This window comes from Amblyraja radiata, chromosome 12 (genome assembly GCF_010909765.2).
Source record: "Amblyraja radiata isolate CabotCenter1 chromosome 12, sAmbRad1.1.pri, whole genome shotgun sequence".
Classification (NCBI taxonomy): Eukaryota; Metazoa; Chordata; class Chondrichthyes; order Rajiformes; family Rajidae; genus Amblyraja; species Amblyraja radiata.
In genome coordinates this window covers 60,845,870-61,134,227 of record NC_045967.1, presented here as the reverse complement: position 1 = coordinate 61,134,227, position 288,358 = coordinate 60,845,870, and the positions used below count along the sequence as shown (strand labels likewise).

At 48.1% G+C, this 288,358-nt stretch overlaps 4 protein-coding genes and 1 non-coding gene across 11 annotated transcripts; 2 read left to right on the top strand and 3 right to left on the bottom strand.

Annotated features, from left to right (window-relative positions):
* Window positions 1-93,069: 93,069 nt before the first annotated feature.
* Window positions 93,070-93,256, bottom strand: LOC116979445. The gene has a single exon (XR_004413728.1). It is a non-coding gene; the product is annotated as a small nucleolar RNA U3 (small nucleolar RNA).
* Window positions 93,257-98,591: 5,335 nt separating this feature from the next.
* LOC116979275 (kidney mitochondrial carrier protein 1-like) lies at window positions 98,592-146,379 on the top strand. Of its 2 annotated transcripts, XR_004413661.1 has the most exons (10): window positions 98,592-98,704; window positions 102,312-102,459; window positions 106,230-106,324; window positions 110,286-110,371; window positions 117,978-118,073; window positions 124,487-124,611; window positions 132,689-132,824; window positions 133,620-133,700; window positions 141,536-141,911; window positions 144,668-146,379. XR_004413661.1 is itself a non-coding variant. In XM_033030889.1 (9 exons), the coding sequence occupies exons 1-9, from the start codon at window positions 98,641-98,643 to the stop codon at window positions 141,575-141,577; spliced, it is 873 nt and encodes a 290-aa protein (XP_032886780.1). In that variant the 5' UTR covers window positions 98,592-98,640; the 3' UTR covers window positions 141,578-141,935. The 2 variants fall into 2 exon arrangements, 1 of the variants encoding a protein (XP_032886780.1); XM_033030889.1 differs by lacking the exon at window positions 144,668-146,379 and having other exon boundaries at window positions 141,536-141,935.
* A 6,065-nt stretch (window positions 146,380-152,444) lies between these two features.
* dnaaf6 (dynein axonemal assembly factor 6) lies at window positions 152,445-175,221 on the bottom strand. 2 transcript variants are annotated; one of them, XM_033030891.1, is made up of 7 exons: window positions 175,088-175,221; window positions 172,083-172,200; window positions 170,015-170,081; window positions 161,155-161,263; window positions 159,588-159,684; window positions 158,403-158,488; window positions 152,445-153,482 (listed from the first exon to the last, which is right to left on the bottom strand). In XM_033030891.1, the coding sequence occupies exons 2-7, from the start codon at window positions 172,170-172,172 to the stop codon at window positions 153,353-153,355; spliced, it is 579 nt and encodes a 192-aa protein (XP_032886782.1). In that variant the 5' UTR covers window positions 172,173-172,200; window positions 175,088-175,221; the 3' UTR covers window positions 152,445-153,352. The 2 variants fall into 2 exon arrangements, with proteins under 2 accessions (XP_032886782.1, XP_032886783.1); XM_033030892.1 differs by having other exon boundaries at window positions 161,155-161,260.
* A 302-nt stretch (window positions 175,222-175,523) lies between these two features.
* Window positions 175,524-222,759, top strand: LOC116979270 (nuclear pore glycoprotein p62-like). Of its 4 annotated transcripts, none has more exons than XM_033030879.1 (14): window positions 175,543-175,659; window positions 177,980-177,988; window positions 181,262-181,670; window positions 183,187-183,638; window positions 186,613-186,702; window positions 190,845-190,952; window positions 193,023-193,124; window positions 202,177-202,375; window positions 206,481-206,625; window positions 213,460-213,509; window positions 216,121-216,255; window positions 219,980-220,091; window positions 220,449-220,515; window positions 222,601-222,759. In XM_033030879.1, exons 3-14 carry the CDS (start codon window positions 181,270-181,272, stop codon window positions 222,690-222,692), a joined length of 1,953 nt encoding a protein of 650 aa, XP_032886770.1. In that variant the 5' UTR covers window positions 175,543-175,659; window positions 177,980-177,988; window positions 181,262-181,269; the 3' UTR covers window positions 222,693-222,759. The 4 variants fall into 4 exon arrangements, with proteins under 4 accessions (XP_032886769.1, XP_032886770.1, XP_032886772.1 ...); XM_033030881.1 differs by lacking the exon at window positions 177,980-177,988 and adding an exon at window positions 177,740-177,748 and having other exon boundaries at window positions 175,600-175,663; XM_033030878.1 differs by lacking the exon at window positions 177,980-177,988 and having other exon boundaries at window positions 175,524-175,640.
* A 5,651-nt stretch (window positions 222,760-228,410) lies between these two features.
* LOC116979271 (gamma-aminobutyric acid receptor subunit beta-4-like) lies at window positions 228,411-279,748 on the bottom strand. 2 transcript variants are annotated; one of them, XM_033030883.1, is made up of 9 exons: window positions 279,612-279,748; window positions 278,010-278,101; window positions 276,803-276,870; window positions 244,789-245,009; window positions 240,295-240,377; window positions 238,690-238,827; window positions 236,621-236,773; window positions 234,107-234,351; window positions 228,411-228,932 (listed from the first exon to the last, which is right to left on the bottom strand). In XM_033030883.1, the coding sequence occupies exons 1-9, from the start codon at window positions 279,689-279,691 to the stop codon at window positions 228,582-228,584; spliced, it is 1,431 nt and encodes a 476-aa protein (XP_032886774.1). In that variant the 5' UTR covers window positions 279,692-279,748; the 3' UTR covers window positions 228,411-228,581. The 2 variants fall into 2 exon arrangements, with proteins under 2 accessions (XP_032886774.1, XP_032886775.1); XM_033030884.1 differs by lacking the exon at window positions 278,010-278,101 and having other exon boundaries at window positions 279,612-279,702.
* Between the last annotated feature and the right edge of the window lie 8,610 nt (window positions 279,749-288,358).

Sequence of the window (288,358 nt, the reverse complement as noted above, 5' to 3'; positions counted from 1 at the left end):
CTATACTTATTTAGCTATGGTTATTTAGTTATTACTCAGTTAATGAAGGGAAGTATGCTCATCTCTCAAGTCCCATATTTCCCTTTTACCTTCCAACCCCACCTCACCCTGGTTTGACATTTCACAGTTCTTGTCCTTATCCAACATGTTTGATCACTTTCACCTTCAGCCTTTGGCACTTACTCCATCCATTTGCCCATCACCCACTCACCTATAATCCACCCATCACTTGTCAGACAGTGCCCAACCCCCACCTCATTTCCAGCTCTCCCCCGTATTTCAGACTGAGAGCTCCCGACCCGTTAGTCATCTGTCCAATCCTTCAGGGGTTGTCAAACCCACCAAGTTCATCTAGCACTGTGTATTTACTCACGATTCAAGCATGGGGTGGCTCGTGTTGCAAAAAAAGTATGCTTTGCAACACGGGGAATTTCATTTACCAGACACTCATACCAATAAAAAGCATCAGAACACAAAGTTCAAACTCTTCCCTTCTTTGGTCTCCCGTGGTCTTGGGCCTCGAGCCTTCCGTTGACGGGACGATCTTGACTCACGTAGCAGGCGGTCGGGCCGTCCGTGTCTGGGGTCCTGCATCGGGGGGTTGAATCCCAGCTCACTCGGGGTCTAGTCGAACCTTTTGCGTTCTTTGGGGCTTCCCGACATCGGTCTCTACCAGAGACTGAGCTCCTCGATGTTGAAGAAACAAATTTGGAAAAGCCATCAATAATTGAACACATTTATCCCATTAAACTTAAGAGGGTGAGAAATACGTACCTTATCTCCTATGACATCCATAAAGACCAAATCCAGGTAGACTTGATGCTGAAAAATCAATTTAACATAACATTTTAATGTTTGAAATGTTCCAACGTCCTGCTCTACAATTAGACAAAGTGCTGGAGTAACTCAGTGGGTCGGACAGTCCCGGGTGAGAAGATTATAGTCCTCAAGGTAAAAACACTTGGACATGTGGACAATGCCTGGAGATGTATCTCCAACCAGGACCATTGTGTCTCTGCAGTCAGGACTCATGCAGTTTGGACCAATATTAATGTAGTCGAATATATTTAGACCACCTTAAGAGTTTAATGACTGAAGAGTCCCAACCCGGAATTACCAATCCATGTTCTCCAGCGATGTTGCTGCACCCATCGAGTTGCTCCAGCACTGACACAATCTACAAGCACAGCAACACCCCAGTTACATCAAATACCCATTATATTTCACAAGTGTTCTCCCAACCTTGTTCCCAGATGTCTTACTCTCCACGTGGACATTTAAACGTTAGATATAAACAAACATTCAGTGGTGTCCAGATGGTTAAAAATACCTGGAAAAACCCAACCCCCCCAGAGCTTCAGTCAAAAATATTAAACTCTACTTTCCCTATAACAGGAGCCAACTACAACCGGGGAACATGGCTCCGTTCAAAGACAAAGTGCTGGAGGCATTCAGCAGTTCAGGCACAATCTGCCTGACTGCAAGTGGAATGGACAGATGACACCTCAGGTCAGCAACCTTCCTCAGACTGATGAAAGAGAGTGAAAAGAGGCAGAGGCACGCAGGACAAAGCCAGCAAGGAAATAGGTGGTACATGCGAGGCGTGATGAGCATATGGATGGAGTGAGTGCCAAAGGCTCAAGGTGAAAGGGACAAAATGCCAAATAAGGAGAGAACGGAAATATGAAACTAGGAGAGACGGGTGGATGGGATAGAGAGAATATGGAACTTTGAGAGATGAGCGTACAAGGACTAGTTAATTGTTATTACTTAGTTATTCCTATTTGGTGGTGTTTAGTTATAGTTATTTAGCTATAGTTATTTAGCTATAGTTATTTAGCTATACTTATTTAGCTATAGTTATTTAGCTATGGTTATTTAGCTATTACTCAGTTAATGAAGGGAAGTATGCTCATCTCTCAAGTCCCATATTTCCCTTTTACCTTCCAACCACACCTCACCCTGGTTTGACATTTCACAGTTCTTGTCCTTATCCAACATGTTTGATCACTTTCACCTTCAGCCTTTGGCACTTACTCCATCCATTTGCCCATCACCCACTCACCTATAATCCACCCATCACTTGTCAGACAGTGCCCAACCCCCACCTCATTTCCAGCTCTCCCCCGTATTTCAGACTGAGAGCTCCCGACCCGTTAGTCATCTGTCCAATCCTTCAGGGGTTGTCAAACCCACCAAGTTCATCTAGCACTGTGTATTTACTCACGATTCAAGCATGGGGTGGCTCGTGTTGCAAAAAAAGTATGCTTTGCAACACGGGGAATTTCATTTACCAGACACTCATACCAATAAAAAGCATCAGAACACAAAGTTCAAACTCTTCCCTTCTTTGGTCTCCCGTGGTCTTGGGCCTCGAGCCTTCCGTTACCTAACCCTAACCCTAACCTCAGCAACATCACAAGGGGGGACCAATCCATACCCATTAGCAGACACTTCCAGCAACATGGGATCCAGTCCCTGGAGATCATGGGCCTGGTAACAAACATAAATTGGACAATAGGGAGACGGAAGAGAGCAGAGAGACTATGGATTGAAGCGCTACAGACGAAAGAGCCTAATGGCCTAAACCTTGCATAAACTAAAACTTAGGGTGGATCCTGACTGACTCCCACAAATCTATGGAAGGGCAAGTGTAAGGCAAGTAGATTTGGACAAGGGTGATGAAACCGTGGGCCAAATACCAAGTGACAGTACATGGTGAAAAGGAATCCCCAGGAGGAGATCGATAAGCACCAGAGGGCATGTTTCCCACTGTCCGATAAATCACAACCTAACCCTAACCCTAACCCCAACCCTAACGCAGAACTGCCGAAATTATACCCCTTTGGGCCACGAACAGGATGGACAAACTCAAACCTAGGGTGTATCCTGACTGACTCCCACAAATCTATAGAAGGGCAAGTGTAAGGCAAAGAGATTTGGACAAGGGTGATGAGACCGTGGGCCAGATACCAAGTGACAGTACATAGTGAAAAGGAATCTCCAGGGCGAGATCACTAAGCACCAGAGGGCATGTTGTCCCACTGTCCGATAAATCACACCCTAACCCTAACCCTAAGCCTAACCCTAACCCTAACCCTAACCCCAACACCCTAACCCTAACCCCAACCCTAACCCCAACACCCTAACCCTAACCCCGACCCCTAATCCCTAACCCTAAACCCCCAACACTAACCCTCTAAACCTCTAACCCTAACCCTATAACCCTAACCCTCTAACCCTAACCCCCTAACCTTAAAACCCCCTAACCTAACCCCCTAGCCCTAACCCTAACCAAGTGACAGTACATGGTGAAAATGAATCCCCAGGAGATCGATAAGCACCAGATGGCATGTTTCCCACTGTCCGATAAATCACAAACTAACCCTAACCCCAACGCCCTAACCAACATAAATTGGACAATAGGGAGACGGAAGAGAGCAGAGAGGCTATGGATTGAAGCGCTACAGACGAAAGAGCCCAATGGCCTAAACCTTGCATAAATTCAAACCTAGGGTGGATCCTGACTGACTCCCACAAATCTATGGAAGGGCAAGTGTAAGGCAAATAGATTTGGACAAGGGTGATGAAACCGTGGGCCAAATACCAAGTGACAGTACATGGTGAAAAGGAATCTCCAGGAGGAGATCGATAAGCACCAGAGGGCATGTTTCCCACTGCCCGATAAATCACAACCGAACCCTAACCCCCTAACCCTAAAACCCTAACCCTAACGCCCTAACCCTAACCCCATAACCCAAACCCTAGCCCTCCCCCTAACCCCCTAACCCCTAAACCCTAGCCCTAGCAACTCTAAACCCTGGCGATACAACAATTTGGCGATACAACAATACGGCGATACAACAATACGGCGATACAACAATACGGCGATACAACAATACGGCGATACAACAATACAACAATACGGCGATACAACAATTCGGCGATACAACAATAACTGATAATTTGAATCCTCCCAACATTCGGTTTCACACCTTTAACCACAAACACATACTTGGATCGCCAAGTTGACAGCTCCTTGTCCATATTTCCCTTTTACCTTCCAACCCCACCTCACCCTGGTTTTACATTTCAGTTCTTGTCCTCATCCAACATGTTTTATCACTTTCACCTTCAGCCTTTGGCACTTACTCCATCCATTTGCCCATCACCCACTCACCTGCAATCCACCCATCACTTGTCAGGCAGTGCCCAACCCCCACCTCATTTCCAGCTCTCCCCCGTATTTCAGACCGACAGCTCCCGACCCGATTAGTCATCTGTCCATTCCTTCAGGGGTTGTCAAACCCACCAAGTTCCGCCAGCACTGTGTATTTACTCACGATTCAAGCGTGGGGTGGCTCGTGTTGCAAAACAAAAGTATGCTTTACAACACGAGGAATTTCGTTTGCCATACACTCATAACAATAAAATGCAACAGAACACAAAGTTCAAACTCTTCCCTTTTTGGCCTCCCTTTGACGGGACGACCTAGAATCCCGTAGCCGGTGGTCGGGCCGTCCGTGTCGGGGCTCCTGCATCCCAGCTCACTCGGGGTCTAGTCGAACCTTTTGCGATCTTTGGAGCTTCCCGACATCGGTCTCTGCCAGAGACTGCGAGCTCCTCGATGTTGAAGAAACAAATTTGGAAAAGCTATCAGTAATTTAACTCATTGATCCCATTAAACTGAAGATGGTTAGAAATATGTACCTTATCTTCCTATGACATCCATAAAGACTAAATCCAGGTAGGCTTGATGCTGAAAAATCAAATTAACATTTTAATGTTTGAAATGTTCCAACGTCCTTCTCTACAATTAGACGAAGTGCTGGAGTCACTCAGTAAGTCGGACAGTCCTGGGTGAGTAGATTCTAGTCCTCAAGTTAAAAACAATTGGACAATGTCTGGAAATGTATCTCCAAAGATGACCATTGTGTCTCTGCAGTCAGGATTCCTGCAGGTTGGACCAATATTAAGGCAGTCGAATATATTTAGACTACCTTTACAGTTTAAGGTGTGAAGAGTCCCAACCCAGAATTACCAATCCATGTTCTCCAGCGATGTTGCTGCACCCATCGAGTTGCTCCAGCACTGACACAATTTACAAGCACAGCAACACCCCAGTTACATCAAATACCCATTATATTTCACAAGTGTTCTCCCAACCTTGTTGCCCGATGCCTTACTCTTCACATGGGCATACGGCGATACAACAATACAACAATTCGGCGATACAACAATACAACAATTCGGCGATACAACAATAACTGATAATTTGAATCCTCCCAACATTCGGTTTCACACCTTTAACCACAAACACATACTTGGATCGCCAAGTTGACAGCCCATCTATCAGGCAATGAAGGAGATTAGGCACATTTTGGATGGGCACCACATGTTCTTGGTGCCTCGACCATAATTAGAAACACGTAGCAGTGTAATGAACAGAGCAACGGGTGACAAAATTATACATTCTCTAAAATGAACACCCAGACACGTGGACAGTGCCTGGGGAAATATTTGCATGAAGGCCCACTGCAGGTGACCACAGCAGTGTATCCTGCAAGTTACCACAATACATTGACTTAATCAACTGGCTCAGCAACACCCCAGCTAAACGAAACACTGTTCTGTGACTGCCACATGCTACTGTATACCTGTACACCACCAGGAGCATATCAGAATATCTAGTGACAACACACCCATGACTCGCACATTGCATTAAATGAAAACATCCTTTTGAATTAAATCGGCGACAAACCAAAGTAACAGTGATGGGGAAGAAGTTTGCCCCAGCATATGCCAACATTGGCAGATTGAGAGACCGACTAACCCTCGCAGATCTTTCTACCAGCATAGAGCCCAGACTTTTAAGACTCTGGGTGGAAACTAACAGGAACTGCCCACTCTTTAGAGAAAAACTAGGAAATTTTACCAATGCAGATGTATCCAAATCAGAGGTTTAAACAAACTGCAAAAACTACAGTACTTGGAAGGGCAGCATTAATAAAAGTTTGACTTCGCCACAATATTAAATTCTGCTGTCCCTGTACCAGGAGCCAACTACAACCAGGGAACATGGCTCTGTCCAAAGACAAAGTGCTGGAGGCATTCAGCAGTTCAGGCACAATTTGCCTGACTGCAAGTGAAATGGACAGATGACACCTCAGGTCAGCAACCTTCCTCAGACTGATGAAAGAGAGTGAAAAGAGGCAGAGGTACGCAGGACAAAGCCAGCCAGGAAATAGATGGTACATGTGAGGCGTGATTAGCATATGGATGGAGCGAGCGCCAAAGGCTCAAGGTGAAAGGGACAAAATGCAAAAATAAGGAGAGAGCGGAAATATGAAACTAGGAAATATATGGGTGGAAGGGATAGAGGGAATATGGGACTGTTTGAGAAATGAGCGTACAAGAAAGGACTAGTTAGTTGATATTACTTAGTTATTACTATTTAGTTAATTATTATTATTTAGTTATTATTTAGTTAATGAAGGGAAGTACGCACATCTCTCAACTCCTTGTCCATATTTCCCTTTAACCTTCCAACCCCACCTCACCCTGGTTTTACATTTCACAGTTCTTGTCCTTATCCAACATGTTTGATCACTTTCACCTTCAGAATTTGGCACTTACTCTATTCATTTGCCCATCACCCACTCACCTGTAATCCACCCATCACCTGTCAGGCAGTGCCCAACCCCCACCTCATTTCCAGCTCTCCCCCGTATTTCAGACTGAGAGCTCCCGACCCGATAAGTCATCTGTCCATTCCTTCAGAGGTTGTCAAACCCACCAAGTTCCTCCAGCACTGTGCATTTACTCACGATTCAAGCATGGGGTGGCATATTGCAAAAAAAAAGTATCTTTGCAACACGAGGAATTTCGTTTACCATACACTCATACCAATAAAAAGCAACAGAACACAAAGTTCAAACTCTTCCTTTCTTTGGTCTCCCGCGGTCTGAGGCCTCGGGCCTTCCGTTGACGGGACCATCTCGAATGCCGTAGCCGGCGGTCGGGCCGTCCGTGTCGGGGGTCCTGCATCGGGGGTTGAATCCCTGCTCACTCGGGGTCTAGTCGAACCTTTTGCATTCTTTGGATGTTCCTGACATCGGTCTCCACCAGAGACTGCGAGCTCCTCGACGTTGAAGAAACAAATTTGGAAAAGCCATCAATGATTTAACACATTTAGCCCATTAAACTGAAGAGGGTTAGAAATACGTACCTTATCTTCCTATGACATCCATAAAGACCAAATCTTAGGTTTGATACTGAAAAATTAAATTAACATTTTAATGGTGGAAATGTTCCAACGTCCTTCTCTACAATTAGACAAAGTGCTGGAGTAACTCAGTGAGTTTGACCGTCCTGGGTGAGAAGATTCTAGTCCTCAAGGTAAAAACACTTGGACATGTGGACAATGTCTGCAGATGTATCTCCAGCCAGGACCATTGTGTCTCTGCAGTCAGGGCTCCTCCAGGTTGGACCAATATTAAGGTAGTCGAATATATTTAGACTACCTTAAGAGATTAAGGTCTGAAGAGTCCCAACCCAGAATTACCAATTCATGTTCTCCGGCGATGTTGCTGCACCCATCGAGTTGCTCCAGCACTGACACAATTTACAAGCACAGCAACACCCCAGTTACATCAAATACCCATTATATTTCACAAGTATTCTCAAAACCCTGTTGCCCGATGCCTTACTCTTCACGTGGGCATTTAAACGTTAGATATAAACAAACATTCAATGGTGTCCAGATGGTTCAACCCCACCAAGTTCTGCCAGCACTGTGTATTTACTCACGATTCAAGCGTGGGGTGGCTCGTGTTGCAAAACAAAAGTATGCTTTACAACACGAGGAATTTCGTTTGCCATACACTCATAACAATAAAATGCAACAGAACACAAAGTTCAAACTCTTCCCCTTTTGGCCTCCCTTTGACGGGACGACCTAGAATCCCGTAGCCGGTGGTCGGGCCGTCCGTGTCGGGGCTCCTGCATCCCAGCTCACTCGGGGTCTAGTCGAACCTTTTGCGATCTTTGGAGCTTCCCGACATCGGTCTCTGCCAGAGACTGCGAGCTCCTCGATGTTGAAGAAACAAATTTGGAAAAGCTATCAGTAATTTAACACATTGATCCCATTAAACTGAAGGTGGTTAGAAATATGTACCTTATCTTCCTATGACATCCATAAAGACTAAATCCAGGTAGGCTTGATGCTGAAAAATCAAATTAACATTTTAATGTTTGAAATGTTCCAACGTCCTTCTCTACAATTAGACGAAGTGCTGGAGTCACTCAGTAAGTCGGACAGTCCTAGGTGAGTAGATTCTAGTCCTCAAGTTAAAAACAATTGGACAATGTCTGGAAATGTATCTCCAAAGATGACCATTGTGTCTCTGCAGTCAGGACTCCTGCAGGTTGGACCAATATTAAAGCAGTCGAATATATTTAGACTACCTTTACAGTTTAAGGTGTGAAGAGTCCCAACCCAGAATTACCAATCCATGTTCTCCAGCGATGTTGCTGCACCCATCGAGTTGCTCCAGCACTGACACAATTTACAAGCACAGCAACACCCCAGTTACATCAAATACCCATTATATTTCACAAGTGTTCTCCCAACCTTGTTGCCCGATGCCTTACTCTTCACATGGGCATTTAAACGTCAGATATAAACAAACATTCAGTGGTGTCCAGATGGTGAAAAATACCTGGAAAACCCCAACCCTCCAGGGCTTCAGCAAAAAAAAATAATTAAACTCTACTTTCCCTGTAACAGGAGACAACTACAATTACTTTAACCTGGGAACATGGCTCTGTCCAAAGACAAAGTGCTGGAGGCATTCAGCAGTTCAGGCACAATTTGCCTGACTGCAAGTGGAATGGATAGATGACATCTCAGGTCAGTAACCTTCCTCAGACTGATGAAAGAGAGTGAAAAGAGGCAGAGGCATGCAGGACAAAGCCAGCAAGTAAATAGGTGGTGCACGCGAGGCGTGATTAGCATATGGATGGAGTGATTGCCAAAGGCTCAAGGTGAAAGGGACAAAATGCCAAATAAGTGAACGGAAATATGAAGCTAGGAGAGATGGGTGGAAGGGAAAGAGGGAATATGGGACTGTTTGAGAAATGAGCGTACAAGAAAGGACTAGTTAGTTGTTACTACTTAATTGTTATTATTATTTATATGTTATTATTATTTAGTTATTATTATTTTGTTGTTATTTAGTTGTTACTCGGTTATTATTATTTAGTTATTACTTAGTTAATGAAGGGAAGTATGCTCATCTCTCAACTCCTTGTCCATATTTCCCTTTTACCTTCCAACTAGGACTGGTTGAGAGATGAGCGTACAAGAAAGGACTAATTAGTTGTTATTACTTTGTTTTGGTTTTTTTTAATATATTTTTTTATTAAAGGTAATCAATTACAATGCTTCAAACAACTTTATATTAAATTAATTCAATTTGCATTAAGTAAAACACTAGTAATACTTATCTACTATTTTTTTTAGAAATAATGATAGAGAAAGAATAGAACAGTTATAAATCATTAAGAGAGTGATTAAATAATAATTTGATTATATATAAGAAAGAAAAGAGAAACGAAAAAAAAAGAAAAAAAAATTTGAGAAACCACAATATGTATTATTAATAACACTACTACAAGTGATAGTATCAATAAAGACATATATGTTAATTCCAATATAAAAATGAATTATTCTCACCAAATCCCGCAGGGTGCACGCCGAGCTGTGTTGCCAAGAACAGCTACTTCTCTAAATACTGTATATATGGAGACCATATCTGTTCAAAAGAATTATACTTGTCCAATAGGACAAATCTAATTCTTTCCAGATGTAACGTCTCCATCATCTCTGTTGCCCACATTTTGGTTGTGGGGGATAATGTTCCCTTCCAAAATTTCAATATGATGTTATTACTTTGTTGTTACTACTTAGTTGTTATTATTCAGTTGTTATTATTATGTAGTTATTATTATTTTGTTGTTATTTAGTTGTTACAGTTATTATTATTTAGTTATTATTTAGTTAATGAAGGGAAGTATGCTCATCTCTCAACTCCTTGTCCATATTTCCCTTTTACCTTCCAACCCCACCTCACCCTAATTTGACATTTCACAGTTCTTGTCCTTATCCAACGTGTTTTATCACTTACACCTTCAGCCTTTGGCACTTACTCCATCCATTTGCCCACCACCCACTCACCTGTAATCCACCCATCACCTGTCAGGCAGTGCCCAACCCCCACCTCATTTCCAGCTCTCCCCCGTTTTTCAGAGTGAGACCTCCCGACCCGATTAGTCATCTGTCCATTTCTTCAGAGGTTTTCAAGCCCACCAAGTTCCTCCAGCACTGTGTATTTACTCACGATTCAAGCATGGGGTGGCTCGTGTTGCAAAAAAAAAAAAAGTATGCTTTGCAACACGAGGAATTTCGTTTACCATACACTCATACCAATAAAAAGCAACAGAACACAAAGTTCAAACTCTTCCCTTCTTTGGCCTCTCGCGGTCTGGGACCTCGAGCCTTCCGTTGACGGCACGATCTTGACTCCCGTAGCCGGCGGTCGGGCCGTCCGTGTCAGCAGTCCTGCATCGGGGGTTGAATCCCAGCTCACTCTGGGTCTAGGCGAAAACTGGATGATTGGATCTGGAAGCGGACTAATACATATGTGAATAAATCTGAACGACTCAGACATATTTTTAGTTGCACAGTTGATTTTATTGTATTAATTTTATATATGAATGTTTAAAATCGATAGGGAAATAATTAAACTTAAAGAAAAGATGCATAACACAGCAAAGAGTAGCCGGAAGCCAGAGGATTGGGAAACTTTCATAGGACAACAGAAGGAAACAAAACGGGCAATTCGGGCTGAAAAGATGAATGAATGAATCTCTTTATTGTCATTGCACATGGTACAACGAAATTTAAAAGTTAATCCCACGGTGCGATTCACAAGAACAATTTTAAATATATAAGAAAAGGTAAAAATATATACATATAAAAAAAATTACAGATAAATATCAATAGCAGCTGAGGTAGAACCATTCAGTTGAATGTGAGTGTTATTTCTTATTTTGCATTGTTAAGTTCACGTATGGCTATGGGGTAGAAGCTGTCTCTGAGTCTGTTTGTGCGAGTTTTGAAAGACCTGGACCGTCTGCCAGAGGGCAGCAGGTGGAACAGGTTGTGTCCAGGGTGGGAAGGGTCCTTCGGGATGTTGGCTTCCCTGCCAAGGCAGCGAGAGGTGAAGATGTCCTTCAGGGAGGGCAGTGGGCAGCCAGTGATTTTTTGTGCGGTGTTGATGACCCTTTGAATGGCTCTCCTCTCCGCTGCAGAGCAGCTGGCATACCATGTGGTTATACAGTACGCCAGCACACTCTCGACGGAGCAGCGGTAGAAGGACACCAGCAGCGTCTCCTCCAGGTTGTTTTTCCTGAGGATCCTCAGAAAGTAGAGTCGCTGCTGGGCCTTCTTGACTGCTGTGGTGGTGTTTGTAGTCCAGGAGAGATCCTCCGTAATTTGTGTGCCCAGGAATCTGAAGTCTGAGACCCTTTCCACACAGTCCCCATTGATGAATAGGGGTTTGGGGGCTGCACTGTTCTTAGGGAAGTCTATGATAATTTCCTTTGTTTTTGTGGTGTTTAGGATGAGGTTGTTGTCTGAACACCACGCTGCCAGTCTTTGGACTTCCTCCCTGTAGGCTGTCTCATCTCCTCCTGAGATACGTCCAACCACAGTCGTGTCGTCCGCAAACTTGACGATGGTGTTGGTAGAGTGGGCGGGGGCACAATCGTGGGTGTAGAGGGCGTAGAGGAGGGGGCTCAACACACAGCCCTGTGGGGAGCCGGTGCTGAGTGTGATGGGAGTGGAGAGGTGATGGCCCAGTCTGATGGTCTGGGGGCGGTTAGACAGAAAGTCCTTGATCCAGAGGCAGATGGGTTGGGAGAGTCCTAAATCCATGAGTTTGGTGAGCAGTCTGCTGGGGATGATGGAATTGAAGGCGGAGCTAAAGTCAATGAAAAGCATCCTCACATAGCTCCCCTGGTGTTCGAGGTGGGTCAGTGCAGTGTGAAGAGCAGTGGCGATGGCATCCTCAGTGGACCTATTTGCTCTGTAGGCAAACTGGTGTGGATCGAAGGTGGGCGGGAGGCTGGCTTTGATGTGCTGCTGGACCAGCCTCTCGAAACACTTCATGATGACTGGTGTGAGAGCGACCGGTCGGTAGTCGTTAAGGCCGCTGATAACAGGCTTTTTTGGTAGTGGGATGATTGTGGCAGACTTCAGGCACGGTGGGATGATGGATTTGGACAGGGACAGGTTGAAGATTTTCGTGAAGACCTCGGAGAGCTGGTCTGCACATTCCTTCAGAACCCTTCCTGTCACGCCATCTGGGCCGGCAGCCTTCCTCGGGTTCACCACCCTGAGCACCCGCCTCACTTCATGCTCCTGCACAGTGAGGGTGTAGTTGTTGTTGTTAGGGGCTGGTGGGAGAATGGTGACGAGCTCTTCTGGTTCTGCCTCGAAGCAAGCAAAGAAGCTCCTCTGCCAGTGAGGCGTCGCCGTCGGCCGTCGTGCTGTTGCTGGGCTTGTAGTTGGTGATGTGCTGGATGCCCTGCCACACCCGCCGTGGATCGTTGTTGTTAAAGTGGTCCTCTGTCTTCCTCTTGTGGGCCGCTTTGGCATCCCTGATGCCTTTCTTCAGGTTGGCTCTAGCAGCGCTGTACGCCAGACCTGAAGGCGGTGTTGCGGTCCTTGAGGAGAGTTTGGACCTCTTATGTCATCCACGGCGTCTGGTTGGGGTACACCCGGATGAGTTTGTCGACGGCGACGTTGTCAACACAGTTCTGGATGTAAAAGAGTACCGTGGATGTGTACTCCTCCAAGTCCTGATTTCCAAAAATGTCCCAGTTTGTCCTTTCAAAGCAGTCCTGTAGCTGTGAGGAAGCTCCTTCAGGCCAAGTTTTAACAGTCCTGGTGGGTTGAGCTTAAGGGGTTGGCATGTTTCCGTGCTGTAATTGTTATATGGTTATAAGTCCACACCGACCAGCAATCTACCATACACCAGTTGTATTCTACATGCCAGGGACAATTTACAGAAGCCAATTAACCTACAAACCTGCACTTCTTTCGGATGTGGGAGAAACCGGAATATCCTGAGAAAACCATGTGGTCATAAGGAAAATGTACAAATGCTGTACAGACAGCACCCGTAGTCAGGATCGAAACTGGGTATGTGATGCTGCAAGGCAGCGACTCTACCGCTGCGCCACCGTGCCACACCATTAAATTCTTTTTTTTCTAATATATGTTTATTATGATGTCACGTCAATAAAGATGAACACACGATTCTGATTTCTGCCCTTAATTGGATAACACACATTTCTAGTCATCGGGGGGTGAGCGTCAGTGACCCAGGGGTCGGGCATCGGAGCGGAGCTATAGCCCGAGATTCATCCCCGCGTCTCCACAGGCGGCACCGACGCCCCCACTCACCCGGTCCGCTGCTGGCTGCGGGCCAGGGTCAACACTCCATGCGGTGTGGGCAGAGCGGCCGCCGGACACATAGAGAGTGGGAGGTGTGAGCGGTGCCTCAGGGGGGTCGGTGCTGGGACCACGGGCGTGTCTCACCTATCACACCATCTGCACGGGAATGTGAATGTGGATGAGGCAGCATCCACAGAGCGGTAGACAAAAATGCTGGAGAAATGCGTGAGTCTGAAGGAGGGTCAAACTCAAACAAAGATGCTGCCTCACCCGCTTAGTTTCTCCAGCATTTTATGCCTACATTGTCATTTTAAATAGTGCGCGATGGGCTTAAGCCAATTAAACTGCTCATTCTTTACGGGGAACCCGCCGACAGAAAATTATTCTCATTGGTGAGTGTGGAGGGGGGAATATATATATATATATATATATATATATATATATATATAAATATCTCCAGACTTGTTATATATCCTCTTGTTATATATATATATTTGTTATGTTATGTTATGTTAATAACAAGAGGGATATAACAAGAGAATATACAACGTCTGGACAATTAATCAAAGACACAAACACTTTCAGAGAAAACAATATTGTTCTCACCCACCTCCTGTCCTGGAGACGAAGACGCCTCAGACACAAGAAAAGACTCCGTGCCTCGACCATGAACACCGTTTGCAAGATGGGACTCCATGTCCCAACGTCAGCCCAGGACAATTGCACTCAGACACTCACGCAACTCCCCCTTTTATACACAGCAGATGACAATTTCCCAATCAGCTCCAATCAAGCCAATTACCACTTTAACCCTTCTCCCATCTGGGGCCAATCAATGTTTGTTGCACACATGATGATATCCACCTCGGGGCAGTAGTTGATTGACTGTTGATTCATTGCTGTTTGCACAAAACAGTCGCTTGCATTTCACTTTGTCAGAAAAGATGATACGAGCAGAATTAGGATGTTCGACCCTCCGAAACTACTGTACCGTTCGATCATGGCTGATCTATCTTTCCCTCTCAACCCCATTTTCCTGCCTCCCCCCCCCCCCCCCCATAACCTTTGACGACCTTACTAATCAAGAACCTGTCAAGCTCCGCTTTCAAAATATCCAATGACTTGGCCTCCACGGCCTTCTGTAGCATTGAATTCCACAGATTCCCCACCCTCTAGCTAAAGAAATTCCTTCTCATCTCCTTTCTAAAGTACATCATTTTATTCTGAGGCTGTTCCCTCTGGTCCTAGACTCTCTCACTAGTGGAAACAAACTTGTAGTTTTAGTTTAGACAAAAAGCACAGAAACAGGCCCTTCGGCCCACCGTGTGCACACTGACCTGCAATCATCCCGTACACTAGCACCACCCTACACACAAGGGACAATTTCACAATTATAAAAATACCAAAGCTAATTAACCTACAAACCTGAACGTCTTTGGAGTGTGGGAGGAAACCAGAGCATGAAATCATGTGCAGGCGAAAGAGATTTGGACGAGATCACATTTGGCACAGACTGTGGGCCAGAATGCCTGTACTGTTGTATGTAGACACAAGGAATTGCAGCTGCTTGTTAACAAAACAGTCACAAAGTGCTGGAGTAACTCAGCGGGTCAGGCAGCATCTCTGGAAAACATGGATAGGTGACAGTTCTGGTCAGGAACCTTCAGACTGCTAATCTGCAGACTGAAGAAGGGTCCAGTCCAATAACATCACCTATCCATGTTCTCCAGAAATGAGATGGAAGAACTGAGTGAAATCCAGGTTAGCCGGGAAGTGGTGTTAGGTAAATTGAATGGATTAAAGGCCGATAAATCCCCAGGGCCAGATAGGCTGCATCCCAGAGTACTTAAGGAAGTAGCCCCAGAAATAGTGGATGCATTAGTGATAATTTTTCAAAACTCTTTAGATTCTGGAGTAGTTCCTGAGGATTGCAGGGTAGCTAATGTAACACCACTTTTTAAAAAGGGAGGGAGAGAGAAAACGGGGAATTACAGACCAGTTAGTCTAACGTCGGTAGTGGGGAAACTGCTAGAATCAGTTATTAAAGATGGGATAGCAGCACATTTGGAAAGTGGTGAAATCATTGGACAAAGTCAGCATGGATTTATGAAGGGTAAATCATGTCTGACGAATCTTATAGAAATTTTGATTTTTGCCCTGGTTTTGTCTGCCTGCCACTTTTACTTTTCACCTTGCTACCTATTGCTTCTACCCTCATTTTACACCCCTCTGTCTCTACGCTCACACATTTAAGAAACCCTTTCCCTTTAACTCCATCCTCCACTATCCCATTCGACATCCCACCCCCCTTATTCAGTTTAAAACCACCCGTGTAGCAGTGGCAAACCTGCCTGCCAGAATGCTGGTCCCACACCTGTTAAGATGCAATCCGTCCCTTTTGTACAGTTCCCCCTTACCCCAAAACAGATCCAAGTGATCTAAGAATCTAAATCCCTGCCCCGTGCACCAGTTCCTCAGCCACATGTTCAGGTCCCGTATCTCCCTGTTCCTGCTCTCGCCAGCACGAAGAACTGGAAGCACACCGGAGATAACAACCCTGGAGGTCCTGCTTTTCAGCATTTTTCCGAGCTCTCTAAAGTCACGCTGCAGAATATTCATCCCCTTCTTTCCGACATCGTTTGTGCCGACATGCACTACCACTTCCGGATGTTCACCTTCGCCCTTGAGGATTTTCTGCACTCTGTCCGTGACATCCTGGATCCTGGCACCAGGAAAGCAGCACACCATCCTCGCATCCCGTCTGTTGCCGCAGAAACCCCTGTCCGTACCTCTCACAATGGAGTCTCCCACTACAATGGCGTTGCGTGCCTTAGGCCTTTTTGGTTTTGGCTCAACAGCCCTATGAGTGTGAATGAGAGAGGGAGAGAGGGGGAGAGGGAGAGAGAGAGAGAGAGAGAGAGAGAGGGGGGGAGGGACACCGAGAGAGAGAGAGAGAGAGAGACAGAGATGCAGAAGTGCAGAGTGGGGAGTTTCTTCCCGGCTGTTATCAGGCAACTGAACCGTCCTCTCACAACTAGAGAGCGGCCTGGCCTCCCATTTACGAAACTGAACGGAACTGAATGAGTCACAGTCACCCAGCACTGAAACAGGTCCTTCCTTCAGCCCAACCTGCCCACACCGGCCAACATGCCCCGCCTGCAATAGTCCCAGAGTCACGGAAACAGGCCCTTCCTTCAGCCCAACCTGCCCACACCGGCCAACATGCCCCATCTGCACTATTCACCCAGCATAGAAACAGGGCCTTTAGCCCAACTTGCATCGAAGGAATGGGCATCGAGACTGAAGAGGGTCTCGACTCGAAACATTACCCATTGCATCCAACATTTTGTGTCTACATAAACAGCGCCTATCTATCCATGTTGCGATGTGCCAGCAGGCTGGAGGAGCGGGCAAACGCATTGCCACAGGGCGGGCAGGTGAAGGGGCGCTGGCCGGTGTGGACTCGCCAGTACTCCAGCAGGTGGTCAAGGCGGGTAAAGCCCTTACCACAGGACAGGCAGGGGAAGGGACGCTCACCGCTGTGGGTACGCTGGTGCTGCCACAGCCTTGCCACACTCAGCACACACTAAGGGTCCCTCTCTGGTGTGTATCCGCTGGTTCTCCCGCATCCTCCGTGCTCTCTTGAAACGCTTGCTGCAGTGGGAGCAGCCGCTCGCCGGCATGGGCCCGCCGGTGCTGTCACAACCCCCGCGAGCTGTCAAACGCCTCACCGCAGTCCGGGCAGTCGTAGGGCTGGCCATTTGTATGCACGCGCTAGTGAGACAGGGCGTGGGAGGCCATGGTAAAGCGCTCTGCACACACCGGGCTGGGGACGGGACGGTCGCCGGCGTGCACCCGCTGGTAGGACAACAGCCTGGTGGAGCGGGTGAAGCCCTTGCCGCAGTCGCTGCAGGTGAAGGGGCGCTCCCCGGTTTGGGTGTGCTGGTGCTGCAGCAGGTGGCTGGACTGGGTGAAGCCTTTGCCGCACTGGGCGCAGGTGAAGGGGCGCTCGTCGGTGTGGGTGCGCTGGTGCAGCACCAGGTGGTTGGAGTGGGTGAAGCCCTTGCCGCAGTCGCTGCAGGTGTAGGGCCGCTCCCCGGTGTGCAGGCGCCTGGGCCTCTTCAGGTCCGTGGACCACTTGTAGCCTTTGCCGCAGTCGGAGCAGGTGAAGGGCCGCTCACTGTTGTGCACCCGCCGGTGATACAGCAGCCCCGATAACCGTGCCGCAGGTGGAGCAGCCATAGGGCTTCTCGCCCGTGTGCACCTGCCGGTGCGACTTCAGGGCCTGCGCCCCCTTAAATTCCTTGCTGCAGTCGGAGCTGTCGAAGGGGCGTTCTCCCGTGTGCACCCGCCGGTGGATCTCCAGCACGTTCGGGCACTGCCAGTCCTTGCCACACATGTCGCACTCATAACGCTTCTCCTTGTTCTGCCCCTTCATGTGGTCCTCCATCGAAGCTTGGTCCCTCGAATCTCAGCCCGCACACCGAGCAGATGGGGTTCACTGGCACCCTCAATGGCCGCTCACGTCCCCGTCTCTCCGTCCACAGCAACGGCTCCTAAACTCTGCAGGAGTGGAACACAGAGGGTCAACAAGCTGGCAAACAGGACATTACTAACACGTGAACATTACTCGTGTTTGGGGATAAGGACAGAAGTCTCCTCGTGGCGATCCCTGGAAGCGACGACACGATGCTCTGTAACGCAGCGGGCGACAATTCTGTCAACATGTTAGGACGACGACAGAAGCCAACAGCGAGCTCCATCGTCTGACACACGATCGAATTGGTGCTGGGGGGGGGGAGTGGGTAAGGGATTCAGGGGGGGGTGAGGGAGGAGTGAAGGGTGGAGTGAGGTCAGTGGGTTGGGGGTGAAATCGCCCGTTCACATGCAGCCGCCAGAGCTAACAGTGTACATACGGTGATGAGAAACGTGACAAATGCAATATCCAGTGCAAGATTGTGTTGCCGAAAGCCCGGGGTAGCACGGACGAGAAGAGCCAAAGGGCCTACTTCCGGGAAGAATGTCCACCGACGCTGACCGTGTGGAGCTTGCACGCTCCCCCCTTCACGTGTTGTAGAGCCGACCGCGCAATGGCAATGTGCTGCTCCGATTGGCGGAACGCGGTGTCTAACCAAGGGGCGGGGCTACATATCAACCAATAGACCTCGCTGCAGCATCTCTGGTCCTCCGAGTGCAATGCCACCCTGGCAGCAGGAGGCCATTATGCAGTGCCCACCCCCCCCCCCCCCCCCCCCCCCCCCTCTGCTCACCCCTCTTTCACGCACTAGTAATGTCCTGTTTGACAGCTTGTTGACCCTCTGTGTTCCCCTCCTGCAAGGTTTAGGAGCCGGTGCTGTGGACGTAGAGACGGGAACGTGAGTGGCCATTGAGGCAAGGCAAGGCAAGGCAAATTTATTTGTATAGCACCATTCGTGCAAACAGCAATTCAAGGTGCTTTACAGGAAAGAAAAAATAAAATAGTCAATAATTAAAAATTGCAAAATAAGCAATACGACAAATGTATGAATAATAAAACAACGTCAATGAAACAATAAAACGATTTTAAAAAGCACATAAAAGGGTTAAAATTAGACGGTTAAGATTACCTGCATGTCGGGTTATGGAAAAGCTATACTAAACAACAGTGTTTTTAGGCCTGATTTAAATGCGCTTACAGTTTGTGCACACCTCAGGTGTTCAGGGAGCTTGTTCCACATGTGTGGAGCATAAAAACCGAATGCTGCTTCAGCCTTTTTAGTTCTGACCCTGGGAACACAGAGTAAACCTGTCCCTGAAGACCTGAGGAGTCTAGGCGCCTCATATACAACAAGTAGGTCAGAGATGTATTTTGGACCAAGACCATTCAGTGCCTTGTAGGTCAGTAACAGAATTTTAAAATCTATCCTCTTACACACAGGGAGCCAGTGCAAAGATTTAAGGACAGGTGTAATGTGGTCCATTTTCTTGGTGTTGGTCAAGACTCTGGCAGCGGCATTTTGGATAAGCTGCAGTTGTTTAATTGATTTTTTATTGAGACCTGTAAAGATGCCATTACAATAATCTAACCTACTAAAAATATATGCATGGACAAGTTTTTCAGTGTCGTCTTTGGACAGAAATCCCTTGATTCTTGCTATATTTTTTAGATGGTAATAGGCAGATCTGGTAATGGTCTTTATATGGCTGTTAAAATTCAAATCCGAGTCCATAACTACACCAAGATTTCTGGCTTTGTCTGTGGTTTTCAGTGCAATTGAGTCGAGTTGAACACTCACCTCTAGCCTTGATTTTTTGGGACCAAAGACAATAATTTCTGTCTTATTTGTATTGAGATGGAGGAAGTTCTGGTTCGTCCACTCATTGATATGTTTGACACACTGGCTCAGTGAGTGTAGGGGACTATGGTCATGTGGTGACACTGCGATATATAGTTGTGTGTCATCGGCATAAGTGTGGTAGGATATGTTAAAATGCTCTATGATCTGAGCTAGGGGGAGCATATAGATGTTGAACAAAATGGGTCCAAGAATGGAGCCCTGAGGAACCCCGCATGTGAGTTTTGTACGTTCTGATTCAAAATTACCAAGGGAAACAAAATAATCCCGATCTTTCAAGTAAGTTTTGAACCAGTCCAGCACAGAACCAGAGAGTCCCACCCACTTCTCCAGTCTGTCAAGCAGTATGTTGTGGTCCACCGTATCAAAAGCAGCACTGAGATCTAGCAGTACCAAAACTGAAGCTTTTGATGCATCACTGTTTAGATGTATGTCGTTTAGGACCTTAGTGAGTGCAGTCTCGGTGCTGTGATGTGGCCGAAATCCCGACTGGAAAACATTAAAAATATTGTTTTGGGTCATAAAGCAGTAAATTTGTTGGTAAACTACCCTTTCAATAATCTTTGCCAAAAATGCTAAATTAGATATGGGCCTGTAGTTGCTCATAGCTGAGGCATCCAAATTAGGCTTCTTCAATAGGGGCTTGATCACTGCTGTTTTTAAGGCTTCGGGAAAATGCCCCGATTGAAGGGAAGTGTTTACTATATTCAGTATTTCTGGTGCAACACTGTTAAAAATATTTTTAAACAAGCTTGTGGGCAGCAGATCAAGACAGCAGGTAGTGGACTTTAGCTGTTGAACAGTTTCAGTCAGAGATGCACAATCTAAAAGTTTAAAATGTTGTAGATTCATTAGTGAATCTGGAGGCATAGGTGACAAAGCCATGTTCCCTGAGGTGGAGCTAGACATTGTTTGTCTTATCTTCAGAATTTTATCGGTGAAGAAATCTGCAAAGTCATTGCACGACTTGCTGGACAGGAGCTCAGGAGGGACTGATGATGAGGGGTTTGTCAGTCTATCGACAATGGCAAACAGGGTGCGGGGATTATTATTTTTGTTGATAACCTCTGAGAAAAAGGACTGCCTTGCCCCTTTCAATTCCTGATTATAGATACGGAGGTTGTCTTTGTAGATGTCGGAGTGGACCTGTAGTTTGGTTTTTCGCCACCTACGTTCGGCCTGTCTACACTTTGTTCTTTGGGATCTTACTGCTGTGGCATTTCTCCATGGTGACTTTTTCCTTCCAGATAAAACCTTGGTCTTTAGTGGTGCAATAGCATCCATAAGAGTCATAACATTGGAGCCAAAACCATCCACAAGGTCATCGACAGAGGCCGAGGGCAGAGTTGCTGGTGGTCTATAGGCCTGAGCAAACAATGCGCCGGTGTTTTCATTGATACAGCGCCTTTCGATCACCTCTGGTTCTTTTCTAATACTGCTAGCAGAGATGGTCGTTTTAAAAATTACACAGTGGTGATCGGAAAGAACAACATCAGTCACCATAACATCAGAAATGTCGAGACCCTTGGAAATAATCAGATCCAATATATGCCCCCTATTGTGAGTTGGCTCTGTTCCGAGCTGATTAAGTCCAAAGTTGTCCAAAATGTTCAGGAGCTCTTTTGTACCTCCATCCTCTGCATTATCTATGTGAATATTAAAATCACCCACTAAGACAACACAATCGAAATCAATGCATACAATGAATGAATGAATGAATGAATGAATACGTTTATTGTCATTGCACAATACTGTGCAACGAAATTCCATTACATCTCCTCCGGTTAAAAAAATACAAACACGACAACCATTGACACATATGTACACTTATTAGTAAAAATAAATAGGTATTTTAAAAGAATTTAAAAGAATTTGGCGGCATTTCTTAGAATTACATTTTGCTTCCCCAGCATTCTCTGTTGGAATTTAGCTCTTTTATCGCACATGGGTAGAAACTATTCTTTAGTCTACCGGTGCGAGCCTTCAGAGTCCTGAATCGCCTCCCAGAGGGTAGCAGAGTAAAAAGGTGGTTGGCAGGGTGGGATGTGTCCTGCTTGATATTTGTGGCCCGGCGCAAGCATCGGGCCCTATATATGTCATCCAAGGAGGGCAGTTGGGCGTTTGTAATGTTCTGCGCAGTTTTTATAATTCCCTGCAACGCCCTCCTCTCAGCCACAGTACAGCTAGCAAACCACACCAGGATTCCATAGGAGAGGATACTCTCCACGGCGCATCGGTAGAAGGACAACAGCAGCGGCTGTGAGACGTTTGCTCTCCGCAGAGACCTCAGGAAATACAGCCGCTGATGTGACTTCGTCACGAGAGTGACGGTGTTCATTTGCCATTTAAGGTCCTGGGAGATGTTTATTCCCAGGAACTTAAAGCCAGTGACTCTCTCCACCATGTCTCCTTTGATGTATAAAGGAGCAGGTTCCTCTCTCCTCTTCCTCCTGAAGTCAACGACCAGCTCTTTCGTCTAATGGACAGTAATTTGGCAATCTCATCAAAAAACTGTGCATCATATTTTGGTGGCCTGTAAATAGTTTAAAGTATTGTTCGCTGGGGAGAACTCAGCTGAGCAGCGACATATTCGAAGGAGTTGAAATTTCCACAGGACATTTTCTTGCATTGTAAAGTCTCTTTATATAAAATGGCGACCCCACCTCCTTTTCTGTGTATTCTGGCTTCATTTATAAAAATAAAACCGGGAGGTGCTGATTCAATCAAAACTGTGTCACTATTATTTACACTTAACCATATTTCTGTTAAAAAGATAAAGTCAAGATTGTGCTTAATAATAAAATCATTGATTAAAAATGACTTGCCTACTAGTGATCTAATGTTCAGTAATGCCATACTTGTATTAAAAGCATGATTTGCAACAGTTGGTAGAGTTGGTAGAGGTGTGTAGTCCACGGACCGCAGATTGTCCACACAGACTCCAGCGCACCTGTTCCTCCTCTCTCGGGTACAGTGCAGCTGGAACGCCGGGCAAACTCGGTCAGGGACGGCCAGCTGACGCGACAGGTCTGGGGAGAGTGGATGTGAGGTGCCCCGGGGAGCCAGCCGGAGGAATAACAGCCCCGCACCGGGAGTAGCCGGCAGCCAGAGTGGAGGCGAAGGGTCTGGGTAAACCAACCGGAGGCACGACGGCCTCGCAGCGGGACCAGGAAGCGCTAACAGCCATGGTGCAGGAGATGTGCATGCCGAGATCGAGCAGGAGTGAGAGCGGGCGAGCCTTCTCGTCCTCACCGAGACACCTGCCCGTTTTCCCCGTTTTCCCCATCTCCTGGTTCGCCTGCGCCTGCGGGGACAGCTGCAGCACGCATTCACGGCTCCCTCAGGAATACTCCGATGCACGGCACGATGGAAAGTCCTCGCCCCGGGGCCTCGAGAGCACGCCACCGAGGCACCAATGTCCAGTAGCGCCTGGCTTCTTCCACCAATGTCCAGCAGTGTCCGACGGTCGTAAGAAATAAATGACTGTGCACTATGTACACACAGCGACACGAACAGAGACAGAGACAGAACAAACACAAGTGGCAGTGAGCAGAGACGGCGAGCAGCCGGGAACAGGTGAGGCGCGGCCATCTTCCCACAACAGTCACCGAGGGCGGCCAGGGTGCCGGTGAGCCCCCCCCCCCCCCCCCCATCTGCTCGGTGTGCAGGCTGAGCTTCGAGGGGCTGAGATTCGATGGAGGACCACATGACGGGGCACATCAAGGAGAAGCGTTATGTGCGACGTGTGTGGCAAGGCCTGGCAGCACCTGAGCGAGCTGGAGTCCCAACGGCGGGTTCACACGGGCGAGAAGCCCTATGGTTGCTCCTCCTGCAGCAAGAGCTTTACCCGGTTGTCGGGGCTGCTGTATCACCGGCAGGTGCACAGCGGTGAGCAGCCCTTCAACTGCTCCCGACTGCGGAAAAGGCTTCAAGTTGTCAGGCACGCCGGGGAGCGGCCCTTCACCTGTAGCAACTGTGGCAAGTGCTTCACCCTCTGCACCAGCCTGCAAGAGAACCAGCGCACCCACACCAGCGAGCGCCCCTACACCTGCGCCCAGTGCGGCAAGGGCTTCTCTCGCTCCACCTATCTGCTGCCCCACCATCGGGTTCGCACCGGCGACCTCCCTTCCCCAGCCCGATGTGTGGAGAGCCCTTTGCCATGGCGGGTACACACCGGAGAGAGACCCTTTGTGTGCACTCAGTGTGTCCAGCATGTGGCAGCACTGGTGTACCCACAGCGGTGAGCGTCCATTCCCCTGCCCGTCCTGTAATAAGGGCTTCAGCCACCTTGACCACCTGCTGGAACACCGGCGAGTCCACATCGGCCACCGCCCCTTCACCTACCCGCTCTGTGGCAAAGTCTTTGCCTACTCCTCCAGCCTGCTGGCACACCGCGGCGTGGATAGGCACTGTTCAGGTGGACACAAAATGCTGGAAGGAATGGGTTACATTTCAGGTCGAGACCCTCTTCAGTTTCGACCTGAAACGTCACCATTCCTTCTCTCCAGAGATTTTGCCTGTCTCGCTGAGTTTGTCCAGGTACACTTCATCCACTGGTTCTCCCTTGTCCATTATCCTAGTTACATCCTCAAAAATCCTACACTTTTCAACATAACTGTATAAGGGGTAAGAGCATTGTAAAAACAAGCCTGAAGGCTTTGTGTCTCAATGCAAGGTTCATTCGTAATAAGGTGGATGAGTTGAATGTGCAGATAGCTATTAATGATTATGATATAGTTGGGATCACGGAGACATGGCTCCAGGGTGACCAAGGCTGGGCGCTGAACATCTAGGGATATTCAATATTCAGGAGGGATAGACAGAAAGGAAAAGGAGGTGGGGTAGCGTTGCTGGTTAGAGAGGAGATTAACGCAATAGAAAGGAAGAACATTAGCTTGGAGGATGTGGAATCGATATGGGTAGAAAACGCTGGTGGGAGTTGTGTACAGGCCACCTAACAGTAGTAGTGGAGTTGGGGATGGCATCAAACAGGACATTAGAAATGCGTGCAACAAAGGTAAAACAGTTCTAATGGGTGACTTCAACCTACCTATAGATTGGGTGAATCAAATTGTCAAGGGTGCTGAGGAAGAGGATTTCTTGGAATGTATGCGGGATGGAAGAGAGAAGGTGGGAGACAGTGAGAAAGGGAGGGAAGCATGGAATGCAAACGTCCCCGGGTGTTGTACCTCTTGTGAACATATTCACCCACTTAGAAGCTGTCGGGACAGAAGACGTTTTTCCACTGAGCGGCGGACTGGCTTGCGATGCGAATAGGGCTGTTGAGCCAAAACCAAAAGGGCCAAAGTCAGGCAACACCATTGTAGTGGGAGACTCCATTGTGAGAGGTATGGACAGGGGTTTCTGCGGCAACCGACGGGATTCGAGGATGATGTGCTGCCTTCCTGGTGCCAGGATCCAGGATGTCACGGACAGAGTGTAGAAAATCCTCAAGGGCGAAAGTGAACAGCCGGAAGTGGTAGTGCATGTCGGCACAAACGATGTCGGAAAGAAGGGGATGAATATTCTGCAGCGTGACTTTAGAGAGCTCGGAAAAATGCTGAAAAGCAGGACCTCCGGGGTTGTTATCTCCGCTTTGCTTCCAGTTCCTCGTGCCGGCGAGAGCAGGAACAGGGAGATACGGGACCTGAATGTGGGGCTGAGGAACTGGTTCACGGGGCAGGGATTTAGATTCTTAGATCACTGGGATCTGTTTTGGAGTAAGGCGGAACTGTACAAAAGGGACGGATTGCATCTTAACAGGTGGGGGACCAGCATTCTGGCAGGCAGGTTTGCCACTGCTACACGGGTGGTTTTAAACTGAATAAGGGGGGCGGGGTGTCGAATGGGATAGTTGAGGATGGAGTTAAAGGGAAAGGGTTTCTTAAATGTGTGAGCGTAGCGACAGAGGGGTGTAAAATGAGGGTAGAAGCAATAGGTAGCAAGGTGAAAAGTAAAAGTGGCAGGCAGACAAATCCAGGGCAAAAATCAAAAAGGGCCACTTTTCAACATGATTGTATAAGGGGTAAGAGTGTTATAAAAACAAGCCTGAAGGCTTTGTGTCTCAATGCAAGGAGCATTCGTAATAAGGTGGATGAGTTGGATGTGCATATAGCTATTAATGACTATGATATAGTTGGGATCACGGAGACATGGCTCCAGGCTGACCAAGGCTGGGAGCTGAACATCCAGGGATATTCAATATTCAGGAGGGATAGACAGAATCGGGAAAGGAGGTGGGGTAGCGTTGCTGGTTAGAGAGGAGATTAACGCAATACAAAGGAAGGACATTAGCTTGGAGGATGTGGAATCGATATGGATAGAGCTGCGAAACACTAAGGGGCAGCAAACGCTAGTGGGAGTTGTGTACAGGCCACCTACCAGTAGTAGTGGAGTTGGGGATGGCATCAAACAGGAAATTAGAAATGCGTGCAACAAAGGTAAAACAGTTATAATGGGTGACTTCAATCTACATATAGATTGGGTGAATCAAATTGGCAAGGGTGCTGAGGAAGAGGATTTCTTGGAATGTATGCGGGATAGTTTTCTAAACCAACATGAAGAGGAACCAACGAGAGAGCAGGCTATTCTAGATTGGGTATTGAGTAATGAGGAAGGGTTAGTTAGCAGTCTTGTTGTGCGTGGCCCCTTGGGCAAGAGTGACCATAATATGGTTGAGTTCTTCAGTAGGATGGAGACTGACATTGGTAATTCAGAAACAAGGGTTCTGAACTTAAAGAAAGGTAACTTTGAGGGTATGAGACGTGAATAGGCCAAGATAGACTGGCATTTGATTCTTTTTTTTTTTTTTTTTGAAAATATTTTTTTATTGGAGATAGGTACATAACCTATTTACATCATTACAGTCTTACATTTTTAAATTGATAATATTGTCAATTATTATTACATTGTCTCCAATACTTTTTGCCTTTTTTTTTTTAAACTAGATAGAACTAAAGAGATAGATGAAGTAAAGAAAGAAAAGAAAGAGAAGAAATACAAAAACAAAAACAAACAAAAAAAAAAAAAAAAAAAAAAAAAAGGAAAAAGATAGTTAAAGAAGAATGGAAACATTTATTAAAATAAGAAAGACTTCATTCGAGATATATTCGTACATTTCAGAGTATAGTATTTCATCCATTCTTTAGCCCGCGTGCTAGTCAGGTTCCTGTGCTGAACCATTCTGACCCTTTAAGTAATCAATAAAAGGAGACCATGTTCCAACGAACAATTCCTGTTTGTCCAACAGGGAAAATCTGATTCTTTCCACGTTTAAGGTCTCCGTCATTTCTATAATCCACATTTTGATTCTGGGGGCCGTAGGGCCTTTCCAAAATTTTAGAATTAATTTTTTTCCTGTTATTAAACTATAATCAATAAAGTTTCTTTGTGTTGTTCTAAGTGTTTGATTTAATTCTAATATTCCGAGTATTATTAATTTTGGATCTGGGTCCAATTGTGTGCTGGTTACTTTAGATATTATACTAAAAATATTTACCCAGAATTTTTTAATTTTTATACAGTTTGCAAACATATGAGATAATGTAGCTGGCATTTGATTCTTAATGGGTTGACGGTGGATATGCAATGGAAGGCATTTAAAGACTGCATGGATGAACTACAACAATTGTTCGTCCCAGTTTGGCAAAAAAATAAATCAGGGAAGGTAGTGCATCTGTGGATAACAAGGGAAATCAGGGTTAGTATCAAAACAAAAGATGAAGCGTACAAATTAGCCAGAAAAGGCAACCTACCAGAGGACTGGGAGAAATTCAGAATCCAGCAGAGGAGGACAAAGGGCGTAATTAGGAAAGGGAAAACAGATTATGAAAGAAAACTGGCATGGAACATAAAAACTGACTGCAAAAGCGTTTATAGATATGTGAAGAGAAAAAGATTAGTTAAAACAAATGTAGGTCCCTTGCAGTCAGAAACAGGTGAATTGATCATGGGGAACAAGGACATGGCAGACCAATTGAATACCTACTTTGGTTCTGTCTTCACTAAGGAAGACATAAATAATCTGCCGGAAATAGCAGGGGACCGGGGGTCAAATGAGATGGAGGAACTGAGTGAAATCCAGGTTAGCCGGGAAGTGGTGTTAGGTAAATTGAATGGATTAAAGGCCAATAAATCCCCAGGGGCAGATAGGCTGCATCCCAGAGTACTTAAGGAAGTAGCCCCAGAAATAGTGGATGCATTAGTGATAATTTTACAAAACTCTTTAGATTCAGGAGTAGTTCTTTAGGATTGGAGGGTAGCTAATATAACCCCACTTTTTAAAAAGGGAGGGAGAGAGAAAACGGGGAATTACAGACCAGTTAGTCTAACGTCGGAAGTGGGGAAACTGCTAGAATCAGTTATTAAAGATGGGATAGCAGCACATTTGGAAAGTGGTGAAATCATTGGACAAAGTCAGCATGGATTTATGAAAGGTAAATCATGTCTGACGAATCTTATAGAATTTTTCGAGGATGTAACTAGTAGAGTGGATAAGGGAGAACCAGTGGATGTGTTATATCTGGACTTTCAGAAGGCTTTCGACAAGGTCCCACATAAGAGATTAGTACACAAACTTAAAGCACACGATATTGGGGGTTCAATATTGATGTGGATAGAGAACTGGCTGGCAGACAGGAAGCAAAGAGTAGGAGTAAACGGGTCCTTTTCACAATGGCAGGCAGTGACTAGTGGGGTACCGCATGGCTCAGTGCTGGGACCCCAGCTATTTACGATATATATTAATGATTTGGACGAGGGAATTGAATGCAACATCTCCAAGTTTGCGGATGACAGGAAGCTGGGGGGCAGTGTTAGCTGTGTGGAGGATGCTAGGAGGCTGCAAGGTGACTTGGATAGGCTGGGTGAGTGGGCAAATGCATGGCAGATGCAGTATAATGTGGATAAATGTGAGGTTATCCACTGGTGGCAAAACAGGAAAGTAGACTATTATCTGAATGGTGGCTGATTAGGAAAGGGGGAGATGCAACGAGACCTGGGTGTCATGATACACCAGTCATTAAAAGTAGGCATCCAGGTGCAGCAGGCAGTGAAGAAGGCGAATGGTATGTTAGCATTCATAGCAAAAGGATTTGAGTATAGGAGCAGGGAGGTTCTACTGCAGTTGTACATGGTCTTGGTGAGACCACACCTGGAGTATTGCGTACAGTTTTTGTAAAGGAGTGATAGCTGACACACTGTAACCTTTACTGGTAGTTTATTATAGCACTTGGCACACACGTCCCAGCACTGACTGCATCCAGCCTTCAGGCGTACTGGGACCTAGTGGGAGGAACAAAGGGAGGATAATACAGTTATACTAATATGATGGGGCGTGGTTAGTGGTGATGAGGTAACTACATTATAGGTTGCATGCATAACCCATCTACATCCTTCCCCTTACAATTTAAACAAGTTACAACAATGGTAGGTTTGTTATACAGAACCTGAAAAGCTAAGCATACTCTCCGTAGCGAGCCCGAGGTTTTACAATCCGACCCGAGCGAGTGCGCACCGCACCTTCACCCTCCCCACCCGAAAGAATAGGAGGAGGGACAGGAACAGAAACAGGACGGGGAGAAAAGGTGGGCGGAGAACCCAGCTTGGAGGGGGAACGGAGAGGCACAGGTGAGCCAGGTGAAACAGAAGGGGTAGAATGAGCAGAAGTGGGAGAAAGAGAAGACCTTGCAGGGGACAACAGAGCCTGGGGAGCAAAACCGGGAGGAGCGGGGGGGGGGGGGGTACCCGAGGCAAAAGGACCGACCGTGGCATGCAGGGAGCAGAGGGTACGTTAGTGGAGGAAGGCTCGACACGCGATGGAGGGGTATACGGAATCGCAGGAGGTGGTTTGGGCTCGTTAACCGCCAACAGGTGCTGGCGGCTGCGTCGGTATACAGTCCCTTCAAAATCCACCAGGTAGGACCGTGGCGCGCTGTCAAACCCGACGACGGTGGCAAGTCGGGAGTAGCCGGTGGACGTCTGCAAACGGACGACCTGTCCAGGCATCAGTGGCGAAAGAGGGCGGCAGGATTTGTCATGCGAGCGGCGCTGGACCTCGTGCTTCTGGGCAATACGTTGCTGGACATCAGCAGGCTGCAGGACTTTGGGCATCAGGGACTGCTGGGCAATAGGCATCGGAGGGCGGACAACACGGGACATGAGTCGCTGGGCAGGGGATCCCATGGTACTGTCTGGAAATGTTCCGAAGGTTCAGGAGACCCTGATAGAAATCCCCGCTCGAGAGGCGGGTTTGTTCAAGCAGGTGCTTAGCGCTGCGGACCGCCCGTTCAGCTAGACCATTGCTCTGCGGGTACTCCGGGCTGCTGGTGAAATGATTAAAGTTCCACTTTGCAGCAAACGCTCGAAATTCGGCGCTGCTGAACTGGCGTCCGTTGTCTGTCTGCAGCCGGACAGGGGAACCAAACGTGGCAAAGTGACGGCGGAGTTTGCTGATCACCATCTCGGAGGTGATGGCAGGGAGGAGGTCCACCTCGAACCAATTTGAGTAAGAGTCTACTAGCACAAGGTATTGCTTCCCACGCCAGTCGAAAATATCGGCAGCCAGAGAAGACCAGGGCATGTCAGGGGCAGGCTGCTGCAAAAGCGGCTGTCTTTGCTGATGCGGGGCAAGAGAGTTACAGTCCGGACAGGAATCCACCCTGGCCTGGATGTACTTAGCCATGGCCGGCCAGTAGTACTGTTCCTGGGCATGCGAGATAGTGGCATCTGCTCCGGGATGTCCCATGTGGGCGGCGTCAAAATACAAGCCATGCAGCGAGGCAGGGACGACCACTTTATGTCCTTTGATAATAATGCCGTCCCGGAGGACCAACTCATCGCGGACCAAAAAATAGGGGTGGACGCTGGCAGGCAACGAATTCCGTTTGGTGGGCCACCCGCGCTTGATGACAGCAGCAAGCTGCTGCAGGTCGGGGTCGTTTGCGGTATGTGCAACCAAGCACTGTAGTTGCTGAGAAGGGACGAAGTTAACGTTCAGTACCTGTAAGTCCGACTGCTCGAAGGGGTGCCGGTCGCAGGAGGCCCGGGGGGCCCGGGACAGTACATTAGCCACATGCATCTCGGTGCCCCTCTTATATATGATTTTAAAGTCAAAGCGCTGTAGCTGCAGCATCATCCGCTGTAGCCTGGCAGGGGCGCAGTGTATAGGCTTGTTCAGTATCGTTACCAGTGGCTGGTGATCCGTCTCAACGGTGAACCTGGTGCCAAATAGGAAGTCCTTAAACTTCGAACACGCGAAAACCACCGCCAGCAGCTCCTTCTCTATCTGAGCATAGCGCTGCTCTGTGTCCGTCATGGTCCTAGAGGCATAGGAGATGGGCAGCAGCGAGTCATCAGCGTGGGATTGCAGGCAGGCAGCACCCAGTCCAAATCGAGAGGCGTCGCAAGTGACCACGATCGGGCGCAGTAGATCAAAGAACTTCAGGGTAGGTGTGCTGACCAGCCTCGTCTTTAGCAGGTCGAACGCCTGCTGGTGGTGTGGAAACCATGCCCAAGCAATGTCCTTTTTAGTGAGCTGTCTCAGGGGTGCGCTCAATTCGCTGAGGTCGGGGATAAACTTCCCCAGGTAATTCACCATACCCAGGAAACGCTGCAGACTGACAACGTCTGTCGGGGCGGGCAGCTCTGAGATGGCGCTGGTCTTTTGCTGGTCTGGCTTCAACCCTTGGGCCGTGAAAATGTGGCCAACATATGTGACCTCAGGCACCCGGAACTTGCACTTTGACCGATTAAGCTTCAAATTTATCTGCCGAGCACGGTCCAAAATCCGTCGGAGGTTGCGGTCATGTTCGGCCACATCCCTCCCATAGACCAGTATGTCGTCCACAATGATCGCGCAGGGCAGACCTGCAAACAATTGTTCCATTGAACGCTGAAATACCTCGCTGGCGGAGTTGATGCCGAACGGCATCCGCAAAAACTTAAACCTGCCGAAGGGCGTGCTGAACGTGGTCAGGTCCGTGGAGCGTTTGTCCAGGGGTATCTGCCAGAACGAACTTCTGGCATCGAGGACGGAGAACACTGTGGCTTGTCTCACCTGGGCGGCAACATCTTCGACAGTCCTCATGGGGTAGTGGGGCCGTTTAATCGCCATATTCAAGTCCTTGGGGTTGATGCATACCCGTATCTCATTTTTTCCTTTCTTCAACGTGGCGACCATGGTGGAGACCCATTCGGTTGGATCGCTGACAGCCTCCAGCACTCCCATGTTGACCATGTCTTTCAGCATACTCTCCACCTTGCCCTTCATGGCGAACGACACTCTATGGGGTGGACGGATCACAGGCACCACAGATGGGTCAGTCACGATCTTGTACACCAACGGCAGCTTCCCCAACTTGTCGTCAAACAAGTCTGGGTACTCGGATAGTGGATCCATCACAGCTTGCACCTCGTGGACCGTACGGTCAAACGACACCAGACCAAGATCCTGGCATGCCTGGTTGCTCAGCAACGCCACAAAGTCACTGTCCAGAATAAAAAAAGACAGGTCCTGGGAAGATTTCTGCAGCACGCAGTGGAAGGTCGCCCTCCCCACAGGTGTTAGTTCCTCTCCCCCATAGGCACGCAAAACAGAGCGATCTGCAATCAGCAGCTCATTCTTCCTTATCTGGTGGAACAGCTTTGTTGACATTACGTTCACTTTCGCCCCCGTGTCAAGCTTAGCAGAGAAGGACTTGTTGTTTACAGTTATATTCACAGAAGGATCATGGAGGCGAGATCGGCTGTGGAGGAGAGTGTAAATACTTACATCTCCCGTGGAATAGCTGAGCTCAGAGTCGGGGGCAGCGTCAACAGAGGACTGAGAATCCATCTCGCTATCAACTTGCAGAAGGTTGTTTAGGAGTTGTCTGGGAGCTGAGGGCACTTTCCCACGGGACCGGCAGGCAGCTGCAAAATGGTTCCTTCTCCCGCAGAAATTGCAGGTCTTCCCAAGGACTGGGCACTGTGATTCTCTGGAGTGCACGTAATTGCAGTTTGGACACTTTTGAGATCTCGGGTCCCGGGATGTACGAACGGGCCGCGGTGGAGGACGAAAGTTGTCCCTCATACGACGTTGTCCAGCAACACCAGTTAGATTTATGGCTCGGCTGTCAGACCCCCTCTGTCCATGCGGAGGGGTGACCACTTCGGCAATGCGGCACGCATGCATTGCCTGAGTCAGGGTTAGGTCAGGCCGTTGCAGCAGGTCGGCACGTAGCTTCTGATCAATCATGCCAGTGACGAGAATGTCTCTGGTGAGCTGGTCGCGCATGGTTTCAAATCGGCACCGCTGGGCAAGGTGCCGCAGGTCGGCGATGAAGCACTCAACAGGTTCATCCGGCTGTTGCTTGCGTGAGAAGAACCTGGCCCGCTCCAGTATACGGTTGGAGGGCAGGTCACATATCTCCGCGAACTTGCGCAAAAGACATACTGGGTCGTCGGCCGATTCAGCTGGCTCGACCGGCTGGTCGTTGTCATCCAGGACTGCTGGTTCGTAGACAAAGGCTTGAGCTCTCTTCATTGCGTCGGGACCGGCCAGGTTGAGCAGGAGTGATGCTTTGACCGCGGCTGGGTCGTTCCGGTGCGCAATATTGACGTAGTGAGTGTAGTCCATCACAAAAGTCGACCATCGCTCCGCAATGTCAGCGTCGAAGACAAGGGGAGATGGCTTTCGGCATGAGGATGCCATGTCAAGGGAAACCCAACACTGGGCACTAACGGGGACAAAATAAATGAAAACCGGTAAACGGGAAACGCGAGTTTTAAACTTCTGACACCATGTAAAGGTGTGATAGCTGACACACTGTAACCTTTACTGGTAGTTTATTATAGCACATGGCACACACGTCCCAGCACTGACTGCATCCAGCCTTCAGGCGTACTGGGACCTAGTGGGAGGAACAAAGGGAGGATACTACAGTTATACTAATATGATGGGGCGTGGTTAGTGGTGATGAGGTAACTACATTATAGGTTGCATGCATAACCCATCTACAGTTTTGGTCTCCTAATCTGAGGAAAGACATTCTTGCCATAGAGGGACTACAGCGAAGGTTCACCAGACTGATTCCTGGGATGTCAGGACTTTCATATGAAGAAAGACTGTATAGACTCGGTTTGTACTCGCTAGAATTTAGAAGATTAAGGGGGGATCTTATAGAAACTTACAAAATTCTTAAGGAGTTGGACAGGCTAGATGCAGGAAGATTGTTCCCGATGTAGGGGAAGTCCAGAACAAGGGTTCACAGTTTAAGGATAAGGGGGAAATCTTTTAGGACCGAGATGAGGAAAACATTTTTCACACAGAGAATGGTGAATCTCTGGATTTCTCTGCCACAGAAGGTAGTTGAGGCCAGTTCATTGGCTATATTTAAGAAGGAGTTAGATGTGGCCCTTGAGGCTAAAGGGATCAGGGGGTATGGAGAGAAGGCAGGTACAGGATACTGAGTTGGGTGATCAGCCATGATCATATTGAATGGCGGTGCAGGCTCGAAGGGCCGAATGACCTACTCCTGCACCTATTTTCTATGTTTCTATGTTTCTATGAATGTTGAAAAAGTGACAATGATAAAGGAAACAGGCCATAGTTAGCTGTTTGTTGGGTGAAAACGAGAAGCTAGTGCGACTTGGGTGGGGGAGGGATAGAGAGAGAGGGAATGTCGGGGCTACCTGAAGTGAGATAAATCAATATTCATACCACTGGTCTGTAAGTTGCCTATGCGAAACATGAGATGCTGTTCCTCCAATTCGCGTTTAGCCTCACTCTGACAATGGAGGAGACTGAGGACAGAAAGGTCAGTGTGCTAATGGGAAGGAGAATTAAAGTGTCCAGCAACCGGGAGCTCAGGTTGGTTCAGGCGGGCTGAGCGAACGTGTTCTGCTAAATGATCATCCAATCTGTGTTTAGTCTCGCCGATGTATAAGAGTCCACATCTTGAACAACGGATACAGTAGATGAGGTTGGAGGAGGTGCAAGTGAGGCTTTGTCCCACCATCACCTCCCTTCCAGCTTCCTTCCCCAACTACAATCAGACTGAAGAAGGGTCCTGACCCGAAACCTCACCAATCCATGTACTTACATTAAACATTATACCCAATATTATGTATCTGTACACTGTGGACGGCTCGATTGTAGGACCTCCACACATTTCCCCGTCTGTCTCACACTCTGTAACAAGCTAAAAGTTTCTATCAGCAGAGATAAGTAATGTTCATCATTGAAGGCTGAAATGGTTTCAAATAGTGAGGATTGGTGAAGAATAGCCTGAAACTAAATGTAACATTGTTTGCGATCAAAAAAGTATGTTGTGCACAGAGTGTATAATAGTTGCCCTTTTTCTTCTGCAACATCGGTGACGGCTGCATTGGAAAAAGGTGACAGTGTTCACTAGGATTTGACCACAATTGAATCAATGGATCTTATTTTGTACAGCTAATCCATTACTTGTCAGTCATACCTTGCAGCACAAATCATCAGCCTATTCATAAAGGCAAGAGTGGGCATGTTGCTATAGAAACTCCTCAGAGGAAAGACCCTTGTAGGAAAGGAAACATTTCCTAATCTAATCAAATCCATTAAACACATAAAATACAACAGCGGCCAAACGATATTATCAGCTGCAGGAACTATCCTTGAAGTAGTGGGAAGGTGTCTGACTGCCCTACGGCTACACATATGCATGGAGGCGAGAATAATTTCTGATCATTTCTGGAGATGGTTGGCATTTTCTTTCATTATTGATAGTACAACATGAATTCTGCAGAATTCCGGAGAACACAGTGAGGTCAGGATAAACTTGCTTTATTTGTTACGTAAGGCACAAATGCGTCAATACTTTCTTTTAAAAAACACTTTAAAATGCCTTTAAGTTTTTGGGCCAGTAGCAGCCAGCTGGTTCTGTGAGACAATAGACAATAGGTGCAGTAGTAGGCCATTCGGCCCTTAGAGCCAGCACCGCCATTCAATGTGATCATGGCTGATCATCCCCAATCAGTACCCTGTTCCCGCCTTCTCCCCATATCCCCTGACTCCGCTATTTTTAAGAGCCCTATCTTGCTCTCTCTTGAAAGCATCCAGAGAACCTGCCTCCACCGCCCTCTGACGCAGAGAATTCCACACTCACCACTCTGTGAGAAAAAGTGTTTTCTCATCTCTGTTCTAAATGGCTTACTCCTTATTCTTAAACTGTGGCCTCTGGTTCTGTACTCCCCGAACATCGAGAACATGTTTCCTGCCCCTAGCGTATCCAAGCCCTTAACAATCTTATATGTTTCAATGAGATGCCCTCTCATCCTTCTAAACTCCAGAGTGTACAAGCCCAGATGCTCCATTCTCTCAGCATATGACAGTCCCGCCATCCCAGGAATTAACCTTGTAAACCTACGTTGCACTCCCACAATAGCAAGAATGTCCTTCCTCAAATTAGGGGACCAAAACTGCACATAATATTTCAGGTGTGGTCTCACTAGGGCTCTGTACAACTGCAGAAGGACCTCTTTGCTCCTATATTCAATTCCTCTTGTTATAAAGGCCAACATGCCATTTGCTTTCTTCACTGCCTGTTGTACCTACATGCTTACTTTCATAGACTGATGTACACGGATCCCCAGATCCCGTTGTACTTCCCCTTTTCACCAACTTGACGCCATTTAGATAGTAATCTGCCTTCCTGTTTTTGCTACCAAAGTGGATAACCTCACATTTATCTGAATTAAACTTCATCTGCCATGCATCTGCCCACTCCCCCAACCTGTCCAAGACACCCTGCATTCTCACAGCATCCTCCTCACAGTTCACACTGTCACCCAGCTTTGTGTTATCTGCAAATTTGCTAATGTTACTTTGAATCCCTTCATCCAAATCATTGATGTATATTGTAAATTGCAGCGGTCCCCGCACCGAGCCTTGCGGTGCCCCACTAGTCACTGCCTGCCATTCTGAAAGGGACTCGTTAATCCCTACTCTTTGTTTTCTGTCTGCCAACCACTTCTCTATCCATGTCAGCACTCTACCCCCAATACCATGTGCCCTAATTTTGCCCACTAATCTCCTATGTGGGACCTTATCAAATGCTGTCGGCCGTGAGCAGTCGGCTGTGTGCAGCTTGGCTCACTTTTGTATTTTCACTTGGGTACAGTATGAATGATAAGATGTTGATTGTCTGCTCCTCGACAGGGCCAAGGAGGGCTTACATTAGGAATACTTCGCCCTCTGTTTCCCACCACGGATGGCTGACCTGCTGAGTTCTACCGGCACTTTGGAGGGGAATGGAGAATAAACAATAGACTTGGATCATTGTGGCCAAATGTCCTCCATGTGCAGCAAATTCTGTGTGGGAAAACTGCAAATCTGACTGCACCTGAAAACACACGTTTGAAATACATAATTTGGCTTAAATTGTGTTTTTTGAGGACTACTCGAGTGCTTGCAGTAGCTGGTCCATGGCTCGGCTCCATAAACAGGGTGGGGAGGACCAGGGCTTTCCTGAGTCTGTCGTGGGCTCCACTGGCACAACTCAGGTGATTTGTGCCTATTTGACATCAGCTTTTCCTGCTTATAATGTCACCAGGTTTAAATGGATTTTTATTTGAGGAAGTACTTCAAACCTGTCTAAGAAACTGGATAAGAATGTAATTGAAAATTAAAAGAATAATTTCCAGCCTCTTTAATGAGTTTTCGTATTTGATTGCAGGTTTCAGCCTGTATGTTGTGGAATATGAATTTGGAACTGGGTGGTGTGAGTGCTTTAGAGCAACTGTTGGTGTTTTCTTAATTTCATACAGAATTAGATTTTTGTTTTTTTAATATTACTGTAAACTACTCAGTTACCATTCAATTGAGTTTACTTGTACTGCACGGTGGTAAATTTTACTTCAAGCATTCGACAACACAAAATAGGGCATCCTGATTCTAATTATTTATAATTGTAATGGAAACAGATTTGTTCTTGGTTGCATGCATCATCATTGGCGGTCAATAGACAACATACAATACGTGCAGGAGTAGGCCATTCGGCCCTTCGAGCCAACACCGCCATTCAATGTGATAATGGCGGATCATCCCCAACCAGTATCCCGTTGCTGCCTTCTCCCCATATCGCCTGCAGGGCCGGCCTTAAGCCGATTGGACCGATTGCTCCCAATTGGGCCCCGCGACTAAGGGGGCCCCGCACTAGAGTAATCTACTCTCGGCTCGGGTAGATCTACCCCGGGTGGAGGGGTGAGAGAGGGGTGGAAAGAGAGTAGAGGGGTGGAGGGGGAACAAAGGGGTAGACAGGGAGGGTGTGAGGGGGAATGGAGAAGGGGGAGAGGGGGAGGTGGGCCGTTCGCTCACGGTCCCGGGTCAGTGCTCCCACCCCTCCATTCACCATGCTTCACGGACACAGCCCCGGCTCCCACCCTCTCTCTCCCCGGGGAGTCGCGGTGAACACTACAGGGAGGGCCGGGCCGGGGGTTGGAGCAACGTTTACAAACATCAGCCTCAGCTCACACCCGTCCGCCCGGTCCCCGGCATCCGCTCCTGCCACCGGCCCTCCCCCTCCCTTCCCATCCTCCCTTCCCTTCTCTCCTTCCCTTCCCTCCCTCGCTTCCCTCCCTCCTTTCTCTAATTCCCTCGCTCCCTTCTCTCCTCCCTTCTCCCCACTCCCACTGCCTTCAATTCCAACAGCAATCCCTCCATTCAACTTATCCTACACACTCTGTGCACACTCGCCCGGCTCCCTCCACCCCCCCCCCCCCCCACCCCCCCCCCCCTCCCCCGGTCCTCTCTCTCTCTCTCTCGCTCTCCTTATACTACCCTTATCACTTACCATCTTCCAGCCCTCTCTCCCCACCTCCCCTGGACTCGCTGCCCCGTCCTCCGGTCATCTTTCACCGCAATAATCCTGCCCTATCCATAGAAACAGAAACAGAGAAAATAGGTGCAGGAGGAGGCCATTCGGCTCTTCGAGTCAGCACCGTCATTCATTGTGATCATGGCTGATCATCCACAATCAGTAACCCGTGCCTGCCTTTTTCCCCATACCCCTTGATTCAGCTAGCCCCAAGAGCTACATCGAACATTCCACAAATTCAAAACTCTTGGCGGTTTTTTAAAATATTTTATTTAATTAGAAGTAAGTACAATAATATGGCACCAAAGTGCCTAATATATATTTTCATAATACATTTTATGTACAGCTTCTTATTTATTTATTTATTTATTTTTGTTATAATAAACAAAAATAAGAATAAGAAAAGGAAATTAGATAGTAAAGGATAGAAAGACGTAAGATATATAGTGTGTGAAGAAGAAGAAAAAAGAAGAATGAATGAAGAAAGTTGAAGAAAAGAAAATAGGAAAAAGAGAATAAGACATAAAGAAAAGAAGTAAGGAGATCATTGTTTATAATCTTGACCAATCCTCGTCCAGTCCTGAAACAGTTAGCTTTTACAATTGTGTTGCACCATATGATTCCAAAAAGATGACAAATGGAGACCAACTCGTTATGAATTGGTCTGATTTATCTATTAGGAGGAATCGCATTTCCTCCAGATGTGCGGTGTCCAACATACTTGCAATCCACATTTTAAGCGTTGGTATTGATGTATTTTTCCAAAATTTAAGTATTTATTTTTTTGCTATTATTAAACCATAATTTAAAAATAAATTTTGAGATGTGTTCAATTTATTCCCATCTTCCATTACTCCAAATATAATCATTTCAGTATTAGGTTCCATTCTTATCTTAAATAATTTTGTAAATATTTCAAAAATGTCACTCCAAAATCTATAAAGTTTTATGCAGGAGACAAAAGAGTGTGTTATAGTTGCGTTTTGGGATAAACACTTATCACAAATGGGGGATATATTTGGATAAAATTTGTTCAATCTTGTTTTTGAATAATATAATCTATGTACATTTTTTAATTGAATTTGATTATGTCTTACATTAATTGAACATTTGTGAATATATATCAAGTACTTTTCCCATGTAACCTTCGTAATTTTTATCATTAATTCCCGTTCCCACTTTTCTCTAAGTACCTCTGTCGAAGGTAGGTCTATATTTAAAATACTATTATATAAATATGATATTAATTTTGGTGTCAGCTTTAATATTCATTGCTTCTTCCAATAAGTCAGGAGTTATTTTTTGATATCCTTGTATGTATTTTTTCATGAAATCGCAAATCTGAAGATATTTAAAATATTGGTTGTTTTTCAATTTAAATTTTAATTGTAATTGTTGGAATGATAGTAGGTTTCCCATTTCATACATATCCCCGATCCTTCTAATTCCGAAACTTTCCCATTGGTTATATGTTTTATCAATGAGATGGTTTAAATAAAGGGTTATTCGCTATTGGCATTAACAATGATAAATTTCTTAATTTTAAAGATAATTTTATTTGTTTCCAAATTCTTATTGTATCATGTATAATTGGGTTCTTCTTATATATTGTGTTGTTCAGTTTTTTCGGTGAGAAGAGGATCGTTCCTATATTACAAGGAAAACAATCCTCTTTCTCCATTTTTATCCATTCTGTCTGCTGGGTAGAACTATCCAGCCAATAAATTATATTCTTAATATGCACTGCCCAGTAATAATACATAAAATTCGGGAGTGAGAGTCCCCCGACATCTTTTGGTTTACATAAGTGTTTTTTTTAATTCTATGTGATCTATAGTCCCAAATAAAGTTAGTAATATTAGAGTCTAATTTTTTTTAAGTATTTTCGTATATATACAGGTATAGACTGAAATAGGTATAGTAATTGTGGTAGGAAGATCATTTTTATAGCATTTATTCTACCTAATAATGATAAAGGAAGTGTTTTCCAAAATTTAATCAGCATATTAAGTTTATTTAATAAAGCTATAAAATTAGCGTTGAATAATGCTTTATATTTTCTAGTAATCTGAATACCCAAGTATTTAAATTTTTCAGTTGCGATTTTAAAGGGGAACTTCAGTAAGTGTGTAGGTTCTTGAGGTTTTAACGTCATGATTTCACTTTTATTCCAGTTTATTCTATATCCAGAAAAAGACCCGAATTCCTCTATTAAATTTAATAAATTTGATATGCTCGTTTGTGACTTTGTAATATATAAAAGTATATCGTCTGCATATAATGAAATTTTATTCTTTGAGTCCCTAGTATTATAGCCCTGAATATTCGGATGAATTCTTATACTTTCAGCCAAAGGTTCTATCATAAGGGCAAATAGCAGGGGTGATAACGCACATCCCTGCCTATTACCCATTGATAGTTGAATTTTTTGAGATAACATGTTGTTAGTTAATATTCTCGCCATCGGTTTATCATACAATAATTTTACCCATGTAATAAAATTCTCTCCCATATTAATTTTTTGCAGCGCTTTATATAAGTACTGCCACTCTACCTGATCAAATGCTTTCTCTGCGTTCAGAGAAATCATTGATATATCTTCTTCCTCTACTTTATGTGAGTGCATTATATTAAACAGGCGTCTCAAATTATTAAATGAGTATCTTTTGGGTATAAACCTCGTTTGATCAGGGTTTATCAATTTACTAATATATTTGCTTAATCTTCTTGCTAAAGTCTTTGCTAAAAATGTTATGGTCTTGGTGAAAACGGTTTTTCTCATCTCAGTTTTAAATGGTCTCCCCTTTATTCTTGGACTGTAGCCCCTGATTCTGGACTTCCCCAACGTTGGGAACATTCCTCCAGCCCCCTCTCCTCCAGCTTCTCCTTCTGCCCTATACTACAGCCACTTCACTCTCGCTCCTCCAGCCTCCCTCCAGCCCCCTCTCTCACCCTCCCCCAGCCCTTCATCTCACACTCCACTGTCCCTCACTCCCTCATTCCACAAGCCCTCTCAACGCATTCTAGTCCGGCCCTCTCTCTCCCCACTACCCCAGTATATCTCTCCCCAGTCCTTCTCTCTCTCTCCCCACTACTCCATCTGTCCCCTCATACCTCCGACCCTCTACCCCCACTCCTCCTCACCACTTTCCCCACTTCCCCTATCCTCACAACTCTCCCCACTGCTCCGGTTGACCCTCTCCCAACATGACCGTCCCTCTCTCACCAGCCCCCCCCCCCCCCCCTACCCCGGCCCGCTGCCCCCACTATTTTCTCCTCATACCCTCACTCTCCCTCTATTCCTCTCCCACCCTCTCCCCATACACCTCAGGAACCCCCCTCCCCGGCTGCCTCTCTCTGCTTGTCCGCTCTCTTCCCCACTATCTCCACACACCGCTTCATTCCCTCGCTCCTGCCTCTCAATCTCCCCAATCATATCTCTCTCCAATCCTCTACCTCTCTCCCCTCCTACTCTCTCTGCCATCCTCACCCCCCCCCCCTCACTCCACTCATCCACACCTCCCCCACTCTACCCATTCCCCCGCATCTCTCTACCCACACCACCTCTCTCTCCCCACCCTCCTCCAGCCCTCTTTATCTCCTCATCCCTTCCTCTCACACTCTATCCCCAAACCTCCCCTCCCACTCTTCCCACCCCATCCCCTTTCCCCATATCTCCCACTCTCTCTCCACACACCTCCTCATCGCTCTCCACACAACTTCTCTCTCTCCTTCTCCCTCCTCATATCACCCCTCCCTATCCCCACACACCCCCGGCCCTCTCTCACTCCCCCCCTTCCCTCTCTCTCTCTACCCACTCCTCACCCACTCTCCCGCCACTCCTCCGACCTTCTTGATACTTCTACGGACCTCTTACTTCGCATTCCTCACTCTCTCTCTCTCTCTCTCTCGCCCTCTTTCTCCCCACTCTTTCTCCACACTCCGTCGCTCCTCACTTCATTACAAACTCTCCACATCGTATCATTCTCATCCCCCTCCTGATCTCCTCACATCGCTCCATAGTTGCCCACTCTCTCCCTGCCACATTGTCCCCTCTCCCCTCCACCTCTCCCCCTCACTCCGCCCTTTCTCTCCCCACACACCTCCTCCACTCGCTCCCCACAATCCTCCCCTCTTTTATTCCTACATTCATCTCCCTCTCCCCATTCCCTCTCTCCCCTCACTCTCCTCCTCTCTCCCCCAACTCCCGTTCACCGTTCATCCACACGCTTCCCCTCTCTCCCCATTACTCCACTAACTCTCCACCTCCTCTCCCCCAACTCCCACACCCCCATTCTTCACCCCTCCACCCTCACACTCATCCCCTCGCTCTACCCACACTCCTCCATCTAGTTTCCCTCACTCCACCCCTTCTCACTCACCACCCCCTCCCCCTGCCATCTCCTACCCCACATCCTCTCTCATCCCACACCTCGGGCCCTCGGACTCCACAATACACCACCCGTCTCCACACTCCATTCCCACTCTCCTCCCCTCTGACTCCCCACACACCTCCCCATCTCATCCCACACTCACACGCCACTCTCACTGCCAATCCCACACCTCCACCTCTCTCTCCCCACACAACTACCATTTCCTCTCCCTACACCTTCTCTCTCTCTCCCCACACTCCTCCACTTCCCACTCCACCCTCTCCCTCTCCCCACAGTTTCCACCTTCTCTCTCTCCCACTTCTCCATCACTCTCACACTCCACCCCATCTCTCTCTCTTTCCATCACACCGTTCCCTATCTACCCTCCTCATCTCCCTCTCACCCCATCGCAGTTCCCTCTCTACCTTCTCCTTCTTCCTCTCTCCCCGTCAGGTGTGTGATCTACAATGACAAGAAAGTCAGTACCTCGGATAAACTGCCGCGGGATCTGGGGTACATCTACTTCTACCGGAGAGTCACAAGCTGAGGATTCTCCAGCCACCTATTTATTGAACAGACCCAGCAGAAGCGCAGGCATCCCACGTCAAGGTGGAGGGTGGGGATGGGGGGGGGGCGTGGGACGTGGAGGGTGGTGATGGGGTGGGGGGGAGGGGGTGATGTGCACTGTCTAACTTTGGAAATGTACAGGTGATACGGTTCCCTCTGCTCTACAACATTCTCTGTCTATACATGACGCCACTTCCAGGGAACTGTGTACCGGCACTCCTAGCTCCATCTAGGATGCCATTCCAGGACAAGGGGTCACAGCTTAAGGATAAGGGGGAAATCCTTTAAAACCGAGATGAGAAGAACTTTTTTTCACACAGAGAGTGGTGAATCTCTAGAACTCTCTGCCACAGAGGGTAGTCGAGGCCAGTTCATTGGCTATATTTAAGAGGGAGTTAGATGTGGCCCTTGTGGCTAAGGGGATCAGAAGGTATGGAGAGAAGGCAGGTACGGGATACTGAGTTGGATTATCAGCCATGATCATATTGAATGGCGGTGCAGGCTCGAAGGGCCGAATGGCCTACTCCTGCACCTAATTTCTATGTTTCTATGTTTCTATCTGCTCCACACACTCCCTACCTGCAGTTGAAGTGTGTGTGACAGATGCGAGTGTGAGGTCTCAATGAAGCCCGGCGTTGGGGGGAGATTTCAAGGAGTGGATCGCCCTCAGGAGGGAGATCGGACACTGGTCCCTGGGAGAAAGGCGCACCAGACTGTCCAGTCACTAGCAGGAAATGGGACAATCATTCTGGGGATGGTTATAGCAGATGTAACACGTCCATGAGGCAGATCTGACCCACGAGTGAGAAGGGCCGATTGGCCCCAGTGTGGAGTTGACCCCAGACTGGTCCCCAGTGGGGAGGGAGACGGGTCGATTGGCAAAATATGAAGGTACACAAAAAAGCTGGAGAAACTCAGCGGGTGCAGCAGCATCTATGGGGCGAAGGAAATAGGCAACGTTTCGGGCCGAAACCCGTCTTCAGACTGATAGGGGGTGTCGGGGAGAAGAAAGGAAAAAGGAGGAGGAGGAGCCCGAGGGCTAAGGGATGGGAGGAGACATACCGGGGAAGGGGAGGAGACAGCAAGGGCTAACGAAATTGGGAGAATTCAATGTTCATGCCCCCAGGATGCAGATTCCCCAAGCGGAATATGAGGTGCTGTTCCTTCAATTTCCGGTGTTGCTCGCTCTGGCCATGGAGGAGACCCAGGACAGAGAGGTCGGATGGGGAATGGGAGGGGGAGTTGAAGTGCTGAGCCACCGGGAGGTCAGGTAGGTTCTTGCGGACCGAGCGGAGGTGTCGGCGAAACGGTCGAAACGATCGCCCAGCTTCCGATTAGTCTCACCGATGTAGATCAGCTGACATCTAGAGCAGCGGATGCAGTAGATGAGGTTGGAGGAGATGCAGGTGAACCTCTGTCGTACCTGGAACGACTGTTTGGGTCCTTGAATGGAGTTGAGGGGGGAGGTAAAGGGGCAGGTGTTGCATCTCTTGCGGTTGCAACTGAAAGTGCCCGGGGAGGGGGTGGTACTGGAGGGAAGGGATGTTTTGGCAAAATATGACATCTTGTTGTGAAGGCTGGAGTCCAGGAGCGGGGCCGTCAATGGAATCATCCGCCTTGAACTGATACCTGGAAGATCCGGCGGTGAATGTTAGGAGTCGGAGCCCGGAGTGGAGAGACTGCGTCCGACCGCCTCTGGGATGTGTTCAGGCCGCGGATTTATTAAAGATCCGAAGCACTAATGTGAGCGGACATTTCACCGCGCTCTTCACCAGCTCCCTGAACTTGGACTGGGTCGCCGCGTAAATAAATGTGTTGGTGCAGCAGCTGAGATTCCGCAGCAAAATCCCGACGTTGCTAAAGATTCATTGAGAATCATTCCGATCATTTCCAATTCCTGAGATCTGATAATAGACGAAGTTTACAACATACGTCAGCCACAGGAGGATGAAGCTGCCGGAGATGGTGAAGAGTAAAATCACAGACCTCCTCCTGCTCTCCATCTCCGGGTCACTGCGGTTCTCCCCCTTGCTCTCACCCCTCAGCCCCTTACGGACCCGACTGGCCACTAAAATGTGGCGGACTGTCAGAGCGTTGAGCAGCAGGATTACAGCGAAAGGGAGGAGCGGAGTTACAACCGTGTCGAGCCAGTCAAATGCCACCCACCCGGGGTCAGTGTAGTAACTTTCCTTCATGACATAGCCCCACGGGACATTGTCGATGATTGTCCGGGGTTCACGTGTGAAGTAGCGGGGAAGGTTTTTCACACAGAGCAGAACGCCGGCTGTTGCTAGAACCACTGCCGCAGTTTTCCCGGTGCAATATTTAGTTTTCAGCTTCTGGCAACAAATGGCGACAAAGCGATCAAAGGTGAAAGTGACGGTGAACCAGACAGAACAGTCTGTAGCTGCAGACGTCAATATAATGATAACACTGCACACAGGTGTGATGGACAGGAAACTCCAATAAAAGTAATGTATACGGAATTGAAACAAAATGACCTCGGAGATTAGGTCCAGTAGTTCAGCCGCTGCCATGGCCACCAGGTAGCGAGTGGTGCAGGTGGAGAGGCCGCACTTTCCCCGGGACAGGATCACAATCGCCACTAAATTTACTGCAGAAAGAGAAGGAAACGGACACTGGACATTACTGAACACGTTCTCGGGGCTGAACACCGGCTCGACTTTCAGCTAAAGATCAGGAGTGTTGGAGTCGGTGCGCGGCTGCAAGTTTAACACTGTCAGAGCCGGCTCCGACTGTGCCCGACCTGCCTGCTTCACGGGAGAAGAGATAAAGCGACAGGCTGGGTAAAGGGCGGGGAAGGAACGAGAAACCACCCGCTGCTGTAGGCGGAATGGTCCTTGCTATAGTTAACCCTGCTCTCAGTCTCTGGTTGAGCTGGTTTCACAGATTTAACCCTGACTGATTCCTGGGATGTCAGGACTTTCATATGAAGAAAGACTGGATAGATTTGGCTTGTACTCGCTAGAATTTAGAAGATTGAGGGGGGCTCTTAGAGAAACTTACAAAATTCTTAAGGGATTGGACAGGCTAGATGCAGGAAGATTGTTCCCGATGTTGGGGAAGTCCAGAACAAGGGGTCACAGTTTAAGGATAAGGGGGAAATCTTTTAGGACCGAGATGAGGAAAACATTTTTCACACAGAGAGATCTGGAATTCTCTGCCACAGAAGGTAGTTGAGGCCAGTTCATTGGCTATATTTAAGAGGGAGTTAGATGTGGACCTTGTGGCTAAAGGGTTCAGGGGGTATGGAGAGAAGGCAGGTACAGGATACTGAGTTGGATGATCAGCCATGATCATATTGAATGGCGGTGCAGGCTCGAAGGGCCGAATGGCCTACTCCTGCACCTATTTTCTACGTTTATATGTTTCAGAGGGAAGGCAAGGACAACTTAGAATCCGGCAGCAGAGTAGCTCCGTTAATGGATTCATTCTACAGTGAGTTCATAGACACAAAGAAAATAGGTGCCGGAGTAGGCTATTTGAGCCAGCACCGCCATTCAATGTGATCATGGCTGATCATCCTCAATCAGTACCCCGTTCCTGCCTTCTCCCCATATCCCCATGACTCCGCTAGCCCATAGATGTCCAACAACACACGCCGGTAGATCCGAGGCCACTGGTTCGGGAAATCGATCCAATTATTGAAGGACAGGCGATTGAATCCGACTGTGATAGATTCCATAGTGAGACGTGTCCACAGGAACGGGTGTTCACTCTGATCAATAACTTAGATACAGTGAACTTCACAATGTAAGCCCCTCCCAGTCTCACCGTTCCGGATAGCTGCCTGTCCCGAGCACTGGGACAACTTTGGGCAAAGTCCCACTGAAGGAAAGAACAACATTTTAGTTGGTCCAGGCAGTGAGAGAACAATTCAGCTGTCTGAAAATAAGAAAAATCATATCAGTAAATCAAAATCTATTTAAGTGAGAGGATTGTCATCGCTGACTTATTCTTGTAGAACGATCACCAGTTGGGAAGCTTGTAACATAATCAGAATCAGGTCAACACCGGTTAACACATTGCCTTATAAAACTTGAATTGTGCTGCTCACTTACCAGAGACTCCAACGGCAAGCATGATCACGTACAATATTTTCTCCACGTCGTAATATTCCTGAAGATTTTGCCCCATTTTCTCTGCCCGCCGACGTATCCCCGTGACTTACCCTGCAATGTCTCGGAATGAAATGATGGAGAAGGCAGAAGATTCCCGGAAATGTTATACCACTTTCCGTCTCCACCGGGACAGCCCAGTTACAACATAGTTTAAAAATAGCGATTTTGAAATTATTCGCAAACAGATTACATCAACAAAGTGAACTCCCCGCTGTGACTTCAAAGACTGGGAAATGTGGCGATACTGAAGGATGGAAAATGGGAGCGGCATTGTTCCAACAAAGGGGATCTGGTTTCAAACTCCATCAGATCCAACTCTCCACTTCACACTGTTTGTCAAATTTCCTTCAATCTGCCTCACTCCGCAAGCAATCCCAAATCCCAAGGAACATCCAGGGCTTCTGGTTCCTAGTTTGAAAGTGGACTGGGCGACCTTTGTCCAAAGGTTGAGGAATAAGTTCAACCGTTCGCCTCGGACTACAATGTCCCCTCCACTCAATATGATGCCGTTCAGCTGGCTGTAACTTCAACCCTATCCTCCCGGCGACCCTAGTAACAATTTAATCCTTGCTTGCCTGACTTTTCCCTGGGAAAAGAATATCATTTGTCTTCATCGCCTCTGAGGTGGGACGTCCCAAAGACTCACGACACTGAGAGAACAGAAACATTACCGCCCTAGTCTTGTCCTGAACGGAGATAAAATGGCGAATGATTCAGCACAGATACCCCCCTTTTCCCTCCTTGTCTTCATCCATGCTGCTGTTACTCTCTGGACTGTCAATCTCTATTCTCCCTATCTGCCCACTCTCTCTCTGTCAACCTGTCGCCATTACCCCTCCCTCCCATTCACTCACACTGCATCTTTCGCACAGTATATCTGTATATCGCTGACCCTTCCGTCTCTCCATTTTGCCAACAGATTCGCTGTGACGACCCTCTCTCTTCATATTCCGACTCTCCTTTTAATAGTTCACTCTCCATCACTTTCTCTTTCTGCTACTACGCTATCTCTCCCTTTCATCTCCGTATTCCATATCTGTCTCTCTATTTTCCCCAATTCACTTCCTGCTCGCTCTCACTTTTCTCTCCAACGACTTTCTAAGGAAGTGCGTTTAAAACGGTTAGTCACCATGTGATGTAACAGCTGTCCCTCTACACATTCCCATAAACTCCAGCTGCCCTTCCAGGCGAGGCAGATGTTCACAGGCACCTCCTCTAATCCCATTTCATTCATGCGGTTTTCCAGATATGGCCTCCTTGCAATCAACATGGTCAAGCGTAGACTCGGCGACCGTTTCACCGAACACTTACCTCGTTCCGGCAAGGCCTGTCAGATCTCCCATTGCTAACCATTGTATCTCCCTTTCCCACACTGACCTTTCTGTTCAGGGTCTCATCCAGTCAGTGAGGCTGCATGAAAACTGAAAGAACGCCATTTCATATTTAGCCTTGGTACCTTACAACTTGATGGTCTTCTTCTTCTTATTGAGTCCACACACAAGATTAGAAGTTGTTCAGCCAGAGCTGAACACACTTCTCGGCATCTGCACAATGGTGTCTGTCTTGCGCTTCTTGTGCTTCTTGTGCGTGGTGGTGGAAAGATTGGTTGAAACAGGGCCGCGACGTGAACGCTCTTTCCTTGGCCCCAACTTGATGGTATGAACAATGAATTTTCCAATGTGAGATACCTAACGTGCAAATCCCCCTCCCCCCTACCCCCTACCCCTTCTTCCTCGTGTATCACCTGGACTCACACCTATTCATCCCCTTCCACCGATATTCCTTTCTCTCTCTTTCTTATTCATTCATATTAAATTCTTATATCATACCTTTTATCTTGTTATCTCTGGTCTCAACCACCTGACTATAAAAACCCCATTCACCTGCATCCGCTCATCATTCTTTGAAACACGCACAGACTCGCCTTGTCCTGTGCAGAATTGGGAAAACGTTGTGATCACACAACTCAATCATCCTATCACAACCAGAGAACAATGCTGACCTATTGTCTACCATTTTGTTGACCCTTGGACTATCCGTAATCGGACTTTGCTGGCTTTACCTTGCAGTAAACGTTATCCCGTTATTTTACTTCGGAGTCACGTGAGTGGCTACGTGAAGAAGGCCGTCATCCCGCCCAAAGATTATATAATCTTTGATCCCGCCTGGCGCGTCATTACGTTGACTCGCTTTGCGCAAACGAGCCGACGTTTCAAAGAAACGACATTTTCGTCCGGCGTGGCTTTAATGGCCGCGGGACAATCGCCATCGCCCGCCGGGGGCTTTGACTTTGACTCTGACATCGGGGGGGGGGGGGGAGGGTGCAGTGGAGAGATAAGTTTTTTTGGCCTTCCATCACAGCAATGTGATGGATGTTTATGTAAATTGTGTTGTGTCTTGGGTCTATTTGTTTGTAATGTATGGCTGCAGAAACGACATTTAATTTGGACCTCAAGGGGTCCAAATGACAATAAATTGAATTGTATTGTATTGTATTGACTGGCGGCAGTATTCGCGCTGTCCAGCGGTAAGTTTAAACCAACAAGGTCTGGGGTTGGTTTTTGTTTTGCAGGAAACACATTACAGAGTTTGCCTGCTGGATTGGGGGCGAAGTCCGGACGGGCCGCGGGTAAACTTCTATGGACCGCAGGAACTCCAGTCACGGACCATAGGGAATCCCGGTCATGACCTCGGGGAATCCCGGAAACGGACTGCGGGACCCGCTACGGATACCGCGGAAGTGCGAGTAGCGACCGGCGGTCGAAATTCGCCTCTCGGGTCGCTGGCAGTGGAACCAGCAGCGTCAGACTGGTGCCGACAGCACCGAGACAGCCGTTTTGGAGTGTTAGTCAGAACAATTATATCTCCTCTCTGCGGAGGGGAGTGTAGGGAAGAGGCCCGTTCATTCAAACAAAACGGGCCAGGAGTACCCAGGCAAACCCAATTGGACGGTTAGCCACTATATTATATCTCCTTCTTGAGGAGGTGAGCGCAAGGAGAAAGCCCGCAAACAAGTCGGGCCAGGAGGATTCCGGATGGAGAGGATTACCTCCTACATGGGTAACGTGTTTAAACGTTCAAACCCACATGGAGCACCTGATGGAGAGGTGCTCCACAATGATATACTCCAAAGGAGGGAGTTATCAGCCCGGGTATTATGGAGAACCCGCAGGCAGCGGCACCTGTTTCAGGGCTGCACAAATGTCTCCTGCTCTGAGGAGAGAAGCATCCAGGGTCAGTTTCAGTCTGACCCAAAAGCAAGAACCTGACATAGGTCCGTTGGAGGGGCCATGTCAGCGCAGGTATCCTCAGGGGCCTGCGGCAGCACCTGTTTTCAGGGCTGCCTACGAATCTTACTCTCTGTGGAGGGGAGTGCGAGTGGTCAGTATTTAACTGATCTCAAATTCAAAGTATGAACATACTGAAGCACATGCACATGGCCTCAAGAGCACTCGCAAACAAAGGGTTTTCTACTGGAAGAGTTGGTCTCCAGCCGTTGGCAGAATTTCCGGAAGGGGCCTGAGTTCTCACGCTACAAGTGCCGGCAAGTGAACAACGCTATCAGGGTGACATTGGAGGGCTGAAATCCAGGAAATGAAACCAGCCGCCGAATCCGCTCTTCAGGTAAGACCTATCCCACAGGTAAGACCAGGAGGAGGAAGCAAAAAGCTGTCGGACCAATCAAGGTACCAACGACGAGCAAAGCTTCATCAGTAAGCGACGACACACCCCACGCCTCCATAGGGGGTAAGCGGTTCATTGAAGCCGGTGGTAGCCTGAAAGTTGGGCACGGAAGTATGGCCAGAGTCGTCTTTCAAGGCAGGCTCACAGTTATGGCCAGAGTTGTCTTACAAGGCAGGCTCAGTATGATGAGGTTTCAGACCAAGACCCAAGCCGGTCTCAGGAGAAACATGGAATCCACGCACCCTACCAGTCCTACTCCCCAATCAAGGAGGGAAAAGGAACCCGCACCAGCGGCCTTTGGGCATACCATAAGACCACCAGTAGCCATGGAGGTAGGTGGGTCTGGTTTTTCTGAAACATGGGATTGTGGACCAGTTACATGTTGGTAATTCTTACTCTTGTGTTTTTGTACAAGTGACAATGAAAAACAACATGAGATTCAGATCTGGTTTTAAAAAACAGATGATAACATGTGATTACTTATACTGCACAACATACATAGGTTCCAAGCAGACTTGGAATTGGGACCGGAGTTGTCTTCGAGGCAGGCCCAGTATTATGGGAAGGATTGCCTTTTAGGGCAGGTTGACAGATGGAGGGTGTCACTTCATCCAGATTGAACTCGTATGTGCAGTACAGACTTTCAGAATAGTAAACTTCATTACGGTCTAACAACTGATTTCTATAGGAGCTATAGAAATCAGTTTCCCTTTCACTGGGATCACCGGAGATATTTAAAATTTATCTGGATGGGTCTATAATAACAATTAAAGCGTTGCAAAATAGGCTAACTTCAGTTCCCAGGTTTATTTACCAAATTTCTAAAACCGGTGCTTGGGCTGCTCAGAGCTCAAGAACATTAGTTATCGCCTATCTGGATAATGTTAAACGCTATTTTTAAACTAAAATTAACTGTTATAGGCCCAAACTATATTTGAGGAATCAGGGTCCCTCACCTATCCAGTTAAATTTAAGTTGGCCTACTTTTACCGCAGGTGCAGCATGGACTTACCATCAGGAGCGGCGTCCCTCGCTGGGGATCCCTGGAGGGGAGCTTCGACTTCGACTGCCGGCCCTGCAGTCTGCGGTGCTTCTGGCTGCGGCGCGAACTCTAAATCACCGACCGCTGGCCTGTGGCCTACACCAATCTGAAGCCACGGTCTCCGGTGGGGGAGGCACCGATTCAGGACTTACCTTGACTTTTATCATCTGGACGCCCGCAGCGGCGACTGCTGAGGGTTGAGGTCCTGACCACGGGGGGAAATGGAGGAGGACTGGCCAAATTTTGTGCCTTCCACCACAGTGATGAATGCTGTGGTGGAGGTTTGTGTTAAAATTTTATTGTGTTTTTGTGTGTTCTTTCTCATTGTATCGCTGCTGGCAAATTCATTTCACTTGCACTTTATGTGCAATGTGACGAATAAAACTGATTGTATTGTATTGTATTGTATTGTATGGATACCAATCAGAACTACTGATTATTGGGATTTACATTTAACAATCAACTTAACAGGGACTCCGCCCTGGGGCAAGAGATGCAATTAACAGAAGCTCCCGATGTTGGGGAAGTCCACGACAAGGGGTCACAGTTTAAGGATGAAGGGGAAATTCTTTAGGACCGAGATGAGAAAAACATTTTTCACGCAGAGAGTGGTGAATCTCTGGAACTCTCTGCCACAGAAGGTTGAGGCCAGTTCATTGGCTATATTTAAGAGGGAGTTAGATGTGGCCCTTGTGGCAAAAGGGATCAGGGGGTATGGAGAGAAGGCAGGTACAGGATACTGAGTTGGATGATCAGCCATGATCATATTGAATGGCGGTGCAGGATCGAAGGGCCGAATGGCCTACTCCTGCATCTATTTTCAATGTGTCTATGTGTCTAAGCCGGTAACAACCTCGTTGGTTATTAAGCAGTCTTCTATTCAACAAGTGTAATTGGCAATATAGCAGCTGTGTATCAGCAGTACAAATTGGGCCTTTGCATTACCAGAACTTATAACATGCAAAGAATTAACCTCTCAAGTACCATATAGGTCATTATTAATAAACCTATGCTATTCTCAGCTGAAGCTACCAAAGTCACGATGGTGGCAGTACTCATCATTGCTCCGGTATTTTGGTCAGTAAATCTCAGTAATTACAAACTGATGCTAGTGCTCAAAGATGAGGATACGAATGCCATCCCCAGTTACGGAGGCCGATGCGGGTTGCATTAGTTACCGATTTTCAGTAATTGGTATCAACTACCTATAAACACTCGGTGCATTCTATACGTTAAAGGTTATTGTAAGAATGTGCATAATCTGCATGCTCAACTCCAAGTTGATACACTATGGTGGTGGCATATGTCAGTCACATGGGTGCAATCAAGTTTAAATATCCTGTGATATTTACTTAATCTCATTTGAAGCTGCTGTATCATGTGAAATCAATAACAACACAGAATGGGTGTTGGATCACAAAGTATTTAATGTCATTTTGGCTTGATGGAACACCGAATATCGATATAACCATATAACCATATAACAATTGCAGCACGGAAACAGGCCATCTCGGCCCTCCAAGTCCGTGCAGAACAGATATGTTTACATCCAGGCTCATTTACCAGTTGCAAAACATGTGGCATACAGTGGCAAGAGATACATTGTCGCCACTCTGGGGAGGAATGTTATTGCATGTGTTTTTTCTCCATTCTGTCTCAACACTCAGGTCTTGCAATTAATCCAGCAAGATACCGCTTCAGGCCTCAAACTATTTGACTGGCATACGGAGCCATGGTACCCGCTAATGTAGGGAACCTTATATGGTTATTCAAAACATAAAACTTGCTGGTTCAGCCTGTGACTCGGGAGACCAGCCTCTGCATGATACATCAAGTCATTGACTTGCAGACTCTGAGACGACTATTCCTGCAGCGCGGGTTGTCAGACCAATCCGTGTAGTGCTCACTGCAGAATACAGGGCAACCACCAAAAAAGGCAGGACATCTCCACTTCAGCAGATGGGAAACGTTTTTGTCTGGATACACGTTACATACTATACAGCACGGGGTTTTGGCAAATGCAGGAGTCGATACTAATATTTTCAACACTCACTCCACTGGGGCTCCTACCACATCAGCTCAAAGGATTATGTACGTTTCCACTGGATCACATCCTAGCAGCTGCAGGATGGTCAAACGAACATACTTTACCAACATTTAATACAACCCGTTGCCAAATCGGGGGTATTTGTCAACTCCATTTTGGACTCTGTTTATAGTTTCCTCTGGATGAAAGGGGGTCACTATTATTCTCATTGGATGATTAAAGCATCAGCATAACAACAAGTCATGTCTGAATGCATTAATCTTTTTCACTCATCCATGGTCACTTCATGCAGCGTGTAATGCATGGTTTCGTTTCCGGCATGAAATCACAGAGCTTTGAAATCTTCACGTAGTCACTCATGTGACTCCGAAGTAAAATAGTAAGATTAAACGAGAACTTACCAGTTTGAAGTTTCATTTTATGAGGAGTTACGATGAGTGATTTTCAGGGTATGAGACGTGAATTGGCCAAGATTGACTGGCAATTAATTCTAAAAGGGTTGACGGTGGATATGCAATGGAAGACACTTAAAGACTGCATGGATGAACTACAAAAATTGTTCATCCCAGTTTGGCAAAAGAATAAATCAGGGAAGGTAGTGCATCCGTGGATAACAAGGGAAATCAGGGATAGTATCAAAGCGAAGGATGATGCGTACAAATTAGCCAGAAAAAGCAGCATACCGGAGGACTGGGAGAAATTCAGAGACCAGCAGAGGAGGACAAAGGGCTTAATTAGGAAAGGAAAAATAGATTATGAAAGAAAACTGGCAGGGAACATAAAAACTGACTGCAAAAGTTTTTATAGATATGTGAAAAGAAAGAGATTAGTTAAAACAAATGTAGGTCCCTTGCAGTCAGAAACAGGTGAGTTGATCATGGGGTACAAGGATATGGCGGACCAATTGAATAACTACTTTGGTTCCGTCTTCACTAAGGAAGACATAAATAATCTGCCGGAAATAGCAGGGGGCCGTGGGTCAAAGGAGTTGGAGGAATTGAGTGAAATCCAGGTTAGCCGGGAAGTGGTGTTGGGTAAATTGAATGGATTAAAGGCCGATAAATCCCCAGGCTGCATCCCAGAGTACTTAATGAAGTAGCTCCAGAAATAGTGGTTGCATTAGTAATAATCTTTCAAAACTCTTTAGATTCTGGAGTAGTTCCTGAGGATTGGCAGGTAGCAAACGTAACCCCACTTTTTAAGAAGGGAGGGAGAGAGAAAACGGGGAATTACAGACCAGTTAGTCTAACATCGGTAGTGGGGAAACTGCTAGAGTCAGTTATTAAAGATGGGATAGCAGCACATTTGGAAAGTGGTGAAATCATTGGACAAAGTCAGCATGGATTTACAAAAGGTAAATCATGCCTGACGAATCTTATAGAATTCTTCGAGGATGTAACTAGTAGCGTGGATAGGGGAGAACCAGTGGATGTGGTGTATCTGGACTTCCAGAAGGCTTTCGACAAGGTCCCACATAAGAGATTAGTATACAAACTTAAAGCACACGGCATTGGGGGTTCAGTATTGATGTGGATAGAGAACTGGCTGGCAAACAGGAAGCAAAGAGTAGGAGTAAACGGGTCCTTTTCACAATGGCAGGCAGTGACTAGTGGGGTACCGCAAGGCTCAGTGCTGGGACCCCAGCTATTTACAATATATATTAATGATCTGGATGAGGGAATTGAAGGCAATATCTCCAAGTTTGCGGATGACACTAAGCTGGGGGGGCAGGGTTAGCTGTGAGGAGGATGCTAGGAGACTGCAAGGTGACTTGGATAGGCTGGGTGAGTGGGCAAATGTTTGGCTGATGCAGTATAATGTGGATAAATGTGAGGTTATCCATTTTGGTGGCAAAAACAGGAAAGCAGACTATTATCTAAATGGTGGCCGACTAGGAAAAGGGGAGATGCAGCGAGACCTGGGTGTCATGGTACACCAGTCATTGAAAGTAGGCATGCAGGTGCAGTAGGCAGTGAAGAAAGCGAATGGTATGTTAGCTTTCATAGCAAAAGGATTTGAGTATAGGAGCAGGGAGGTTCTACTGCAGTTGTACAGGGTCTTGGTGAGACCACACCTGGAGTATTGCGTACAGTTTTGGTCTCCAAATCTGAGGAAGGACATTATTGCCATAGAGGGAGTGCAGAGAAGGTTCACCAGACTGATTCCTGGGATGTCAGGACTGTCTTATGAAGAAAGACTGGATAGACTTGGTTTATACTCTCTAGAATTTAGGAGATTGAGAGGGGATCTTATAGAAACTTACAAAATTCTTAAGGGGTTGGACAGGCTAGAGGCAGGAAGATTGCTCCCGATGTTGGGGAAGTCCAGGACAAGGGGTCACAGCTTAAGGATAAGGGGGAAATCCTTTAAAACCGAGATGAGAAGAACTTTTTTCACACAGAGAGTGGTGAATCTCTGGTACTCTCTGCCACAGAGGGTAGTCAAGGCCAGTTCATTGGCTATATTTAAGAGGGAGTTAGATGTGGCCCTTGTGGCTAAGGGGATCAGAGGGTATGGAGAGAAGGCAGGTACGGGATACTGAGTTGGATTATCAGCCATGATCATATTGAATGGCGGTGCAGGCTCGAAGGGCCGAATGGCCTACTCCTGCACCTAATTTCTATGTTTCTATGTTTCTATGATTACGTGCCCACCGCTCCCACCCTCATATTAACAAGGTCATATGGTAGTTCCAGTTATCAAAATCTTACTATGTTCAGTTCAACTACTGGTATCTGTGATTCCGCACCGCTGCTTTGAAGTATGGATGACGGCCTTCTGCACGTAATCGCTCATTGTAACTCCTCATAAAATCAAGATCAAACTTCAAACTGGTAAGTTCTCGTTTAATCTTACTATTATCATCCATCTTCTATCCATACATTACTAAAACTCTGATCTTGTTATCTTCCGGTTTGGTGGATGGTTCGCGATAGCGCTACGGATTTTCACCAGTTCACTCACCGTTCTCCTGTGCTGCAAGTGCACCAAGTTTCGTTCCGATCGGTTGAATGTCCTTAAAATTTACCGAGGTTGAAAAATCTTAAAAACCGCACGTGCGTTGGTCGATCTCTTCTCCTGCCAGTCAACGCCGCGCTGATTAGTCTCTTCACCTGTCACTCCCCGGGTCGGTCCGACTCTTCCTGCACCATCGCGTCTTTACTGGAGGTGAGGATGGCCGACGGAGGTTTCCAACTGGACTTGGAGGGACCCAAAGCAGCCCAGCCCCAAGCAGCAGGCCAGCCCCAGCCCAGCATCCCCCAGCCCAGCTCAGCAGCCCTGCGTCGGAGACCCGACCCAGCAGCCCCCAGCCTAGCCCAGCAGCCCTGCGTCGGGTACCCAACCCAGCCCAGAGTTGGAGATGTCGCCGATGTCGCCAAACGGAAAGCGGAGACTCTGATCCCGGTGGAGGAGAACGACCAGCGACCAGCGACCAGCGCCCGCTGTGATTCCCCGTCACACCGCCAATTCCAGCCACTATCCCTCCGGTCCCCCTCGCCGGCTCCTTCCCCCCCCCCCCTCCCCAGTGATGCCCCCTCTCCCCATGGCTCTTCCCCGTCTTTTCTCCGAGCTCACTCCCTTCTGCCCACACACCCCTCTCCCTCCACAACTCCTCCCCGCCCACACACCCCTCTCCCCACAAACCCCCCACCCAAGCAACCCCCCTCCTCGCCCCACAAACCCCCGCACCCCCCACAGCCTCCCCAGCCTCCACAACCCCCACCCGCTCACACACTACTCCCCCCCACAACCCCCCCCCCACACACACACCCTCCCCCACACCCCCCACTCCCACATCCCTCCTCTGCACCTCGACTCACGTGACACTATAGACAATACACAATAGACAATAGGTGCAGGAGTAGGCCATACGCCCCTTCAAGCCAGCACTGCCATTTAATGTGATCATGGCTGATCATCGACAATCAGTACCCAGTTCCTGCCTTCTCTCCATATCCCCTGACTCCGCTAACTTCAAGAGCCTAGAATTCTCTTGGAAGGTTTCGAGGAAACCGGCGTCCCCCGCCCTCGGAGGCTGAAAATTCCAAAGACCCACAACTCTCTGTCTGAAACAGTGTTTTCTCATCTCTAAATGGCTTGCCCGTTCTAAATGGCTTACCCTTTATTCTTAAACCATGACCCCTGGTTCCGGACTCCCCCAACATCGGGAACATGTTTCTTGCCTCTAGCGTGTCCAAACCCTTAATAATCTTACAGGTTTCAACAAAATCTCCTCTCATCCTTCTAAATTCCAGTTTACAAGTCTAGCAGCTCCATTCACTCAGCATTGACAGTCCCGCAATCCCACCAATTAATCTTGTGAACCTACGCTGCACTCCCTCAATAGCAAGAATGTCCTTACTCAAATTTAGAGAACAAAACTGCACACAATACTCCAGGTGTGGTCTCACAAGGGCGCTGTGCAACTGCAGAAGAACCTCTTTGCTCCTATACCCAACTCCTCTTGTTATGAAAGCTAACATGCCATTCGCTGTCTTCACTGCCTCCTGTACCTCCATGCTTACTTTCATTGACTGATGAACAAGGACCCCCAGATCCCATTGTATTTCCCCTTTTCCCAACTTCACACCATTTAGATAATAATCTCCCTTCCTGTTTTTGCTACCAAAATGGATAACCTTACATTTATCTACATTAAACTGCACCTGCCCACTCTTCCAACCTGTCCAAGTCACCCTGCATTCTCATAGCATCCTCCTCACAGTTCACACTGCCACCCAGCTTTGTGTCATCTGCAAATTTGCTCAGGTTACTTTGAATCCCTTCATCCAAATCATTGATATATATTGTAAATAGCTGCGGTCCCAGCACCGAGCCTTGCGGTGCGTCACTAGTCACTGCCTGCCATTCTGAAAGGGACCCGTTAATCCCTACCCTTTGTTTCCTGTCTGCCAACCAATTTTTTATCCATGTCAGCACTCTACCCCCAATACCATGTGCCCTCATTTTGCCCACTAATCTCCTATGTGGGACCTTATCAAATGCTTTCTGAAAGTTCAGGTACACTACATCCACTGGCTCTCCCTTGTCCATTTTCCAAGTTACATCAAACAATTCCACAAGATTAGTCAAGCATGATTTCCCCTTCGTAAATCCATGTTGACTTGGTCCGATCCTGTTACTGCTATCCAAATGTGCCACTATTTAATCTTTTATGATTGACTCCAGCATCTTCCCCACAACCGATGTCAGGCTAATTGGTCTATAATTCACTGTTCACATTAGCTACCCTCCAATCCACAGGAACTGATCCTGAGTCTATAGAACATTGGAAAATTAACACCAATGCATCCACGATTTCTAGAACCACTTCCTCAATTACCCTGGGATGCAGACCATCAGGCCCTGGGGATTTATCAGCTTTCAGTCCCATCAGTCTATCCAACACCATTTCCTGCATAATGTGGATTTCCTTCAGTTCCTCCATCACCCCAGATCCTCTGGCCACTACTATATCAGGAAGATTGTTTGTGTCCTCCTTAGTGAAGACAGATCCAAAGTACCTGTTCAACTCATCTGCCATTTCCTTGTTCCCCATAATAAATTCACTCTTTTAGGTCTTCAATGGTCCAACTTTGGTCAACAATTTTTTTCTGCTTCACATACCTAAAGAAGCTTTTACTATCCACCTTTATATTCTTGGCTAGCTTACCTTCGTACCTCATCTTTTCTCCCGTATTGCCTTTTTAGTTAGCTTCTTTTGCCCTTTAAACATTACCCAATCCTCTTGCTTCCTGCTCATCTTTACTATGTTGTACTTCTTCTCTTTTATTTTTAAGCAAACTTACCGAATACCGAGAAGGGGGAGACGGGAGAGTGGGGTTAATTTTCCCACACAAGCCATAGGTGACTGGGCAATCTGAACCCAAGCACCAAGTTGAAAGCTGCGCGAAGGTGTGCATCCCTCGGGACAGACCCCACTCTCCCACGGCCACCCACCGTGGGCTGTGGGTCGGGTGGAGCGGAGGTTTGGGACAATGTTCATGCCTTCACAGTGATGTGATGCACGCGGGGGTCTGGACCAATCGCTGACAAGTCCTGCCCCCCGGCAACGTCAAGTCCGTAGGTACACAAAATTGCTGGGGAAACTCAGCGGGTGCAGCAGCATCTATGGAGCGAAGGAAATAAGCGACGTTTCGGGCCGAAACCCTTCATCAAACTTACTTTGAAGAACGTCAAGTCCGTTATTGGACGTTTCTGTTGAGCGGCAGTCGATCCTTTGGCCTGTAGGCGACGTCGCCAATTGGGTAGGTGGCGTTTCGACAGAGCGGCTATTCGGTAAGTTTGCTTTTAGGCGTCCCGCCCTTTCGGTTAGTTTGCATTTAGGCGTCCCGCCCTTTCGGTTAGTTGGCGTTTCGTCTTCGTAATCTTTCGGCCTCGTTTCCATTCAGTTCTTTGGCTTCGACTTCTTTGCTTCGGCCTCTCGTCCGTCGGCACCACGTCCACACACGGTGGGCAGGCCCTGTAGGCTAGATGATACGAACAGATAAAGAAAAATAATGAGTTAAAATAATATCAGGCAGAAATGATCAATTCTGATAGCCATAAAGAACGAGTAAGCGTGGATTTTCATTTTGAGTTCATTTTCTCATTCTCTTTAAATATCTTCTTCCACATACAGTGATGGTTCTGATGTGTCCTTCATCTTTGTTGGGTAGCCATTCTTATTTGATTATTCTGCTGAGACGTGGTTAGGAACATCTTGTTAAATTAATACTAAAAAAAATGCCAAAGCAGTACTCAGCAAAAACATAAGTGCTGTACACAGAAACATGTCATTAACCTATTTGTTCATTCTTGTTTCAAGAAAATGTAAGTCCCTGAAATCAGGCAAAACAAGAATTTTCCAGAAAGATCAAGTCCATTGATGTATAAACCACCCTTCTGGATGGAGGTTATATTCTATTGGAATCTATTTAGCCCATCCTGCTCAGCAGAAACCCAGCTGGACGATTAAAATATACTTGCTGATTTCCCTCCTGAAGGTTGTGTGGTTCTTTTCAACTGTTTAGGTCAAAGTCCAAAGATGACCTCAGCCATGATCATTCAAATGCAATATTAATTCAATCTGAAACCAGAAGCTGCTCCAATAATCATGCCATGTAAGAACAACATGATACCAATATATACAAAGCACTGGAGTAACTTAGTGGGTCACACGCCTCTGTGGAGGGAATGAAAATGAGATATGTAACATTAATTTGTGAAAAGATATATTTCAAAACTTCTCCGTGGATTGTCACCTTGTCGTGATGGAGAAGCTTGTGTGGTCCTGAGATCCTGAGAGCGATGCCGTCTGGAGCTATGCTCCCGGTAGGGACACCCATGGCGGTAAGGTCGAGGGGGAAGTCTCTGACAAAGAGCAATCCAACCAAGACCTCAACGGTGGAACAGGCGGAGGATGATGGCTGACCTTAGAAAGATAGAAACATAGAAAATAGGTGCAGGAGTAGGCCATTCGTCCCTTCGAGCCTGCACCGCCATTCAATATGATCATGGCTGATCATCCAACTCAGTATCCTGTACCTGCCTTCTCTCCATACCCCTTGATCCCTTTAGCCACAAGGGTCACATCTAACTCCCTCTTAAATATAGCCAATGAACTGGCCTCAACTACCTTCTGTGGCAGAGAATTCCAGAGATTCACCACTCCCTGTGTGAAAAATGTTTTCCTCATCTCGGTCCTAAAAGATTTCCCCCTTATCCTTAAACTGTAACTCCTTGTTCTGGACTTTTCCAACATCAGGAACAATCTTCCTGCATCTAGCCTGTCCAATCCCTTAAGAATTTTGTAAGTTTCTATAAGATCCCCCCTCAATCTTCTAAATTCTAGCGAGTACAAGCTGAGTCTATCCAGTCTTTCTTCATATGAAAGTCCTGACATCCCAGGAATCAGTCTGGTGAACCTTCTCTGTACTCCCTCTATGGCAAGAATGTCTTTCCTCAGATTAGGAGACGGAAACGGTACGCAATACTCCAGGTGTGGTCTCACCAAGACCCTGTACAACTGCAGTAAAACCTCCCTGCTCCTACACTCAAATCCTTTTACTATGAATGCTAACATACCATTCACTTTCTAGTGGAGCGTCACAACGGCTGGGAAGGCGGATGAAGGCTGTAGCAGAAAAGGGTCTCCGGTTGGCTTGGACTCCATGCCACTGGATCCTGACCCAGATCTGTCAAGGACCATGGAGTGGCTGTCTGTGCACCAGTCTCCCCACGTTAAACAAAGCTACGCACAGGCGTCCTCCTTATAGGGAATAGCACCCTGGAGACACCCATGGTCAGCCATGACTGCAGGATTTTTAGAAATCCTGAATTGATAGTTTTAATGTTCTTTGCAGTACATCATTGACTTTTCATATAACCTCGTAACGTGATGGATAAGCAATGTTTTAGGTCGGGATCCTACTTCAGACTGATTGTAGTTGGGTGGAGGGGATGGGGGGTGAGATCTGGAAAATAATTGGGAGTGAGACAAAGCCAGGCAAGTGAGAGGTAGATACAAGTGAGCAAGGTTTTGATTAGCAGAAGGGTAAAATAGGACCAGAGACGAAAGAACAAAAGGCTGTGGGCTAAGAAGGGTCAAGTCAAGAGAGTTTATTGTCATGTGTCCCAGATATTTGCCCTTCGTAACATTATAGAACAGTGAACAGAGTGGCAGAGACAGATATACATCAACTTTGTTGATTTCGAGAAAGCATTTGACAGCATCCACCGAGACAGCCTCTCGGGCATACTACGAATGTATGGGATCCCACAGCATATGGTCAAAGTCATTAAGAGCTTCTACGCCAACTTCTCTTGCAGAGTGGGGAACAGTAACCACACATTCCAGGTGAAGACAGGAGTCCGACAAGGGTGTGTGATCTCAGCGCTACTCTTGTTATTGACTGGGTGATGCGTCAGACAACCGAGGACCAAGCAAGAGGCATACGATGGACCCTCTTCTCAGCATTGGAAGACCTTGATTATGCTGATGACTTGGCTCTGGTCTCCCACACTCACAAGCACATGCAGGGAAAAGCATCCTGTGTCAGTGACTTTGCACGACAAATTGGCCTGAAGATAAACCAGAAAAAATCTGAAGTAATGAAACTAAACATCCAAAACCCCTTGACAATCCAAGTGAATGGAAATGATCTTCCCATAACTGAGGAGTTTACCATGGGAATGCTGGAGAATGACAGTGAGCGACATCAACCAGCTGTCAGTCTTCCATACTAAGAACCTGAAAAGAATCCTTGGAATATTTTGGCCAAACACCATATCCAACCAAGATCTCCTTGCTCAATGCCAACAAAAGAGCATGGACACCATCAGCATGAGAAGGCGCTGGAACTGGATTGGCCATATACTGAGAAGAGAACCAGACAGCATCCCAAGAATAGCCCTGCACTGGACACCGGAAGGGAAAAGGAAAAGAGGGAGACCCAAAACCACCTGGCATCGAACTGTAGAGGAGGAAATTAAAACAATGGACCTGACCTGACCTGGGGTAGTGTCCAGAAGCTAGCCCAGACACACAGGAGTGGATAATGGAGGCATAATGGGCAGTAAGTAAGCAAGAAATGACAATGAAATCCTTGCTTGCTGCAGCACAACAGAATATGTGAACATAATACAGAACAGGAGATAAAAGTTCAGTGCGTCTATATACCATAGACCATATATATATACACAATAAATAAACAGATAAAGTGCAATAGGCTGTTATTGGTCAGAGTTTGTTTGATGTCGAGTTTAATGGACTGATGGCTGTGGGGAAGAAGCTGTTCCTGAACCTGGATGTTCCAGATTTCAAGCTCTTGTACCTTCTTCCTGATGGCAACGGAGAGATGAGTGTGTGGCCAGGATGGTGTGGGTCTCTGATGATGTTGGCAGAGAAGAGGAGTGTAATGTGAAAGCAGAGTAAGGGTTATAGATGGAAGAGAACATGGACGGGAGGGAGGAGGGAAAGTTGGGGCACGGGGAAGAGGGGACAAAACGGAAAAACAAGGGGAGGCTGGTGATGGGGTGGGATTGGGTTGTTATCCAAAACAGGAGAATTCAATGTTGATACTGCTGGGTGGAAAGCTACCCAAGTGGAATATGAGGTGCTGTTCCATCAGTTTGCATGTGGCCTCATTCTGGCAATGGAGGAGGCCCAGGACTGAAAGGTCGATATGCAAATGGTGATGATTTATAATCACATCAACAATTTAAGGCATATATATTTTGCTTCCCTGCTGTCAAAAGAAACAAGACAGATGACCATGGAACTGAAGACCAGGCCTTTTGCTTGAACCCATGCTTGCCTGTCTTCCTAAATATGTCAGGAGGGTGATCGTCCTTACATAGAGACATAGAAAATAGGTGCAGGTGGAGGCCATTCGGCCCTTCGAGCCAGCACCACCATTCATTGTGATCATGGCTGATCATCCCCTATCAATAACCCGTGCCTGCCTTCTCCCCATATCCCTTGACTCCACTAGCCCCTAGAGCTCTACCTAACTCTCTCTTAAGTCCATCCATTGATTGGGCCTCCACTGCCCTCTGTGGCAGGGAATTCCATAAATTCACAACTCTCTGGGTGAAAAAGTTTTTTCTCACCTCAGTCTTCTCACCTCAGTCTTAAATGACCTCCCCTTTATTCTAACACTGTGGCCCCTGGTTCTGGACTCGCCCAACATTGGGAACATTTTTCCTGCATCTAGCTTGTCCAGTCCTTTTATAATTGTATATGTTTCTATAAGATCTCCCCTCATCCTTCTAAACTCCAGTGAATACAATCCTAGTCTTTTCAATCTTTCCTTATATGACAGTCCCGCCATCCCAGGGATCAATCTCGTGAACCTACGCTGCACTGCCTCAATCACAAGGATGTCTTTCCTCAAATTAGGAGACCAAAACTGTACACAATACTCCAGATGTGGTCTCACCAGAGCCCTATACAACTGCAGAAGAACCTCTTTACTCCTATACTGAAATCCTCTTGTTATGTCCTTGGTGCATGGAGAGAAGAACAAATTACTATTCCAATAAAAACAAACCGTAGGACATCCCAGAGCTGTTCACAGACAATGAAGCAGCATTGAAGAGTAGTTATCGCTCTCTCAGTCTGAAGAAGGGTCTTGACCTAAAACATCACATATTCCTTTTCTCCAGAGATGCTGCCTGAGCCACTGAGTTTTTGAGTCTGTCTTAGTTGTACTGTAATGTTGGAGAGTGTGGAGGGCAACTTGACTATATTGATCCCCAACATGTTCTCATTGTTGCATTTTGTTGTTTTTGTTTGCAAATGAAAATAAAATGAGAGACAAGCATTAAGCCTCTATTCATTACAAATGCAAGCTAACTTTGTGCTGCTTCTGATCTCCAATTCATAATATCTGCATCTACTGCATCTTGCTTCTATGAAACAAATCGTTAAAGTTGGGTTATTCTTTGGAAATATCAATGTGATTTCCTGATTTATCCATGCAGACTAGAATTGGGGAACTCAAGCTGTGTGGCGAGGTGAAGCAAGGATCTCAGTTCATCAAGAAATCTGAGTCCAGTTGCTGACAGTCAAGTGAAGTACATAGAAACATAGAAACATAGAAATTAGGTGCAGGAGTAGGCCATATTGCCCTTCGAGCCTGCACCGCCATTCAATATGATCATGGCTGATCATCCAACTCAGTATCCCGTACCTGCCTTCTCTCCATACCCTCTGATCCCCTTAGCCACAAGGGCCACATCTAACTCCCTCTTAAATATAGCCAATGAACTGGCCTCGACTACCCTCTGGGGCAGGGAGTTCCAGAGATTCACCACTCTCTGTGTGAAAAAAGTTCTTCTCATCTCGGTTTTAAAGGATTTCCCCCTTATCCTTAAGCTGTGACCCCTTGTCCTGGACTTCCCCAACATCGGGAGCAATCTTCCTGCATCTAGCCTGTCCAACCTCTTAAGAATTTTGTAAGTTTCTATAAGATCCCCTCTCAATCTCCTAAATTCTAGAGAGTATAAACCAAGTCTATCCAGTCTTTCTTCATAAGACAGTCCTGACATCCCAGGAATCAGTCTGGTGAACCTTCTCTGCACTCCCTCTATGGCAATAATGTCCTTCCTCAGATTTGGAGACCAAAACTGTACGCAATACTCCAGGTGTGGTCTCACCAAGACCCTGTACAACTGCAGTAGAACCTCCCTGCTCCTATACTCAAATCCTTTTGCTATGAAAGCTAACATACCATTCGCTTTCTTCACTGCCTGCTGCACCTGCATGCCCACTTTCAATGACTGGTGTACCATGACACCCAGGTCTCGCTGCATCTCCCCTTTTCCTAGTCGGCCACCATTTAGATAATAGTCTGCTTTCCTGTTTTTGCCACCAAAATGGATAACCTCACATTTATCCACATTATACTGCATCTGCCAAACATTTGCCCACTCACCCAGCCTATCCAAGTCACCTTGCAGTCTCCTAGCATCCTCCTCACAGCTAACACTGCCCCCCAGCTTAGTGTCATCCGCAAACTTGGAGATATTGCCTTCAATTCCCTCATCCAGATCATTAATATATATTGTAAATAGCTGGGGTCCCAGCACTGAGCCTTGCGGTACCCCACTAGTCACTGCCTGCCATTGTGAAAAGGACCCGTTTACTCCTACTCTTTGCTTCCTGTTTGCCAGCCAGTTCTCTATCCACATCAATACTGAACCCCCAATGCCGTGTGCTTTAAGTTTGTAAACTAATCTCTTATGTGGGACCTTGTCGAAAGCCTTCTGGAAGTCCAGATACACCACATCCACTGGTTCTCCCCTATCCACGCTACTAGTTACATCCTCGAAAAATTCTATAAGATTCGTCAGACATGATTTACCTTTTGTAAATCCATGCTGACTTTGTCCAATGATTTCACCACTTTCCAAATGTGCTGCTATCCCATCTTTAATAACTGACTCTAGCAGTTTCCCCACTACCGATGTTAGACTAACTGGTCTGTATTTCCCCGTTTTCTCTCTCCCTCCCTTCTTAAAAAGTGGGGTTACGTTTGCTACCCGCCAATCCTCAGGAACTACTCCAGAATCTAAAGAGTTTTGAAAGATTATTACTAATGCATCCACTATTTCTGGAGCTACTTCCTTAAGTACTCTGGGATGCAGCCTATCTGACCCTGGGGATTTATCGGCCTTTAATCCATTTAATTTACCCAACACCACTTCCCGGCTAACCTGGATTTCACTCAATTCCTCCAACTCCTTTGACCCGCGGTCCCCTGCTATTTCCAGCAGATTATTTATGTCTTCCTTGGTGAAGACGGAACCAAAGTAGTTATTCAATTGGTCCGCCATATCCTTGTTCCCCATGATCAACTCACCTGTTTCTGACTGCAAGGGACCTACATTTGTTTTAACTAATCTCTTTCTTTTCACATATCTATAAAAACTTTTGCAGTCAGTTTTTATGTTCCCTGCTAGTTTTCTTTCATAATCTATTTTTCCTTTCCTAATTAAGCCCTTTGTCCTCCTCTGCTGGTCTCTGAATTTCTCCCAGTCCTCCGGTATGCTGCTTTTTCTGGCTAATTTGTACGCATCATCCTTCGCTTTGATACTATCCCTGATTTCCCTTGTTATCCACGGATGCACTACCTTCCCTGATTTATTCTTTTGCCAAACTGGGATGAACAATTTTTGTAGTTCATCCATGCAGTCTTTAAATGTCTTCCATTGCATATCCACCGTCAACCCTTTTAGAATTAATTGCCAGTCAATCTTGGCCAATTCACGTCTCATACCCTCAAAGTTACCTTTCTTTAAGTTCAGAACCATTGTTTCTGAATTAACAATGTCACTCTCCATCCTAATGAAGAACTCAACAATATTATGGTCACTCTTGCCCAAGGGGGCACGTACAACAAGACTGCTAACTAACCCTTCCTCATTACTCAATACCCAGACTAAAATAGCCTGCTCTCTCGTTGGTTCCTCTACATGTTGATTTAGATAACTATCCCGCATACATTCCAAAAAATCCTCTTCCTCAGCACCCCTGCCAATTTGATTCACCCAATCTATATGTAGATTGAAGTCACCCATTATAACGGTTTTGCCTTTGTCGCACGCATTTCTAATTTCCTGTTTGATACCATCTCCAACTTCACTACTACTGTTAGGTGGCCTGTACACAACACCCACCAGCGTTTTCTGCCCCTTAGTGTTTCGCAGCTCTACCCATACCGATTCCACATCCTCCAAACTAATGTCCTTCCTTTCCATTGCGTTAATCTCCTCTCTAATCAGCAACGCTACCCCACCTCCTTTTCCTTTCTCTCTATCCCTCCTGAACATTGAATGTCCCTGGATGTTCAGCTCCCAGCCTTGGTCACCCTGGAGCCATGTCTCCGTGATCCCAACTATATCATAGTCATTAATAGCTATCTGCACATTCAACATCCACCTTATTACGAATGCTCCTTGCATTGAGACACAAAGCCTTCAGGCTTGTTTTTACAACACTCTTACTCCTTATACAATTATGTTGAAAAGTGACCCTTTTTGATTTTTGCCCTGGATTTTCCGGCCTGCCACTTTTACTTTTCACCTTGCTACCTATTGCTTCTACCCTCATTTTACACCCCTCTGTCTCTACGCTCACACATTTAAGAAACCCTTTCCCTTTAACTCCATCCTCCACTAGCCCATTCGACACCCCACCCCCCTTATTCAGTTTAAAACCACCCGTGTAGCAGTGGCAAACCTGCCTGCCAGAATGCTGGTCCCACATATACATATTGAGAGGAAGTGCAGGTGCAGGGAGATGTAGAATGATAGTGAAATGCAGAGTTAACACTGATAAAGTGGTTACATACAAATTAAATGATGCCGTTTGTGATCATTTCGGGCATGAATGAGAACCAAGTTCAGTATTAGATACAGAGAGTGTAATATGTTTACCATTTTCTTATGAATGAAAACAGTCCAGTATAATCAAGGCAACATATCCAGATGAATATTTTTACAATCTGAAGTTATTTGAAAAGTCAGTGATGTAATGGGGAGAACATTAAAACTATCAATTTTCTTAAAAACTCATTCTAAAAAACTCATTAAAAACATTCTTAAAAAATCCTGCTTTGCAATCTATCTTTCCAAAAATTAAAGTTGTATATGCCTTTAACAAGGATGATGCAGTTTATTTTTTTAATTGAAACTATTGGTAACAATTCAAATGAGTTTATCCATTACAATAGACAATAGACAATAGGTGCAGGAGTAGGCCATTTGGCCCTTCGAGCCAGCACCACCATTCAATGTGATCATGGCTGATCATCCCCAATCAGTACCCCTCTCCTGCCTTCTCCCCATATCCCCTGACTGTTATTTTTAAGAGCCCTATCTAGCTCTCTCTAGAAAGCATCCAGAGAACCGGCCTCCACCGCCCTCCGAGACGGAGAATTCCACAGACTCACCACTCTCTGTGAGAAAAAGTGTTTCCATGTCTCCATTCTAAATGGCTTACTCCTTATTCTTAAACTGTGGCCCCTGGTTCTGGAATCCCCCAGCATCGGGAACATGTTTCCTACCTGTCCAAGCCCTTAACAATCTTATATGTTTCAATGAGAGGCCCTCTCATCCTTCTAAACTCCAGAGTGTACAAGCCCAGCTGCTCCATTCTCTCAGCATATGACAGTCCCGCCATCCCAGGGAATTAACCTTGTAAACCTACGCTGCATTCCCTCAATAGTAAGAATGTCCTTCCTCAAATTAGGGGACCAAAACTGCACACAATACTCCAGATGTGGTCTCACTAGGGCCCTGTACAACTGCAGAAGGACATTTTTGCTCTTGTATTCGATTTCTCATGTCATAAAGGCCAACATGCCATTCGCTTTCTTCACTGCCTGCTGTACCTGCATGCTTACTTTCATAGACTTATGAACCCCCAGATCCCGTTGTACTTCTCCTTTTCCCATTTGTGAGAGGTACGGACAGGGGTTTCTGCGGGAACAGACGGGATTCGAGGATGGTGTGCTGCCTTCCTGGTGCCAGGATGCAGGATGTCACGGACAGAGTGCAGAAAATCCTCATGGGCGAAGGTGAACAGCCGGAAGTGGTAGTGCATGTCGGCACAAACAATGTTGAAAAGAAGGGGATGAATATTCTGCAGCGGAACTTTGGAGCTACGGTATGCTTCCAGTTCCTCGTGCTGGCGAGAGCAGGAACAGGGATATACGGGACCTGAATGTGTGGCTGAGGAACTGGTGCAGGGGGCAGGGATTTAGATTCTTAGATTACTGGGATCTGTTTTGGAGTAAGGGGGAACTGTACAAAAGGGACGGATTGCATCTTAACAGGTGGGGGACCAGCATTCTGGCAGGCAGGTTTGCCACTGCTACACGGGTGGTTTTAAACTGAATAAGGGGGGTGGGGTGTCAAATGGGATAGTTGAGGACGGAGTTAAAGGGAAAGAGAGTAAAGGGATGGTTAATGACCCCAGAATTAACGGGAAAGAAAGCTCACAAAGGGATAGGAGAGTATGGCCAAGTGTAATAGGGATCGATGTGAAAGGTGAGATGCGTAAGGAATTAATAGTATTGTATATGAATGCGCGAAGTATAAGAAGTAAAGTAGATGAGCTTGAGGCTCAGTTAGAGGTAGGTAGATATGACTTTGTGGGGATTACTGAGACGTGGCTGCAGGAGGATCGGGCCTGGGAACTTATTATTCAGGGTTATACATCCTATAGAAAGGACAGGCAGGTGGGAAGAGGGGGGGGGGGGTAGCTCTGCTGGTGAGGGATGGAATTCAGTCCCATGTGAGGGAAGACATAGAGACTGACGAGGTAGAGTCACTGTGGATTGAGTTGAGGAATTGTAAAGGCAAGAAGACCCCCAAATAGTATCTACAGACCCCCAAATAGTAGCCCGGATATAGGGTGTAAGTTGCAGCAGGAGTTAAAACTGGCATGTAACAAAGTTAATGCCACTGTGGTGATGGGGTATTTCAATGTGCAGGTAGACTGGGAAAATCAGGTTGGTTCAGGACCCCAATAAAGAGAGTTTGTAGAATGCCTCCAAGATGGATTCTTAGAGCAGCTTGTAATGGAGCCAACCAGAGAAAAGGCAATTCTGGATTTAGTGTTGTCCAATGAACCAGATATGATAAGAGAACTCGAGGTCAAGGAACCGCTTGGAGGTAGTGATCATAATATGATTAGTTTTAATCTGCAATTTGAGAAGGAGAAGGTTAAATCGGAAGTGGCAGTGATGCAGTTGAACAAAGGGGACTGGAGACCTCTCCCCTCTCATGCCAAATGAAGGCATGAGAGGGGATCTGGCCAAGGTCGACTGGAAAGGGATCCTAGCAGGAATGACGGTGGAACAGCGATGGCAGGAATTTCTGGGCATAATCCGGAAGACGAAGGATCATTTCATTCCAAAAAGGAAGAAAGATTCTAAGGGGAGTAGGAGGCAACCGTGGCTGACAAGAGAAGTTAGGGATAGAATAAAACTAAAAGAAAAGATGTATAACACAGCAAAGAGTAGCCGGAAGCTAGAGGATTGGGAAACTTTCATAGGACAAGAGAAGTAAACAAACCGGGCAATACGGGCTGAAAAGATGAAGTACGAAGGGAAGCTGGCCAGGAATATAAAGAATGACAGTAAAAGCTTCTATCGATATGTTAAGTGAAAAAGAGTAGCAAAGTCAAATGTGGGTCCCTTGAAGGCAGACACGGGTCAAATTATTATGGGCAACAAGGAAATGGCAGAAAGGTTGAACAGGTACTTCGGATCTGTCTTCACAAAGGAAGACACAAACAATCTCCCAGATGTACTGGAGGACAGAGGATCTAAGGGGGTAGAGGAACTGAAATACATTTTCATTCGGTGAGAAATAGTGTTGGGTAGGCGAATGGGACTGAAGGATGATAAATCCCCTGGGCCTGATGGTCTGCATCCCAGGGTCCTCGGGGAGGTGGCTCCAGAAATAGTGGACGCATTGGTGATCATTTTCCAATATTCAATAGATTCAGGATCAGTTCCTGTGGATTGGAGGAGAGCTAATGTTATCCCACTTTTCAAGAAAGGAGCGAGAGAGAAAACGGGAAATTACAGACCTGTTAGCCTGACTTCGGTGGTGGGAAAGATTCTGGAGTCAATTATTAAAGAGGTAATAATGGGGCATTTGGATAGCAGTAAAATGATTAGTCCAAGTCAACATGGATTTATGAAAGGGAAATCATGCTTGACTAATCTTCTGGAATTTTTTGAGGATGTGACAAGTAAAATGGATAAAGGGGTGCCAGTGGATGTAGTGTATCTAGACTTTCAGAAAGCCTTTGATAAGGTCCCGCACGGGAGACTGGTTACTAAAGTTAGAGCACATGGTATTGGGGGTAGGGTGTTGACATGGATAGAAAATTGATTGGCGGACCAGAAGCAAAGAATAGGAGTGAACGGGTCCTTTTCAGAATGGCAGGCAGTGGCGCGTGGAGTGCCGCAAGGCTCGGTGTTGGGGCCGCAACTGTTTACCATATATATTAATGATTTGGAAGAGGGAATTAGGAGCAACACTAGCAAGTTTGCGGATGACACAAAGCTGGGTGGCAATGTGAACTGTGAAGAGGATGCTACACGGGTGGTTTTAAACTGAATAAGGGGGATGGGGTGTCAAATGGGATAGTCAAGGATGGAGTTAAAGGGAAAGGGTTTCTTAAATGTGTGAGCGTAGTGACAGTGGGGTGTAAAATGAGGGTAAAAGCAATAGGCAGCAAGGTGAAAAGTAAATGTGGCAGGCAGACAAATCCAGGGCAAAAATCAAAAAGGGTCACTTTTCAACATAATTGTATAAGGAGTAAGAGTGTTGTAAAAACAAGCCTGAAGGCTTTGTGTCTCAATGCAAGGAGCATTCGTAATAAGGTGGATGAGTTGAATGTGCAGATGGCTATTAATGACTATGATATAGTTGGGATCACGGAGACATGGCTCCAGGGTGACCAAGGCTGGGAGCTGAACATCCAGGGATATTCAATATTCAGGAGGGATAGACAGATTGGGGAAAGGAGGTGGGGTAGCGTTGCTGGTTAGAGAGATTAACGCAATAGAAAGGAAGGACATTAGCTTGGAGGATGTGGAATCGATCTGGGTAGAGCTGCAAAACACTAAGGGGCAGAAAACGCTAGTGGGAGTTGTGTACAGGCCACCTAACAGTAGTAGTGGAGTTGGGGATGGCATCAAACAGGAAATTAGAAATGTGTGCAACAAAGCTAAAACAGTTATAATGGGTGCCTTCAATCTACATATAGATTGGGTGAATCAAATTGGCAGGGGTGCTGAGGAAGGGGATTTCTTGGAATGTATGCGGGATAGTTTTCTAAACCAACAAGAAGAGGAACCAACGAGAGAGCAGGCTATTCTAGGCTGGGTATTGAGTAATGAGGAAGGGTTAGTTAGCAGTCTTGTTGTGCGTGGCCCCTTGGGCAAGAGTGACCATAATATGGTTGAGTTCTTCATTAGGATGGAGAGTGACATTGTTAATTCAGAAACAAGGGTCCTGAACTTAAAGAAAGGTAACTTTGAGGGTATGAGACGTGAATTGGCCAAGATAGACTGGCAATAGATTCTTAATGGGTTGATGGTGGATATGCAATGGAAGGCATTTAAAGACTGAACTACAACAATTGTTCATCCCAGTTTGGCTAAAAAAAAAATCAGGGAAGGTAGTGCGTCTGTGGATAAAAAGGGAAATCAGGGATAGTATCAAAACAAAAGATAGTACAAATTAGCCAGAAAAAGCAACCTACCAGAGGACTGGGAGAAATTCAGAGTCCAGCAGAGGAGGACAAAGGGCGTAATTAGGAAAGGGAAAATAGATTATGAAAGAAAACTGGCAGGGAACATAAAAACCGACTGCAAAAGCTTTTATAGATATGTGAAGAGAAAAAGATTAGTTAAAACAAATGTAGGTCCCTTGCAGTCAGAAACAGGTGAATTGATCATGGGGAACAAGGACATGGCAGACCAATTGAATAACTACTTTGGTTCTGTCTTCACTAAGGAAGACATAAATAATCTGCCGGAAATAGCAGGGGACCAGGGGTCAAATGAGATGGAGGAACTGAGTGAAATCCAGGTTAGCCGGGAAGTGGTGTTAGGTACCTTGAATGGATTAAAGGCCGATAAATCCCCAGGGCCAGATAGGCTGCATCCCAGAGTACTTAAGGAAGTAGCCCCAGAAATAGTGGATGCATTAGTGATAATTTTTCAAAACTCTTTAGATTCTGGAGTAGTTCCTGAGGATTGGAGGGTAGCTAATGTAACCCCACTTTTTAAAAAGGGAGGGAGAGAGAAAACGAGGAATTACAGACCAGTTAGTCTAGCGTCGGTATTGGGGAAACTGCTAGAATCAGTTATTAAAGATGGGATAGCAGCACATTTGGAAAGTGGTGAAATCATTGGACAAAGTCAGCATGGATTTATGAAAGGTAAATCATGTCTGACGAATCTTATAGAATTTTTCGAGGATGTAATTAGTAGAGTGGATAAGGGAGAACCAGTGGATGTGTTATATCTGGGCTTTCAGAAGGCTTTCGACAAGGTCCCACATACGAGATTAGTATACAGACTTAAAGCACACGGTATTGGGGGTTCAGTATTGATGTGGATAGAGAACTGGCTGGCAGGCAGGAAGCAAAGTGTAGGAGTAAACGGGTCCTTTTCACAATGGCAGGCAGTGACTAGTGGGGTACCGCAAGGCTCAGTGCTGGGACCCCAGCTATTTACAATATATATTAATGATTTGGACGAGGGAATTGAATGCAACATCTCCAAGTTTGCAGATGACACGAAGCTGGGGGGCAGTGTTAGCTGTGAGGAGGATGCTAGGAGGCTGCAAGGTAACTTGGATAGGCTGGGTGAGTGGGCAAATGCATGGCAGATGCAGTATAATGTGGATAAATGTGAGGTTATCCACTTTGGTGGCAAAAACAGGAAAGTAGACTATTATCTGAATGGTGGCCGATTAGGAAAAGGGGAGATGCAACGAGACCTGGGTGTCATGGTACACCAGTCATTAAAAGTAGGCATGCAGGTGCAGCAGGCAGTGAAGAAAGCGAATGATGTGTTAGCATTCATGGCAAAAGGATTTGCGTATAGGAGCAGGAATATTGCGTACAGTTTCCGTCTCCTAATCTGAGGGAGTACAGAGAAGGTTCCCCAGACCGATTCCTGGGATGTCAGGACTTTCATATGAAGAAAGACTGGATAGACTCGGCTTGTACTCGCTAGAATTTAGAAGTGAGGGAAAATCTTATAGCATCTTACAAAATTCTTAGGGGGTTGGACAGGCTAGATGCAGGAAGATTGTTCCCGATGTTGGGGAAGTCCAGAACAAGGGGGTCACAGTCTAAGGATAAGGGGGAAATCTTTTAGGACCGAGATGAGGAAAACATTTTTCACACAGAGAGTGGTGAATCTCTGGAATTCTCTGCCACAGAAGGTAGTTGAGGCCAGTTCATTGGCTATATTTAAGAGGGAGTTAGATGTGGCCCTTGTGGCTAAAGGGATCAGGGGTTATGGAGAGAAGGCAGGTACAGGATACTGAGTTGGATGATCAGCCATGATCATATTGAATGGCGGTGCAGGCTCGAAGGGCCGAATGGCCTACTCCTGCACCTATTTTCTATGTTTCTATGTTTCTATGTTAGGAGGTTGCAGGGTGACCTGGACAGGTTGAGTGAGTGGGCAGATGCATGGCAGATGCAGTATAATATAGATAAATGTGAGGTTATCCACTTTGGCGGCAAAAACAAGGGGGCAGATTATTATCTCAATGGGGTTAGGTTAGGTAAGGGGGAGTTGCAGCGAGACCTGGGTGTCCTTGTACACCGGTCACTGAAAGTTGGCTTACAGGTACAGCAGGCAGTGAAGAAAGCTAATGGAATGTTGGCCTTCAAAACAAGAGGATTTCAGTATAGGAGTAAAGAGGTTCTTCTGCAGTTGTATACGGCTCTGGTGAGACCACATCTAGAGTATTGTGTAGTTTTGGTCTCCTAATTTGAGGAAGGACATCCTTGTGATTGAGGCAGTGCAGCGTAGGTTCACGAGATTGATCCCTGGGATGGCGGGACTGTCATATGAGGAAAGATTGAAAAGACTAGGCTTGTATTCACTGGAGTTTAGAAGGATGAGGGGCAATCTTATAGAAACATATAAAATTATAAAAGGACTGGACAAGCTAGATGCAGGAAAAATGTTCCCAATGTTGGGCGAGTCCAGAACCAGGGGCCACAGTCTTAGAATAAAGGGGAGGTCATTTAAGACTGAGGTGAGAAAAAACGTTTTCACCCAGAGAGTTGTGAATTTATGGAATTCACAGAGTGCAATGGAGGCCAAGTCAATGGATGGATTTAAGAGAGAGTTAGATAAGAGCTCTAGGGGCTAGTGGAGTCAAGGGATATGGGGAGAAGGCAGGCACGGGTTATTGATAGGGGACGATCAGCCATGATCACCATGGACGATCACCAAGTTGTACGTGCCCCCTTGGGCAAGAGTGACCATAATATGGTTGAGTTCTTCATTAGGATGGAGAGTGACATTGTTAATTCAGAAACAATGGTTCTGAACTTAAAGAAAGGTAACTTTGAGGGTATGAGACGTGAATTGGCCAAGATTGACTGGCAATTAATTCTAAAAGGGTTGACGGTGGATATGCAATGGAAGACATTTAAAGACTGCATGGATGAACTACAAAAATTGTTCATCCCAGTTTGGCAAAAGAATAAATCAGGGAAGGTAGTGCATCCGTGGATAACAAGGGAAATCAGGGATAGTATCAAAGCGAAGGATGATGCGTACAAATTAGCCAGAAAAAGCAGCATACCGGAGGACTGGGAGAAATTCAGAGACCAGCAGAGGAGGACAAAGGGCTTAATTAGGAAAGGAAAAATAGATTATGAAAGAAAACTGGCAGGGAACATAAAAACTGACTGCAAAAGTTTTTATAGATATGTGAAAAGAAAGAGATTAGTTAAAACAAATGTAGGTCCCTTGCAGTCAGAAACGGGTGAGTTGATCATGGGGAACAAGGATATGGCGGACCAATTGAATAACTACTTTGGTTCCGTCTTCACTAAGGAAGACATAAATAATCTGCCGGAAATAGCAGAGGACCGTGGGTCAAAGGAGCTGGAGGAATTGAGTGAAATCCAGGTTAGCCGGGAAGTGGTGTTGGGTAAATTAAATGGATTAAAGGCCGATAAATCCCCAGGGCCAGATAGGCTACATCCCAGAGTACTTAAGGAAGTAGCTCCAGAAATAGTGGATGCATTAGTGATAATCTTTCAAAACTCTTTAGATTCTGGAGTAGTTCCTGAGGATTGGCGGGTAGCAAACGTAACCCCACTTTTTAAGAAGGGAGGGAGAGAGAAAACGGGGAATTACAGACCAGTTAATCTAACATCGGTAGTGGGGAAACTTCTAGAGTCAGTTATTAAAGATGGGATAGCAGCACATTTGGAAAGTGGGGAAATCATTGGACAAAGTCAGCATGGATTTACAAAAGGTAAATCATGTCTGACGAATCTTATAGAATTTTTCGAGGATGTAACTAGTAGCGTGGATAGGGGAGAACCAGTGGATGTGGTGTATCTGGACTTCCAGAAGGCTTTCGACAAGGTCCCACATAAGAGATTAGTTTACAAACTTAAAGCACACGGCATTGGGGGTTCAGTATTGATGTGGATAGAGAACTGGCTGGCAAACAGGAAGCAAAGAGTAGGAGTAAACGGGTCCTTTTCACAATGGCAGGCAGTGACTAGTGGGGTACCGCAAGGCTCAGTGCTGGGACCCCAGCTATTTACAATATATATTAATGATCTGGATGAGGGAATTGAAGGCAATATCTCCAAGTTTGCGGATGACACTAAGCTGGGGGGCAGTGTTAGCTGTGAGGAGGATGCTAGGAGACTGCAAGGTGACTTGGATAGGCTGGGTGAGTGGGCAAATGTTTGGCAGATGCAGTATAATGTGGATATATGTGAGGTTATCCATTTTGGTGGCAAAAACGGGAAAGCAGACTATTATCTAAATGGTGGCCGACTAGGAAAAGGGGAGATGCAGCGAGATCTGGGTGTCATGGTACACCAGTCATTGAAAGTGGGCATGCAGGTGCAGCAGGCAGTGAAGAAAGCGAATGGTATGTTAGCTTTCATAGCAAAAGGATTTGAGTATAGGAGCAGGGAGGTTCTACTGCAGTTGTACAGGGTCTTGGTGAGACCACACCTGGAGTATTGCGTACAGTTTTGGTCTCCAAATCTGAGGAAGGACATTATTGCCATAGAGGGAGTGCAGAGAAGGTTCACCAGACTGATTCCTGGGATGTCAGGACTGTCTTATGAAGAAAGACTGGATAGACTTGGTTTATACTCTCTAGAATTTAGGAGATTGAGAGGGGATCTTATAGAAACTTACAAAATTCTTAAGGGGTTGGACAGGCTAGATGCAGGAAGATTGCTCCCGATGTTGGGGAAGTCCAGGACAAGGGGTCACAGCTTAAGGATAAGGGGGAAATCCTTTAAAACCGAGATGAGAAGAACTTTTTTCACACAGAGAGTGGTGAATCTCTGGAACTCCTTGCCACAGAGGGTAGTCGAGGCCAGTTCATTGGCTATATTTAAGAGGGAGTTAGATGTGGCCCTTGTGGCTAAGGGGATCAGAGGGTATGGAGAGAAGGCAGGTACGGGATACTGAGTTGGATGATCAGCCATGATCATATTGAATGGCGGTGCAGGCTCGAAGGGCCGAATGGCCTACTCCTGCACCTAATTTCTATGTTTCTATGAATGGCGGTGCTGGCTCGCAGGGCCGAATGGCCTCGTCCTGCACCTATTTTCTATGTTTCTATTGACGCCATTTAGATAGTAATCTGCCTTCCTGTTTTTGCTACCAAAGTGGATAACCTCACATTTATCCGCATTAAACTTCATCTGCCATGCATCTGCCCACTCCCCCAACCTGTCCAAGTCACCCTGCATTCTCATAGCATCCTCCTCACAGTTCACACTGCCACCCAGCTTTGTGTCATCTGCAAATTTGCTAATGTTACTTTGAATCCCTTCATCCAAATCATTGATGTATATTGTAAATAGCTGCGGTTCCAGCACCGAGCCTTGCGGTACCCCACTAGTCACTGCCTGCTATTCTGAAAGAGACCCGTTAATCCCTACTCTTTGTTTCCTGCCTGCCAACCACTTCTCTATCCTTGTCAGCACTCTACCCCCAATATCATGTGCCCTAATTTTACCCACTAATCTCCTATGTGTGACTTTATCAAAAGGTTTCTGAAAGTCCAGGTACACTACATCCACTGGCTCTCCCTTGTCCATTTTCCGAGTTACATCTTCAAAAAATTGCAGATTAGTCAAGCAAGATTTCCCCTTCATAAATCCATGCTGACTCGGACTGGTCCTGTTACTTCTATCCAAATGTGCGGCTATCTCATTTTTGTAATTGACCCCAGCATCTTCCCCACCACCGATGTCATGCCAACTGGTCTATAATTCCCCATTTTCTCTCTCCCGCCTTTTTTTTAAAGTGGGATAACATTAGCTACCCTCTAATCCACAGGAACTGACCCTGAGTCTATAGAACATTGGAAAATTATCAACAATGCATCCACGATTTCTAGAGCCACTTCCTTAATTACCCTGGGATGCAGACCATCAGGCCCTGGGGATTTATCAGCCTTCAGTCCCATCAGTCTATCCAACACAATTTCCTGCCTAATGTGGATTTCCTTCAGTTCCTCTGTCACCCCAGATCCTCTGGCCACTAATATATCAGGAAGATTGTTTGTGTCCTCCTTAGTGGAGACAGATCCAAAGTACCTGTTCAACTCATCTGCCATTTCCTTGTTCCCCTTAATAAATTCACCTTTTTCGTTCTTCAAGGGTCCAACTTTGGTCTGAACTAATTACCTTGAGGTTCTTAAAGCTGAACTTACATTTCAGTTTAGATGCATGATATTCAGCAGCTTGGATGTGGAAGAAATTAATTTAAAGGTAAATTAATGGAAAATGAAAAGCGGAGACTTTGCAGATTTGCTTCAAGATTTTAATGCATAATATCATGGAGAGATGGCTGCAGTAAAACTGCTCACCAGTTCTCCGACTTCACGCCAGAATTAGCCGACAGTTACAGTATACTGTGCAGTAAACAACTTTTGTTTACTTTTGTTAGGGACTATTCTATGAAAATATTCTATCAACTACATGCATACCAATTATTCCATTAGTAATAACACACTATTCGCTTATGTTAATCTTATTCAACAATAGATGATTAATACAAGTTAAACACAATACAAGGGAATCTTGACATTATTCCATCTCATCTTTCAGGCGGACTGCGCCACCATCCCCTCTCCAAGCCAATCATTAGCCTCCTATTTACTGCAACGTATGTATGCTACTAGTGGTAGGAGGCGCAGGTGATCTATATAACTCCTCACAGAAGGGAAAACAAGCTTTGTTATCTCCTCTACTATTTCATGTTTACATTTACCATCCACCCTTCAACACATTCCCAGACAAGAGGTAATACGTCTAATCTTACTTTGCTGATTCCCACGTACCTCTTCTGCACCTAATCAAGTGAGAGATGCCAATTGTCACATCCAAAACACCCTTCTTTACCTTGTTCAATTCCATCAAAATTAAATAAGGAAGGATATTAATTTTTCTTCCAGTTCCCTCCTTGTTGATCTTTATGGTCAACACTTATAGTAAGAAAGGATTTAAATACTTTTTCTCATTAATCAGTCACAAAAATGGAGCCACATATGTCCGATTATAATTCTGGTTGGAGCCTGTCCTTGAGCAAGCAAAGAGATACCGCCTTGTGCATGCGGAGCAAAGCCAACATTCTAATCAGATAAGGAAGCTTGTTTTTCTTACAACAGCGAGTTCACTGTGTTCTGTGTGGAAGTTGTTTGTTGGATTCCATAGTCCAACCTATCTTTTTGCCTGTACCTTGGAACTATCTAGATGCCTCACTTCTATCTAGATGCCTGGCAGACAAGTTTGGATCTGTCTTCACTAAGGAAGACACAAACAATCTCCCAGATGTATTAGGGGCCAGAGGACCTAGGTTGACGGAGGAACTGAAGGAAATCCACATTAGGCAGGAAATGGTGTTGGATAGACTGATGGGACTGAAGGCTGATAAATCCCCAGGGCCTGATGGTCTGCATCCCAGGGTACAGAAGGAAGTGGCTCTAGAAATCGTGGATGCATTGGTGATAATTTTCCAATGTTCTATAGACTCAGGATTAGTTCCTGTGGATTGGTGGGTAGCTAATGTTATCCCACTTTTTAAGAAAGGAGGGAGAGAGAAAACAGGGAATTATAGACCAGTTAGCCTGACATTAGTGGTGGGGAAGTTGCTGGAGTCAATTATAAAAGATGAAATAGTGGCACATTTGGATAGCAGTAACAGGATCGGTCATAGTCAGCATGGATTTACAAAGGGGAAATGCTTGACTAATCTTCTGGAATTTTTGAGGATGTAACTAGGAAAATGGACAAGGGAGAGCCAGTGGATGAGGTGTACCTGGACTTTCAGAAAGCCTTTGAAAGGTCCCACATAAGAGATTAGTGGGTAAAATTAGAGCAAATGGAATTGGGGTAGGGTACTGACATGGGAAGAAAATTGGTTGGCAGACAGGAAATAAAGAGTAGGGATTAACTGATCCCTTTCAGAATAGCAGGCTGTGACAAGTGGGGTACCGCAAGGCTCGGTGCTAGTACCGCAGCTATTTACAATATACATTAATGACCCAGATGTACATTAATGACAACAGGAAGGCAGATTATTATCTGAATGGTGTCAAGTTAGGAAAAGGGGAAGTACAACGAGATGTTGGTGTGCTTGTAGTTCAGTCACTGAAAGTAAGCATGTAGGTATAGCAGGCAGTGAAGAAAGCTAATGGCATGTTGGCCTTCATGGCGAGAGGAGTTGAGTTTAGGAGCAAGGAGGCCCTACTGCAGTTGTACAGAGCCCTGGTGTGACCACACCTGGAGTTTTGTGAGCAGTTTTGGTCCTAATTTGAAGAAGGACATTCTTGCTATTGAGGGAGTGCAGCACAGGCTCACCAGGTTAATTCCCGGGATGGCAGGACTGGCATATGATGAAAGAATTGGTCGACTGGGCTTGTATTCACTGGAATTTAGTAGGATCAGAGGGGATCTTATAGAAACATATAACATTATTACGGGATTGAACAGGCTAGATGTAGGAAACATGTGCTTGATGTTGGGGGAGGCCAGAACCAGGGGCCACAGTTTAAGAATAAGGGGTAGGCTATTTAGGACTGAGATGGGGAAAACACTTTTTCACCCACAAAGTTGTGAATCTGTGGAATTCTCTGCCACAGAAGACAGTGGAGGCCAATTCACTGGATGTTTTCAAGAGTGAGTTAGATTTAGCTCTTAGGGCTAACGGAATCAAGGGATACGGGATAAAGCTGCCAGAGGAGGTAGTTGACTATCCCAACGTTTAAGAAACTGTTAGACAGGTACATGGATAGGAAAAGTTTGAAGGGATATGGACCAAATGCAAGCAGGTGGGACTAGTGTACTGGGACATGTTGGTCGGTGTGGGCAAGTTGGGTCGAAGGACCTGTTTCCACACTGCATCACTCTATGACTCCAACACGAAGTGCTGGAGTAACTCAGCGGGTCAGGCAGCATCTGTGGAGAACATGGATAGGTGACGTTTCACAGAGTGCTGGAGTAACTCAGCGGGTCAGGCAGCATCTGTGGAGAACATGGAAAGGTGACATTTCAAGTCGGGACCCTTCTTCAGACTAACACTCTGTTTACAGGTGAGGGGGTGATCGGCAGATGAGTGGAATAAGTGACAAAGGCGAGAGAAAATAAGGAGATAAAAGGTGTGAGATAAGGAGAGAGGAATGTATATGTGCAGCTATAAGGGACATTGGTCAGGTAGCATTTGGAGTATTGAATACAGTTCTGGTCACTCCATTACAGGACTGATGTGGAGGCTTTGGGGAAAGTGCAGAGATGGTTAACCAGAATGGTTTAAAAACAAGGAACTGCAGATGCTGGTTTACAAAAAAGGACACAAAATGCTGGAGTAACTCAGCGGGACAGGCAGCATCTCTGGAGAGAAGGAATGGGTGGCGTTTCGGGTCGAGACTGAAGAAGGGTCTCGACCCGGAACGTTACCCATTCGTTCCAGCATTTTGTGTCTACCTAAACAGCACCTATCCACGTGGCGGTGTGCCAGCAGGCTGGAGGAGCGGGCAAAGGCCTTGCCACAGAGCGGGCAGTTGAAGGGGTGCTGGCCGGTGTGGACTCGCCGGTGCTCCAGCAGGTGGTCAAGGCGGGTGAAGCCGTTACCACAGGATGGGCAGGAGAAGGGACGCTCACCGCTGTGGGTACGCCGGTGCTGCCACAGGCTTGTCATGCGGGTGAAACCCTTGCCACACTCAGCGCACACAAAGGGTCTCTCTCCGGTGTGTATCCACTGGTGCTGCCACAGGCTGGACATGCGGGTGTGACCCTTGCCACACTCAGCGCACACAAAGGGTCTCTCTCTGGTGTGTATCCGCTGGTGCTCCCGCAGCCCCCGTGCGCTCTTTAAACGCTTGCCGCAGTGGGAGCAGCTGCTTGCCGGCGTGGGTCCGCCGGTGCTGCCGCAACCCCCGCAAGCTGTCAAACTCCTCACCGCAGTACAGACAGTCATAGGGCTGGCCACTGGTGTGCACGCGCTGGTGAGACAGGGGGTGGGAGGCCATGGCAAAGCGCTCTCCACACACCGGTCTGGCGACGGGACGGTCGCCGGCATGAACCCGCTGGTGGAACAGCAGATAGGAGGAGCGGGTGAAGCCCTTGCCACATTGGGCGCAGGTGAAGAGGCTCTCGCTGTTGTGGGTGTGCTGATGCTTCAGCAGTTTGCTGGAGCGGGAGAAGCCCTTGCCGCACTTAGCGCAGGTGAAGGGGTGCTTGCCGGTGTGGGTGCGCTGGTGCAACAGCAGGGTGTCGGAGCGGGTGAAGCCCTTGCCGCACTGGGCGCAGATGTAGGGGTGCTCGCCAGTGTGAGTGCGCTGGTGCTCCAGCAGGTTGTCGCAGCGGGTGAAGCCCTTGCCACACTGGGCGCAGGTGTAGGGACGCTCGCCGGTGTGGGTATACTGGTGCTCCAGCAGCTGACTGGACTGGGTGAAGCACTTGCCGCACTGGGCGCAGGTGAAGGGGCGCTCGCCAGTGTGGGTGCGCTGGTGCTTCAGCAGGTTGCTGGAGCAGACAAAGCCTTTGCCGCATTGGGCGCAGGTGAAGGGGCGCTCGTCGGTGTGGATATGCTGGTGCTCTAGCAGGTTGCTGGACTGGGTGAAGCCCTTGCCGCACTGGGCGCAGGTGTAGGGGCGCACGCCGGTGTGGGTGCGCTGGTGCTTCAGCAGGTTGTAGGAGCGGGTGAAGCTCTTGCCGCACTGGACGCAGGTGTAGGGGCGCTCGCCGGTGTGAATGCGCTTGTGCTCCAGCAGGTTGCTGGAGTGGGTGAAGCCCTTGCCACACTGGGCGCAGGTGTAGGGGCGCTCACCAGTGTGGGTGCGCTGGTGCCCCAGCAGGTGACTGGACTGGGTGAAGCCCTTGCCGCACTGGGCGCAGGTGAAGGGGCGCTCGCCGGTGTGGGTGCGCAGGTGGGACAGCAGGTTGCTGGAGCAGATGAAGCCCTTGCCGCACTGTGCGCAGGTGAAGGGGCGCTCGTCGGTGTGGGTGCGCTGGTGCTCCAGCAGGTTGCTGGACTGGGTGAAGCCCTTGCCGCAGTCGCCACAGGCGTAGGGCCGCTCCCCGGTGTGCAGGAGGCGGTGTGCTTTCAGGTCCTTGGACGACTTGAAGCCTTTGTCGCAGTCGGAGCAGGTGAAGGGCCGCTCACTGCTGTGCACCGGCTGGTGCCTCTTTAGCCCTGACGACCGGGCAAAGCTCTTGCCGCAGGTGGAGCAGCCATAGGGCTTCTCGCCCGTGTGCACCCGCCGGTGGATCTCCAGATCGCTCGGGCACTGCCAGGCCTTGCCACACACGTCGCACTCATAACGCTTCTCCTTGTTGTGCCCCGTCATGTGGTCCTCCATCGAAGCTCAGCCCGCACACAGCAGATATGGGGGGGGGGGGGCTCAACCGGCACCCTGGCCGCCCTCAATGGCCACTCACGTCCCCGTCTCTCACGTCCCCGTCTCCACAGCACCCCTCCTAAACCCTGCAGGTGTGGAACACAGAGGGTCAACAAGCTGACAAATTTGACATTACTAACGCGTGAACATTACAAGTGCTTGAAGGGGGGGGGGGGTAGGGGGGTGAGAGTGGGGGGAGGAGGCAAGTGGGAGAAGGGGGGGGGCTGCACTGACCTGTGTCGCCGAGTGTCTGGGCACCGTGTCGAGCCAGCCGCCCTGTGCCGTGACGTACCTGCCCCGTGACGTACCCCCGCCCTGCCCCGTGACGTACCCCCGCCCTGCCCCGTGACGTACCCCCGCCCTGCCCCGTGGCGTACCCCCGCCCTGCCCCGTGACGTACCCCTGCCCTGCCCCGTGACGTACCCCCGCCCTGCCCCGTGACGTACCCCCGCCCTGCCCCGTGACGTACCCCCGCCCTGCCCCGTGACGTACCCCCGCCCTGCCCCGTGCGTACCCCCGCCTGCCCCGTGACGTACCCTGCCCTGCCCCGTGACGTACCCCCGCCCTGCCCCGTGACGTACCCCCGCCCTGCCCGTGACGTACCCCCGCCCTGCCCCGTGACGTACCCCCGCCCTGTCCCGTGACGTACCCCCGCCCTGCCCCGTGATGTATCCCCGCCCTCTGCTGTGATGTACCCCCGCCCTGTGCATGTGACGTACCCCCGCCCTGTGCTGTGATGTACCCCCGCCCTGTGCTGTGACGTACCGACGCCCTGCCCCGTGATGTATCCCCGCCCTGTGCTGTGACGTACCCCCGCCCTGTGCTGTGATGTACCCCCGCCCTGCCCCATGACTTACCCCCGCCCTGCCCCATGACTTACCCCCGCCCTGTGCTGTGACGTACCCCCGCCCTGTGCTGTGATGTACCTCCGCCCTGCCCCATGACGTACCCCCGCCCTGTGCATGTGACGTACCCCCGCCCTGTGCTGTGACGTACCCCCGCCCTGTGCTGTGACGTACCCCCGCCCTGTGCTGTGACGTACCCCCGCCCTGTGCTGTGATGTACCCCCGCCCTGCCCCGTGAAGTACCCCCGCCCTGTGCTGTGACGTACCCCCGCCCTGTGCTGTGATGTACCCCCGCCCTGACCCGTGAAGTACCCCCGCCCTGTGCTGTGATGTACCCCCGCCCTGCCCCATGACGTACCCCCGTCCTGTGCCGTGAAGTACCCCCTCCCTGCCCCGTGACGTAACCCCGCCCTGTGCTGTGACATCTGCCACACGCACGGTGGGCACGACCGGCGCCCAATCCGAGGGGACTGCCGGCACCGCCCCGCCGGTGATTAGCGCTGAGTCACGCGGGGGGCGGCATGCAGCTTGGGAAGGTCACAGAGTGGTGGAGTCACTCAGCGGGTCGGGCAGCGTCTGTGTGGAATGTGGATAGGTGCTGTTTCACAGAATCATAGACAACAGGTGCAGGAGTAGGCCGTTTGGCCCTTCGAGCCAGCACCGCCATTCAATGTGATCATGACTGATCATCCAGAATCAGTACCCCGTTCCTGCTTTCTCTCCATATCCCTTGATTTCGTTAGCACCAAGAGCTAAATCTAACTCTCTCTTGATAACATCCAGTGGATTGGCCTCCACTGCATTCTGTGGCAGAGAATTCCGTAGATTCATAACTCTCTGGGTGAAAAGGTTTTTCCTCATCTCAGTCCTAAATGGCCCACCCCGTAATCTTGAACTGTGACCCCCTGGTTCTGGACTCCCCCAACATTGGAAACATCGACAAGTAGCCAAGGGTCCTCACATCTGAAATGTTGCCCATATTTTTTCCCCAGCAATTTGTGCCTATCTTTGGCGGACACAAGGAACTGCAGATACTGCTTCATACACAAAAAGACACAGAGTGCTGGAGTAACATAGCAGGTCAGGCAGCATCTCTGGTCAACGTCGATAGGGGATGTTTCAGGTCTGCAGAGGGGTCGTGACCATTAAAAACGCCCTCTTTCCGTCTTCTCCACAGACGTTGCCCGACCCGCTGAGTGACTCCAGCACTGTGTGTCCTTCTTCCCATGATGCACGCCGCCCCCCCCATGTGACCCTGCGCAATGGCAGGGGCGGTGACGTCAGGACGCTGTGCGTGCGGATAACATCACGGTGCAGAGCGGCTCACGTGCGGGCGGGAGGCTCAGCGCAGTGCCCAGATGCTCGGCGTCCCCAGGTCGGTGCGTGCCCCCTCACCCCCTCCTCCCAACACACCCCCTCCCCTTCACCCCCACTTCCACTGCCTTCTGTGGCAGAGAATTCCAGATTCACAACTCCCTGTGTAAAAAAGGGGTTTCCTCATCTCAGTCCTAAATGGCCTACCCCTTATTCTTAAACTGTGGCCCCATAGTTCTGGACTCCCCCAACGTCGGGAAATTTTTTCCTGCATCTAGGTTGTCTAATCCTCTAAGAATTGTATATGTTTCGATAAGTTCCTCCTCTCATCCTTCTAAATTCCAGCGAATACAAGCCCAGTTGACCCATTCTTTCATCATATGATAAGTCCCGCTATCCCGGGAAATAAACTGGTGAACCTATGCTGCACTCCCTCAATAAAAAGAACGTCCAAATTAGGAGAACAAAACGGCACACAATACTCCAGGTGCAGTCTCACCAGGGCCCTGCACAACTGCAGTAGGAACTCCTTGCTCCTAAACTCAAATCCTCTCGCAATGAAGGCCAGCATGCTTCACTGCCTGCTGTATCTGCCTGTTTACTTTCTGTGACTGATGTACAAGGACCCACAGGTCTCGTTGCACCTCCCCTTCTCCTAATATTGGCTCATTACCGTTCCATGTACTGAGATACGGGTGTCAGGGGTTACGGGGAGAAGGCAGGAGAATGGGATTAGGAGGGAGATAGATCAGCCATGATTGAATGGCGGAGTAAACTTGATGGGCCCAATGGACACGTCCCCCTCTGTTTTGAGAGGTGGGGGATGATACCCCCAAGTTTTTGTCATCTGGATTTTAAAACCCAGTGAAATCTCCGCTTTCCACGAGACAATGGGGGTGGAACTGCTGATCGAGGGCACCGATTGGACGAGAGAGACGTCGGTCAGCAGGCAATGGGGGCAGGACATGATGATTGAGCGCGATCATTGGAGAAGGAAGGAGTGGGGTGGGTGGGGTAGGACGGAGGATAGAGTGTGGTGATTGGAGGGAGACGTGCCAAAACACTCTCGGCACAGACCTGCGCCTCATCCGCAGCCAGGATCGATCCCGGCTCTCCGGCGCTGTCCCGTACCCACCCGAGTGCCCCCTCCACGGGTGGCCAGAGAGGTCGGAAGTCAGACGGGAGCAGTACCCCCATGTCCACAGCCAGCGCAGAGAAGCAGCGCTAAACCCAGCTCAACTCTGCCTGTTCCGCCAGGTTAACCTACAGCCCTGCCTGGGCTTGTGGGAAATTATGGCCCAGGTTTACAGCCAGCGCGGAGAAGCAGCACTGGTATCCCGTCAGTCCAGGCAGGGCTGTAGGTTAACCCGGCGAGACAGGCAGAGTTGAGTTGCATTTAGCACTACATTGAGCCTCCGAAGCCTCGCTCGTGTGTGAGTGTGCGCATGCGCACGCGGCCGCCAAGAAATTGTGTCCCCCCGTCCTCCGGTCCCCTCCATATTTTGATAGTGATTTCCGTGTCTGGCCCCTATCACTTATGACCTTATACAGGGAGAAAACTTGTCTCTGCGTTGGAGTCACACAAGTCTTGCACTCAACGTTATTCCCTTCATCCTGTATCCGTACACTGCGGACGGATCGATTGTAATCAAGTGCTGTCTTTCCGCTGGTACACACAATTGCTGGGGAAACTCAGCGGGTGCAGCAGCATCTATGGAGCGAAGGAAATAGGCGACGTTTCGGGCCAAAACCCTTCTTCAGACTGATGGGGGGTGGGGGGGGGGGGAAAGAAAGAAGGAAAAGGGGAGGAGGAGGAGGAGCCCGAGGGCGGGCGGATGGGAGGAGACAGCTAGAGGGTTAAGGAAGGGGAGGAGACAGCAAGGGCTAGCCAAATTGGGAGAATTCAATGTTAATGCCATAAGGACGCAAGGTCCCCAGACGGAATATGAGGTGCTGTTCCTCCAATTTCCGCTGTGTCTTTCCGCTGACCGATTGGTACGCAACAAAAAAATCTTCTCACTGTACCTCGGTACACGTGACAATAAACTAAACTCAACCCTCCCGCCGCCAGGAGGCGCTGTGGCCGGCTGACCAGAGACGCTGCACCGCTGCCTCCAGCCGCCAGGAGGCGCTGTGGCCGGCTGACCAGAGACGTTGCATCGCGGCCTCCAGCCGCCAGGAGGCGCAAAAGTCGGAGGACCAGAGGGCGCCCGGAAAAACTTCCTTCCATCACTCACTGACATCTCCCCCTCCCCGCACGACTCGGGCTCCGACTCCACGAGTCGCCGGCCGCAGGATCGCCCTCGCGAAGGGAGGAGAGGTTGGGGAATGGACGTGGGGCCGAGCGGCGGTGCAACTGTTCCCACCTGAGCTCCGGGCGCTGAGCGGAGGCCTCGTCCCTTTGGTCGACACACCGGCCCATGTGACGCACCGCCTCACGTGACGGGCAACCTGGTCCCGCCCCCTGCCCTTCCCCCACTGACGGGCAGCGCCAGCGGCCAATGGGACCAGGTCTCGGCGTGACGTCAGACAGGAGCAGGTCGCGCCTCCCTGGCCCAACGTCACACAGGAGCAGGTCCCCCTCCCCGGCCTCACGTCACAGACTAGGTCCCGCCTCCCCGGCCCAACGTCACACAGGAGCAGGTACCGCCTCCCCGGCCCAACGTCACACAGGACAGGTCCCGCCTCCCCGGCCCAACGTCACACAGGCGCAGGTCCCGCCTACCCGGCCGGGCGTCACACAGGACCAGTTCCCGCCCCCTTCCCTCCCCCACTGACGGGCAGCGCCAACGGCCAATGGGACCAGTCTCGGCGCGACGTCACACAGGACAGGTCCCGCCTCCCCGGCCTGACGTCACACAGGACCAGGTCTTGCCCCTCCCCCATGCTGGAGTGCGTCAGCGGGTGAGTGAAGCAGCAGGTAGACAAAAATGCTGGAGAAACACAGCGGGTGCAGCAGCATTGATTGAATTGAATTGAATACCTTTATTGTCATTCAGACCTTACGGTCTGAACGGAATTTCGTGCCTGCAGTCAAACATACAATAATAAACAACAATAAACACAAATTAACACCACCACAGTGTATCCTCCAAGCACCTCCTCACTGTGGTGGGGGCAAAAATCTTAGGGTTACTGTCTCTTCCCTCCTCTTCTCCCTCTGCGCTGAGGCGATTCCCCACCGGGCGATGGTAAATCAGTCCCGCAACTCACCGAACCCCGCAAACGGGCCGGTTCAAACACCGCGGCCCGGGGGTGGTCGAAGCTGCCGCCCTCCAGTCCAGCACATGCAGCCGCTGGCCCGCGGCTCAACCCAGGACTCAGGTCACCGCCGCCAGAACGCCGTCCCAGCCACCGGAGCACCGTTCCAGCCGCGAGCCGGATCGCCCTCACGTGAGTACCGTTCTCCCTCGGGCTGGGCCACTCCGACGGGAGTGCCGTTCCACCCTCGGGCTGGGCCACTCCGACGGGAGTGCCGTTCTCCCTCGGGCTGGGCCACTCCGACGGGAGTGCCGTTCTCCGTTCTCCCTCGGGCTGGGCCACTCCGACGGGAGTGCCGTTCCACCCTCGGGCTGGGCCACTCCGACGGGAGTGCCGTTGCACTCTCGGGCTGGGCCACTCCGACGGGAGTGCCGTTCTCCCTTGGGCTGGGCCACTCCGACGGGCCACAGCCCCTCACGGGAAAGTCTCTCAGCCCCTCGCCAGGCCGCTCTCACGAGAGCGCAGTTCCAGCCCCGGGCTGGGCCACCCTCACGGGAGCTCAGGGCGAGTCCTGTCAGCTGCCTCCAGAGTCCCGAGGTCGCCAGCTCCGCCATTAGGCCTCAGCGTAGATGGATGCATAGAAGGGGATACGACAAAAAGATCGTATTCCCCCGAAGGGAGAGACAGCAAGCCCCGTTTCACCCCCCCCCCCCCACATAAACACGACCTAAAAACCAAAAACGTAACTAGACAAAACTAAAAAAACAATGGAGCGAAGGAAATAGGGAGGTTTCACGGCAGTCGGGTCACGACCCATGACCCATACTGTTGCTACGCTACTCCAAATGGATTACACGCGATGTACTGCAGGTAGGCACTTACCATTGTTTCCAGCGTAGCGGGCCCGTTAAAACCCGCTGGAATTGTCAATTTTTGCGCTGTAAATAATTATGGAAATCGGGATAAGCGTGAGAGACATTTAGCATACTTCAGAATTCCAAAAGTGAGGAGAAATGACGGTAGATAGAAACGAGAGCTGAAGGGACAACAACAGCCAGAGTGCTTGGCGAACATTGGCCGTTTGCTCACTGCATTTCATCAACAGGCATTATTTGTGTTTTTTCCTGATTCCTTTGGCATCTAAAAAGTTTCAGAAGTGATAAATCTGGCTGTAATTTTTTTTAATCGCCCATGGTTCTCGTGCGTTTTTACATACAAAATGAAAACGCATCTGAAGAAAAATTTACAGCCAGATTTATCACTTCTGAGAATTTTTAGATACCAAAGGAATCAAGAAAAAACACAAATAATGCCTTACTTGATGAAATGCAGTGAGCAAACGCGATAATTCCCAATATTTTCAATGTTTACCAAGCACTTTAGCTGCTGTAGTCCCTTCAGTTCTCGCTTCTCTATACCTTCATTTCGCTTCACTTTTGGAAGTCTGAAGTTGGGTACATGTCTCTCACACTTACCCCGACTCCCACAATTTTTTTCAGCGCAAAATTTCAACATTTTGGCGTTTTTTAACAAGTAGGAAAGTACACGTTTCTAGCATTAATAACAAATACCGGAAGTGACGGATGTCTTCCAGTTGGATTTAGCGGCTCCGTGCGTCGAGCCCTATGACCCAGTGACCTTCCGTGCAACCCCCCTATAGGCAACGTTTCGGGCCGAAACCCTTCTTCAGACTCTGTAGCCTGAGTATAACCTGAGTGAAGCAGCATCTGTGGAGATTCGGGTCAAGACCCTTCTTCACACTGATGGTTGTGGGTGGCGAGTGGCTGGGGTCAGTCACCTGGTTCAAGAAGGAAGGGGAATAGTCCGTGAACCAGAGGGGACCGTGCATCCCCCATCCTACCTCTCTATGATCAAAGAGCAGAGCTCCTCTAGTATCTTTGGTGATCACAAGCATAATTTGTTAATTACAAGCAAAGTGTGATCAAAGAAAACATTTAATAGATCTGTTTTTTGCAAGAATGAAGCCAAGCACTCAGACTGCGTTTCCTCCCACCACAGCCCCCACAATGGGGTTAGACCAGGAACGGTCATCAATATCCATTGGCCCTTGTGTAAAACAAAGCCAGAGAACCGCTTCACGCTCAGGAGGGAACGCTGCAACTCCTCATCATGCTTTGTGAGACCTTACTCTTTAGCAAAGATCTTATAGATCTTTGCTCTTTAGTACACGATTCCTCTTTTTAATTTCAAAATAGACTTTATTCAATTGATAAATATATACAATTCATGAACCATTCGAACAAAAAATTCATCTGACATTTTCGGAGACTACAAATTTTTTTCAGTACAATTTTTTTACATTTGTCAAATTCCACCAAACTGTCCCCCACCCGTGCCACTCTGTGGCCCCTATCCAAGTGATAAATATATACAATGTGTGCACAGTGCTAAAATTCCATCTGACATTTTCGTCGGCTATACAGATTGTTCAATACCGTTTATAAGTCTTTTAAATGGACCAACACCTTTGACCACAAGTCCATCGGGCAGTGGTCAGCACGGAATGTCCTGCAGGCACTGCAGGGAAAGGACTCGATGGATCCGGTGGCGTGATTCCCAGAGCAGACTGCCCAGCTTGTCTGGCAAAATGCCTCATCGCCAGAACTGACCAACAAGCACCAAGACCTGGCTTGGCTGGCGGTGAGGGGAGCCCTCCCAGTTAGATCCTTCCTGCACCGTCGGAACCTCACTACCAGCGCACGCTGCCCTCGAGAAGGCTGCTATGGAGAGGAGACGGTTGCCCACCTCTTTGCAGAGTGTGGATTTGCAAAAAGAGTCTGGAGAAGTATGCAAGGGTCCCTGGAACGATTTATCCTGAACAGCTCCGTCACAGAGGACTCTGTGATTTACGGACTGTTCCCAGGGACACATTCAGAGGCTGACATCGAGTGCTGCTGGAGGGTCATCAACTCGGTGAAAGACGCTCTTTGGTCTGCCCGAGCGTTGCTCACCACCCAGCAGAGCGAGATGTCCGTCAGGGAATGTTGCCGACTGGCCCACTGCAGACTGCAGGAGTACGTGCTGAGGGACTCGCTGAAGCTTGGTGTCTTCACCAGGTCCAGGAAAGAATTGAACACATTCTAGCGATCTTGCCCAGTCCTTTATAAACTTTGTAATGGAGGAGAAATATTGTTTCTGTTCTTCTAACATTACCCAGAAGGCATGTTAATTTGCATAAATTGGCAACCAGGCCAATAGTTTAATCTTCAATTACTGTGGTCATTTTCTCAACATCAATTCGCAAACAATAGACAATAGGTGCAGGAGTGGCCATTCAGCCCTTCGAGCCAGCACCACCATTCAATGTGATCATGGCTGATCATTCCCAATCAGTACCCCGTTCCTGCCTTCTCCCGATATCCCCTGACTCCACTATAAGGGTTGCAATTCCCTGCAAAACCCAAACCCTAATGCACTTACAGCCACAGCAAATAAATGAATTGTCTGTCCTCTGGGCCGGAAACTCTGGGAGACGCAAGAAACTGCAGATGCTGGAATCCTGACCAAAACACGAAGTGCTGGAGGAATGGGCAGGTCAAGGAGCATCTGTGGAGAAAGTGGACGGACAATGTTTGGGATTGGGGCGCTTTTTCAGGCTAATGGAGTACGGGGAGAAAGCTGGGAAAGTAGTGGTGAGTCTAAGCCTAGCAGATGGGTGGAGGGAGACAAATGGGTGTGGGATGAGATTAGTTAAGCCAGAGGCAGGGATATCAGCTGGATATATGTCAGCTCTACATTACCATACCATCACCAGACTGATTCCTGATTCCTGGGATGGCAGGACTTTCATATGAAGAAAGACTGGATAGTACACGCCAGAATTTAGAAGATTGAGGGGTGATCTTATAGAAACTTACAAAATTCTTAAGGGGTTGGACAGGCTAGATGCAGGAAGATTTTTCCCGATGTTGGGGAAGTCCAGAACTAGGGGTCATAGTTTAAGGATAAGAGGGAAGTCTTTTAGGACCGAGATGAGAAAATCATTTTTTACACAGAGAGTGGTGAATCTGTGGAATTCTCTGCCACAGAAGGTAGTTGAGGCCAGTTCATTGGCTATATTTAAGAGGGAGTTAGATGTGGCCCTTGTGGCTAAAGGGATCAGGGGGTATGGAGAGAAGGCAGGGATGGGATACTGAGTTGGATGATCAGCCATGATCATATCGAATGGCGGTGCAGGCTCGAAGTTTCTATGTTTCTATGTTTCTATAACTTCTTCCAGACCAACAATGCCTTTGACCACAAAAGAAAGACTCAGACTTCTGAAGTACTCTGCTGGTTAGGCAGCATCTCTGGAGAAAAAGAATGGGTGACGTTTTGGGTCAGGAACCTTTTTCAGTTTGGAGGTAGGGGGTGGGGGGTGGGGGGGGGGAGGAAGAGCTGGAGGCAAGAAAAGACCAGGACTAATCAAAGCTAGCCACAAATGACCTCAGGCAGGGCTGTGCCTGGTAAACCCATGGTTGGCTATGAAAGGTATGATCTCAAAGGGTCACATCCATCGGGCAGTGGTCAACATAGAACATCCTGCAGGCACGATCGATGTATCTGGGGGAGTGGTTCCATGAGCTGAGTTGGATGATCAGCCATGATCATATTGAATGGCGGTGCAGGCTCGAAGGGCCGAATGGCCTACACCTGCACTTATTTTCGATGTTTCTATGTTTCTACCTTCCAAGTCAAGTCAAGTGAGTTTATTGTCATGTCCCTGATAGGACAATGAAATTCTTGCTTTGCTTCAGCACACAGAACATAGTAGGCATTTACTACAAAAACAGATCAGTGTGTCCATATACCATAATATAAATATATACACACATGAATAAATAAACTGATAAAGTGCAAATAACAGATAATGGGTTATTAATAATCAGAGTTTTGTCCGAGCCAGGTTTAATAGCCTGATGGCTGTGGGGAAGTAGCTATTCCTGAACCTGGTTGTTGCAGTCTTCAGGCTCCTGTACCTTCTACCTGAAGGTAGCAGGGAGATGAGTGTGTGGCCAGGATGGTGTGGGTCTTTGATGATACTGCCAGCCTTTTTGAGGCAGCGACTGCGATAAATCCCCTCGATGGAAGGAAGGTCAGAGCCGATGATGGACTGGGCAGTGTTTACTACTTTTTGTAGTCTTTTCCTCTCCAGGGCACTCAAGTTGCCGAACCAAGCCATGATGCAACCGGTCAGCATGCTCTCGACTGTGCACCTGTAGAAGTTAGAGAGAGTCCTCCTTGACAAACCAATTCCCCGTAATCTTCTCAGGAAGTAGAGGTGCTGATGAGCTTTCTTGATAATTGCATTAGTGTTCTCAGACCAGGAAAGATCTTCAGAGATGTGCACGCCCAGGAATTTGGAGCTCTTGACCCTTTCAACCATCGACATATAAATGGGGCTGTGGGTCCCCCTCCTACTCCTTCCAAAGTCCACAATCAGTTCCTTGGTTTTGTTGGTGTCGAGGGCCAGGTTATTGTGCTGGCACCATATGGACAGTTGCTCGATCTCTCTTCTATACTCTGACTGATCCCCATCAGTGATACGTCCCACAACAGTGGTGTCGTCAGCGAACTTGATGATGGAGTTCGCACTGTGACTGGCTACGCAGTGATGAGTATAGAGTGAGTACAGCAGGGGGCTGAGCACGCAGCCTAGAGGTGCTCCCGTGCTGATTGTTATTGAGGCTGACACATTTCCACCAATACGAACAGACTGTGGTCTGTGAATGAGGAAGTCGAGATCCAATTGCAGAGGGATGCGCAGTGACCCAGTTCTGCGAGTTTGGTAACTAGCTTGGAGGGGATGATTGTGTTAAATGCCGAGCTGTAATCGATAAATAACAGCCTGACATATGAGTTTTTGTTGTCCAAGTGGTCCAGAGCGGAGTGGAGGGCCAGCGAGAATGCATCCACCGTTGATCTGTTGTGGCGGTAAGTGAACAGCAGTGGGTCCAGGTTTTTGTCGAGGTAGGAGTTGATTTCCTGAGAAGATTACGGAGAGTCGGTATGTCAAAGAGGATTCTCTTAAACTTCTACAGGTGCACAGTAGAGAGCACACTGACTGGTTGCATCGTGGCCTGGTTCGGCAACTTGAACGTCCAGGAGTGGAAAAGATTGCAAAAAGTTGTGACCACTGCCCAGTCCATGACCGGGTCTGACCTCCCCACTATTAAAGGGATCTATCGCAGTTGCTGCCTCAAAAAGGCAGCCAAAATCATCAAAGACCCAGACCATCCCGGCCACAAACTCATCTCATCACTGCCATCGGGAAGAAGGTACAGGAGCCTGAGAACTGTAACATCCAGGTTCAGGAACAGCTTCTTCCCTACCCCCCATGTTTTGAGAGGTGGGGGACAATCTCCCCCATGTTTTGTAAAACTTGTTGCAGCAAAACTGCCTTCCCTGCTTCTTCTGCGGTCAGGCAGTCAAACTGCTGCATCGAGGCAATCGAGGCTCTCAATGTTGAAGCCCCCCCGTCGGGCGATGGTAGACCCCCGGCCGATTTTAAGCCGCACCGAACGATGAAAGGCCCCGCGAACGGGCCGATTCAAGCCCCACGATTCGGGGCGGACAAAGCTGCTGTTGCTGGAGATCCCGAAAGTCGGTCACCGACCAGGGTCCTGCGAGCTCCCGATGTTACCGTCCACAGGGCCCGCGGCCGAAGCCTCCGAGGTCGAATTGCAACCGCAATGCCACCACACCTTCCAAAGTCAGCCAGCTCCGTGATGGTAAGTCCACAGGCTCTGCGACTGGAGCCCTCAAGGTCGATTCCAGTTGGAGGCCGCCAGTTCCAAGGTGTTAGGCCTCAGCGCAAATGTATATCTATTTAAATATACACCATTTTGGTCTTTGCACAGTCTCTCAAGTCTTTCCCAGGTCCCAGGGGGGGGAAGAGTGGGAGGAGATAAAATTGTTAGTTGTCATGCAAATTTCATTGGGCCACCAGGAAATTGTGTGTGTCCCCCCCCCATGTTTTAAAAGAATTTCCGCCCAATGGGAGCAAAGAGGTCCTTCTGCAATTATACAGGGCCTGGTGAGACCACACCTGGAGTATTGTGTGCAGTTCTGGTCCCCTAATTTGAGGAAGGACATTCTTGCTATTGAGGGAGCCCAGCGTAGGTTCACAAGGTTAATTCCCGGAATGGCGGGACTGTCATACGCTGAGAGAATGGAGCGACTGGGCTTGTACACTCTGGAGTTTAGAAGGATGAGAGGTAATCTCATTGAAACAAATAAGATTATTCAAGGTTTGGACATGTTAGAGGCAGGAAACATGTTCCCGATGTTGGGGGATTCTTGGCTCCCGAGCGAGGTGGGGGCCGGATCATTCGAGATATTGAAGGTGGACATGGAGACATATTTGAGAGATAGAGGGTTGTGGAGACCAGCATGGATCAGCCCCATTCGGCCACGATGACGTGCGACGGGATAACATCGAGGGGCCGAGCGGCCCGCGCCTGCACCTGGGGCGGAAGTGACGACAGGCCGCTAGCTGCTCGCGCAGGAGGCGGAAGTGACGATGTAGTTGAGGCGCCGGGATCGCGGGTGACGTCAACATGGCGGCCGTCAGCTGGAAGCCGTTCGTGTACGGAGGCCTGGCGTCCATCACCGCCGAGTTCGGTAACTTGCCCCCGCCCCGCGCCCACCCCGCACCGCGGCCTCATCCTCACCCTCACCCTCACGGGCCCGCGGCCTCATCCTCCCCTCACGGGCCGGCCCCGTTACCTCCCTCCCTCCCTCCCCGGGACAAGGTCAGGACAGCCCGGCCCGGCCTCGCTCCGCCTTCCATTGGCGGCCCCGGGACCTCCCGCGGTGTGTGTGTTGTTTACAAGTTCCTTGTCACCGCCGGCGAGCGCTGGACCTCCACTCCTAATTAACCCCCCCCCCCCTTACTGTTCATCCAAAGCCATGTTTCCAACAATGTCCTAGGATATATCTGATCAGTCCGTGGAGATTTGTCTACATTCATACACGATAGTACCTTCAGCACCTCTTCAATCATAACACTGACTGCTCTCAAGACACTTCCATTCACTGCCCCATGTTCCTCCTTCCACCTGTCCTTCTTGGTAAATACAGAGGAGAAATACTCATTGAGGACCTTGCGCATCTCCCGTGGCTCTATACAGAGGTGACCACTTTGATTCCTGAGCGTTACCCTTTTCCCCCTTATGTATTTATAAAATCTCTTGGGATTGTCCTTAATGCTAGCTGCCACATGAATGAATGAATAAGTTTATTCACATACAAGGAATTTGCCTTGGTGCTCCGCCCGCAAGTGACAACGTGACATACAGTGACAGTTAAGAATGAGACATTAAACATTAATAATAAAACATTATCGATTAAACATGTGAATTAAATAAAGTACCAGAGCAAAAGTAGGCTACAGGTTTTGGTCATTGAGTAGAGCTACTACTCAAAAGCTGTTTTTATGTCTGGCTGTGGCAGCTTTGACAGTCCGGAATCGCCTTCCAGAGGGAAGTGATTCAAAGAGTTTGTTGCCAGGGTGAGAGGGGTCAGAGATGATCTATCTATCTCTCCCCTGGCCCCTTTTTGCTTTTCTGATTTCCTTTTTTAATTTGCTCCTTTGTTCCCAAAACACCTCCAGAGATACACTTGATCCCAGATGCCTATACCTATCCCATGAGTCCGTATTCTTGACCGATGCCTCAATTTCCTTCGTCAGCCAAGCTTCCTTATGACCTCAGACACTCTCCGCCGCCTCCACGCATTCCACTCTCTGGGCCCTCACCCCCTCATCTTCACCATGGATGTCCGGTCACTCTACACCTCCATCCCCCACCAGGATGGCCTCAAAGCCCTCCGGTTCTTCCTCGACCAGAGGAGCAACCTTTACCCAGCCACTGACACTCTCCTCCGCTTAGCGGAGTTGGTCCTCACCCTCAATAACTTTACATTTGACTCCTCCCATTTCCTCCAAACACAAGGCGTAGCTATGGGCACACGCATGGGCCCCAGCTACGCCTGCCTCTTTGTCGGGTACGTTGAACAATCCTTGTTCGATGCGTACCAGGGCCCCATCCCCGACCTCTACCTCCGCTACATTGACAACTGCTTTGGTGCCACCTCCTGCACCCACACACAACTGACTGACTTCATCCACTTCACCACCAACTTCCATCCGGCACTCCAATACACCTGGACGATTTCCGACACTTCCCTACCATTCCTTGACCTCACCATCTCCATCGCAGGGGACAGACTCCTGACCGACATACATTATAAACCCACTGACTCACATGGCTATCTGGACTACACGTCTTCCCACCCTGCCCCCTGTAAAGACTCCATCCCCTACTCCCAATTCCTCCGCCTACTGCCGCATCTGTTCCCAGGATGAGACATTTCATACCAGGGCATCGGAAATGTCCTCGTTCTTCAGGGAACGGGGATTCCCCTCCGCCACCATAGATGAGGCTCACACCAGGGTCTCATCCATACCCCGCAACACTGCTCTCTCTCCCCATCCCCGCACACGCAACAAGGGCAGAGTCCCTCTGGTCCTCACCTTTCACCCCACCAGCCGGCAAATACAACACATAATCCTCCGCCATTTCCGCCACCTCCAACGTGACCCCACCACTCGCCACATCTTCCCATCTCCCCCCATGTCTGCCTTCCGCAAAGACCGCTCCCTCCGCAACTCCCTCGTCAATTCTTCCCTTCCCTCCCGCACCACCCCCTCCCCGGGCACTTTCCGTTGCAACCGCAAGAAATGCAACACCTGTCCCGTCACCTCCCCCCTCGACTCCATTCAAGGTCCCAAGCAGTCGTTCCAGGTGCGACAAAGGTTCACCTGTATCTCCTCCAACCTCATCTACTGCATCCGCTGCTCTAGATGTCAGCTAATTTACATCGGTGAGACCAAGCGTAGGTTGGGCGACCGTTTCGCCGAACACCTCCGCTCAGTCCGCCTTAACCTACCTGACCTCCCGGTGGCTCAGCACTTCAACTCCCCCTCCCATTCCCAATCCGACCTCTCTGTCCTGGGTCTCCTCCATTGCCAGAGTGAGCAACAGCGGAAATTGGAGGAACAGCACCTCATATTCCGTCTGGGGTCCTTGCGCCCTTATGGCATCAACATTGAATTCCCCCAATTTGGCTAGCCTGTGCTGTCCCCTCCCCTTCCTTCACCCTCTAGCTGTCTCCTCCCCCCCGCCCAACCGCCCCCCCACGGGCTCCTCCCTTTTTCCTTCTTTCTTTCCCCACCCCCCATCAGTCTGAAGAAGGGTTTCGGCCCGAAACGTCGCCTATTTCCTTCGCTCCATAGATGCTGCTGCACCCGCTGAGTTCCTCCAGCAATTTTGTGTACCTTCCTTATGTTTGCCTGCTTTGCCCTTCACTCTAACAGGGACGTGCATTTTCTGAGCTCTTGTCAGCACACTTTTAAAAACATCCCACTTGGTTAATGGAAACATAGAAAATAGGTGCAGGAGTAGGACATTCGGCCCTTCGAGCCTGCACCGCCATTCAATATGATCATGGCTGATCATCCAACTCAGTATCCCATCCCTGCCTTCTCTCCATACCCCCTGATCCCTTTAGCCACAAGGACCGCAATGAACTGGCCTCAACTACCTTCTGTGGCAGAGAATTCCACAGATTCACCACTCTCTGTGTAAAAAATGATTTTCTCATCTCGGTCCTAATGTTCCTTTCCCCTCAAACAACCTGCTCCATTCAACTTGAGTGAGACTTTCTCCCATACCCTCAAAGTTGGCCTTACTGTGTTACCGTGCGAACGTTTTGCAGAAATTACTTAAATGACAACAAACCCGTCTCATTGATATCTCTTGTGATTTGAGGGTGGTGAATCTGTGGAATTCTTTGCAACAGAAGGCTGTGGAGGCCAAGTCAATGGATATTTTTAAAGCAGAGATAGATAGATTCTTGATTAGGTACGGGTGTCAGGGGTTATGGTGAGAAAGCAACAGAATAGGGTTAGGAGGGAGAGATAGATCAGCCATGATTGAATAGCCTCATTCTGCCCCTATTACATGACCTTATGAATATTTCTTTGCCTTGGGAATCATTTTATGCGTTCACTTATCAATTGGCTCCTAAAATGTAAAGACTGTAAAATTACTGGCTGACATTCTTCAGCATGTAATGTGACAGTGGATTATTATAATTTGTGGAACTACAATTTGAGTTTCCTTGTCAATATTGAAGAAGTAAAAAGCTATTTCTTCCATTCTGTTAGGCACTTTTCCAATAGACCTGACAAAAACCCGACTGCAGGTCCAGGGCCAAACACTTGATTTGCGCTATAAGGAGATTAAATACCGAGGAATGCTGCATGCCCTACTTCGAATATGTAAAGAGGAAGGATTGAGGGCTCTGTATTCTGGGTAAGTGTAAACTAAAGGTCTTCTTTGAACACTTGAATGTGCCTCTATTATTCCCTCTGTTGTGTATTCCACAACCGTGACTAATAGCCTTCCTCTCAAACACTTCTCTTTTGTCAACCCCACATCTCTGGAGTAAGTGATTCACACTTGACTGCTAAACATTCAGATTCCTAACTCCTTTTACCTCCCCATCTTCCCCTCCTTACAGTGATGTTTTGGGAGCTGCTGACTATCTTTGCTGTTCTTTACCCCCACTAGAAGCTTGACATTTGACTCTTAAGTTGAAGGTGCACAGAGTTAAATGTGTACAGTTAATCATGTATGACTACATCAAGTAAGATCAAGATCTTATCTCTGAATGGTAGAACTAACTGCTCAATGGTTCATTTTGAAGGTTTCTTCACTGCAAATCACAGTCTGAAATCCTTCTCTGTATTTCAAAGCCAGTGGATGTGGTGTATTTGGTCCCACACAAGAGATTAGTGTGTAAAATTAGAGCACATGGTATTGGGGGTAGTATATTGACATGGATATAGAACTTATTGGTAGACAAAAGTGTTGGAGAAATTCAGCGGATGCAGCAGCACCTATAGAGCGAAGGAAATATATAACGTTTCGGGCCGAAACCCTTCTTCTGAAGAAGGGTTTCGGCCCAAAACATTACCTATTTCCTTCGCCACATAGATGTTGCTGCACCCGCTGAGTTTCTCCAGTAGTTTTGTCTACCTTCGATTTTCCAGCATCTGCAGTTCCTTCTTAAACATAGAGAACTGGTTGGCAGATGGGAAACGAAGAGTAGGGATTAACAGGTCTTTTTCAGAATGGCAGGCAGTGACTAGTGAGGTGCTGCAAGGCCCCAGTGCTGTGACCCCATTTGTTTACAATATATATTAGCGATTTAAACGAGAGAATTAAATGTAACATTTCCAAGTTTACGGATGACACAAAGCTGGTTGGCAGTGTGAGCTGCGATAAGGATGCTATGAGGCTGTAGGGTGACTTGGCTAGGTTGAGTGAGTGGGCAGAAGCATGGCAGATGCAGTATAATTTGGATACATGTGCGGTTACCCACTTTAGTGGCAAGAACAGGAAGGCAGATTAACCTTCTCTCCAGAGATGCTGCCCTTCCCGCTGAGTTACCCCAGCTTTTTATGTCTATTATCTGAATAGTGTCAGATTAAGAAAAGGGGAGGTGCAACGAGACCTGGGTGTGCTTGTACATCAGCAACGAAAATAAGCATGCAGGTACAGCAGTTAGTGAAGAAAGTTAATGGCATGTTGGCCTTCATTGCGAGATGATTTGAGTTTAGGAGCAGTTTACTGCAGTTGTACAGGGCCCTGGTGAGACTGCACCTGGAGTATTATGTGCATTTTTGGTCTCCTAATTTGAGGAAGGACATTAATACTATTGAGGGAGCACAGCGTAGGTTCACCAGGTTAATTCCCAGGATAGCGGGACTGATTTTTGCTGAAACAATAGGTCGACTGGGCTTGTTTTCACTGAAATTTAGAAAGATGAGAGGGGATCTTATAGAAACATATCAAATTCTGAAAGGATTGGACAGGCTAGATACAGGAGAAATGTTCCCGATGTTGGGGGAGTCCATAACCAGGGGATCACAGTGTAAGAATAAGGGGTAGGCCATTTAGAACAGAGATGAGGGGAAAACATTTTCACCCAGAGAGTTGTGGATCTGTGGAATTCTCTGCCACAGAAGGCAGTGGAGGCCAATTCACTGGATGTTTTCAAGGGAGAGTTAGATTTAGCTCTTGGGGCTAAAGGAATCAAGGGATATGAGGGAAAAGCAGGAACGGGGTACTGATTTTAGATTTTAGATGATCAGTCTTGATCAAATATTGAATGGCGGTGCTGGCTCAAAGGGCCAAATGGTCTACTTCTGCACCTATGTTTGTAAAAATGTAGAGGTCTTAACAGAAGATTTGGTTTATATGTAAATGTTATTTGGGTAAGGCTTGGCAAGTTGTATGATAGCCATTTCTGAACGCTGTTAAAATTACAGAATGCTGTTAAATAAAATGCACATCCTTGATGTGTCCCTGTATTTATGCAGCATTACACAAGAACACAGTCTGTGCCGGAGTCATCCAAGTGGCCTCTCAATCCTGCCCCGCTATTCAATATGAGAATGGATGATCCTTGCTGATCCTAATTCTTCTCTGTCAGTTCTCCAGATCCTTCCGTTCCCCGATCTTTCAAATATTTATCTGTCTCTGCCTTAAATATATCGAATGATCTGGCGACCACCAGCCTCAGGGTCAGAGAAATCCAGATATCCCCTATCAGCTGAGTGAAGAAATTTCTGCACATCTTAGTTTTAAATGACTGCCTTTTTTTATAATCTGTCCCCTAGTTCATGACTTTCCCACTTGTGAAAACACCTCAATAACTAGCATGTCAAGCCCCCTTAGGATCTTACTAGTTTGAATAAGGTCATCCCTCGTTCTTCTGAGCTCCAAGAATTACATACCCAAACTGTCTGGCCTCGCTTGATAGAACAACACTGTCACCCAGGAATTAGCCTGGTGAATCTCCTTTAGACTATCTCCAATATTAGTCTACCTTTTCTTAGACGAGAGGATCAAAACTGTGCACAGTCTTGCAGATGAGACTTTACTAACCCTGTACAACAGAAACAAAATGTTCCCATTCTTAAACTTCAACCTCTTCACAACAGCCACCGGTGTTTTTCCTATTAGCCTTTTTAGATCTGCCTAATAACATTTTGTGATTCAGGTGTTCGAACACCTCAATCCCTCTGAACTTCACTCTTTGCAGCCTCGGTCCATTTGCAGAATAATTTATTTTGATTCCTCTTATCGAATGGCACGATCTTTCACTTCCCAGTATTAAGCTCCATTTGGCAGGTTTTCACCCAGCCACTCAGTCTGTCTACATCCCATTGCCGAGTCATAATGTTGGAGTAGCAACACGGTTTTAGAAAACAGGCTGCTATGTCTAGAGAAGAACTGTAGATGCTGGTTTAAATCGACGGTAGACACAAAGTGCTGGAGTGACTCAGCGGGACAGACAGCATCTCTGGAGAGAAGGAACGGGTGAGGTTTGGGGTCGAGACCCTTCAGTCTGCTATGTCTACTAGTGCTTTAATGGAAGAATGTATCATGTATGAAGTGATACATAGAAAGCCAATATTGATAGCAAATGGACAAAATGCTATTTCTGGGAGCACACTTGTTTGGCTATGTTAATAGCAGAAAATGTTGGAAATGCTCATTAAACTGCATCTACGGAGAGAAAAGCAGAGTCACATCTTTCTTTGGAATATTTCCAATATTTTCCGTCTTCATTTCAGACCTCCAACATCCAGCTTTTGCTTTTAGTGATATGCAACTAGAATGAAGGAATAGGCTGCAAGTTTGGATTGTTAAGTTCATAAGTGATAGGAGCAGAATTAGGCCATTCGGACCATCAAGTCTACTCCACCTTTTAATCATGGCTGGTCTAACTTTCCCTGTTAACGCCATTCTCCTGCCTTCTCCCCATAACCCCTGACGCCCTCTTCCTCCTTAACGTCCTCCTAGTCAAGAGTGTTTAATTGTCATATGAACCGAAAACGGAGCCATAAAACTCTTACTTGTGGACATTGTTGCATCACTTTGAGCTGTTTTGATGGAGGCTGGCACTGAGAGGGTTAAGATGGGCTGGTGCTGAGCCAATATGGGACAATAGCATCATGAATATTTCTCAAATGCAGGTTAGTTTGTTATAATATCTTTATCTCCTGATACAGCATTAGCCCAGCTCTGTTGCGGCAAGCATCCTACGGAACCATCAAAATCGGAACATACCAAAGTTTGAAACGCTTGTTTGTCAGCTGCCCAGAAGGTTAGTTTTACACATGAACATTTGATGATTTCTCCAGTCCTTGTACAAAGTGCAACCCTACACCACACAGCTTCTTCGTCACGAAACCTACCTCTGGGTAACGTGCTGCAGTTAGCAACTGATCTGTATGTTTTATTCTCCTCGCTTTAAAATGTCCTCCCTCTTACCTTAAACCTATGCCCTCTTGCTTTTGATATGGTGGCCGACTAGGAAAAGGGGAGATGCAGCGAGACCTGGGTGTCATGGTACACCAGTCATTGAAAGTGGGCATGCAGGTGCAGCAGGCAGTGAAGAAAGCGAATGGTATGTTAGCTTTCATAGCAAAAGGATTTGAGTATAGGAGCAGGGAGGTTCTACTGCAGTTGTACAGGGTCTTGGTGAGACCACACCTGGAGTATTGCGTACAGTTTTGGTCTCCAAATCTGAGGAAGGACATTATTGCCATAGAGGGAGTGCAGAGAAGGTTCACCAGACTGATTCCTGGGATGTCAGGACTGTCTTATGAAGAAAGACTGGATAGACTTGGTTTATACTCTCTAGAATTTAGGAGATTGAGAGGGGATCTTATAGAAACTTACAAAATTCTTAAGGGGTTGGACAGGCTAGATGCAGGAAGATTGCTCCCGATGTTGGGGAAGTCCAGGACAAGGGGTCACAGCTTAAGGATAAGGGGGAAATCCTTTAAAACCGAGATGAGAAGAACTTTTTTCACACAGAGAGTGGTGAATCTCTGGAACTCCCTGCCACAGAGGGTAGTCGAGGCCAGTTCATTGGCTATATTTAAGAGGGAGTTAGATGTGGTCCTTGTGGCTAAGGGGATCAGAGGGTATGGAGAGAAGGCAGGTACGGGATACTGAGTTGGATGATCAGCCATGATCATATTGAATGGCGGTGCAGGCTCGAAGGGCCGAATGGCCTACTCCTGCACCTAATTTCTATGTTTCTATGATATGCCTACCAGGGAGAAAGATTCTAACTATCAACTCTATCTGTACCTTTCAAAATTTTCTATATTTCTATCAGATCACCCCTCACCCTCCTTAAATAGATACGGATAACAAAGCAGCTTCAGCATGGTTACAATGCTGACTTTAGTTACAACTGCCCGTGGAAAACTTCCCACCTCTGTCATATCAACAAACAAAAAGCCAGGATCCAATCAGTCTAATTACTACACCCTCACCCTATTCTCAATGTACTGGAAGATGTTATTAATGGCGATATCAAGTGATCATGCCAATACCTCTAGAAGAGTTGCTTCTGGCATGCTTCTGAATGCCAATACCTCTAGAAGTTTAGCAAAAACCTGCAGCTGCTGGAAATCTGAAACAGATACAGCAAATGTTGGGAATACTCAGCTTCTGTGATGAGAAAAACAGATTTGACCCTTCAAGTCTGTGACCTGTAACAACAGTTCTGATGCAAGGTCGTTAACCCTGAGACCTCGTAGTCTAGGTCCAAACAAGACCATGTTAAAAGGCAGCCTATGTCCAGTGTGACATCAAGGAGAGTTGGTTAAAAATCAATCTATGAAAAAGAATGAACTGGCTAGAGTCATATGTCACATAAGGACAACAGGCACATAAAAAATGGCGCCACCTACAAATCCCTCTTCATATTGCACCATCCTGATTTGGGAGCATATTGCCATTGCTTTATCAATATTGCTTCTATAGTCTTGTCGACTAACAAGACGAAGGAATTGAACCAACTCCAGGGCAGTTACAAATAGCTAGCTATAGATTGGCAGTAAATGTTGCTCTTTCTGACAATTCTGAGTAAAGAAGACTATTGGGAACCACATTATACTGTGACTGGGGCCAGAATGTCAGCGTGATAGTGGAAACACAAGACTAGAGTTGCTGGTATCTGGAGCAAAATACAAACTACTTGGGTCAAGCAGCATCTGATGAAAGGTCTTGACCCAAAACATCGGCTATGCCTTGCTTCCGCAGATGCTGCTGGAAGAGCTGAGTTTCGTCAGCAGTTTGTTGTTTGCCACAAGGTGACAATACTTGCCCTGTGACTGGGGAGAATTACAGACTATAGAATCAGCCACTTTGGCCCATTGAGTCAATGTTGACCATCAATGGCCCATTAACATTGATCCTATATTGATCCCATTTTATTCCCCCCCACACTCCCATCAACTCCTACATTTCTGTCGTGGCCAGTTAAACCGACCAATCTGCCTGTTTTCCGGATGTGTGAGGAAACTCGAGCACCCACACTATGATGTATAGGACATGCAAACTCTGCACAGACAGCACACAGGTCAGGATAGAACCCAGGTCTCTAGCACTGCATAGCAGCAGCTTTACCTGTGCTGCCCTTAGAGGTCTGGTGATGGACTGATGCTTGGCTCAGGAACTGGCTTCTTGTGTGAGAAGGACATGGAGAGCTTTGGTGGGAAAAGGACACGTCATTAAAATATGCTTCAAAATTGATTTAACGTTTTGATTCAAATGTTGTTAATAAGTCAAATATAGGTGAGAAAGAAATTCTAAATCGCTTTGATACTAACTGTTAACTTGATGCGCTAGTGCCAATGTGACAAACAAACTGAACATTTCAAATGATATCCGTCAGCTAGATGTGGGTAGTGATCACACAGTGACACGTGTGATGTGGGTAGTGATCATACAGTGACACGTGTGATGTGGGTAGTGATCATACAGTGACACGTGTGATGTGGGTAGTGATCATACAGTGACACGTGTGATGTGGGTAGTGATCATACAGTGACACGTGTGATGTGGGTAGTGATCATACAGTGACACGTGTGATGTGGGTAGTGATCATAGTGACACGTGTGATGTGGGTAGTGATCATAGTGACACGTGTGATGTGGGTAGTGATCATACAATGACACGTGTGATGTGGGTAGTGATCATACAGTGACACGTGTGGTGTGGGTAGTGATCATACAATGACAAGTGTGATGTGGGTAGTGATCATAGTGACACGTGTGATGTGGGTAGTGATCATACAATGACACGTGTGGTGTGGGTAGTGATCATACAATGACACGTGTGATGTGGGTAGTGATCACACAATGACAAGTGTGATGTGGGTAGTGATCATACAGTGACACGTGTGATGTGGGTAGTGATCATACAGTGACACGTGTGATGTGGGTAGTGATCATACAATGACACGTGTGATGTGGGTAGTGATCATACAATGACACGTGTGATGTGGGTAGTGATCATACAATGACATGTGTGGTGTGGGTAGTGATCATAGTGACACGTGCAGTGGGTAGTGATCATACAGTGACACGTGTGATGTGGGTAGTGATCATACAATAACACGTGTGGTGTAGGTAGTGATCATACAATGACACGTGTGGTGTAGGTAGTGATCATACAATGACACGTGTGATTTGTTTACTGCTGATCATCAGTGTTAGCAGTTGTCCGTTAGCTTCATAATGAAAATATTTGTGTACTGTAAACATCTAGTCAGTTCTCCAAGCTTCTCAATGCCATCCTTGACAAATAAATCTTGACTTTGACTTTGGTAGATATGTGGAGACACAGGAAACTGCAAATGCTGGCATCTTGAGTGAAAATAAAGTGTTGGGGGAACTCTCCAAGTTGGAGGGAAATGAACAAATGATTTTTCAGTCTGAAGAAGGAACCTGATCCGAAACATTGTCTGCCCACTTCCCTCCAGAGATGCTGCCTGATCCACTGAACTCCTTCAGCAGCTTGTTTTTTGCTTATATATATGTGTTTCATTGGATACCAATCCCATGTAATAACTTGGGGAGACTTGGTGTGATGAAATGTATGATTCAGTCCAAAAGCAAAGCATTCAGCATTGTGGTGGGTGCAACATTATTTATGAATGTTTATTTAATCTCCCCTACATTTTAATATTTATACCATTTATTTTTAAGTTCTCATTTTATTTTTTGGCTTGCCGTTACACTCATACAAGTGCACTCATTTTACAGATGAAGCCCTGCTTGTAAATGTTGGCTGTGGAATTCTTGCTGGAGTAGTTTCATCCTCGATTGCGAACCCTACAGATGTCCTAAAGGTACAGTGGTAACATTTTCATGATGGTATATTCTGAGTAACACATGGCCGGCAGTCTGAAGAAGGGTCTCGACCCGAAACGTCACCCCTTCCTTCTATCCAGAGATTCCGCCCGTTCCGCTGAGTTACTGCAGCGTTTTGTGTCTATCTTGTGTGAATTGATCTATGGGTTGAGAAGCTTGTGGGATAGATTAACACTACAATGCTTCTCTGATAACAAAACTTGCAGGCTACAACACAGTGGTACAGTTAGGAGAGCTGCTGCCTCTGGTTCTGCCCGTGTAGAGTTTGCGCATTCTCCTTTAGAGGACCAGAGGAGATTCACGATGCTAATCCCAGGATTGAAAGTGTTGGTGTATCATGAACATCTGTAGCTCTATGATGTCATAGTGACGGAGCTAATAGAACCCCACAGACCCAATTTCAATCCTGTCCTCTGGTACTGTGTGGAATTCCATATCATAAGTGATAGGAGTAGAATTAGGCCATTCAGCCCATCAAGTCTACTCTGCAATTCAATCATGGCTGATCTATCTTTCCTAACCCCATTCTCCTGCCTTCTCCCCATAACCTCTGACTCCCTTACTAATCAAGAATCTGTCTATCTGTGCCTTAAATGAACGTGAAGAGTAGCGGCTCCAGCACTGAACCCGTGGTACTCTGCAAGTCACTGGCAGCCAACCAGTAAAAGCCCCCTTTATTGCCACTCTTTGCCTTCTGCCATCCAGCCAACCTGCTATCCATGCTAGTATCTGCCCTTTGATACCATGGGCTCCCATCTTCCTTAGCAGCCTCCCATGTGGCACCTTATCAAAGGCTTTCTGAAAATCTAGGTAGACAACATCTACTGACTCTCCTTTGTCTGTCCTGCTATTTACTTCTTCAAAGAATTTCAGCAAAGTTGTCAGGCAAGACCTCCCCTTCACATAGCCATGCTGACTTCCGCCTATTTTATCGTGAACTTCTAAAACTCTGTAACCTCATCCTTTATAATGGACTCTAGAATCTTACCAACCACCGAAGCCAGACGAACCGGCCTATAGTTCCCACTATTCTGGTTTGCTCCCATCCTGTACAGTGGGGTAATATTGGCAATGTTCCAATCATCTTGACTCTAGCGATTCTTGAAATATCAATCATATGCCTCCACAATCTCTAAAGCCACCTCTTTCAGAACCCCAGGGTGCAGTCCATCTGGTCCAGGTGACATCCACCTTCAGCTCTTTCAGCTTCCCAACCACCTCTCTTGCAATCGCCACTACACTAACTTCCACCCCCTGACTCTCTTGAATTTCAGGCACGTTGCTGGTGTCTTCCACTGTGAAGACTGATGCAAAAAAGTTATTCAACTGCTCTGCCATTTCTTTAATCCCCATTATCACTTCTCCTGCATCATTCTCCAGCAGTCCAACATCCACTCTTGCCTCTTTCTTGATCTTTATATAACTGAAGAAACTCTTGCTATCCTCTTTTATATTATTAGCTAGTGTACCTTCATATTTCCTCCCCATATTGCCTTATTAGTTACCTTCTGATGATCTTTAATAGCTTCTCAATCCTCTGGGAATATGGGGAGAAAAGATGAAGTACATAGGTACAATACAATACAATACCATGAGGTTCAAACAAAATTTGGTTTCTGCAGTCATACAAGAAAAGAACCAAGACACACACCAACACAATTTACACAAACATCCATCACAGCGAATCTCCTCCTCACTGTGATGGAAGGCAAAGTCTTGTCTCTCCCCTGCTCTCCATTCTTCTCCTGATGTCAAAATCAAAGCCCCCGGCGAGCGCTAGCAAGACCGCGCCCATTTAAAGCCGCGCCGGGCGATGTAAGGCCCTGCTCCGGGTCTTGATGTTGGAGCCCCCGGCGGGCGCTAGCAAGTCCCACGGCCATTTAAAACCGCGCCGGGCGAAGTAAGGCCCCGCTCCAGGTAAGCTAGCTAAGAATATAAAGGAGGATAGTAAAAGCTTCTTTAGGTATGTGAAAAGGAAAAAAATAATTTAGATAAATGTGGGTCCCTTGAAGACAGAAGCAGGTGGATTTATTATGACGAATAATAAATAGACGAATTGAACAGGTACTTTGGTTCTGTCTTCACTAAGGAAGACAAACAATCCCCCAGATGTACTAGGGGACAGAGGACCTAGGGTGACGGAGGAACTGAAGGAAATTCACATTAGTCAGCAAATGGTGTTGGGTACACTGATGTGACTGAAGGCTGATAAATCCTCAGGGCCCAATGGTGATCATTTTCCAATGTTCTGTAGATTCTGAATCAGTTCCTGTGGTTTGGAGGGTAACTAATGTTATCCCACTTTTTAAGAAAGGCGGGAGAGAGAAAACAGAATTATAGACCAGTTAGCCTGACATCAGTGGTAGGGAAGATGCTGGAGTCAATTATTAAAGATGAAATAGCGGCACATTTGGATAGCAGTAACAGGATCGGTCCGAGTCAGCATGGATTTACGAAGGGGAAATCATGCTTGACTAATCTTCTGGAATTTTTTGAGGATGTAACTAGTAAAATGGACAAGGGAGAGCCAGTGGATGTAGTGTACCTAGACTTTCAGAAAGCCTTGATAAGATCCCACACAGGAGATTAGTGGGCAAAATTAGAGCACATGGGGGTAGAGTATTGACAGGGATAGAAAATTGATTGGCAGACAGGAAACAAAGAGTAGGGATTAACGGGTCCCTTTCAGAATGGCAGGCTGTGACTAGTGGGGTACCACAAGGCTCGGTGCTGGGACCGCAGCTATTTACAATATACATTAATGATTTAGATGAAAGAATTAAAAGTAACATTAGCAAATTTGCAGATGACATAATGCTGGGTGGCAGTGTGAACTGTGAAGAGGTTGCTATGAGGATGCAGGGTCAAGTCAAGTCAATTTTATTTCTATAGCACATTTAAAAACAACGCTCGTTGACCAAAGTGCTTTACATCAGTGCAGATTTGGACAGGTTGGGTGAGTGGGCAGATGCATGGCAGATGCAGTATAATGTGGATAAATGTGAGGTTATCCACTTTGGAAGAGGAAGGCAGATTATTATCTGAATGGTGTCAGGATAGGAAAAGGGGAAGTACAATGAGACCTGGGTGCCCTTGTACATCAGTCACTGAAAGTAAGCATGCAGGTACTTACATGTGAAGAAAGCGAATGGCATGTTGGCCTTCATAACAAGAGGAGTTGAGTATAGGAGCAAAGAGGGCCTTCTGCAGTTGTACAGGGCCCTAGTGAGACCACACTTGGGGAAATGTTTGCAGTTTTGATGAAGCCGAATTTTAGTTAAAAATATAAGAAGATATTAAATTGGCTTCTGGGCTAGCTTACAGCTTATATTTAGTCTCAAATTAGGCTTGCCTTAGGTTGCGGGTGTGTGAGATAATAAATCCTATAACATTGTCTCCCAAGTGACAAGCAGAGAAAGAGCTAGGGTGATCTCTTTGATGTAAGATGTCGTAAACCAAATGGCCAATGTTTATGAGGGACGAAGTGACGAGAGAAGAACCAGGGAAGTAGAAAGATAAGATGCCGTAAACCAAGTGTCCTATGTTTATGAGGGACCAAGTGACAGAGAGGAAGCAGCGAAAGAGCTAGGGTGATCTCTTTGAAGATAAAATTACCTAAACCAAATGGCCAATGTTTTTAGTATATCTTGTACCATGTAAACAAAATGCCTTTGATGTGATGCATTCTGTGGAAACCTTTTCCTGTACCTCTGACCATGACTAATGTCTGTGGAATGTGCTAAGGGGACAAAAAAAACTATTTAATGCAATGTAATTCTGTTGTTCAGAGAAGTGGACGGAGGACGGTCAAGTGTCTGTATTGGTCACTTAGCTGGAATTCTCCCTCCCTTCCATCGGCCGATAATAAGTAAAGTTTTGAACTGGTCTACCAAACAGTTTGTGTGGTGTCTGTTTATTAAGAAGCGAACCTGTTTAGTTGTTATAAGAGTAACTTTTTCAGTTTTGGTCTCCTAATTCGAGGAAGGACATCCTTGCTATTGAGGGAGTGTTCATCAGGTTAATTCCCGGGATGGCGGGACTGTCATATGTTGATAGAGTGGAGTGGCTGGGCTTGTATACTCTGGAATTTAGAAGGATGAGAGGATATCTTATAGAAACATAAAAAATTATTAAGGGATTGGACATGCTAGATGCAGGAAACATGTTTGCGATGTTGGGGGAGTCTAGAACCAGGGGGCCGCAGTTTAAGATTAAGGGGTAGGCCATTTAGAACTGAGATGAGGAAAAACATTTTCACCCAGAGTGTTGTGAATTTGTGGAATTCTCTGCCACAGAGGCAATGGAGGCGGATTCACTGGATGCATTCAAAAGATAGTTATATAGAGCTCTTAGGGCTGGTGGAATCAAGGGATATGGGGAGAAGGCAGGATTGTGGATGATCAGCCATGATCACATTGAATAGCGGTGCTGGCTCGAAGGTCCCAATGGCCTACTCCTGCACCTACTGTCTATGTAATCTTTGCAATGTTATACGCATTCCTCCCTGTGATTGTGTGGGTTTCCCCCAGTTCTGCATTCATGCTACATCCCAAAGATGTGTGGATTGGTGGGTTTATTGGCTCTGGTGTGTGGGTGAGGGGTAGAAACTTGGGGAGTTGATGGGAATGTGGGGAGAATAAATTGGGATCAATGTAGGATTCATGTAAATGGATGATTGATGGTATAAAACGAGGTGGGCTGTATCCTCTGATTATGTGGCCTCTCAACTCCCACAAGGATGCTTATCAGCACCTTCCTTTAGATATGCAGTATCCTCTCTGCAATCACTGGGCTCCAGGTCCAATTATTCCTCCAGTATTTTGCTAAAGTTCTTTCAACAGTATTAAAGTTTTGTCTACTTTCTTTCCCCATTTCATCCAGTTTGTGTGGAGCATGTAGATGCCAGGGGTGAGGGAGGTGGGTAGTGGAGTTACAGGGGTGAGGGAGGTGGGTAGTGGAGTTCCAGGGGTAAAGAAGTGGGTAGTGGAGTTACAGGGGTGAGGGGGGTGGGTAGTGGAGTTACTGAGGTAAAGAGGTGGGTGTGGAGTTACTGGGGTAAAGAGGTGGGTGTGGAGTTACTGGGGTAAAGAGGTGGGTGTGGAGTTACTGGGGTGAGGGGGGTAGCGGAGTTACTGGGGTAAAGAGGTGGGTGTGGAGTTACTGGGGTAAAGAAGTGGGTGGTGGAGTTACTGGGGTAAAGAGGTGCTGAAATATTGGCTTCCCTGAGTTCCTCAGTTTCACTGTCTTGATTGACTGGGTGCGGAGAAAGCTAAACTGCAGTGTAGTTTCACGGAGAGATATTGGTTTCCTTGTAATGAAGGCCAGTGGCTCTGGTGTAGGTCTGGGAGGGCTGTGGAAGCTGTAGAAATATCTAACTGCAGATGCTGGTTAATTCACAAAAGAACACTGCTGGAGTAACTCAGCAGGTCAGACAGCATCTCTGGAGAACATGGATAGGTGACGACAAATTTATTTTACTTGTTTAAGAAAGAACTGCAGATGTTGGAAAAATCGAAGGCAGACAAAAATGCTGGTGAAACTCAGCGGGTGAGGCAGCATCTTAGGAGCGAAGGAATAGGCAAAGTTTTGGGTCGAGACCCTTCTTCAGACTCATTTATTTTACCTGGTAGTTTGTGGATGATCGGAGGTGTGGGTGTACTGATTGTGGATGATCACATGAATGGCGGTGCTGGCTCGAAGAGCCGAATGGCCTACTCCTGCACCTATTGTCTATTGGCTGTACACAGGATGATGTTATCCCTTGAATTTGGAATGGTGACAATTTTCTATTGTTTAATAAATACCACAGATAATAGTGGGGCATCTATTGCCCAGCATGACACCTCCAGGGTGTAGATCATCATCAAGGCTAACACTGAAAGAAGGTTGACCTGTTGGTGGTGTTCAGATAAAACTCTTGCTTTCTAGGGCATGCAAATCCTGTGAAAGATCTGCTGTGCTCTGTTGCTATGGTAAACTTTCACTTATTTTACGCACAACACTATGAGGCAGGAGCTGGGGCAAGAAGATTGGCCAAGTCTACATCTGTCATGGGCATGTTTAGAGGCTATCTAGTCAGAACGGGACACCCTGGGGAGAGGGGAAACCCGGGTTCCGTCCACACACTTGCTCAGATTGAATTCCATCTGCCATTCCTCTGCACATTTGGGTAGCTGATCCGTATCCTGCAGTATACTTTGACAGCCTCCCTCAGTCTGCAACTCAGGCAATCTAGATGCCATCTGCAAACTTACAGACCAATCCATCAGTGTTTGCTGATGTTGTCTGCTTGAATTTCAGTCAATCTTTTGGCAAGGTCCTTCATGGTGGGTTGATCTAGATTAATGCATGTTAGGAGACCTGGTCCATTAGGATGGCCATGAATGGTGGGGGGATGTTATTGTGTATGGAGGCCTGTAATCAGTGGTGTTTGTGATGTATACAAATTATTTGGACTAAAACGTAGATGAGCTTAATCAGAAGTTTGCAAACAACACAAAAATGGGCAGAGTTATGGATAGAAAGTAGACCACTACAGACCAGGAACAGGTTCTGCAACCCACAATGACTTTGATGACCATGATGCCAAATGTTAAATTAATCTCATCCACATCTATCCATTCTGTGTATATTCATGTTCCTATCTAAAAGCTTCTTAACTGTTGTCAAATCGTTCACATTTCCACCCTTAGAAAAAGGTTCTGGCTGGCAACCTTATCTATTTTTCTTGTAATTTTATATACTTCTATCATCTTCCCTCAACCTCTGGGGTCTAGAGAAAACATTGCAAACCTCTCCATCTGGCTAATATCCTCTATGCAGGCAGTGTTCTGGTAAACCTCCTGTACCCCTTCCAAAGCCTCCACATCCTTCCTAGAATGTGTTGACCAAAACTACAGACAAAGTGTGCAATGAACATTCTCTCCAGTTTAGTTTATTGTCATGTGTACTGAGGTTCAGTGAAAACCTTTTGTTGTGTGCTCTCGAGTCTGTGCAATGAGTACACATGATTACAACCAAGCCGTCCACAGCATACAGACACAGGATAAAGGGAATAACATTTAGGGCAAGGTAAAGTCCGATTAAAGATAGGTCCGGGGTCTCCAATGAGGTAGATGGTAGGTCAAGACTGCTCTCTAGTCGGTAATAGGATGGTTAAGTTGCCTGATAACAGCCGGGGAGAAACTGTCCCTGAATCTGGAGGTATGTGTTTTCACACTTCTGCACTTCTTGCCTGATTTCCTTCAAATAAGGCTGAGCCTTATTTCCCCCCTTTCCCGGTATTTGGGTCCGATTATCATCTTGGGAACATGTTTAGGAAAAACGAGATGAATAATTTGGAAAGCTGTTACACGGTGTATGTGAAGACTGGTGAAGCAAAGTATCCCATAAACCTTTTACACTGTTTAATCCACACTGTCTCTTTCAGAAATCTTAAACTTCATATTCGGAGGGATATTATAATATATAGTTGGTGAATTAATTATATTTAAGAATTAAACTATTGCAAACAACCCCTAATTCCAATGCTTTCCTCGTTTAAAGAGATATTGATGGATTTTTTTTGTTTGACCTCTTTTTCAGATTCGGATGCAAGCTCAAAGTGGGCTTTGTCAGGGAAGCATGATTGGTAATTTTATTAATATCTACCAGCAAGAAGGTACCAGAGGCTTGTGGAGAGTAAGTATTCAGTGGTCATAATACTAGAATCCTTCTTAAACATGAGATGCTCTTCCTCCACCCCTTCTTCAGGTTCCAGTCACCATCTGTGTGACAACATTCCCTCCTCAGATCCTCCCCGAGCCTCGTCACTTGAACCTGTCCTATTGTTTTGGACACCCCTACCAAGAGAAAAATATTTGTAATTATCTGCCCCTTCTGTCCGCTCGTACACAACTCTGTGAAGTTGTCTCCCAATACAAGCAGAATAAACCCATCCCATGCATTCTCGCCTTTTTACCAATCTCTCCATATTGACCCAAATCCTGGTAGATCTCCACTGCAGGAGTAACTCAGCAGGACAGGCAGCATCTCTGAAGAAAAGGAATGGGTGACATTCGGGTCGAGAGCCTTCTTCAGACTTGTTAGTGTAATGTCTCCAATCATATGAGTAGGCAGGCAGATAACAGCCAGGGAATCCAGTGAACTTATGGTGTTGAAATCCCACAGGGCTACCTCGTTTAGTGCTCAGGACGTATTTCCGAAACGCAAGTGTGAATCACTGCTAAAAGTGGGCTGTCGTGGCTTTCTGCTCACTGGCGGCACTGCCTTGCAAATGGCTTGCTGGACCACTGCTGTGGTGGAAAGTTGGTGTCAAGCCCTGCTCTTCTGTTGCTGCTTGTTGCTCTGTGGGTGTTCTGGGCACTGGTGTGTGTGTGTTCTGGACACTGGTGTGTGTGTGTTCTGGGCACTGGTGTGTGTGTGTTCTGGGCACTGGTGTGTGTGTGTTCTGGGCACTGGTGTGTGTGTGTTCTGGACACTGGTGTGTGTGTGTTCTGGGCACTGGTGTGTGTGTGTTCTGGATACTGGTGTGTGGGTGTTCTGGGCACTGGTGTGTGGGTGTTCTGGGCACTGGTGTGTGGGTGTTCTGGGCACTGGTGTGTGGGTGTTCTGGGCACTGGTGTGGACGCTGGTGTGTGGGTGTTCTGGGCACTGGTGTGTGTGTGTTCTGGGCACTGGTGTGTGGGTGTTCTGGGCACTGGTGTGTGGGTGTTCTGGGCACTGATGTGTGGGTGTTCTGGGCACTGGTGTGTGTGTGTTCTGGGCACTGGTGTGTGGGTGTTCTGGGCACTGGTGTGTGGACACTGGTGTGTGGGTGTTCTGGGCACTGGTGTGTGGACACTGGTGTGTGGGTGTTCTGGGCACTGGTGGACGCTGGTGTCTGGGTGTTCTGGGCACTGGTGTGTGGGTGTTCTGGGCACTGGTGTGTGTGTGTTCTGGGCACTGGTGTGGGTGTTCTGGGCACTGGTGTGTGTGTGTTCTGGGCACTGGTGTGTGGGTGTTCTGGGCACTGGTGTGTGGACACTGGTGTGTGGGTGTTCTGGGCACTGCTCTGGTCGTTGCTCTGGGTGTTATGGGCGTTGCTCAGCACCAAGACGTGGGGCATTGTGTGGCCTTTTTTATATTTCAAAATATACTTTATTCCAGAAATAAAAAAATACAATACATGATCCTTACGAAACTCCATCTGACATTCTCGGAGGCTACACATACATTCAATATTGTTTACACAAATTACACAATTTTACCCCCACCCTTGCCACTCATGTGGCCCACTGGCGTGGAATCCCTTCCCTTATTTTGAGGGGCGTCTCCACCACACCCTGCCCCCCATGTCCAGCAGCGGAAGGACCCTAGACTGTGGTCCTCCCCCACCGAGCATTGGCGTTGGCTGCACCGAGCTTCAGTGCGTCCCTCAGCACATACTCCAGTCTGCAGCGGGCCAGTCGGCAACATTCCCTGATGGACATCTCGCTACGCTGGGTGATGAACAAAGCTCGGGCAGACCACAGAGCGTCTTTCATCGAGTTGATGACCTTCCAGCAGCACTCAATGTCCGTCGCTGAATGCATCCCTGGAAACAGTCCGTAAATCACAGAGTCCTCTGTGTCAGAGCTGGTCGGAATAAATCGTGACAGGGACCCTTGCAAACCTCTCCAGACTCTTTTTGCGAATCCACACTCTGGAAAGTGGTGGGCAACCGTATCCTCTACATAGCAGCCGTCCCGAGGGCAGCGTGCGCTGGTAGTAAGGTTCTGACGGTGCAGGAAGGATCTGACTGGGAGGGCTCCCCTCACCGCCAGCCAAACCAGGTCTTGGTGCTTGTTGGTGAGTTCTGGCGATGAGGCATTTTGCCAGACAAGCTGGGCAGTCTGCTCTGGGAACCACGCCACAGGATCCATAGAGTCCTTTGCCTGCAGGACATTCCGTGCTGACCACTGCCCGATGGACTTGTGGTCAAAGGTGTTGGTCCGGAAGAACCTTTCCACAAACGACAGATCGGGCGGCAATGTCCAGCTGACTGGCACATTGCGTGGCATCTGCACCAGGCCCATCCTTCGCAACACCGGGGACAGGTAGAACCTCAGCAGGTAATGACACTTGGTGCCAACGTGCCTTGGCTCTGCCCTCCACCTGATGCAGCCACACACGAAGGTGGCCATCAGGGTGAGGGCGGCGTTGGGCATGTTTTTACGCCTATAAACGTCTGTTGTCGGCACTGCCGGATCGTCCAGCCGCATCAATGATGCAGTTGAAGTCACCGGCCAGAACGAGCTGCTGGGACGTGGCCAGTAGCACTGCTGGAGAACGGCCAGCCGCTCGCTCTGCACGGGTGAGGCATACACATTAATCAGCCGGAGCGGAGAACCACGGTACATAACATCCACCACGAGGAGACGCCCCCCAACCACCTCCCTGACCTCAGTGATGGCGAAGTTCCCTCCCCGCAGCAAGATCCCCAGGCCGGAAGCACGACAATCATTGCCCCCCGACCACACCGACAGTCCGTGGGGCCACCAGCGCGACCACCTCCGATATCAGCGGAGGTGTGGCAACCCGCACTCCTGGAGAAAAGTCACATCTGCCTTGACCTTGGCCAGGTGCTGCAAGGCATTCACACATCGCGCAGTTCTTCACACTGCACACATTTAATGATGCCAGTTTTAGCTCCATTGTCCTTTAGAGTCACTGACCGTCATCTTGTCCCCACATGCCCACCGCTTTGGTGAATTGCAGCACCGTTTCGGGGCTCAGGTACTGGGTGCCGGTATCCTCAAGGAGGGGGGTTTCCTGTGGAGTAGCCGGGGTTGTCGTTAGAGGGACCCTCCTTGTTCCACCGTCTTCTCGATGCACCGCCCTCTCCGTCTCCTGTAGCTGGGTTACGGTGGCTGATTCCGTGCTCCCGGAGCTGGGGCCCATTGGCTGCTGCACTGCTCCCGGTCTCCTGGAGCTGGGGCCCATTGGCTGCTGCACTGCTCCCGGTCTCCTGGAGCTGGGGGACAACAGGCCGCTGCACTGCTCCCGATCTCCTGGAGCTGGGGCCCATTGGCCGCTGCACTGCTCCCGGTCTCCTGGAGCTGGGGGACAACAGGCCGCTGCACTGCTCCCGATCTCCCGGAGCTGGGGCCCATTGGCTGCTGCACTGCTCCCGATCTCCTGGAGCTGGGGCCCATTGGCTGCTGCACTGCTCCCGGTCTCCTGGAGCTGGGGCCCATTGGCCGCTGCACTGCTCCCGGTCTCCCGGAGCTGGGGGACAACAGGCCGCTGCACTGCTCCCGATCTCCCGGAGCTGGGGGACAATAGTCGTGACCTTTCTCTTTTCAGTCTCCTCACCTGTTTTCTTCCTCTGCCTCCATCGTCGGGTCCTCGATGTCGCCTCATCCTCCCACGAGGAGAGGTTGCTAGCGTCTGTCTGGGAAAGAACCCTTCTTCGACTTTCCTGTCCCTTCCGGCCTTAGCTCTTTGGGCAGAACCCTCCGGTGTTTCTTCCTGTTCACTACCTGCCATTCCCTCTGCTGTTCCCCCTCTTCCATCGACTCTCCCCCCTTGACAGGGCGCGGGGGGTCTCTGTCCGGCGATTGGGGGCTAGAGGTGGTCGGGCTGTCTTCATCCCTGTTCTCCCTTTCTGCTGAGGCCTTGGCAGTGGTGGGAGGTGTCTCACCCACCCTGGGGGTGCTGGCAACAGCCGCTCTTATTGCTTGTGATTAGATGCAGGCTCATTTAGGGCAAGCCCTGTAGAGGTAGCCTGCCTCCACGCACAGGTTGCAGTTCTTGCTGACTTGGCAATCCTTTGTCTCGTGGCCCTCCAGCTTGCAGTTCTTGCAGACAACTGCACTGCATTGGGCCATCACATGCCCAGGCTTGTTGCATTTCCTGCACAGCCTGGGTTGCCCCGCATAGCTCATGTACCCTAGCTTCCCTCCGATAGCGAACACCGAGGGAGGGTGGATGATGGCTCCCTTCTCGTTCACCCTCAGCTTCACCTTCACTTGCCGCTTGCTCGTCCAGATCCCGAACAGGTCCTTCACGTCCACACAGTTCCCTGCTTCCTCGACATGACGAGCAAGGAAGGTGAGGACATCCACTACGGGCACATGTGGGTTGAACATGTGCACGGTGATCATTCATTCCTTCTGGGTGGAGGGGATGAAGAGCGGCTGCACTTTCAGCAGCGACAACGGAGCTTCATTCCCCTTCTCCCGGAAGTCTTCCATCAACTTCTGCCATCCCGTCGGATACTTGAAGGTAACGTCAATGTATCCGTTACCCGGGAAGTCCTGGAGGCAGAAGATGTCCTTGGCCTTCAATTTGCAGGCCTCTAGCAAGACTTTCCTTACGAACAGGTCCCGTGAGAAGGGAGTCCCCTTGCTGAGGTCCTTCACACTGACTCTCAGGGTATTGTGGATACCCTGTCCTCCCGCTCCAGTTGGTGCTGCCATTGTGACTGGATGAGGTGTTAGGTTGGTTACCCAACCAGCATGGATCCACCCAACCACATGAAGCCAGCAATCGACAGACCACGTGACCTCCAAATTCGATCCATGATCCACGGCCCTTGTCCCGGAAGGACCGCCAGAACTGTTCTGATAAGATCAGACGGTCTCTTTTACTCGCCGCCTTTTTGATCACGGTCTCTCCCTTGCCAGGTAAGGCTATACAGATTATGCAATACAGTCAACATGCATTGCCCCCCACCCTTGCCACTCATGTGGCCCACTGGCGTGGGATTCCTTCCCTTATTTTGAGGGGCGTCTCCACCACACCCTGCCCCCCATATCCAGCAGCAGAAGGAACGTATGACTGGGTATAACAAAGGATCTTGGCCAAAAGTCCCTCCCTGCTGTCTCCTTCCCCTTTTTGTTTGTCTCACCTATTCGCAGCCCACACATTTCTCCATGCCACAGAGTTTGTTGGTGGTGACTGACACGCATCTCAGACGTGATGAGTAAGTGCAGGTGAGGTGCAATTTTGGTCGTGGTTAGCGAGGAAGGTTATTTACGGTACAGCAGATAGTGATCAGTGGGAATGTTGAACAGATTGATTGGAAATGCAATTTAATCCCATCAGATAGAATGAGATGCATTTTGGGAAGGTAAATAAGGGTAAGACGTACATAATAAATGGTAGAACCATCGGAAGTGTTGAACAAAGAAACATTGACGTATGTTCACAGATGCCTGAAAGTGGTGGGTCAAGAGGATGAAGTCATATGGGATGCTTGCCTTCACTGGCCGAGGCATCAGATATAACAGCAGGGTTGGCATGGTGCAACGTTAAAAACGTTGGTTCGGCCACACTTGGAGTATTGTGTGGAGCTCTGGGCACCACACTATAGGGAGGGTGTCATTGCACTAGAGATGATGCGGAGGACATTCATCGGTGTTGCCTAGATCAAAGCATTTCAGCTCTGAGGAGACTGGATAGGCTGTATGTATTTTCCCTGGAGTGGAAGAGGCAGATATCTACCCGGTGCTATAAGACTCTGCCTCTAGCTGAGTGACTCCCAAAGGGACCATTTCTTGAGCCATGGAAGAGCCCCAGTGGGGAGAGGCCCTCACACTACATTCCTGGAACAGCAGTGCGGAACAAAATGGGGAAGGGAGGGATTGATGTTTGGCTACAAGGGTGCAGCCTGAACAAATATATTTGCTATGTGCCTGTGAGGAACAGGTTTGGACAGCAGGAACAAGAGAGCTATACCAAAATGGTGCAAATCCCACTAACCCTTGTGTATCTGACCTGCTCGATACCACCCAGCACCCAGACTATCCTTGCTCCAGGGCTATCACGTCATCGCACATAGTCTGGCATCACGAGGGGGGGGAGTGTCTGGTATCACGAGGGGGGGAATGTCTGGTATCACGAGGGGGGTGGGGGGGGGGGGGGGGGAGTGTCTGGTATCACGAGGGGGGAGTGTCAGTTCTATATTCTGTAATACCTTATGACAGCCTTCCTTAAAACATTAACTGGTTTATCTTTCCACAAAGCAGTTTAACTGACTGAGGTTTCTATTTAAATGAAAATATGAACTTGTTTGAGTTGCGAGCTGTCCCTTGTAGCTCTTCAAGCCGTGTTCTCTGTGTGATTTACAGGGAGTCAGCCTGACAGCTCAGCGAGCTGCCATTGTCGTGGGGGTGGAGCTACCCATCTACGATGTGACGAAAAAATATCTCATTTTGTCTGGCGTTATGGGAGACACAGTTTACACGCACTTTCTGTAAGTTTCTTCCACGATTGAACAGGTATTAGTATATTACTGTCATGTATATCGAGACCGTATTGGAGCTGTGAAGAATACTAGTCAGGCTGAGTTAATTTTGCATAAGAATGGGAATTCTGATAAACTGCTCAAACATGAGCCTCTTGCAACAATATGGAATATGAATGTGGTCATGTCTCTCCTTGGACCAGTTGTGTTAGATTGTGAGGTGAGTTATTGACTGAATGAGAAGATTAGCTGTGCTTAGAGGGGTGGTCATCAATTGGCAGAATGTGACTAGTACAGGTTCACTAATTGTATTCCCAAATTAAATATAGTAAACGTGCCACAGAGTCTTTGGCACAGAAACAAGCCTTCAGCCCATCATGTCCAAGTCTCACATTGTCCCTATCTGTACTAATCCCATTTATCTTAATTTGCTCTGTCACTTTCACTGCCTTGGCAATTCAAGCACGTGTCGAGATGCTTCTTAAAAACCACAAGGGTCTCTACCTCCACCACCCCCTCAGGCAATGTGTTCCACACAGCCACAGCCATAGATTTCCCCTCTAATCTACTCTCAATTGTCTACCTCTCACCTTAAACGATGTGGTCGTGCCTTTGATGATCATGTATAAGGAATTATTTTTACCATATCTCCTTCCTTAATGTTCTGATGGCATAAAGATGGAGAGATTTACTTTAAGCGTTGAGGTGGAAGAATTAAATTTGAACTTTTAGAAAGCCTTTGATAAGGTCCCACACAGGAAATTAGTGGGCAAAATTAGAGCACATGGTATTGGGGGTAGGGTATTGACATGGATAGAGAATTGGTTGGCAGACAGGAAACAAAGAGTAGGATTAAACGGGTCCCTGTCAGAATGGCAGGCAGTGGCGACTGGAGTGCCGCAAGGCTCGGTGCTTCTGCAGTTGTACAGGGCCCTGGTGAGACCATATCTGGAGTATTGTGTGCAGTTTTGGTCCCCTAATTTGAGGAAGGACATCCTTGCTATTGAGGGAGTGCAGCGTAGGTTCACAAGGTTAATCCCCGGGATGGCGGGACTGTCATATGAGGAAAGATTGGAAAGACTGGGCTTGCATTCACTGGAATTTAGAAGGATGAGAGGGCATCTTATAGAAACATATAAAATTATAAAAGGATTGGACAAACTAGATGCAGGAAAAATGTTTCACAGCCCTCCCAGACCTGGTGTAGGTCTGGGAGCACTGTGAAAGAATGTCCTTCCTCAAATTAGGAGACCAAAACTGCACTCCAGATGTGGTCTCTCCTGGGCCCTGTACAACTGCAGAAGGACCTCTTTGCTCCTATACTCAACTCCTCTCGGTATGAAGGCCAACATGCCATTAGCTTTTTTCGCTGCCTGCTGTACCTGCATGCTTACTTTCAGTGACTGATGTACAAGGACACCCAGGTCTCGTTGTACTTCCCCTTTTCCTAATCTGACACTATTCAGTAATAATCTGCTTTCTCATTCTTGCCACCAAAGTGGATAACCTCACATTTATCCACAGATATGAGAGGAGTTGATATGAGAGTTAGTGAAGACAAAAATACAGCACAGGTCCTTGTCCACAATCTCTGTGCCGAACTTGATACCAAGTTAAATTAATCTCCTCTGACTGATGATCCATCCATTTCTTGATTAGTACAGGTGTCAGAGCATATGGGGAGAAGGCAGGAGAATGGGGTTAGGAGGGAGTGGTAGATCAGCCATGATTGTATGGCGGAGTAGACTTGATGGGCCGAATGGACTAATCCTACTCCTATTCCTTATGACCTTATACGCCTCCAATATCTGCATATATTTGCGGCTGTCTAAAAGCTTCTTAAGCTGCTTTGTATCTGCTTCCACCACTACCCCTGCTTGCATTGGCGACATTTTGCACGTGGGAATGCAGAGGAGGTTCAACAGGAGTTTGGGCAAAATATAAAGTGCTGAAGGAACTCAACGGGTCAGCCAGCAACTGTGGAGGGAATGGACAGGCACATTTCAGGTTGGGGCCTGCTTCAGACTGAAGAAGCGTCCTGCTGCTAAATTTTGCTGAACAAATCAGTCTGAAGAAAGGTCGTGGCCCAAGACCTTCCTTCCTCAGATGCTGCCTGGAGCACTGAGCATCTGCAGTTCCTTGTGTCTCCATTTCACCGGGATGTTGCCTAGATTGCAGCATGTCGGTTATCAGGACAATTTGAATACATTCCCTAGAGCGGAGGAGAATGACGGACACCTGACAGAGATTTATAAATTCGCCAAGATAGAAACAAAAAGCTGGAGTAACTCAGCGGGTCAGGCAGCATCTGTAGAGAACATGGATAGGTGACGTTTCAGAGTGCTGGAGTAACTCAGCGGGTCAGGCAGCATCTGGAGAACATGGATAGGTGACGTTTCACAAAGTGCTGGAGTAACTCAGTGGGTCAGGCAGCATCTGTGGAGAACATGGATAGGTGACGTTTCACAAAGTGCTGGAGTAACTCAGCGGGTCAGGCAGCATCTGTAGAGAACATGGATAGGTGACGTTTCACAGAGTGCTGGAGTAACTCAGCGGGTCAGGCAGCATCTGGAGAACATGGATAGGTGACGTTTCAGAGTGCTGGAGTAACTCAGTGGGTCAATAAACAATAGACAATAGGTGCAGGAGGAGGCCATTCGGCCGTTCGAGCCAGCACCGCCATTCAATGTGATCATGGCTGATCTTCCCCAATCAGTACACCGTTCCTGCCTTCTCCCCATATCTCCTGACTCCGCTATTTTTAAGAGCCCTATCTAGCTCTCTCTTGAAAGCATCCAGAGAACCTGCCTCCACCGGAAGAGAATTCCACACTCACCACTCTCTGTGAGAAAAAGTGTTTCCTCGTCTCCGTTCTAAATGGCTTACTCCTTATTCTTCAACTGTGGCCCCTGGTTCTGGACACGCCCAACATCGGGAACATGTTTCCTGCCTCAAGCGTGTCCAAACCCTTAACAATCTTATATGTTTCAATGAGATACCCTCTCATCCTTCTAAGCTCCAGAGTGTACAATCCCAGCTGCTCCATTCTCTCAGCATATGACCGTCCCGCCATCCCTGGAATTAACCTTCTCAACCTACGCTGCACTCCCTCAATAGTAAGAATGTCCTTCCTCAAATTAGGGGACCAAAACTGTACACAATACTCCAGGTGTGGTCTCACTAGGGCTCTGTACAACTGCAGAAGGACATCTTTGCTCCTATATTCGATTCCTCTTGTTATGAAGGCCAACATGCCATTCGCTTTCTTCACGGCCTGCTGTACCTGCATGCTTACTTTTATAGACTGATGTACAAGGACCCCCAGATCCCATTGTACTTCCCCTTTTCCCAACTTGACGCCATTTAGATAGTAATCTGCCTTCCTGTTTTTGCTACCAAAGTGGATAACCTCACATTTATCCGCATCTGCCATGCATCTGCCCACTCCCCCAACCTGTCCAAGTCACCTTGCATTCTCATAGCATCCTCCTCACAGTTCACACTGCCACCCAGCTTTGTGTCATCTGCAAATTTGCTAATGTTACTTTGAATCCATTCATCCAAATACCCCACTATTCACTGCCTGCCATTCTGAAAGGGACCCATTAATCCCTACTCTTTGATTCCTGTCTGCCAACCAATTTTCTATCCGTCAGTACTCTACCCCCAATACCATGTGCTCTAATTTTGCCCACCAATCTCCTCTGTGGGACCTTATCAAATGCTTTCGGAAAGTCCAGATACACTACATCCACTGGCCCTCCCTTGTCCATTTTCCTTGTTACATCTTCAAAAAATTCCAGAAGATTAGTCAAGCATGATTTCCCCTTCGTAAATCCATGATGACTCGGACCGATCCTGTTACTGCTATCCAAATGTTCGGCTATCTCATCTTTTATAATTGACTCCAGCATCTTCCCCACCACCGATGTCAGGCTAACTGGAACATAATTCCCTGTTTTCGCTCTCCCACCTTTCTTAAAAAGTGGGATAACATTAGCTACCCTCCAATCCACAGGAACTGATCCTGGGTCTATAGAAAATTGGAAAATTATCACCAATGCATGCACGATGTCTAGAGCCACTTCCTTAAGTATCCTGGGATGCAGACCATCAGGCCCTGAGGATTCATCAGCCTTCAGTCCCATCAGTCTATCCAACACCATTTCCTGCCTAATGTGGATTTCCTTCAGTTCCTCCGTCACCCCAGATCCTCTGGCCACTACTATATCAGAAAGATTGTTTGTGTCCTCCTTAGTGAAGACAGATCCAAAGTACCTGTTCAACTCATCTGCCATTTCCTTGTTCCCCTTAATAAATTCACCTTTTTCAGTCTTCAAGGGTCCAACTTTGGTCTTGTTTACCTCTTCACCTACCTAAAGAAGCTTTTACTATCCTGCTTTATATTCTTGGCTAGCTTACCTACATACCTCATCTTTTCTTCCCGTATTGTCTTTTTGGTTATCTTGTGTTGTTCTTCAAACATTACCCAATCCTCTTGCTTCCCGCTCATCTTTGCTACGTTGTACTTCTTCGTACTGTCCCTGATGTCCCTTGTCAGCCATGGTCGTCCCTTTCTCCCCTTGGAATCTTTCTTCCTCCTAGGAATGAACTGATCCTGCACCTTCTGTATTATTGCTAGAAATACCTGCCATTGTTGTTCCACTGTCATCCCTGCTAGGGTATCTTTCCAGTCAACTTTGGCCAGCTCTGCCCTCATGGCCCCCTAGTCCCCTTTATTCAACTGCAACACTGACACCCCCGATCTACCCTTCTCCCTCTCCAATTGTATATTAAACCTGACCATGTTATGGTCACTGCCTCCTAATGGCTCATTAACCTCGAGGTCCTTTATCAAATCCGGTTCATTACATAACACTAAATCCAGAATTGCCTTCTCCCTGGTAGGCTCCAATACCTGTTCTAAGAATCCATCAACTCTACAAAATCCCTTTCTTGGGGTCCAGTACCAACCTGATTTTCCCAGTCTACCTGCATGTTGAAATCTCCCATAACAACCGCAGCATTACTTTTGCTACATGCCAATTTAAACTCCTGATTCAACTTGCGCCCCATGTCCAGGCTACTGTTTGGGGGCCTGTAGATTAGTCCCATTGGGCTCTTTTTACCCTTAGACATAGACATAGACATAGAAAATAGGTGCAGCAGGAGGCCATTCGGCCCTTCGAGCTTGCACCGCCATTCAATATGATCATTATTATTAGGGGGCGCTGTCCTGTGCGCGGCTGCCCTGTGCGCGGCTGCCCTGCCAGCAGTTGTCTGTCTTTTCACCGTTTTATTTTTATTTTTAGTTAGTTAAAGTGTTTTGTTTGGAGGTCTAGACTTTTTTGTGTGGGGGGTGGGGGGGGGGAAAGGGGGAAACTGCCTTTCAGGGTCCCTACCTGCTCGGAGAGGCAGCTTTTCTCCGGGCTGCAGCTTCGACCCGTCCTCGCGGCCTACAAGCGGGCCTGGAGCGGCGTTTCCTGTTGCGGACCGCCCAGAACCTCGGCTTCGGCGGCGGCACAGCGCTGGAGCGCTATCGTGGAGCGGGCGATGCCTTGCCTGCGTCGCCGCGCTGGAGCTCCGGTGAGCTGAGACCGCCGGGAACAACATCGCGGAGCGGCGGGTCTGAGGAACGACCAGCTGCGAGCGGCGGCGCCGAACTTTACACCGGGAGCCTGGGATCTCGCGACGAGATCGCCAGTTGTGGAGCTCCATCCGGCGCGGCCTTGTCGGCTTCGGAAGCCGCGGCCTCCAGTACGGAGGCGGCCGTTCCAGGGTTCCCATGCCGCTGTGAGGACTCTCCCGACGCCGGTGCACCACCACCCGGCGAGAACGGCCAGGAACATCGGGCCTCCGTAGAGGCAACTGTGGAGGCCTCAATAGGGTGAACTGGGGTTGGGGACTGGACTTTGTGCCTTCCCTCATGGTTGGAGCCATTGTGGGGGGATGTTCTTTGTGTTTAAGACTCTCATTGGTGTTATGTCTGTATTCTTTCTTTGTGTGCTGCAAAATGGCAAAAAGCATTTCACTTCATTACCTCGGTGTATGTGAATGTGACTAATAAAAACCTTTGAATACTTTGGTCATGGCTGATCATCCAACTCAGTATCCCATCCCTGCCTTCTCTCCATACCCCCTGATCCCTTTAGCCACAAGGGCCACATCTAACTCCCTCTTAAATATAGCCAATGAACTGGCCTCAACTACCTTCTGTGGCAGAGAATTCCACAGATTCACCACTCTCTGTGTAAAAAATGATTTTCTCATCTCGGTCCTAAAAGACTTCCCTCTTATCCTTAAACTGTGAACCCTAGTTATGGACTTCCCCGACATCGGGAATAATCTTCCTGCATCTAGCCTGTCCAACCCCTTAAGAATTTTGTAAGTTTCTATAAGATCCCCCCTCAATCTTCTAAATTCTAGCGTGTACAAGCCGAGTCTATCCAGTCTTTCTTCATATGAAAGTCCTGCCATCCCAGGAATCAGTCTGGTGAACCTTCTCTGTACTCCCTCTATGGCAAGAATGTCTTTCCTCAGATTAGGAGACCAAAACTGTACGCAATACTCCCGGTGTGGTCTCACCAAGACCCTTACAATTCCTTAGTTCTATCCCTACTGACTCCACATCTCCTGCTTCAATGTCACCCATTGCAAGGGACTGAATTTCATTCCTCACCAACAGGGCAACCCCACCCCCTCTGTCTGTCTTTTCGATAGGAGGTATCCCCTTGAATATTCAGTTCCCAGCCCTGGCCCTCTTGCAGCCATGTCTCATTAATTCACACAGCATCATACTTGCCAGTTTCTAACTGAGCCTCAAGCTCGTCCACTTTATTCCTTATACTTCGCACATTCATATACAGCACTTTGACCTCTGTATTCACTTCCCCCCTTGCACCGCTCGCAAATCATGCAGCATTTGTGGAGAACATGGATAGGTGACGTTTCACAGAGTGCTGGAGTAACTCAGCGGGTCAGGCAGCATCTGTGGGGAACATGGATAGGTGACATTTCACAGAGTGCTGGAGTAACTCAGCGGATCAGGCAGCATCTGTGGAGAGAAGGAATGGGTATCGTTTCGCGTCGAGACCCTTCAGACAGGTTAGGGATAAGGGAAACGAGATATAGAGGATGAGAGATGTAGACATGTAGAGAGATAAAGAACAATGAATGAAAGATATGCAAAAAAGTAACGATGATAAAGGAAACAGGCCATTGTTCGCTGTTTGTTGGGTGAAAAAGAGAAGCTCATGCGACTTGGGTGGTGGAGGGACGGAGAGAGAAGGAATGTCGGGGCTACCCGAAGTTAGAGAAATCAATGTTAATACCACTGGGCTATAAGCTGCCTAAGCGAAATATGAGTTGCTGTTCCTCCAATTTGCATTTAGCCTCACTCTGACGATGGAGGTGACCTAGGACAGTAAGGTCAGTGTGGGAGAATCAGGTTGGTTCAGGCGGGCTGAGCGATGGTGTTCAGCTAAACGATCGCCCAGTCTACGTTTGGTCTCGCCGATGTATAAGAGTTCACATCTTAAACAACGGATACAGTCGATGAGGTTAGAGGAGGTGCAAGTGAATCTCTGCCTGAAAGGACTGTCGGTGTTCCTGGACAGAGTCGAGGGAGGAGGTAAAGGGACAGGTGTTGCATCTTCTGCGGTTGTAGGGGAAGGTACCTCGGGAGGGGGTGGGAAGGGATGAGTTATCCAGGGAGTTGCGAGTGGGATTGTCAGAATTTCTTTCTCATGGTGAGGTTAATCTCAAGCCAGGTCATGGGTTTAAGGTGCAAGGGAGGAGGTTTAGATCTGAAGGGGTGCTGGTGGCAGAGACCCTGATGTGGATAAATGGGATTGGTATAAGTTGGTGCAACAGGCAACAAGGATGCGGTGGACTGAAGAGCCTCTTTCTGAGTCATGCGGCTCGGACTTCTATGGTCGTTTGTGAATTTGCTTGCATGATTATTCTAAAATAGTGTGGAGTGACTGAGACAGTCACAGTTCAGTCACGATCTCAAGGAATAGTAGAAGAGACTTCAGGAGTCCTAATGTTCATACCTTGGCAATGTTCATACTTGTTGTTGTTCCAGCTCGAGCTTCACCTGTGGTTTGGCTGGTGCCTTGGCATCCAATCCCGTTGATGTAGTACGCACTCGCAAGATGAACCAGAGAGTGGCTTTGGGGAGCCAGGTTGATTATAAAGGGACCCTGGACAGTCTTGTGCAGGTAAGTCTAAAGGTGGAGGGAGTTATCAACATGAGCCTTGCATGTTGCTCATATCAGGTAATGACCATTGCATGAGGGTCTGGCCGGCCGAGAATCTAGAGGAGTTGGTGAGAATTTGGGGAGAATAAAGTGGGATGAGTACAAATGGGCACTGATGTAAGTGTGGACTCAGTGGGCTGAAGGACTTGTATTGCTCTGAAATATGTCACTAAGAATTAGCATTCACTTGGCCTGGAAGAAACCAAAGCAGGTGTCAACATTTTAACAGTATTTAGTTTAGAGATACAATGTGGAAACAGGCCTTTTGGTTCATAGAGTCTGTGCTGACCAGTGGTCACCCTTACACTAGTTCTATCATCTGCGAGTTTTGTAACTTACACACTAGGGACAATTTACAGAACCCAATTAACGTGCATGTCTTTGGAATGTGGAAGGAAGCCTGAGCACCCAGAGAAAACCCACACGGTCACAGAAGAACGTACAAATTTCGGTCAGACAGCACCCATAGTCAGGATTGAACCTGGATCTCTGACAATGCAAGAAAACAATTCTACTGCTGTGCCACTGTGCTAATTGGGGTTAGAGTAAATATTTTAAATAAGAGAGTTTTGTTTTAGTTTAGAGAAACAGCGCGGAAACAGGCCCTTCGGCCCACCAGGTCTGCGCCGACCAGCGATCCCCACACACTAACACACATTAGGGACAATTTTTACACTTACCAAGTTAATTAACTTACAAACCTGTATGTCTTTGGAAGAAGGCCAATATTTAATTTATTTTTAAATTCATCATTAGATCTGTAAAACGGAAGGTTTCTTTGCTCTGTACAAAGGATTCTGGCCAAACTGGTTACGGCTTGGGCCCTGGAATATCATCGTATCCTTTTCATAGAGTCATCCAGGCAGCACGGAGGGAGACATGCCCTTTGGCCCAGCTTGTCTATGCTGCCCAAGATGTCCCATTTATGCCAGTGTCACCTGCCCCCATTTGACTCTCTGACCTTTTACTATCCATGATCCTGTCCACATTTGTTTTAAATGTTGTTATAGTACCTTCCTCAACTACTTCCTCTAGCAACTTGTTCCATGTACCCATCACTCTCTGTGTGAAAGCATTGCCCTTCAGGTTCCTATTAAATCTTTCCCCTCTTACCTTAAACCTCTGTCCTATGCTTCTCAATTCCCCCACTCTGGCTAAAAGTCTGTGCAGTCTATGGACACACTGATCTGTTCTGTAGTCATGCCTACTATGTTCTGTTGTGTTGAAGCAAAGCAAGAATTTCACTGTCCTATCAGGGACACATGATAATAAACTCTCTTGAATCTTGAATCTCTGAGCCTCCTGCACTCCAAGTAATAAAACCCTAGTCTGCCCAACCTCTCGCTCTAGCTCAGGCCATAGAGTCGTGGCAACATCCTCGTAAATCTTCTCTGCACTCTTTCCATCTTAATGACATTCTTCCTATGGCAATACTCCAAAATATTCCGAATGCATCCTCATCAACAACTTGTGCAACTGTAAAATAGCATTCCAAATTCTACACTCAGTCCCCTGACTGATGAAGGGCAATCTCCTGAAAGCTTTCTTGACCACCACATGTACCTGTGACACCTCTTTCAGGGACCTTTGTACCTGTGCTGTTTGGCCCCTCTGCACAAAAAGCCCTTAAACATGTTCCTGGGTCTGGAGTCAATGGCATGTGGCCGATGGTTAAAGTATTTTCGATTATTGAAACAAAAACAGAAATATAGGAAATTCTCAGCAGGTCAGGCTGCATCTAGAGTGAAAAATATGCAGTGTTTCAGATCACTGACCTCGGCATCAAAATGTCATCAACCTGAAACATTGGCTTGCCAGCACTGTTTAAACTGCCTAACTTGCTCAGACTGAAGCATTTTCTCTTTTTGTACTTAACCTAAAAAAGGATCTCGTAGATTTGGAGGCAGTTCAAAGACCATTCACCAGACTAATTCCTGGGATGAGAGGGTTGTTTTATCGAGAGGCAGGTCAGTTTGGGTCTGTATTCATTGGGGTTTAGAAGAATTAGGAGTGACCTAATTTAGACTATAGATAATAGGTGCAGGAGTAGGCCATTTAGCCGAGCCAGCACCGCCATTCAATGTGATCATGGGTGATCATCCCCAATCAGTACCCCGTTCCTGCCTTCTCCCCATATCCCCTGACTCTGCTGTTTTTAAGAGCCCTATCTAGCTCTCTCATGAAAGCATCCCGAGAACCTGCCTCCACCGCCCTCTGAGGCAGAGAATTCCACACTCACCACTCTCTGTGAGAAAAAGTGTTTCCTCGTCTCCGTTCTAAATGGCTTACTCCTTATTCTTAAACTGTGGCCCCTGGTTCTGGACTCCCCCAACATCGGGAACATGTTTCCTACCTCTAACATGTCCAAGCCCTTAACAATCTTATAATAATAATAATATAATAATAATAATATATCTTTTATTGTCATTGCACGTCAGTGCAACGAGATTTAGTGTGCAGCTCCACTGATGTACAAGAAAGGTAAATAAATACAATACATAAATAAACAAGCTGAATTGATTGACGTGACCATCTGAGGGAGACTGTCCAAAGGGGGTGGGTGGGGGGGGCACTCATTAGGGCAGGTTCAGAGCTGCTATAGCTCTTGGGATAAAACTGTTCCTGAGTCTGGAGGTTCGGGCGTAGAAGGCCTTGTAACGTCTGCCGGAGGGAAGTAGTTGAAACAGACCGTGGCAGGGGTGTGATGAGTCCTTATGGATGCTGAGGGCCTTCCTGAGGCACCACGTGTGGTAGATGCCCTCCAAGGCTGGTAGCTCTGTCCCGATGATCCGCTGCGCTCTGTTGACGACGCGCTGAAGAGCTCTCCTCTCCGCCTCCGTGCAGCTGAGATACCACACAGAGATGCCATACGTTAGTATGCTCTCTGTGGTGCAGCGGTAGAACGTTGTCAGCAGCTGTTGGGGCAGACCATTATATGTTTCAATGAAATACCCTCTCATCCTTCTAAACTCCAGAGTGTACAAGTCCAGCTGATCCATATTTCTCAGCATATGACAGTCCCGCCATCCCGGGAATTAACCTTGTAAACCTACCCTCAATAGCAAGAATGTCCTTCCTCAAATTAGGGGACCAAAACTGCACACAATACTCCAGGTGTAGTCTCACTAGGGCTCTGTACAACTGCAGAAGGACCTCTTTGCTCCTATATTCGATTCCTCTTGTTATAAAGGCCAACATGCCATTCGCTTTCTTCACTGCCTGCTGTACCTGCATGCTTACTTTCATAGACTGATGTACAAGGACCCCCCAGATCCCGTTGTACTTCCCCTTTTCCCAACTTGACGCCATTTAGATAGTAGATAATTTAAATATGTGAAATAGTAAGATTAAACGAGAACTTACCAGTTTGAAGTTTGATCTTTATTTTATGGGGAGTAACGTTGAGGGATTACGTGAAGAACCTGCCAGGACGCATGCGTGTCATTCTTCAAAGCAGCGGTGTGAAATCACAGATAACAGTAATGACCTGAACATAGTAAGATTAGAGAAAAAGGGATACCAGTTGAACTTTATGATCGAGGGTGGGAGCGGAGGGCACGTAATCCCTCAACGTTATTCCTCATAAAATAAAGATCAAACTTCAAACTGGTAAGTTCTCATTTAATCTTACTATTTTACTTCGGAGTCACGTGAGTGACTACGTGAAGATTTCAAAGCTCTGTGATTTCATGCCGTGGAAACGAGTCCATGCCTCACTATTGCCATAATTGACTAAGGGAGGAAATAGTGTTAACGTATTCAAACATGAATCCGACATTGAAATTCCATGATGAACTATTAACAACAAATTATAGCCCCTGTCTTATGGGGTAATCATGATACAGATCTAATTTAGATTCTGCAATGTCACAGGTTTACCACTGCTTTTCTTTTATGACCATCCTGCTGTCCCCAGGATTTGGTCCATTTCCTTGCTGCGATGTAGTTACAGCCCTGGTGGTATGAGATTGAATATGTTAGTATCCACCCCAGCAGCCGTAAACCTGTTTCAGCCATCTCATTGCCTCTGTGCTGTTTAGAGTTCTCTATGTATAAGTACAAATGTCTCATAATGCATAGGCAATCATCTATTGGGTATGCACTGAATTCTATATGAGGCCTGACGATCCCGGTCTGTTCTGTTAAACTCATTCGTGGATGTAAAAAATTATTTTACTCGTAGAAGAGGTGTTACTATCCAGCCTTGATTTATGTAAAGACTGAATTTATGTGCTGAGACCAATGCCATAAGCATGACCATGTCATGTGCAAGTCTATGCAGGGACAGAGCTGTGGCTGGTGACCAATTCCTCAGTAATGTTAGGACTATACTCATATACCATATAACGGAATACTAGTCCTTGGGGATAATATTAAAATTCCCCTCATGAGTTTAGTCACCAGGGGGTGAGACCCGACAGAATGACGCTCTGATCCTTGCCCCAGAATACTGGAAGGCACTTCTGGCGCAGTTTGTGGCACTAAACTGAGCCCCTCAACATAATGGAGGCTAGCCAGGAATTTCAGAACAGAGTTATGTTCGTCGTACAGTAGTGATGTTGTTCCTAGAACAATATTTCCCACTTCCTGATGTGGACCCGATATTGTTTCTTCGTGGACTGCCTGTGAGCCGCTGTAATATGTTCATTGTTCGGTTCGTTAGTCCCAGGTCCGGAAGTGGTTACTTAAGATTCTGCTGACGAACACATTTGTCCTTTTATGGTAGGGATGATTTTCTCGCCCGTTACGGGATGAACCAACAATCTGGTTATTTTGGAACGGAGAGCCATGTTTAGTTGTATTTTGCGTAATACCCGACTGATGAGGCAGAAAGGAGGGAATGCATAGAAAGAACAATTTCCCCCCCAATGCAGCGAGAAGGCATCCATCGCTGATGCCCCAGTCTGATTCCCAAGAAACACAGATAGGCAACTGGTGATTAAGCCGAGATGTAAATAGATCAACCTCTGGTGTTTCATATCATGCTACAATATCAGCAAACACTTTGCGGTCCAACATCCATTCGATGTTTGTTATTGAATTTGCGTGACCTGGTGTCTGCCACTGAATTTGAGGTTACCTGGTAGGTAACTAGCTGATATTCAAATGTTTTCTGAATACACCATTGCCAAATTGTGTTAGCCGGATTATCACATGATACCGATTTGATTCCACCCATGTAGTTAGTATATGTTACCATGGTGGTGTTATCAATCTGTAGTCTAACATGCAGGTGATGCATTTCTGAACAGTATGATTTTAGTCCATAGAACGCACCCAACATTTCCAAGTAGTTTATGACATGTATCTGAAGCAATGATGCTTCTTGTGCATCCCATCTATATCCACATCTAGAGATGGGGTTAGTAACACGCCAACCATGAACACTGGCATCAGTTTGTAGCACCACTGAATGGTTGCTGACAATGATAGGGCTTGAACAATGCCCAATATTTCCCCTATCATTGTAATTCCGTGATTGCTTAGATTGGTAGCCTCATTGGTCTATACACATGACCAGTATTGATTTTAAGTGCTTATACCTTTGTCCTTGTAATTATTGGTAATACAAAGGTCAAACAGTGTGGCTGGAAAGGCCACAGTATTGCAAATTACCCTTGCTACCAGTTGAATTGGTGCTTTACTGATGTCAATGAGGTTGTTGGCCTCAGTTAAGTCTGTACCTTCCTTTGATAAGTTACCCACATGTGGACTAAGTCAAAGGTGAACCCCAAGTTGTCCTTAGTGGTGGAAGGTGTTAGCTTAGAATTAATAACGTCTATAATCCTTCCGCATAGGCACCGAATAGTAAGCATCTTTTAATGGATGCAATCCATAAAGTAGCCTATGGATCAATAGTTTGGCAGTAACAAAGGTTTCCAATTTCGAATGAATTTACTGCACAAATGTATTCAGTTTTGTCAGACCTGAATGATTGGTAACCACATCTTTTTGTTTTCGTAAAGACATTGACACGAATTCCAAGAGTCGTGTTGGGATTTCCCCATGATTCCCTAGCATCTAGCCTCTCCAGTTCAGCATGCGCTTCCAGTTTTTCTTATCGTGAAGGCACGAACGTTCAGTTCGGCACATGCTGAACCGGGAAAATTTGTGCACAAATTCAATTGTATATCCCTGAGTACTAGGTAGAAAATAAGTGTTAGTAGTTATTGCACTCCATGCCTCCTAAAAAAAAATGTAATCTACACACCAATTTGTGTTATTTACACTTCCTGTTTTTTGGAAGAGACCAGACCCCCCTACCGCCATGGTGACCAGTGGAAAGTTTGTTTTCTTCCTTGCAGTCGCCGTAGAGGTTGTGGCATCGGTTTTTGGATTTGGGATTTGGGGTTGCACGTCTTCCACGAAGGCCGGTCTGGCCCAGGCCTAAAAAGACCTCTGTCCTGTAGCCCGGCCTTTGAGCTTTCACCAGCTTCTGTGTGTCTTCCTGCTGGTGGGTGCGTGGAGGTGCTGTTGTCATGTGTAGGAGATCCTGCCTGTTGCCGCCTTTATGAGCCCCAGGGTATTGGCCTCCTTATCGAGCTCTTTTACCTGTTTTGACAGGTTGCCCCCAAGTGGTAATATTGGTGGTTTAATCCCTCCAGGTCTGCACAGCTCTGCAAATTTAGGGTTTAAAGCTGGGCGGATGGCGTTCTCCTGAGACTATTAATCTCGTATTCCGTATTGCAGAATAATGCCACAGCATCTTGCTGTTGTTAGCTAAACATCCTGCCTTCTGACTCCCGTTCCAATGTGTTTTCAGATGTAACTGTTCACCGTGGGAAATTTTGAGGGATACCCATTTACCGGTGCCAAATATTTGGCAGTAGTGTCTATTACAGCCATGTTCCTGTAGTTGTTTTTAGATGTACAAACTTGGACTCCTTTTCCAGGAGGTTTCCGTGTTCTTGCACCCTCTGCACACTGATTGTTTCTTCAGCAAAACCCCTCTTCAGAGCCAGCCCAGAATTGGCTCCCAGTACTCCCCTCTGTCGAGGGAGATGCACTGTGCAGCCCTGATAAGGTGCTGCCATGGGTGTATTATATACCCATTGTGACTAGACTCCATCTCCCAGAGTCTGTCACAGTGGAGCATCTGCTCCATAAGCCGCTCCATTTGGCCCCAGTAACGCTGGTCCCCGCGGCATTTCTTTGCAGTTCGACTTGTCAACCAAGTCGGGCACAGCTGATCCCACTAACGGTGATCTGGTGCCGTCAGCCGCTGCTGGCTGTCCGCAACTCCGTAGTTCTTCCCAGCCAGTGCAGCCCTTGTGGACTCCTGTCCATAGTTTCCCCCTGTGAAAAAACAGCACGGGAAACAAAGCATGACCACAGTAATTCCCTTGCCTGTCGGTCTTGGTTTTAAAAACTTGCCACTGCAGGGGAATACTCCCCCCCGCCTGTCGTTTTGACTTGTCAGAGTCAACGGCTCAATCTGTCTAGTCTTCCCGCCCGGCCGTGGTGTTGTTCTGGCCGGTGCGGGTGCCAAGTCGGGCATAGCTGATCCCACTCACGGTGATGATGGTGCCTTTAGCTGCTGCTGGCTGCCCGCAACTCCACGGTTTCCCCAGCCAGTGCAGCCCTTGTGGACTCTTGTCCATAGTTTCCCCCTGTAAGAAACAGACACGGGAAACAAAACACGACCGCAGTAATTTCCTTACCTGTCGGTCTTGGTTTTAAAAAACTTGCCGCTGCAGGGGAATGCTCCCCCCGCATGCCGTTTTGACTTGTCAGAGCCAACGGCTCTGATCTGTGTAGACTTCCCGCCCGGCCGTGGTGTTGATCTGGCCGGCGCGGGTGCCAAGTCGGGCACAGCTGATCCCACTCACGGTGATGCTGGTGCCTTCAGCTGCTGCTGGCTGCCCGCAACTCCGCGGCCCTCCCCAGCCAGTTTTAGACGCAGACCTTGTGGACTCTATTTTTGTCCAGTTTCCCCCTGTAAAAAACAGCACGGGAAACAAAAAACGACCGCAGAGTAATTCAGTTACCTGTCGGTCTCGGTTTCAAATTTACCGCTGCGGGGGAACGTCGTTCCACCCCGCCTGTCGTTTCGCAATGCGTGAAGCGATATGACACGCATGCGTCCTGGCGGGTTCTTCACGTAGTCACTCACGTGACTCCGAAGTAAAATCACAAGGAGGATTGACAAGGGAAAAGTTGACATGTTTCCCCCATTGGGAGTGTCAGGAACAAGGGGATCGGGAGAGATGTGGTCATGTTTCCCCAGTGGGAGAGTCAGGAACAAGGGGCCAGGATCAGGGGCCGGTCATTTCAAACTGAGGTGGGTAGAAATGTCTTGTCTCTGAGGGTTATGAATCTCTGGAATTCTCGGCTCCTCAAGGGCAGTGGAGGCTGAATCATTCGATATATTGACGATGGAGATGGAGACATATTTGGGGAATTGTGGGTTGTGGGGAAATGTTGAGGAGAGGAGGTGAGGACAGCATGGATCGGACATAATTATGTTGAATGGTGGGACAGGATCGAGGGCTGTTAAATCCTGCTAATATTTTCTTGGGTTTTTATTTCAGATTTCCAGCCTCTGCAGTTTTTTAGTATGAAGTATTTCTCAAGGAGTGTTGGTATGGGAACGTGTTTCTCTTGTTTGCTCTGAATGTGCTGAGAGAGTTAACAAATTAAGTTGCATTGTTTAACTTAACTATTTCCTTCAGTTCTTCATTACGTATGAGCAACTGCGAAAACTCCCGATCTAAGCTATATTCTGCTTGTGCTGCTGCCTGGCATTTGTGTGTTGGAGGAAGGAAGCCTTTTCTTCCACCCTTGCCTCAAGATTTATGCATGAATGTTCCTGCATTCGAGTTCAATGAAATTGTGGGGAAAGAAGATTTGTGCACTCGCTGAAGACCCACAGGAGAGAAGACTTTGCCGTCCAGTTTGAATGTGCTCACCGGGGCATTGACCTTCATCCAACTCTTACAGATAAAGTGCAAATACACATGTAAACACACGTGTAGGCAGATTCCATTCCACGTACACACAGGCCTGCACACACAGGAAGGCGTGTGCTTTGTGCAGTTAACGATAAAGGTTTGACCTCCTTGTAAACTTGAATATGGTTTATCTTTGTGGGATTGTCGTCACTTTAAATTACACATGTTAGAAACCCTAAATTAGAAAACAACAGTTCAATAATAGTGCTTTCCGTCTTGGCAGATAGAAACATAGAAAATAGGTGCAGAGGGAGGCCATTTGGCCCTTCGAGCCAGCATCGCCATTCATTGTGATCATGGCTGATCATCCACAATCAGTACCCCGTGCCTGCCTGCTCCCCATATTCCTAGATTCCGCTAGCCCCTAGAGCTCTATCTAACTCAGTTGTACTAATCAAAGGAAGGATCGCTGGGGCATTAAGATGTGGTAAATCAGTCAGAAAATAAGCACTAGGTAACTACTAGGTAAATATTAGTAACTAGGTATATATATTTCCTTGACTATCTGGTTCTGTTTTACAGCTTCGCAAAGGAAAGGCACAATGCCCTCCATATTGTTTGGGACAAAGACCCATCATTTATTTATTTGCCTCTGTACTCCACAATTTGACATTTGTAATAGAACAAATCACATGTGGTTAAAGTGCACATTGTCAGATTTTAATAAAGGCCATTTTTATACAATTTGGTTTCACCATGTAGAAATTACGGCAGTATTTATACATAGTCACCCCCCCCCATTTCAGGGCACCATCGTGTTTGGGACACAGCAATGTCATGTAAATGAAAGTAGTCATGTTTAGTATTTTGTTGCATATCCTTTGCATGCAATGACTGCTTGAAGTCTGCGATTCATGAACATCACTAGTTGCTGGATGTCTTCTCTGGTGATGCTCTGTCGGGCCTGTATTGTAGCCATCTTTAGCTTATGCTTGTTTCGGGGGCTAGTCCCCCTCAGTTTTCTCTTCAGTATATAAAAGGCATGCTCAATTGGGTTCAGGTGATTGACTTGGCCACTCAAGAATTGACCATTTTTTAGCTTTGTTGATTCTGGTCAGCCTAAGGTTTGGCTGATGTCTCTAACAGTTTTATTCTTGTTTCTCAGTCTCATAATGGCTTCTTTGACTTTCATTGGCACAACTTTTGTCGTCGTTGATAAACAGCAATAAAAGTTTCCAGAGGTGATGGAAAGACTAGGTTCTGAGAGCTCTCTTATACCTGCATTAAGGAGCATTTAAACACACCCGAGCAATTATAAACACCTATGAAGCCATGTGTCCCAAACATTATGGTGCCCTGAAATGAATGAAACGTAAACCAAAGGAATAGTTAGATCTCAAGCCGGGCCTTGAGCAGCCAGGTTGGTGTCTCTGTTGGCGTCAATGTCTGCCAGGCCCTGACACAGCTCCATTTGGTGGGTGGTAGAGTGAGCACCCATGTTGAGATGACATGGTTGGCTGTCTGTTGATCTGGGGGAATTATGTATAAACACTGCTGTAATTTCTACATGGTGAAACCAATATGTATAAAAATGGCCTTTAATAAAATCTGACAATGTGCACTTTAACCACATGTGATGTTGTCTATTACAAATCTCAAATTGTGGAGTACAGAGGCAAATAAATAAATGATGGGTCTTTGTCCCAAACATTATGGAGGGCACAGTATGTACAATTCTTTGTGTTGGGGGAAGTTCCTTATCCACTTTCTTTTAATCACAGCATAATATAGCTTTTGCTGCTATGATCCTTTTCAGAATTTTAGAATTTTCTGATTCAAAATCTAGATTATCCACCAAATTTAAACCAAAATTTAAGTTACTTTTTGCATGTTCCTTGAGATTAGTTCTTGGTGTTGTTCTGCTGTTGTTTAAACCGAGCCATTCTAGTTTGCAGCTGCAGTTAGATTTGAAGATATATTCATGTTTTGCATTGTCCTTCCCTCATCCTGTGATGGTATTTTGGCTTCAGGGCATGTCAGGTTACAAATCAGAAAGGGTCATTGCATGCTCTGGGAAAGAATCAATGGTCCAGATATGGTAGTGTTTTCCAATTCTACGATCATTATTTCTCCTCCCTCTTCAGAGTCCATGTTGAAACTGGAAACGCTTCATATGGCCACTCATTGCTGATGGTTGTGGCTGCAACGTTAAGCAATCTCTGGTAAATATCTCCAACTATCCCTATAGGGCTTCTTACAGGATCTCACCATGTCACATCTTCCTCTCTTCTCACCTTTCTGCATTTCGTACTCAGTGATTCCTTGGTCTGCTCTTTTCTTTCCATCCCTCACCATCTTCCAATGCAACTGGAAGAGATGCAACATCTGTTCTTTCCTTCCCGCTGTCTGGGACTAAAAACATAATTCCAAGTGAAGTAATAATTCCTTTACACTTCCAATTGGTGTTCACAATGTGGCCTCTTCTACACTGAAGAAACTAAACCCAGATTGGGTGAAGGCTGTGTGGAACATTTGCACTCGGTCTCACTCACTCCTCCACTCCCATTCTTGTCTGTCCATCAACACCTCCACCGCCACAGTCAGGTCCACTGGAAACCAGAGTACAACGTGCATCTTCCACTGGCCACTCTGTCCATCGTTTCCCATCACCATGCCGATGTCCCTCTCACCCAGTCTCTGTAAAAAGTCTCGCTGATGGTCAGTACTCGTGCTCCTGATCACCAGACCGGTCCGACTTTTGTCCCTGTCAAGACTTTTGTCCCACACCTCCCGCTCCCCCACAGCTCTTGTTGGAAAACTGACCCCTTCCCCAGTAAACTGACCCCTTCCCTCTCCCCCAGTTAGGAGGAAGAGTCCATGCCGCAAAATGTTGACTGGTTTCTCTCTCCACAGATGCTGCTCGACTGGTTGGGTTTTTGTTTCAAGTTTCTGTCGACTAATCAAGCCTTTTTCACCATTCAGTATGAAAGTGAAGGAAATATATTATATTACCTTGGCTTAATAATCATTCAATTCTATTTAATGTTAACAATTGATTTAACATTGATTGTTGAATATCGAAGTGATTCTCTACCATTACCTGTAGAACTTTTTGTTTATTTAACTCTTCATATTCCAGCATCTGCCCTCTATTGAGTGTGGTTTTAGGTTTTCCCAGCTGTCAGTACCTCCAAGTTGCTTCACAGCTCTTTGCAGCTTATGAGCTTCCAACTTTTGTACAGCCTATACATACAGAACATTTGAGTGGCCAGTGTGATTGCTGCAGGATTACAGGTACCTACCTTCTGCTGGTGGAAACTCTGAATGACTGAGATCACCTTCTGTGGTTTAAAATATATAATATATATATAGCCCAATCACCACATGTCTAACCTGTGAACAGTTCAGGTGACAAGCAGGAACGGAATCTTGTAATCTGGGGTGGACCTGAATGTTATTTAGTTCTTGAAAACTTAAATGTTTTCACCATTTCCCCACCAATCTTCTGAATTCTAGAGAAAACATTTCAAGTTGATAGAATTGAATATTTAGCCCCTTGGTAGCATTGTGATATATCCACAGCCCTCCAAGGCAACCGAGCTTTGCTTTCTCTCCAGTATATTGTTTAGGTTTTAGTTGCATTACGTTTTCCAGAAACACCTTCTAATAATCTTTCATTTTCCATATTAGATTTGCTCCAGCTTCTGTGACAACTCAATGCCATCATGTCATCATTTTAGCTATTTAGCAGATCTTCCTTCTTGAATGATTACATTGAATTGTATTACAATATGATCACAATCAATTAATGACGGCATTGTAAGGTTATTATTTAGTTGAATATAATTTATTGTCGCATGTACTGAGATTATCAAAATCAAGTTCAACGCTTCTTTCATTTGGCCAAGATAGTTGTAAGTACGAGACATCAAGTCATTAAAAAATGTTTGAGCTACTGAAGCTAAATGTTACTGTACTGTACGTCTCGAGCCTCTTGGGGATAGTTATTTAGAATCATTGGACAATAGTGGCAGCGCCTGTGTCCGTCCAAGGTCAATGCAATGCTTTCAGCTGAGCACTGGATTTTGTATGTTACAATATATTGTTGCTATAATTTGCTGTTGCAGTTTTGTTAAGACTATGTGGCATGATGTGAGTAAATTCTTGACCCGACAGAGTAAATTGAATGGTGTGATTCTTTTGCAGTACGTATTGTTAGCCACTGTACTGAGCTCACGCCAGTCAAACTTAATGCTGCATAGATATTTCATCTGTCCTGTTTTGGAATAGATTTGTAAATGTACAAATAACTGTCCAATCCCTAATATTTTGTATTGTGTATATAAAGATTGTGGGGATTGAATGTACAATTGGATTCCTGGAGGAACTCAGCAGGTCAGGCAGCATGGAGGGGAATGGACAGATAACATTACCAGTCATGTATCTTTGGGCATCTGTCTGTTCCATCCACAGATGTTGCCTAATCTGCTGAGTTCCTTCAGTGATCTGCTTTTTGCTCAAGATTCCAGCATCTATAGTCTCTTGTGTCTCCATCAAATTAGATCTGCTCTGTTCACTCTGCATCACTTGATCTTGTATAATAATATAAAATAATGAACACACAATGTTTCCGCATGTCAATTGATCACCATTTACTTTTTTTTTAAACCCTTGCTTCAAATATTCTTGCCTTTTCAGTTTGACTAGTTTGTTCTACAGAAACATGTTTCCAAAGTTTCTCATAGGGTTGAGTATGAGTTGATGCTATCTTGCTACTTTGTGTTATTTCAGGGTAAGTCAAATTGATGAAGGCAGGACAGTAGATGTTGACCAAATGGACTGTGGTAAGGCATTGGAGAAAGGTCCTACATAGTAGCTGGTCGAAAGCAAAGCTGGCACGATTGGATCTAAAATTGGTTTGTTGATAGGATGTACATGGTGATTAGTGGTGGAATGCATGGAGTAATGGTACATGTTAAATTTATTTGTGATTGTAACAAGTATGATTAGTAGGTTTGCAAATGACATGTAAAGTGGTGGTTAAGAGTGAACATTGACTTCTCTAATTTCAGGTAGTCCCTGCTTTGTCCTCCCCTTCTCAGCTCTCCCTCAGCCCACTGTCTCCAGCATTTTGTCTACCTTGTAAAGTGGTGGTGGTGTTGATAGTAAAGGTGATTGACAAAGGTGAAGATGGAAAGCATAAGTCAAATAGGGGTCAGAAATATTGAGCAAATGGTTGGGTGATGAAGAATGTTGATTAACGGCGACCTTGGAGTTCAGTGTAAGAAGCAACATGGTTCGCTAGAGAGGAAGGGATATGGCGTGCAGGTCATCAAAGTTGGGACTATATTGCAACTTTACTAAACACGTTAGACTGCACTTGGAGTACTGTGTGCAGGCCTGCTCACTGCATTACAGGGTAGGTGTAATTACAGACGAGATTCACCAGGATGATGCCTGCATTGGAGCTATAAAGAGCGAGTGGATAGGCTGGCCTTGATTTAATTGAAGAGGCAGCAGAGGGGTGGCATAAAGCGAAAACAAGAGGATATAGAACTGAACACGCAATCACAATAATACTTTATTAGCCAAGTATGTTTTGCAACGTACAAGGAATTTCATTTGCCAAGTCAGTCACAAATAAAAAGCAACAGAATACACAAAAACATTTTAACAAACATGCACCACAGTGACTCCACATTCTTCACTGTGATAGAAGGCGAAAAAAAATTCAATCTCTTCCCTGGTTTGCTCCCCCGCAGTCGGGGGCCTTGAGCAGCTCCTGCATCGGGGGGAGGTCAGTCAGCTCCCCCTCGCTGACAAGACTCTAAATGCGGCCTCACCAACGTCTTATACAATTGCAATATGACCTCAACTATAAATACTGACTGATGAAGGTCAATGTGCCAAAAAACGTTTTGACCACCTGATCTACCTGTGACTCCACCTTCAAGGAACCATGCACCTGCACTCCTAGATTCTTCTGCTCTAAAATACTCCCCAGAGCCCGACCATTCACTGTGTAGGTCATTCCCATGTTAGACTTCCCAAAATGTAACACCTCCTATTTCTCTATTAAATTCCATCAACCATTCCCCCGCCCACCTGGCCACTTGATCAAGTTCCTGCTGCAATTTTTCACAACTACCTTCACTGTCTGCAAAGCCACCCACTTTTGTTTCAGCTGCAAACTTGCTAATCTTGCCCGGTATGTTTTCATTCAAATCATTAATGTAGATGACAAACAGTAACGGGCCTCCAGTCTGAGAAGCAGCCTTGCACCATCATTCCATGAAGCCAATTTGCCATCCATTCAGCTATCTCTCCTTGGATCCCATGTGATCTAACCTTCCACAGCAGCCTTCCATGTGGAACCTTTGTCTTTGTGTTTTTAAATCGACATTCCTGTGCTGTCTTCCATTGGACCTGGGTGTTTACAGAATGGAGTTTATGGAAACGTGGTTGTGAGCGAGACAAGTGCCTGGGTTTCGATGTTTCAAATGAGATAGGGAGGTGGGAAGAGTTGCTTTACTAATAGAGAGAATGCCGTGGACATACTGGAGGGTACGTGTACGGAGGCATTATGGGTTGAGCTAAAAAATAAGAAAGGAATAATCACTAATGGGATTGTATTATAGGCCACCGAATAGTCAGCGGGAGATCAGACACGTCGACAGATTACAGAAGGATGCAAGAGCCACAAGGCTGTTGTACTTTAACCTCCTCAATATTGACTGGGACTCACTCAGGGCAAGAACATTAGATAGGGCAGCATTTGTTAGGCATATCCAAGAAAGTTTCCTTTAACAGTATATAGTCTCTGCTCGAGTCAGACTACACTGGATCTGGTATTGGGAAACGAGCCTGGCCAGGTGACGTGTTATGGTGGAAGAGCATTTTGAAGATATTGATCTAAACTCCATAAGTGTTTTGAATAGGGACAGGTCTAGAAGTTGAGGGAAGGTACTTAATTTGGCCATGGCAGATACGATGTCATTAGACGAGCTGAAGAGGGTAGATTGGGATCAGTTATCAGTCCACACAGCACATGTGGGACTCGTTTAAAGGCCATCCCATCAAAGTGCAGGATCACCATGTTCCAGTTAGGGTTTAGGACAGCAAGGTAAGGGAACATAGGAGGTTGTAAACTTGGTCAGGAAGAAAAAGGAAGCGTATGTCGGCTTTAAAATGTAGCATCAGATGAGGCTTATGAGGAATCTAAAGTGAGTAGGAAAGAACTCAAGAAGGGCCAAAAGAGGCCATGAAATGTCATTACAAGTTGGATTAAGGAAAATCTAAAGCTTTTTATAAAAAAGTGTGAACGGAGAAGGTAAGACCACTCAAGGATAAAGAAAGGTGTCTATGCTTGGAATCTGAGGATGGAGGTGAGGTGCTAAACAAGTACTCTGTATTCACCAAAGAGAAGGACAGTGAGATCAGTGTGGAGAACACATATACACTCGATCAAGAAGGATGTGGTGCTGAGGCTCTTGAAGAGAATGGATGTCCCTAGGGCCTGATGGGATCTATCCCAGATCTATCCCCTACCTCTACTCCGGATCTCTGCAACTCATTCCTCCACTTTTTCGCTGATAAAATCAGCACCATCTATCAATCTTTATCCCCTGTACCCGACTCCCCAGCATCTACTCCATCACCTACCAAGGCCCCTCCTTTCAACATCTCCACTGACGACCTTACCCCTCCTCCACACTGCTTCCTCTCCCAGGCATAGGGTCACGGCCCGGGCGTGAGAGCAGCCGTTTCTTGTCCCGCCCCACCGGGTGTCGGGGGGGGCTCAAATGTGTGGAGTACTTGTAGTTGAGCAAACCCCCGCTCAGCCGGAAGTACTCATCGGACCCAGGCGCCGTAATCCATCCTGGGAGCCGGTCCCACACAATTTGAGCCGCCTTTCCTCGACACCCTTCGTCTCCCTCCGAGAGGCAGGGAGGCGTGTCCTGTACAGGCTCCTCCTCCAAACCCTGCACTTCCTCGCCCTGGTCCACCGTCCAGACACCAAATGGCGGTCGGTGTTGCCTTCCGGTCGCGAGGGGGGCCCCCCGGTGGGGGTCCCTCTATGCAGGGATTCTCCCCCTCTACATTGGGGACCTGGGGTGGAGGGTATTGCACCGAGATGTTCCCTGAAACCTGTTTCTCTCGCGGTTCACAGACTCGCCAGCCGCCTGCCGCTGTTGCGGGCTGGAAGAGTCTGTGTACCACGTGTACATGGAGTGTGTGAGGCTGCAGCCACTGTTTAAATATCTAAAGGGGCTGCTCCTTGCCTTCTGACTGCATTTTTCACCTACCATCCTCATCTTTGGACACCCTGTGCGTAGGGGAGAGGGTAGGGCTGAAGATGTCCTGGTTGGGTTGCTCCTGGGCCTGGCCAAGCTGGCCATCCACGAGTCAAGGAGCCAGACAGTGGAGGGCTCTACCCGAGCCGGCTGCCTGCCCCTTTTCCGGGGATATGTCCATGCCCGGGTGCGGATGGAAAGGGAATACGCCCTGTCTACGGGAACCCTGAGGGAGTTCCGCGACCGCTGGTCACCGAGAGGGGTTGAATGTATCCTGGACAAGGATTGCAATATAGTTGTTTAGCAGTTGCTTAGCATATTTGTTTGTCTTGTATTATGGTGGTGTATTGTTTTATTGTATTGTAAATACTATTTTAATATTTGAATAAATATTTTTGATTAAATTTTTTTTAAAATAATAAATAAATTTTAAAAAGCTGGTTACCAAGCTCTCCGATCTGGGTCTCTGCACATCCCTCTGCAATTGGATCCCCGACTTCCTCATCCACCAGACCATGATCTGTCCATATTGGTGGAAATGTGTCAGCCTCGATAACAATCAGCTCAACCCCCCTGCTGTACTCACTCTATACTCATGACTGCATAGCCGGACATAGTGCGAACTCCATCATCAAGTTCGCCGACGACACCACTGTTGTGGGATGAATCACTGATGGTGATGAGTCAGAGTATAGAAGTGAGATCGACCGATTGATCAAATGGTGCCAGCACAACAAACTCAAAACCAAGGAACTGATTATGGACTTTGGAAGGGGTAGGATAGGGACCCACAATCCAGTTTATATCAACGGGACAATGGTGGAAAGGGTCAAGAACAACAAATTCCTGGGCGTGCATATTTCCGAAGATCTTTCCTGGTCCCAGCACACTGATGCAGTCATAAGGAAGGCACATCAGCGCCTCTACTTCCTGAGAAGATTACGGAGAGTCGGTATGTCAAGGAGGACCCTCTCTAACTTCTACAGGTGCACAGTAGAGAGCGCACTGACTGGTTGCATCGTGGCCTGGTTCGGCAACTTGAACGTCCAGGAGCGGAAAAGAATGTAGAAAGTTGTGACCACTGCCCAGTCCATCGTCGGCTCTGACCTCCCCACCATCGAAGGGATCTATCTATCAAAGACCCACACCATCCTGGCCACACACTCATATCTCCGCGGCCATCGGGAAGAAGGTACAGGAGCCTGAAATCTGGAACATCCAGGTTCAGGAACAGCTTCTTCCCCACAGCCATCAGGCTATTAATCTTGACATCAAACAAACTCTGAACTATAATAGCCTATTGCACTTTATCTGTTTATTTATTGTGTATATATATGGTCTATGGTATATAGACACACTGAACTTTTATCTCCTGTTCCGTATTATGTTTACATATTCTGTTGTGCTGCAGCAAGTAAGAATTTCATTGTTCTATCTGGGACACATAACAATAAAACTCTGACTTGACTCTAGTAATCTCCGTAACCTCTAGTAATCAAGAATCTATATATCTCTGCTTTAAATATATACACTGACTTGTGTGGCAAAGAATTCCAGATTCACCACCCTCCGATTAAAGAAATTGCACCTCAACTTGCTCCTAAAAGAACGTCCTTTAATTCTGAGGCTATGACCTCTAGTTTAGACTCTCCCACTGGTGGAAACATCCTCTCCACATCCACTCTATCCAAGCCTTTCACTATTCTGTACATTTCAATGAGGTCCCCCCTCATTCTTCTAAACTCCAGCGAGTACAGGCCCAGTGCCGACAAACCATGATAGGAAATCAGCAACTAGACAGAATGTAGGAAAGTTAGAGGGAAAGTGAATAAGATTGGAAAGACAGAAAGCAGAAGGTAGCTGATGGGAAAGACAACACAAGGTTGTTCTACTAATGTCAACAGCAGACAGCAGCCAATGTTTGATCAAAACAGAAGCAGAATTGCTGTGGTACCATGAACCCTTTGATATTAAATACTGCTGTGGTGATGATAAAATAGATTATTGAGATGTAGGATGAGCTAAAACGATTAAGAACAAAGTGGAATCGCTGTTAGTCTTTGATGGAGATGTCAGCAGTTATGAGCATCCAAGTTTGCTCAGAGAAATACAAATGGAAAGTGAATAGGGACTGCCACCATCTGCTGGAGGACGGCAGTATTGCACTGGGACACCGTGGTGAAACAGGAATGATGAACAGGTCCGTCTGTCTATCTGACCTTCATTTTAATGCCAGCTTGGTTTAATTGTTATCTTGGGCTGGCTGGCTTCATTCATCACTTTAGATTTTATACCCATACAGTAGTTTAACTTTATTGAAAATACAGGACAAAGTACAATATTATCAAAATAGTATTCTATGATGTATCAACAACGAAAGAATAACTGAAATCGGATTGAGCCACAAGGGAACCTCAGACACATTTAATTCCCACTTTTCCTCAGTTTACACCAGAAAGATTAATAGGAAAAATATATTAAAATAACAGATCTAAACCGTTTCAGATTGAAAGAAATAAACAGTACAAATTCTGCAGAAGGTTTGTTTCCACAGCAAGTTTCAGAAACTATAGAGGAGCAAGCACTAAAATGGATAGGTACTGGGGTAGAATATTAATGACCTGAGTTGAACGGCTGCCAGTGCACATGGGGAACTTTGAGGTATTTATCCAGTAGAAAGGAAGAACACAATATGTCAACAGGATATTACCCTGGCACAAGGCGGGAATAAAGAGGGCAACCTGTAGTGTGCTCTATCAACTACACATCACCAAAGAATGGCCAGATGAGAGATGTCCATGGTGCGTATTTGACGGGGAGTCAGTGATCTGTGCTCGATTTCCTGTCTTGTATCAGCTTATCTGCCGGGCATAGTCAGAGTTACAGAAAGGGCTTTATGGTTTAACATGCACCAAATATTATAAAGAAGATGAGATTACAATTATTGTGGATCATCTTCCTCACTTCCATTTTCAGAACAAATCAAAGATAATATACAATAATAAACAACAATAATGCTCAGAATATTATACTTTAGTGCCTCCATCTGTGCTGCTGCTGTCAAGAGCTGTGGGAGTGAGATTATGCAGATGTGGCCTGGAGGCAGGTTTAGCTTTGTTGTATAGAATCATGGTGGTACTTAGTGAAATCCCACTTTTCTGGATGATTGAGCTATATATGTACATAAAATTGCCTGTGCTAAGAACACAGTGTAAATACAGGACAATAGTCCAGAGTAATGTTTGTTCCTGCTTGAATTTATCTTGGTCTGCCCCTGACCAAATCTCCCATTCCTTCTGTCTGCTCAAGCAAAATTAATGAAGTCAAAGTCTCTCTTCATTGTCAGTGTGACTTGCAGCGTGTGAGTGTCAGCGTGGAACTCAGCCTTTCCATTCTTGCTGTCCACAGGATGGGGCAGGTGTAAACCCAGCTTGCTGGAAAACAGAAGAAAACAAAGATAACAAGGATTAATGAGACCTCAATTAGATCAAACTCACCATCCACATATTAGTTTCATGTTACTTGGTTTCAGAAAGCTGCCATCTATGAAGTGATGGAAACAGATTGGTAAAGTTGGCCTCAGTAGGTTTCAGTTTTAAAGTTTTAAAGTGTTTGTCCATCTGTTGTAGACCTTGCTTTGGCTGTAGTAGGAGCAGTTCTTCCCACCAGATCCTTAACGCATGGTCCAATTCTCACTCCCAACACATAGCTGTGACAAGGACGTGATGATCATTGGTGAACTGTGCATTGCAAAGATGTAGAAAAGGATACTGTACATGGATCCTTATTGAGGTTCTTCCTGAGCAGTTGTGCAACAGAGGACTCTGAACTACAGACTGTCCCAAGGCAGGCATCAACTTGGTGAGAGAGCCTAAAACCTGTTAGTCTTCCAGTATGAGATGTCTGTGTAGGAATGCTGCCAGACAGAAGGAGGATGCACTGAGTGGTGCACCCAAGGCACAGACTGAGGAGTTGGTGCAGGGGGAAAGGATTCAGATGTTTGTACCAATGCTATCGCTTGTTCTATGGCAGAGGTTCTCTTGCAGTGAGGGTATGGAGCTACACTGGGATTCTCCAGTACAAGAGGGACCTGATCTCAAGGGGAACCAATATCCTGGCCAGCGGGGATTGCTAGTCCTACATTGGAGGGTTTAAGCTAGAATGGCTCTAATGCAGGAGTGAGGTAGGTGAGAGGCTGGAAGCCAATGACAGCAAGTTCAGTAGACAGGATAGACATGAGTGCAGTGGGGAGAGAGGAAGGAGTGTTTATTGTGAGGCCTGATGGGGAAGGTGGATGAACTGGAGGAATGGATTGGTACGTATGACTGAGACGTTAAAACCATTATGGAAACCTGCTGAAGGAGGGACAGGATTGGCAGCTGAATGTTCCAGGATACATAGAAACATAGAAAATAGGTGCAGGAGTAGGCCATTCGGCCCTTCGAGCCTGCACCGCCATTCAATATGATCATGACTGATCATCCAACTCAGTATCCTGCACCTGCCTTTTCTCCATACCCCCTTATCCCTTTAGCCACAAGGGCCACATCTAACTCCATCTTAAATATAGCCAATGAACTGGCCTCAACTACCTTCTGTGGCAGAGAATTCCAGAGATTCACCACTGTGTGAAAAATGTTTTTCTCATCTCGGTCCTAAAGGATTTCCACTTTATCCTTAAACTGTGACCCCTTGTCCTGGACTTCCCCAACATCGGGAACAATCTTCCTGCATCTAGCCTGTCCAACCCCTTAAGAATTTTGTAAGTTTCTATAAGATCCCCCCTCAATCTTCTAAATTCTAGCGAGTACAAGCCGAGTCTATCCAGTCTTTCTTCATATGAAAGTCCTGCCATCCCAGGAATCAGTCTGGAGAACCTTCTCTGTACTCCCTCTATGGCAAGAATGTATTTCCTCAGATTTGGAGACCAACACTGTACACAATACTCCAGGTGTGGTCTCACCAATACCCTGTACAACTGCAGTAGAACATCCCTGCTCCTACAGTATACTCAAATCCTTTTGCTATGAATGCTAACATACCATTCGCTTTCTTCACTGCCTGCTGCACCTGCATTCCTACTTTCAATGACTGGTGTACCATGACACCCAGGTCTCGTTGCATCTCCCCTTTTCCTAATCGGCCACCATTTAGATAATAGTCTACTTTCCTGTTTTTGCCACCAAAGTGGATAACCTCACATTTATCCACATTATACTGCATCTGCCATGCATTTGCCCACTCACCCAGCCTATCCAAGTCACCTTGCAGCCTCGTAGCATCCTCCTCACAGCTAACACTGGCCCCCAGCTTCGTGTCATCCGCAAATTTGGAGATGTTGCATTCAATTCCCTCGTCCAAATCATTAATATATATTGTAAATAGCTGGGGTCCCAGCACTGAGCCTTGCGGTACCGCATTAGTCACTACCTGCCATTCTGAAAAGGACCCGTTTACTCCTACTCTTTGCTTCCTGTTTGCTAGCCAGTTCTCTATCCACATCAATACTGAACCCCCAATACCGTGATACCGTTGCTACACATGTCATAGTAAGAGGTGGTGGGGAAATATGAAGGTAGGCGAGCCAATAATATAAAATAGGATACCAAAAGTTTTTACAGATATATAAAGAGTAAAAGAGAGGCAAGAGTGGACATTGGACCACAGAAACATAACACTGGAGAAGTAGTAATGGGGGACAAAATCAAATCATTACTTTGGTAGGAACTTGCCTAACTCGATTGTAGTCGGCTGTTTGTAGCCAAAGCAATGTTTGGAAAGTGGGATACTTTGAATAGTGGATAGTGAGAGTTCAAGGTATGCATAGTTCTGTTAGTATGAAAGACAAAACAGGTGGGAGTCGTGGTGGCTACCCCTCGAGGTCGAGGATGATGGTCTATGTTCTGTTGTTTTTATGGACTCTCAAGTGGCGTATGAGTCCAATCCTGGCTTTGAAAGTTCTTCGACATTCAGGACAGGTAATTCCAGATGGCAGATCGGGCTTTGCGTGTTGCTGCCTCTCTTTCTGTTTTCTTCTCTTTTCTTCAAATTCTGCACATCCCTTGGCTTCGAAGATCGCTGTTCCTTCTTGAATGATGGTTCGCCAGAGTTTCCTGTCCTTGGCATTGGTTTCCCAATTGTCCATGTCGATCTCACATTTCTTCATGCTGGCTTTTAAGGTGTCCTTGAATCTCTTCTTTTGTTGTCTTTTTCTGTTTGCATTCTTTAAGCTGGGAGTAGAAGGTTTGTTTTGATAGATGCTCATCTTCCATCTGAACAACATGACCGACCCGTCTTAGTTGGTTCTTGATGACGAAGGCTTCGATGCTAGATGTTTTTACTTCATTTAGCATGCTGATGTCTTCCCAGCTGATATTTAAGCTGCTTCGAAGACATCGTTGATGGAACTTTTCAAGTGTTTTCAGATGGTGTTGGTATGTTGTCCAGGTTACTGATGGATACAGGAGCGTTGGAATCACCACTGCCTTGTACACTAACATTTTGGTGTCGGTTCGGATGTCACGATTATGAAAGACGCTCGATCGAAGACGTCCAAAAGCTGTTCCAGCACACTTAAGACGATGTTGGATCTCGTCATCAATGTCGACATTGGAGGAGAGGTGACTTCCAAGATACGGAAAGTGATCCACATTTTCCAGGGTTGTTTCACCAAGTTGAATTGATGGTTCTTTCAGATTTGTCTCCGTTGGTGACGATTGGTAGATAACCTGAGTCTTCTTGGAGTTGATGGTAAGTCCAAGTTTTGTGTATGCATTGTTGAAGGCAGTCAGGATCTGTTGCAGATGATTTTCTGAGAGAGCTGCAACACAGTTGTCGTCTATGTATTGGAACTTGATGAGGGAGCTCATAGATGTCTTAGTTTTGGACTTGAGATGGGCAAGATTGAAAAGTCTGGCATCTGTTCCGTAGATTGTTTTGATTCCTGGGGGTAGGTTGTTCTGGATGATGTGGATGGTTGTCGCAATGAAGATGGTGAACAGTGTTGGGGCAATCATGCACCCCTGTTTCACTCCTGATCTGACTTGAAACGGCTCACAGTTGCTGTTCCTGGCCATGACTGTGGCAAGCATGTCATCGTGGAAGAGTCTCAGGATTCAAATGTACTTTTCAGGACATCCATAGGTGGATAGGATGTCCCATTAGAGTTCCCTTGATACCGAGTCGAAGGCCTTAGTGAGGTCAATGAATGCCATGTACAAAGGTTGAAGTTGTTCACAACATTTTTCTTGTAGTTGACGCATTGTGAAGATCATGTTGGCTGTTCCACGTGATGGTCTAAAACCGGCTTGTGTCTCTGGAAAGTTCTTCTCGGCTAAAGGCTTGAGTCGGTTGTTCATGATGCGAGCGAGGACTTTGCCTGCTGTTGCTAATATGGAAATTCCACGATATTTTCTGCAATCAGATCGATCGCCTTTCCTTATGTCGATGGTAACGATTGCTGAGTCTCGGCACATCTTCATTTATCCAGATCTTGATGAGAAGTTGATGCAGATGGTAATGGAGCAGGTTACCTCCAATTTTGTAGACCTCGGCTGGAATTCCATCAAGTCCAGCTACCTTGTTGTTTTTCAAGGTGGGTGTAAGGAAGCTTGGATGATGAGAGAAATTATAGCACTGGTCAGGAGGCATGGGACAGGTAGATGGAGCTAGGATCACTTGTATCCCTGGAGGAGTTTTGGGAACTGAGAAGCATACTGAATGAGACAGTAAGGCAAAGAGGGGCAGTCGGTAGTACTGGCAGATAATATTAAGGAGAATCTAGAGAGATTTTATGTACATTAAGGAAAACGGATAACTAGAGAGAAAATAGGGTCCCTCAGTAAAACTAGAGCAGTCATCTCTGTGTGGAGCCATGGGAGATTGAGGGCTTCAATGAGTATTTCTCCTTTGTTTTTACCATAGAGAAAGACATGAAGACTAGAAGAATTGGGACAGTTGATGGAGATGTCTTGGTCAAGGAGGTGCTAGACATCTCACCACATATGAAGGTAGATAAATCACTGACCGGACACTAAGTACAGTACAGGAATAGGCTGTTTGACCCACCATATCTTGAGCTGAACACAATGCCATGCTAAACTAATCTCCTCAGCGTGATCTATATTCTGCCAATACCCTCATTAACCCCATTGTCCACCCGATCTCACCCCTTTCATCCCTTTCCCGCCCTGCAGCTGAACAGTATTCCCACTATTGCTAACGATCTTACCACAAAAGCAGCCTGACCTGCTGAGTATTTCCAGCATTTTCTGTTTTAATTTTAGAGCAGCATTGAGCTTGGGTGTCTCTCTCCCTGCCCAAGATACCTGGATACTCGACCTGCGGCCACTTACTAGACAGATGAGCGAAGGCCCAGAAATCGCTCTTTGACGTCCAGAGTCAGGTCTGCTGACTTGCAGCCGGGCAGATTGATTCTTATCTAAAAAACAGGTTGAAATATATCACCCGCAAGTAATCAACAGAATATTGAAACAATCCAACAGTCAACCATGTCTTGTCATGGAAGGGTAAAGGAGTTGTTTGTATGTTTGTTTATATATAGTTTGTTTGTCTTGTTCTTCGACGTTCTAGGCACAGAGTTATTCCTTGTGTAAACCTGTCCCTCCTGCCACAACACCCATTGAAAACTCAGCTTGGGTCTATGTGGACTAGCCGTCGTTTTAGAGATACGACAAGGAAACAGGTCCTTCAGCCCACTGGAGCTACAGGGAGGACATGCAAACTCCATGCAGACAGCATTCCACCCAAGGTCAGGATTGATCCCCTGGGTTTCTGAAGCTGTGGCACTGAGCTGCTAATAAAATCCACTGACTCAGACACATCTTACACGGATGAGTATTTGGCTCGCAAATCACAGCAAGAAAATTCTCATCCAAAGATGTTCCAGAGGAGAGAAGATTCTCAGGATTGTGCGTGTTCATCTGCATTAAAGTGCACAATGAAGAGTTGTGTTACATTGTGCTGGAAACTGGACGATTGAAGAGCTAAACCCTTTCTTTAGGACAAAATCAACCATATTGTCACATTTTTGAACTTGAATTGTACAAGAATGTGATAATCTGTCTTCAACACTGCCCCTGAATGTACGTGGGCTGTTTCAGTCACACTTGCAGTGAGGTTTCAGAGCTCCTACAGGTGCATCAAATGGTCCCAAGCTGTGAGTGGAGGAAATTAAAGAATTACAATATTTTATTCTCCATGGTGGAGGAGTCTAAAACAGAGAACACAGGTTTAAGGTGAAAGGGAGCAATCTTAAAGTGGATCTGGGGGGGGGGGGTGGTTTCAAGCAGAGACTGGTCGATACCTAGCTTTCAGACGAGCTGTGGATTCAGATACAATCATCATGTTTAAGAGACATTCAGACAGAAATTTTAATAGACAAAGCATAGAAGGATATGGGCCTAACGAAGGCATTAAGGACGGCCACAACGTTGGCAAGGACGTGGTGCGTCGGAGGCTCTGTGTCTCTGCAGTACAACTCTCTGAATGCCCCAAGCGTACAGATTATAGTCACTCACCACCATGTCTTCACAACAGGCTGTCGATCCATCCTTTCTGCTCATGCCTAGAAACACATCCTCTGTGCCAACTCTCTGTTTGAACAGAACTTCATACCTAGAGGCAACAGAACCAGTGGCTCACACAAACATCGATGAGTATTTGGCTCTATAAACTATAGCTCTTTCATCCCAAGAGCTACAGCGGCTCTGAACCGGCCCTAATGAGTGCCCCCCCCCACCCACCCCCTTTGGACAGTCTCCCTCAGATGGTCACGTCAATCAATTCAGCTTGTTTATTTATGTATTGTATTTATTTACCTTTCTTGTACATCAGTGGAGCTGCACACTAAATCTCGTTGCTCTGACGTGCAATGACAATAAAAGATATATTATTATATTATTATTATGACATGGCTAGGAAGGCTGATGGAATACTGGCCTTCATTAGTGGGTGCTGAATACAGAAGGAGGGAGGTTATGCTCCAGGTTTATTCAAGCCTGGGAAGATCTCAGCTGGAGTATTGTGTGTCATCTTGGCCATCAAGGTTGTACTGGAGAGGGGAGGGAGTAGAGGACATTCCTCAGGATGTTGCCGGGGGTGCGGTTATGAGGAGAGATGAGAGGTAGCATTTATTTCACGAGGGCTTGTGTACAAAAACAGGGATGTAATGCCGAGGCTCTATAACGCACTGGTAAGGCCGCATTTGGAATATTGTCAGCAATTTTGGGCACCATATTTGAGGAAGGATGTGCTGGCTCTGGAGAGGGTCCAGAGCAGGTTTACAAGAATGATCCCAGGAATGAGTGGGTTAACATATGATGAGCGTTTGACGGCACTGGGCAGTGTACTCACTGGAGTTTAGAAGAATGAGGATGGACCTAATTGAAACATACAGATTAGTGAAAGGCTTGGATAGGGTGGATGTGAAGATGTTTCCACTAGTGGGAGAGTCTAGGACTAGAGGTCACAGCCTAAGAATTAAAGGATGTTCTTTTAGGAAGGAGATGAGGTGGAATTTCTTTAGTCAGAGGGTGGTGAATCTGTGGAATTCTTTACCACAGAAGACTGTGGAGGCCGTCAGAGAAGGCGAGGATGGGGTTAGGAGGGAGATCAGCTATGATTGAATGGCGGAGTAGACTAGATGGGCTGAATGGCCTAATTCTATTCCTATCACATGACCTTATGAGGTAGATTTGTTCTCCCTGGAGTATAGAACATAGAAGAGTATGGCACAGGAACAGGCCCTTCGGCCCACAAGCCCAGTGCTGATCATCATGCCAGAGGAGGCTAATTGGGGATATGATTGAGATGTATTAAGAGGGTATTAGAGAGGCCATTCAGCCCATTGAACACTTCTATCTCCTCGATAATGTTTCCTATACTTTATTCTCCTTCCAGATTCCTGAAGGGAGAGTGAGGAAATATGAAAAAACGGTTTGCTCCATTAAACTGATCCATTTCAAATAGGGAATGCAAACAATAGCAGAAAGTCACAGGAATATTAGCACTAATATTGACAGAACATTGATTGCAATGTATTGTATGCCCTCCATATCACAAGGTCTAAAGGTCTTTGTCACTCACTCAGGCTGTTGTCTTGTATCCCAAATGTCTTCATACTCTGACCCCTCAGGCACATCATCCTCAACCCAGATTGTTTTAACATCTGTGGGCTCAACAATGCTGCAATCTGCTGAACACAAATGGTGCAGAAATGTAGAATTTTATTTTTCTCATCACATTTTAAATGTGTTCTGAGGAAACTGAGATTACAAGTTCACCAGACTCCATGTAATCACATGGATGCTCACATTATCCTGGTGCTGTTTACTGCACTACACCTTACAGTAATGCATTTGGAGAATGGAGAACCGATGCTCCAGGAACAGAAGTTGGCCACTCGGCCCCTCAATCCTGCCCCACCATTCAATGTGATCATGGCTAATCCATGCTGCTTACAACTGGTCTTCTCTGCTAGTTCCCCACAACCCTCAATTCCTTGATCTATCAGCACCTTAAATATTTCAAATGGTCCTTCTCCATCACAGACTTGTGGAGAGGAGATGGGATCAGGGGGCAGACTGACCCAGTTACCCATCACTGGTCACAGGGGAGAGGGAGGGGGAGAGGGAGGGGGAGAGGGAGGGGGAGAGGGAGGGGGAGAGGGAGGGGGAGAGGGAGGGGGAGAGGGAGGGAGAGAGGGAGGGGGGGAGGGAGGGGGAGAGGGAGGGGGAGAGAGAGGGGGAGAGAGAGGGGGAGAGAGAGGGGGAGAGAGAGGGGGAGAGAGGGGGGAGAGAGGGGGAGAGAGAGGGGGAGAGAGAGGGGGAGAGAGAGGGGGAGAGAGAGGGGGAGAGAGAGGGGGAGAGAGAGGGGGAGAGAGAGGGGGAGAGAGAGGGGAGAGAGAGGGGGAGAGAGAGGGGGGAGAGAGGGGGGAGAGAGGGGACCCCTGTGAGCAGAGAATTCCAGGGCAGGCTCTCAGTTTTAAATGACTTGCCCCTTGTCCTATAACTGTGTCCCTATGTCTGCTAAGGTAGATGTGAAATGTGACCATTAGTAGAACAGTTAGTGTGTCTCCTACTAACAAAAACGTCTCAGTGATTCTGCAGTGATATTTTTACATTCACTTTTCAGGGTCTGTGAATCATTTATCGCCCATATTAAATACTGTCCAACTGACCACTTGTTCGGCCATTTCAGAACCCATTTAGAAGTCAGTCACAAAGGTACATATCATAAGTGATTAACAAGAGCTGGAAGGAGATTAGTAAACAAGAAGAGTTGTTTATGATTATCCAATAGTTTTACTGTCAGTCATAACTCAAATTATTCATAAGTGAATTTAAATTCCATGGTTAACACAGTGAACCGTGTCTCTGTTTCGCTGGTCAGGTGAATGAATGAGCCTGGCTTGGCCAATGGACAACAGGTAATAAATCCTACATAACCACGTGTACACATTTGTTCATAACTTGTACATTGTAATATCTAATGTGTACATTTGAGAAATATTTACAGGTGACAGTCAACTCTATTTGATATTGAACATAAGAAATAGTTGGGATAGTTTGTCAGGGCAACATAGGAGCAGTAGTCTCTGTGATGTCACAGTAACTGCTCTGATGTCACACCAAGTTCCTCATTAATGTCCGAGATTTTAGTTCATTTTTGCAAAGAACATTTCTGAACCTGTTTATCAGTATCGTAGATTGATACCACTCCTTGGAAGGTAAAAACCTCCTTAAAATAATGGATGAATGCAATTCAGTGGGCAAATGTAATAGAGAACTGCCTCAGTGTCATACTTGGGCATTGGGAGGTGGTTAATAGTTTGGGGTGAATGTCCAAGGTATCTGTCACAGAGTGGGTTCGTGCGAGGGTGAATGAGAAAGTAGCAATCAGATCGTCAGTGACCAATTGCAGCAGCATTGGACTGGGATTATGTTTCAATCCCAGTAACATGGAAATACATTTATAGTTTGGATAGGGTTTAGAGACGGGCTAAGATAATGACTACTAAACTCTGAAGACCCACTGAGTCCAAAGTTCATTATTTTGTTAGCTTTTCCAGAAATCACTGAGATAGAAATGTCCTGCTCTTAACTGGCACGGTACTGGGAACTAATGCTTGTTTATTCAAATGTCATTGGAACATCTTGCTTCTCAAGCATCTTTGTTTTGTCATTTGCAAGTGGATTATATTTTGTTCCCAATGAATGCTTGGTAAGGGTTAATTAGTAAAACCAAAGCAGGCATTTTTGATGCTGACTGTGATCTATTGACATGGACACGGAATGCATAGATCAGTACAGCACCACAATAGGCCCTTCGGCCCACAGTCGATTCCTCTGACTGTCTATCCTACCCATGCCTCTCATATACTTCAATCAGGGTTGTACAGTGACATCACAGCTTCAGTTGTCAAAAGACAGCACACCCTAAAGTGTTGGTAAGACAACTAGCCATTCTAAATGGCCTGTAATGTCTAGTAGTAGAGTCTGAGGGAGGTGATGAGAATGTGTGATTAATGTACCCCAAAGGCCCTGTCCACATGCTGTATCTATGTAGCTGTCTACATGCTGTATCTCTCTGTAACTGTCCACATGTTGTATGTAACTGTCCACATGTTGTATGTAACTGTCCACATGCTGTATCTCTCTGTAACTGTCCACATGTTGTATGTAACTGTCCACATGCTGTATCTATGTAGCTGTCCACATGCTGTATGTAACTGTCCACATGTTGTATGTAGCTGTTCACATGTTGTATGTAACTGTCCACATGCTGTATCTATGTAACTGTCCACATGTTGTATGTAACTGTCCACATGCTGTATCTATGTAGCTGTCCACATGTTGTATGTAACTGTCCACATGCTGTATCTATGTAACTGTCCACATGTTGTATGTAACTGTCCACATGCTGTATCTATGTAACTGTCCACATGTTGTATGTAACTGTCCACATGCTGTATCTATGTAACTGTCCACATGTTGTATGTAACTGTCCACATGCTATATTCACATTGATGGGACTGAAGGCTGATAAATCTCCAGGGCCTGATGGTCTACATCCCAGGGTACTTAAGGAAGTGGCTCTAGAAATCGTGGACGCATTGGTGATCATTTTCCAATGTTCTATAGATTCAGGATCAGTTCCTGTGGATTGAAGGGTAGCTAATGTTATCTCACTTTTTAAGAAAGGCGGGAGAGAGAAAACAGGGAATTATAGACCAGTTAGCCTGACATCGGTGGTGGGGAAGGTGCTGGAGTCAATCATAAAAGATGAAATAACGGCACATTTGGATAGCAGTAACAGGATCAGTACGAGTCAGCATGGATTTACGAAAGGGAAATCATGCTTAACTAATCTTCTGGAATTTTCTGAGGAATCAACTAGGAAAATGGACAAGGGAGAGCCAGTGGATGTAGTGTACCTGGACTTTCAGAAAGCATTTGATAAGGTCCCACATAGGAGATTAGTGGGCAGAATTAGGGCACATGGTATTGCGGGTAGAGTACTGACGGATAGAAAATTGGTTGGCAGACAGGAAACAAAGAGTCGGGATTAACGGGTCTCTTTCAGAATGGCAGGCAGTGACTAGTGGGGTCCCGCAAGGCTCGGTGCTGGGACCGCAGCTATTTACAATATATATTAATGATTTAGATGAAGGGATTACAAGTAACATTAGCAAATTTGCAGATGAGTTAAAGCTGGGTGGCAGTGTGAACTGTGAGGAGGATGCTATGAGAATGCAGGGTGACTTGGACAGGTTGGGTGAGTGGCCAGATGCGTGGCAGATGTAGTACAATGTGGATAAATGTGAGGTTATCCAATTTTGTTAGCGAAAACAGGAAGGAAAATTATTATCTAAATGGTGTCAGGTTGGGAAAAGGGGAAGTACAACGGGATCTGGGGGTCCTTGTACATCAGTCAATAAAGGTAAGCATGCAGGTACAGCAGGCAGTGAAGAAAGCGAATGGCATGTTGGCCTTCATAACAAGAGGAGTTGAGTATAGGAGCAAAGAGGTCCTTCTGCAGTTGGACCGAGCCCTAGTGGGACCACACCTGGAATATTGTGTGCAGTTTTGGTCTCCAGATTTGAGGAAGGACATTCTTGCTATCGAGGAAGTGCAGTGTAGGTTCACAAGGTTAATTCCCGGGATGGCGGGACTGTCATATGCTGAGAAAATGGAGCGGCTGGGCTTGTATACTCTGGGATTTAGAAGGATGAGAAGGGATCTTATTGAAACATATAAGGTTATTGAGGGTTTGGACACTCCAGAGGTAAGAAACATGTTCCTGATGTTGGGGGAGTCCAGAACCAGGGGCCATTTAAGAATAAGGAGTAAGCCATTTAGAACAGAGATGAGGAAACACTTTTTCACACAGAGACTTGTGAGTCTGTGGAATTCTCTGGCCTCAGAGGGTGGTGGAGGCAGGTTCTCTGGATACTTTCAAGAGAGAGCTAGATGGGGCTCTTGAAGATAGGGGATATGGGAAGAAGGCAGGAATGGGTTACTGATTGGGGATGATCAGCCATGATCACATTGAATGGAGGTGCTGGCTTGAAGGGCCGAATGGCCTACTCCTGCACCTGTTGTCTATTGTCTATTGTACAACTGTAAGAGAACGTCCCAACTTCTATCTGGAGGAAGGAACTGCAGCTGCTGGGTTAAACCGAAGATAGACACAAAAAACTGCAGTAACTCAGCGAGCCAGATAGCAACTGGAGAAAAGGAATAGGTGACGATTTGGGTCATAAATTCACAAGTTATAGGAGTAGAATTAGGCCATTCGGCCCATCGTCTACTTTGCCATTCAATCATGGCTGATCTCTGCCACCTAATCCCATTTTCCTGCCTTCTCCCCATAACAAAGAAACATAGAAAATAGGTGCAGGTGTAGGCCATTTGGCCTTTTGAGCCAGCACTGCCATTCAATATGATCATGGCTGATCATCGAAAATCAGTACCCCATTCCTGCTTTATCCCCATATCCTTTGATTCCGTTAGCCCTAAGAGCTACATCTAACTCTCTCACCCTTGACACCTGTTCTAATCAAGAACTTGTCTATCTCTGCCTTAGAAATATCCACTGACTTGGCCTCCACAGCCCTCTGTGGCAATGAGTTCCACAGATTAACTACACTCTGACTAAAGAAGTTCCTCCTCTCACCTCCCTTTTAAAAGGGCACCCTTTAATTCTGAGGCTATGACCTCGGGTCCTAGACTCTCCCGCCAGTGGAAACATCCTTTCCATATCCACTCTATCTATGCCTTTCATTATTCTGTAAGTTTCAATGAGGTGCCCCCCTCAACTTTCTGAACTCCAGCGAGTAGATGCCCAGTGCTGTCAACACTTATCATATGCTAACCCACTAATTCCTGGAATCATTCTGGTAAACCTCCTCTGGACCCTCTCCAGAGCCAGCACATCCATGCTCAGATATGATGCCCAAATTTGCTCACAGTACTCCCAATGCGGCCTGACCAGCGTCTCAGCATTACATCTCTAGGGTCGAGCCCCTTCTTTAGACTGAGAATCCGGGGAAAGGGAAACAAGAGATATAGACTGTGATGTAGAGAGAGAACAAATGAATGAAAGATATGCAAAAAAGTAACGATGATAAAGGAAACAGGCCATTGTTAGCTGTTTGTTGGGTGAGAACGAGTACAGACAACGAGACTCATCAAGACGACTTTGCAGCTGGTATGATGGGTGGGGAAGGAATGGAGAGAGAGGAAATTCAGGGGTTACTTGATGTTAGAGAAATCAATTTTTATACCACTGGGTTGTAAGCTGCCCAAGCGAAAAATGTACTTGTGAAATAGGTACTTGTTTAGTGCCTCTGATCCTGTTAGTAATTCACTTGATTTTAGCAGTACTATTCATTACGAACTAAAATTAATCAGATATGGTTCATCAAATGAAATATTTTTAAGTTAGTATGTTCTTCTGAAGTAAAAATGACAAATTGTATGGGTCACAGGCCTCTATACTTCCTCTGTTGAGTGTACACCACAATCAGCCACCATATGACAAATAGAACCATATTTGCAACCATCTGGCTTAAAATAGTGTAAGAGCAAATTATCCACATTCCAAAGTTTCTTACTCCTTCTAAATAAATGCAAGAGCAATGTCTTTCACAACAGCAAACGTCCTTTATCATCTAGATGTGGCTGGTAGATGCTGTATTCTATTGTTAATATTAACCTGTCTGTTATGTGATGAATTGTTTTAGGATGGTGTCGGCAGTGAAAAGGTTGAGGAAACGATCAGGAAGGGTGGTGATACTGGTCAACAAAATAAGACAGACAAGGCCTCCATCCAACACAGCAGGCAAGCCAATGGTTAAAGCATCTAAGAATAGACTGAGGCGAAGACCAACACTTGCTGGCACAAGGGTCTCTCCAGGCATGGCACCATTCGTTGGCACGAGGAGAGTGAGGAGGACAAAAATAATGATGAACAAGAAAATGCAGCAGTGGATAGCAAGAATGTTAGGCACCAAAAAGCAGTGGAGGACATGTTCTAAGATGAAGGATGTAGATACAATCTCAACTAGTATGTGGAAGACTGCAGCAGGTAGGAAGTTGTCAGAATAGATGGTAGACATGCACACAGTCGGGGAGTTGTAGAGTCGTATTGCATAGCTGGCAATATGGATGTGATTTGGCCATCACATCCATGCCATCCATGGTACCTACCTGGACTAATCCCATTCACTTGTGTTAACATATCTTCTATGCCTTGGTAATTCAAGTACCTGTCTAGATACTTATTCAAAGTATTGAAAGCCTCTGCCTCCACCATCTCTTTAGGCAATGCAATCCAGTCTACAACCTTGCTCAGTGTGAAAAAATGTCCACTCACATCCCATCTATACTTGTCACCTGAAACCTATGACCTCTTGTCTTGAATGCCCTCACTGGTGGAAAACCATTTGTACATCTCTACCTGTGCCTTGCTTAATGTTGTATATCCCTATCAGTTAACTCTTTAGCTTCCTCTGCTACAGGGAAAACAAACCTCGCCTAGTAGCCAAGACTTTCCTAATAATTAGTCTTCCTCTATTAAAATTGAAGTTCTTGGAGCAGTGTACGTATTTACAATTAATATCAGACAGCAGTCACTGAAATACCACAACAAAACTAATTCTCATAGAACCATCCAGCACAGAAACAGCCCTTCAGCCCACCATGTTCATACTGACCTTGATTACACTGATTGAGAGTGAGATAACAACGGAGACTTCTGCATTGCCTGTCAGCATCGCCTGATGGTCACCCAACTATCTGGCTGAACGTTTAGTGTTGTCTTCCTGAAACTACTGTCTATAACCCTTCCTGCCTCCTGTAAGCTCCTCATTATATCCAACCCCCACTCCAACTGATCCATGGGGTGGGTGTGAGAGAAGCTGCAGCTATGAATCATGTGCAGGCAGATGAGATTTGTTTATTTGTTTATTTTGGCATTGTAGGACATTGGGTATAGAACAGTACAGCACAGCCCAGGAACAGACCCTACACAAACCCACTGACTCCCATGGCTATCTAGACTACACTTCTTCCCACCCCTACTCCCAATTCCTCTACTATAGATGAGGCTCTCACCAGGGTCTCTTCTATACCGCGTAGCTCTGCTCTCAATCCCCACCCCCCCACTCGTAACAAGGGCAGAGTCCCCCTTGCCCTCACCTTCCACCCTAGCAGCCGTCATATACAACAGATAATCCTCCGACATTTTTGCCATCTCCAACGGGATCCCACCACTGGCCACATCTTCCCACCTCCTCCCCTTTCGGCTTTCCGCAGAGACCGCTCCCTCCGTAACTCCCAGGTCAATTTGTCCCTTCTCACCCAAACCACCAAGGGTACAAGGGTACTTTCCCTTGTAACCGCAGGAAATGCTACACTTGTCGCTTTACCTTCCCCTCGACTCCATTCAAGGACCCAAGCAGTCGTTCCAGGTGCGGCAGAGGTTCACCTGCACCTCCTCCAACCTCATCTATTGCATCCGCTGTTCTGGGTGTCAACTGCTCTACATCAGTGAGACCAAGTGCAGGCTTGGCGATTGCTTCGTCCAACACATTCGCATTAACCAACCTGATCTTCCGGTGGCTCAGCACTTCAACTCCCCCTCCCATTCCGAATCCGACCTTTCTGTCCTGTGGCCATGGCCAGAGTGAGTCCCACTGTAAATCGGAGGTGCAGCACCTCATATTTTGCTTGGGTAGTTTACACCCCAGCGGTATGAACATTGACTTCTCCAATTTCAGGTAGTCCCTGCTTTCTCCCTCCTTCCCCTCCCCTTCCCAGCTCTCCCACAGCCCACTGTCTCCGCCTCTTCCTTTCTTCTTCCCGCCCACCCCCAACCGCACATCAGTCTGAAGAAGGGTCTCGACCAGAAACATCACCTATACCTTCGCTTCATAGATGCTGCCTCACCCGCTGAGTTTCTCCAGCATTTTTGTCTACCTTCGATTTTTCCAGCATCTGCAGTTCTTTCTTAAACCTTCCACCCACAATGTCAGTTGCAAACATAATGACAAGACTAACTCTTAACTGCATGTCCCTGCATCTCCATGTGCCCATTCAAAAGTCTCTTAAATGCCACAATCATATTTGCCTCCAGCACCACCCCAGGCAGCGCATTCCAAGCACTCACCACACTCTGTGTAAAAAGAATTGCCCCGCACATCTTTACATTTTGCCCCTCTCAAGCTGTGCCCTCTAGTCCATGGGAAAAAGGTTCTCAGTTCAGTTTAGCTCAGTTTAGTTTATTGTCACGTGTACCGAGCCACAGTGAAAAGCTTTTGTTGCGTGCTAACAAGTCAGCGGAAAGACAATGCATGATTACTACATGTTGTGTTGAGCACTGACATTGTAAGCCTAAACTAAGGGCCAGCTCCTCTGCTCCATGCTGCACTTGGACACTTTACCTGTGTGGTTCGATCGTTTTGGAGGTCCAATATGGCCGGGCTGCAGAGCAATGGCTCCTCCATCAGGCTGCAAGCCAGAAACACAATAGACAGAAGTCATTACATCCCATCAACAACTGGCTCAATGCTGAGATCTTTCAACATGGAATGAAAAAATTAAATTGCATATCATAGTTATTATTTTATTGTTCATTGGAAACTGTAGAGATTATATTTCCAATAGATACCCATTGTCGCTCAATTTCACAGTTCAGCGAGCAAGCAAAATCACCACAGAGCCAACACTGAATCACCACAGAGCCACCACAGAGCCAACACTATTCCAGCATCTGCAGTTCCCTTTTGAACACTGAATTGTCAGATGTGGGGAGCTTTATACTCCTAATCCTGGAACAGCGAACCAGCATCACTCCCCTGAAAAAGCTGATGCTCCCACTTCAGTAGAAGGTGGTGACATAACCTATGCTTCTGCATGTTCAGACTTGACAGTGATAAATTTACCTGCTCCCTTGAAGGTGCTAACTCAAGGTGCTAACTCAAAGCTTTGCCCTCAGATCTCCGTAAATATTTCTCCTCTCACCATAAACCAACACAGTGACGCAGGCGGTAGAGCTGCTACCTCACAACACGAGAGTCCGAGTTGTTCGATCATTACCTCTAGCGCTGTCTGTATGGAATTTGCATGTTCTCCCTGTGACCACTTGCGTTTCCTCCAGGTGCTCCAGTTTCCTCCCTCATCACAAAGAAGTGTGGGCTGTAGTTTAATTGGCTGCTCAATACCTCTACCTAGTAAATCAAGAAAGCTGGATGCCTTCTTCACTACTTTATCCATCAGTGCCATGATTTTTAGCAAGCTGTGAACTTGCACCACAAGATCCCTCTGTACATCAATGCTTCTAAGCTCCCTGCATTTGTACAGCCAGTATTAGATTAATCAAATTGCTTTGTCTCCTACATGGATTAACTTCCATCTACCATCACCTCACCCCATCTTCCAGCTAAACTCTGTCCCTTTGTATCCCAAGACAATCAATCTACAACTCTACAGATCTTTCTGTCATCACAAAACCATGCTAAGCCGACAGCAGATATTCTCATCCCCATATTAATATATATATATATATATGGCAAACTAAAACAAATCTCCAGCACTGATCTGTGCGGTACATCACTAGGTACAGATTTCCAGTTAGATAAATACCCTTCCACCACTATCCTCTGCCTCCTACCACTAAACTAATTTTGGATCCAATTTGTCAGAATACCTTTGATCCTACATGCCCAAACGTTCATCACCAGCCTACTGTGCAGACATTTGTCAAAATCTTGCTGAATGCCATGCACACAATGTCTGCCAACTTATCTTCATCAGATTTGTGAAGCAGGATTTCCCATGCACAAAACCATGCTGACTCCCTTAATCAGCCTCTGCCTTTCCAAGTGATCATAACTATTATCCCTAATGATTCTTTTTAATACTTTCATTAAGAGGAGACTCAGGGGAAACTTTTTCAATAGACAATAGGTGCAGGAGTAGGCCATTCGGCTCTTTGAGCCAGCACCGCCATTCAATGTGATCATGGCTGATCATCCCCAATCAGCACCCCGTTCCTGCCTTCTCCCCATATCCCCAGACTCCGCTATCTTTAAGAGTCCTATCTAGCTCTCTCTTAAAAGTATCCAGAGAACCGGCTTCCACCGCCCTCTGACGCAGAGAATTCCACAGACTCACCACTCTCTGCGTGAAAAAGTGTTTTCCTCATCTCCGTTCTAAATGGCTTACCCCTTATTCTTAAACTGTGGCCCCTGATTCTGGATATCAATCTAAACCTTTCCCATCCATGAACCTGGTCAAATGACTTTTAAATATTATTTTACCTGCCTTAATTACTTCATCTGGCAGCTTGTTCCATATACCCTTCGCCCTCTATGTGAAAAAAGTTGCCTCTCAGGTTCCTATTACATTTTTCTTAAGATCACGAGTCCTTTGAAGAGTGAAAACAAAGTCCAGAGTCTAAAAGGTATTCTGTCTATTAACCTCAGTTTCTGGTACAACTCTGAAACGTACCCGTTCTTCCAGCTCCCCTTCCTCTTGTTCTGGGTGCGTAAGTAGGTTTGACAAAGCTTGCAGTTGGTTAACAGAAAAGGTGAAATCCATTCTGTTATCTTGTTAATCTTTAATATCCCTGTTTAGTGCATAAATACATGAGAACATAATAGGAGCAGTGGTAGGCCCTGTAGCACTCAGCTCTGCTCCACCATGCATGGTCGTTGTGCTTTCACCTTCATCTTTCTGCCTATTGATAAAAAGCCTAACATTCCAGTCAAATTTAGCCTTCATAACTTTTTATTGTAGATTATTCAAAACATTTACAACCCTCTGAGGAAGAGATTCCTCTTCATTTCTAAATGTGACCCCTTATTCTGAAACTAGAGCCCCGATCCAGATCCCTCCATTAGAGGGGAAATCCTCTCAGCATCATAGTCATAGAGTGATACAGTGTGGAAACAAGCCACTTCGGCCCAACTTGCTCACACCGGCCAACATGTCCCAGCTACACTAGTCCCACTTGCCTGCGCTTGGTCCATATCCCTCCAAACCTGTCCTATCCATGCACCTATCTAACTGTTTCATAAACGTTGGGATAGTCCCAGCCTCAACTACCTCCTCTGGCAGTTTGTTCCTTACACCCACCACTCTATGCGTGAAAAAGTTACCCCTCGGATTCCTATTAAATCTTTTCCCCCTCACCTTGAAACTATATGCCCTCTGGTCCTCAATTCCCCTAGTCTGGGCAAGAGACTCTGTGCATCTACCCGATCTATTTCTCTCATGATTTGATACACCTCCATAAGATCCCCCCTTATCTTCCTGCGCTCCACGGAATAGAGACCCAGCCTACTCAACCTCTCCCTGTAGCTCACACCCTCTAGTCCTGGCAACATCCTCGTAAATCTTTTCTGAGCCCTTTCAAGCTTGAATGATGAAGGCCAAAAGCCTTTTTAACCACCTTATCTACCTGTGACTCGACCTTCAAGGAACCATGCACCTGTACTCCTAGATCCATCAGCTCTACAATACCCAGAGACCTACCATTTACTGTGTAGGTCCTGCCCTTGTTCGACGTCCCAAAATGCAACACCTCACACTTCTCTGAATTAAATTCCATCAACCATTCCCCCGCACACCTGGCCAATCGATCCAGATCCTGCTGCAATCATTCACAACCATCTTCACTATCTGCAAAACCACTAACTTTTGTACCATCAGCAAATTTGCTAATCTTGCCCTGTACGTTCTCACCCAAATCATTGATGTAGATGCAAACAGTAACTGAACCCTGAGGCACACCATTAGTCACAGGACTCCAGTCTGAGAAACAACCTTCCTCCTTCACCCTCTGCTTCCTTCCATGGAGCCAATGTGCTATCTATTCAGCTATCTCTCCTTGGATCCCATACGATCTAACCTTCCAGAGCAGCCTATCATGCGGAACCTTGTCGAACGCCTTACTGAAATCTATGTTCACAACATCTACAGCTCTGCCCTCATCGACCTTTTTGATCACGTCTTCAAAAAAATCAATCAGATTTGAGAGACACGACCTTCCACGTACAAAACCGTGCTGACTATCCCTAATCAGACCTTGCCCATCCAAATGCCTGCATTTCCTATCCCTCAAAATACTCTCCAGTAACTTACCAACTACAGATGTTAAGCTCACTGGCCTATAATTCCCAGCATTTTCCCTGCATTTGCCACCTCTCCTGTATTTAAGGAAGACTTGTAAATTTCAACTCGCAATTTCCTCGCTAGTTTACTGCAGTGTCCTCGGATATATCTGATCAGACCTTGGAGATTTGTCTATCTTCATACACGACATACCTTCAGTACTTCATCGACGGTAACACTGACTGCTCTCAAGACATTTCCATTGACTGCCCCAAGTTACTCCGTCCTACTGTCTTTATCCTCGGTAAATACAGAGGAGAAATACTCATTGAGGACCTTGCCCATCTCCTGTGGCTCCACACAGAGGCGACCGTTTTGATTCCTGAGAGGTCCCACTGTGTCATAATGTTACATAATATATTGCCTTAACCAAATTATCTCTATGTTAACATTTACTCGCATGTGATGATGCATGGCTTTATCAGGCGCAGGTTATGTCCTACAAATGAATTTTAGGAGGTGGCAAAGCTGATCGATGAGGATCGGGCAGTGGATGTTGTGTGCATGAACTTTAGTAAGGCCTTTGATAAAGCCCCTCATGGTAATCTAATCCACAGGATTAAGATGCTTTGGTCATTTAGTTTTAGAATGGGTCTCCCATTTAATACAGAGGGTTGTGGTGGAAGGGTGGCATTCTGGCTGGGGCCTGTGATCAGTTGTATACCGCAGGGATCTGTGCTGATGAAGGCTGTCAAAGGATACAGCAGTATAGAAACCAGTCACACAGATCACAGATGGAGTTTAATGAGAATACTCTTTCCGCTCATTTCTCCCACCTCCCCTCACATCCCCCCTTTCCCCGTCATACTTCACCTTCCCTCCCTCCACTCCCTCTCCTGTCCCTCTCCTCACTCACTCTCTCTCTCTCTCACCCTGGCCCTCACCCCACCCCACTCCACACCAAAGATCATAGATGGAGCTCTTTGCTCCACAACTTCCCCCTCCCCTCACACTCCCCCACCCCCACACTCTGGCCCTCTCCCTTCTCCCTCACACACACCCCCGACTCACCCTCCCCCCTATCTCTCTCCCCACCATCTCCTCTCCCTCCCTCCGTCCCTCCCTCCCTCCCTCACCCTCCGTCTCCCTCACTCCCTCCCTCACCCCCTCTCTCCTTCCCTCACTCCCTCAACCCATCTCCCTCCCTCACCCCTCCCTCACCGCCCTCCTCTCCATCCCTCACCCCCTCTCGTCCCTCCCATCCCTCACCCCTAACCCCCCACTCCCCCTCGTCTTCCCTTCCTCCCTCCCTGCCCTCACGCCCCTCCTCTCCCTCCCTCCCTCCCCCCTCCCTCACCCCTCTCTCCCTCCCTCACCCCCTCTCTCCCTCCCTCACTCACCCGCCCGGTCCCGTTGTTCCCCGCGTTGCCGGGGCCGCGGTCTCCATGGCGACAGTAAACAGGCGGGGCGGGATGACGGACAGTCGGGTCGCCCAATAACAGCCCGCCTCGGCCCTAGCCCCGCCCCCTGCTGTTCACCGGCGGGAAACCTGCAGCGCCCCCCAGTGGCGACAAGTGGTGTACGCGCACAAACGGTCACCCCGCCCGCGCCGCCCCGCCCCCTCCCCGCTTCGCCCCGCCCCCTTCCCGCATCGCCCCGCCCCTCCCCTTCCCGCATCGCCCCGCCCCCTGCCCGCATCGCCCCGCCCCCTTCCCGCATGGCCCCGCCCCCTCCCCGCATCGCCCCGCCCCTCCCCGCGCCGCATCGCCCCGCCCCCTCCCCGCATGGCCCCGCCCCTCCCCGCATGGCCCCGCCCCCTCCCCGCATCGCCCCGCCCCTCCCCGCATGTAAATGAGCGCGGCCAGGCTCCGGCGCTGCGCGCGCAGCATGGCGGGTTTTGGCGCCGTGCTCTGACGCAGACACCCGGATGAAGGAGCGACGGTTCGGAGACTGGTGAGCGGCAGCGACGGTGGCGGGTACAGTGAGTGGGGTACACACACGGTGTGGGGGACACAGAGTGGGGTACACACACGGTGTGGGGGACAGTGGGTACACACACGGTGTGGGGGACAGTGGGTACACACACGGTGTGGGGGACTGGGGTACACACACGGTGTGGGGGACAGTGGGGACACACACGGTGTGGGGGACACAGTGGGTACACACACGGTGTGGGGGACAGTGGGGTACACACACGGTGTGGGGGACAGTGGGGTACACACACGGTGTGGGGGACAGTGGGGTACACACACGGTGTGGGGGACTGGGGGACACACACGGTGTGGGGGACAGTGGGTACACACACGGTGTGGGGGACAGTGGGTACACACACGGTGTGGGGGACAGTGGGTACACACACGGTGTGGGGGACAGTGGGTACACACACGGTGTGGGGGACACAGTGGGGACACACACGGTGTGGGGGACAGTGGGTACACACACGGTGTGGGGGACAGTGGGGACACACACGGTGTGGGGGACAGTGGGGACACACGGTGTGGGGGACACAGTGGGGACACACACGGTGTGGGGGACAGTGGGGTACACACACGGTGTGGGGGACAGTGGGTACACACACGGTGTGGGGGACAGTGGGTACACACACGGTGTGGGGGACACAGTGGGGACACACACGGTGTGGGGGACAGTGGGTACACACACGGTGTGGGGGACAGTGGGGACACACACGGTGTGGGGGACAGTGGGGACACACGGTGTGGGGGACATAGAGTGGGGACACACATGGTGTGGGGGACAGTGGGGTACACACACGGTGTGGGGAACAGTGGGTACATACACGGTGTTGGGGACATAGAGTGGGGACACACATGGTGTGGGGGACATAGAGTGGGGACACACATGGTGTGGGGTACAGTGGGTACACACACGGTGTGGGGGACAGTGGGTACACACATGGTGTGGGGGACAGTGGGGTACACACACGGTGTGGGGGACAGTGGGGTACACACACGGTGTGGGGGACAGTGGGGTACACACACGGTGTGGGGGACAGTGGGTACACACACGGTGTGGGGGACATAGAGTGGGGACACACACGGTGTGGGGGACACAGTGGGGTACACACACGGTGTGGGGGACAGTGGGTACACACGGTGTGGGGGACAGTGGGGTACACACACGGTGTGGGGTACAGTGGGTACACACGGTGTGGGGGACAGTGGGTACACACATGGTGTGGGGGACTGGGGTACACACACGGTGTGGGGTACAGTGGGTACACACACGGTGTGGGGGACTGGGGTACACACACGGTGTGGGGTACAGTGGGTACACACACGGTGTGGGGGACAGTGGGGACACACACGGTGTGGGGGACAGTGGGGACACACACGGTGTGGGGGACAGTGGGGACACACACGGTGTGGGGGACAGTGGGTACACACACGGTGTGGGGGACAGTGGGTACACACACGGTGTGGGGGACACGGTGTGGGGGACAGTGGGGACACACGGTGTGGGGGACACAGAGTGGGGTACACACATGGTGTGGGGTACAGTGGGTACACACACGGTGTGGGGGACAGTGGGGACACACACGGTGTGGGGGACAGTGGGGACACACACGGTGTGGGGGACACAGAGTGGGTACACACATGGTGTGGGGGACAGTGGGGTACACACACGGTGTGGGGGACAGTGGGGTACACACACGGTGTGGGGGACAGTGGGGTACACACACGGTGTGGGGTACAGTGGGTACACACACGGTGTGGGGTACAGTGGGTACACACACGGTGTGGGGGACAGTGGGTACACACACGGTGTGGGGGACAGTGGGTACACACACGGTGTGGGGGACAGTGGGGACACACACGGTGTGGGGGACACAGAGTGGGGTACACACACGGTGTGGGGGACACAGAGTGGGTACACACACGGTGTGGGGGACACAGAGTGGGGTACACACACGGTGTGGGGGACACAGAGTGGGTACACACACGGTGTGGGGGACAGTGGGTACACACGGTGTGGGGGACACAGAGTGGGTACACACACGGTGTGGGGGACAGTGGGTACACACACGGTGTGAGGGACACAGAGTGGGGTACACACACGGTGTGGGGGACTGGGGTACACACACGGTGTGGGGGACTGGGGTACACACACGGTGTGGGGGACTGGGGTACACACACGGTGTGGGGGACAGTGGAGGGAGAGAGTGTTTGTGGGGGGAGAGTGTGGGGGTACAGAGAGTGGGGTAGAGAGTGCGGGGGTACACAGTAGCGGAGAGAGAGAGAGGAAGGATAGAGGGGGGTAAGAGTGGGCGATAGTGGAGACTGGTGAGGGAGGAGAGAGGGTGGGGGTGAGAGTGGGTACCCAGGGGGAGAGTGAAGGTGGAGGGGGTAGTGGGCCTGGTTGGGTCAGGGGAGAGAGAGGGTTTGGGCCTTGGGTGAGTAGGAGGGCTGGGGGAGAGTCGGGGTGGGGGCCCTGGGGGAGAGAGAGGGTGTGGACCTGGGGTGAGTGGGACAGAGGGAGAGAGGGGGGAGGGGGGGGGGGTGGAGAGAGAGAGACGGGGAGAGGTTGGTTCTGTGGAGAATGGGGAGAGGCAGTGTGGGAGAGAGGGATGGGGTAGTGGGGATAGGGTGAGAGGAATGGAGAGGGGAATGAGTGACCAGGGGGAGAGACTGGAGCCAGGTGAGAGAGTTGAGTGGAGGGAGGGAGACCTGGGAGAGAGGAAGATGTGTGACGGAGGTGACCTGAGGGAGGGGAGAGAGACTGGGAAATGGGGACCGGGAGATACTGGGGAGAGACCATGGGGTAGGAGAGGGTGTCGTGAGGGAGAGACATAGAAAATTAGGTGCAGGAGTAGGCTATTCGGCCCTTCGAGCCATTTAATATGATCATGGCTGATCATCTAAAATCAGTACCCTGTTCCTGCTTTCTTCCCATTAATCCCTTGATTCCTTTAGCCCTAAGAGCTAAATCTAACGTAGACACAAAATGCTGGAGTAACTCAGCCGGTCAGGCAGCATCTCTGGAGAGAAGGAATGGGTAATGTTTTGGGTCGAGAACCTTCTTCAGACTGACTCTCTCTTGAAAATATCCAGTGAATACACTCCACTGCCTTCTGTGGCAGAGAATTCCACAGATTCACAACTTTCTGGGAGGAATTTCCTCATCTCAAGAGTCAAGAGCGTTTGATTGTCATATGTCCCAAATAGAACAATGAAATTCTTACTTGCTGCAGCACAACAGAATATGTAATCATAAATAAATAATATAACAAAAACTCAGGAACAAACAATCCTAAATGCCTGACCTCTTATTCTTAAACTGTGACCCCTGCATCTAGCCTGACCAACCCTCTAAGAGTTTTCTATTTTTCTGTAAGACCCAGGGTAGTGGGTGGAAAAAGACCAACGAGGGAGAGAGAATGGGGAGAGGAGATGGCGACGAAGATACAACGTATATTATGTATATTAATGATTTGGATGAGGGGATTGAAGGCTTTGTGGCAAGTTTGCGAATGATATGGAAATAGGTGGAGAGGCAGGTAGTGTAGAGAAAGCAGGGACTCTGCAGAAGGACTTGGATAGGTTGGGCGAGTGGGCAGAGAAGTGGAATATAGTGGAGCAAAGCGTGGACTACACTTTGGTAGTAGGAACAAAGGCCTAGACTATTTTATAAATGGGGAGAGAATCCAGAAATCAAAGGTGCAAATGGACTTGGGAGCTGGTGCAGGATTACCAAAACGTTATTCTGCAAGTTGAATCAGTAGTAAAGAATGCAAACGCAATGCTAGCATTTATTTCAAAAGGGCTTGTATACAAAAACAGGGATGTAATGCTAAGTCTCTATAAGGCGCTGGTGAGGCTGCATTTAGAATATTGTGAGCAATTTTGGGCACCATATCTGAGGAAGGATGTGCTGGCTCTGGAGAGGGTCCAGAGGAGGTTTACAAGAATGACCCCAGGAATGATTAGGTTAACCTGAGATGAGCGTTTGTCGGCACTTGGCCTGTACTCGCTGGAGTTTAAAAGAATGAGGGGGGGCCTAATTGAAACATACAGACTAGTGAAAGGCTTGGGTTGAGTGGATGTGGAGAAGATGTTTCCACCAGTGGGAGAGTCTAGGACTAGAGGCAATAGCCTCAGAATTAAAGGACGTTCTTTTATGAAGATGAGGAGAAATGTCTTTGAATCTGTGGAGTTCTTTGTCACAGAATGCCAAGTCAGTAGATATTTTTAAGGCAGAGATAGTCAGATTCTTGATTAGTACGGGTGTCAGTGGTTATGGGGTTAGGAGGGAGAGATAGATCAGCCATGATTTAGGAATTCTCTGTCACACAAGGCATTGGAGGTCAATTCACTGGATGTATTCAATAGAGAGTGAGATTTAGCTCTTATGGCTAATGGAATCAAGAGATATGGGCAGAAAGCAGGAACGGGATACTGAATGTGGATGATCAGCCATGATCATATTGAATGGTGGTGCTGGCGCGAAGGGCCGAATGGCCTACTCCTGCACGTATTGTCTATGATTCAATGGCGATGAGCCGAATGGCCTAATTCTACTCCTATTCCAATGGCCTTATGAAACATACAGAATAGTGAAAGGGTTGGATAGAGTGGATGTGGAGAGGATGTTTCCACTAGTGGGAGAGTCTAGGACTAGAGGTCATAGCCTCAGAATTAAAGGGCGTTCTTTTAGGAAGGAGATAAGGATAAATTTCTTTAGTCAGAGGGTCGTGAATCTGTGGAATTCTTTGCCACGTCGGGCTAAGTCAGTGGGTATTTTTAAGGCAGGGATAGATAGATTCTTGATTAGTACGGGTGTCGGGGGCTATGGGGCGAAGGCAGGAGAATGGTGTTCGGAGGGGGAGATAGGTCAGCCATGATTGAATGGGAGAGTAGACTTGATGGGCCAAATGGCCTAATCCTTTTCCTGTCACTTATGCCCTTATGACAACAGAGAGAGAGAAGTGAGGGACAGTGGTGAAGAGAGAGGGAAGAGAAGAAGAGTCTGGGGAGAGGGGGGAGTGGTGGGGAGACTGAGACCCTGGGAGGTAGGGGTGGGTGGAGGAGTGAGAGACTGGGGAGTGTGAGTTATCGGAGAGGGAATGAGGCGGTGTAGGTAAGGGGAGACCACAACCATGGGGGGAGAGAGAGAGGTGAGGTGGCAGTCGGAAAGGGAGAGAGCGGGAAGCATTGCAGAGGAAGAGACTGATCTAGGCTCCCAGGGAGAATGGGGGCGGAGTGGGAGATGGAGAGACCCTTGCCCAAGGGAGAGGGGGAGAGTCTTCTCCGTGGCCTGCAGTTGTGGGGGAGGGGTACATGCAGTCAGGTGGAGGGTGGCCTGCTTTGGTTGGCAGGTGAGAGTGGGGTCTGTTGTTGAGTGTGCACCTGAGCTGATGGACATGGCCCAGCCCATCACACCTGTGTGCTCCTCACCATGGTGCTGTCAATTCCAACCCAGCAGGGCTGGCCATGTTCAAGAAGGAACTGCAGATGCTGGAAGATCGAAGGTACACAAAAATGATTTTTGTGTACCAGCAGGGCTGGCCACTTAGTTTCTGATCTTGGTTTAATTGCATCATCTGTCTTTGCCCTCAGGTTTCAGAATGAGCTTTAATTTTGGAAATCCGGCTGCCGGAGGCGGCTTCTCATTTGCCTCGCAGAAGACGGCCACGGGTGGCACTGGCGGATTTTCATTTGGCAACAATGCTGGGGCTCCTCAAGGAGGCTTTGGCTTTGGAACAGCACAGCAGCCAGCAGCCGCTGCACCTGCCACCACCTCGGCCCCAAATGCCAACATGTTCTCATTCACCACCCCAACTGCAACCACTGGCTTTGGTCTCCCAGTACAGCCAGCAGCAACCTCCACAGCTGGATGCTTCCCAGTACAGCCAGCAGCAACCTCCACAGCTGGAGGCTTCCCAGTACAGCCAGCAGCAACCTCCACAGCTGGAGGCTTCCCAGTACAGCCAGCAGCAACCTCCACGGCTGGAGGCTTCCCCCTTGCGTACGTTCAACTGCTGGACCTTGCATTAATGTTCAATCTCCTTGAAAACATCAACAAAAGGATAGGGGAAACTCAGCCGGTCGAGCAGCATCTGAGGAGAGGGAAACCGGCCACTTTTGGGGCCATGGACCCTTCCTCAGAATGGGGGCGAGTGGTGGGGGTCAGTTTGGGGGAGGCGTGGGATAGTGGTGTTATTGGATGCAGGGAAGTAGTCTGGGCATGGAATGAATTGAGGGAGATAGAGCAGGAGGGGATGGAGTGTCAGGAAATAGGGTGTTGATGTCTTCAAAGCTTTATGTAAAGCCAAGTTACTGGTGTGTAGGAACAAACTGCAGATGCTGCTTTACGCTGAAGATAAACGCAAAAAAGCTGGAGTAACTCAGCAGGTCAGGCAGCATCTCTGGAGAAAAGGATTAGGTGACGTTTCAGGTCAAGACCCTTCTTGACACAGTCAGGCGAGAGGGAAACAAGATATATAAAAGGCTCATCGAGCAATGAAATGAAAGATATGCAAAAAGCAACCATGCTCAAGCAAAGATGGAGCCCACAGTGGTCCATTGTTGACTATGGGGAGGCGATAATGTTATACAAACAGTGAAACTGAACAGGTGGATAGTGAAACTAGTGCGAGGACTAAGTTGGGGGAGGGAAGGAGAGAGGGAAAGCGAGGCGTTACTTGAAGTTAGAGAAGTCAATGTTCATACCACTGAGTTGTAAGCTGTCATAGCAAAACTGACAATGGAAGAGGCCCAGGACAGAAAGGTCAGTAGGGGAAGGGGGAGTTGAAGTGTTTGGCAACCGGGATATCGCATAGGCCAGGGCGGACTGAGCAAAGGTGTTGAGTGAAACGATGGGCCAGTCAGCGCTTGGTGGTCTTGAGGCTTGGTGCACAGACTGGGCGATTGTTTGCTGCATTACAGGGAGGGGTAAGGATGGGGGCTTTGGAGAGGGTGCAGGTTCACCAAGATGTTGGCTGTTAGCTATAATCTGCAACGAGATATTGGTCAAATGTGAATTGTTTTTGAACTTGGAGTGTAGTGGGCTGAGGGAGCAACTTGACAGAAGTTTATACATTTATACATTATACATTATAAACTTATGTGTGGGGCAAATTATTTTTACAGAGAGCGCGAGTGAAATGAGCCTAGAGCGTGTTGCCAGGAGTGATGGTGGAGGTACTGGACAGGCATGTGAACAGACAGGGCCAGGACTGATGGTGGAGGTACTGGATAGGCATGTGAACAGACAGGGCCAGGACTGATGGTGGAGGCACGAGACGGTCATGTGAACAGTCAGGGCCAGGAGTGATAGTGGAGGTACTAGACGGTCATGTGAACAGTCAGGGCCAGGTGTGGTGCTAGACAGTCATGTGAACAGGCAGGGGATGAGGGGGATATAAACCATGTTTGGGCAGGTCGCAGTCGTTTAATTTGTCACAGACATGGTGGGCCAGGGTGTCTATTCCTGTGCTATGTGCAGATGTGTGTTTTAATGTAAACTTGTATTTTCTCTGCAGAATGAATAAAGGCAGTTTAGGGGGCTTTGGCAGTGCAGCAGCCCCACCAGCCGCTGGCTTCTCCTTTGGTAGCATGCAAGCCACGAGCGCTACTGCTCCTGCCACCTCTGCCTGCACTGCCACCACCGCTGGCTTCTCACTGCCTTCCGGAACCACTGCCCAGACCGTGGCGCCGTCCGGCTTCAGTTTTGGCGCTGTTCCGGCGCAACCAGTTCCAGGGGGCTTTGGACTCGGTGCTGTCTCCACAGTCCAGACGACAGCTACCACTGGATTTGGGTTTACCGCTGCTCCAGCTGCCCCAGCTGCTCCAACCCAGACCACCGCAGCTGGGGGATTTGGCTTTACCACTTGCACAACTCAACCACTGAGTGGATTCAGCTTTGGCACTCCGGCTTGCACCACAGCACCTCCGAAACCGGCAGCACCCATCTCCCTCGGAGCACCAGCGACAGGTGAGTGGTGTTTCCATCCACGCTGTGTTCATTGGTGTCATCCCTCCTGTGTACGCAAGGTCACAAACAACAGGATAAAGAGGAAATAGTTAATCAGCTTTGTCCTCTCACCTGCACAGATTGTTGACTCATGGTCTGATAATGCCTTGGCATTGTTGTTCTTTGTGGATTGGTTTGTAACAGATAAGGAGCTGAATTTTGCTCTACAGTTTGGGCAGCACAGTGGCACAGTTGATGGAGCTGCTGTCTCACAGTGCCAAAGATCTAGTTTAATCCTGACCTTGGATGCTGTTGGTGTGGTGTTTCCACATTCTCCCTGTCACCACCAGTTTTCCCTGGGTGATCTGGTTTCCGCCCATGCATTATTATTTATACTATGAAGTTTCTTGCTGGGCACCATTTTACACATGCCATGAGTGCATGGGGACTATATTAGTAGGCTCTGAGCATCTTGCATACAGTGCCCTCCATAATGTGTGGGACAAAGACCCATCATTTATTTATTTGCCTCTGTACTCCACAATTTGAGATTTGTAATAGAATAAATCACATGTGGTTAAAGTGCACATTGTCAGATTTTAATAAATCCATTTTTATACATTTTGGTTTCACCATGTAGAAATTACAGCAGTGTTTATACATAGTCCCCCAATTTCAGGGCACCATAATGTTTGGCAATGTCATGTAAATGAAAGTACTTTGTTGCTTATCCTTTGCACGCAATGTAAAGTGTTTGTTGCTTATCCTTTGCATGCAATGACGGCTTGAAGTCTGCGTTTCATGGACATCACCAGTTGCTGGGTGTTTTCTCTGGTGATGCTCTGCCAGACCTGTGTTGCAGCTATCTTTAGTTCATGCTTGTTTTGGGGGTTAGTCCCCTTCAGTATTCTCTTCAGCATATAAAAGACATGCTCAATTGGGTTGGGATCGGGTGATTGACGGCCACTCAAGAATTGCCAATTTTTTAGCTTTGGAAAAACTCCTTTGTTGCTTTAGCAGTATGTTTGGGATCATTGTCCTGCACCATTGTCGTTGTCACCGCCGGCCAATGAGTTTTGAGGCATTTGTTTGAACATGAGCAGATAGGATGTGTCTATACACTTCAGGATTCATTATGCTACTACCATCAGCAGTTGTATCATCAATGAAAAGAAGTGAGTCAGTACCTTCAGCAGCCATACATGTTTATTGAGCACACATTTTGTTGCATTCTGGTTTTACTGCAGTACTCATTTCCTTATCACGTCTATCCCCACAATACCTCTCCTTGGTGGTACATTCCTCAAACTGCTGCTTTGAAGAATTAATGACCTTCTTTTAACTCGAGTCATACAGAGCAGAAACAGGCTCTTCATCTCAACTTGCCCAAGCCAACCAACGTGCCCCATATACACTAGTCCCACCTCTGCATTTGGCCCATATCCCTCTAAACCTATCCTATCAACGTACCTATCTAAATGCTTCCACATTGCCATCGTACCTGCCGTTAGTACCTCGTCTGGCAGTTTGTTCCATACACCCACTGCCCTTTGTGTAAACAAAAACGTTGCCTCCCCAGGTTCCTATTAAATCCTTCCCCCTTCACCATAAACCAATGACCTCTGGTTCTTGATTTCCCCCACTCTGGGCAAAAGACTGCGTTTACCCATTCTATTCCTCATGATTTTGTACACCTCTATAAGATCACCCCTCATTCTCCTGCACGCTGAAGATAAAGACATAGCCTGCTCGACCTCCCCTATTGCTCAGGCCCTCAAATCCTGGCAACATCCTCGTAAATCATTTCTGCACGCTTTCCTACAACGTGGTGACCAAAACTGAACACAATACTCGAAATGTGGCCTCACCAACATCTTATATTACTGCAGCATGACCTCCCAACTTCTATATTTAATACTACCCTATCAACCCGTAGCCCCACTTTCAGAAAACTCCGCACCTGCACCCCGCACCTGCACCCCTTGATCCCTCTGCTCTACAACACCCATCAGAACACTACTCACTGTATAGTTCCTGCCCATGTTAGACTCTCCTCACCTTTCTCTGCATTAAATTTCATCAGCTCACCTGGCCAACCGATCAAGATCCCGCTGCAATTTTTAACAGCCACTTTTGTGTTGTCTGCAAACGTGCACATCAAAAAAAGCCTTCCTATTACATCTTACTACAGTCCTAGTCAATACACAATTCATAAATGCTAAGAAAGTGTTGAGAATTTAATGTAAAACAAGTTAAAATGCAGATGCTGGTATACGAAACAAATGTTGAAATAACTCAGCCAGTCAACTAGCGAGAGAGAGAAACCAGTCGATGTCTCGGGTGGTGGATCCTTCCTCAGTACTGGGGCATCAAGTGAACTGCTCTCATGGTTTCCCATCACTGTACTGATGTCCCCTCTCACCCCGTCAATAAAACATCTCGCTGATAGTCAGTACTGATGCTTCTGATTACTTGGCATGTCAAAACCAATCCATGTTGAGTCTTCCGTCTCACACCTCGCCGTTCTGAGTAAATTCCCAAACGTTGACCGGTTTCTCTGCAGACGCTGTCCGACCGACTGAGTTCTCCCAGCATTTCTTGTTTAAGTTTCGATGCAATTGACGTGTGAAATGATTGCATAATTGGTATTTCTGTTTGCTTGGCAGTGTTGAAGCACAGCCAATCTTCACTATCTGATGGCTGTCTCATTGTTTAAAAGTCCCAATGGTTCGACAGCTGTTCCCTATGGCCCTGTTTCCTGAACCTCCTCTCCAGCTCATCTTGTTCATGGAAACATTTATAATACTGTACACATTTCAACAAACTAGCCAATGCCTCTTGGAGTAATGGTAATCTGGGACATCTGAGTCTGCAATGCTAAGTCATGTGTTACTGTTTTACTGTACAGTGAAAAGCCTGTTTTGTTTGGAGAGTTATTCCATTGAAGATGTGTACAGGCTCCCTCCTGATTTGATGCTGCTATTATCTCTTCCAGGTTTTGCTTTTGGTGCACCTACGACTGTGTCAAGTGCGCCCACGGCAGCCCTTGCATCTCAGAGCTTTTCCTTTGGTGCAAAGCCAGCAGGTGAGTCAGTAATACAATGAGAGGAATGTCCATCTATCTCCCTCTGATTAACACAGGAGTTTGGTGGTTCAGCAACGCCAGGTTATGGGGAAGTTCATATCCCAAGAGGTATTATAAACCTTTACTTCTGAGGGGGATACTGGTTTTCATGGAAGACGATAAGATCAGAAGCTCGTTCTATTCTAGTGTGGATATTCTAAATAAAACCACAGTGAGAGTACCTGGACAAAGTGAAACTTGTAAATCATTCATCTAGTGGCTGTGGTTACCAGATGAAAGCACACGGCATTGGGGGTTCAGTATTGATGTGGATAGAGAACTGGCTGGCAAACAGGAAGCAAAGAGTAGGAGTAAACTGGTCCTTTTCACAATGGCAGGCAGTGACTAGTGGGGTACCGCAAGGCTCAGTGCTGGGACCCCAGCTATTTACAATATATATTAATGATCTGGATGAGGGAATTGAAGGCAATATCTCCAAGTTTGCGGATGACACTAAGCTGGGGGGCAGTGTTAGCTGTGAGGAGGATGCTAGGAGACTGCAAGGTGACTTGGATAGGCTGGGTGAGTGGGCAAATGTTTGGCAGATGCAGTATAATGTGGATAAATGTGAGGTTATCCATTTTGATGGCAAAAACAGGAAAGCAGACTATTATCTAAATGGTGGCCGACTAGGAAAAGGGGAGATGCAGCGAGACCTGGGTGTCATGGTACACCAGTCATTGAAAGTAGGCATGCAGGTGCAGCAGGCAGTGAAGAAAGCGAATGGTATGTTAGCTTTCATAGCAAAAGGATTTGAGTATAGGAGCAGGGAGGTTCTACTGCAGTTGTACAGGGTCTTGGTGAGACCACACCTGGAGTATTGCGTACAGTTTTGGTCTCCAAATCTGAGGAAGGACATTATTGCCATAGAGGGAGTGCAGAGAAGGTTCACCAGACTGATTCCTGGGATGTCAGGACTGTCTTATGAAGAAAGACTGGATAGACTTGGTTTATACTCTAGAATTTAGGAGATTGAGAGGGGATCTTATAGAAACTTATAAAATTCTTAAGGGGTTGGACAGGCTAGATGCAGGAAGATTGCTCCCGATGTTGGGGAAGTCCAGGACAAGGGGTCACAGCTTAAGGATAAGGGGGAAATCCTTTAAAACCGAGATGAGAATAACTTTTTTCACACAGAGAGTGGTGAATCTCTGGTACTCTCTGCCACAGAGGGTAGTCGAGGCCAGTTCATTGGCTATATTTAAGAGGGAGTTAGATGTGGCTAAGGGGATCAGAGGGTATGGAGAGAAGGCAGGTACGGGATACTGAGTTGGATGATCAGCCATGATCATATTGAATGGCGGTGCAGGCTCGAAGGGCCGAATGGCCTAATCCTGCACCTAATTTCTATGTTTCTATGAAAGAGGTCAGCTGCTCACAGGTTTTCTCTCTGTTTTATGTTGCCTATTTACTTCACCGACTATCCCATAATGCAATCAAATACCAGATTCCAGAATTTGTCTGGCTTAGCTTTCCGGACTAACTTACCACCTGTGATCTTGTCAAAAGCCTTGGAGAGCGAGAAGAGTAGAACGGAGGTGTCAGTGTTGCAGTTGAATAAAGAACTATGGGGCCATGAGGGAGGAGTTGGCCAAAGTTGACTGGAAAGATTAGCCGGGATGACAGTGGAACAAAAATGGCAGGTGTTTCTAGGAATAATACAGAAGGTGCAGGATCAGTTCATTCCTAGGAGGAAGAAAGATTCCAAGGGGAGAAAGGGACGACCATGGCTGACAAGGGACGTCAGGGACAGTATAAAAATTAAAGCGAACAAGTACAACATAGCAAAGATGAGCGGGAAGCAAGAGGATTGGGTAATGTTTAAAGAACAACAGAAGATAACCAAAAAGACAATACGGGGAGAAAAGATGAGGTACGAAGGTAAGCTAGCCAATAATATAAAGCAGGATAGTAAAAGCTTCTTTAGGTATGTGAAGAGGAAAAAATTAGTTACGGCCAAAGTTGGACCCTTGAAGACCGAAAAAGGTGAATTTATTATGGGGAACAAGGAAATGGAAGATGAGTTGAACAGGTACTTTGGATCTGTCTTCACTAAGGAGGACACACAATATTCCTCATATAGTAGTGGCCAGAGGATCTGGGGTGACGGAGGAACTGAAGGAAATCCACATTCGGCAGGAAATGGTGTTGGATAGACTGATGGGATTGAAGGCTGATAAATCCCCAGTGCCTGATGGTCTGCATCCCAGGGTACTTAAGGAAGTGGCTCTGGAAATCGTGGATGCATTGGTGATAATTTTCCAATGTTCTATAGACTCAGGATCAGTTCCTGTGGATTGGAGGATAGCTAATGGTATCCCACTTTTTAAGAAAGGCGGGAGAGAGAAAACAGGGTATTGTAGACCAGTTAGCCTGACATCGGTGGTGGGGAAGATGCTGGAGTCGATTATAAAAGATAAGATAGCCGAACATTTGGATAGCAGTAACAGGATCGGTCCGAGTCAGCATGGATTTATGAAGGGGAAATCATGCTTGACTAATTTTCTGGAATTTTTTGAAGATGTAACTAAGAAAATTTGACAAGGGAGAGCCAGTGGATGTAGTGTATCTGGACTTTCAGAAAGCATTTGATAAGGTCCCACATAGGAAATTAGTGGGCAAAATTAAGGCACATGGTATTGGGGTAGAGTGCTGACATGGTTAGAAAAGTGGTTGGCAGACAGGAAACAAAGAGTAGGGATTAGGATGACTTGGTCAGGTTGGGGGAGTGGGCAGATGCATAGCAGGTGAGGTTTAATACGGATAAATGTGAGGTTATCATCTTTGGTAGCAAAAACAGGAAGGCAGATTATTATCTAAATAGCGTCAAGTTGGGAAAAGGGGAAGTACAACGGGATCTGGGGGTCCTTGTACATCAGTCTATGAAAGTAAGCATGCAGGTACAGCAGGCAGTGAAGAAAGCAAATGGCATGTTGGCCTTTATAACAAGAGGAATCGAATATAGGAGCAAAGATGTCCTTCTGCAGTTGTACAGAGCCCTAGTGAGACCACACCTGCAGTATTGTGTGCAGTTTTAGTCCCCTAATTTGAGCAAGGACATTCTTGCTATTGAGGGAGTGCATCGTATGTTTACAAGGTTAATTGCTGGGATGGCGGGACTGTCGTATGCTGAGAGAATGGAGCAGCTGGGCTTGTACACTCTGGAGTTTAGAAGGATGAGAGGGAATCTTCGGTCCTTCGAGCCAGCCCCGCCATTCAATGTGATCATGGCTAATAATCCACAATCAGTACCCCGTTCCTGCCTTCTCCCCATATCCCTTGATTCCGCTAGCCCTGAGAGCTCTATCTAACTCTCTTTTGAATGCATCCAGTGAATCGGCCTCCACTGCCCTCTGAGGCAGAGAATTCCACAAATTCACAACTCTCTGTGTGAAAAAGTTTTTCCTCATCTCAGTTCTAAATGGCCTACCCCTTATTCTTAAACTGTGGCCCCTGGTTCTGGACTCCCCCAATATCGGGAACATGTTTCCTGCATCTAGCGTGTCTAATCCCTTAATAATTTTATATGTTACTATAAGATACCCTCTCATCCTTCTAAATTCCAGTGTATACAAGCCCTGTCGCTCCATTCTTTCATCATATGACAGTCCCGCCATTCCAGGAATTAACCTGGTGAACATACGCTGCACTCCCTCATTTCTCCAGCCTCCACGTTCTTTTCCCTGGCGAATACCAAAGAGAAGCATTCATTTAGGATCCCACATATTCCCTGGTTCCACCCATAGATTACCCCTTTACTCACCTGGGGAATGTCAGCTATCTACTTATTTTTAGTATTAAAGCTCAGATGCTTTGGAGTCAGTGCAGCTCTTTAATCACGAAAGACTGGTCATCTGAAAAAAATAACAGCTGCTTGTTTGTCTGCATCTGTGTGCCTATGATGCTGCTGCAAGTAAGATTAGTGCCTTGCTGCACGTACATATGATAATGAAGTTAAACTTGCATTTATGGATGGTTAACTCTCACTATGAGTGAAGTAAATGTACCCTAAAACAGCAGCCGTCTCCTTCAGGCTTGCTGCATCTTTATTCTGGAAAACATTTATCTTTAAGTGTAAAGATTTGAACATGGTGTGTTTGCAGGTTTGACCACAGGAGCTGCAAGTGTGGCCCCTGCAGCAGGATCATCTCTGTTTGCTTCAGTGGTGAGCTCGGATCCTTCCACCTCTTCCCTGACCACTGGCTTCCCATGTGAGTGAGTCATCAGTGTTTGTACTAACAGCAGTTATAAAACCTTGTATCTGAAAATGCAAATCTGCATTAGTTTAACGGGGTGAAACATTGATCAGCCTACATCTGCATTTAGTAAGTGTAGAAATAAGGAACTGGTTTATAAAAGACACAAACAGCTGGAGTAACTCAGTGGGTCAGGCAGCATCTCTGGTCTTTTGAGTTGGACATTTGGCCTTGAGGCTGGGTGCATTATAACTGGATTTACTGTGACTACCAGAACATTTAATCTCTTCAATGATGTGGGGGGACAGGAATCCTTCTGCGAAATGACTTGATGTTTGATTGGTTCAAATGGTATTTAATCAGGAAACTGCAACTGCATGCAGATCTTGACTGTCTTTTGAAAGAGACAAGATAATGTTTTGAATTCCCTCTCAAAAATATTTTCAATTATTCAGTCTGAATTGTATTTTGCTCAGTGATACTCAGGTTCCATGATGACAGGTAAATATCTGCCTGAGCAAAGTACCTACAGTACCCTCCATAATGTCCTTGTACATCAGTCATTGAAAGTAAGCAAGGTACACAAAATTGCTGGGGAAACTCAGCGGGTGCAGCAGCATCTATGGAGCGAAGGAAATAGGCGACGTTTCGGGCCTCTGAAGAAGGGTTTCGGCCCGAAACGTCGCCTATTTCCTTCGCTCCATAGATGCTGCTGCACCCGCTGAGTTTCCCCAGCAATTTTGTGTACCTTCGATATTCCAGCATCTGCAGTTCCCTTTTGAACAACATTGAAAGTAAGAATGCAGGTACAGCATGCAAATGGCATGTTGGTCTCCACAGTGAGAGGATTTGAGTATAGGAGCAAGGATGTCCTGCTGCAGTTGTACAGGACCCTGGTGAGACCACACCTGGAGTATTGTGTGCAGTTTTGGTCTTCTAATTTGAGGAAGGACATACTTGCTATTGAGGGAGTGCAGCGTAGGTTTGCAAAGTTAATTCCCAAAATGGTGGGACTGACATATGATAAAAGAATGGGTCGACTAGGCTTGTGTTCACTGGAATTTAGAACGATGCGAGGGGATCTTATAGAAACATATATAATTCTTTAGGAATTGGACACGCTAGATGCAGGAAAAATGTTCCCGATGTTGGGGGAGTCCAGAACCAGGGGTACCAGTTAAAGAATAGTTTTCACCCAGAGTTGTGAATCTGTGGAATTCTCTGCCACAGAAGGCAGTGGAGGCCAATTCACTGGACCTTTTCAAGAGAGTATTAGATATAGCTCTTGGGGCTAACGGAATCAAGGGATATGGGGAAAAAACAGGAATGGGGTACTGATTTTGGATGATCAGCCATGATCATATTGAATTGCGGTGCTGGCTCGAAGGGCCGAATGGCCTACGCCTGCACCATGTTTCTATCAATTGCTGCCATATTCTTGCTGTATTGTGATGATCCAGAACTGTACACAATGGGCCAAACGCAGGTAGGTGGGACTAGAGTAGATGGGACATGTAGGTCTGTTTCCACACTGTAAGACTGACAATACTGCAGGTGAGATCTGGCCAATGTTTTGTGCAGTGCAACTCCTGCACTCAGTGGCTTGGCCTAGGAAGGTGAGCATCACAAATATATTTAGCACCACAAAATCCATCTATGAGCCCAATTTTCAGGGAGCTATGGTCTTGCATCTTAAGGTTCCTCTCCCGAAACCCCTGCCATTTACTGTATACGTCACCTCCCACAAAGCATTACCTCACACTTGTCTAGATTATGTTCTGTCTGCCACTCTCTAGTGTAGGCGGATAATCTTTACAGCATTTAAGAGACAAGTATCTAAATCCCCCAAGCACAAAAAACTGGACCTAATATAGATAAATGGGATTAGTGCTGTTGGTGGGTGTGGTGGGCTGAAGGAATTATGACTATCTGTCAACATTCTGTTGTTGGGGAAAGGCTGGCATAGGGCATAATGTGCGTAGTGTAGTAATCTAAAAACAATATTTGCAGGGTCATAACATTGAGAGCTGACTGTTGTTGTGAACCTAGACATCTTCTTCCTAATCCAATCCTCTTTGTCTTTAGTGACAACTTGCACCAGTTCAGTTCCAGCTGCCTCAACATCGGCTCCATTTGGCTTCAAGCCAACAGGCGCAGCCTTGCCTGTGACCACAGCCACCACCTTGGGTATGTACACGTGCTATTATACAATACTACTCGCTCTGTATAGTATAGATGTGAGGCCGATCAACTTGCCATAGTTGGATATGTTTTATGTGTTACAGTACACAGCTAGTAGATCACATCACCAGATCTATGTTTTATGTGTTACAGTACACAGCTAGTAGATCACAGCACCAGATCTATGTGTTACAATACGCAGCTAGTAGATGACAGCACCAGATCTATGTTTTATGTGTTACAGTACACAGCTAGTAGATGACAGCACCAGATCTATGTTTTATGTGTTACAGTACACAGCTAGTAGATGACAGCACCAGATCTATGTGTTACAATACACAGCTAGTAGATGACAGCACCAGATCTATGTTTTATGTGTTACAGTACACAGCTAGTAGATGACAGCACCAGATCTATGTGTTACAATACAGAGCTGGTAGAGCTGCTGCCTCACAGCGTCACATACCCAGCTATCATCCTGACCTTAATGCCATCTGTGTTGATATTGATTTCCTCCCAAATCTTTGATGTGCAGTTTGGTGGGTTAGTTGGTGACAAAATCACCCCTAGTGTGTATACGAGAGCTAGAAACTGGGGGCTGGGGTAGGCTGTCGATGGATTTGGGGGAGTAAAATGGGATTAGTGCAGAATTGGTGTGAATGAGTTCCTGATGGTCGGAGAGGACTTGGTGGAGCGAAGGACTAGTTTCCGTGCTGAATGTCTTTATCACTGCAGGTTTGGGATGGTTAATAGCCTCCAGCTCAGTCAAAACTGCTCCAGGAACTGGCCCATTCTAGTGTTGGACTGGCTGGTAGGATTGTTCATGACTAATGAACAAATCTATCTAATAGTGTTGTGATGTATACAGAGATGGTTGATTTTACTTTGGAGTCACGTGAGTGACTACGTGAAGGGCCGTCCGTCTGCGTGCGCGTCATTACGTCTGAACGCAACACGCACGACGGACTGGCAGGCATTGATCCTCCCAGGCCGTCGGGATGAGCAGGTAAGGAAAGTTGAAATCACTTACCTGCGTTCTTTCGGGCTTGAAGTTTTTCAGAGCCCAGATGTCGAGGAGACGGCCCGCGGGGATGTCGGCTGCCGAAGACCGCAGCTTTCCAAATAGCGGGCGACGGTCTTGTTCCCGACATTAGCAGACTTTGCGCGGGGGCAGGAGCTCCATAGTTGTCCTGCGGGACGTAATACCACCCGCAAGTCTAAACTAATCCGTTGACTCAGATGAGTCCGGGGAAGAGGGATACCCTCCCTCAACGGAGAGCGTCTGAGGACGACTTCTCCCACATGGAGCAACTTATGGAGAAGTTGCTCCAACAATGATCTGCTCCAAAGGAGGGAGCAGCATCAGCGGGAGCCTTGCTTCCCGACATTAGCGCCGACAGCAGAATCGGCAGGAGACTTTGCGCGGGAGCAGGAGCTCCATGGTTGCCCTGCTGGACGTAATGCCACCCGCAAGTCTAAACGAAACCGTTGACTCGGATGAGTCCGTGGAAGAGGGATACCCTCACTCAACGGAGAGCGTCTGAGGACAACTTCTCCCACATGGAGCAACTTATGGAGAAGTTGCTCCAACAATAATCTGCTCCAAAGGAGGGAGCAGGCGCGGTAGGCAGCGCGGCTCTCGCCAGCAGCGGCCTCTGCAGTCCGGCTGCGTTTTTATTATTTTATGTCTATGTTTTAATGTAGTTTCTGTTATTTTTGTTGGGGTATGTGTGTGGGGGGGTGGGGGTGGTGTGGGGGGGAGGGGGAAACTTTTAAATCTCTCCCTGCACGGGAGACCCGACCTTTTCTTTGTCGGGTCTCCGTTGTCGTTGGGGCTGCAACGAGGAGCGGCCTCCAACAGGAAAACCGGGGACTCCAGTGCCGAACTCACCTCACCGTCGCGGAGCTGGCCGAGTCCAGAGCGGGTGGAGCTGTGGTGGACGCTGCTGCGACCCGACCCCCGGAGATTCGGTGGCTGCAACTGCGGGTTTGGCGGACAGTGACACCGGGAGCCCGCGGGTCCCTGGAGGGAGACCGCTTTTTGGGGCTTCCGCAACGGCGACTTCTCCCGCCCGAGTTGCGGGGTTGAAGAGCTCCTGGAGCGGGGCCTTACATCACCGCCCCGCGCGGCTTGGAATGGCGGCGGGCTGCGAGCGCGCACCGGGGGCTCTAACACCAAGACCCGGTGCGCGAACTTGCATTACCCGGCGTGGTTTAATGGCCACGGGACAATTCGCCATCGCCCGCCGGGGGCTTTGACTTTGACTCTGACATGGGGGGGAGAGTGCAGTGGAGAGATAAGTTTTTTTGGCCTTCCATCACAGCAATGTGATGGATGTTTATGTAAAATATGTTGTGTCTTGGGTCTATTTGTTGTAATGTATGGCTGCAGAAACGGCATTTCGTTTGGACCTCACGGGGTCCAAATGACAATAAATTGAATTGTATTGTATTGTATTGTATCAGCACGGCCTACAGCAGTGCCGGTGCCGGGAGCCTCGCACATGGGGCAGCCCAATGTCTTCCCCATTGGAGGGGGAACTACATGTGGAAGAAACCACTCTGAATCAGAGTACAAAGAAGAGGGGGGGGAAACCTTCCCAGGGACAAGCAGAAGAAAGGAAGTAAGTAAGTAAGTTTTACTTATATTGCACTGTTTAAGTCAACACCAAAATGCTTTCCATAAAAGGAATAATAAGCTTCCATACAAACAAACAGAAAATAAGTGCTTCTGCAATCATCCAGGTTTCACTGGGTGCTTCCCTGGATGGAATCTAGCTCTTGACAGCCCGGGTATTATGGAGAACCCACAGGCAGCAGCACCTGTTTTCAGGGCTGCACAAATGTCTCCTGCTCTAAGGAGAGGAGCATTCATGGTCCTTTTCAGTCTGAGCAAAGCTCGAATCTCATTTAGGTCCACTGGAAGGGCCATGTCAGCACAGGTATCCTCAGGGGCCTGCGGCAGCACCTGTTTTCAGGGCTGCCTACGAAACCTCACTCTCAGTGGAGGGGAGTGTGAATGATCAGTAGGTAACTGATCTCGAATTTAAAGTATGAACATACTGAAGCACATGCATATGGCCTCAAGAGCCAGCAGTTGGCAGAATATCCGCACAACGATAAGCAAATCATCAGTAGGCGACAACACACCCCACACCTCCATAGGGGGTAAGCGGTTCACTGAATCCGGTGGTAGCTTGAAAGCTGGGCACGGAAATATGATCAGAGTCGTCTTTCAAGGCAGACTCAAAATAATGGCCAGAATTGTCCTACAAGGCAGGCTCAGTATGATGAGGTTTCAGACCAGACCCAAGCAGAGGTCGGGAGAAAAATGGAATCCACACTCCTTACCAGTCCTACTCCCAATTAAGGAGAGAAAAGAAATCCGCATCAGGGGCCTTTGGGCTTACCACAAGACCACCGGTAGCCATGGATGTAGGTGGGTCTGGGTTTACTGAAACAAGGGATTGTGGAGCAGTTACATGTTGGTAATTTACTCTTGTGTACTCTTGTGTTCAAAATGACAATAACAAGAAATTTCAGAACTGGATTTTTAAAAACATAATAACGTGATAATTTTACTGCACAACATACACAAGTTCCAAGCAGACTTGGAACTCGGACTGGAATTGTCTTCGAGGCAGGCCCAGTATTTTTGGGCAGGATTGCCATTCAGGACATGTGACAGATGGAGGATGTCACTTCATCTAGGTGTAACTCATTTGTGCAGTATAGACTTTTAGAAACCATAATTTTGTTACGGTTTAACTACTGTTTTATAGGAGCTTCCTATAAAATGGTCACATGGCATGCATCGACCTCAAAGATGCATACTATTCGTTGTCTATTCACTAAGAACAGGAGATATTTGAAGTTTAACTGGATGGTATGGATCTGCCAAATGGGTTGACATCAGCTCCTAGACTATTGACAAAACTACGGAAACCAATTCTGGGCCTACAAAGGTCTCAGAACCACATTGTAATGGCATATTTGGACAATTTCATTTTGGATTCACCAAGAATTGACAGAAGCATCAGTCAAAGCAAACCAAAACCCTGTTTGATAGAATTGGTTACCTCATCCATCCAGTTAAATCAAAATTGACACCTACAAGGGTAATTGATTACCTAGAATTTACTATCAAAAACAGTAAATATTAATCAAGCCTGCTATGACCTGATAGTCAAATACTAGCCATCTATCAGGCAAACAGCGAGTGTAATTGGCAAATAGTAGCCGCATTTCCAGCAGTACGTATGGGCCTTTGCATTACCAGAATTACAACGAGCAAAGGAACGAACACTCAGATTCCATGCAGGCAAAATTGGCAAAACTATGGATTGCCAGCAGAGGCCATTGTTGAATAACAATGGTGGATAACGAACGTGAGAAAGCTCAAAGTAAATTTGCTTGAAAGCCATCGAGGGTTCTTCAGACCTATGCTAGCGGCTAAGGATGGGGAGCAATTACCCAGAATTGTTGGGGGCACAATTTGGACTCAAGGGGTTCTGTAGCAATATGCAACCGGTGCTTGTTCAAATTCAGATTGATAACACCACTGCGGTGGCACATATCCACTAACAAGGGTGGTGTAAAATCTGTATCTTACGATAGATTGTCGAACCTCATTTGGCACTGGTGTATCAAGAGGAATATTTGGGAAATCTACGAGGTAGATATAACACGGCGACAGATGCTGGATCACGGATGTTTAATAACAACACAGAATGGATGTTGAATCAGGCAGTATTTAACTAAATAACTACACGATTTGGCATACCAGATTTTGATCTATTTACATCTAGACTAAACCATCAGTTACCCAGATATGTGTCCTGCAAGCAGGATCCAGGAGCAAAGGCAGTGGATGCTTTCTCCCTCAATTGGGGAGGATTGTTTATGCATGCTTTCCGCAAATTTGTCTCACAAACCGATGCTTGACCAAAATCAAGCAAGACTAAGCCACAGGCATATTGGTAGTGCCAGATTGGCCTACTCAAGCCTGGTCCCCAAAAATTTTGGGAACTATAGTCCAGCCAGTTATGGCTGTACCCAAGAGCAGGGACCTCCTAGTGAACCCAGTTACAGGGAGTAATCATCCACTACACGAACGTATAAACTTGTTGGTCTGCAGATTCTGAGGAGGCCTTTTCAAAGCATAGGACTGTCCGAACAAATACAACAATGGGATGTGAGCGTGGTACTAACCCTACTTTGACAGTGGGGACCGCATATAACTAACCCTGAAGGTGGTATGCTGACAAAGAGTCCAGACACTGCAAAAGCTACGGTTGGACCACATGACCACCAATATGAACAACATAACATTCGTAATCAGGAACCTGATATAAACATAGCAGGCCAGGAATGCCAGGGATGGAGATCCAGTTCTTGGCATATCCAGAGGACCTACGGTTGTGTGTGTGGTAACATACTAACACCACTATCTGAGAGTTACGGAGAACCACAGAGGCTCAGAACAGACCAGAAGGTGTCAACACAAACCATCTCCAGATGGTCAAAGGGGGTAATGGCGGTAACAGAGTGAACGTTCATATGGTTAAATCTCGCTCCACCGGGGCTGCATCTACGTCGGCAGCAAGAGCAATGGACGTGCCTCTTGACAACATCCTAGTGGCTGCAGGATGGACGAATGAAATAACAGTCCACCGGTTTTATAACAAACCTATTACCGGACTGGGGGTGTTTGCACGTACCATTTTAAGTTCTGTCCCTTAGTTTACCCCCAAGGTTGGGAGGGGAAACTAGTTTTTTAAAAACTTTTCTTTCATTTAAAGCATCGGTGTCCTTACTTAACTACGTAATGTCTGAATGCTTTAATGATTACACGCATCCATGGTCAATCCATTCAGTGTGTGACGCCTGGATTCGTAACCGGCGTAAAATCACAGAGCTTTGAAATCTTCACGTAGTCACTCACGTGACTCCGAAGTAAAATAGTAAGATTAAACGAGAACTTACCAGTTTGAAGTTTGATCTTGATTTTATGAGGAGTTACGATGAGCGATTACGTGCCCACCGCTCCCACCCTCATACTATCAAGGTCACATCGAAGTTCTAGTTTCTTCAATCTTACTATTCTCAGGTCTTCTTTTTATCTGTGATTTAACACTGCTGCTTTGAAGATTGACGCGCACGCAGACGGACGGCCCTTCGCGTAATCGCTCATCGTAACTCCTCATGAAATCAAGATCAAACTTCAAACTGGTAAGTTCTCGTTTAATCTTACTATTAGAGCAATCTGGGTTCAAGTAGTTTCCACACAGGTGACAAATGTGCACGGTTCTGTCGCATCAATGGTTCTTCAGCTTCTCTTCTCTGCTTTCTAGCTTCTTTGTATAAGTGAGCCCCCTCTTTATGTGAGTGCGTCGTGCAGGACAATGCAATGTTTATTGTTTCCAGTGGTGTGTGTCAAAGTTGAAATTCTGCAGGGATGCTGCAAGACTCCTTGTGTCTCTTCTGTTAGCGGCATGGCCGTTTGCCCTCAGTCGGCTCTTCATGGAGTAGATGCTGCGGTATTTGGCCATCAGACATTGTTCTGACATGCCTGGCAGCTCGTTCCAATGTTGTAGATGCAGGGGTGGTCTGTTTGGAACAGAATTTGTGTGTCTGGAATCTTGCCTTGCCACTTGTTGTGAATGGGTCATGTGAAAGTGGTTAATCTGTCTGGCATCTCACATATCCGCATCTCACAAGCATAGAGTAAGGTGTCTAGAGTCATAGCGAAGTATAGCGGTCACCACAGGCATAGAGTAAGGTGTGTAGAGTACGGGAGACTACAGCGATCACCACAGGCATAGTGCAAGGTGTGTAGAGTACGGGAGACTACAGCGATCACCACAGGCATAGAGTAAGGTGTGTAGAGTACGGGAGACTACAGTGGTCACCACAGGCATAGTGCAAGGTGTGTAGAGTAAGAGACTACAGTGGTCACCAGAACATTTTCCACATGATAATTGTGTCACTGACTTCTGAACTCTACCAGCAAGAGCAGAGTTTGTTCTAAGTTGTGGCATGTAATCTGTTGCTTCATCATTATTTTAAGATACTGTTAAAATGCAGAGCCCATCTGTGAGATTTCTTTCTTGTTGGTGCTGAGTGTGAGTCTATCTGCACATGGAGCATGTACAGAGTTTAGTGCAGGGAAGAAATGTTTGCAGTCAGCATCATTCTGTACTTCATCTGCCTTATTACTGAGCCACAGATCACACATCTTGTGGAACTTTTCCTGGACACTACAGCAAGTGTTGGAAAAGGCTTCCTCTTAGAACTGAATGTAGGATGGTTGAGGTATGTTGTGTGAGATTTGTTTCTTGTTAACTAGAGATGTCAATTCCTGGTAATCTATCGGGTAGTTTCGATGTCATCAGTCCGAGCTTTCATTTGGTATTTCTGTAACAATATCTCAGAGGTTCAGATTAGCGAGCCAATCGCCAAGTTCTGCTACAAACTTGGCTTTGCGGCACCATCATCAGGTTGGGGAGGCTGGGACTTTATTCCTTGGAACGCAGGAGGCTGAAGGGTGATCTTGTAGAGGTATGAGGGGAACCGAGCGGTCACAAGAGTCCTTTTCCTAGGGTAGGGGAATCAAGAACTAGAAGGCATAGGATGAGGTGAGAGAGAAAGATGTAATAGGAAACTGAGGGGCAACCATTACACTGGGTGCCAGTGGAAGTAGTTGATGCAGATGCCATAACAACATTGAAAAGAACATTTGCACAGGAAAGGCTTAGAGGGATATGGACCAACTGCAAGCAAAATTAGAAGAGTCGGCATGGATGAGTTGGGCTGAAGTGTCTGTTTCCAATCCATGCTGCATGGCTGGAGGAATCTTTTCTGCAGCCTCTCTAGTTTTATGGGATGAGAAACAGAACTGCAGATGATCTTCCTGGAGTTGTCTCACTACCATCTTGGTAACCATCTTGGTAACTGTAACATACTATCCAATGCCATGTCTGATGAAGGCAAGCATGCCATACTCTTTCACGATCTTGTCTACCTTTGTCACCACTGTTGGGTAACTATGTACCGACACCTCGACATCTCTTTGTTCTACATCTATTATATACTGCGTAAGTCAACCTCCGGAAATGCATCAATTCACACTTAGTTTTATTTTTTGATTTAGAGATCTAGCCCTTTGGCCATGCTGACCAATGACCCCTGTACACTTTTACTATCCTACACACTAGGGACAATTTACAAATTTACCAAAGCCAACTGATCTACAAACCTGCATGTCTTTGCAGTGTGGGAGGAAACCGGAGCACCCGGAGAAAACCCGCGCAGTCACGGGGAGAACGTACAGACTCCGTACATACAGCACCCGTAGTCAGGATTGAACCCGGCTTTGATGCTGTAAGGCAGCAACTCTACCGCTGCGCCATCGTGCCACCTTGTCCAAATTCATTCTTTGACCCACATTTCCAGTAGATCTAAATCTTGTTGTAGCCGTGGACAACCATCTTCCTTGTCCACAGTTATCTAATGCAGTCTGAGCTCTGGAGAGCCGAGGTTTTTTGTAGGTCTTTACTGATGAACCGGTGTGGGAGGAAGGAAGTCTCGGAGAGCATGCTGCACATTTTGATTGAACATTCCGCTTCCTGACCAAACCACTGTTCTTGTGATCATAAGAAAGACATAGGAGCAGGATTAGGCCATTCAGCCCATCAAGTCTACACCATTCAAAGCTAATCTATTTTTCCCTCTCAAACCCATTCTCCTGCCTTCTCCCTGTAACCTTTGACCTATACTAATCAAGAACCTATCAATCTCCACTTTAAAAATTCCCACTGACTTGACCTTTGCAGCCTTATTTGGCAATGAATTCCACAGATTCACCGCCCTCTGGCGATAAAAGTATCCTCCTCGTATCCATTCTAAAGGTATGTCCTTTGATTCTGAGTGTGCCCTCTATTCTTGGACACTCCCACTACTGGAAACATCCTCTCCACATTGACTGTATCTATGCCCTTCATTATTCAGTAGGTTTCACTGTGACAAAGGTGTTCATAGCCAGATGTTTGTTTTGTAGCTCCCACCACATCTGCCATTGCTGCTACCACAAGTACCGGCTTTTCTCTGGGCCTGAAGACGCCGGTAAGTTTCTCCATGACACCAGGTCCCACTGGGGCAGCTGCAAATGTCAGCACCGCAGCAACCGTTCCCACCACTGCTGTTTGCACCACTGCAGCTACCAGTGCAATCATCAGCAGTGCTGCCACCACAATCAGGTAAGAGAAACAAACCTTCAGTGGTACGTCCTGGGTGGGTTGTTGGGTTCTTGATATGCATCGTGCCATTTGTCAAACTCAAACTCCAAGGTGGCATTGAGATTGTGAAGCAATTGTGGTTGGTCGGGGCCTTTGCAGAAGGAGAATACCATGCCCTCCATAATGTGTGGGACAAAGACCCATCATTTATTTATTTGCCTCTGTACTCCACAATTTGAGATTTGTAATAGAAAAAAAATCGCATGTGGTTAAAGTGCACATTGTCAGATTTTAATAAAGGCCATTCCACAAATCAACCGGTACTCGACCTCCATCCATGCCTCTTCCCCCTCTCTGATCATAAGCTTATACGATTCACCATCCCTTCTCCGACACCTCGCCCCCGCTTCCTCCGAGAAATCACCTACCGTAATCTAAAATCCATCGATCCCCACCATCTCTCTGACCTGCTCTCCACCACTCTCCCCCTGGACTTAACCCACATCTCACCTGATGATCTCACAAACCATCTCAACTCCACCTTGTCTACCTCCCTTAACACTCTGGCCCCCCTCAAAACAAGAACCGTAACTTTTAACACATCCTCACCTTGGTACACACCTGCACTTCGTAAGCTGAAACAGACTGGTCGCCGACTTGAACGACTCACAAAGAAATCATCTCTCACAGTCCACCATGAAGCTTACAAACTCCACCTCACTGCCTACAAAGATGCCCTCATTGCTGCAAAATCCGCCTACCTCTCCTCCATATTCACCGACCCCTGCCTTAACCACAGAACCCTCTTCTCCACAGTGGGCAACCTCCTCAAGCCTCGAGCCAACACTCTCCCTACCTCTACTCCGGATCTCTGCAACTCATTCCTCCACTTTTTCGCTGACAAAATCAGCACCATCTATCAATCTTTATCCCCTGTACCCGACTCCCCAGCATCTACTCCACCACCTACCAAGGCCCCTCCTTTCAACATCTCCACTGACCTCCTTACCCCTCCTCCACACTGCTTCCTCTCCCAGTTTGACCTGGTCACCCCTACTGAAATCTCCAAACTCATTAGCTCTTCCAAACCCACTACCTGCTCCCTCGACCCTCTCCCCACTCCCCTGCTGAAGTCCTGCCTCCCCGTTCTCTGCCCCAACCTCATTAATCTCTTCAACTCCTCATTGTCCCAAGGAATTGTCCCCTCTGCTTTCAAAACTGCTGCTGTCACACCAATCTTAAAGAAACCTGGTCTTGATCCCTCCTCTCATTAACTATCGCCCATTCTCAAACCTCCCCTTCTTTCAAAAACCCTGGAGCATATCGTCGCGTCACAACTTCATTCCCACCTCCTCGCGTATAACCTATTCGAACCCCTCCAATCTGGATTTCGCCCCCTCCATAGCACAGAAACTGCTCTCCTCAAAGTCCTCAACGACCTCCTCACCTCTGCTGACACTGGTTCCCTCAACATCCTCATCCTCCTCGACCTGAGTGCGGCCTTCGATACCGTGAACCATAACATCCTGCTTACCAGACTCAAAGACCTCGGCATTGAAGGCTCTGCACTCAGCTGGCTCCGTTCCTACCTTTCCAACTGATCCCACTTCATCTCTCTCCATAACCACACCTCTGCTACAGCCACTGTCACTCAAGGCGTTCCCCATGGCTCTGTTCTCGGTCCCCTCCTCTTCATCATCTACATCCTCCCCCTTGGTCATATACTCCGTCACTTCAAACTGGACTTCCATTGCTATGCTGATGACACCCAGATCTATCTCAGCATCAAGTCCCCCCACCACCCCCCTCTCTCCCATATCAACTCCTGCCTGTCAGCCATCAAATCTTGGATGCAACTCAACTTCCTTAAATTAAACAGTAACAAAACAGAATTTCTCCTCATTGGCTCCAAATCAACACTTACCAAAATTAACAACCCCACTCTCACTATTGACGGCACCACTGTCTCCCCATCTCCTCAGGCCCGCAACCTTGGCGTGATCTTTGACTCAACCCTCTCCCTTGAGCCTCACATCCGCCATGTTGTCAAAACATCATTTTTTCACCTCCGCAACATTGCCAAAATCAGACCCTCTCTCACACCCCCCGCTGCTGAAAGACTCATCCATGCCTTCATCTCCTCCCGACTGGACTACTGTAACTCTCTTCTCTTTGGCATTAATTCCAGCATCATCAACCGACTCCAACTGGTCCAGAATGCAGCCGCCCGACTCATTACCCACACCAAATCCTGGCACCACATCACCCCAGTCCTCAAAGAACTTCACTGGCTTCCCATTTCCCACCGGATCATCTACAAAATCCTGGTCCTCACAAAGCCCTCAACCACTTGGCCCCCCCTTATCTCACTGACCTCCTCTCCCCCTACCAACCCTCACGGTCCCTCAGATCCATTTCAGCCGGTCTCCTTTCCATTCTGAAATCCAACCTCTGTACTTTTGGAGACAGAGCCTTCTCCAGGGCAGCTCCCAGGCTCTGGAACTCCCTCCCACAATTGATCCGAACTTCTGAGTCCCTCACCATCTTCCAGTCCCGCCTCAAGACCCATCTCTTCACCTCTGCATACCCTTAGTCCCATGTCCCCCACCCCTTTGCATCTCTGTCTTACTGCTCTATTTTGTTTTGTTCTTGACTCACCATGTAAAGCGACTTTGAGTCCTTGAAAAGCGCTATACAAATAAAATGTATTATTATTATTATTATTTTTAAACATTTTGGTTTCATCATGTAGAAATTACAGCAGTGTTTATACATAATCCCCCCATTTCAGGGCACCATAATGTTTGGGACACAGCATTGTCACGTAAATGAAAGTAATCATGTTTAGTATTTTGTTGCATATCCTTTACATGCAATGACGGCTTGAAGTCTACGATTCATGGACATTACCAGTTGTTGGGTGTCTTCTCTGGTGATGCTGTGCCAGGCCTGTATTGCAGCCATCTTTAGCTTATGCTTGTTTTGGGGGAGAGTCCCCTTCAGTTTTCTCTTCAGCATATAAAAGACATGCTCAATTGGGTTCAGATCGAGTGATTGACTTGGCCACTCAAGAAATTACCATTTTTTAGCTTTGAAAAATTCCTTTGTTGCTTTAGCAGTATGTTTGGGATCATTGTCCTGCTGTAGAATGAACCGCTGGCCAATGAGTTTTGAGGCATTTGTTTGAACTTGAGCAGATAAGATGTGTCTATACACTTCGGAATTCATTATGCTACTACCATCAGCAGTTATGTCATCAATAAAGATAAGTGAGCCAGTATCTTCAGCAGCCATAACACCCCCACCACCATGTTTCACAGATGCGGTGGTATGCTTTGGATCTTGTGCAGTTCCTTCTCTAGTGAGTAGATTTGAAAAAGTGATCCAGTTTGAGTGCTAGTTCAGCCATGAAGAACAGTGTGGTGTAGAGGGTGAAGGGGTCTCAGCCTTGAGGAGCAGTTTGGTGTAGAGGGTGAAGGGGTTTCAGCCATGAGGAGCAGTGGTGTAGAGGGTGAAGGGGTCTCAGCCTTGAGGAGCAGTGTGGTGTAGAGGGTGAAGGGGTCTCAGCCTTGAGGAGCAGTGTGGTGTAGAGGGTGAAGGGGTCTCAGCCTTGAGGAGCAGTGTGGTGTAGAGGGTGAAGGGGTTTCAGCCATGAGGAGCAGTGTGGTGTAGAGGGTGAAGCACGGGGTTTCAGGCTATCCTGGTGCTGGGTGGAGATTGCATTTCAATAAACATGTGCAGCACGGGACCCAGAAACTTGAGAGGTTGTAAGTGGGAAGAATGAGCTAGGGGAGAAAGAATGGTCCAAATCTGTTTTGTGGGACAAACACAAGTTGGAACAGGTCTACCAGGGAGTTCTTGCTGATCACCAGGTTAATGTGTATTGAGAGGCTGAGGGTTTACAGAGGAAACTTGGTTAATTGCTGCCTGTGGGCAATGTTGTTCAGGTGGCATTCTGCACCACTGATAAATAAGGAGAGTTGTGGTTAAGCATATGGTAGCAATCTGTTGAATAAACACCAATAGCCCTGATAGATTGGTAACTATGCTACTATGGGAATGATACAAGCCTGGTGTGGAATTGGGGAGGATTTGCCTGAACTCTTTGTGTTTCTTGTGCCTGTAGTGCCTCTCCAGTTATGTCGTATGCTCAGCTGGAAGGTCTGATCAACAAGTGGAGTGTGGAGCTGGAGGACCAAGAGAAACAGTTTCTGCACCAGGCCACACAGGTCAATGCCTGGGACCGAATGCTGATAGAAAATGGAGAGAAGGTGAGCAAAGTGCACAGAATAGAATTTCACCTCTAGTTTATTGTCAATGTGTAAATATGGTGAGGTGCAGGCACAATGACAATTGGTTCTGGTGGTTTTGGAACACATTAGTGTTATAGAATCAGCGAGTCATGCTATACAGAAACTGGCTCTTCAGCCCACACATCCACAGCATGTGTTGTACCTGCTCACACGTCATGCTGCATCTGTTGTACAGGCTCACACGTCATGCTGCATGTGTTGTACCTGCTCACACGTCATGCTGCATCTGTTGTACAGGCTCACACGTCATGCTGCATGTGTTGTACATGCTCACACTTCATGCTGCATCTGTTGTACCTGCTCACACTTCATGCTGCATCTGTTGTACAATACAATACAATACAATTTTATTGTCATTTGAGCCTCAGTGAGCCTCAAACGAAATTCTGTTTCCACAGCCATACAAACAAAGACAATTCCTAGACATACACACAATTTAGTTCACACAAACATCCATCACAGTGGACCCACTGAGATGGAAGGCAAAGTCTTTTCTCTCCCGTTCTCCATGTCTCTCCCGATGTTGAAGCCCCAGGCGGGCGATGATAAGTCCCACGGCCATTTTAGGCCGTGCCGGGCGATTTACGGCCCCGCTCCCGGTCTAGAAGTCTCGAGGTTGGAGCCCCCGGCGGGCGCTGGAATGTCCCGCGGCCATAAAGCCGTGCCGGGCGATGTATGACCCCGCTCCAGGTCGTTCCAACCCCGCGACACGGGCTGGAGAAGTCGCGTTGCGGGCGCTCCGGGAAGCGGTCTCTCTTTCCCCCCGGACCCGCGAGCTCCCGATGTCCCAGTCCATCGGACCTGCGGCTGCGTTGCTGGAGCCTCCGAGCCCCAGGAGTCGAGTCGCAGCAGCGAGTCACCACCGCTACCCATGCTCCGAGGACGGCCAGCCCCACGATGGTGAGTAGTCCGCAGCTCCGCAGTCTCCCGAGCCCCCGGGTCGTTCAGGTTGGAGGCCGCTCCACGGTGCTAGGCCCCAACGACAACGGAGACCCGACAGGGAAAGGTCGGGTCTCCCAGACAGGGAAGAGATTTAAACAGTTTCCCCCTGCCCGCCCCCCACATATACACATTTAAAACCAGTATTAAAAAACACCAAACACTACATTTAACTAGACAAAAAATAAAAAAAAGACACAGGCTGTAGGGGCCGCTGCAACGGGTGAGTCGCGCCGCAAACGTGTACATGCTCACACATCATGCTGCATGTGTTGTACATGCTCACACGTCATGCTGCATCTGTTGTACAGGCTCACACGGCATGCTGTACAGAAACTGGCTCTTCAGCCCACACAACCACGGCATGTGTTGTACCTGCTCACACGTCATGCTGCATCTGTTGTACATGCTCACACTAATTCCGTTTCCCCCCCAGAAGGTCCCAAGACATAAATACCTTGGCAATTCAAATACATGTAGATGCTGCTTAAATGTGAGAATGTCTGTCTGCAGCAGGATGTCTGGTCTGTGATGTTTAAGAAAGAACTGCAGATGTTGGAACAATGGAAGATAGACAAAAATGCTGGAAAAACTCAGTGGGTGGGGCAGCATCAATGGAGAGAAGGAATAGGCGACATTTCGGGTCGAGACCCTTCTTCAGGCGGCCGGAAACATCGCCTATTCCTTCTCTCCATAGATGCTGCCCCACCCACTTAGTTTCTCCAGCATCTTTTGTCTACCTTTAGTCTGTGTGATGCACTGGACTACATCTACAGCTCTGCAATTTCTTATGATCTTGGGCAGAGCTGTTCCAAAAGCAAGTGGAATGCAATTTTGGGATGGATTAAAAGATTGGAAGGCAGCCCATGTTCAGAAAGGACAGTTAGCCAAGTCCTATTGTTGGCTAGACATGGGAGTCTGCCAAGTAGGAAATACTGAATACAATGCAATTGATGAGCAATATTTGTATTGGACGTGCAGAATTGCTCATGATACTATTTTGATTGGGAATTAGAGAACTAAAAGGTTACCTAGAAATTGACAAGCAGAATAAAAAAACTTGATTAAAAAGGTGCAGAAGTACTCAAGCAGGGAATCAGTGGCCAAGAGGGGCCATGAAATGTCCTCGGTAAGCAGGATTAACGTGATTGTTAATGCACTTTACACACACACACATTAGAAACAAGAGGTTAGAGGGGGGCACTGTGCTTGGTCAATATTTAAGGGAGGTACTAAACTAGTGCTTGACATCAGTAATCACTATGTGGAGGGCACTGAGATCAGTGTGCCTGCCGTATGTTCATTTTCTTGGTCAATTTGAGATCAAGAAGGAGGTGGTTTTCAGATTCAATTTTAATTGTCATTCTCAGTGTACAGTACAGAGACAACAAAATGCATTTAGCATCTCCCTGGAAGAGCGACATAGCAAATGATTTGAATAAATAATAATAAGTGTCCGGGGGGGGGGGGGGTGATTGGCAGTCACCGAGGTACGTTGTTGTGTAGAGTGACAACCGCCGGGAAGAAGCTGTTCCTGGACCTGCTGGTTTGGCAACGGAGAGACCTGTAGCGCCTCCCGGATGGTAGGAGGGTAAACAGTCCATGGTTGGGGTGAGAGCAGTCCTTGGCGATGCTGAGCGCCCTCCGCAGACAACGCTTGCTTTGGACTGACTCAATGGATGGGGGAGCGAGGAACCGGTGATGCGTTGGGCAATTTTCACCACCCACTGCAATCCTTCCGGTCGGAGACAGAGCAGTTGCCATACCATACTGTGATGCAGTTGGTAAGGATGCTCTCGATGGTGCAGCGGTAGAAGTTCACCAGGATCTGAGGAGACAGATGGACCTTCTTCAGTCTCCTCAGGAAGAAGAGACGCTGGTGAGCCTTCTTGATCAGAGTTGAGGTATTGTGGGTCCAAGAGAGGTCATCGGAGATGTTGACTCCCAGGAACCTGAAGCTAGAAACACGTTCCACCTCCGTCCCGTTAATGTGGATGGGGGTGTGCGTGCCGCCCCTGGACTTCCTGAAGTCTACAATGAGCTCCTTGGTCTTCTTGGAGTTAAGGGCCAGGTTGTTGTCAGCGCACCATGCTGCTAAGTGCTGGACCTCCTCCCTGTAGGCCGACTCATCGTTGTTGCTGATGAGGCCAATCACCGTTGTATCATCTGCATACTTGATGATGGTTTTAGTACCATGTACAGGTGTGCAGTCATAGGTGAAGAGGGAGTAGAGGAGGGGGCTCAGCACACAGCCCTGTGGAACGCCGGTGTTCAGAGTGAGGGTTGAAGAGGTGTGCTTGTCTAACCCAACAGACTGGGGTCTGTTGGTTAGAGTCCAGTATCCAGTTGCAGAGGGAGGGGTCGATGCCCAGGTTACCGAGTTTGGTGATCAGTTTTGATGGTATAATGGTGTTGAATGCTGAGCTGTAATCGATGAACAGCATTCTTACGTAAGTGTCTCTGTTGTCGAGGTGGGAGAGGGCGGAGTGAAGTGCCGTTGAGATGGCATCCTCCGTACTCCTGTTCTTGCGGTAGGCAAACTGATAGGGATCCAGTGTGGGGGGTAGGCAGCTTTTGAGGTGTGCCAGGACCAGCCTCTCGAAGCACTTGGTGATGATGGGGGTAAGTGCAACTGGGCGGAAGTCGTTGAGGCTTGCCACAGTGGAGTGTTTTGGCACTGGCACGATGGAGGTGGTTTTAAGGCACGTGGGGACAACTGCTTGGGCAAGTGACAGGTTGAAGATGTCAGTCCAGACGTCTGTCAGCTGCGCAGCACAGGCCCTGAGCACGCGCCCGGGGATGCCGTCAGGGCCAGCAGCTTTACGTGCATTAGTCCTACTCAGTGTCACGTATACGTCGTAGGGGGTGAGTGTGAGGGGTTGGTGATCGGCAGGTAGCACAGCCTTGATGGCTGTCTCTAGATTGTCCCTGTCGAAGCGGCCATAGAAGTGATTAAGCTCCTCAAGGAAGGAGGCGTCGCTGGATGTGGGGGTGGAGTTGGAGGGTCTGTAGTCCGTGATGGCCTGGATGCCTTGCCACATGCGTCGGGGGTCGGAGTTGTTGTTGAAGTGCTCCTCAATCCTGAGCTTATGGCAGTGCTTGGCCTTCTTGATGCCCCTCTTCAGGTTAGCCCTGGCTGAACTGTAGGCTCGAGCATCGCCTGACCTGAAAGCGGTGTCCCGTGCTTTCAGCAGTAGCCTGACCTCGCTGTTCATCCATGGCTTCTGATTCGGGAATATGGTCACCTCTTTGAGGGAGGTGACACTATTGATGGTGGAGTTTATAAAGTCCAGAACAGAGGATGTGTAGGAATCAATGTCCGTGTGGGAGTCAAGGGTGGCCTGGGCTGCAAACGCCTTCCAGTCAGTGTTTCCAAAACACTGCTGAAGTGTGAAGTCCGCTTCCTCTGACCAGACTTTAACTGTCCTCACAGTTTGTTTAACCCGTCTGATGAGTGGGGAGTACTTAGGGAGCAGGAACAATGAGACGTCATCAGACTGACCAAGGTGGGGGGAGGGAGGGGGATTGCTTAGTAAGCTTCAGCCATGTTGGTGTAGACTTTGTCCAGTGTCTTGTCTACTCTAGTGGGGAAGGAGACATGTTGGTGGAATTTGGGGAGTACAGTCTTCAGGTTAGAGTGATTGAAGTCACCTGCAACAATGAAGGCTGCCTCGGGGTTGTGCGTCTGTTGATTGCTAATGGCAGTATGCAGCTCTTTCATTGCAAGCTTGGCATTAGCATCAGGAGGGATATAGGCTGCAGTCACAACAGTGGAGGTGAACTCTCTGGGCAGATAGAACGGTCTGCATCTAACCAAGAGGAACTCAAGGTTAGCTGAGCAGTGACTCTCGATGATGGTGGAGTCCGTGCACCATGCTTTATTTACATAAATGCACAGACCCCCACCTCTGGTCTTACCGGAGTCTGATGTCCTGTCCGCTCGGAGTAAATGACGCCCCGATAGCTGGATGGCGCTGTCAGGAACGTCAGTGTTGAGCCAAGTTTCCGTGAAGATCAGGATGTTGCAGTCCTTGATCCAGTTGTGGGAGGTGATCCTTAGCCGGAGTTCGTTTTGAATCTCGGAGTATTATGGTGCTTGTCTCCAGGGCCTGATGGGATCTATCACGGGTTATTGAGAGAGGCATGGGAGAAGATTGCAGGGGCCTTGGTGAAGATCTTCATCTCCCCTCTAGCCACAGATGAATTGGAATCAGATCAGAATCAATCGTTTATTGTCATTTGACCATAAGTCCAAACGAAATTACGTTTCTGCAGTCATAATACAAACAAAACAAAAAAAACACGCAATTACACAATTCCACACAAACATCCATCACAGTGAATCCCCAATCACCACCTCACTGTGATGGAAGGCAAAAGTCTTATCTCTTCCCCATTCTCTGTTCCCAATCCTCTACCGCAGTCAAGTAGCCAAACTGCTGCATCAACCGATCGAGGCTCCTGATGTTAGAGCCCCGCCGGCGGGCAACGGTAAGTCCCGCGGTCGTTTAAGCCGCGCCGGGCGATGTACGGCCCTGCTCTGGGTCGATTTAAACCCCTCGATTCGGGCGGGCGAAGTTCGCCGTTGCGGGAGCTCCGAAAAGCGGCCTCCCGCCAGGGACCCGCGAGCTCCCGATGTTACCGTCCACAGGGCCTGCAGCCGAAGCCTCCGAGCTGGGAAGTCGGGTCGCAGCCACGCGCCACCACAACACTCCAAAACTCCGAAGTAGGCCAGCTCCGCGATGGTGAGTCTGCAGGCTCCGCGACTATAGCCCCAGGTCGATTCTGGTTGGAGGCCGCCGGGTCCTCGATGTTAGGAGACAACGGAGACTCGACAAGGAAAAAGTCGGGTCCCCGTATAGAGAAGAGATTAAAAAGTTTCCCCCCCCCCCCCCCACGCATATACACAGCTAAAAAATAATATAAAAACTAAAACCAAGACATCCACTTAACAGGACAAAAAGAAAAAGACAGACGGACTGCAGAGGCTGCTGCCGACATGAGGTTCTGGAGGACTGGAAAGTAGCCAATATTATTCCTTTATGAAGGAAAATGGGTTAATCCAGTCACTTGTAGGTGTGTGAACCTAGTGTGAGTGGTTGGGAAAGGAGTTTCTTCCCAGAGGCCATTCGGACTGTAAACGCCTATCTCACCAGGGACTAACTCTACTGAACGTTTTTCCTTCCATTATTTATTATGTAAAAGAATATGTGTGTTATGATTGTGTTTATAGTTTGTTTGGTTGTTTGTCTTTTGCACAAAAGTCCGCGAGCATTGCCACTTTCATTTCACTGCACATCTTGTATGTGTATGTGACAAATAAACTTGACTTGACTTGACTTGACCTGTTGGAGAGGAGTTGTATGGATAGGATTTGCTTACATTTGGAAAAGAATGGGATAATCGGGAACAGTCAGCATGGCATTGTGTGGGGTAGGTCATGTCTTGCAAGCTTTGTTGAGGTGACAAAGGTGATTGATGAAAGTAGGGCAGCGGATGTTGTCCACATGGATTTTTAGTAAAATTCAACAATTCGACAAACTCTGCTCAGCATCGAACTGTGGTTGATGAGATCCGTAAATGAAGAGTTTTGTTTTGGCATCCTTTACAGAAAATTCCCATGTCTCAGAGAGAATTGATAAACATTGGACTGCAAAACATTTCTCTTTTATAGATGACCCCTATTGCTGTTTCATTCATGTTTTCTCACTATGATTTTCTGACTAGCATCCTGTATTTATTCCTGGTCATCCCTTTTTGAAAGGGCAGACTGCAGCAGTTAGGACTAAAGAGATGTTCACAAAAGTTAAAGGTTGAATATTGAAAGCCTTCTACCTTGTTCTCTTACCTTAGATCACAGCCTTACATCGAGAAGCAGAAAAAGTGAAACTGGACCAGAAGAGGTGCGTTTATTTTCAATATTACACAATTTGAACCCCACAGATTTCATTGTTGCGCAGAACAAAGGATATTCAAATTTGGACATTCAGAGAGTCACAGAAACAGACCCATTTCATGAATCCTACACCAAACCCTTCTCCCTAGATTCCCACCTCCCTGCCCCTCAGATTCTATCCCTCACCCACACAAGGGGCCATTCTCCATGCCCAGTTAATCTACAAACTATCTGGGGGATGATGCTCTGGTTGTTTCCATGTGACAATAGGTGTAGGAGTAGGCCATTCCTTTACATGGAATGTACATCAGAAGTAGTCACATTGACCCAGATGGCCATTTAGGAGAAGCCAATACACTCATTTGTTTGGGGGTGAGCTTTGCATCTACAATGGCTTGCAAAAGTATTCATATCCCTTGAACTTTTCCACATTTTGTCACGTTACAACCACAAACGTAAATGTATTTTATTGGGATTTTATGTGATAGACCAACACAAAGTGGCGCATAATTGTGAAGTGGAAGGAAAATGATACATGGTTTTCAAATTTTTTTACAAATAAAAAACTGAAAAGTGTGGCGTGCAAAAGTATTCAGCCCCCTTTACTCTGATACCCCTAAATAAAATCCAGTGCAACCAATTGCCTTCAGAAGTCACCTAATTAGTAAATAGAGTCCACTTGTGTGTAATCTAATCTCAGTATAAATACAGCTGTTCTGTGAAGGCCTCAGAGGTTTGTTACAGAACATTAGTGAACAAACAGAATCATGAAGCCCAAGGAACACACCAGACAGGTCAGGGATAAAGTTGTGGAGAAGTTGAAAGCAGGGTTAGGTTATAAAAAAAATATCCCAAGCTTTGAACATCTCACGGAGCACTGTTCAATCCATCATCCGAAAATGGAAAGAGTATGGCACAACTGCAAACCTACCAAGACATGGCCGTCCACCTAAACTGACAGGCCGGGCAAGGAGAGCATTGGTCAGAGAAGCAGCCAAGAGGCCTATGGTAACTCTGGAGGAGCTGCAGAGATCCACAGCTCAGATGGGAGAATCTGTCCACAGGACAACTATTAGTCGTGCACTCCACAAATCGGGCCTTTATGGAAGAGTGGCAAGAAGAAAGCCATTGTTGAAAAAAAGCCATAAGAAGTCCCGTTTGCAGTTTGCCACAAGCCATGTGGGGGACACAGCAAACATGTGGAGGAAGGTGCTCTGGTCAGATGAGACCAAAATTGAAGTTTTTGGCCTAAATGCAAAACGCTATGTGTGGCGGAAAACTAACACTGCACATCACCCTAAACACACCATCCCCACTGTGAAACATGGTGGTGGCAGCATCATGCTGTGGGGATGCTTTTCTTCAGCAGGGACAGGGAGCTGGTCAGAGTTGATGGAAAGATGGATGGAGCCAAATACAGGGCAATCTTGGAAGAAACCCTGTTAGAGTCTGCAAAAGACTTGAGACTGGGGCGGAGGTTCACCTTCCAGCAGGACAACGACCCTAAACATACAGCCAGAGCTACAATGGAATGGTTTAGATCAAAGCATATTCATGTGTTAGAATGGCCCAGTCAAAGTCCAGACCTAAATCCAATTGAGAATCTCTGGCAAGACTTGAAAATTGCTGTTCACAGACGCTCTCCATCCAATCTGACTGAGCTTGAGCTATTTTGCAAAGAGGAATGGGCAAACATTTCAGTCTCTAGATGTGCAAAGCTGGTAGAGACATACCCCAAAAGACTTGCAGCTGTAATTGCAGCGAAAGGTGGTTCTACAAAGTATTGACTCAGGGGGGCTGAATACTTTTGCACGCCACACTTTTCAGTTTTTTATTTGCAAAAAAATTTGAAAACCATGTATCATTTTCCTTCCACTTCACAATTATGCACCACTTTGTTGGTCTATCACATAAAATCCCAATAAAATACATTTACGTTTGTGGTTGTAACGTGACAAAATGTGGAAAAGTTCAAGGGGTATGAAAACTTTTGCAAGCTACTCTATGTCCCAGAACACAACAGTACTGCACAGGAACAGGCCCTTCGGCCCACAATGTTTGTGCCAAGCATGATACCATTAAACTGATCTTGTATGCCTGCACACGATCCATATCCCTCTATTCCCTGTCCTTCCATGAGCCTATCTAAACCCCCCCATAAAGGCCAATGTCATATCTGCCACCGTCCCCACCCCCCCCCTTCCGTCCTCCCCCCCCCCCTTCCGTCCTCCCCCCCCCCTTCCGTCCTCCCCCCCCCCCCCCCCCCCTTCCTCTACCTCCCCCCCCCTTCCATCCTCCCCCCTCACCCCAGCTGCCACCTCTTGTGAAGTGAGGTTGTCTGCTCCCTCAGGCCACATTGTCATGGGAGTGGGTCTAGACTGTAGACCACGGTGATACATGGACTGTGGTAACATGAGGAGGAGGGGTGGCATCAGCCAGTGGCGTTCAAGACAAATATATCACTATAATATGTGGCAAGACTTCTTGCATTAAGATAACGTATCTGTTTGAATGTATTTTGACTGGAGAAGCAAATTGTCACTGTCCAGCTTGTTGTCAAGAACTTGAGAGAATGGAGCTTGTAATTCATGCCAACCTCCTTACCATCTGCACCCTAGATTGGACCAAGAGCTCGACTTCATCCTGTCCCAGCAGAAGGAGCTGGAGGACCTGTTGGCGCCGCTAGAGGAGTCAGTCCGTGACCATCACGGCACCATTTACCTGCAGCACGCTGACGAAGAACGAGAGCACACGTGAGTGTCGTGTATTTGTCCATCACGGCACACAGATGCAGAACGAGAGACACGCGAGTCGTGTATTTGTGGGTCAGTCCATGTCCATCACGGCACACAGATGCAGAACGAGAGACACGTGAGTCGTGTATTGTGGGTCAGATGCAGAATACAGAATAAAATGCCCCCTGCATTTGGGCCACTCCCAGGGCAAGGCTATTGCAGAAGGTAATGTAATCAATACTCCCTGAAAGATTATAGGGCAGGTGCAGCAGTAATACTAATGAGAAGGATACACAAGAGTAGAATTGGAGCAGATTGTAGGTTTAACGCTGTGGTCAGAGAAGGTGGAGAGATGCCAACTGGTAAAGCTGAAGTGTTGCATGACTGGACCTGGAGGGTAGATAGAACCGGACAGTACAGTACGTACAGGCTCTTCTGCCCACAATACCTGTGCTGGACATTGTGCCAAGTCCAACCCGTATCTGCCTGCACATATCCATCAGTCTCCACCACCACCCCCGGCAGCACGCTCCAGGCACCCTATGTGGAAAAATAAATCAACTTGCCCTGCACATCACCCTTCAACTTTCCCCTCTCTCCTTAAAGCTAATGCCCTCTGGTATTTGATATCTCCATCCTGGGGAATAGATTGTGACTGTCGACCCTATCTATGCCTCTTTATATACTTCTATTAGATCTCCCCACAACCTCTGGCCTTCCAGGAAAGCAAGTCAGCCCAACCTCTCCCTGTAGCTAATACCCTGTAATCCAGTCACCATTCTGGTAACTACAATGGGTCTCAAGGCCCTCTGGTTCTTCCTTGAGCAGAGAGCTAATGGGTTTCCCATCCTCAACACGTTCTCTGTGACATTAACTACTGCCTCCTGGCACCCGTGCAGAACTCCCTCACTTTACTACTAACTTACCTTGACCTCAAATTCACCTGGACTATCTGTGACACCTCTCTCCACTTTCTTGATATCATTAGTTGAAAGAGTGTCGACAGCTACAGTTACAAACCTACAGACAACTAGTTATCTGTATTATACTTTCTCCCACCCTGCCTCGAGCAGAGCCACTCTCCCTAACTCTCAATTTCTCCGTCTCCGCCACACCTGCTCCCATGATGAGGCTTTCTATTCCAGGACCTACCTACCAGATGTTCTCTTCCATGAGTAAATGTGCTTTCCCCGCTGCTGTCATAGATGGATCCTCATCTTCATCTCCTCAGTGTCCCATTGTTCTGCCCTTCTTTACCCCAAGTTATGAACATGGAATTCTCCAATTTAGGTAACTAACCTATACACCCTAATTCTCCCCGTCCTAACCCCCTGTTTTCCCCTCCTGTGTTCCCTATATCCCACCTGGACTCCCCTTCCACCTGCATTCCTTCCTCCGGCCTCACAATTTACATCTCTTCTGTCCTTCTCACAGCTTTTGTCTTTTCATCTCTGCCTTGAGTCCAACCAATTACCTATCAAAAACCTGTCCACGTACCAACATCACTTGCCAGGCTTTGCCCAGACGACCAGGAATTGCTCATTAGCCTACCATGAGGGACCTTTTCAAAAGCCTTACTAAAATCCATGTGTACAACATCCAATGCCCTGCCCTTATCAATCTCCTGGCAACTAATCTGGTTCCTATAGAAAATAGGTGTAGGAGAAGGCCATTCGGCCCTTCGAGCCAGCACCACCATTCATTGCGATCATAGCTGATCGTCCCCTATCAATAACCCGTGCCTGCCTTCTCCCCATACCCCTTGATTACACTGGCCCCTAGAGTTCTATCTAACTCTCTTAAATCCATCCCGTGATTTGGCCTCCACTGCCCTCTATGGCAGGGAGTTCCACAAATTTACAACTCTCTGAGCGAAATTTTTTTTTCTTATCTCAGTCTTAAAGGGCTTCCCCTTTATTCTAAGACTGGTCCCTGGTTTTGGACTCGCCCAACATTGTGAACATTTTTCCTGCATCTAGCTTTTCCAGTCCTTTTATAATTTTATATGTTTCTATACGATCACCCCTCATCCTTCTAAACTCCAGTGAATACAAGCCTAGTCTTTACAATCTTTCCTCATATGACAGTCCCGCCATCCCAGGGATCAATCTCGTGAACCTACGCTGCACTGCCCTAATCACAAAGATGTCCTTCCTCAAATTAGGAGACCAAAACCACGCAATACTCCAGATGTGGTCTCACCAGAGCCCTATACAACAGCAGAAGAACCTCTTTACTCCTATACTGAAATCCTCTTGTTATGAAGGCCAACATTCCATTAGCTTTCTTCACTGCCTGCTGTACCTTCACGCCAGCTTTCAGTAACTGGTGTACAAGGACGCCCAGGTCTCGCTGTACCTCCCCCTGTGTCGTCCGGATTATGCCCAGAAATTCCTGCCATTGCTGTTCCACCGTCATTCCTGCTAGTATCCCTTTCCAGTCTACCTTGGCCAGCTCCCCTCTCATGCCTTCATAGACCCCTTTGTTCAACTGCATCACTGACACTTCCGATTTAACGTTCTGCTTCTCAAATTGCAGATTAAAACAAATCATATTATGATCACTACCACCAAGCGGTTTCTTTACCTCAAGTTCTCTTATCAAATTTGGTTCATTGGACAACACTAAATCCAGAATTGCCTTTTCTCTCGTCGGCTCCATTACAAGCTGCTCTAAGAATCCATCTCGGAGGCATTCTACAAACTCTCTTTCTTGGGGTCCTGAACCAACCTGATTTTCCCAGTCTACCTGCATATTGAAATACCCCATCACCACAGTGGCATTACCTTTGTTACTTGCCAGTTTTAACTCCTGCTGCAACTTACACCCTACATCCGGGCTACTATTTGGGGGTGTGTAGATAACATCAATTAGTGTCTTCTTGCCTTTACAATTCCTCAACTCAATCCACAGTGACTCTACCTCCTCAGTCCCTATGTCTTCCCTCGCAAGGGACTGAATTCCATCCCTCACCAGCAGAGCTACCCCCCCCCCCCCCCCCCCCTCCTCTGCCCACCTGCCTGTCCTTTCCATAGGATGTATTACCCTGAATATTAAGTTCCCAGACCCGATCCTCCTGCAGCCACGTCTCGGTAATCCCCACAATGTCATATCTACCAACCTCTAACTGAGCCTCAAGCTCATCCACCATCTTATACTTTTCACATTCAAGTACAGTACATTTACTATGTACTATGTTTACAGTGGAGATCTGTTCTCTTTGAGTTACACCACATAGTTAAGATTATTCTTGATCCGTTTCCAGGTCTCTCTTCTCTTAATGGAATACTCCTGCAGGAGTTAGAATGGATTACTAGCCAGGTGCCAGTGATTGTAGCCAGACCTGAGAATAGATGTGAAATGCTAGATGCAGGAAGATTGCTCCCGATGTTGGGGAAGTCCAGGACAAGGGGTCACAGCTTAAGGATAAGGGGGAAATCCTTTAAAACCGAGATGAGAAGAACTTTTTTCACACAGAGAGTGGTGAATCTCTGGAACTCCCTGCCACAGAGGGTAGTCGAGGCCAGTTCATTGGCTATATTTAAGAGGGAGTTAGATGTGGCCCTTGTGGCTAAGGGGATCAGAGGGTATGGAGAGAAGGCAGGTACGGGATACTGAGTTGGATGATCAGCCATGATCATATTGAATGGCGGTGCAGGCTCGAAGGGCCGAATGGCCTACTCCTGCACCTAATTTCTATGTTTCTATGTCTATGACAACTTTGTTTGTTGTTCCTGTCTAGATATAAATTGGCAGAGAATATTGATGCTCAGTTGAAGAGGATGGCCCAGGATCTGAAGGAAATTATCCAACACCTGAATACCAGTAACAGCTCTTCAGAGATCAATGATCCGGTACGTGGACCAGTTACACTGTACGTGGATCAGTTACACTGTATGTGGACCAGAGTGTACACTGTACGTGGACCAGAGTGTACACTGTATGTGGACCAGTTACACTGTATGTGGACCAGAGTGTACACTGTATGTGGACCAGGGTGTACACTGTACATGGACCAGAGTGTACACTGTACGTGGACCAGGGTGTACACTGTACGTGGACCAGGGTGTACACTGTACGTGGACCAGTTACACTGTACGTGTACCAGAGTGTATTTGTACAGCGTAGATAAACTGTTTCTGTGGATTTGGAATGAGTTACAACTTTACGACTGTCAGATTAATTCTCTTTTTGGATCTTCTCTGTTCCAGTTGCAACAAATTTGCAAGATTCTCAACGCTCACATGGATTCACTGCAATGGATAGATCAGAGCTCAGGTACCCTTTACATCTCTCTTGCATTGTCTTTTAAAAGTATCAAACTCGCTTTGTCAAAAGAATGAGAATGTTTTGGTTGCTGTGGTGGTGATCTACAGTCTGATTCCCCTCCAATTTGTCTGTTGAATGGTGAATGACTTCAAGATCCCACGAGAGTCTCCCTTTAGTTCCATGGCACACACACCACAGCTGTCAGTACCTGATGTTGTGCTCAGTAGCCGGACAAGGCTCTTTCCAGTGGGATAATGAACTGACAAACACAGCGTGACGGTCAGGCAGCATCTGTGGAGGCAATGAATGGACAGACAATGTTTAAGTGTGTGACTCCTCTTCAGATTCTGAGGAAATCATTATTTCCCAACATGTTGTCGGTCCATTTCCTCCACCATTGCTATTTTCCTCCAACACCTTGTGCTGCTCCACATTCTGGCAGCTGCACATTGCAGTGCGTCCACAATAAAGGTATGCCCTGACGTGACGTAACAATCCCAAAGGCACAGTTGAAGTTGAGCCTCATCTGGTCCAGCAGAAAAGGGGTCCAAAAACATGGCACACCAGCCTCTACTGCTCAGGATGAACACAGACATTAAAGCATGGACACAGACACACACAAGTGTATCTAACCATGTACTGAAGCATTCTGGCACACAGACCGAAATAAACTCGATGACGTGTCATCCTTGCTCCCTTCCTCTCTCTGTGTTTAGCCCCAACATCAGACTTCCTCCACTCTGGTGGATGTCATGGCCTCTGCTTACAGACCACACTTTTTCTTCTCGCTCTCTTATTCACCCTCTGATGATTGCTTCTGAAAACTATGAACTCATTAGGACACTGTTCTTTGAGAGGTTTTATCATGAAAGGTGTGAGATAATGAACAAACAAAGAGTGGGCATTTAAGTCTGATGTTGAGACAGCACCTTCTCTTTCAAGCCCTTTCAATCTAAAATATGATCACACGTTCATTTGCCTGCATTTTGGAGAAATTGAGTGTTGCCAGAGGAGTGGATACTGCAGGAAAGGAGTTATAGAGTTATGTAAACAACTTATTTTGGTGTTTAACTTGCCTCGTGAATACCTGCATTTTTAAACCGATGCTGGAGCATGTACTGTTCTGCACAAGCTTAGGAGTTATCCAGATTTCTGACTTCCACATCTTGAACTGGAGATTAGATTAGATTTTATTTGTTGTCATTTCAACCCAGAAGTTCAAACGAAATTTAGTTTCTGCAGTCATACAAACAAGAAGAAGAACCAAGACACAACACAATTTACACAAACATCCATCACAGCGAATCTCCTCCTCACTGTGATGGAAGGCAAAGTCTTATCTCTTCCCTTCACTCCCCATTCTCCTCCCGATGTCGAAGTCAAAGCCCCCGGTGGGCGATGGAAAATAAGTCCTGCGGCCATTAAAGCCGCGCCGGGCAATGTAAGGCCCTGCTCCGGGTCTTGATGTTGGAGCCCCCGACGGGCGATGGTAAATAAGTCCCACGGCCATTAAAGCCGCGCTGGGCGATGCAACAGCAAGGTCTTGATGTTGGAGCCCCCGGCAGGCGCTAGCAAGTCCCACGGCAATTTGAAGCCGCGCTGGGCAATGTAAGGCCCCGATCCAGGTCATCCTCAACCCCGCAACTCGGGCGGGAGAAGTCGCCATTGCGGGGAAGCTCCGAAAAGCAGTCTCCCACCAGGGACCCGCAGGCTCCAGATGTCACCGTCCACCAGGCATGCGGCTGGAGCCTCCGAATCTCCGTGTTCGGGCCGCAGCAGCGCGCCACCACGGCTCCTCCTGCTCCATATCCCTTGATTCTGTTAACCCAAAGAGCTACATCTAACTCTCTACATCACCGTCTATATCTCTTGTTTCCCTTTCCACTGACTTGTCCTCCACAGCCTTCTGTGGCAATGAATTCCACAGAATCACCACCCTCTGACTAAATCCTTGTTCTGTGAGCGATTGTTGCCCCAGGAATCTCCAGTAGACTGTCCTCACTTTCCCCGTAAGACTAGACGACTCACAGCGATGTGTTGCTTTATGCATTGTGTGTGGGGCATTGTGGTAATGGCATTGTTCTCTTTTGTCAGTCCTGTTGCAGAAGAAGGTGGAGGATGTTTCGAAACAGTTTGAAGTGCGACGGAAGGAGCAGGAACGAAACTACAGAATTACGTTTGACTAAACATTGATACTGCTTCCAAAACCTCTATCCTTTATCAAAAAAAATAAAGAATATCATTATCACTTCAGCAGGAAGGGATCTTGTGTGTGAAAGTGTGATGCAGGGCAGGGTTTTCACATTGTAAAGAGAATGCTGACTAGTTGTGGATGGGAATGAGTGTGTGCTGGAGTTGGAAGGTGGGGGTCAGGGAATTTCCTGATTAAGGGAGGTCAGTTAAAGGTTTGGGAGACCAGAAACTCGAAAGGACACTTGTCGCTTCTGCATTCTCCTGGGCAGTAGATCCCATCCCTGTCGACGCATAGGGAATGACAGCTCACTTCTCATTGTTGAAGTCTGTAGGGCAGTCTTTACAATTGTTCCATTCACACCTGTAATTGGAATACAAACCTCGTTGTGCGGTCCTTCATCCAAGGGTGAGATCTACCACAAAGCCTTGCAATGGACAACCGTCTCACAAATAACTTGGCATGTTATGAGGTAAGCAAGAATTGTTCCTGCAACCTCTGAACCAGTGATTACTTTGAGAAAAGGTACAAAGCAATAATACATTTGGTGAAAACACTCCTTTCACTGGCAGTGAGGGCAGCCGATCGATTGCCTGGTGTCTAGTCATGCTGCCTGGTGTCTAGTCATGCTGCCTGGTGTCTAGTCATCGACTGCCTGGTGTCCAGTCATCGACTGCCTGGTGACCAGTCATCGACTGCCTGGTGTCTAGTCATCGACTGCCTGGTGTCTAGTCATGCTGCCTGGTGTCTAGTCATCGACTGCCTGGTGTCTAGTCATCGACTGCCTGGTGTCTAGTCATGCTGGCTGTGTTGAAGCTGCCTGGTGTCTAGTCATCGACTGCCTGGTGTCCAGTCATGCTGCCTGGTGTCCCGTCATGCTGGCTGTGTTGAAGCTGCCTTGCCAGTGTGTTTATTACACCATCCAGAGACATTAGTAGAGGGATGGGCAGCCGTCTGCTTTTCAGGAGATGATCACTTCACTGTGGGTGGTGAATCAGTTCATATGTGTTATACCCTGACTCTCTGTAATATTTGGCATTGCAGTAACATTTTTGTTTCTGTTATGTCATTGTTTAGGTGGTCATTCTCTCTTCATTCTCCTGATATCTCAATTTTTGCTGCAATCTTGTCTTCATGTTAAGAAATTGTTTTGCAAATTAATGAATCATTCCTGTATTTGCAGAGTATTGTTTGATTTTCATCATTGTTTTATTCGAGGCAGTAACTCATTTGTTGTAACTGATTAAGAGTTCCATTCACCTAGGAAGGAAAGCCATGCTGTACATCAACAACAAATGCCCTAAGCATGTATCCTGTCATTCAAGGCATGCATCGTACACCTCGACACCTTCATTGAGTGTATGTGGCTTCCGATCTCAAAATAAAACCCATGGGATTGACTATCCCTGCAAAGTTGCTGCAAGTAATTGGAATAGTTCCCTGTGGTACATGGCCTAAACATTGCGAGCAGGAAGCTCCCTGCTTGCTCAGCAGTACCTTGTACAGGAGAATAAAAACAGGCAAGCCTTCACAAAATTACTGTCATCAGTGTCTACTCTTGGGTACCATTCACATACAGGCCAGGCATTTAAATTTCCCCAAAGAAAAGTCCCAACCTGAAACGTCACCTGTCTATTTTCCTCCAGATTGTGCCTCGTCTGCTGTTCCTCCAACAGTCAAGATTCCAATACCTACTGTCCCCAATTCTTTGTGCTGACTTCAATCTGAGGTTATCAAGGACTGATTCCGTTGTATATTTGCACTCTGGACACCCACCCGGAGGGGGGCAAGGGGTGAGGAACAGAACCATTTCTCAGTCGGGCAGAGCGAGGTGACATTCCAGGAGAAATGGATCAATTTGTAATGGAATGACTTCAGTCAATTCATCCTTGAAACATGAATAATCCAAACTGCTGCCCTTGTCTGAGCTGGGCAATGGGTTCACCGATATTTCAGACTGGCCTGCTGGCAATCAAACCAGTTTCAATGGAGTCAGCATTGTATTGGGAAAAGTAATGGGACTTCATTCAGTGAGCCTTCTGCACTTTTCCTTCATCTTTCTCCCAGCCCTTTCTCCTCCCCTCATCTCACCTCCTCCTTCCTTGCTCTTCCAATGTTGAACATGTCTGAATTATATAGAGGGAAAAAACCTTTTATGAAACTATTCCCCTTAAATGCAGGCATGAATCTCCTGTTGCAGTGTGAATCGTGAACCATCCTCTACATGGAGAAGTGATGGATTATTCAGTGGCTGTGGTGGGGCCATTCCAAGTGTAGGGAATCCTAGGGAGCATAGTTAGGGTGGGGGCTAATCTTTAGGTGGGCTGGGGAAGTACTTGAGTTGGCCGAGGTGGTCATTTCTTAATTAGGCTTGATCATTAGTGGCTGGGCTGGTGTGAACTGGAGCAGCCTTGGATATTCTGGTTCTGTCATGAATTGTCTGCCATATTCTGAGGGCACTTCATTCATTCATCCTTGTTGAAAACATTAGCGATGTAGTGGTGCTGGTTTCCGATGGGCACGGTGATGGATGCACCACACATCCCTGTCCTCCATGCAGCTGGCAAGCTCCTCTTTTGTCTCTACACATGCGTCTTCCATCAATGTCTTCAGCATCGGCTTGATTGGCCGTCCCTGGTCACGTCTTCCAAGGGTGGGTTCCCACAACACAACCTTGTGTGCTGGCATTTCTGGGGGTGGTGGCAGTGACCAGCGAACCTCATCCTTCTCCACCTGATCCTCTCCGTCAGAGGTGGAATCTCCCCATGGAGCTGGGTCTTAGTCATGTGGTTCCTCCAACTGATATTTTGAACTTTTCGGGGCATTCGGGTGCAGGTACCATCGAGAGACTTGGACAGTGCTCAAGTGAGAGTCCATGCCTCACGCCTGTACAATAATATGGTCTCTACAGTTGCATGGAAGAATCTCAGTTTGAGACCCTTAGACATCCGAGACGTCCAGATTTTCCCCATGTTATTGAGGGCTTTCCGTGCGAGCACTTTCCGGACCTTAATGTCATTCTGCACCCTCACTCCCAGATACTTGAAGTCCTCCACTGGTCTGGAGAGATGCACCCTGGTCACTGGTCTGGAGAGATGGACCTCCACTGGTCTTGAGAGATGCACCCTGGTCACTGGTCTGGAGAGATGCACCCTGGTCACTGGTCTGGAGAGATGCACCTCCACTGGTCTGGAGAGATGCACCCTGGTCACTGGTCTGGAGAGATGCACCCTGGTCACTGGTCTGGAGAGATGGACCCTGGTCACAGGTCTGGAGAGATGCACCTCCACTGGTCTGGAGAGATGGACCTCCACTGGTCTGGAGAGATGCACCCTGGTCACTGGTCTGGAGAGATGCACCCTGGTCACTGGTGAGCCTCCAGTGGAGGTCCAGATGGACCTCCACTGGTCTGGAGAGATGCACCTCCACTGGTCTGGAGAGATGCACCCTGGTCACTGTTCTGGAGAGATGCACCTCCACTGGTCTGGAGAGATGGACCTCCACTGGTGTGGAGAGATGCACCCTGGTCACTGGTCTGGAGAGATAGACCTCCACTGGTCTGGAGAGGCTCATGGTCACCAATGTTGAACACCATGTACTCCGTCTTCTTGGCATTGAGGTGGAGGCCCACTTTCTCACCCTCCGTCTCCACCCTGACCAGCTGCTCCCGTGCCCCCATAATCTGGTCTGACAGCAGGACGATGTCATCAGCGTAGTCGAGGTCTGACAAGTTGATTCTTCTCGAACGCCTTGGGGCGATTGTGAAGCCGAGGTCCTCATGTTCCTTGAGCGCCTGCCTTATGGCATAATCAAGGACAATGACGAAGAGAAAGGGTGCCAGTGAGTCTCCCTGTAAGACCCCCGCGAGGATCTCGAGCACTTTGCTCTTAGCATCCGGGGTGACAACCTTGAGCCTGGTGCCCAAGTTCCCACATATCCTCAATGGCTCTCAGGAGACGAGGAGTGAGACCGTGCTTCAAAATCCTCATGATTTTACATCGATGAATCAAGTCAAACACCTTCTAGAAGTCAATGAAGTTTAGGACAGCCGGCAGGTTGTTATTCTTCACCTCAATGATTCTTCAGAGGGCAAGGATCTGTGTGACCGAGTTCCTCTTCTCTCTGAAGCCGTTCTGATTGTAACGTCGCTTTGGGTCGATAGTGGCCCTAATCCGGTTGAGAATCAAGTGGTTTAAGACCTTGGCCAAGACACACGTCAGGCTGAAGCCATGATAGGTGTCAGTCTTGTTCAGGCTCCCAGACTTGGGGATGATGTTGGATGGTGACCACTGTGTTGGCTTGTCATTCATCATTAGCGCTGTGTTGCAGAACTTGAGCATGATGTCGTCAGGCTCAGAGATTTTCAACACCTCTGGAGGGATGTTATCATGGCCTGGACTCTTCCCTTTTGCTGGCGTGTTTCTAGAGGTGAATCTTGGGAAGGCTGAGGCAATCTTTGGGTGGATCAGGAAGATGTTGTTAGGATGGGGGTGGGGTAGGGTAATCCCAGGGGATGCTGTGCTGTTCAATGGTTGACAGTGAGTGACTATTGTGTGGATGGGAGCATTGCTTTCATAGTCTGGGCTAGGATGGAGCCACCCTCACAGGTCTGGGGATGGGGCCAGCCTGATGTGTCTGAGCAGAAGGACTAACCTCTGGCTTAGTGAGGTTCTGTGCCTGTCCAGCTGTGTCTGAGAGGTTGATGCTTCCCGTGAGCCAGCTGGATGGCCAGAGCCTCTCCCTCTGTCATTGCCAATAGTTCCGTCCTGTGGTGGTTCAGTTCCTAGACAAGAAGCCAAAGCTGTAATTCACAAGTTCAATTCCCAACATGTCAACAGGGACTTCAAATCAACTAATGCAGTAGATCGAACTAAATAAAAATAGCTAGGCCTGGTCTATTAAACAATCATCTTGGTCACGGATGTGCTTTGGGTGGGATGTTACCTGGCCTCTGACACCAGGCCCGTTGGGCTGATTGGCACATGGCTGCCTCTCCACTCTGGGGAGAACAACATGGAGAGAACGGTATATCCACTTCGCACCCTTTTGGAGAAGGAACCCTGCTGGTTGTTGAGAGCCTGTACGTGGGATTGGGCCCATGGGGATGTAATGGATCAGGGAAGTGAAGATAGTTGGTAATGTTCACAATCCACAAGCATTATGTCTCAGATCACGTGCTTTCTCAGATGAGATGTGCTTCCTGCTAATCCAGGAGATCCAGCCACTACAATGAAACCATTACACTCCTTTTAACAGTGTTAACAGATTTGTCACCACATAGAACCCCTCCCTCATGACCTCTGCCTCCAACACCTCCATGAATGGATCTCTAGACCTGCCAACGTCCCAGTGGGTTACAGGCATCATCTTTCACTCTGGTCATCTGTACAAACCCTGTGTTCCCAAGTCCTGCCCACAACTGCTCCCCGCTTGCTCACTCGCCCTAATCGTGAATGACGGCTCACAGGCTATTCCCTGGTGGCATCAAAGCCATCCACCCTGTCCTGGCCTGGATGTCTACGCTTGGTCTACAACTTTAGGCTGTGCACGCCCTACACAAGAAGACTCCATAACACTTCCCCTGCTTGTGTGCCAATATCTGCAGCTCAGCCATTCTGACCTGTAGTTCGTCCTGAAGTCTCTGAAAGCTACTGCTAGTGGTCTGTAGTGGCTGCAAGTTATAAGTAAGCAGTTGAAGAGCAGAGGCCAGCAGTCATGGTTTCAATGTCAGGGTAAGTGTAGTGGCTGCAAGGAGAACTGTACAATACATCATGTTCAGGCGTTCACCCATTGTCCCTTTTTACATGTGTATAAAGTCCTGGTCACGTTATTGTGAGCACGAGACCTGGCTGGCCCTGTGTGGAGAGGAGCTCCCATCTCTCTGTCAGTGCACGTAGTACAGCCAGTAGATGATGTTGAAGAAGCCAAAGGTGATGGGGAAGACGATTCTCGACCACTTGTCAATTGCACTAACATCCATCAGGTGGGGGATCCTCAGCTTCAGCTTGGATGACCGTCGATGCAGTCGGCTTTTGGTGAGCTCACGGTCTCGCTTCCGCTCGCGGGGGGTGGGCTCCAGCCCATCCCTGGATCCAACCCTTCGAAACTGAATTCCAGAACTATCAAAGGACATGACAGAATTACGGGAATTGCTGACACTGCTGGCTGGCTCCGAGGGCACCACCTCTTCATTCAGTTCCAAGGTGCTGAGGAGAATGTTTCCATGGACATCAATCTGGGTGAAGAGAGAGTACTGTTAGTTCCATTGTGAACAGGATTAGACTGATAAAAATGCAGTGAGAAAATGTGTTTTAGCAGGAAAAGTATCTGTTTTGGTGCTAATTTGCAGTCAAATTGAAGGCATGCCAAAGTTAAATGGGTTAAATAGTTTCATAATAAACGTGTTGCTGGCTCTGCATACACACAAGGACAAGAGATACTGCTTTGATACATTTGCTTCAGGCTGGGCAGTCAGGGAATCGCTCACTTTAAAACTACCTACCATTTCCACCTAAAACCATCCAAACATGTTATCCTTCCTTTCTGAAGTACTTTCACGACATCTTCATTACCATGTTTCAGTCCGTGTCCAGTTTGCTCTGATTTATCCTTCTGGGAGGGAGCTCCACTTTTAACTATATCGTTCCTGGACTGCTGTATTTATGGATCCTAACTTAACGTGTCTCCACAAGTTAAACGATTTTCTCAACACAGACTCGATACATCCTGTGAAGAATTTCTGTTAAACAATCGTTGGTCATCGATACACCAGCGTTGGACCAACTGTTATATGGTTAAACTGTGATATATATCTGTTGTATTAGTACTGCCGGTGTTTAACTGACTGTTTGAAGTGATATGTTCACTGCTGATGTTCACCAGACCACGTGGAACCATCACAGCCCACCAAACCTGTAGCTCGTCTACAACAATTGTCTCAGTTCTGAGAATGCTTTTCTGTATATACGTACATGTGAATCGGACAGGACCCTAGATTACGGAAGGGCCATTCGGAAGCCTGATAACAGAGAAGAACAATCTGTTCCTGAGCCTGGTGGTGTGTGATTTCAACTCCTGCATCTTCTACGCAAAGGGAGTGGGGTGAAGAAAGAATGGCTGGGTTGAAAAGGTCTTTGATGATGTTGGCTGCTTTCCAAAGGCGGCATGGAGATGAAATCAATGGTGGGTAGTCTGGTCTGTGATGGATGAGGTTACATCTACAATGTCTTGGGGCAGGGCTGTTCCAAACCAAGCTGTGATGCAACCTGACATTGGAGATATACCAAAGGTCCTCAGTCACCTTCCTGGCTGAGGTTGACCATCAGAGGTTGGTCCAGGGCGGATCGTTGGTAGATGGACGGGATTTGCCGAGTCAGGAAGTGAGTTACTTCCTTGAGATTCCCAACTTCTGACATGCTGTTGCTGCCACGTTGTGCCTGTGGTCACGCCAGGTCAAGTTTCTGGTGAATGGTACCTCCTTGTGAGTTGTCAAAGAGCTGTCAGCTTCTACTGTAATTGGCAGCATGAGAAAGCAAGTCGTGGCCGCTAATTGCCTTCAGAAGCTGTCCTGAATTATCACAACATGTACCAACTAGACACCCACAGTTAACACAATCTGCTGCCCGCTCCCTGCCAACCAACACACTCTGTGGGAATGTGGGGGCCCACGCTGTTCACTCTTAGCAATTAGATTAAAATCAATAATCAGCAGCTGCCCATGATCTTGCCCACTATCAGCAGGCAGGAGACTAATGTCACAAATGTGTATCTGCAATCTGCCAACATCTGTACCAAGGTAGTGTCGACAATCCCATCTACAAACAACAGCCAGCTGCAACCTGGAGCTTTGACCCAGAGTCGGAACCTGGAGCCTTTAACCCAGAATCGGGACCTGGTAAACAATCTTCCTGCATCTAGCCTGTCCAACCCCCTAAGAATTTTGTAAGTTTCTATAAGATCCCCCCTCAATCATCTAAATTCTAGCGTATACAAGCCGAGTCTATCCAGTCTTTCTTCATTTGAAAGTCCTGCCATACCAGGAATCAGTCTGGTGAACCTTCTCTGTACTCCCTCTATGGCAAGAATGTCCTTCCTCAGATTAGGAGACCAAAACTACGCAATACTCCAGGTGTGGTCTCACCAAGACCCTGTACAACTGCAGTAGAACCTCCCTGCTCTTATACTCAAATCCTTTTGCTATGAATGCCAACATACCATCTTAAGGGGTTGGACAGGCCAGATGCAGGAAGATTGTTCCCGATGTTGGGGAAATCCAGAACAAGGGGTCACAGTTTAAGGATAAGGGGGAAATCTTTTAGGACAGAGATGAGAAAAACATTTTTCACACAGAGAGTGGTGAATCTCTGGAATTCTCTGCCACAGAAGGTAGTTGAGGCCAGTTCATTGGCTATATTTAAGAGGAAGTTAGATGTGGCCCTTGTGGCTAAAGGGATCAGGGGGTATGGAGAGAAGGCAGGTACAGGATACTGAGTTGGATGATCAGCCATGATCATATTGAATGGCGGTGCAGGCTCGAAGGGCCGAATGGCCTACTCCTGCACCTAATTTCTATGTTTCTATTACTCAATACCCAGTCTAGAATAGCCTGCTCTCTCGTTGGTTCCTCTACATGTTGGTTTAGAAAACTATCCCGTATACATTCCAAGAAATCCTCTTCCTCAGCACCCCTGCCAATTTGATTCACCCAATCTATATGTAGATTGAAGTCACCCATTATAACTGTTTTACCTTTGTTGCATGCATTTCTAATTTCCTGTTTGATGCCATCCCCAACTCCACTACTACTGTTAGGTGGCCTGTACACAACTCCCACTAACGTTTTCTGCCCCTTAGTGTTTCACAGCTCTACTCATATCAATTCCACATCCTCCAAGCTAATGTCCTTCCTTTCTATTGCGTTAATCTCCTCTCTAACCAGCAACGCCACCCCACCTCCATTTCCTTTCTGTCTATCCCTCCTGAATATTGAATATCCCTGGATGTTCAGTTCCCAACCTTGGTCACCCTGGAGCCATGTCTCCGTGATCCTAACTATATCATATTCATTAATAACTATCTGCACATTCAACTCATCCACTTTATTACGAATGCTCCTTGCATTGAGACACAAAGCCTTCAGGCTTGTTTTTACAACACTCTTACCCCTTATACAATTATGTTGAAAAGTGGCCCTTTTTGATTTTTGCCCTGGATTTGTCTGCCTGCCACTTTTACTTTTCACCTTGCTACCTATTGCTTCTACCCTCATTTTACACCCCTCTGTCTCACTGCTCTTGCACCCATCCCCCTGCCACATTAGTTTAAATCCTCCCCGACAGCACTAGCAAACGCTCCCCCAATCGCTGTAATCTGTCACCAACATCGGCATCATCTTAATCGGCTAAATCTGTCATATGTCGTCCATAATCACCACGCTGTCAGCAAATAACATCTGCGTTTGACTCTTCCCTGATTTGGCAGAATCAATATTCAAATGGTATCCATAATCAGCACAATCTGAAATCAGGCACTCGATCAGTACAATCTGGAATCGGTACAATCTGAAATCAGGGGTACAATCTGGAATCGGGAGAACCTGGAATTGGGGTACAATCTGGAATCAGGGTACAATCTGGAATCGGGGTACAATCTGGAATCTGGGTACAATCTGGAATCGGGTACAATCTGGAACCAGGGGTACAATCTGGAATCGGGTACAATCTGGAATCAGGGGCACAATCTGGAATCGGGGTACAATCTGGAACCGGGGCACAATCTGGAATCGGGGTACAATCTGGAATCGGGGTACAATCTGGAATCGGGGTACAATCTGGAACCAGGGGTACAATCTGGATGCGGGGTACAATCTGGAACCAGGGGCACAATCTGGAATCGGGGTACAATCTGGAATCGGGGTACAATCTGGAACCAGGGGTACAATCTGGAACCAGGGGTACAATCTGGATGCGGGGTACAATCTGGAACCAGGGGCACAATCTGGAATCGGGGTACAATCTGGAATCGGGGTACAATCTGGAACCAGGGGTACAATCTGGATGCGGGGTACAATCTGGAATCAGGGGCACAATCTGGAATCGGGGTACAATCTGGAATCGGGTACAATCTGGAATCGGGAGAATCTGGAATTGGGGTACAATCTGGAATCGGGGTACAATCTGGAATCGGCGCCCCCCTCATAGGTAATCTGTGTGTTGGTGTTCCCATAAAGAGTTGTTCCTTTGGTGCTGCACAACTCCATCAGGATCATGACTGAGTTGTTGAAGAGAATCGTTCTACTTGTTGTCTGCAGAGAGCCACGCATTCCTGTGAGGACACGGGCAGCAACTGGAGTCGACTCCAGTGTCGGGAGAATGTTCACACTTGAACCAATTGTTTTCCTGCAGATTCTCACTCACGGAAAATATCTACACACGTTCACAGGGATGTCTCGTCGCTGCACAACTTTGTCCCTGAGATGGGCACTTGTGAGAAGTTACACAAAGTGCTGGCACCCAAGTGTCATAGAGGGAGTACAGAGAAGGTTCACCAGACTGATTCCTGGGATGGCAGGACTTTCATATGAGGAAAGACTGGATAGACTCGGCTTGTACTCGTTTGAATTCAGAAGACTGAGGGGGGATCTTATAGAAACTTACAAAATTCTTAAGGGGTTGGACAGGATAGATGCAGGAAGATTATTCCCGAATGGCCTACTGCACCTATTTTCTATGCTTCTATGTATGGACGTTACACACAGAGTGGTCTCTCACACACAGTGGTCTCACTTACAGCAGTAGGTTCAAGAGAAGGTTCACAAACTGAAGGGCAGTTCATGCAGGTTATGATAGAAGTGCCTGCATGAGTAAAGGGCCTGTCCCACTTGGGCGACCTAATCCGCGAGTTTGCCCTCGACTCATACTCGCTGCATTGTCGACACGAGGTCGTAGGAGGTCTTCGTAACTCTCCTTCATGCTCGAGAGTGGTCTCCGCATACTCGAGGCCTCAGCTACGTCGCGGCGTTTTTTTCAATATGTTAAAAAATGCCCGCGAGTAAAAAAAGGTCGCCATGGAAAAAGTCGAAGCTAGTCTTCTACATAGTCGAAGGAGGTCTTCAACATGTCATTTTTTCAAACTCTTCTAAACTCGCCAATTAGGTCTCCCACGTGGGACAGCCCCTTAAGGGTCGCTCATTGCTGCATGGTGGATTTGAGAGGAAGCCCCACCCACACCCCTCATCCCCACTACCAACCCAGCCCCCACCCAGTTCCCACTAACTGTCGCCCCATCCCCCACACCTGGCACGACGATCACACACTCACCCCCACCCACCCAGTTTGCACTAACTACCCCTCATCCCCAACCCTCGCCCACACCCCCACCCCCACCCTGGCACGACCATCACGCACTCACCCCCGTGTTTGGGAAGCTGCCCCAGTCTGCGTTGTTCTTGCTGGTTTTGCCCAGGGGTTTGGTGTGCTGTGTTGGAGCCTTGCCGAAGAAGATATAGTTGACAAAGGCATACTCCAGCAAGGCCAGAAAGACAAAGACAAAGCAGCCCATCAGGTAAATGTCAATGGCCTTGACGTAGGGGATCTTGGGGAGGGTTTCGCGGAGGTGAGTGTTGATTGTGGTCATTGTCAGAACCGTCGTAACTCCTGCAATGGAAACACAGTGGCCATTAGCATCAGCTGATTGGACATCAAAGTCAAAGTATCCTTTATTGTCATTCAGACTTTTCAGTCTGAACAAAATTTCGTGCCTTGCAGTCATAACAGAATAAAATAAAACACACAATGATCACAGATTTAACATCCACCACGGTGAGTCTACCAAGCCCCTCCTCACTGTGATGGAAGGCAAAAGTGTTAAAGTCCTTGTCTCTTCCCTCCTTGTTCTCCGTCTGCATTGAGGCGATCCAGGCATCCGATGTTGTGACCCCGCCGGGTGATGGTAAGTCCCGCGGCCGAATCCGAGCTCCACGGACGCGCCGGTTCAAACTCCGCGGCCCGGGGCGGACGAAGCTGTTGTTGCGGGAGCTCCGGAGAATCGGTCACCAACCTGGGACCTGCGAGCTCCTGATGTTGTCGTCTACTGGGCCCGCGGCCGAGGCTCCGAAGTCGGGTCGCTGCTGCAGCTGCGGCCCCACCACAGCCCTGAAGTCAGTCAGCCCCGCGTTAGTAAGTCCTGGCTCTGCCACCGGAGCCTCGAGGTCGGTTCCAGTTGGAGGCCGCCAGCTCCGCGATTAGGCCTCAGTGCAGATGGAGATGGGGGATACGACAAGAAAAGGAGGAGACTAAAACAGGTTTCTCCCCCCCCCCCACACACACGCATACACACATACAGAACTAAAATAAACTGAATAAACTAAAACAACAGGACAGAATAAAACAAAACAAAAGACAAAAGGACTGCAGGCGAGCCGCAGCTGCTTGCAACGGCCTGGCCTTGACATGGTCTGCACAGTAACTACTCTAGTGGGTTAGATCGCATTGGATCCTGGCACAGAGAGCAAACTGGAGAGAAGATTGGCTTCATGGAGGAAGCACAGGGCAATGGTGGAAGTCTGGAGGTCTGATTCGTGATGAGCCTTGGAGTTCGGTGCTGGGTTAGATCCTAGTTCAGCAACAATATTGTGGGCCGAAGGGCCTGTTCCTGTGCTACAGTGTTCTATATCACTTGTCTAGAGATGGGGTAAGTGCTGCAGTTAACTCTGGAAATGTGCTTCCCAACAGAACAAACACAGGAACAGCTGGGAATCCAAGATAAAGGCTGCGCACGTCGGCAACTCCAATACCAAGCAAATTCCAACACTGGGCCAAAGCTCGGGCAGTGGAGGAGACGGAGGGAGACCCTTCGGCCCATTGAGTCCATGCTGACCCATTTACTCTAGTCCACTACTTCCATTTTTTTGTTCCACTGTCCATCAACTAGATTCTATCCCTCACCCACACTCTGGAGGCAACTTACCGACAATTAACCCACCTGATCTGCATGTCTTTAGGATGTGTGGGGAACAGGAGCACCCAGGGCAAGCCCACAAGGCAACAGAGAGAGCGTGCAAACTCCACACAGGCAGCACTGTAAGTGAAGATTGGCAGTGGGCATTAGGGATGTGATCAGTGGTGAACTCTGGGCATTGATGTGTCCATCTCCGGCCCATGCTGTAGCCAGCCATCGGTCAAGACATGTGTGGGCTGGTGCCGCAGGTCTCTGCTCCCATGACCAGACTAGGCCACAGTGGATCAGACTAGACCTCGTTAGTCCTGACCAGACTACACTAGACCAGGCCAGACTAGACTACATTAGACTAGACTACACTAGACCAGGCCAGACTAGACTAGACTACACTAGACCAGGCCAGACTAGACTAGACTACATTAGGCTAGACCATGCCAGACCACACTAGACCAGGCCAGGCCAGGGAAGGTTACATCTCTGACTGGAGTCCTGTGACTAATGGTGTGCCTCGGGGTTCGGTGCTGGGCCCGTTACTGTTTGTCATCTACATCAATGATTTGGATGAGAACATACAGGGCAAGATTAGCAAGTTTACTGATGATACGATGATAGGTGTATAAAATCATGGGAGGAATAGATCGGGTAAATGCACAGTCCAGCCCAGAGTAGGGAAATCGAGGACCAGAGGTCTTTGATTCATGGTGAAGGAGATAAGATTTAATAGGAATCCGAGGGGTAACTTTTTCACACAAAAGGGTGGTGGGTGTGTGGAACAAGCTGCCAGAGGCTGGGACTATCCCAAGAAACAGTTGGACAGGTACATGGATAGAACAGGTTTAGAGGGTTATGGACCAAGCGCAGGCAAGTGGGACTAGGGTAGCTGGGACTTACGGTGTGGGCAGGTGTGGGCCAAAGGGCCTGTTTCCACACTATCACTCTGACTCTATGAGACCAGACTAGACTTACCCAGGGCGACTCGTGCAGCAGAAGCATCATAGTTAATCCAGAATGAGACCCAGGACAGGATGGTGATGAGGATTGAGGGCATGTAGGTTTGCAGGATGAAGTATCCGATGTTCCTCTTGATGCGGAAACTGAGTGACAACCGAGGGTACGAACCTGAGCAGCAAAACAGAGATGAAGGAGGTCAGTAAACACCGGTCAGTAAACACCCGGTCAGTAAACACCCGGTCAGGTCAGTAAACACCCGGTCAGTAAACACCCGGTCAGGTCAGTAAACACCCGGTCAGTAAACACCCGGTCAGGTCAGTAAACACCCGGTCAGTAAACACCCGGTCAGGTCAGTAAACACCCGGTCAGTAAACACCCGGTCAGGTCAGTAAACACCCGGTCAGTAAACACCCGGTCAGTAAACACCCGGTCAGGTCAGTAAACACCCGGTCAGGTCAGTAAACACCCGGTCAGTAAACACCCGGTCAGGTCAGTAAACACCCGGTCAGTAAACACCCGGTCAGGTCAGTAAACACCCGGTCAGTAAACACCCGGTCAGTAAACACCCGGTCAGTAAACACCCGGTCAGGTCAGTAAACACCCGGTCAGTAAACACCCAGTCATGTCAGTAAACACCCGGTCAGTAAACACCCGGTCAGTAAACACCCGGTCAGGTCAGTAAACACCCGGTCAGTAAACACCCGGTCAGGTCAGTAAACACCCGGTCAGGTCAGTAAACACCCGGTCAGTAAACACCTGGTCAGTAAACACCCCGTCAGTAAACACCCCGTCAGTAAACACCCGGTCAGTAAACACCCGGTCAGTAAACACCCAGTCTGGTCAGTAAACACCCAGTCTGGTCAGTAAACACCCAGTCAGGTCAGTAAACACCCGGTCAGTAAACACCCAGTCAGGTCAGTAAACACCCGGTCAGTAAATACCCGGTCAGGTCAGTAAACTCCCAGTCAGGTCAGTAAACACCCGGTCAGTAAACACCCGGTCAGGTCAGTAAACACCCGGTCAGTAAACACCCGGTCAGTAAACACCCGGTCAGTAAACATCCGGTCAGTAAACACCTGGTCAGGTCAGTAAACTCCCGGACTGGTCAGTAAACACCCGGTCAGTAAACACCCGGTCAGTAAACACCCGGTCAGTAAACACCCGTCAGTAAACACCCGGTCAGTAAACACCCGGTCAGGTCAGTAAACACACGGACTGGTCAGTAAACACCCGGTCAGGTCAGTAAACACCCGGTCAGTAAACACCCAGTCAGGTCAGTAAACACCCGGTCAGTAAACTCCCGGTCAGGTCAGTAAACACCCGGTCAGTAAACTCTCGGTCAGGTCAGTAAACACCCGGACTGGTCAGTAAACACCCGGACCGGTCAGTAAACACCCGGTCAGGTCAGTAAACTCCCGGACTGGTCAGTAAGCACCTGGTCAACAAACACTGCCCTGTCGCAGTGTCACAAACACCCACCCTGTGCGGCCCCAGTAAATGGTCATTAAATGTCGGACAGCGCTGTTTACAGCAGCAACAGCGGTGCCTGACGGAGGATGTGCCGGCCAAAGATCATAGAGCCTTTGGTGCTGGCTCTGGGCAGGGTCCAGAGGAGGTTTACAAGAATGATCCCAGGAACGAGTGGGTTAACGGATGATGAGCGTTTGGCGGCACTGGGCCTGTGCTCGCTGGAGTTTAGGTTGAGGGGCTGCCGGTCCTCACCAGGGGATTGTAGCGGCTGTGTGGTCGGGGTAACCTGATTAAAGAGGGGGAAGGGGCAGACATCACCACTGATGGGTCTTCTTGATCATGAAGTAAAGTCAAATAAAATCTATTTGTGTAAAAAAAGTGGTCAGGCAGGGAGTGAAGCTCTTCACCCATGCCCCGCCACTTGCTGACATCACATCAGCCCATTCTGTGAGCTGAGGCTGGGGTTTCTGACATTCACAGACGTCCACACCTTGTCCTCTCCCTGTTACAGTGATGGCCATAGGTCAGCCCCAAAGCCCATCCCGATGCGGAGCTGGGAATTGCAAGATGTTGCCAGGACGGGACCTTCATGCTGAGATGTGGACTCTGCTCACCTGTGGCAAAGACCACTTCCTTGGACACAAGCCTCAGCTCAACGATGGTGAACTGTGGGAGCTCCAGGTTGTCCACTCCAGTCACCGCTGTATCTCCACCTTTCCAGTAGAACACAATGTCGTCTGTGGTGTAGCCATCTAGGGGGAATGGAAGATGCAATGAATTGGACCAATTCTCTCCAGCTCTTCACCACTGGGCTCTGATCATCATTAATCATACAACTAGAATCACAGCGGCGAAGATGCAAAGATTCCCCTCTACCTCGAGCCCAATCTGTCAAGCTCTGCCCATGTCCCACCTCTCACCCCCATCTCAAGAACCCATCTTGCTCTGGCTTCACAATATTCATAGATGTTTCATCAATCCAGAGATCACATCACCTCATCCCTCTCCACACCCACGCTCCTGGGATACCTCAGGATCTTGTATTCCAATCCAGTGGCTACATTTTGCTAATCTTTTCCCATTCCACGCAGAGGGGGCCATGTGGCCCATCAGTCCCTGCTAGCTCGCATCCCACTACTCCCCTCTCTCAAACCAACCTCTCAACTCCATAAGGAGCATTGCCGAGTGTAAACAGCAGGTTCATCTCTGAAGGGTCTTGACCTGAAACCTCGCCTATTTCTTTTCTCCAGAGATGCTGTCTGACCTGCTGATTTACTCCAGCTTTTCGTGTCAAAGTTCATCTCAGTACCTCTCCGGATTGTGGGGGAGGTTGGAGAGCTGGGCAACCCAAACTGTAGTGGACAACTATTCAGAGACTGGACCTGAGGTCACTGAGTGTTGCCCCAACCTCAACAAAGACCTTAAACAAGAGAATAAGTCAGTGCACAGACTAATCTCACCAATTCCCCTAGACCTGGAGCTGAACACAAGCACTTTTACACTATATTGGTGAGATTACACCAGGAACGTGGACAACCCCTGGGATTCCTGAGCTCTCTATCACAAGGGCAACACCTCCAAAGGGCAAGACCTCACTCTTGCTCGGATTAAACTCCATCTGCCATTTCTGTAGCTGATCTACATCTACATATTCCTCACAGCCAACAACCTCAGTGTCATCTACAAATTTAGTAAACAATCTGCATACATTTACATCTAAATCATTTATATATATATATCACAAACAGTAGAGGTCCCAGCACAGATCCCAGCAGAACTCCACTGGTCACTCCAGCCTGAACTCCAGTAAACCATTTCTGAATCCACGTGACCATGTCACTGTTAATCCCTTACATCCTAATCTGGATTAGCCTACCACAAGGGACTTTATAGAATGCTTTACTAAAATCCATGTGACCACATCCACTGGGCCACCATCATCAATCACTTACATCACCTCCTCAATAAATGTGATCATTAGTAAATCATAACAAGGCCATGCTGACTGTCCCGAATTAACCCATGTCCAAATGGGAGTAAATCCTATGGGAAGAATCCTCTTCAATTGCTTCCCTTAAAGACATCCTCTATCCCTTGACATCTCCACCCAATCGTTGACGCTGCAGTTCAGAATAAGGTGCCAAATTGTGATTGAGAAGCGTTTGAACTGGCACTCAGCTGTCGTGAAAGCTACAAGTGACTGGGCTCAGAGTACGTACAACTTTCTATTTCCAGCGTGCAGTTCTGTTGGTCCAAGGGATAGCGTCTCAGATCCATCATACAGGCAGCAGTGGTGGTGATCCTGGAAGAGAAGGGACGTCATTGACTACAGCTCCAAGAATGTCCTGGCGAGGAACACTGTCAAACCTTGAGCTCAATCTGTCCGTGTGATTCACACGGGATTAGGAACCACAACCCAAACCCGTCATTACATAGAGACAAGGTGCAGGAGTAGGCCATTCAGTCCTTCGAGCCAGCACCGCCATTCAATATGATCATGGCTGATCATCCACAATCAGTACCCCGTTCCTGCCTTCTCCCCATATCACTTGATTCCATTAGCTACAAGAGCCTTATCTAACTCTCTCTTGAAAACATCCAGTGAATTGGCTTCCACTGCCTTCTGTGGCAGAGAATTCCACAGATTCACAACTCTCTGGGTGGAAAAGTTTTCCCTCATCTCAGTTCTAAATGGCCTACCCCTTATTCTTAAACTGTGACCCCTGGTTCTGGACTCCCCCAACATCAGGTATAATTTTTCTGCATCTAGCCTGTCCAATCCCTTAAGAATTTATATGTTTCTCGAAGTTTCCTCTCATCCTTCTAAATTCCAGTGAATACAAGCCAGTCGACCCATTCTTTCATCATATGTCAGTTTCGCCATTACGCTGCACTCCCTCAATAGCAATAATGACCTTCCTCAAATTAGGAGATGAAAACTGCTCACAATACTCCAGGTGTGGTCTCATCAGAGCCCTGCACAACTGCAGTAGGACCTCCTTGCTCCTAAACTCAAATCCTATCACAATGAAGGCCAACATGCCATTCTCTTTCTTCACTACCTGCTGTACCTGCATGCTTACTTTCAGTGACTGATGGACAAGGACACTCATGTCTCGTTGTACCTCCCCTTTTCCTAATCTGACACCATCAGATAATAATCTGCCTTCCTGTTCAGCTCACACTGCCACCCAGCTTTGTGTCAGCCGCAAACTTGGAGATGTTACATTTAATTCCCTTGTCTAAATTGTTAATATATATTGTAAATTACTGGGGTCCCAGCATTGAGCCTTGCGGCACCCCACGACTCACTGCCTGCCATTCTGAAAAGGACCCGTTAATTCCTACTCTTTGCTTCCTGTCTGCCAACCAGTTCTCTATCCATGTCAATTCCTTACCCCCAATACCACGTGGTCTAATTTTTCACATTAATCTCTTGTGTGGGACCTTGTCAAAGGCTTTTTGAAAGTCCAGACACACCACATCCACTGGCTCTCCCTTATCCATTCTATTTGTTACATCCTCAAAAATTCCAGAAGATTAGTCAAGCATGATTTCCCCTTCATAAATCCATGCTGACTTTGACCGATCCTGTCACTGCACCGCTCTAACATCTTTAATAATCGACTCCATCATCTCCCCACTGCCGATGTCAGGCTAACTGGTCTATAATTCCCCGTTTTCTCTCTCCCTCCTTTCTTAAAAAGTGGGGTAACATTGGCTACCCTCCAGTCCACAGGAACTGATCCAGAGTCGAGAGAACATTGGAAAATGATTACCAATGCATCCACGATTTCTAGGGCCACCTCCTTGAGTACACTGGGATGCAGACCATCAGGCCCTGAGGATTTATCTGCCTTCAGTCCCAACAGTTTACCCAACACCATTTCCTGACTAATGTGGATTCCCTTCAGTTCCTCCCTCCCACTAGATCCTCAGTCTCCTAGAATTTTTGGGAGATTGTTTGTGTCTTCTTTAGTGATGACAGAACCAAAGTACTCGTTTAACTGGTCTGCCATTTCCTTGTTTCGGCTCGTTTCTTTCTTACGGTTAGAGACCGTAATCTACAACCCAAACCGGTCCCCACATGATGTCTCCAGCACGGAAACAACCCAAGCAGAGAGGCAGTTACACATCAGGTCAGAGTACTGGAGTAACTCAGCAGGTCAGGCAGCATCTGTGGAGAACATGGATAGGTGACGTTTCACAGAGTGCTGGAGTAACTCAGCGGGTCAGGCAGCATCTGTGGAGAACATGGATAGGTGACGTTCTGAGCCAAGACCTTCTTCAGTCTAGTCAAGGGAGGTTCCTGCTGCTGCAAAACCCATTGGGTGTTGAAGTTTGCCCACTGGCATCTCCAGATCAAGGTCTTGCTAGTGTTATACTGGCCAATGAAACCTGAAGCCTCCTCCTAGACCGCCCACACCTTCCCCGACCCCCCCACACCCTCCCCGATTCCCCCCCTCCCCGACCCCCCCTCCCACAATCTCCCCTACCCCCCCTCCCACAATCTCCCCTCCCCGATCCCCGCCTCCCGACCCCCCCTCCCCCAATCTCCCCCTCCCCGATCCCTGATCCCCCACACCTTCCCCGATCCCCCCCCGATCCCCCCCTCCCTGATCCCCCACACCCTCCCCGATTTCCCCCCCCTCCCCGACCCCCCCCTCCCCGATTCCCCCCTCCCCGATCCCCCCTCCCCGATCCCCCCCTCCCCAATCTCCCCATCCCCATCCCCCAATTTCCCTTCCCCGATTCCCCCCCCCTCCCCCAATCTCCCCCTCCCCGATCCCCCCCTCCCCGATCCCCCCCTCCCCCAATCTCCCAATCCCCGATCCCCCCCTCCCTCAATCTTCCCCTCCCCCTCCCCCAATCCCCCCCCCTCCCCAAATCCCCTCCCTCCCCACATCTCTCTGCTTCACCTCAAACATGGAGAGGTTTACTGTTAAACATGGTGGTTATGGAACAATGAACTTCTTGCTGCTGTGGCTTTATAGGCCCATAAACATAACAAGACGGATAAATATAGATTATCTATGGAAATAAACGATACCTGATTCGATGTGTCATGGTAGCGACAGATATCTCAGCCCCCATTCACCAGCAGCTCCATCAGTAATGTAACTATTCTGTGGTTTGATGATCAATGAAGCGGCCTCATCAATAACAAATGTCGTGTGTCAGCCAGGCGCGAGGTGTACTTGTCAAGGCAGCATTTAAACGTCTACTTTGGACATTCCACAAGATTATTATTGTCCTGTTCCCCTGCCCACATCACCCTGCGCTCATCTTTGACCAGGAATCAAGCTGGACCAGACTGGACCGGGACATCTCATCGGCCTTGGTGGACCGAGCGAGGCTCACCAGGACTTCCCTGGCCTTGTATTCTCAGCATCCCAGATGTTTTGTGGCCACACTCCCCATTGCACCTCAGGTGGACCAGGTGATTTACCTAGCCCAGGTAGACAGATGGAGTTACCTGGAAGATCCATCACCTATCCACAATCTCCAGCCCAGCTTTGGCAACTCGGCAACGACCGGCAGTCCGCACCCGGCCTTGTCCAACTCACCCCCTCTTGCACCGAGTCTTTATACACATGCCCTCCCTTTCCCCATCTCCCACCTCCCCTACTTCCATCTCCTGACAATCTCTTCACATCAGCTCTTCTCTCCGTTCTCCGTAACTCTTCTCTTCCTCCCCCACCCCCACCCCCAAACTCCTACCTGCCCCCACCCCCAAACCCCTACCTGCCCCCACCCGCCCCCACCCCCAAACCCCTACCTGCCCCCACCCCCACCTGCCCCCACCCCCACCTGCCTCACCCACACCTGCCCCCAACCCCCACCTGCCCCCACCCACACCCGCCCCCTCACCGCCCCCTCACCAACCCCCACCCCCACCCCCTCACCAACCCCCACCCCCTCCCCCTCACCCCCTCACCCCCTCCCTCACCCCCTCACCCTCACCCACCAATCACAGTCTGCGTACCTCCCTTGACTAGACTGAAGAATGTCTTGGCTCAGAACGTCACCTATCCATGTTCTCCACAGATGCTGCCTGACCCGCTGAGTTACTCCAGCACTCTGTGTCTATCTTCGATGATCTTCCTAAACTCCTTTCAGATCTGTCCTTACTTGGATTTCCAGCACCTCTTTGATGAACCTTGGACTATCCTTGCTGGCTTCACCATGCACTAAACATTACTCCCTTATCATGTATCTGTACAAACAGTGAACGGCTCGATTGCAATCATGTATTGTCTTTCTGCTGGTACACAAAAATGCTGGGGAAACTCAGCGGGTGCAGCAGCATCTATGGAGCGAAGGAAATAGGCGACGTTTCGGGCCGAAACCCTTCTTCAGACTGATGGGGGGTGGGGGGGGAAAGAAAGAAGGAAAAGGGGAGGAGGAGGAGGAGCCCGAGGGCGGGCGGATGGGAGGGTGGGAGGAGACAGCTAGAGGGTTAAGGAAGGGGAGGAGACAGCAAGGGCTAGCCAAATTGTCTTTCTGCTGACTGGTTAGCACGCAACAAAAGCTTTTCACTGTACTTCGGTACACGTGACAATAAACTAAACTAAACACGCACCTGAGCCCATACAACACTATAACACCGGACAGGTGACCACTCACCCGAGCCTGTACAACACTCACCTGAGCCCATACAACACTATAACACCGGACAGGTGACCACTCACCCGAGCCTGTACAACACTCACCTGAGCCCGTACAACACGGTGCCATCGGGGTGCAGCCGGATCATGCGGTTCTTCACTGTCACCCCATGCAGGAAGGACTTCTTGTCGTTGAGGAAGTAGGTGTCAGGCAGCCAGAGCTGGTCTGCCACGCGGTTGTCTAACGTCAGGTTGAGAGGGATGGCCGTGTACGAGAGACGCTTGTCCCGCCAACCTTGCTGGAAGTACATGGTGATGGTGTAATCCTGGGGACACAACACAGCAGGTGAAGACATCACTACAGCACTCACATCAGCCCATAGAGCACTCACCTGAGCCCATAGAGCACTCACCTGAGCCCAAACAACATTGTACAGCACCCACCTCAGCCCATACAGCACTCACCGGCTAGATGCAGGAAGATTGTTCCCGATGTTGGGGAAGTCCAGAACAAGGTGTCACAGTTTAAGGATAAGGGGCAAATCTTTTGGGACTGAGATGAGAAAAACATTTTTTACACAGAGAGTGGTGAATCTGTGGAATTCTCTGCCACAGAAGGTAGTTGAGGCCAGTTCATTGGCTATATTTAAGAGGTAGTTAGATGTGGCCCTTGTGGCTAAAGGGATCAGGGGGTATGGAGAGAAGGCAAGTACAGGATACTGAGTTGGATGATCAGCCATGATCATATTGAATGGCGGTGCAGGTTCGAAGGGCCGAATGGCCTACTCCTGCTCCTATTGTCTATGTTTCTGTCTATGTTTCTATGAGCCCATACAGCACCATTCCCAGACCAACCCACAGAGAGAGGCAAGTTAATGATTCAGGCCAGCTATGCATAGAACATACACCAGTGCAGCGTAGGAACAGGCCCTTCGGCCCACAATGTCCATGCTGAACATGATGGCAGGAGCAATGAACTGCCTGCACATAACTTGTTTTCCTTTAGTTCCTGCATACCCATGTGCCTATCTTAAACGCCACCACTGCATGCGTCTAACATGCCTGGAGAGATGATGAGCATATGGCTCTCAACGTGTAGTGGAGAGGTCTGCAGGCAGACAGAAGGAGTGAGAGTGGGGGCAGAGAGATCGGGGTCATCACTGATCCTGAGGTCGGGGCTGTGTGTGGGTTCCACAGCGTACGTGAGCTGAAAACGTGCAAGTGGGCCGCAGCTCAGGGGAGACTGACTATTCCGGGTAGTATGAAGCACATATGTAGATCAGCACCTCACTCACAGCATGTAAACCCTAGTGACAAACTCAGTCCTGGCCACTCCACACTGGGCCACTCCACACTGGGTCACTCCACACTGGGTCACTCCACACTGGGTCACTCCACACCGGGTCACTCCACACTGTCCTGGCCACTCCACACTGGGCCACTCCACACTGGGTCACTCCACACTGGGTCACTCCACACTGTCCTGGCCTCCCCCTCTACATTGGGGACCTGGGGTGGAGGGTATTGCACCGAGGTGTTCCCTGCAACCTGTTTCTCTCGCGGTTCACAGACTCGCCAGCCGCCTGCCACTTTTGCGGGCTGGAAGAGTCTGTGTACCACGTGTACATGGAGTGTGTGAGGCTGCAGCCACTGTTTAAATATCTAAAGGGGCTGCTCCTTGCCTTCTGACTGCATTTTTCACCCACCATCCTCATCTTTGGACACCCTGTGCGTAGGGGAGAGGGTAGGGCTGAAGATGTCCTGGTTGGGTTGCTCCTGGGCCTGGCCAAGCTGGCCATCCACGAGTCAAGGAGCCAGACAGCGGAGGGCTCTACCCGAGCCGGCTGCCTGCCCCTTTTCCGGGGATACGTCCGTGCCCGGGTGCGGATGGAAAGGGAATACGCCCTGTCTATGGGCACCCTGAGGGAGTTCCGCAACCGCTGGGCACCGAGGGGGGTTGAATGTATCCTTGACAAGGATTGCAATATAATTGTTTAGCAGTTGCTGAGCATATTTGATCGTCTTGTATTATGGTGGTGTATTGTTTTATTGTAGTGTCAATACTATTTTAATATTTGAATAAATATTTTTGATTAAAAAAAATAAAAATTAAAAATAAAAACAAATAAAAAACACTGTCCTGGTCACTCCACACTGGGTCACTCCACACTGGGTCACTCCACACTGGGTCACTCCACACTGGGTCACTCCACACTGGGTCACTCCACACTGTCCTGGCCACTCCACACTGGGTCACTCCACACTGGGTCACTCCACACTGGGTCACTCCACACTGTCCTGGCCACTCCACACTGGGTCACTCCACACTGGGTCACCCCACACTGGGCCACTCCACACTGGGTCACTCCACACTGGGTCACCCCACACTGGGTCACTCCACACTGGGTCACTCCACACTGGGTCACTCCACACTGGGTCACTCCACACTGGGTCACTCCACACTGTCCTGGCCACTCCACACTGGGTCACTCCACACTGGGTCACTCCACACTGGGTCACTCCACACTGTCCTGGCCACTCCACACTGGGTCACTCCACACTGGGTCACCCCACACTGGGTCACTCCACACTGGGTCACTCCACACTGGGTCACTCCACACTGGGTCACTCCACACTGGGTCACTCCACACTGGGTCACTCCACACTGGGTCACTCCAAATTGTCCTACTCTTTGTTTAACGTTACAACTGGCTTCAGAATTAATTGGCTGTAAAGCAAGAGGCTATAATTGCTCCTGCCTTTTACAAACTGGTTAGAGTGACCACAGCACTAACGTCACAAGTCGCTGCTGATGAGAAGGAGCTGAAACATCAGGCTAAGCACAGGGGCTGGAACGGATTGGTACATTGGCCTCTATCAGGCAGGGTAATGAGTTGGGAACTGGGACATATTGCAGTTGTATAAGTCATTGCTGTGGCCTCATTTAGAGTATTGTGTTCAGTTTTGGTCACCCTGTTACACAAAAGATTAGTCATTAAGATAGATTTACGAGGATGTTGCTGGGACTTCTGAGCTATAGTGAGAGATTGGACAGGCTAGGACTCTATTCCTTGGAGCACAGGAGGATGAGGGGTGATCTCATAGAGGTGTACAAGATCATGAGAGGAATAGATCGGGCCGTTTATCCAGGGGAGGAGAATCAAAAACATGAGGACAGGTTTAGGGTGAGAGGGGAAAGATTGAATACAAAGCTAAAGGAACCCGTTTCCACACAAAGGGTGGTGGGTGGTGGGTGTGTGGAATGAGCTGCCAGAGGAGGTAGTTGAGGAAGTTATGCTTCAAACAACAGGTACATGGATTGGACAGGTGTGGAGGGACATGGGCCAAACGGGGGACTGTGTAGATGGGGGCATGTTGGCCAGCATGGGCGAGTTGGGCCGAAGGGCCTGTGTCACAATGTGCACAGAGCATTGTTATTTATCTGCTGTCTACACTGACTTCCTGTGGTCTGTCTGTCTGTCTGTCTGTCTGTCTGTCTGTCTGTCAACAAGATTTACAGATCAACAGATAAATTGCCAACATCGTTCTGCCAATGCAATCAAGCATTGGAGGGAGAGGAGGTGGGGGGGATAGGGGGAGAGGAGGTGGGGAGAGGGGGGGGTGGGGGGAAGGGGAGAGGTGGAGGAGGGGGAGAGGAGGGGGGGGGAGAGAGAGGGGGGGGAAGAGGGGAGAGAGGGGGCGGGAGGGGGGGGAGGGGAGAGGAGAGGAGGAGGGGAGGGGGTGGGGGGGGGGGGGGGAGGGGGAGGGGGGGGGAGGAGGGAGAGGTGGGGGGGGGGGGGGGGGGGGGGGGGGGGGGTGGGGGGGGGGGGAGGGGGGGGGAGGGGGGAGGAGGTGGGGGGGGGGGGCGGGGGGGGGGGGGGGGGGGGGGGGGGGGGTGGGGGGGGTGGGGCGGGGAGGGGGGGGAGGAGGGAGGATGGGGGTGGGGGGGGGTGAGGAGGAGAGGAGGTGGGGGGGGGTGGGAGGGGGAGGGGGGTTGAGGAGGAGAGGAGGTGGTGGGTGGGGGGGGTGAGGAGGAGAGGAGGTGGGGGGGTGGGAGGAGGGTGAGGAGGAGAGGAGGTGGGGGTGGGGGGGGGGTGAGGAGGAGAGGAGGTGGGGGGGTGGAGAGGTGGGGGGGGGTGAGGAGGAGAGGAGGTGGGGAGAGGGGGGGTGGGGGGAAGGGGAGAGGTGGAGGAGGGGGAGAGGAGGTGTGGGGAGGGGGGGGATACGAGAAGGTGGCAGAAATGGTTTAATCGGGGTTCCTGGTGTGAACCTGCAGCAGCTGAGACGGAGCGGGTCACAGTTACAGGTGGGTTTATCGTCACATTTACCGAGAGCTACAATGAACTGGGTTCAATTAATCACCATGGGCGCTGTCTGTGTGGAGTTTGCACGTTGGGAGGTTAATGTTCCCCAGTGCAGGACATTCCAGGAGAGGCGTGGAGAGTCAATGGGATGTGGGTCAGAGGTCAGTGACCTGTGGCCAGATCCTCACCGGAGGACAAGTCTACAAAGTCCACCTGACAAGGAGTCTGGACCCACGTATGATCAGTGTGAAGGGAGCAGGGCAGCAGAGTCATGTCTGACCATCGCTCAGTACAATGATACAGATATCTCAGAGCTGAGTTTGAGCAGATATAAGCCACACACTGGAGGAAGGAGAGACTCACCCTACTGATATGAAACATATTACTATTCCTGGATTGGTGCAGTTTTATATCCCTGATCCTTGCCCAGCAACTGGTGTGTTGGGGGCTGCAGCTGCTTGAGGAGTGAGCCCATCCCACCCTCGCAAGGACCATCAGTGATGAGCAACAGATAACCTGATGGTTCTTTGCTGGAGAACTGAAGAAGATCAGACCCAAGTCAGAGTGTGCAGGAAGCAGCTGTGTGTATGAATGAGTGTTTGACAGCACCGGGCCTGTACTCGCTGGAGTTTACATGAATGAGGGGGGACCTCATTCAAACCTACAGAATAATGAAAGGCATAGATAGAGTGGATGTGGAAATGATGTTTCCACTGGTGGGAGAGTCTAGGACCAGAGGTCATAGCCTCAGAATTAAAATGCGCTCTTGGTGAGGAGGAACTTCTTTAGTCATAGGGTAGTGAATCTGTGCAACTCATTGCCACAAGGGGCTGTGGAGGCCAAGTCAGACATTTCACAGAGTGCTGGAGTAACTCAGCGGGTCAGGCAGCATCTGTGGAGAACATGGATAGGTGACGTTTCACAGAGTGCTGGAGTAACTCAGTAACTCAGCGGGTCAGGCAGCATCTGTAGAGAACATGGATAGGTGACGTTCTGGGCCAAGACCTTCTTCAGTCTAGTCAAGGGAGGTGCGCAGACGGTGATTGGTTCACTTACCACAGTCATAGACGGTTTCTATTGTAGCTTGACAAGATCTGGGTCTGTATTCCTTCAAGTTTATATTCCAGAGCGAGGGGAGATCTCAGTCAAACATATAAGGCCCAAGGAGACTTGACGGGAGATGTTGAGAATGGGGAGAGTCAGGAACAAGGGGCCACAGTTACAGGTCCAGGGGCCAGTCATTTCAAGCAGACGTGGGTAGAAATGTCCTTTCTCTGGTGAATAATCTCTGTGTGAATCTCGCCCTCAAATCCCTTTCAAATCTTCCAATCTCACCTTAAACCTTTGCCCCCTAGTTTTAGACTCCCCTTCCCTGGGGTATAGACTATGCACATTCACTTTAGCTCGGCTGCTGATGATTTTATAAACCTGTACGTCACCCCTCAACCACCCCATGGGAAATGCCCCAGTCTCTGCAACCTCTTCTCATAACCACCCCTCCATTCTCAGTACCACGGTGGCCAATCTTCTCTGCAGCCTTTCCAGTTTAATCCCATCCTCCCAACAGCTAGACACCAGAAGCTGCAGACAATACTCCAAATGTGCCTGACCAACGATGATGTACAGTTGTAGCATGATGTACCAACTACTTTATTCAATGCCACAACCGATGAAGGCCAACCTGTCGAATGCCTTCATCAACTTGTCGACACATGTCTACGCTGTCAGGGAACTTGCTCAAGTTGATTGATTGCGTCTGGAAAGTGGGATGTCTTAGAAGTGTGATGACAAGAGTTCAGGGCCAGAGGGTGCCACACATACAGTGTGTAAACAGGCCCTTAAGCCTAACCGGCCCAGACTAGCCCCATCTGCCCACACTAATCAACATGCCCCATCTACACTAGCCCCATCTGCCCACACTAATCAACATGCCCCATCTACACTAGTCCCACCCACACTAATCAACATGCCCCATCTACACTAGCCCCATCTGCCCACACTAATCAACATGCCCCATCTACACTAGTCCCACCCACACTAATCAACATGCCCCATCTACACTAGCCCCATCTGCCCACACTAATCAACATGCCCCATCTACACTAGTCCCACCCACACTAATCAACATGCCCCATCTACACTAGCCCCATCTGCCCACACTAATCAACATGCCCCATCTACACTAGTCCCACCCACACTAATCAACATGCCCCATCTACACTAGTCCCACCCACACTAATCAACATGCCCCATCTACACTAGTCCCACCCACACTAATCAACATGCCCCATCTACACTAGTCCCACCCACACTAATCAACATGCCCCATCTACACTAGTCCCACCCACACTAATCAACATGCCCCATCTATACTAGTCCCACCCACACTAATCAACATGCCCCATCTACACTAGTCCCATCTGCCCACACTAATCAACATGCCCCATCTACACTAGTCCCATCTGCCCACACTAATCAACATGCCCCATCTACACTAGTCCCATCTGCCCACACTAATCAACATGCCCCATCTACACTAGCCCCACCCACACTAATCAACATGCCCCATCTACACTAGCCCCACCCACACTAATCAACATGCCCCATCTATACTAGTCCCACCCACACTAATCAACATGCCCCATCTACACTAGTCCCATCTGCCCACACTAATCAACATGCCCCATCTACACTAGTCCCACCCACACTAATCAACATGCCCCATCTACACTAGTCCCACCCACACTAATCAACATGCCCCATCTACATGGAGCTCCCGTGGATTTTGAAGAGACAGCAACAAAGAGAAGCAGGAAAAAGCAGTGATTGGCTCTAGCCCGAGTGGGAGGAGAGTTAGAAGTGAGTCAGAGGGGGGAAACCATTTAAAACTAAGGAATTTGGTTGTAAATTGGTAAATTAGGCAACTTATCAGTCATAACTTATAAATAAAGTTATTATTATTATTATTATTAATATAAGCAAGACAGCTCTTGGGGAGCGGCAGTGAGGGAGCGGCCTAGTGAGGGAAGTGCCCTGTGAGAAAACTGCGAGTCTTTGGCTCGAGAGTCTTCGGCGAGGAGGCTACTCAAAATACTGCAGAGGGAGAGACGAAAGAAGGAGATGTCAGGCAAGCTGATTCAGTGCGATGCTTGCAGTATGTGGGAGGTCAAGGACACCGCTGGTGCCTCTGGCTGCTTACAAATGCGAGAAGTGTATCCAGGTAGAGCTCCTGAAGGACCGTGTTGGGGAACTGGAGAAGCAATTGGATGACCTCAGATTCGTCTGAGAAACTGAGTCGTTCCTCGACAAGTCCTACAGCAAGATTGTTACACCTAAGGTACTGGAAGAGAGAAGGTGGGAGACAGTGAGAAAGGGAGGGAAGCATGGAATGCAAAGGTCCCCAGGTGTTGTACCTCTTGTGAACAGGTTCACCCACTTAGAAGCTGTCGGGACAGAAGACGTGTTTACACTGAGCGGTGGACTGGCTTGCGATGCGAATAGGGCTGTTGAGCCAAAACCAAAAAGGCCAAAGTCAGGCAATGCCATTGTAGTGGGAGACTTCATTGTGAGAGGTACGGACAGGGGTTTCTGCGGCAACAGACGGGATGCGAGGATGGTGTGCTGCCTACCTGGTGCCAGGATCCAGGATGTCACGGACAGAGTGCAGAAAATCCTCAAGGGCGAAGGTGAACAGCCGGAAGTGGTAGTGCATGTCGGCACAAACGATGTCGGAAAGAAGGGGATGAATATTCTGCAGCGTGACTTTAGAGAGCTCGGAAAAATGCTGAAAAGCAGGACCTCCAGGGATGTTATCTCCGGTTTGCTTCCAGTTCCTCGTGCTGGCGAGAACAGGAACAGGGAGATACGGGACCTGAATGTGTGGCTGAGGAACTGGTGCAGGGGGCAGGGATTTAGATTCTTAGATCACTGGGATCTGTTTTGGAGCAAGGGACGGATTGCATCTTAACAGGTGGGGGACCAGCATTCTGGCAGGCAGGTTTGCCACTGCGACACAGGTGGTTTTAAACTGAATAAAGGGGGGTGGGGTGTCAAATGGGATAGTGGAGGATGGAGTTAAAGGGTAAGAGATTAACGGGAAAGGAAGCTCACAAAGGGATAGGAGAGTATGGCCAAGTGTAATAGGGATCGATGTGAAAGGTGAGATGCGTAAGGAATTAAAAGTATTGTATATGAATGAAGTATCAGAAGTAAAGTAGATGAGCTTGAGGCTCAGTTAGAGGTTGGTAGATATGACATTGTGGGGATTACTGAGACGTGGCTGCAGGAGGATCAGGCCTGGGAACTTAATATTCAGGGTTATACATCCTATAGAAAGGACAGCAGGTGGGCAGAGGAGGAGGGGTAGCTCTGCTGGTGAGGGATGGAATTCAGTCCCTTGTGAGGGAAGACATAGGGCCTGACGAGGTAGAGTCACTGTGGATTGAGATGAGGAATTGTAAAGGCAAGAAGACTCTAATTGGTGTTATCTACAGACCCCCAAATAGTAGCCCGGATGTAGGGTGTAAGTTGCAGCAGGAGTTAAAACTGGCATGTAACAAAGGTAATGTCACTGTGGTGATGGGGGATTTCAATATGCAGGTAGACTGGGAAAATCAGGTTGGTTCAGGACCCCAAGAAAGAGAGTTTGTAGAATGCCTCCGAGATGGATTCTTAGAGCAGCTTGTAATGGAGCCGACCATAGAAAAGGCAATTCTGGATTTAGTGTTGTCCAATGAACCAGATATGATAAGAGAACTCGAGGTAAAGGAACCGCTTGGAGGTAGTGATCATAATATGATTAGTTTTAATCTGCAATTTGGGATGGAGAAGTGAAATCGGAAGTGGCAGTGATGCAGTTGAACAAAGGGGACTATGAAGGCATGAGAGGGGAGCTGGCCAAGGTCGACTGGAAAGGGATCCTAGCAGGAATGACGGTGGAACAGCAATGGCAGGAATTTATGGGCATAATCCGGAAGATGCAGGATCATTTCATTCCAAAAAGGAAGAAAGATTCTAAGGGGAGTAGGAGGCAACCGTGGCTGACAAGAGAAGTTAGGGATAGAATAAAACTAAAAGAAAAGATGTATAACACAGCAAAGAGTAGCCGGAAGCCAGAGGATTGGGAAACTTTCATAGGACAACAGAAGGAAACAAAACAGGCAATACGGGCTGAAAAGATGAAGTACGAAGGGAAGCTGGCCAGGAATATATAGAAGGACAGTAAAAGCTTCTTTAGATATGTTCAGGGAAAAAGAGTAGCAAAGTCAAATGTGGGTCAATTGAAGGCAGACACGGGTGAAATTATTATGGGCAACAAGGAAATGGCAGAAGAGTTGAATAGGTACCTCGGATCTGTCTTCACAAAGGAAGACACAGATGTACTGGAGGACAGAGGATCTAAGGGGGTAGTGGAACTGAAATAAATTTTCATTCGGTGAGAAATAGTGTTGGGTAGGCTAATGGGACCGAAGGATGATAAATCCCCTGGGCCTGATGGTCTGCATCCCAGGGTCCTCGGGGAGGTGGCTCTAGAAATAGTGGACGCATTAGTGATCATTTTCCAATGTTCAATAGATTCAGGATCGGTTCCTGTGGATTGGAGGATAGCTAATGTTATCCCACTTTTCAAGAAAGGAGCGAGAGAGAAAACGGGGAATTACATAGAAACATAGAAACATAGAAAATAGGTGCAGGAGTAGGCCATTCGGCCCTTCGAGCCTGCACCGCCATTCAATATGATCATGGCTGATCATCCAACTCAGTATCCTATATCTGCCTTCTCTCCATACCCCCTGATCCCTTTAACCACAAGGGCCACATATAACTCCTTCTTAAATATAGCCAATTAACTGGCTTCAACTACCTTCTGTGGCAGAGAGTTCCAGAGATTCACCACTCCCTGTGTGAAAAATGTTTTTCTCATCTCGGTCCTAAAGGATTTCCCCTTTATCCTTAAGCTGTGACCCCTTGTCCTGGACTTCCCCAACATCGGGAACAATCTTCCTGCATCTAGCCTGTCCAACCCCTTAAGAATTTTGTAGGTTTCTATAAGATCCCCCCTCAATCTCCTAAATTCTAGCGAGTACAAGCCGAGTCTATCCAGTCTTTCTTCATATGAAAGTCCTGACATCCCAGGAATCAGTCTGGTGAACCTTCTCTGCACTCCCTCTATGGCAATAATGTCCTTCCTCAGATTTGGACTCCAGGTGTGGTCTCACCAAGACCCTGTACAACTGCAGTAGAACCTCCCTGCTCCTATACTCAAATCCTTTTGCTATGATTGCTAACATACCATTCGCTTTCTTCATTGCCTGCATGACTACTTTCAATGACTGGTGTACCATGACACCCAGGTCTCGTTGCATCTCCCTTTTTCCTAATCGGCCACCATTTAGATAATAGTCTGCTTTCCTGTTTTTGCCACCAAAGTGGCTAACCTCACATTTATCCACATTATACTGCATCTGCCATGCATTTGCCCACTCCCCCAGCCTATCCAAGTCACCTTGCAGCCTCCTAGCATCCTCCTCACAGCTAACACTGCCCCCCAGCTTCGTGTCATCTGCAAACCTGGAGATGTTGCATTAAATTCCCTCATCCAGATCATTAATATATATTGTAAATAGCTGGGGTCCCAGCACTGAGCCTTGCGGTATCCCACTAGCCACTGCCTGCCATTGTGTAAAGGACCCGTTTACTCCTACTCTTTGCTTCCTGTCTGCCAGCCAGTTCTCTATCCACATCAATACTGAACCCCCAATACCGTGTGCTTTAAGTTTGTATACTAATCTCTTATGTGGGACCTTGTCGAAAGCCTTCTGAAAGTCCAGATATAACACATCCACTGGTTCTCCCCTATCCACTCCACTAGTTACATCCTCGAAAAATTCTATAAGATTTGTCAGACATGATTTACCCTTCATAAATCCATGCTGACTTTGTCCAATGATTTCACCACTTTCCAAATGTACTGCTATCCCATCTTTAATAACTGACTAGCAGTTTTCCCACTACCGACGTTAGACTAACTGGTCTGTAATTCCCTGTTTTCTCTCTCCCTTTTTAAAAAGTGGGGTTACATTAGCTACCCTCCAATCCTCAGGAACTACTCCAGAATCTAAAGAGTTTAAAAAAATTATCACTAATGCATCCACTATTTCTGGAGCTACATCCTTAAGTACTCTGGGATGCAGCCTATCTGGCCCTGGGGATTTATTGGCCTTTAATTCATTCAATTTACCTAACACCACTTCCCGGCTAACCTGGATTTCACTCAGTTCCTCCATCTCCTTTGACCCGCGGTCCCCTGCTATATTCGGCAGATTATTTATGTCTTCCTTAGTGAAGACGGAACCAAAGTAGTTATTCAATTGGTCCGCCATGTCCTTGTTCCCCATGATCAATTCACCTGTTTCTGACTGCAAGGGACCTACATTTGTTTTAACTAATCTCTTTCTCTTCACATATCTATAAAAACTTTTGCAGTCAGTTTTTATGTTCCCTGCCAGTTTTCTTTCATAATCTATTTTCCCTTTCCTAATTAAGCCCTTTCTCCTCCTCTGCTAGTCTCTGAATTTCTCCCAGTCCTCTGGTAGGCTGCTTTTTCTGGCTAATTTGTACACTTCATTTTTTGCTTTGATACTATCCGTGATTTCCCTTGTTATCCACGGATGCACTACCTTCCCTGATTTATTCTTTTGCCAAACTAGGATGAACAATTGTTGTAATTCATCCATGCAGTCTTTAAATGCCTTCCATTGCATATCCACCGTCAACCTTTAAGAATTAATTGCCAGTCAATCTTGGCCAATTCACGTCTCATACCCTCAAAGTTACCTTTCTTTAAGTTCAGAACCATTGTTCTGAATTAACGATGTCACTCTCCATCCTAATGAAGAACTCAACCATATTATGGTCACTCTTGCCCAAGGGGGCACGTATAGACATAACATAGAAACATAGAAAGTAGGTGCGAGAGTAGACCACCAGGTCCGTCGAGCCCGCACCGCCATTCGCTCATGGCTGAACACTAAACAGACACACTTACCCACAAACAGTAGACACAAGACACAGAACACAAGACACTACCCTCCCCTATATACCGCTATCACCCCTCTCCACCCCAAGAACCGCGTGATCTCCTGGGGGAGGCAAAAAACCGGATAAAAACCCTGGTCCAATTCGGGAAAAAAATCCGGGAAATTCCTCTCCGACCCCAATCCAGGCGATCGACACTTGTCCAGGAGATCACTCAGGTCTTACTATACTAACCATACCTAGGTCCATATCCCTGCCCTCTCCCCGTAGCCCCTTATCCCCTTGGCAGCTAAAAAATCATCTATTTTAGACTTAAATATATTTAACGTTTCTGCTTCCACTGCTCCCTGGGGCAGTGAATTCCATAAATTAACCACCCTCTGGGTGAAGAAGTTCTTCCTCATCTCAGTTTTAAAAGAGCCCCCCCTTATTCTGCGACTATGTCCCCTAGTTCTAGTTTCCCCGATCATTGGGAACATCCTCGGTGCATCCACCCGATCAAGGCCCCTCACGATCTTATATGTTTCAATGAGATCGCCTCTCATTCTTCTAAACTCCAAAGAGTAGAGTTCCAGCCTACTTAACCTTTCCTCATATGTCAATCCCCTCATTGCAGGAATTAATCTTGTAAACCTTCGCTGCACTGCCTCCAGGGCTAGTACATCCTTTCTTAAGTATGGACCCCAGAACTGTACACAGTATTCCAAATGTGGTCTCACTAATACTGTGTACACGTACAACAAGACTGCTAACTGACCCTTCCTCATTACTCAATACCCAGTCTAGAATAGCCTGTTCTCTCGTTGGTTCCTCTACATGTTGGTTTAGAAACCAGTTACAGACCAGTTAGCCTGACTTCGGTGGTGGGAAAGAAGCTGGAGTCAATTATTAAAGAGGTAATAATGGGGCATTTAGATAGCAGTAAAATGATTAGTCCAAGTCAACATGGATTTATGAAAGGGAAATCATGCTTGACTAATCTTCTGGAATTTTTTGAGGATGTGACAAGTAAAATGGATGAAGGGGTGCCAGTGGATGTAGTGTATCTAGACTTTCAGAAAGCCTTTGATAAGGTCCCGCAAGGGAGACTGGTGACTAAAATTAGAGCACATGGTATTGGTGGTAGGGTGTTGATATGGATAGAAAATTGGTTGGCAGACCGGAAGCAAAGAGTAGGAGTGAACGGGTCCTTTTCAGATTGTCACGCAGTGGCGAGTGGAGTGCCGCAAGGCTCGGTGTTGGGGCCGCAACTGTTTACCATATATATTAATGATTTGGAAGAGGGAATTAGGAGCAACACTAGCAAGTTTGCGGATGACACAAAGCTGGGTGGCAGTGTGAACTGTGAAGAGGATGCTAGGAGGTTGCAGGGTAACCTGGACAGGTTGAGTGAGTGGGCAGATGCGTGGCAGATGCAGTATAATATGGATAAATGTGAGGTTATCCACTTTGGCGGCAAAAACAAGGGGGAAGATTATTATCTCAATGGGGTTAGGTCAGGTAAAGGGGAGGTACAGCGAGACCTGGGTGGCCTTGTACACCGGTCACTTAAAGTTGGCGTGCAGGTACAGCTGGCAGTGAAGAAAGCTAATGGAATGTTGGCCTTCATAACAAGAGGATTTCAGTATAGGAGTAAAGAGGTTCTTCTACAGTTGTATAGGGCTCTGGTGAGACCACATCTGGAGTATTGCGTACAGTTTTGGTCTCCTAATTTGAGGAAGGACATCCTTGTGATTGAGGCAACGCAGCGTAGCTTCACGAGATTGATCCCTGGGATGGCGGGACTGTCATATGAGGAATGATTGAAAAGACTTGGCTTGTATTCACTGGAGTTTAGAAGGATGAGGGGCTATCTTATAGAACCATATAAAATTATAAAAGGACTGGACAAGCTAGATGCAGGAAAAACGTTCCCAATGTTGGGCGAGTCCAGGACCAGGGGCCACAGCCTTAGAATAAAGGGGAGGTCATTTAAGACTGAGGTGAGAAAAAATGTTTTCACCCAGAGAGTTGATCACAATGAATGGTGGTGCTGGCTCGAAGGGCCGAATGGCCTCCTCCTGCACCTATTTTCTATGTTTCTATGTCTGTCTAAAGTTTAAAAACAGGTTTACCCAGGTAGGGCCCACGGTATATAACACATCCTTCCCCAAGTCACACACGGTAGAAAACACATTCTCCTCTTCAATAATTCCTCTCCTCTAGTAACTCAACATAAATAACATAATTGTTACTTGGAATTCAGGGAAGTAATAATGTATCACCGAGTGTTATATGTTGCACCAGGCTCCCATTCCCACTGAATACTACACTTCCCATTACAGCACAGAGTGAATAACACATGATCATCTTTACTGTACGTGATGTGGAACATCCCTGTGTAATACACACCCCTCTACACGAGGTAGTCCATCCCTGTGTAATACACACCCCTCTACACGAGGTAGACCATCCCTGTGTAATACACACCCCTCTACATGATGTAGACCATCCCTGTGTAATACACACCCCTCTACAAAATGTAGACCATCCCTGTGTAATACACACCCCTCTACACGATGTGGAACATCCCTGTGTAATACACACCCATCTACACGATGTAGACCATCCCTGTGTAATACACACCCCTCTACACGATGTAGAACACATCCCTGTGTAACACACACCCCTCTACACGATGTAGAACACATCCCTGTGTAACACACACCCCTCTACACGATGTAGAACATACACATCCCTGTGTAATGCACACCCCTCTACATGATGTGGAACATCCCTGTGTAATACACAACTACACGCTCTCCGCTAACATTGTACCTGTAACTGAGAAGGTAATCACATTACACACCCTAATGCACGACTCCTTGTAACCACGGCTCACACACAGCGTCACACACACACACAGGGTCACACACACACACACACACAGAGTCACACACACAGTCACACACAGCCACAGTCACACACACACACACACACACAGTCACACACACAGAGACACACACACACACACACACAGAGTCACACACACAGTCACACACAGTCACAGTCACACACACACACACACACACAGTCACACACACAGAGACACACACAGAGACACACACACACACACACACACAGAGTCACACAGTCACAGTCACACACACACAGTCACACACACACACACAGTCACACACACAGAGACACACACACACACACACACACACACACACACACACACACACACAGAGTCACACACACAGTCACACACACACACAATCACACACACACAGTCACACACACACACACAGTCACACACACACACAGTCACACACACACAGACACACACACAGTCACACACACAGGGTCACACACACAGGGTCACACACACACACACACAGGGTCACACACACAGAGTCACACACACACACACAGGGTCACACACACAGGGTCACACACTCACACACACACAGTGTCACACACACACACACACACACACACACTGGTGAAGCACATTCCCACATTGTACACTTGCCGTGGGCATGAGACCCTGCTGCTCCTGTATCACCAGGAAGGAGTTTATTCCCACCTTTAACCCCCTCCACCCCCCCCCCCTCCCTCCCCTACTTTACTTTGATTCACAATAAATAAAACATTGTGATGCAAAGTGAAAGATTCACTGTGTGTAGCAGGAGCTAAATAAAACATCACCTCTGACATAGTGGCAGTCACAATACACATCAACCCTGGTAATACAGGATAAATAATACAGTTCCACTTGTAATACAAGATTAATAACTTTAAATAAAAGCCAAGGAATAAATCTTTCTTTCCCATGAAAAAATAAATTCCAGACTAAATAATCCTCACCGTAGATGCTCACTGAGAACATGGTGTATGTACATTGCTCCATGGTGTACATGGTGTACCAGCACACACCCACACCCACTCACACTCACACTCACCGCCTGCGGAGCCACGGAGATGCAGACACGGAGCAACGGAGCGGCAGAACACCAGCGCGCACCAAGCCAGCTCGGCCGACCAGAAGCACCAACAGACGGCGACGCGTACGAAAACACCGCCGGGGATGCAGAGGTGGGTTAAAGGCCAGGTTAGAGCTAGCCCCACACAGGCCAGGTTAGAGCTAGCCCCACACAGGCCAGGTTAGAGCTAGCCCCACACAGGCTAGGTTAGAGCTAGCCCCACACAGGCTAGGTTAGAGCTAGCCCCACACAGGCTAGGTTAGAGCTAGCCCCACACAGGCTAGGTTAGAGCTAGACCCACACAGGCTAGGTTAGAGCTAGCCCCACACAGGCTAGGTTAGAGCTAGCCCCACACAGGCCAGGTTAGAGCTAGCCCCACACAGGCTAGGTTAGAGCTAGCCCCACACAGGCTAGGTTAGAGCTAGCCCCACACAGGGTAGCGATTCCTAGCCTTTTCCTCGCCAACGTGCGCTCACTGGCAAACAAAATGGACGAACTCCGGCTAAGGATCACCTCCCACAACTGGATCAAAGACTGCAACATCCTGATCTTCACGGAAACTTGGCTCAACACTGACGTTCCTGACAGCGCCATCCAGCTATCGGGGCGTCATTCACTCCGAGCGGACAGGACATCAGACTCCGGTAAGACCAGAGGTGGGGGTCTGTGCATTTATGTAAATAAAGCATGGTGCACGGACTCCACCATCATCGAGAGTCACTGCTCAGCTAACCTTGAGTTCCTCTTGGTTAGATGCAGACCGTTCTATCTGCCCAGGGAGTTCACCTCCACTGTTGTGACTGCAGCCTATATCCCTCCTGATGCTAATGCCAAGCTTGCAATGAAAGAGCTGCATACTGCCTTTAGCAATCAACAGACGCACAACCCCGAGGCAGCCTTCATTGTTGCGGGTGACTTCAATCACTCTAACCTGAAGACTGTACTCCCCAAATTCCACCAACATGTCTCCTTCCCCACTAGAGTAGACAAGACACTGGACAAAGTCTACACCAACATGGCTGAAGCTTACTAAGCAATCCCCCTCCCCCACCTTGGTCAGTCTGATCACGTCTCATTGTTCCTGATCCCTAAGTACTCCCCACTCATCAGACGGGTTAAACCAACTGTGAGGACAGTTAAAGTCTGGTCAGAGGAAGCGGACTTCACACTTCAGCAGTGTTTTGGAAACACTGACTGGAAGGCGTTTGCAGCCCAGGCCACCCTTGACTCCCACACGGACATTGATTCCTACACATCCTCTGTTCTGGACTTTATAAACTCCACCATCAATAGTGTCACCTCCCTCAAACAGGTGAGCATATTCCCGAATCAGAAGCCATGGATGAACAGCGAGGTCAGGCTACTGCTGAAAGCACGGGACACCGCTTTCAGGTCAGGCGATGCTCGAGCCTACAGTTCAGCCAGGGGCATCAAGAAGGCCAAGCACTGCCATAAGCTCAGGATTGAGGAGCACTTCAACAACAACTCCGACCCCCGACGCATGTGGCAAGGCATCCAGGCCATCACGGACTACAGACCCTCCAACACCACCCCCACATCCAGCGACGCCTCCTTCCTTGAGGAGCTTAACCACTTCTATGGCCGCTTCGACAGGGACAATCTAGAGACAGCCATCAAGGCTGTGCTACCTGCCGATCACCAACCCCTCACACTCACCCCCTACGACGTATACGTGACACTGAGTAGGACTAATGCACGTAAAGCTGCTGGCCCTGACGGCATCCCCGATCGCGTTCTCAGGGCCTGTGCTGCGCAGCTGACAGACGTCTGGACTGACATCTTCAACCTGTCACTTGCCCAAGCAGTTGTTCCCACGTGCCTTAAAACCACCTCCATCGTGCCAGTGCCAAAACACTCCACTGCAGCAAGCCTCAACGACTTCCGCCCAGTTGCACTTACCCCCATCATCACCAAGTGCTTCGAGAGGCTGGTCCTGGCACACCTCAAAAGCTGCCTACCCCCCACACTGGATCCTATCAGTTTGCCTACCGCAAGAACAGGAGTACGGAGGATGCCATCTCAACGGCACTTCACTCCGCCCTCTCCCACCTCGACAACAGAGACACTTACGTAAGAATGCTGTTCATCGATTACAGCTCAGCATTCAACACCATTATACCATCAAAACTGATCACCAAACTCGGTAACCTGGGCATCGACCCCTCCCTCTGCAAATGGATACTGGACTTTCTAACCAACAGACCCCAGTCTGTTAGGTTAGACAAGCACACCTCTTCAACCCTCACCCTGAACACTGGCGTTCCACAGGGCTGTGTGCTGAGCCCCCTCCTCTACTCCCTCTTCACCTATGACTGCACACCTGTACATGGTACTAACACCATCATCAAGTATGCAGATGATACAACGGTGATTGGCCTCATTAGCAACAACGATGAGTCGGCCTACAGGGAGGAGGTCCAGCACTTAGCAGCATGGTGCGCAGACAACAACCTGGCCCTTAACTCCAAGAAGACCAAGGAGCTCATTGTAGACTTCAGGAAGTCCAGGGGCGGCACGCACACCCCCATCCACATTAACGGGACGGAGGTGGAACGTGTTTCTAGCTTCAGGTTCCTGGGAGTCAACATCTCCGATGACCTCTCTTGGACCCACAATACCTCAACTCTGATCAAGAAGGCTCACCAGCGTCTCTTCTTCCTGAGGAGACTGAAGAAGGTTCATCTGTCTCCTCAGATCCTGGTGAACTTCTACCGCTGCACCATCGAGAGCATCCTTACCAACTGCATCACAGTATGGTATGGCAACTGCTCTGTCTCCGACCGGAAGGCATTGCAGAGGGTGGTGAAAATTGCCCAACGCATCACCGGTTCCTCGCTCCCCCCCATTGAGTCTGTCGAAACGTTGTCTGCGGAGGGCGCTCAGCATCGCCAAGGACTGCTCTCACCCCAACCATGGACTGTTTACCCTCCTACCATCCGGGAGGCGCTACAGGTCTCTCCGTTGCCGAACCAGCAGGTCCAGGAACAGCTTCTTCCCGGCGGCTGTCACTCTACTCAACAACGTACCTCGGTGACTGCCAATAACCCCCCCGCCCGGACACTTATTATTACTTATTTAAATCATTTGCTATGTCGCTCTTCCAGGGAGATGCTAAATGCATTTCGTTGTCTCTGTACTGTACACTGACAATGACAATTAAAATTGAATCTGAATCTGATCTGACAACGGCAGCCTGCACCAGCATAGACCCACTCCCACACACACACGCACACACACACACACACACACACTCACACTCACACCCCACACTCACACTCACACTCACACCCCCCCACACTGCTCACAACGGCAGTCTGCACCAGCATAGACCCACTCCCACACACACACACACACACACACTCACACTCACACACCCCCCCCACACTCACACTCACACCCCCCCACACTGCTCACAACGGCAGCCTGCACCAGCATAGACCCACCCCCCCCCACACACACACACACACTCACTCACCCCCCCCCCCCACACTCACACACACACCCCCCCCCCACACTCACACCCACCCCACACTCACACACACACCCCCCCCACACTCACACCCACACTCACACTCACACACACACCACCCTGGCCACACTCTCATCTCGCTGCTACCATGGGGAAGAAGGTACAGGAGCCTGAAAACCGTGACCTCCAGCTACTTCCCAACAACCACAAGGCTGTTGAACACTGCACGACACTGACCTCAGCGACTGTGATCTCCTGTGGACTGTGTCGCTGGTTGCTCTACGGGCTTGGATTTTTGCACCATTATGGTGATATCTATTACTCATTAGTTGATTGTATTTGTGATTATTATATATTATTATCTGTGTTATGGCGTTTCCAGCCGTGTAGAGCTGCAGCCTGTAAGGATTTCAATCTTCAGTTCTGGGTGTGTACATCAGGGTTAGACTCTGCAGTACATGACATATTCCATGTACAACACTGTATGAATAACACACAGCTCAGACGCACAACCCCCCCACCCCCCCCCCACACACATAAAGCTACATCTTCCCTCACTCTAGTGCCGTTGAGTAAAGAACACTTGTCCCACTCAATAAATAAAACCTTCCCTTGTGAAGCAATGTATCCCATCACCTCTCATGTCCGGGCAAATCAAACATGGTCCATTGTAACACAAAGTAATCACAAGCTTACAGCCCACCCCAACCATGTCAAATGGGGTAACTAATGACCTGCAGTGCAGGGGAAGCCCCCTCCCCCCCGCCTTGTGGTCCCCCCCCCTCCTTGTGGTTCCCCCCCCCCCCCCGCCTTGTGGTCCCCCCCCCCTCCTTGTGGTCCCCCCCCCCTCCTTGTGGTTCCCCCCCCCCCCCCGCCTTGTGGTCCCCCCCCCCTCCTTGTGGTCCCCCCCCCTCCTTGTGGTTCCCCCCCCCCCCCCCCCCGCCTTGTGGTACCCCCCCCCCCCCTCCTTGTGGTCCCCCCCCCCCTCCTTGTGGTTCCCCCCCCCCCCCCCGCCTTGTGGTCCCCCCCCCCTCCTTGTGGTTCCCCCCCCCCCCCCGCCTTGTGGTCCCCCCCCCCTCCTTGTGGTCCCCCCCCCTCCTTGTGGTTCCCCCCCCCCCCCCCGCCTTGTGGTCCCCCCCCCCTCCTTGTGGTACCCCCCCCCCCCCGCCTTGTGGTCCCCCCCCCCCTCCTTGTGGTCCCCCCCCCCCCTGCCTTGTTGTACCCCCCCCCCCCTCCTTGTGGTACCCCCCCCCCCCCCCGCCTTGTGGTCCCCCCCCCCTCCTTGTTGTACCCCCCCCCCCTCCTTGTGGTACCCCCCCCCCCCCCCGCCTTGTGGTCCCCCCCCCCCTCCTTGTGGTCCCCCCCCCCTCCTTGTGGTACCCCCCCCCCCGCCTTGTGGTCCCCCCCCCCTGCCTTGTTGTACCCCCCCCCCCCCTCCTTGTGTACCCCCCCCCCCCCCGCCTTGTGGTCCCCCCCCCCTCCTTGTGGTACCCCCCCCCCCCCGCCTTGTGGTCCCCCCCCCCCCTCCTTGTGTTCCCCCCCCCCCTCCTTGTGGTCCCCCCCCCTCCTTGTGGTCCCCCCCCCCTCCTTGTGGTCCCCCCCCCCTCCTTGTGGTCCCCCCCCCCCCCTCCTTGTGGTACCCCCCCCCCCCCCTCCTTGTGTTCCCCCCCCCCTCCTTGTGGTCCCCCCCCCTCCTTGTGGTCCCCCCCCCCCCTCCTTGTGTTCCCCCCTCCTCCTTGTGGTCCCCCCCCCCCTCCTTGTGGTACCCCCCCCCCCCCCCCCCCGCCTTGTGGTTCTCCAGGTAATGGTGTATTTCCCTTGACCCACGAATGACCGCCAGCCCTGGTGTGGTCTACAGAGTACACTCAGGCCACCGGCTGACCATGACCTCTGCCCAATGACCCTTACCCCAAGGGCAAGGGGTAGCAGTAACACAGTAACACAGTACAGCAGTACCGCAGAATGCCTGTCCTTGTGGAGAGGGTGAGAGTTCGTGCTCCACATGAACGCTGCCCTGGGCAGGTCAGTGTCCACAGGTACTGAAACATTCCTCACGGCACCATCGCTCACTGCTCCAGTCTGTGTTGCCCCCAACATCTTCCCCGTCCAGCCTACAAACTCCGACAATTCCCGGCCAGTCTTCCTGCTGTTTACAGGGGTAACAATCCGTTTACCCTTTGCATGAATGGTTAGAGTAGGGGCTGTGTGTCACTGATTCTGTGGCTGTAGATGTATTCCAGACACATCACAGTAAATGCTGTCAGTGGACATGTGGGGGCTGATGGAATGTCCCGCGGGGTCAGCCTGGCACCCCGACGAGGGTCCGCACTCTCCTGCCCTCCCGCCCGCTCTCCCGCAGCTGACCCTCCTCTCTCTGACTGACCACTACCCCACGACTGACCACTGTCCCACCGACTGACCACTGTCCCACCGACTGACCACTGTCCCACCGACTGACCACTACCCCACGACTGACCACTGTCCCACCGACTGACCACTGTCCCACCGACTGACCCTCCTCCCACTGACTGACCACTACCCCACGACTGATCACTGTCCCACCGACTGACCACTACCCCACGACTGACCACTGTCCCACGACTGACCACGTTCCATCACACACAAGGGACGATTCACAGAAGTCAATTAACCTACTTTACGGGAATATGGGAGGAAACCGGAGCACAGGGAGAAAACCCACGCAGGTCACGGGGAGAACGTGCAAACTCCGTAGAGACAGCACCCGTAGTCAGGGTCTCTGGTGATGTGAGGCAGTAACTCTACCACTGCGCCACCGTGCCACCAAAATCTAAACCTTACACTGAAACGCTCGGTCCTGGGCCACATTCTGTGAATGTCCTCTTTACGAGGATGTTGCCTGGACTTGAGGGTGTGAGCTACAGGGAGAGGTTGGGTAGGCTGGGATTCTATTCCTTGGAGCACAGGAGGATGAGGGGTGATCTTATAAAGGTGTTTAAAATCATGAGAGGAGTAGATCGGGTAGATGCACAGAGTCTCTTGCCCAGAGTAGGGGAATCGAGGACCAGAGGACATAGGTTTAAGCTGAAGGGGAAAAGATTTAATAGGAATCTAATGGGTAATTTTTTCACACAGAGGGTGGTGTGTGTATATAACAAGCTGCCAGAGGAGGTAGTTGAGGCTGGGACTATCCCATCGTTTAAGAAACAGTTAGGTATGGATCGGACAAGTTTAGAGGGATAAGGGCCAAACACATTCAGGTGGGACTAGTGTAGATGGGACATGTTGGCCAGTGTGGACAAATTGGGCAGAAGGGCCTCATAAGTGATAAGAGTAGAATTAGGCCATTCGGCCCATCAAGTCTACTCCACTATTCAATTGTGGCTAATCTATCTCTCCCTCCTAACCCCATTCTCCTGCCTTCTTCCCATAACCCCTGACACCCGCACTGATCAAGAATCTATCTATCTCTGCCTTAAAAATATCCATTGACTTGGCCTCCACCGCCGTCTGTGGCAAAGAATTCCACAGATTCACCATCCTCTGATTAAAGAAATGTCTCCTCATCTCTTTCCTAAAAGAATGTCCTTTAATTCTGAGGTTGTGACCTCTGGTCCTAGACTCTCCCACTAGTGGAAACATCCTCTCCACATCCACTCTATCCAAGCCTTTTACTATTCTGCAAAGACCGCTCCCTCCGCAACTCCCTTGTCAATTCTTCCCTTCCCTCCCGCACCACCCCCTCCCCGGGCACTTTCTGTTGCAACCGCAAGAAATGCAACACCTGTCCCTTTACCTCCCCCCTCGACTCCATTCAAGGACCCAAGCAGTCGTTCCAGGTGCGACAAAGGTTCACCTGTATCTCCTCCAACTTCATCTACTGCATCCGCTGCTCTAGATGTCAGCTTATTTACATCGGTGAGACTAAGCGGAGGTTGGGCGATCGTTTCGCCGAACACCTCCGCTCAGTCCGCAAGAACCTACCTGAACTCCCGGTGGCTCAGCACTTCAACTCCCCCTCCCATTCCCAATCCGACCTCTCTGTCCTGGGTCTCTTCCATTGCCAGAGGGAGCAACACCGGAAATTGGAGGAACAGCACCTCATATTCCACCTGGGTAGACTGCGGCCGGCAGGCATGGACATTGAATTCTCCCAATTTTGCTAGCCCTTGCTGTCTCCTTCCCTTCCTTAACCCTCGAGCTGTCTCCTCCCATCCCCCCGCCCTCGGGCTCCTCCTCCTCCCTTTTTCCTTCCTTCTCCTCCCCCCCCCCCCACCCCCTATCAGTCTGAAGAAGGGTTTCAGCCCGAAATGTCACCTATTTCCTTCGCTCCATAGATGCTGCTGCACCCGCTGAGTTTCTCCAGCATTTTTGTGTACCTTTTACTATTCGGTAAGTTTCAATGAGATCCCCCCTCATTCTTCTAAACTCCAGCGAGTACAGGCCCAGTGCCGACAAACGCTCATCATACGTTAACCTACTTATTCCTGGCATCATTCTTGTAAACCTCCTCTGGACCCTCTCCAGAGCCAGCACATCCTTCCTCAGATAGAATATTCCATATGTGGCCTGACCAGCGCCTTATAGAGCCTCAACATTACATCCCTGTTTGTGTATACAAGCCCTCTTGAAATAAATGCTAGCATTGAGTTTGCTTTCTTTACTACCGATTCAACTTGTAGATTAACTGTTTGGGAATCCTGCACCAGCTCCCAAGTCCCTTTGATCATCTGATTTCTGGATTCTCTCCCCATTTAGAAAATAGTCTACGCCTTTATTCCTACGACCAAAATGCACGACGCCACACTTTGCTAGACTATATTCTATCTGCCACTTCTCTCCCAACCTGTCCAACTCCTTCTGCAGTCCCTGCTTTCTCTACACCACCTGCCCCTTCATCTATTTTTGTATCATCTGCAAACTTGGCCACAAAGCCTTCAATCCCCTCGTCCACATCATTAATATACAACGTGAAGAGTAGCGGCTCCAGCACCGAGCCCTGTGGAACTCCGCTAATCACTGGCAGCCAACCAGAAACAACCCCCTTTATTGCCACTCTTTGCCTTCTGCCATCCAGCCAACCTGCTATCCATGCTGGTATCTGCCCTTTGACACCATGGGCTCTCATATTCCTTAGCAGCCTCCCATGTGGCACCTTATCAAAGGCTTTCTGAAAATCTAGGTAGACAACATCTACTGACTCTCCTTTGTCTGTCCTGCTATTTACTCCTTCAGTCACTTCCAGCCTGTTTCCACACTGTATCATTCTATGACTCAATGCCTCTATGACACACCCGTCCCGTCGCGCAGCGGCCAGAACTGATATTGGCCAAATGCTTGCAGGTGGGACTAGTATAGATGGGACATGATGGCCCACCTGATCCATCACACAGTCCTCGTTCCTGCTCCATAAACACCTTCTGCTCACTCACTCATCACACCTCCTACATTGCACTCACTAAACTCTTCATGTACATCAGCTTTACACATGGTGCTAATGCCATCAGGTCCCATCACCCACCACACTGCACAGTCCGACACTAAACGATGCCTTCAATTAACAACCAATTGGCCACCTTGCTTGGATCCTATGAACTCTAACCTTCTGGAGCAGCCACCACGGTGACCTGTGAATGGCCCGACCAACATCCAGGTAGACGATGTCCTTGGAGACAACGTCCACGTAAACAACGTCCATGTAAACAACGTCCATGTAAACAACGTCCATGTAAACAACGTCCATGTAAACAACGTCCATGTAAACAACGTCCATGTAAACAACGTCCATGTAAACAACATGTAGACAACGTCCATGTAAACAACGTCCATGTAAACAATGTCCATGTAAACAACGTCCATGTAAACAACGTCCATGTAAACAACATGTAGACAACGTCCATGTAAACAACGTCCATGTAAACAACATGTAAACAATGTCCATGTAAACAACGTCCATGTAAACAACGTCCATGTAAACAACGTGTAGACAACGTCCATGTAAACAACGTCCATGTAAACAACGTCCATGTAAACAACATGTAAACAATGCCCATGTAAACAACGTCCATGCGGATGTCCATGTAAACAACATGTAAACAATGTCCATGTAAACAACATCTAAACAATGCCCATGTAGACAACGTCCATGCGGATGTCCATGTAAACAACATGTAAACAACGTCCATGGAGACAACGTCCACTGTCCCCCTTCATCAACAAACCTCACAGAATGTTGTCCCAGTGAAAGAGGGTTCATGCTGACCAGCTTTAACCAATCATTGTTTTTTTAAGTGGAAATAAATTTTGCCCTCAGAAATTTTCCAAATAGTTTCCACACCAGCAACTCACCCTCCTGCCCACCCTCCAACTCGCACCCACCCCTCGCGCACCCACCTACCCTCACTCACCTGCACCTGCCCTCACCCACCCACTCACCTGCACCCACCTGCCCGCCCTTTATTCCTTGGAGCGCAGGAGGCTGAGGGGTGATCTTCTAGCGGTGTATGGGTTCATGAGGGAAATAGATAGAGTGAATACACAATGTCTTTTATCCATGGTAGATGAATGAAAAAGCAGACATTCTAGATTTAAGGTGAGTGGGGCAAGATTGAGTTGAAACCTGAGAGGCAGCTTTTTCCACACAGATGGTGGTGGATATATAGAACGAGCTGCCACAGGAGGTAGTTGAAGCAAGTAGTGTAACAGGAATTAAAAACACGGACAGGTACATAGATAGGAACGGTTTATAGGCCAACAAGGGAAAATAAGACCAACTTAGATGGGGCATCCTAGTCGGACTGGACCAGATGTTGCCCTGCTCCCAGGAACAAAGTCACAGCCTACACAACTTCTCCCTGGATCCCATGCGATCTCATATTCTTGAGCAGAACCTTATCCATATAGACAATGTCTGGCTTTGCCCTCATCAACCCTTTTACTTCAATAAACTCAAGCAGGTTCCTTAGATATAATCTCGCACATACAAAACTATGCTGACTATCCCTCATCAACCCCTATCTATCCAACGCATACATATCTTATCCCTCAGAATGCTCTCCAGTAATGTACCTACCACAGATGTTGCTCACTAGACTCAGATGGATCCCAAAGCTGTCCTTGGTCCTGGAATTGCAGAGGATGCTGAACCAGAGATCACTGCACCACTGATCGTTTGTGGTGTAATGTTACATGATACACAATCCATGGATAGACCTGATCGGCAAAGCATCAATCTTGGTGTTTAATCCAGGAGTCTTGTATCATTTAAATGCTGCAACATTTTAGCATGGGGAGACCCGAGTGAATCCAGCCCCAGATATCGTGTGAAATATTTTGTGTTGTGATCGCACACACACACACACACACACACACACACACACACACACACACACACACACACACACACACACACACACACACACACACACACACACGTCCCCCTGGTCCTGTCAGTCAATTATGTTCCAGAAGCAGTGTAAATATGGCACTATAATCCCACTTTGAGTTTGAAGATTAATTTCTGGATTAGAGGCTTGTAGCTATGAGAGGTTGAACAAACTGAGATGATTTCGCTGGAATGCAAGACATTGAGAGAACACCTGATAAAAGTTTATAAAATGAGAGGCAGAGATAGGGTAGACATTCAGAACCTTTTTTGCCAGATGGAAATGCTGTAGAGAGCATAGCTTTAAGATGTGAGAGGCAGAGTTTAAAGATGTGTGGAGACGTTTTGTTTTACACAGAGATTACTGGGAACCACTGCCATGGGTCGTGGTGGAGGCAACTTCCACACTATTGTGTTAGAGGCTTTTAGATAGGCAGATGGATGCATGGGGAATAGAGGGATATGGATCACTAGCATGGACATTGAGGGCCAAATGCCCGTTCCTGTGCTCTACTCTTTCATGTTCTTCTCCCAAGTTTCTAATCTTAAAGTGACACATTGTCTACATGGACGTTGTCTACATGTACGTGTGCATGTGTGTACTGCCCACAACACACAACAGCAAACTGTCACCTTATTCCACAACAGCAATGTCTCGTCCAGATAGATTCCCAGAAAGCATCTTTATAGAGACTTCACCTTTTCCATATTCCCTGCACCTCCCCAAGTTGACCACTACACTACCTGGGTACTTCCCCATGTTGACCAGTACATAACCTGTGCACTTCCTCATGTTGACCAGTACATGACCTGTGTACTTCCTCATGTTGACCAGTACATGACCTGTGTACTTCCTCATGTTGACCAGTACATGACCTGTGTACTTCCTCATGTTGACTAGTACATGACCTGTGTACTTCCTCATGTTGACTAGTACATGACCTGTGTACTTCCTCATGTTGACTAGTACACTACCTGGGTACTTCCTACCTGATGCAACACAGCAGGAGAACCTTCTTCATGATGTTGCTGCTGATCCCCACATTGAGAAGGTGATGAGAGCCGTTATGGTGATGCCCACACCTCAATAACCCACTGACTGACCAGCAGGCCTTGGTACATGTGACCATTAACTAAACAAATGACTTCAAATACAATTATTAAAGTGGCGTTGGTTTTGAACATGATGATGAGTTGTGGAAGGCCTCGATCCCAGATGTTTCTCATCCTTTACCTCCTGTCACCTGGACAACCCTGGTTTCCTTATAGATCATAACATCATCAGAGATAGGAGCAGAATTAGGCCATTCAGCCCATCAAGTCTATCATTCAATCTCTGCCTCAGAGGGCAGTGGAGGCAAGTTCTCTGGATGCTTTCAAGAGAGAGTTAGATAGGGCTCTTAAAAATAGCAAAGTCAGGGGATATGGGGAGAAGGCAGGAACGGGATACTGATTGGGGATGATCAGCCATGATCACATTGAATGGCGGTGCTGGCTCGAAGGGCCGAATGGCCTACTCCTGCACCTATTGTCTATTGTCTATTGTCTGATCTATCTTTCCCTCCTAACCCCGTTCTCCTGCCTTCTCCCTGTAACCCCGGACACCCGCACTATCTAAAGAGTAAAAACTATCGTGAATTTAGGGCCTCCATGTTTGTAGATCGACGTATTGTTAAAAAGCAATTTAACACAACAAGATCCCAGAAACATCATTGTACCAGAGTTATCTCATTTAGCAATGTTGGTTGTGATATAAATATGGTTTCCTGCTCGTTCAGTAATACTATGGGACTGACAAGTATATTTGGGAATTACCCCAACATTAATTAAAGCAATGTACCAGAGAGACCTGGAGTTGTACACAATCAGACCTCCATCCCAACTCTGCCACGCCAACCTATATATCTATCTACACTCAGCCCACTGGCATGTATGGCATCTATCCCACTGCACAAACACCTGTCCAAATGCCTTTCAAACATTGTCATTGTATCTCCCTCTACCACCTCCACTGACAGCTCGCTCCAGATATCCACTCTCCATGCGAGAACCTTAACCCTCAGATCGCCTTTACATTTCCTCCTTCTCACCTTAAAACTGCACCCTCTGGTCTTAACCTGCAGCAACCAAAGAAAAACATTCTGGCCATCCTAACTATGCCCCTCATTATTTTAGAAATAGAAACATAGAAACATAGAAAATAGGTGCAGGAGTAGGCCATTCGGCCCTTCGAGTCATGGCTGATCATCCACAATCAGTACCCCGTTCCTGCTTTCTCTCCATATCCCTTGATTCCGTTAGCTCCAAGAGCTAAATCTAACTCTCTCTTGAAAACATCCAGTGAATTGGCCTCCACTGCCTTCTCTGGCAGAGAATTCCACAGATTCACAACTCTCTGGGTGAAGAAGTTTTTCCTCATCTCAGTCCTAAATGGCCGAACCCTTATTCTTAAACTGTGACCCCTGGTTCTGAACTCCCCCAACATTGGGAACAATTTTCCTGCATCTAGCGTGAATTTCCCAATCCTTAATAAGTTTATATGTTTCTATAAGATCCCCTCTCATTCTTCTAAATTCCAGTGAATACAAGCTCAGTCGACCCATTCTTTCATCATACGTCAGTCCCGCCATCCCAGGAATTAACCTGGTGAACCTACGCTGCACTCCCTCAATACCAAGAATGTCCTTGCTCAAATTAGGAGACCAAAACTGCACACAATACTCCTGGTGTGGTCTCACCAGGGCCCTGTACAACTGCAGTAGGACCTCCTGGCTCCTAAACTCAAATCCCCTTGCTATGAAGACCATAGCTTTCTTCACTGCCTGCTGTACCTGCATGCTTACTTTCAGTGACTGATGTACAAGCACACCCAGGTCTCGTTGCACCTCCCCTTTTCCTAATCTGACAGCAATCAGATAATAATTTGCCTTCTTGTTTTTGCCACCAAAGTGGACAACCTCACATTTATCCACATCGATCTGCATCTGCCCACTCACCCAACCTGTCCAAGTCACCATGCAGCCTCATAGCATCCTCCTCACAGCTCACACTGCCACCCAGCTTTGTGTCATCTGCAAATTTGGAGATTTCAGCCCTCAACCTCCTATGTTCCAGTGAGAATAAACTCAAGCTAATGGCCAGGATAGGGTGGGTGTGGAGAGGATATTTCCACTAGTGGGAGAGTCTAGAACCAGAAGGCGTAGCCTCAGAATAAAAGGACGTACCTTTAGAAAGGAGATGAGGAGGAATTTATTTAGTCAAAGGGTGGTGAATCTGTGGAATTCATTGCCAGACACCTGTGGATGCCGTCATTGGTATTGTTAAGGTGTAGTTTGACAGACACCTGATTAGTGAGGGGGTTATGGGGAGAAGGCAGGAGAATGGAGTTGAGAGAGGAAGATAGATCAGTCATGATTGAATGTCAGAATAGATTTGATGGGCCGAATGGCCTGCAATATGACGTCTCAATTATACTCAAGCCTTGACTATGAAGGCAAGCATATCACAACACTCCAATGGCCTCATGTGTGGTTAATATTTGACATCCCAACTTACACAACCTCACACTTGGCTGGATTAAATTCCATCTGGCACAGTCTTCTTCACTATACCTACTGATATTCACTTGCATTCTCATCCGTGCCATTTATATATGTGGCAAATAGCATGGTCCAGCACTGATCCCTCCCTGCAGTTCATCCCCGTTCATCCCCGTTCATCCCCGTTCATCCCGGTAGTTCATCCCGGTTCATAGAAACATAGAAAATAGGTGCAGGAGTAGGCCATTCGGCCCTTCGAGCCTGCACCGCCATTCAATATGATCATGGCTGATCATCCAACTCAGTATCCTGTACCTGCCTTCTCTCCCATACCCCCTGATCCCTTTAGCCACAAGGGCCACATCTAACTCCCTCTGAAATATAGCCAATGAACTGGCCTCAACTACCTTCTGTGGCAGAGAATTCCAGAGATTCAGCACTCTCTGTGTGAAAAATGTTTTCCTCATCTCGGTCCTAAAAGTCTTCCCCCTTATCCTTAAACTGTGACCCCTTGTTCTGGACTTCCCCAACATCGGGAATAATCTTCCTGCATCTAGCCTGTCCAACCCCTCATCCCCGTTCATCCCAGTTCATTCCCGCAGTTCATCCCCGTTCATCCCCGCAGTTCATCCCCGCAGTTCATCCCCGCAGTTCATCCCGGTTCATCCCAGTTCATCCCAGTTCATCCCCGCAGTTCATCCCGGTTCATCCTGGTTCATCCCCGCAGTTCATCCCCGCAGTTCATCCCGGTTCATCCCAGTTCATCCCCGTTCATCCCAGTTCATCCCAGTTCATCCCAGTTCATCCCCGCGGTTCATCCCGGTTCATCCCAGTTCATCCCCGCAGTTCATCCCAGTTCAACCCCGTTCATCCCCGTTCATCCCGGTTCATCCCAGTTCAACCCCGTTCATCCCAGTTCATCCCAGTTCATCCCAGTTCATCACTGGTTACAGCATTCCAGTTGAAGAAACCACCTCCAACACCACTCTCTGCCTCCTCACTGCCAATGTTGGATCTAGTTTGCCTACACTTTGTATCCCATGCACCCTACCCTCTGGACCAGCCGACCGTGTCAAACCCGCTACTAATGTCCATATACACCACCTCCACCACATTCTCCAAAGGCTCAGGCAGATTTGTCAGACAATATCTCGGCACAAAACCATGTTTACTCTCCTTATCAGTCCCCACTTTCCAAGCGAACATAAATCCTGCCCCTTACAAACTCCCCAATACTTTCCCTGCTATTGTGTAGGCTCACCTGCCTCTGTTGTGGGTATGTTGACCATTTCCATCCTTGAGTGGTATTCTCATATTCCAGTCAAGACTTCATCTCCCCCACACCTCATGATCCTAACCTGGGGCACATTGCATTTACATCGGCATTTGGTTCACAAAAATTAAATCCTTCAACTCACCATGTTAACTTCCGAGATCATGTCAATGCTGGCAATGTGTATACTCATCCCCACAGTGACCGGAGACCCTGGTGATGAGGAATGAAGAGTGTTAATCATGGTCTGCTCTCCCGATCACAACCCTGAACAGCTGATCAATAGTCTCTCTAAATAACCTGTTGCTAAAGCTGGCAATCTCTCTCACACAGTGCATGAGAAGGGTCCCGGCCCCCCTTCACCGGGCTCTCTCATGGAGCCTTGCCCCTCTACACTGGCCATCTCTCTCACGGAGCCTTGCCCCTCTACACTGGCCATCCTTCTCACACAGTGCATGAGAAGGGTCCCGGCCCCCCTTCACCGGGCTCTCTCATAGAGCCTGTCCCATCTACGTCCCTGCAAAGCCAAACGTTCCAATAAGATCCCCAGAAAGTCAAAATGATTAAATTAGTGACAGGTACAAATTTACACTCTGGTTAATGAGTAGATTAGCATAATAAAGGACGATAGACAAACAGGGGATTCAGTGACATTGAACAGTTGCATTCACACCAGCGTTAATCTGGAACACGGAACGAAAGGAGACAGACACAGAGTGCTGGAGTAACTCAGCGGGTCAGGCAGCATCTGTGGAGAACATGGATAGGTGACGTTTCAGGTCAAGACCTTTCTTCAGACTTGGTCGTCAGGCTTCAGACGTCTGAAGAAGTGACTCGACCCGAAACGTCACCTATTATTTTTCTCCAGAGAGGCTGCCTGACCTGCAGAGTTACTCCAGCTTTTTTTGTGTCTGCCTTCAGTGTATACTAGCATCTGCAGTCCTTTCCTATCCAGCCCTAAACTGACTCCTCGACCCGACCAAGTATTTGTTCACCGGATCATGGATGCCTATTGCTTGCTCTCAGTCACTGGCCATCCATAACCTGGTCTCAAAATACCCCAACAAGCTCGGTCTGGAAGGTGTCTTTGCAGCCGCTGAAGGGGACATTTTGTGAATCCCATGACCTCATCTCTCAAGGTCAATTGTTAGGGTCATGTCTCTCTGTGTGTGGCCCTCCATAAAGAGAAATCACTTCTCTTGACCAACCCGAGACCTTGTGAGATTGATGTCCTTCCTCAAACAACCCCACCTGTTCCCCACCCCCTGGTCCTCAGCAGAAGGACCATCGCACAATGGCCTGGTCGGGCCGAACACTCTGATAATGGTCAATGATGACAAGAGTTGAAATACCTCCAAAATCAGGCCGGAGGCGGATGTCGTAGCCTCTGAGCAGCCTGTCCACTGTCCGTTTCACCATGGAAATGTTCCCGATTCCATTGACACTGAGGCAAGAGAAGAGAAACAGGGTGAGTCTGAGTCCGAGGCTCTCTCAACATGTCCAACGTTTCCATTTGCTGAAAACAGCTGCTGGTCAGATTTATCTCCACCACTCAATTCTCACTGTCTTCACTGATTGGTCAATGCTGAGGGTTGGCAGAGATGTGTGGACAATGGTGGTTGGATGTTCCTTGAACCAGGGTCGCTCCACAACGTCACGCTTGTGGCCACAACGGCCCAACACCTTCGATGGACCATAGGATCACCTCACAGTGAAGGTCAACTTTCATGTGGAGACCCTCAGTCTTCCAGCCCAGCACATGGGTGTGGGTCAGTGAGATCGTGTCTTCACCTGTGACTCTCAGGTCCATGGTCATCAAGGCTCCAACCCTCTGTAAAGCTCTGCCCCTCTCTGAACCTGGGACCCTCTACAAGGCTGTGACCCTCTGTGAACCTGCGACCCTCTGTGACCCTGTGACCCTCTGTGACCCTGTGACCCTCTGTGACCCTCTGCTATGCTTTGGGAGCCGCTCAATTAGGCCGAGTGACCAGAGAAGACTTTCACTGTTTTACACGTGTAACAATAAAGCAACATCGAGTCCAACATTTCCCACAACAGCCTCCACCTGCACTGACCGCACAAGAGCCCACTGTCCATACCGTGGCCCTGCGCCCCAGAACCAGGGGTCCGGCCACAACACGTGGGCATCGCACCAGACCCCAATCCCAAGATCCTTCATAATGCAAGATGCTTCAAGAATGTTCTGGGGATCCTGGAACAAGGCACTGCCCCCACCCACTGTGTGACCCCTGCCCACCCACTGTGAGACCCCTGTCCTTGACCCTGTGACCTCTGGCCTGAGGAGTCATGCCTCCCGGGAATCCATGGCCCACAATCTCTCACCATCGGGGCCCTCTCTTCACCACCACCATCCCCCCCCCCCCCTCATGATCCCCCCCATCTCCCCCGTGCTGCCGGGTCGGTGAGGACCGGGGAACGTGACGGTGAGAAGCTACACCTGGACAAGGGACAGGTGTGTGTGTGTGTGTGTGTGTGTGGGGGGGGGGGGGGGGGGGGGGGGGGGGTGTGTGTGTGTGTGGGGGGGGGGGGGTGTGTGTGTGTGTGTGTGTGTGTGGGGGGGTGGGTCAGGGACAGGTGTGTGTGTGTGTGTGTGGGGCCCGGGGGGGGGGGGGTCACGGACAGGTGTGTGTGTGTGTGTGTGTGTGTGTGGGGGGGGGGGGGTCACGGACAGGTGTGTGTGTGTGTGTGTGTGTGTGTGTGGGGGGGTCACGGACAGGTGTGTGTGTGTGTGTGTGTGTGTGGGGGGGGGGGGGACAGGTGTGTGGGGACGCGGCCATGGTGAAGCCGCCTTGTTCCCGGGAACGTGCCGAGTGCAGCCCCGGGAACAGAGCGTGGGAGAGCGGGGATGGGGAAGGAGCGGGGCTGGAGGGAGGGTGTCGGGGGAGACAGGTGGGAGACATAGGGGGTAGAGGGGGGGGGGGGGGTCCTCCTACCTCTGCGCCCAGTAGACGACGGACAGTCCGGTGAGGACGGAGCAGAGACCGGACACTCGCTCCTCCAGCCGCCTCCACATCGCGGCCGCTCAGGTCCCCCCCGTCCGCCGCCCGCTCCGGACCCGCCGCCCGCTCCGGACCCGCCGCCCGCTCCGGACCCGCCGCCCGCTCCGGACCCGGCGACCGACCCGACCCGGCGACCGAGCTCCCGCCGCCGCCGCACCGGGGGCATCCGACAGGCGGCTGACGTCAGGCTGTGATTAACCCGTCGCTGCCCGGGACAGACGGACGGAGAGAGGGAGACGGGTGTCCGGGGTCCGGCCGCGGGTGTCCGGCCGCGGGTGTCCGGCCGCGGGTGTCCGGAGCTCTCCCTCTGCACTGAGCGGCCACACGAACCTCAGTTGCTGCATCGTCACTGTGTCCGAGTGAGGGGCCGCCCCGCTCCGGCCGGCAACTTGTACTGGGGCACGGGGTCAGTGAGGTCAAACTCACCCCCCCCCCCCACACACACACACACACACACTCACCCCCACACACTCACCCCCCCACCACACACACACTCACCCCCCCCAACACACACACACACTAACCCCCAACACACTCACCCCCCCCACACACCACACACTCACGTCCCCACCACTACAAACCATAACCCCCACCACACACACAAAAACACACACACACACTCCCCCACACACATACTCACACACTGCCCCACACCCACACACACACAGACACACACTCACCCCCACACACACACACTCACCCCCCCCACACACACACTCACCCCCACACACACACACTCACACACACAACTCACCCAACACACACCACAGCACCCCCCCACACCACACACACACACTCAACCCCCACACACACACACACTCCCCCCACACAACACCACTCATACCACACACAACACACCACCCCCACACACACACACACCTCCCCCCCACCCACCCACACCATACCTCCCCCCACACACACACACGCCCCCCACACACACACACACACCCCCCCCCCCACCACACACCCCCCCACACGCACCCCCCCACACACACACACACTCACCCCCACACACACACACTCTCCCCCCCACACACACACACACACACTCACCCCCCCACACACACTCACCCCCGCACACACTCACCCCCCACACACACACTCACCCCCACACACACACACACAAACACACACTCACTCACCCCCACACACTCACCCCCCCACACACTCCCTCACACACTCCCTCACACACTCACTCTCCCCCCAACACACACACACACACACTCACCCCCCCACACACACTCACCCCCACACACACACTCACCCCCACACACACACTCCCCCCCCCACACACACACACACACACACACACTCACCACCCCCACCACACCACACGCACCCCCCCACACACACGAACCCCCCCACCCACAACACACAAAACACCACCTCATCCCCCCCAAACATCACACGCACCCCCCCACACACTCCCTCACACACTCCCTCACACACTCACACACCCCCACACTCACCCCCACACACACTCACACCCACACACACTCACACACGCCCCCACACACTCACACACCCCCACACTCACCCCCACACACACTCAACACACACACACACACCACACACACACACACCACACACACACACACACACACACACACACACACACACACACACACTCTCCCCCACACACATACTCACACACTCCCTCACACACTCATACACACACACACTCACCCCCACTCCCCCCCACACACACACACTCCCCCCTACACACAAACACCCCCACACACTACCCCCCACACTGCCCCCCCTCCCACACTCTCTCCCTCCCACAAGAAGGCCAAATGCCATTTGCTTTCTTCACCGCCTGCTGTACCTGCATGCTTACTTTCAGTGACTGATGACAAGGACCCCCAGATCCCGTTGTACTTCCCCTTTTCCCAACTTGACACCATCAGATAATAATCTTGTCAAAAGGACAATGGAGCTGCCTTCCTGTTTTTGCCACCAAAGTGGATGATCTCACATTTATCCACATTAAACTGCATCTGCCATGCATCTGCCCACTCACCCAACCTGTCCAAGTCACCCTGCATCCTCATGGCAGCTCCCCCTCCACACACACATACCATCCTTGTACCATCTACCACAGTGCGGGAGGAGCAATTGTCCACAGTAAGTTAGGGCATTACCTCTTGTTTTGGAGAGAGAATTTAATGAACATGGAAGAGGGAAAGTGCCGAGTTGGATATAAAAGGAGGACAAAGGGGTGAAGAGCCTGAGTGTGTTCTCTCTGGCAATGTACATGTGATGTCTGTAAGCACAGAGTTCTGTGACCGTGGACCTTGATCAGAATTCACAAGTCTGATGGACAAAGAACAAGGAGATGCTGGTGTTATCGTCTGCAAGGTATGTGTTCAATGCATTGTGAGCCTGGAGCGTTTGTTCCCAGCTCCAGGTGGCAAAGGCATTGTGTGTTCCTGCTTCAATGTAATTGTATTAATTCCCGCAATCTACTCATTTTCAGATGGAGTATTTTTTCCCTCCAGCGCCAACTTTGCATTCAGAAATATGCTTTTAATCAAAGAGAAAAATAACTCCTGCTTCAATCACAGTGCAGCAATGCTTAGCAACCAAGGTATGGAAAGTCACGGCAAGGTAATCAGCAGCTAATCTGAATGTTCAAAAAACCTTTCATCATCCACTGGGGCCGTGAGGGACAGAAGTGGACCAGGGCTGGGCCAGGGCTGGGGCCGTGAGGGACAGAACTGGGCCAGGGCTGGGGCAGTGGGAGACAGAACTCCTGCTATTGAGGGAGTGCAGCATGAGTTCACAAGGTTAATTCTCGGGATGGCGGGACTGTCATATGATGATAGAATGGGTCGACTGGGCTTGTATTTACTGGAATTTAGGATGAGAGGGAACCTTACAGAAACATATAAAATTCTTAAAGGATTGGACAGGCTAGATGCAGGCAAAAATGTTCCCGACGTTGGGGGGTCCAGAACCAAGGTTTACAGTTTAAGAATAAGGGGTCGGGCATTTAAGACTGAGATGAGGAAAAACTTTTTCACCCAGAGAGGTGTGAATCTGTGGAATTCTCTGCCACAGAAGGCAGTGGAGGCCAATTCGCTGGATATTTTCAAAAGAGAGTTAGATTTTGCTCTTAGGGCTAAAGGAACCAAGGGATATGGGGAGAAAACAGGAACGGGGTACTGATTGTGGATGATCAGCCATGATCATATTGAATGATGGTGCTGGGCTGAAGGGCCGAATGGCCTACTCCTGCACCTATGTTTCTCTGAGAGGGCAGCCACGCTGACCCTTCACCCACTGCTGGAATCCAGACTGGGGAGGGTATCTACACTGACCCCCAGACCCTCCACAGGTACCTGGACCAGGGGTGTGTTTCCACACTGACCCCAGGACCCTACAGCAGTTCCTTGAGCGGAGAGGGTCTCTACTCTGGGATGTCGACTATATCGCATACCACAGATGCTGCCTGCACTTCAGTGTTTCCAATATTCCCCACAGATATCGCGACCAGATCTGGTGGCTTGGTCTCACAGTTCATATTTCCTTTGGGCATGGATGGAGATGGCATTGTGGCCATACTTGCCCACAGAGCATCGACTGCCCCAGATTCTACCCCTCACACACCGGGGACAATTTACAGCGGCCCATTGACCGACTGACCCATGGACCCATTGACCCATTGACCCATGGACCCACTGACCCATGGACCCACTGACCCATGGACCCACTGACCCATGGACCCACTGACCCATGGACCCACTGACCCATGGACCCACTGACCCACTGACCCACGGACCCATGGACCCACTGACCCATGGACCCACTGACCCATGGACCCACGGACCCACTGACCCATGGACCCACTGACCCACTGACCCACGGACCCACTGACCCACGGACCCACTGACCCACGGACCCACTGACCCACTGACCCACTGACCCATGGACCCACTGACCCACTGACCCATGGACCCATGGACCCACTGACCCACTGACCCACTGACCCATGGACCCACGGACCCACTGACCCATGGACCCACTGACCCACTGACCCATGGACCCACTGACCCACGGACCCACTGACCCACGGACCCACTGACCCATGGACTCACTGACCCATGGACTCACTGACCCACGGACCCACTGACCCACTGACCCACGGACCCACTGACCCATGGACTCACTGACCCATGGACCCACTGACCCACGGACTCACTGACCCACGGACCCACTGACCCACTGACCCATGGACCCACTGACCCATGGACTCACTGACCCACGGACCCACTGACCCATGGACCCACTGACCCATGGACTCACTGACCCACGGACCCACTGACCCACTGACCCATGGACCCACTGACCCATGGACTCACTGACCCACGGACCCACTGACCCACTGACCCATGGACTCACTGACCCATGGACCCACTGACCCATGGACTCACTGACCCATGGACCCACTGACCCATGGACTCACTGACCCACAGACCCACTGACCCACTGACCCATGGACCCACTGACCCATGGACTCACTGACCCATGGACCCACTGACCCATGGACTCACTGACCCACTGACCCACTGACCCATGGACTCACTGACCCATGGACCCACTGACCCACTGACCCATGGACCCACTGACCCACTGACCCATGGACCCACTGACCCATGGACCCACTGACCCACTGACCCATGGACCCATGGACCCACTGACCCACGGACCCACTGACCCACTGACCCACTGACCCACGGACCCACTGACCCACGGACCCACGGACCCATGGACCCACGGACCCGCTGACCCATGGACCCGCTGACCCACGGACCCACTGACCCACTGACCCATGGACCCATGGACCCACTGACCCACGGACCCACTGACCCATGGACCCACTGACCCACGGACCCACTGACCCACTGACCCATGGACCCACGGACCCATGGACCCACGGACCCGCTGACCCATGGACCCACGGACCCGCTGACCCATGGACCCATGGACCCGCTGACCCACGGACCCATGGACCCGCTGACCCATGGACCCACGGACCCGCTGACCCACGGACCCATGGACCCACTGACCCACGGACCCATGGACCCGCTGACCCACTGACCCATGGACCCAGTGGGAGGAAACCAGAGCACCCGAGGGAAAGCCATGTGGTCACAGAGAGAGCAAGTGTGAGGTCGATCGCACAAGTGTGAGGTCACAAGTGTGTCAAGTCAAGTCAAGTTTATTCGTCACATACACATATGAGATGTGCAGTGAAATGAAAAGTGGCAATGCTCGCAGGCTTTGTGCAAAAGACAAACAAACAAACTACAAACAAACTACAAATAGAATGGAACAGAATCACATTTTCTTTTACATATTAAATATTGTGGGCGGAAGGAAAAAGGGGAAAATACAGCAATTAAAAAAAAAAGCAGTAGAGTGGTTCAGTAAAGTTAGTCCCTGATAAGATAGTTTACAGTCCTAATGGCCTCTGGGAAGAAACTCCTTCTCAACCTCTCCGTTCTCACAGCATGGCAACGGAGGCGTTTGCCTGACCGTAGCAGCTGGAACAGTCCGTTGCAGGGGTGGAAGGGATCTCCCATGATATTGTTGGCTCTGGAGTTGCACCTCCTGATGTATAGTTCCTGCAGGGGGGCGAGTGTAGTTCCCATAGTGCGTTCGGCCGAATGCACTACTCTCTGCAGAGCCTTCTTGTCCTGGGCAGAGCAATTCCCAAACCAGATTGTAATATTTCCGGACAAGATGCTTTCCACAGCCGCTGAGTAAAAGCACTGGAGGATCCTCGGAGACACTCTGAATTTCCTCAATTGCCTGAGGTGGTAAAGGCGCTGCCTTGCCTTACTCACGAGTGCTGCTTCGTGTGATGTCCATGTCATATCCTCAGAGATGTGGACTTCCAGATATTTAAAACAGCTCACCCTATCCACAGCATCCCCATTTATCCTCAATGGTGTGTATGTCCTCGGATGATGTGCCCTCCTAAAGTCCACGATCAGCTCCTTAGTTTTTTTGATGTTCAAGAGGAGGCTGTTGGCCTGACACCAGAATACCAGATCAGCCACCTCCTCCCGGTAGGCCTTCTCATCGTTGTCTGAGATCAGGCCCACCACCACAGTGCATTAGGTGTCATCAGCAAACTTGATTATTGAGTTGGAGCTGAACCTAGCCACATAGGTCACTCGCACAAGTGTGAGGCCACACAAGTGTGAGGTTGCTCGCACAAGTGTGAGGTCACAAGTGTGAGGTCGTTCTACCGCTGATTCCCAGTTATTTGACCTTTGCCCCGTTCAGGAGCACAGCTGAACCTTGACCTCTGCTCCCTTAGCTCTCCTCATCTGGGCCAGTTCTTACCTCTCAACTGGACCTGATGACGACCAATCGACAGAGATTGATTGTTATTGTAGATCCAACAGCTCCATTGTTGGCCCTTCGACAAGATGCCATTCCCACCACAAGGATTCATAGCTTCAATTAGCCAAATGGAAATCTAGAACAATTGCTAGGAGCCCCTGATGTCAAGCAGAGAGCAGGCAGGTTGGGGGTTCAAAGCTGCACATGCTTCTTAACAAAAGCCTCTCCCTGCTCCTCCAACACATCTTGAGGGGAAATTAGTGAAAAACAAAATTAAATAAATAGTCCACGAGCATAGGAGCAGAATGAGGCCATTCGGCCCTTCATCTACTCCACTATTCAATCTATCTCTCCCTCCTAACCCCATTCTCCTGCCTTCTCCCCGTAACCTTTGACACCCAAAGGTGTAACGCAAAAAGCATGTTATTGTGAATTCCTGGATAAAGACAAACAACTTCCACCCTAGAGCAACGATGTAGAGAGAGAACAGGGTGATTGGTGATTGGAACGCGGGTGTCTGACACAGCGATAGACAGGCCTCATTCAGGCAGCTGATAGTCGGCAACCTGCTCAACACCAGCTGGGGTACAAAGCTGGGATACAAATGATTGGTGCAGATACAGAGTGCAGGACTCCTCATTAGCAGAAGACCCATTAGGGTAAAGTCGACAGGAACTCATCCTATTGTGTTCTAGAGCAATTCCTTTCAGCAGGAACTTGTTGATGTTAGCACAGACACTCCTGAATACAAAGTGTTAACATCGCACTGTACCTGAGATAGATTTCTGTCTGTCTATTAGGGGGTTGGAAGGGATTTTCTAAATGAGGGTTGAGTTGTAGGGAGAGACTAGTTGTAGTGGAGGAGGTTGAGGGGTGATCCTGATGGGGACAGGGTAGAGAGCATGCCCCCATCTATATCAGTGGTGCCAAAGTGGGAATGGTTGTGAGCTTCAAGTTCCCTAATATGACCACAATCTGTCATGGACCCAACAACATGGACACAACAGCCAAGGAGGAATACTTCCTGAGCAAACTGCAGAAACACCTTTCACAAACTTCTACAGAAGCAGCATGTTGGGCTGTAACACAACAGATAGGCCCAAGAACCTTCCCCAAACACAGGGTCAACCTCTCACCACCAAGGACCATCACAGGGAGGTGGTCACAGGGGGACCATAGGCTATGAGAAATGGAGTGTACATGATGTATAATGTAATAGACAATAGGTGTAGGAGTAGGCCATTCGGCCCTTCGAGCCAGCACCGCCATTCAATGTGATCATGGCTGATCATCCTCAATCAGTACCCCGTTCTTGCCTTCTCCCCATATCCCCTGACTCCGCTATCTTTAAGAGCCCTATCTAGCTCTCTCTTGAAAGCATCCAGAGAACCGGCCTCCACCGCCCTCTGAGGCAGAGAATGATAATGTTGCTTTAACGTTAGAGATGCTCTCTACGCCAGATAGCTTCTCACCTGATGAGCTCTTGTGTTCACCGCTGATTGCTGTCTTTGGTAGGCATGTCAAGTCATCCTCATGAAGTCACGCAGTGTGGAGACTGGCCCTTTGGCCCACCAGGTCCATGCCAACTACCAACTACCTCAACATAATAAATGGGAACTATTGACAGCGGCCCCATTAACCCACCAACCTGCAAGCCTTTGGGTTGTGGGAGGATAGCAAACACCAGTGAAACCCAGGCAGTCACAGGGAGGACATGCAAACTCCACATGGACAGCGAGTGCCGGATGTCAGGATGGAACCAGTGTCCCTGAGGTGGTGAGGCAGGGTCTCTGCCAGCTATGCTACATGTTGCATGGCCAGGATATCCCCAATGCAGCACGGCAATGGAGACAGGGTCACCGAGGGCCCCAGCATGGAGATTGAGGGGATCTTATAGAAACTTACAACATTCTTAAGGGGTTGGGCAGGCTAGATGCAGGAAGATTGTTCCCGATGTTGGGGAAGTCCAGAACACGGGGTCACAGTTTAAGAATAAGGGGGAAGTCTTTTAGGACCGAGATGAGAATTTTTTTTTCACACAGTGGTGAATCTGTGGAATTCTCTGCCACAGAAGGTAGTTGAGGCCAGTTCATTGGCTATATTTAATAGGGAGTTAGATGTGGCCCTTGTGGCTAAAGAGATCAGGGGGTATGGAGAGAAGGCAGGTACAGGATACTGAGTTGGATGATCAGCCATGATCATATTGAATGGCGGTGCAGGCTCGAAGGGCCGAATGACCTACTCCTGCACCTATTTTCTATGTTTCTATGTTTCTACTCAGGATGAGACATTGTCTCTGGAGGGCTGCGGTTCCATGGCCACTA

What these genes read in the sequence shown, in the direction of transcription:
- LOC116979270 (XM_033030878.1), top strand. Translation starts at nt 181,270, where the DNA reads ATGAGCTTTAATTTTGGAAATCCGGCTGCCGGAGGCGGCTTCTCATTT. An exon ending in GCTGGAGGCTTCCCCCTTGC is followed by an intron (nt 181,671 to 183,186) that starts GTACGTTCAACT and finishes TTTTCTCTGCAG; the next exon opens with AATGAATAAAGGCAGTTTAG. An exon ending in GTGAAACTGGACCAGAAGAG is followed by an intron (nt 213,510 to 216,120) that starts GTGCGTTTATTT and finishes TCTGCACCCTAG; the next exon opens with ATTGGACCAAGAGCTCGACT.
- LOC116979275 (XM_033030889.1), top strand. Translation starts at nt 98,641, where the DNA reads ATGGCGGCCGTCAGCTGGAAGCCGTTCGTGTACGGAGGCCTGGCGTCC. An exon ending in ACAGTTTACACGCACTTTCT is followed by an intron (nt 124,612 to 132,688) that starts GTAAGTTTCTTC and finishes TTGTTGTTCCAG; the next exon opens with CTCGAGCTTCACCTGTGGTT. An exon ending in TTGGGCCCTGGAATATCATC is followed by an intron (nt 133,701 to 141,535) that starts GTATCCTTTTCA and finishes TATTTCCTTCAG; the next exon opens with TTCTTCATTACGTATGAGCA.
- dnaaf6 (XM_033030891.1), bottom strand. Translation starts at nt 172,172, where the DNA reads ATGGATTTCACCTTTTCTGTTAACCAACTGCAAGCTTTGTCAAACCTA. An exon ending in AAGGGGAGCTGGAAGAACGG is followed by an intron (nt 170,082 to 172,082) that starts GTACGTTTCAGA and finishes TCTGGCTTGCAG; the next exon opens with CCTGATGGAGGAGCCATTGC. An exon ending in CCTGTTGTGAAGACATGGTG is followed by an intron (nt 158,489 to 159,587) that starts GTGAGTGACTAT and finishes CCTGTTTTTTAG; the next exon opens with ATAAGAATCAATCTGCCCGG.
- LOC116979271 (XM_033030883.1), bottom strand. Translation starts at nt 279,691, where the DNA reads ATGTGGAGGCGGCTGGAGGAGCGAGTGTCCGGTCTCTGCTCCGTCCTC. An exon ending in TGATCTCGGAAGTTAACATG is followed by an intron (nt 245,010 to 276,802) that starts GTGAGTTGAAGG and finishes TTGTGTCCCCAG; the next exon opens with GATTACACCATCACCATGTA. An exon ending in TGCTGCACGAGTCGCCCTGG is followed by an intron (nt 234,352 to 236,620) that starts GTAAGTCTAGTC and finishes TTTCCATTGCAG; the next exon opens with GAGTTACGACGGTTCTGACA.